Source organism: Pyrgilauda ruficollis, unplaced genomic scaffold, assembly GCF_017590135.1.
Source record: "Pyrgilauda ruficollis isolate IOZ18807 unplaced genomic scaffold, ASM1759013v1 scaffold276, whole genome shotgun sequence".
Classification (NCBI taxonomy): Eukaryota; Metazoa; Chordata; class Aves; order Passeriformes; family Passeridae; genus Pyrgilauda; species Pyrgilauda ruficollis.
Window position 1 is genome coordinate 1 of NW_024524111.1, and position 225,882 is coordinate 225,882.

General features: G+C 52.7%; 7 protein-coding genes and 13 non-coding genes across 60 annotated transcripts; 6 read left to right on the top strand and 14 right to left on the bottom strand.

The window, feature by feature from the left end:
- Positions 1 to 2,154: 2,154 nt before the first annotated feature.
- TRNAP-AGG lies at positions 2,155 to 2,226 on the top strand. The gene has a single exon. It is a non-coding gene; the product is annotated as a tRNA-Pro (tRNA).
- Positions 2,227 to 2,846: 620 nt separating this feature from the next.
- On the bottom strand, positions 2,847 to 2,918 carry TRNAP-CGG. Its single transcript has one exon. It is a non-coding gene; the product is annotated as a tRNA-Pro (tRNA).
- Positions 2,919 to 4,065: 1,147 nt separating this feature from the next.
- On the top strand, positions 4,066 to 4,137 carry TRNAA-CGC. The gene has a single exon. It is a non-coding gene; the product is annotated as a tRNA-Ala (tRNA).
- A 524-nt stretch (positions 4,138 to 4,661) lies between these two features.
- TRNAS-UGA lies at positions 4,662 to 4,743 on the bottom strand. The gene has a single exon. It is a non-coding gene; the product is annotated as a tRNA-Ser (tRNA).
- A 253-nt stretch (positions 4,744 to 4,996) lies between these two features.
- Positions 4,997 to 5,068, bottom strand: TRNAA-UGC. Its single transcript has one exon. It is a non-coding gene; the product is annotated as a tRNA-Ala (tRNA).
- Positions 5,069 to 7,566: 2,498 nt separating this feature from the next.
- TRNAS-CGA lies at positions 7,567 to 7,648 on the bottom strand. The gene has a single exon. It is a non-coding gene; the product is annotated as a tRNA-Ser (tRNA).
- A 49-nt stretch (positions 7,649 to 7,697) lies between these two features.
- On the top strand, positions 7,698 to 7,769 carry TRNAP-AGG. Its single transcript has one exon. It is a non-coding gene; the product is annotated as a tRNA-Pro (tRNA).
- Positions 7,770 to 8,047: 278 nt separating this feature from the next.
- TRNAA-CGC lies at positions 8,048 to 8,119 on the bottom strand. The gene has a single exon. It is a non-coding gene; the product is annotated as a tRNA-Ala (tRNA).
- Positions 8,120 to 8,676: 557 nt separating this feature from the next.
- Positions 8,677 to 8,748, bottom strand: TRNAA-UGC. The gene has a single exon. It is a non-coding gene; the product is annotated as a tRNA-Ala (tRNA).
- Positions 8,749 to 13,019: 4,271 nt separating this feature from the next.
- Positions 13,020 to 13,307, bottom strand: LOC121355892 (feather keratin 4-like). The gene has a single exon (XM_041471721.1). It carries the CDS (start codon positions 13,305 to 13,307, stop codon positions 13,020 to 13,022), a length of 288 nt encoding a protein of 95 aa, XP_041327655.1.
- Positions 13,308 to 17,741: 4,434 nt separating this feature from the next.
- TRNAS-GCU lies at positions 17,742 to 17,823 on the bottom strand. Its single transcript has one exon. It is a non-coding gene; the product is annotated as a tRNA-Ser (tRNA).
- Positions 17,824 to 19,796: 1,973 nt separating this feature from the next.
- Positions 19,797 to 19,868, bottom strand: TRNAA-UGC. Its single transcript has one exon. It is a non-coding gene; the product is annotated as a tRNA-Ala (tRNA).
- A 366-nt stretch (positions 19,869 to 20,234) lies between these two features.
- Positions 20,235 to 20,306, bottom strand: TRNAP-AGG. The gene has a single exon. It is a non-coding gene; the product is annotated as a tRNA-Pro (tRNA).
- Positions 20,307 to 20,413: 107 nt separating this feature from the next.
- TRNAS-UGA lies at positions 20,414 to 20,495 on the top strand. Its single transcript has one exon. It is a non-coding gene; the product is annotated as a tRNA-Ser (tRNA).
- A 383-nt stretch (positions 20,496 to 20,878) lies between these two features.
- On the top strand, positions 20,879 to 26,751 carry FTCD (formimidoyltransferase cyclodeaminase). Its single transcript, XM_041471720.1, has 14 exons — positions 20,879 to 20,944; positions 21,687 to 21,870; positions 22,223 to 22,351; positions 22,464 to 22,552; positions 22,769 to 22,948; positions 23,037 to 23,174; positions 23,469 to 23,600; positions 24,251 to 24,312; positions 24,990 to 25,119; positions 25,227 to 25,388; positions 25,768 to 25,811; positions 25,893 to 26,031; positions 26,312 to 26,407; positions 26,581 to 26,751. Exons 1-14 carry the CDS (start codon positions 20,891 to 20,893, stop codon positions 26,665 to 26,667), a joined length of 1,626 nt encoding a protein of 541 aa, XP_041327654.1. The 5' UTR covers positions 20,879 to 20,890; the 3' UTR covers positions 26,668 to 26,751.
- A 4,505-nt stretch (positions 26,752 to 31,256) lies between these two features.
- On the bottom strand, positions 31,257 to 55,890 carry COL6A2 (collagen type VI alpha 2 chain). Of its 2 annotated transcripts, none has more exons than XM_041471718.1 (28): positions 55,656 to 55,886; positions 51,454 to 51,591; positions 50,188 to 50,786; positions 49,697 to 49,717; positions 48,970 to 49,035; positions 48,502 to 48,555; positions 48,376 to 48,420; positions 48,173 to 48,199; positions 47,829 to 47,855; positions 47,666 to 47,710; positions 46,323 to 46,376; positions 45,852 to 45,914; positions 45,564 to 45,626; positions 44,990 to 45,079; positions 44,135 to 44,197; positions 43,701 to 43,763; positions 43,514 to 43,576; positions 42,992 to 43,054; positions 42,486 to 42,536; positions 42,078 to 42,113; positions 41,622 to 41,684; positions 41,316 to 41,378; positions 41,086 to 41,121; positions 40,819 to 40,864; positions 40,542 to 40,694; positions 39,918 to 40,370; positions 39,600 to 39,638; positions 31,257 to 32,638 (listed from the first exon to the last, which is right to left on the bottom strand). In XM_041471718.1, exons 2-28 carry the CDS (start codon positions 51,560 to 51,562, stop codon positions 32,031 to 32,033), a joined length of 3,063 nt encoding a protein of 1,020 aa, XP_041327652.1. In that variant the 5' UTR covers positions 51,563 to 51,591; positions 55,656 to 55,886; the 3' UTR covers positions 31,257 to 32,030. The 2 variants fall into 2 exon arrangements, with proteins under 2 accessions (XP_041327652.1, XP_041327653.1); XM_041471719.1 differs by lacking the exon at positions 31,257 to 32,638 and adding an exon at positions 35,664 to 36,956 and having other exon boundaries at positions 55,656 to 55,890.
- Positions 55,891 to 80,323: 24,433 nt separating this feature from the next.
- Positions 80,324 to 103,396, bottom strand: COL6A1 (collagen type VI alpha 1 chain). Its single transcript, XM_041471724.1, has 35 exons — positions 103,157 to 103,396; positions 102,312 to 102,441; positions 100,490 to 100,690; positions 100,040 to 100,199; positions 99,782 to 99,904; positions 99,670 to 99,690; positions 99,468 to 99,488; positions 99,326 to 99,370; positions 99,009 to 99,062; positions 98,213 to 98,257; positions 98,082 to 98,108; positions 97,759 to 97,785; positions 97,623 to 97,667; positions 97,332 to 97,385; positions 96,770 to 96,832; positions 96,217 to 96,279; positions 96,004 to 96,057; positions 95,887 to 95,922; positions 95,668 to 95,730; positions 93,745 to 93,807; positions 90,496 to 90,558; positions 89,711 to 89,773; positions 89,548 to 89,598; positions 89,428 to 89,463; positions 88,811 to 88,873; positions 87,730 to 87,795; positions 87,319 to 87,354; positions 87,191 to 87,227; positions 86,431 to 86,439; positions 85,482 to 85,615; positions 84,289 to 84,398; positions 83,833 to 84,016; positions 83,458 to 83,632; positions 83,104 to 83,133; positions 80,324 to 82,374 (listed from the first exon to the last, which is right to left on the bottom strand). Exons 1-35 carry the CDS (start codon positions 103,263 to 103,265, stop codon positions 81,764 to 81,766), a joined length of 3,072 nt encoding a protein of 1,023 aa, XP_041327658.1. The 5' UTR covers positions 103,266 to 103,396; the 3' UTR covers positions 80,324 to 81,763.
- A 7,421-nt stretch (positions 103,397 to 110,817) lies between these two features.
- Positions 110,818 to 166,532, bottom strand: PCBP3 (poly(rC) binding protein 3). 38 transcript variants are annotated; one of them, XM_041471732.1, is made up of 19 exons: positions 166,129 to 166,532; positions 161,845 to 161,935; positions 155,755 to 155,817; positions 154,493 to 154,603; positions 150,136 to 150,226; positions 138,274 to 138,416; positions 137,972 to 137,995; positions 137,164 to 137,196; positions 136,511 to 136,627; positions 135,875 to 136,006; positions 135,483 to 135,611; positions 133,126 to 133,269; positions 130,704 to 130,745; positions 126,496 to 126,574; positions 125,757 to 125,816; positions 122,537 to 122,589; positions 119,744 to 119,913; positions 118,753 to 118,884; positions 117,122 to 118,055 (listed from the first exon to the last, which is right to left on the bottom strand). In XM_041471732.1, exons 6-19 carry the CDS (start codon positions 138,340 to 138,342, stop codon positions 118,019 to 118,021), a joined length of 1,221 nt encoding a protein of 406 aa, XP_041327666.1. In that variant the 5' UTR covers positions 138,343 to 138,416; positions 150,136 to 150,226; positions 154,493 to 154,603; positions 155,755 to 155,817; positions 161,845 to 161,935; positions 166,129 to 166,532; the 3' UTR covers positions 117,122 to 118,018. The 38 variants fall into 38 exon arrangements, with proteins under 38 accessions (XP_041327682.1, XP_041327698.1, XP_041327695.1 ...); XM_041471738.1 differs by having other exon boundaries at positions 161,641 to 161,935; XM_041471733.1 differs by lacking the exon at positions 166,129 to 166,532 and adding an exon at positions 164,940 to 165,103 and having other exon boundaries at positions 161,641 to 161,935.
- Positions 166,533 to 166,599: 67 nt separating this feature from the next.
- SLC19A1 (solute carrier family 19 member 1) lies at positions 166,600 to 172,280 on the top strand. Of its 2 annotated transcripts, none has more exons than XM_041471726.1 (6): positions 166,600 to 166,762; positions 169,127 to 169,429; positions 170,085 to 170,832; positions 171,081 to 171,273; positions 171,357 to 171,498; positions 171,599 to 172,280. In XM_041471726.1, exons 2-6 carry the CDS (start codon positions 169,217 to 169,219, stop codon positions 171,785 to 171,787), a joined length of 1,485 nt encoding a protein of 494 aa, XP_041327660.1. In that variant the 5' UTR covers positions 166,600 to 166,762; positions 169,127 to 169,216; the 3' UTR covers positions 171,788 to 172,280. The 2 variants fall into 2 exon arrangements, with proteins under 2 accessions (XP_041327660.1, XP_041327661.1); XM_041471727.1 differs by lacking the exon at positions 166,600 to 166,762 and adding an exon at positions 167,013 to 167,178.
- Positions 172,281 to 172,424: 144 nt separating this feature from the next.
- COL18A1 (collagen type XVIII alpha 1 chain) lies at positions 172,425 to 207,982 on the bottom strand. Of its 2 annotated transcripts, XM_041471723.1 has the most exons (43): positions 207,939 to 207,982; positions 207,429 to 207,496; positions 185,182 to 185,726; positions 182,459 to 182,539; positions 182,307 to 182,366; positions 181,987 to 182,125; positions 181,782 to 181,885; positions 181,668 to 181,694; positions 181,401 to 181,571; positions 181,287 to 181,313; positions 181,134 to 181,196; positions 180,968 to 181,054; positions 180,809 to 180,862; positions 180,589 to 180,729; positions 180,406 to 180,468; positions 180,180 to 180,224; positions 179,115 to 179,255; positions 178,966 to 179,028; positions 178,827 to 178,853; positions 178,689 to 178,733; positions 178,506 to 178,568; positions 178,119 to 178,154; positions 177,959 to 178,048; positions 177,791 to 177,820; positions 177,655 to 177,681; positions 177,451 to 177,513; positions 177,233 to 177,307; positions 177,106 to 177,141; positions 176,934 to 176,987; positions 176,656 to 176,721; positions 176,405 to 176,476; positions 176,177 to 176,210; positions 175,984 to 176,046; positions 175,851 to 175,894; positions 175,634 to 175,756; positions 175,393 to 175,537; positions 175,187 to 175,260; positions 174,979 to 175,107; positions 174,762 to 174,797; positions 174,201 to 174,461; positions 173,920 to 174,117; positions 173,523 to 173,638; positions 172,425 to 173,440 (listed from the first exon to the last, which is right to left on the bottom strand). In XM_041471723.1, the coding sequence occupies exons 1-43, from the start codon at positions 207,947 to 207,949 to the stop codon at positions 173,227 to 173,229; spliced, it is 4,011 nt and encodes a 1,336-aa protein (XP_041327657.1). In that variant the 5' UTR covers positions 207,950 to 207,982; the 3' UTR covers positions 172,425 to 173,226. The 2 variants fall into 2 exon arrangements, with proteins under 2 accessions (XP_041327657.1, XP_041327656.1); XM_041471722.1 differs by lacking the exons at positions 207,429 to 207,496; positions 207,939 to 207,982 and adding an exon at positions 189,435 to 190,714.
- Between the last annotated feature and the right edge of the window lie 17,900 nt (positions 207,983 to 225,882).

The window sequence follows — 225,882 nt, forward strand, 5'->3', positions numbered from 1 at the left end:
CGAATTACTAATTACATTCCTGACAGGAGGGACACCTTGGTGAACTATTAGGTGCAGCGGGGGACCTTGGGGACCCTGAAATAAACTTCCAGTAAAAACGTGCACCCAGACTGCTCTGAGTCAGTGTCATCATTGTGAGGGGCAAACAGGGGCAGTGGGAAAGGCCCAGCAGTGACCCCAACTTGCGCAAAAGAGGAAAACCAGACTCCCAGGCGCCATTGGAAGTCCAATCCAGGATCTCCTGTTTACTAGACAGGTGTTTTGACCAACTGAGGCAGGGCCCCCACCTGCCCCACTGCTGGGGCAGGGCCCCATGGCCACAGACACAGCCCTTCCCATGCCATCCCCATCCCGCTGTCAACTCAAACATAGGATCACTCTGCAGGACCAATGGATTGGGACTCCAGGGACAAAGCACACCCCGTGTGACACTCTGTGTGTCACACTAAGCTCAAAGCCCTACGGGTGTCCCTGACGGGTAAAAGTCGATGGCCGGGTCCCTTCGGGCTCTGCACTGGCTAGGCGGGAGCAGGGTGGTGATGCCCAAAAAGAAGGGCTCGTCCGGGATCGGTCCGGCCCCGCTCCCCGAGCACGGACCGCGCCCGCAGCCCCGCCGCCACGCTGCAACATCACCGACACCAGCGCACACGCCACCCCCACACAGCCCGGACACCCCCAGCTCCGCACCCCGCCACGCACCCCCGCGCACCGCCCCGCTGCCCCGCCGCCCCTTGTGCCGCGCCATCACCCGCTGCCGCTGCCATGGCCCGGGCCTGCACTCGTTACACTCCAAATCCAACAGGGGCTCCCTGCCTACCTTCCAATACTGCTCACAGCGGTGAGGTTTTACCCAACGCCCTGATACTCCCACTGGGAGTCCCGGGAGGAGGTGACACCTGGAGCGTCATGAACAGCCACACTGCCCTAAGTCTTCCCACTCTTCTCCCTCGGATGGGATTCCCCACGATTTGCATACTGGAGGTGGAGCATCCTGAGGATGCTGAGTATATTACTCCTCATAACCGTGTCCCACATCCCTTGGGGAGCAGTGTACCCCATCTCATTAGTCTGGGTGTTTGTTTTAGAGTGCAAGTGGTCCTGAATTCAACTGTTGGATCAACCTGCCTATTTGGCATCCCACTACCCTCCTCCTTCTGAGCTGGTCCCCCCAGCATCGATGTTCACCCAAAGAGACATCCAGAGCCCAGTTGGAAAGTTAAAAAAAGGCCTCCTATGTTCTGCAGCCTCCAGGCAGGGTAGGGAAAGAGCCACAAGATTTTTATACCTTGGGATGCCAGGACACAGCACCAGGCCTTTTCTGGAGAGCTCTCGCAGCCTCACAGTCAGCAGAGAGGTGGTTGAGAAGGGAAAAGGACATGGAGAATGCTTAGGGGTTGATCTGAGCTACATCTCTCTCCCCCTCAGCATCTTACCACCAGTCCTTTAGAGTCCATGTTTCCCACAGGGATGTACACAGCCAGCAAGGGTCACCCTCTGTACTGGACATGGTGGATGGCGAAAAGTAGGGATTGTCTGGAAATTGAACCCAGGACCTCTTGCACCCAAAGCAAGAATCATAGCCCTAGACTAATGAGCTGGGGTGCACCCTTCTTGCCCCCTCCCCTACATCTCCCGGCCCCTGTTGGAGATTCAGGGGCAGCCAGGGCTGTGTGTGTGCTCACACGCTCTGGGAGTGGGGAGGTGCCTCTCTCTGTGGCCATGAGATGTCAGGTGCAGCATCTCCCACCCACCAGCCCCTCTTGTGTCCCCCAGAGACCCTCCGTGGCCCTTGCAGCAGTTGGAATGGCCGGTGCTTTTTGTGCCACCTTTTGCTGTGAGCCGTTGTGCAAAGGAGATCTCCTGTGAGCGGTGTTTGTCCTCAGTGTCAGCAAATGTCCGTGTCTGTGTGCCAGGGGCTGTGCGTGCCTGGGGCGCCTTTGCTGTGCGTGCCTGGGGCGCGGCGGTGGTGCGGGCAGGGGGTAAGGGGGGGGGTGCAGTGAGCAGGGTGGGAAGTGTGTGAGGTGTGCAAGGGCTGGAAAGGCTTGTAGGGCTGGCTGTGCGTTGTGTTCCTGTGCAGCGGGCTCCCGTGGGCAGCGGGGAAGCGTGCGGGCTGTCACGGCCCACAGTGGGGGTGCGGGACGGTCTGCACACTCCGGCTCGTTGGTCTAGGGGTATGATTCTCGCTTAGGGTGCGAGAGGTCCCGGGTTCAAATCCCGGACGAGCCCTTCTTTTTCGGCGCCCAGCGCCCCCCTGCCGCCCGCCTGCCTGCTCCCCCCACCACCGCTCCTCACCCCAAGACACACCGTCAGCCCCGTGGGGAAGGGACTCTGCGTCACTCCACACTCTACAGCACCTGCCTAAGGAGGGACATCTCGCCAGCCAATTCCTTGCTGCCTGCCTTGGCGCGCCAGGAGCCAATCCCAGCTCAGACGCGCCCACAGGCAACCCCGGGCATTTCTTGGGGGGCGTGTGGGGGTCTCTGGCAGCCCTGCATCCATTAGGGAGTGGTCTGGAGAGGCAAAAGAACACGGAGATGCTGGGAGTTGATCCCAAGGTCCCTTGCATGCAAATCAAGCGCTCTCCTGCTGAGCTACATCCCCCTGTGCAATAGCCAGGGGAATTGGCCAAGTCCCCTCACCCCACTCTGCCCCCACGGCTCCGAACCCGACTGTCACAGGCTGCTCTCTAACCTTCCCACTACTCCTGCTTCCAAGGCGCTTCTCCTGGTTTAAGAACAAACGTGCCCACCCAAAACACTGTGCCCATAGCTGCTCTGCAGGCACTGCTTCCCTCCCTCCCTGCCCTGGCTTCACCACATCCCCAGGCAGGTGAGCGACCAAAAGGAGGGCTCGTCCGGGAGTTGAACCCGGGACCTCTCGCACCCGAAGCGAGAATCATACCCCTAGACCAACGAGCCAGTTGTTTGGCTCTGCAGAAAATCCTTTTTTTTAGTTCGAATACTCGCAGAACTTGCTGAGGTGAGATGGGACCTGTAGCAGTTCTATTTGTCTCTGATGGATGACTACCATGGAAAGGTCACCCTTGTTCTTCCCTGGCTGTGGGGATGTCACCTGGGAATATGTAGCAGGTTGCTCTGGAATGCCAGAGCCTGGAATGGAGGAAACAACTCAAACAATGCTCTATTTCCCAAACAATCAGTGTTAAATGAAGAAAAAGAGACCACGCTGCTTTTGGTGTTCAATAAAGCTGAAACCAGCCTGACTCATCAACCTCAAATTTAAACATCCTGATAGTGAGATAAAGATATAGTAGATCTGGTAAAATACCTGGATAAAGGAATGAACAAGTAATATCACTGATAACTTTATTAAAGCTGTTGAGCTGGCACAGCTGGCCTGGACATACCTGGTTCACAGTCCATCCTTTATAGTATAAAAGTCCTAAATTTGGATGGTAGGGTTTTCTGACAGATCCTTTCCTGAAATGTACGTGTGGAGATTCCCCAGTGGGGTAGAGACACTCCTCAAGGTCACTCCTTAAGGCTGAGCCCAAGAGATTTGCCCCCAGTCATTGGCTGGTCTGGGTGAGAAACATCAACATTTACTTAATAATTTGTTTTGGCAGTTTTAATATATTTGCTTTAATATCATTGTTTCAATATTCCTTCAAATTGCACTATATTGTAATAGTTGTTATAGCACCTATATTGTGTAGTAAATCATTCTGATTAATATTTTTTTGGTCTAATCATTGTAATAAATCATATGTATTTGTGTAAGTATTAATTTTAATATTTATTTTTAATCCTGCAGGATAAAGCTGTATAAAGTTTCTACTACACTTACACAATATTTTAGATATAAACCATTGCAAAATCTGGGGGTAAGGTTGGATCCAGCCACACCCAGGCTCCTCTGCGAAAAGTTTAGAAAGCCAGGGGTTTCTCTCTGCACCTCATGATTCAATGGGAGTTTCTAAATTTCATCTGAAGCTCACACTCTGCCCAGCACAGCATGGCTATGAGCTGCACCTGCCTGGTGTTAAAATGGGGTCACGAGGAGCAGGGGGCTCAGCAGAACCCCCAGATGTAGGCAGCCCAGGCAGGGGATGTAGCTCAGCGGGAGAGCGCTTGCTTCGCATGTAAGAGGCCCTGGGTTCAACCCCCAGCATCTCCAGCTTTTTTTCCCCTCCTCAAACCCGCCTCCTCCACGGGCCAGTGATGATAAACTCACGTCTGCCTCTGGAAGGGCTCCCCAGAGGTGAGGGATGCACCATGGCAGAGCTTCCCCCTGAGGCTGCAGTGGCAGCATGACCCACACTGCCCTGACAGCTCCTTCCCAACCCAGGAGGGAACCAGCCCTGGCCATGGCTGTGCCCATGGGCACTGGGCAACACTGTGCTCCTGGCACATGTGAAGGGACCATCCCATCCCAGGGGCCACCCAGCTAGGGAGGCTGCCTGTGTCCTCTGTGCCAGCCAGTGCCTCTCCATGCTTGCCCTGACATGGCAGAGGCCATGCTTGGCCACAGGTGCCCAAAAGGAGGGGTCATGCAGAAGCTAAGCCTAAAAGCCACAAGGCCACCCAATGCAAACGCACTGCCCCTTCCCTGTCCACTGCTCTCCAGGGATCAAAATCCTGAGGGAAGAGGGTCAAGTCACCCTTGCACACCACCCCATCCAGCTGTAGGTAAAAACCTATCGCTGTGAGCAGGATTCGAACCTGCGCAGGGAATCCCTATTGGATTTCAAGTCCAACGCCTTCACCCCTCGGCCATCACAGCCACCGGTGCCCCTTGTTCAGGTGATGACAGTGGGGACACCCCACTCTGCCTCAGGTTATGCCATCCCCCAGCCTGGTGTGGGGCTCTGCTCAGCCCCAGTACCCACACCCGGAGGGCCAGGAAAAGGGAACATGCAGGAATATTTACTGATGGCTGGAAAAAATTCCGGTGCCTTGGCCACGAGACAGGCAACACAGGGAAGCATCCTCCAAGAACGCCCAGGGATACAGCAACTCTTGTGGGGGAAAAGACATGGAGATGCTGGGGGTTGATCCCAGGGCCTCTTGCATGCAAAGCAAGCACTCTCCCGCTGAGCTACATCCCCCTGAGCCAGGCAGGGAGATGGCCTGGCTGAGTGCCCTCATCCCTGGGGCATACACTGTCAGCCTCGGGGGGTCCATCCTGCCCACTCAGCCAGGAAGGGACAGCCTGGCTGAGTGCCCTCATCCCTGGGGCATACACTGTCAGCCTCGGGGGGTCCATCCTGCCCACCCAGCCAGGAAGGGACACCCAGCCCTCTGTGCCAGAGCCCTGGTTACGCTGCAGTCCCATGTGCCAGCCGAAGAAGTTAGGTGCCCAAAAGGTGGGCTCATCAAGGAGCTGAACTCAGGACCTCTCACACCTTAAGTGAGAATCATGCCCCACATCTGTGCCTCCCAATTCTGGAAGTTGAAGAGGGTGGCTGATGTTGCCTTTTTCCCCTTGGCACAGCCTGGAACAAGGAAATCATCTTACAGTGCCCTGGAGGTGGGGCTGGCATTTGGAGGTGTCCATGGTGCATAACTTCCCTGGATTCAGTGGCCACAGGGGCAGGTGGACCATGAAGACACCAGGGACTCGGGCACCACCCTGCCCTTGCACAGGGGCATGTATCTCAGTGGGAGAGCGCTTGCTTTGCATGCAAGAGGCTTTGGGATCAACCCCCGGCATCTCCATGTTCTTTTGCCTCTCCAGACAAAAGAGATTGTTGTTTGTAGGGCTGGCAGAGCCCCCCACAGACGGCCCCTAAAAGCACTGGTTCTGCCTGAGGGCACGGCAGGCCCAGGAGGTGGGGGACAGCAGTGGTGCACAGTGGGTGCCACACCCCAGCCCCTCGAGCTGCCTCCGGCATCCTGCCCAGTCCCAAGCTGCAGCGAATGGAGGGGAACAACAGGAAGACCCCAGAGGGCTCTGTAGAGAAAAACAGAACAGGCTCTGACCAAAGCAACAATTCCTCTGGGAGTGAGACCCATGCTTGTCAAACCTTAATGTTATGAGTAGAAAAGTTGTCCAGTTTTTTTTTAAGTTGCAGAGTTAGCAAGTTAAACCAATTGTTGTTGTTAATAACTTCGTGTTGTAATCAGCTGTTGTTAATAGTTTTTCTTCAATTATCTGTTAATGGTTAGAAATCAGCTCAGTTGTCCCCTGCTGCTTCCTAGAGAATGACACCTGAAGCTGCAGGTAGCGGTATACAAATGGTATACAAATGAGGAAGCCCCTCACCAAATCTTGCAAGAAAAAGCCCTAAAACAACGTGCCAACATGGAATTAAGAGATCTAAGTGATGTCTAAAGGTGAGGAACTTAATCCCGTGTCTGTTAAGATCCTTTTTACTTCTCACCCTAAGCTAAAGGAGGTCGACTAGAAAGAGGACCTCGAATGTCAGACTGAAAAGGGGACTCTCCTACTGTTTTCGCGAGGATGGAAGCCCCAGCTCTGCCTGCAGACCAGCGGACACAGGTGCATTCTTTCTCCTCCTCTGTGCCACTCCTGGGAGCAGTGGCAGCGCGGGTGCGACCCGTCGTTTCTCCCCACCTGAGCTGATTTTTTTAATAAAGGTATTAAAAAGGAGAAAGATCTCTTGCCCTAGGGCACCTTTGCACCACTGCCATGGGCTTGCATGGGGGGGTGTGGGGGGAGGGGAGAGAGAGAGGCACCTCCCCACTCCCAGAGCGTGTGAGCACACACACAGCCCTGGCTGCCTCATTGGGCAGCTGCAGGTGAACCAATGAGGTCCCCATGTCTCCTTGCACACTCCACTCCCATCCAGTCACCACATGGTTTCCTCCCTGGTGCAACTGCAGGTTTCTCAGCATAGTCTCTGACATCTGGATCCCTAAAGCAGCTCCATATGATGAGTCCAGGAAGGGACCCCAAACCAAGCATGGGCATCCTAGGGCCCCCTCCCTGCTCTTGCACAGAGGGTTTAGCTCCATGGGAGAGCACTTATATGCATGCAAGAGGCCCTGAAATCCACCCCCAGCATCTCCATGCCCTTTTGCTTCCGCAGATCCCTCTCTGCTGAATGCAGGGCTGCCAGAGCTCCCTAGGAAAGGCCTGGCACTGCCTCCTAGCTCCTCCAGCCTGTGTAGAAATGCCCAAGGCTCTTTCCCTACCCTGCCTGGAGGCTGCAGGGCACTGGAGCATTATGTTTTTCTTCCCCACTCGTCTCGGGATGCCTCTAGAGTTGTACATCAGCGCTGGGAGGAGCAGCTGGAAGAAGGGCTAGTGGTGACCAAAACCTCTTCTGGAAGCTGGACAAACAAGGTGAGGTGCACTGCTCTCCCAGAGATGTGGGACAGGATGGTGAGGGGGCATCCACTCAGCAAGACCGGAAACTTCCACATGCCACTACCCTCAATGTCTTTTTCCTCACCTCTCCCGGGTTTGCAAAACCTGGACAATATCAGGTGTGTCACTGCCCCGGGGCATCACAACCTCCTGAGAGAGGAGCGGGGCTGCGCTGGATGCCAATGACCTTCTCATATCAGCTTCTACCGGGACCCCCAGAGAGGGCACCCCAACACTTGCAGCATGGGCATCTGGGTGTTGGGTAAAACCTGTCGCTGTGAGCAGGATTTGAACGTGTGCAGGGAATCCCTATTGGATTTCGAGTCCAACGCCTTCACCCCTCGGCCATCACAGCACAGGGGCGTCACGGGCCACTGTGGGGTGCAGGACAGTTTGTGCACCCCGGCTCGTTGGTCTAGGGGTATGATTCTCGCTTAGGGTGCGAGAGGTCCCGGGTTCAAATCCCGGACGAGCCCTTCTTTTTGGGCACTCCGTTGCTGGATTGCGGGCACGCATGGGGCGACGATGCCTTGCACAAGGGACACGGGTGGCCTGACACGGCCAAGCCGTCGTCGGGATTGGTCCTCTCCCGAGTGGGGAAGGGGCTGTCGGGGAGGTGGGGGACGGCAGAGAGTGGGGTACGTGCTGCCATTTCGGCCAGGGGTGGGCGGCACAGCCATGGTGCGGGGAAAACCTGATGTAAAAGGAGTTTATCATCGCCGCCTCGTGGAGGGAAAAAAACCCGCCGAACAACTGGAGATGCTGGGGATTGAACCCAGGGCCTCTTACATGCGAAGCAAGCGCTCTCCCACTGAGCTACATCCCCTCCGTGCGAGTGCTCCGGAGGACACATTTGTCTGGCACTGCAGGGGTTGTGTTTATATGCCAAAAGTAATGTCAGCTGAATGAGAGGCACTACAGCCACCCCTCGGGATGCTGTCTGCCCGGAGCTGGGGGATGCAAGGGCTCATCATTCTACGCCTGGTCAGCAAAGAGCAGCAGGGGTGCGGTCCCAAAGGAGGAGCCGTCCTAACAAAGGGTTGTCTCCAAAGCCAAGGCTTTATTCAGAGGAGGGGTTTCTCCCAAAAAGGAGGGGTTGTATCCAAAGGAGGGTTTATCCAGGAGATGAATCAGGATCTCTTACAAAAGTGCAAGACACCTATCCCTACACCAACAATCTGGAGTGCTTGCACCCCTTTTGCCTCCCCAGCCCTACAGTTTGTATTTTGGGGTACAGCTGAGGCTGTGCTTTTTCCCAGCACACCCACAGCCTTAATGAGGAATTTCCAGGCCAGCCATGCCAGGAGGCAACCCCAGGGCCTTTTGAGGGGACTCTGGCAGCCCTGCATCCAGCAGGGAGCAGTCCAGGGAGGCAAAAGAACATGGAGATGCTGGGGGTTGATCCCAGGGCCTCTTGCATGCAAAGCAAGCACTCTTCCGTTGAGCTACATCCCCTACTCCAGTGGCCTGTTGCTGCCAACCCTTGAAGCTCCATACTGCCTGCAGGAATTTGCCAAGCCAGGATGTGGGACCAGCCCTGTTCCAATCCATGTCACAGCCCCACAGATCCCAGTGTGGCTTTGGTGTGGCTCCTGAGGGACAAGAGCTGTGAGTGCTGGGTAACTGCCTGCTCTTTTTTCCCAACTCCCATGGGGGTCAGCAGAGTGCTGGTGCTCCTGTGGGTGCCATGGGGGCACAGTTCCAGGGCAGAACATGGGGAATTTTCCAGGACACAGTTCCTGAGGGTTGAGTGGGCTGTAGCTGTGCTGGGGTGGGAAGATGCGCTGCTGCAGGCACCCCAGCTGCTGGGGACCTCCCTTGACACAGAAGTGCAAAGAGATGATTTGCAGACAGCAGTGAGCCTCCAATACCGATTGTAACACATGGCTGTGCCAGAGCAGAGATTCCCCCCCATCCAAACCCCCTGAGCCAACTGAGGGGAACTGGGAGGCTGGTTCAGCCACAGCCTTTCGTATCACAGAGGGGTGGAGGGGAGCAGGAAAGAGAAACTCTGCACCCCATGATTTCCAGGTCTCATAACCCTCCACACAGCTCTTTCAATCCCACATAACCAGTGCTGACAGGAGCTACCCCACACAGCAATAACTATATCACACTTCTCCTCTTTGGGAGGTATGCAGACACCTCTCAGCAAACGTGAATTAACAGCCCTGGAATGCTTTATCAAACAATTCTTGAGTTTAAAACTTAGATTCCCTCCCAGTACCCTCCAAACCGTTGGGATCTGGACTCCACTTTCATTGTGCTCATCCCAGTCTTTCCCTGAGGGCTGCTCTCCACAGCAAAAACTCAAGAGTAGAGGAGACTGTAGGACAGCCAGGAGCGATGTCTGCTGGTGATGTGAGCTCAGGGTGACACAGTGCTGGTGGAGCCAACAGGGCTGCAGGACGCAAGTCTTGTGAGCCCTATTACCACAGGGAGCACCAGGAGGGCCATACCAGCATGCATGTGCCTTTTAATTTGTCTGCTTCTTCCCCCTTGACTCACACATGTGGGCAGGCTATTATTTTCCTATTTTATGGGATCTCCAGCCCTGGGGAAGAACTGGAGCCCTTGGCAGAGCCACTGCCTGTCTGGCTCCCCAGGTGTGGCAAGGAAGGGCACCCTGAGTCCCTGCCCTATGCCTGATCCATGGGTGTCTGGGGTGGGATATCCTCAGTGGTGCCCTCTCCTCCCTCTTATCCTGGCCATGCAGCCACTTTCTCTCTGCTTCCTCAATTTGGAAGGCTGCTCCAAGCTCCATCCAGCCTGGCCTTGGACACATCCAGGGACTGGCCACGTAAATCCCCTCTCTCTGGTTGCCATGCCTGCAGGCTCCCAGCTCCAGGTGCTCTGTCTCTCACCTGGCTGGCTCCAGGTGTGTCCCAAAGTGCTCTGGCCAGCAGTGCTTGCCTCAGTGAGGAGGATGAAGGATGCTGTCTGTTGATGCAGCTCACCCTCCCAGCACTGCCCTCAGCCCAGTGTCGGTCTGGATTACACCTTTGGCAACCCTGTAAAGGCACAGGTGGGGGGGATCTGTGTTTTCATCCTCTCCCACTGCTGTAACACACCGCAATTTTTGTCTTCTCACCTGGATGTGCAGAGAAGCTGCAGATTGACGTGCTGTGTTGACCCCCCAGTAATCCAGCCTTACCACCAATCCCAGCCCTACCACCAGCACCATGCTGCCTGGGGCTTCCATAGTATCATAGTATCATAGTATCCCTTCCTGAATTGGAAGGGACCCATAAGGAGCATCAAAGTCCAACTCCTGGCTCTGTACAGACATCCCAACCATCCCACCCTGTGCCTGAAAGGATTGTCCAAATGCTCCTGGAATTCTGGCAGCCTTGGGGCTGTGCCCATTCCCTGGGGAGCCTGAGCAGGGCCCCACCACCCTCTGGGGAAAGAATCTTTTCCTAATCCAGCCTAACTCTCCACAGGCAAAGTCTCCATTACGGATGGTCCCACTTACTTGCTGTTCACAGCAATCTCCCCTTTTCCACAACAGCACTCTGTGCTTTTTCCTCCTCAAACCATGACTTCCCCTCTCCTTCCCACCTCCTCCACCCCCAGGGTGGGAAGGTACCTGTCCTTCAGGAGCCTGAGGATACTGAATGACCACAGGGAGCAGGTTTACTCCAAGATCATGAAGCAGCTGAGGGAAGATGGGAAGTGGGCAGGAGACATAAACCGCAACAGGCATGGCCAGAGGGTGGCACCTGAGCCATACTCCAGGCTCTTCTCAAAAATGCTTCTTCTGCTTTTGAATGCTATGGGTAAGCAATGCTGGGACCCAAATCCCAGGACCCAGCTATTTCCCTCCATGTGCCTCCACCTGCTGAGCAATATTTTTCATCCCCGACTTGTTATGTAGCTCTGTGTTTCTCACTGGAGCCCTTGTCTGCGCTGCCTCTACAGAAACCTGTATTTAGGGCCTGATCAGCAGGTCTGGGGGGTCCTGCCTGGGGCAAGGGCTGGCTTGGGGGGGAAATATGGTGAATTCAGGACTGCTCTTGAGCTGGAAGCCAAGGAGGCACAGCTCCCAGCTGGAGTCATGGCCCCATGGGAGGCAGAGTCCCCCTGGCCCTCAGGATAGGCAGTGCTGAAAGGCACCGAGGTCCTCATTTCCCCAAGTGTCTGCACTAAGACACCACAATTTTCAAGTCAAATCAAGAATCTGTGTATATTTTTGTAGACATTGGATTTTCAGAGAAAAAAAAAAAATTAAAATCTGTATACCCTCACCAGTGGAGTCATTCAGTGCAAAGTGACATAAAAATGTCATTATTCTGTTCACCTGCTCCCTCCTGGACTGTTCAGTGCAGCAGGCTTGAGGAAGGCAGCTGCACAAGGCCCAGAGACCCACAGCTTCCCAACAAAACTTCTGCTGGAATTTCAAAGCTTTTTGTAATTTTTAAATTCAAAATTTTGCATCCTATCTCTGCAGACAATTGCCATAGCTGGAATAAAAATATCTGAGCAGTCCTTGGAAGAAGGACACCTCCCTTCTCCTGGTGCTGGCTGCTGAGAAATTGCCATGTAAATTGTCTCCAAATTAGGAGCACCTCAGCAAAGGTCTCCTGGGCAATAAAACCAGTTGAGCTTGGTCAAAGGCTTTTGATGACCAATAAGCTTTCAAGTTCAGCATAATCCCTCATTATAAAGGCTCACAAACTTTATGCAAATATTCCTATTCCTCCTTCCATCAGCTGAAAAAGTTCTGCCTGATGATCCATGGTATCTTAAAAAGAGGCTTAACTCAATTCATTACATCTTCCAGAGACATCAGTGTCCCCTATCCATGAAGCAATTATTGTCTCTTCTTTTTCACTCTTCACTGTCACCCATTAAGCACTGTGTGAGCTTGGCATAGAATGCCCATCCAAAGAAGCCCATTTTCCAAAAATCCCACTTCTACTTTTTCTTCCCTGATTCCATGCCCACCTCCTTAGCTCAGCCCCCCCAAAAGATCACTGCAAAATGCAGGGTAAATGCCATTTTGAAATGTCAAACCTTCACATTCCCAGCTCCTCGAGGGAACAGGCTATAAAGTGTTCTCCTGCAGGAATTCCTCCCCGAGCAGGTGTTTGCCATGGGGCAGGAGGAGAAGTTTCCAGGATAAGAAAATTGCCTTGGGACTGGTCCCGGCAAACCACACACGTCTGTCAGCACAGGGAAGAGCTGGGCAGCAGAAACCCCCATTTAATGTAAAAACCAAACCTCCCCAGCAGCAACAAGCTGCCTCCAGAGGATGTCACCCCTCCAGGCTCCTGAACAAGGAACAACAGAAGACTCAGGCTATGATGTAGCAAGTCTTTAATGAGAAGGAGTGTGAACCAGTTCAGAGTACAAGTGCGTTTCCAGTGCTCAATAAAGAAATGGATAAACCCCACTTTGGGACAAGCTGATCCCTACAAGGTGTCCCCTCACCCCACTACCCCATGATTATCATCTGCCATCTACAGCCTGCTAGAAGCATTTATTGCCCAGCCAGCAGCAAATGCCATGCAGAACGTGGAAATACAAAGACTGAGTGAGACAAAGGTGTACAGAGGCATGGTCTGGAGTGATGAGCTCACACGGCTACCGTCCTCCTGGGGAAACTGCTGGGAAACCCAGGGATATCTCTTTAGTCCTCTCCCCCAGTCTTGGTTGTGTGCTTCACTTGCCTTTCCTGACCACACCGCTGGCATGGGCAGGAGGAGGAGCCCACTGGGGACACCCTACAGCCTGGTGCCCAGGCACAGCAGTCCTGCCTTGCCCAGACCCCGGGAGCCCACAGGGATGCCGCAGCAGCGCAGGTAGCTCCCGACCGCCGCCGAGGCCGTGGAGCCTACCATGGTGTTCTGTGGGAAGGAGCTGAGGATGGGCCCGGGCAGCGTGACCACAACCGTGGGCGGCTGGATGAAGGCAGTGGAGTCCCCGCAGCGGCGGAAGCAGGGCTGGTTGCAGCTGGTGGCCAGGGGCCGGGGACTGAAGGAGGAGGGCAGGCACAGGTCGTAGCAGGACATGGCTCAGCAAGGATGTGCACCTGAAAGCCAGAGCTGGGATGTCAAAGCAAGGCAGAGGCTGGTCTGTCCTTGCTGAGCCCTCACACAATACCTCCCATAATAAGAGGCATGGGAGAGCAAGCTAGAGGGTGAGTTTGGATGGTTTAGAAACACCAAAAGAAAGATTCCCCCCACCTTGCCCCATAAACCGCCCAGGAGAATGAGGGAAGTTTTGTTTGAGCTGCAGGTTGGTCTGGGAAAATTGTAGGCATCAGGTGCTGGGACCAGAGAGCAGACCCACTCCTGCTCCGAGCTGACGGGGAGCCTTTGGCAAGCAAGGTGGTCACAAGACACATGTGGTTGAAGCAAAACCCACTTAAATCAACACAAAGTGAACTGAGCCATCCCATCCCAAAATATAAGGGACATTTGATGCCCGTCCATAAACAAGGACACATTGATCCCTGCAACCCAGGCATGTCCTGTTCCAATTTGTTCCTCTCCTTCAGCAAGGAAAATCATGCAGGATGCAACTGATTATGTGGTTGCAGACCCTGTAAGCCCTGCATCCTGCAACCCCTTGCACTCTTCATTTTAGGGCAGAAATACACCCTTCCCTGATGTCCTGTGCAGCTGGAAGGGAAGAGGGAGGGGTGGGGAAGGGAATGGAGCCTGTCTCGACTTACCCAGACGGAGGTGGCAGTGGTGGCAGCTGGAGCAGGTGGTGGGGCCAAGCACTGTCCCCACAGTTTTATAGGGTGGCCCAGCCCCCCAGGGGAGTGGGTGTGTGCCTTCAGCCTGAAACTCCCCAACAACCAGCAGTTTTCTCCTGGAAAGCTCCCCCAACTGATTAAACAGTTCCCTCTTTCATCTCTCATGTTTTGCTTCCATGTAATACTGAGTAAGATTGAAATGATTCGGGCTACAGGCATTAATTACTTTCCTTCCTAAGGCCAAGGGACATTTTAGGTCTTTATACCACTAGGCAGGAGAGTGTTTCAGCAGAATTTAGAGCAGACGAATCCCCACCTTCCTCTCAGCACAACCAATTCAGCTCCCTGATGCACCTGAGGTGAGACCAAGGATGTAAACTGAATGTAAGGAACATCCATTTGGAGTGAAATCCTGTGCTAGGAATCTCATGGATGGCAGGAAAGCTGAGGGGCTGCAGACAATGTGGACACAGGGACCTGACCTAGCCCAGCATGAGCAGTTTGTTATGGGTTTGGATGCACTTAGAGGATTTTCCTTCTTCTTCTTCTTTTTTTTTTTTTTTTTTTTTTTTTTTTTTTTTTTTTTTTTTTTTTTTTTTTTTTTTTTTTTTTTTTTTTTTTTTTTTTGTTTTGTTTTGTTTTGTTTTGTTTTGGTTTTTTTGTTATTATTCTTCTTCACACCTGGGGTATAAGTCGTGCTTGGAAGGAACATCAGATTTTAAAAGCAAAGTGATCATGGGCTCTGAAGTCCAGCCCCACAGATGACACATACCTAAACTGGCTGATTTTGTGCAGGGACATGACTTCCAAAAGCCCTTCCATCCCTCTCTTTGGACAGGGTGGTAGCAGTGAGCCAGAAGGTCACAGGTGTCCTTCCTTGTGATGGGGTGACATAGTCAAGAGAGGGTCAATTACAGTAATTACAGGCTCTGGTGTGACACCAGGGATCTGGGATCACTCTGCTGGAAGCCTGTTAGCTACTAAACATCCCAAACATCTCAACCTGCACTTAAACGTGAATCACCCTCACAGTGGGGAGACAGAGTTGCTGACGTGGTCCCAAGCAGGACCATGATGAGCCATCATGAGCTCTAGAGGCAAGGAAAGTCTGAAACAGGCTTTTCATTTCACACCAGCAGAGCCCAACTCACAGCACAAACACCTGCCCTGGAATAAACCCTGACAGCACTGGGCGCCATGTACTATGTGTGTGTGAGGCTGTGAGCATCCTGTTAAAGATGTGCCTTGTTGGGTTTGGGGGGTCATTTGAGTTCTTGAGATGACTTGGCCACAATGGATCACACTGAATGGTCCCTAGTGACTCCTCTCTGCCTGTCTGTCACGGCAACAAAGCCTTTCCAAGGTTCTGAGGCCAAACTCAGCTATTTTTTAACATCATTCTGGAAGGGGAAAAAGGAAATCAGGTTTTCTGAGGTTCAGCAGAGGACATGGGCTTCAGGGAGAAGCAACCTGGCAGCTCCTGGAGTAAGGCAGGACACTGTGGGTTCATCATTCATAATCTCCTAAATGGTGACTTGGCAAGCAGGAAAAGGACGTTTTAGTATAAGCTTTACTGTCCTGCTTTTTGCACCACTCTTGAATAATAAATTGATACCACAAGTGCACCTTGGACCCACAGCCTGAAAATTAAACCCTTCTTCTCCCAATCTGGTTTGTTTGGTTTGGTGTTTTTTTTTTTTTTTTTTTTTTTTTTTTTTTTTTTTTTTTTAAAAAGAAAAAGGGGGCGGTAGGGGAAAGGGCAGATATTTGGGAGATAAACAAAAATTGAATTTTCCAATCTGCAGTTATTTCAGGGAATGAGCACTTTCTGCTTGAGATGTGACTTTCTCTGAACAAACCTCAAACCTGAGAAAATTTCACCAAATGAAACATGTCAGACCCATTTTCTTAACTTCTGCACAGATCCAGGATGTGTGGCCACCTCAGCCCTGCCCCTTCCTGCAGGGAAGGACACAAAAAACATGGCCCAGGATCAATAATCCATGTGTTTCCCTTCCTATCACCAGTCCCAGTAGCACTTTGCATTTTGATTTCCAATGACCCACAGGCTGGATATGTCCAAGACTGGCTGGAGGTTGAGAGCTTACCACTGTCCTGAAATTTCTCCTGAAAGCCAAAGGCAGGGGCACATCTTGGAGCAGCAACAGACCTACAGCATCCCATCTCCAAGGAATGTCTGCATGCAGGGCGCTCACCCAGGGCTTGCCTCCTGGCAGCAGGACAGTCAAGGACCACTTCCAGATGGCTGATGGATGAGTGGGACACCCCAGTGCCAGAAGGCACAATATTGATGCAGCCAGACCCTGGCACAGAGCATCCTGGCTGCCTGTGTCCTTGCCAAAGCAGACTCTGGGTGCTCCAGGCCACTGTGCAGCCCAGGGAACCCAGTGGGTGCCACTGGGGAGAGCCAGGCTCTGGCTGCCAGGTGCTGTCCCGAGGCTGCAGATGATCCAGTTCCATGCTGCCAAAGGATCCCTGGGTCTGCCAGGTCCCTGGGTGGGCTGATGCCCCACAGCACCACTGACAGTGGCACATTCCCTTCAGGAGGACTCATCACCACTCACCAGGACAGGGACATGTGTGTGCCAGGGCAGGGTTGAAGGGTGCCCAAAGGGAATCAGTGGGGATCCTCTCCTGGTTGCCTGTGCCCTGCAGGTCCCAGGTCCCATCCTGTGACAGCAATCCCCCTACCATGCACTGCTATACCTCTGCACCCACCATGCCAGCCCATTTCATCATCTCCAGCTGCAGGTTGATCTCTCTGCAGGGCTGGACCCAAACTCATGCATTTTTCCCAGGAAATCTTGTGCACATCCCTTGCAGGGCACCTGGCTGTTCAGGCAGGGGCATCCCCCTTTCCTGGGGTGGCAGACCTGGCCAAGCACCACAGCATCTCATTACAGTGGAAAGGGACGGGGCCGGTGTTTCCCCACAGCCTGGTTATGGTTTCTGGCTCATCAGACACTGATGGAGGGAAGCAGCTTCTCACTGGTCCCCAGGGACATCTCCCCAAGAAATGGGAAGCCACAGTGAAGGTCAAAAAGGTGTGGGCAGCTAAGCCTAAGCATCCTCACCTTGCCTTGAAGCCATGGCATTGCTTGGCCACATCCTCATCCGTGGAGAGGAGGAGAGGGGAGAAAGTGAAGGCACTGGAAAGACTAGCATGATACCTTTCCCCAGATGCCTCAAAACACAGAATCCCAAATGCAGGGCTTTCCTCTCTGCAAGACCACTGAGATTCCAGAAGCAGTTTTACCTCTTTCCTCTTCATCTTGCCATTGGTCACGCTCTCCTGTCTCCAGGAATCTCCACTGTGAGCACTGCACCAGGCACAGGAGGGAGCTGCCAGTGCACAGTAGCTCTTCCATCCCCAGAACAAGCATCTTTGGGACACGCCAGACACAGGGCAGTTTTTGATTCCCCTCAGCATCCCAGTCCTGACCTTCCCTGCCTACAGTTCAGTGCTCCTGGAGAGGAGGCAATGGGATGGCATGACAGTGGCTGGCAGGTAGGCTCAGGCACCCTGCTCCCATGACACATTGCACACCAGGGCCACATACGTCCCTGAGCCACCAGGAGCAGCTTCTGACAGTGGAGCAGCAGTCCCAGGGCAGATGTAATGTGTATTTGACAGAGCAAAGCAAAACACACGGACGGCAGGAGGATATGAGGCAAGCTGCACCAAAAGCTCCACTTTTGGGAAGGGGGTTTCCAGGGGAGCCGACGAGGGTGGGATTCGAACCCACGCGTGCAGAGCACAATGGATTAGCAGTCCATCGCCTTAACCACTCGGCCACCTCGTCCCTTTAGTCACCCTTCTGTTTTACCAAAATTTGTTTCAGCAGATTCGTTTTGTTCTTCCCTCCCCCGCCCCCCAGACAGTAATACTGGAGCTTGCAGCAGCAGCTGGCCTCGAAGGGGAAAAACGATTTTCCCTTTGGGACGTCCCTGCTAGCTGTGTCCAGCAGCACTGGGGCACTCTCCCGATCCCTGCTATGGTCAGGACGGCGCCTAAGGTTTTCGACTTGAGGGACGGGGTCCACAACGAGATGGCTGCTGCCCTACAGGAGGAAAGGAGACGGACGCCAGCTGCAGCACAATCCGCATTTATTAGGTCCAGGGAAACTGAAAGCTGAAGACCGCGGACTGGGGTCTGACACTAAAAGAGGGGAGGATACAGAGGTGGGGTCTGGTCTTCAACCAATCCACGGGAGGGTGGGAGTGAGGAGAGGGTGATGGACACAGTGGAACAATCCATAGGGAAAAAAGCCTAGGGAGGGGCCCTGGCCCCCGAACCAATCACTCGATGCCCTGACTGGAAGATTCTAGATGAAAAGGACGGGCCACCGAGTGATGGACAGGGCACCAGGGAGGGACTAAAGAACAGATACATGGGTTGCTAATGGAAACAGGGAGGGGAAAACTGGATTGACGGGGTGAACAAGGAGAGAGAGAACCAGGACAGAACCATGACAAATAAAGGGGTACACAGAACAAACCAATTATAACTTAACCGAGCTAAAGTATAAGAAACACGCCACAACAGGAGCTGCTTCCTCAGGGTGTCCTTTGGTGAGCAAGGCTGGGCAGGCAGAGCCCTGGCAGCCCCTGTCACAGTGGGGCAGGGAGACAAGCAAACATTTGTGATTCATTTGTCCCACTCCCCGTTCCCTTCTGTGTCCAGGGTGTGATAAATAGGTGTGATTCGTGCTGATAAAATTGAAACAGTAATGGGGTGGCAAAGGGTAACGTGGCATTTATTGTTGCCATGAAAACGCGTGCAGCAGGCATCTCCATTACGCACCCACACCCAAACCATGTCTAGAGGGTTTTCCCACATGATTCCACACCAGTTGTGAAAAGTAATAGGGAAGATGGGAGGGGTCCAGACAGCATCTAATGTATCTCTTATTTCCCAAATTTTCAGGTTTCTGGAAATAGTTTAGCCCAATGCTCCAACGTGAGGTGAGAAGGGAGAGGAAGCAGAAGAAAACATTTTATTCCCCAGAGCAGAATCACAGGGGACAGTGAACTGGGGACTGAGGGTGCTCTGAGCTGGACAAGGACCCCCAGCAGTGCCCCCAGTTTGGGACAGGGAGGAAAAATAGTCCCTTAGGCTAAGGCACACTGGCTGTTGAACCCAGGATCTCCTGTTTACTAGACAGGTGCTTTGACCAGCTGAGCCATGGCAGCCTTTGGCCCTCCTGACACTGGGTGTTCCTTAAAACACCTGACCCTCTGTCCACCTCTCTGCCTACATGTTGTCCCAGGTTTGGGGTTCCCCAGCTGCAAACCCCATCTCTTTTTGCTGCTGGGAACACTCCCAGTGCTGACGCAAGGCCCTGGCACAGGGAGCCCAACACATCCCAGCTGGGTTTGGCAGTCCCCAAACCCTACAGGGGCATGCTGCCCCATCCCCTCACCTTGGCAGAGCTGTTCTAGCTCCCACCCTACACTACCCTGAGGTGACAGCCTGTCTCATCTCCCTTTCTGGCTGCCCCCACCAGCACCAATCGTCACAGAAAGACAATGGTCATCCCAAGACACACCGTCAGCCCCGTGGGGAAGGGACTCTGCGTCACTCCACACTCTACAGCACCTGCCTAAGGAGGGACATCTCGCCAGCCAATTCCTTGCTGCCTGCCTTGGCACGCCAGGAGCCAATCCCAGCTCAGACGCGCCCACAGGCAACCCCGGGCATTTCTTGGGGGAGGATCTGGTGAGTCTCTGGGGGCCCCGTTTGCATCAGGACGGGGTGTGGAGAGGCAAAAGAACATGGAGATGCTGGGGGTTGATCCCAGGGCCTCTTGCATGCAAAGCAAGCGCTCTCCCGCTGAGCTACATCCCCCTGGCAGAGCGTGTGCCCTGGCGTTCTCCTGTCCCCGAGGAAATGCCTGTGTCTGCTGCCTTCCCCTGGCGGCCAAGGTGGGGAAAGCTGGGGAAAGGGTCTTTGCAGGCGCTGCGGGTCCGCGAGGTGTGATTGGGCTGGTGAGGGGGTTGGAGCACGGGGGAATAAGTGTGGGGCAGAGCAGGGAGGTACTTTTGCAGGCCCGGAGGGTGCCCGTTCCGTAAGGGGCAAGCGTAGGTGTGGCAGGAGTGTGTGGGGCGTGTGCAGTGTCGGGCGGGCTGCGGTGGCGAGTGCGACTGTGAGGGCAGTGTGTTTGCAGCGTGCTGAGGTGCGGGCATGGTGAGGAGTGGGTGTGTATAAAAAGAAGGGCTCGTCCGGGATTTGAACCCGGGACCTCTCGCACCCTAAGCGAGAATCATACCCCTAGACCAACGAGCCGGATCCTGTGCATTTTCCCTGTGTCCCAGGACACCACGGACATCCCAGCAAAACGGAGCACGGTGCAGCCCGCGGCCAGCGTGCCCCCCGCACCAGCAGCCACCGGTGCTGTGATGGCCGAGGGGTGAAGGCGTTGGACTTGAAATCCAATAGGGATTCCCTGCGCAGGTTCGAATCCTGCTCACAGCGATGGATTTTAGCCAGTATCCATGGTGGAGGTTCTACTGCAGTTTCAGAGACTTGTCTATACCATGTGGTAACCACAGCATCTTGCTGATTGCAGCAGGTTTTTTTCCTTAATCTATTAATTGTTGCTGGTGAGTGCTGCCATCTGGCCCTACAGAGCCCTTGTGCCCAGAGCTATTCCAAGCACGGCAGGGCCAGTATGATGATGTTTATCCAAGCCCCTTTCTGTCCTCTGGCCACAGATCGATTCAGTTAATGAGAAACTCTGCCTTGGGAAAGAGGCAACTTGCTGGCTGCTGAGAGACTTTCGCTCTTCAGTGAGACGGGAAAGGGCAGGAAACCCCCAGGGTGTGAAGAGCCGAGCCAGGGGCTGAGGGCTGGAAGCAGACCGTGGGACCATGGCCAAGCTCGTGGAATGCGTCCCCAACTTCTCAGAGGGGAATAACAAAGAGGTGAGGGAGTACGTGGAAGGGCCGAGGGGTGGGTGACACCAGGCTGCTGACAGCCAGATTTGCCCCTGCAGAGTGGTACGCACTGCTAGACTCTGCCATGCCTCCTTTGCAGTTTCGTGCACCTTTCACTACTTGGCTAGTGCCAAAATTGCCTAAATGTAGCTTTGGATCCCTTATGGCACCTTGGTGGGAAGCAGGGGCTGAGACCTCTTCCACCATTGCCAGCAAGTTGCTGCAGCACCAGGTTTGGAATATTTCCCTGCAGAGAAATATTGCTTGCAGTTGTGCCAAAACACGCTGTCAAGGTTAATGGAGTCTGTCCTGGGCATCAGCCTTCAAATGAACTTTGGCTCTGCCAGTGGCAGGAGAATTTAGCAAACCTGGCATGGCTGTAAAAACACAGCCTCCTCCAGGGAAGAGGCTTAGCAGAGTCAAATGTGTTGGGAAGCTGGCAGGCAGATGTATCCTCAGGAATATCAATTTATGGTGGTGCTCTGTGACATGCAGCAGCAGCCAGGTGTCTCTCCCCCACCACAGCAAGTCTGGGGAGCCAGGGGTGCCCCAAACCTCCTGAGTGGAGTGGGATGCTTGTGCAGGGCTGCATCCCCACTGATCATGGGGTCATTCTCAACCCCATCACCAGTGGGAAAGGGGAGAGCTGAGATGCCCTCTCTTGAAAAGCCATGGCTGTTTTATAGTCCCAGCCATCTCAGCCCCCTTGCTCCCATCTGCTGTCTGGCAGGTGATCGATGCAGTGGCACAGGCCATCTCCCGGACACTGGGATGTGTGCTGCTGGACGTGGATGCTGGCGCCTCCACCAACCGCACCGTCTACACCTTTGTTGGGTCCCCTGAGGCCGTGGTGGAAGGGGCATTGAGCGCAGCCCGTGTGGCTGGGCAGCTCATTGACATGAGCCAACACTCGGGTGAGCTTGGGAGAGGCCCAGGGGCTGGGCTGGCACAGAGGGGACTGCTGTACTGCTGGGACCAAGCATGGTACTGGAACAGGGACTGTGGTCACAGGCTCAGGCCTGAAAGATTTTAAGAAGTGTTTGCAATGCTCTCAGGCACATGGCGGGATTGTAACGGCTGCCCTGTGCAGGGCTGGGGGCTGGACTAAATGATCCTGGTGGGTCTCTTCCAACTTGGGTTAGTCTGTGATTCTATGATTTTCTCACAGCAATGGTGTCCAGTCTGTAAGAGTGTGCAAAAGTGTGTTCTCCCTCCTTGTCTGCTTGTTCTTCCCATCTCCCATTCCAATACCTGCCCTGCCACCAGGTGAACACCCTCGGATGGGGGCCTTGGATGTCTGCCCCTTTGTGCCAGTGAGGAATGTCAGCATGGAGGAGTGTGTCACTTGTGCCCACATCTTCGGGCAGCGCTTGGCAGCAGAGCTGGGTGTACCTGGTGAGTGGAGTCAGGAACCTCTCCACATTCCATCCCATCCTGCATGATTCCAACTGCTGGACAAAGTGCCAGCCCCTGCGTGCAGGTGCTTACCCCTAGCTGTGTCTTGCAGTTTACCTGTATGGAGCGGCAGCACGGCACGAGAGCAGGAAAGCCCTGCCCTCCATCCGTGCCGGGGAGTACGAGGCGCTCCCTGAGAAGGTGAGCCTGGTGGTGGCACGGGTTGGGCAGACCTGACCTGTACTTCGCTGGCTTCAGGGAGCATGCTGGGGGCTGGCATAGTCCCTTTGCACCAAGAGGAGCTGGTGACACAGGTGGTCATGGCAGATTCCAGCTGGGGAGGGAGATGCCCTCCTTGGGAGGGTGGCATGTGCTACTGGCGATGCCAGCCCACACACTCTCTTCCCTCCTCCCCAGCTTGCAAAACCAGAGTGGGCTCCTGATTTTGGGCCCCCAACCTTTGTCCCCCGGTGGGGAGCCACAGTGACGGGTGCCCGGACCTTCCTTATTGCATACAACATCAACCTGCTGTGCACCAAGGAGCAGGCTCACCGCATTGCCCTCAACATCCGTGAGCAGGGCCGTGGCCCCAGCCAGGTATCTCAAGAGCATGGGCACACCAGGAGCATGCCTGCCTATCCCCACACCTCCTGGCCTGTGCCCTGAATGTGAGAGTTGTTGGCAGCCCGGACGCTTGAAGAAGGTGCAGGGTATCGGCTGGTATTTGGAGGAGGAGAACATGGCCCAGGTTTCGACAAACCTGCTGGACTTTGAGACCACACCGCTCCACACCATCTACGAGGAGATTTGCCGAGATGCACAGGTGGGTGGCCTGGGGTGCTTGTTCCCAAGGAGGCTTCCCAGAGAATGTCTCCCACTAAGTTTTCTTCCTCACTGTCAGGTCAGGCTCTGGTTTCTCTTCATGCTTAGCTCAGCCAAAGTGCTGAATAGCACAAAACTCCCAGAAACTCAGCAACTCTGCTGCAAACCCCCAGCTTCTCTGTTGAAAACTTTTCTGTGAGCTTCCCATGTCCTGGGAAGGGATGAGGATGACCAGGCTGAGGCAGTAGTGGCAGCAGGGCTCTGGGGAAAATCACATTTCTGATGTCCTTTGCAGGAACTGAATCTCCCTGTGGTGGGGTCTCAGCTGGTAGGGCTCGTTCCCAAGAAGGCCATGCTGGATGCAGCTGACTTTTACATCAAGAAGGAAAAACTCTTCATCCTGGAGGAGGAACAGAAGATCAGGCTGGTAATGTGGCTTCTCCTGATACCAGCAGAAGGGTGGGATCATGGGAGAGACACATCCTACCCCCTACCAGCCTCCCAAAGTGGCACTGAGCAGAAATTTGGGACTGCTCAGGCCTCAGGCATGACATTTGTCTCCAGTGTGGATTTTGTGGGTGCACAGCAAGTGGGACAAGTTGCTTTATTGTGCTGAGGATGCCAAGATGCATAGGGAGCAGGAACCACGTGTGAGGACTAAGTGTGGGTAGCAGCTGCTTGTCTTGCCTGCATGGAGGCCAGGAGGGGAAGGAAATGTACCTAGAGCTCAAGGACAGTGTGTGGCATTATGGGAGGCTGTCCCAGGATGGGGAGAAGCTGGAAAAGAGGAGACAGGCTCTGCTGTTCCACTGCAGGAGGGAGGGACTTTTCCAGCCTATGGGGAATGTGCTAGATAAGAGCAAGCTAATGATTTATCAGTACAGCTCCCAGTCATTTGGAGGTGACCGCACACCACCCCCAAGGCTGTGATGGGATGGGCCAGTGGTGCCAGCTATCCTCTCCCTGGGTGGTGACCCAGTCCCAGAGCTGACTCACCCATGGTTAATAAGCAGTGAGGAATGAGGATGCAGTAGGACCTGCGTGACAGGGCTGACGCAGTGGTGCTGCTCCTTGCAGGTGGTCAGTCGTCTGGGCCTGGACTCCCTGTCTCCATTTCACCCCCGGGAGCGCATCATTGAGTAAGGACCCACATCCTACTTCTTGTCATGGTGCCCATTCCTCCCTGGATGGGGAAATCCTGATGCCTGCATCCTGCGCTCAGCTTGTTTTGGGAGTGATGGCTGCTCCCAGCTCCTCTTCGCAGCCTGGGGACATCTCTGCTGGGTGGTTGTGCAAAAGCAGGGTGGTCCCTGCTCCCAGATGCTGATGGTTGTGAACGTGGAGTGGGGGAACTCCAGGTTGCTTCAGCAGGCAGTGGGAGCAGGTTTCATGGCCAGATTTGAATGTTAAATTCCTTACCCTATCCCCATGCAAAATTTCACTGCCTCTGGTTCACATGCTGCAGCACCTGGTGTGACATAAGTCTGTGGGGGGAAAGGAAGGGAAATCCATCCATGAGGTGAAGTCCTTGTTACCCTTCCTGGGCAATGGCTGCAGAGGCGTTTCTGTCCCACCAAATGCTGCTTGCATCAACCCAACCTGGCTAATGCAGAGCAACCCCCACACCACCTGTGTTGCCCAGATATTCCCATCGGTTTCCCAGTCCTTACCCTGACCCTCAGGCTGGGTTTTTTTTAGTTAGTCCCCTACTCATTCACGGGGTTGTTGCTGGAGGGGGCAGTGCTGGGTGAGAAGGGTCTGGGTGGTGGTGGTGGTGTCCCTGCACCTGGAGGGCTCTAAAACACCTGTTCTGCAGGTACTTGGTGGAGGCAGGAGAGGTGGACGGGGGGCTCGTGGCCAAGCCACTGGGTGCCTTTGTGCGAGCAGTTGGAGCGAGGTCAGCAGCACCGGGAGGAGGCTCTGTGTCTGCAGCTGTGGGAGCCCTGGTATGTGCCCCACACCAAGGGGGCCTGAGGGTCCTTGGTGTGCCAAGGGGATCTGGCATGGTGGTAGCAGTGGGCACTGTGTCCTACTGGGGGATTTGTCCTGGCAGGGAGCAGCACTGGGCAGCATGGTGGGGCTGATGAGCTACGGGAAGCGGCAGTTTGAAGACCTGGACCCCATCATGAGGAAGCTGGTCCCCCCTTTCCACCAGGCCATGGAGGAACTAGTGGCAATGGTGGATGAAGACTCCCGTGCCTTCAGCAGCTACATGGTGAGGTTCCACCAGAGGCATCCTGCAGGATAAGAGGAGGGCTTACCAGCTGGGAGGAGTGCTGGGATTGCTGCGTTCTGGATTCCTTAGGAGCAGGGCTCTGACCTTAGAATCACAGAATCATTAAGATTGGAAAAGACCTCCAAGATTATCAAGTCCAACCTTCTACTGAGTACACCCATGCCCACTAAACCATATGGCAAAGTGCCACTTCTGCTTGCTTTTTGAACACTTTTCATACTAAAGCCAGGGCCTGGGGAAGGGACATGGTCACATAAGGGAAGTTTGCAAGAGCGTGGGAGCTATGGGATCTGCCCTGACCCCCGATGCAAGGCACAGTCTGGGCAACGGCAGCAAACCTGCTTTTCTTTGCTTGTAGGAAGCCATGAAGCTGCCCAAGAACACCCCTGAGGAGCAGGAGAGGTGAGCTGGGCTGGTGGGGACTGGCTGACTGTGGGGGCACAGCCACCCAAGCGCTCAGCCCAGGGCTGTCCCCGCTCCCAGGCGCACAGCTGCCATGCAGCAGGGGCTGAAGACGGCCGTGGGGGTGCCCTATGGCCTGGCAGAGAAGGTGAACGGGCTCTGGCCTGCTCTGAAGGAGCTGGCACGACACTGCAACCTGGCCTGCAAATCTGACATCCAGGTACGGCCTCAGCTCACACACACTTGCCCTGCAAGGTGTTCCCTTATGTCCTGATCTCCAGGATACATCTCTCCAGCTGTGCTTCCCAAACTGGCCAGTGGTTTCCACCCAGTAATTCTTTGGCAGCCATTTCCTGAGAATACCAACAGACTGGAAAGCGCTGCACGGTGCTGGGTGGTGCAGGGTGGGAGTCCTGCAGCATAAGGGTCTGACCTGCTTCAGCACCGTATGGTGGAGCTGGTTCAACAGGAGAGCTTCTCGCAAGCCCGACTTTTCCCAGGTGGGAGCCAAAATGCTGGAAGCGGCAGTGTTCGGAGCTTACTTCAATGTCATGATCAACCTCAAGGACATCACTGACGACAAGTTCAGGCTTGTGGTGAGCTGGGCCGCGCGGGAGTCCCCTGGCGGTGCGGCTGAGGGGTGGCGGGCATGGCGGCGGCGGCCCGGAGCCCCTCGTGCCCGATTGCCACTGGCGGGATGCGTGCGGTGCACGGTGGATGGCTCTTCTGGCCTGTCGAGTGGCAAATGACTCATCTTGTTCCCACACAGATGTCACAGAAGGTGTCCGGGCTGCTGGAAGAGGCGAAGCAAGGCTCGGCAGTCGTGCTGGTGCTGCTGGACAAGCGGGTGGCCTGAGAAGGGCTTGGGAGTGCTCTGGGTGTTCTGGAGTGGCAAATACAGCTGGGAAATACTCTTGTCCTTGCCTAGTCTCGGTTGGTATTCGCCTCTGGAGAACTGTGTGAAAAACACGTTCACTCTCCTGTGAAAATTTAAGTTTAATAAAGGACAATAGAAGACAAGGACCATAGAGCAAAGGTTATTATGGCTGGGTGCACCTTGGCACTGGGCCAAGACCACACTGTTACCTTTGGGGATACCCCTTAAATACCTTTTCCCTTCCATCAGCCTGTTGCATATTCATAGACCCTTATGCATATCCATAAACTAGTTTACATTTTCCAGGAGCTGTTTTATATGGCCCCTCCTTGGGTTCACCTTTTTAGAGCATGTGTGTTATTCTTGGCTGTGGTTTTGGTTCCTTCTCCTTATCACTTCCAGTTTGGGCCTTGGTCCATGCTTCTTCAGATGGTGAGTGCTGATAGTTGGTATATCTGTAGCAGGTGTCCTCATCCTGTGTTCATTGAGTGTATCCCATCCAAGCAGGCATTTTAACACAAGCATAGCTATTTCACTACTATGTCTAAGCTTAATTAACAGTAGAAATACAAATGATATCTTTGTAACAAAGTTACTTTAACACCACACATATAGAATCCATTTTAATATTTGCAAAAATCCAATATTATAATATGTATCTATAACAACTGGTCTGCTCAGGCACATCCAGCGTCATATCCCCTGGCCTTTCCCTGGACAAGGGGGATTTTTGCTGTCTGGGACTCGGACCCCAGGCTCCATCCTCCGATCCCTGGGGCAGAAGTAGAAGATTGGGTTGGCAGTGCCTGGGACCACAGTGATCCTAATAGAAGGGATGGCAGGATCCCTGTAGCACTGCCTGCAAGGATATCCCTGTGCATGAACACCTGACCCTGCACAGTCCCTGTGTCCAGAAACCCCCATGAAACACCCTCCTATCCGAGATCTGGGGCAAGACCTGGCACAGTCCCTTTCTGCCAGGTGCCTTTCAGGCTGTGTGTGACAATTCCAACCCGTTGAATTGCCTAGGAAGGGAGCACTGCCAAACATGAGGCACCATCAGAAGTATTAGCAGGGAGATGGGGTGGGTTGAGATGGGAGAAATCCTACACCTTCCTCATAGATCCTCCAAGAGGAAAACCTGAAAATCAGGGCATCCAGCCCTGTCTCCTGTCCATGTTGACCGGGTGTGTCAGCAGATACTATGTCCTCCACCTGCACACCGTGGCAGCACCCTGAGCAGTGTCAGGCCGCCACACCAGCTGTCTCACAGCCCCGTCTGTGGGAAGGTCACCCCTGTTCCTAGACACTGTGCCTGAGCGGGGAGCAACGAGTCAGGGTTCATGGTGGGGTCAGCTGACTCACTCTATCCCTCCCGGGATGCTGGATCACCGCCCTCCATAGCCCGTGTTTATTATCCCCGTGGGACCTTTGTGCCAGCTGGGAGTGGCGTGTTGACGTTTCTTTCGTGCCCATGGTGACGGCGCGGTGTCACCTCTCAGGTGTCACCCTTGCCCGCCGCACCCGTGCTCAAAGGGGCAGGACCCCGCTATTTAAAGGATGCCCTAGAGCCGGGAGAGCCATGCCAAGGACGGAGATCCTGAGTGTTGCCAGCGTTGCTTCTTCTGGGAACTCTTCCACAGGTTTGGTGAGTGCAGGGCAGCACGGGGGCAGTGGGAGCATGGGCACCCGTGGGTCAGGGTGCACTGTCCCCATGGTGGGCACTGTACCCAGGCATGTGTGCCCAGTCTCTTGTGGCTCATGAGGACATGAGCTCGGCACCCAGGCTGGGCCAGTGTGGATTTATTTCTATTAAAAATGGAAACCACATGCCTGGGCTTTGGGAGTGCATGGAGTGGGGGACAGTTGCTCTGGGGGTTGGTGCTGTCACCAAAGGGACAGGATGGTGGTTGGAGTCTGTGGGGGTATGGCACTCTGGGGAAAGCAAGCATGGTCCCTGTGCTGGGGGCAGATGTGGGCCAGAGGAGACAGGTCCGAGCTGCTGGCTGGGCAGTCTCATGGCAGGAGGTGACTAATGGTGCCTGTCTTTCCCTTTCAGCTTGGACACCACTGAGGATGTGTGACCCCAACAAAGGTGAGGGGCTGTGGGGCCAGGCAGGGCTGCAGGTACCACACAGCCATCAGGACTTAGAGGGGAGCTCTATGCCATGGCCTCAGACACCTGGGGGATTTACCTGCATGCCAAAGAGGTGTGGGGTGTCCTTTGTGAGGAATTGGTAGACCAGGGTGGGCCCTTTGTGTGGAGGGGTGCACCAGCTTCCTGCACTGTCTGTCTGGGGGGAGCCTGTCTCTGCCCACTAACAGGCTCCTCTTCTTCCTAGGCCCGCCACAACCGCACCTTGCAGTGTGCCCTCCCGCCCCTCCAGGATACCCTGGTCCTGGTACAGGTTCCTACCCTGGTGGCATTGCAGTTTGCCCTGCTGCCCCTCCAGGACATCCCGGTCCTGGCATGGGTTCCTGCCCTGGCAGTGTGGCAGTCTGCCCCCCATGCCCTGCTCCGACTGGCCAGCACCCCCACGGGCACCCCCCATTGGGGCATCATCCTCACGGGCACCAGGAGCACCATAAGAAGCACCATAAGAAGCACCATAAGAAGAAGCACTGCAAGAACCATGAAGGCAAGGTAAGAGTGGGACAGCAGAGAACCCTTCCCTAATTCTGCTGTGGACCTCCTCCAGCACACCACAGCATCTGGCCTAAGCAGCGGGACTCTCCTCTCCTACCCTATGGTGGCTGGAGCAAACTGCCCAAACATCGGTGGCTTTTTTTAGATGTGGAATCTCATTAGAATAATAAATAGGCAAGAATGAGTCATTTTAAGTGAGTAATTTAAAAAGCAATACATGAAATTCCTTGAAGCCATTTAAAGTGATAGCATGGCTCGGGGCACAGTATGCAGCGTATTAAATCCCAGGACTTTGTCCTGCTCACTTGAGTGCAAGTTGTGCCTCCATAATGGACATTCACTCAGTGTCTTGCAGCAGAGGAACTGTTTGGGTCCCCCTTTAAAACAAAAAAAACTCTCAAAATAAAACCAGAAAAGGAGAAGCAATTCCCTGTGCTTAGAGTAAATTCTGCAGAAAATACCATTCCAGGGATGGGCACCATCCTGAGCAGGTCTAAATGAGGAACTGCTAAACAAGGCCCCATTTACAACATTGGAGGTGGGATCATTTCTCAAACAAATCCTACCAGCAGCTCCTCTCACTGGGAAACAGCTCTGGTAGTGATCTGCTGTGACGTTGGTCTTTGCTGGCAGGAAACAAGACCTTTCTGGAATTTCCTTTATTGACCTTAAGAGTCTCGTAAAAAAATAATAAAAAACCTCCAGCCTTCCCACAATATGGGGCAGCCACCACAGGGTCACCAACCCATCTCAGGAATGCTGTGACAGAGGCTTGTTTCCCTGCTGTCCTAAAGTTGTTCTCTCTTTCCCAGCCCTCTGATGGCTCACGCAGGTCAAGCAGCAGTTCAAGCAGCAGCTCTGACTCTGACTAAAGATCTGGCATGTCCCACCTGCTCCGTGGTGATCAGCAAAACATGAGACCAAACTCCTTGTCGGAATCCCCTGCATGTCACTCCTCTCCCTCCCCCTTCCCCCTGGAGCAGTGTTTTGTCTGCTGAGTGATTTTTCTTGTGTGCAAGAGCTTGTAAATCATTTGACCTGGAATCTCCAACTTAATGGACAACATTTCCACCCTCTATGTTCTGGGAGAGCCTGCTGAAAGTCATCAATGCTGTTTTCCAATCTGCTGGTGTCCGTGTGTTTTTTCCTGGGCAATGATGGTGGCTGCTAACATTGATCCCGTAAAACTCCTTACATTTCGTGTGAGCTTTCCCAGGTGTAGCAGAGGGAGTGGCTGGGGGATGCTGTAATTATGCGGGCTGCCATCCTCCATGCCAGGGTAATAATTTATAGGAAAAAGCTCACCATGGCAGAAGGATTCTCCCACGAACAGATGAGGAGCATGAACAGCTGGAAGTGTTCAAGACCAGTGCTTGGAGCAATCTGTGTCCCTGCCCATGGCAGGAGGAGTGGAATGAGATGATCTTTCAGTTCCCTCCCAACCCAAACCATTCTGTGATTCCATGATTATCTGGATTTGCCAGCTTGAAACCAGGAGAATCAGCTGCTCACTAAAAATAATTTTAAAAATCCCCACTGTTGCAGCCCAAATTGCTGCTAGTAAAGTCCAGGGTAAGGAAGCAAAAAGGGCCTTTGCATAATATCCACAGATGTTTAATTCAGCCGCGTGGTAACATGTTAAGGTCCCAGGCACGCACATGTGGGGGGATCCAGGTTTCTCTCTCCCCCGGGGCCCGGGGTCACCCTGGTCTTGGGCAGTACTAAGATGAGGGCCAATCAGGGAATAGGGAAGGGAGTGGCTCAAGGACACAGGAACAGACATAGGAACAGAGGAAGGAGCCAATGGGTCTTATTGGCGTTTTGAGGGAAGCTTCTTGTGTCTCCCTAACCTAGGAGATCCCCCCCAGCGTCTCCATACCCCACAACTACGGAAAAAAAAGAGGCTTTTTCAGGATAGGTTGGAAAAGGTTTGTTTATTTTTGCAGACAGCACAATTCGAGTTCAAATCTGGGCATTGCTCAGCAGATACTGGTGGGAGGAAGGTACCATGGATGCTTTGAGCATACTGGGATGACTAGGAGGCAGCTCTGGTGGCTGTCCAGTATTTTGTTGATGCTGGGAGTCATGCTGCCCCTCTCAACTGAGATTCTGAGTGCAGTAATAGATGAGCAGGTTCTGATGAAGGGCAGAATAACAGAAGGAATCAAGGCAGGTATGGCCCACAGGAAAATAACGATCTTAGAGATGATTTGCAAAATTTAAGACAGATATATCCCCCAAAGGAGCATCTGTGGAAGGCAGCAAAACCTCTCACACCATCCCACTGTTCACAGAAAGGAGGGGCAAGAGGCACTGAGAGATATTGAGAGTTTGAGTTATTCATTGGTCCTGCTAGACTGGAAAGGTTTTTTGCATCTCTGATAAGCCCTCCTAGGATTACAGTATGTACACAAGTCATGGCTTGGTGTGTGCAAGGCTTGGTGTGTGCAAAGCTTTACAGAAGTACTTCATATGGCTCTGTATCCTGCTTTGATCTGGGTTTTAATTAGCACCATAAATGTAAGATACATGACTTCATCATGAAAATCAATAAAGAGCACTGGATTTTGGCTAGAAAGGAGGACCCAGAGGGCAAGTCTTCAGGGCTAGCAACCATACAGGGGGAAGAAAATACAACAGGTAATATCAGGGGTGTGTATATCAGTGAGAGAAGGATTGTGTGTGTGCCCTTCTTTTAACAAATCCACCGAATGAACCTGTCAAAGAAGCTGGGCTGGGAGAGGCTGTCATAGTCCTTCTCCCGGAAGATGGCTGCCCGGTCCCCAAGGCCAAGCTTCAGCAGGACATCCATGTCCACATCGCTCCCCAGAGCCACCACCGTGGGCATGACATCTTGCTTCTTCATGGAGTTGATGGCCTCCTCCAGGTTCTTGCTTCCCGTGATGCCGTCGGTGATGAAGACGAAGGAGAGCTCAGCATTGCGCCGGGCAAGTCGCTGCCCATTGCCTGGGCTGAGCACAATGTTGTTGATGGCGTGGATGATGGCTGACCCAATGTTGGAGGATGAGTCCAGGTACTTGATCTGTGCCAGGGCGTCGGAGATCTCGGTGAGGTTGTGGGTCAGCGGGAAGACCACGTTCTGGTCCTGCTCACTGCCGTATTGCAGCAGCGCGATCCGGGCATTCATGTGGTCGCTGTTGCTCCGGGCCAGTGTCAGCTGCCGGGCCACATCCTCCACAAAGCGGTGGGCACTCTGGAAGTTCTGCTCCCCGATCCTTTCCGAGCCGTCCAGCAAGAAAACGACGTCAACGGGGCGCTGGGTGCACTGGGCTACAGCAAGCTCTGCAGGGGGAAGAAGACGACAGGAGCTGGGAGGATGAGAAGACTAAGGGATAATTTAGGTTGGAGTTGCCTCTGTGCATCCATGTCCAAAGAAGGACCAGGCCAACCCCACTACCAAAGCCTGTCTTTACAGCTTGAAATGTAGGAGGTTTGCTTTTGATGCCCTCAGCTACTTGGCATTTAATGAATGTTAACTGTGGGACCGACCCTTGTGAAGTTAGACAGGTCTGTGCATTTCAGTCCCAGAATTATGCCCACTGCCCTACATCAATTTCCAGCTCTTATTTGTGAAAGGAATATCCAGAGATTAATGGCAAGCAGCACCTCAAAACCTCTCAGTTACTTCGGGAGAGTGGTTTACTGTCATAAAATCATAGAATCAGAGAATCACAGAATGCTTTGGGTTGGAGGGAACCTTAAGGTTCATCTTGTTCCTACCCCCTGCCATGGGCAGGGACACCTTCCAGTAGACCAGGTTGCTCCAAGCCCAGTCTAACCATATAGAATATATGAATATATGCAGTGAATAAACTCAGGAAAAAACAAAAAGGAGAAGAAAGTAGCTATCTTTTGAGTCAGCTGATAGGAACCATTATTTTCTCCCTTTTCTGTAGTTATGTGCATTGCATTTAGTGTTCCTCTGAGTTCCTCCTGAGCTGGCAGCAGGACAATGCCCATAGCAGTCTCAAGCAGTTCTGTGGGTCTGAGACTGAATCTTGAAAGGGTGAAGTCCCGAAGATACTGCCATGTTGTGTTGCATCCCTGGCAAAGAATAGGAACTTCTGGAGCAGCCCCACCTTGAGCATCCATTTCTGGCAACAAGGGGTAACTTTGGCCATAGGAGTGTAACGTTAGATTGAATTTCCACACTATGAGCAAATCCAGCCTGACAAAGAGCTTCCCTGGTGCTGAACAGTGCTTGTGCCTGGGTTCGGCACAGAACCGGGGAATCACAGAATCTGAATGGTTAGAAAAGCCCTCTCAGATCCTCAAGTTTGACCATTAACTCAGCACTATTGTGTTCACCTCTAAACCATATCCCTAAGCACCACATCATGTTTTTTGAACACTTTCTTGGATGATGACTCCACTGTTTCCCTGGGCAGCCTGTTTCAGTGCCTGAGCACCCTTTCAGTGAAGAAATTTCCCCTAATATCCAATCTAAATCTCCCCTGGTGCAACCTGAGACCATTTCCTTTTGTCCTCTCACTTGTTACCTCTCCTCTTTTAAAGCAATAAAGGCACATACTCACCTCTGCCCAAACTTCTGTGAGAAATGTTGTGTAAAGGCACGTTGATGCTGCAGTTCCTGGTGTGCAGGCACTGCTGCCACAAGGATACCTTGCCTTGGCAGCACCTGCACTCCTGGTCCTCACCTGCTCTGAGCAGCCATGGAGAGGGAAAGGCAGGAAGGAATCCCCCTTGCAACCACACAGCCCTCATCTATGTGAGGGTCTCTGAAAGCAGGTGGGAGCAGGGGCTGTGCGTCATGTTGGGGCAGTGTTAACAGCCTCCCCCAAGGCCTGCCCACATGTTTTTAAGACGACGAGAAAGCCTGAAGAACTCCTGGCTAAGCAGAGGGCAGCATCACTCAATGGAGCTTCAGCGAGAGCGTAGTGCACCTCTGATAGGAGCATTCCCCAGGCTCACTGCTCAGCCCTCACAGCTGGAGAAGGCTGCTTTCCAGTGTTTGATAAGGTGCCTTTACATGAGTTATCCCAAGGGAATGTGAGGCAGCAAAGCCTTGGGGTTGTCCTGTTCAGTGTCAGGCTCTGGTTGCAGCTTGTTCGCGTTTCTGAGAGGCTGCGGACCTGAGCACCCTTTCCTACAGCAAGATTCTCATCCTAACTGGAAGAGAAACTCTCAAAGGCACCACCATGAATTAGGCCAACCAATGCTGTCATGCTTTTAACTGGTGCATTGGTCTTTTTCATGTGGATCATGAATGCCTGTGGCTCACAGCTGAGTATGTCTAATGAAGGCAACACAAATAATCAGAAATATCATTGATTTTTCTGCCATTAGTGTGTGCAGAGCAACCCCACCCATTCACATCACCTTCCTGTTTCTTCTAAAACCTGAGGAACTTTTATTTCCTCTATTCTTACCCAGTGTTGACAGTGGAGATGAAAGTGAGGTGGGGACTGATGTCCCAGACCTTTTTTGGGGTTTCCCCCCTTCCCAGCCCCTCCTGTCTTTGGGAAGGCGTGGACCATCCTTTACACAGCTCCTTATCTGTCTTTACTTTGCCCAAGAGCTTCACTGAAGGAACTGCTACTGTGATGAAATCCATCTGGTTTTATCAGAGGGATTAGCTAGGATTATGCTCAAAAAAACACTCCTTCACCCATTTGCCTCTAACAAGAACAAGCACAAATACTCCTCATGCAAAGAAAGTTTTCTCCCTCTCCCCACCTCTAAAGGGCTGAAGGTTTTTAAGAGGTAAAAAACTTTGTTTCTAATGTTTTTCTAGGAATAAATGGCCACTGTGTGATGAAATTAAATAAAATCAACACCCCCTTAGCTGAAATCTTCCCTCTTTGTTTGTCAAAATGTCCCAGCCCTGAGACCTTATCGAACCAGTGATGTTTGGGAGCTTTTCCTCTGCCATCATGGCTGAAGCAGCTTAACTACTCTGAGTTCAGTCCTGCATCCCAGCAGGCTAAGTGACACTAATTTTGCAGTAAAAAATCAAAAGAGAATAGGGAGTTTGGCTTTGCACAGACTATCTGGAATATGTGAATTATGACCAGGGTAGGGCAGAGACTGATCTTTTTGCTTTCACCTAAAACACAGAGCACATCATGGAAAGCCCTCAGAACTCTTTTCCCTCTATTCACCACTGTCAGCAGTACAGTTTCTGAGCAACTTGTCCCTGGGAGGAAAAAGTGCTGAAACCTTGGGGGAGCACTGCAGTAAGTGCAAAGCGGGCAATTCCAATGGCTGAGCTTGGCAACTAGCTCCACTTTTTACACCTGGAAATATTCAGGTGTTAACAGCCACATTCCTGAAGATGGCACATCTCCCTTCTGCCCATTAAATATGACATTTGATCAGTGTACTTTATTGCAATAATACCATGTCAGTCAGAGTAAGCGCTTCTACTCCTGTAGCTGCACACAAAATCCCACTACCTCTAAACAGACCTTGAGAGCAGTAAAACTGGAGGTGGGAATGGCACTGGCCTGCCTGACTTTATGCAACCAGGGGCAGCTGAGCGGATGGAGATACCAGACCTTTTCTAAACACACATACCTGCAGTGCAGGTGGTGGCTCTACGGTCTCTGAGCCAAAGCAGCACTGGGTGTCGATTGAGTAGGCTCTGCTACATCAAGCTTGCTTTTAAGCAACTCACATCAGTCAAGGAGTTTTGCTTTGGACCACCTGGCCCCATGTGACAGATATCTGGGGTTTGTATATGGACAGGTACATGTTGTGGATTATGACAGAGGAAACACAAATGTACAAGCACAGAAAAATGCCAGGGGAGCCCACAAAGCTTATGAGAGAAGCACTGCCCAGGTGACAGCACTCCCTATAGAAAGGGAGGGTTGCTCCCTCTCCCATCGTGCTTGCTCCTTCCCTCCACATCCCCAGCTGCCACAAGGGGTTCCACAGAGGCACTGTGGTGAGCAGGGATGCACCTTGCTTAGTCAGCCTTGCAGGACCCAGAGAGAGCCTGCGGTAACTGAGAGAGAGGATGCAGAAGATGCTTTGGAGGGGGTCTGCAAGGACACATGCAGGAAGGTGTAGGGAAAATGTATAATTAGGCTCTTGGCAAAAAAGCAGCAGGTAAAGCAAGAGCATTCCTTGATATTGCTGGGGAAAGCCACCATGGTGGCCAAGCTGGAGGGAACTACTCTTTGTGTCCTGTCCCCAGCTGAGTGCAACCAAGCCATTCCACTGCCTCTGTCTCTCCTGAACTAAAAGCGTCTTCCCCTGTGCTGTCCCCTCTGCCACACAGGAGCAAAGAGTTTCACCTCCACTCAGCCTCCACCTCCGTGTGACCCACAAGAGAGGTCTCAGCACAGCCCTAGTACAGTCTCTGGGTCCCCCACAATCTCACTGTGCACCATTTTGAAGGTGTCAATGAACAAGTCCATCCACTCTTGCCGCTCATTTCCAGTGGCAAACTTGGCTTTTTCGGCAGTAAAGGCCAAAGTGGCCACCAGCTGGGTGTACATGCTGGGGTCCTGGGATTCCCGCGTGGAGTTTAGGAACTGGGCGATCGAGTGTATGGTGCTGGGGAAATCTATGTTGACTCCCTCTTCCATAGGGCGGAAAATAAGTGGGTTTACACTCCCAGGGTTCCTGTCATCTGCAAGTGAGCGTCAAAAGAATATTTTCAGGGCTTGCTAGCAATGGCTGCATCTCTGAAACCTACCTGGCTTCCCTACTTGCACTGCACCAGAGAAGAACAGAGCTAATGAGGACAGGAAAGTAAAGACCAAAGCCAGATTTTAAATCTTTCTGCCATTTGTGTCTAAGGAACCATGAGATTTGCCCTGAAATCTTTCATACATCAAATGAGTGACTCCAGCAAATTACACAGAACCTGAACTCCACAGTTCCTACTGATAGACACGATGGAGAAGGAGGAGTGCTCAGGAAAAAGACCACTTCCTTCTGCAGATGGGATTCACCCATCATGTAGCTTAGGACTGTGCTATGTGCAAACTGCCCACATGATGCTGTAAGGCAGAAACACATCTAAAGGACAGCATTATGTGACCTCCTTGCCTGGCCCTCAGCGTCAGGGCAGTAACTGCAGTCAAAGCCATGTGGTGTCTGGGCTTGTCAGAACCCTAAGAGCCTCTGTCTGCACCTGGCTGTGCATTTAACTGTGAATTTAACTCTGAATAAAACCTCAAAGCTCAAAGCAAAGCCTTTTGCATCAGTTAGCAAAAGCCTCTCAGGACGTCATGCGGTTTCTATGAAGCAAGTAATTAGTTCAGATTTGCTCAGTGTTCAACCCTCCAGCATCCTGTTAGCACAGCAGTAACTGATGAGAGACAAGGGGCTGTGCTGAAATGGGAAAATCTCAGGTAAAGCCGTGAGGCAGCATGGGGGGAAGACAGGCTCTATGTGGTACCTGTCCTTGCCTGTGCTCTGCTGGCATTACCCAGGCTGAAGCTGGGGCAATTGATTTGCCCCTCCAAGTGTCAGAACCACCATGCTGAGCCATGGGGCCCAGAATGGGGCTGGTTTAGTGCCTCCCTGACCTGCCTGTCTGGCCCGTCCACAACACACGCATTGGATGTGCACTGGCTCACTCACACTCCCTCCGAAGGGCACCGTCTCCAACCAGAGGAACTGCATGGGAATTGGCACGAGCTCATGGGATGCTCTGAAAGAACCAGAGAAGCCCCAGGCCTTGTCATGTGCCTTATGTCCCATCCCACCCAACATGTTCCCTTGCCACTAGGGAAGTGTGACCACTGCACATCCTTCTAAACAGTGCAGCATGGACCAGCCAGTGCAGTGGGTGGGAGGCTCCTTGCCCAAAGACTCCTGAACCTATTACTTAAAATTTCATCTACCAGATCTAGAACAACTTTTGCCCATGCTGAAAAGGCACTTTGACAGGAGGCCAACCTTACACAGCCACATCACTCTACCTGCCAAGTTCTCAGGGTCTTGCCTGCACTTAGCCTGGTTTGTGTATGGCATGGCTTAAGGGATTCACTAAAGAGGGAACCCCTCAGATGCCTCCTCAAGCCATTCCTGTTCTGGTCCCCCGGGCTGCCAGACACCAGCGAACTGTTCTGACCTTGCATCAGGAACAGGAACACCCAACTGCACTATAAGGAATGGACTGACAACTTTGCCCTGCTTTGCAGGGCTTTGATGGCCCAAGCCCAGGAGAAACAAGTGTGCCACTGCTTGTGTTCCTCAAAAATGGGAAGGCTGCAAAGACCAAAACCTTTGAAGACACCTGAGCAATCATCAGTGTGGCCTGGGTATTTCACCTCCTTGTGCACAGATTTGCAGGCAAAGTTCCTCAAAGGGCACAGCAGAGAAGCTCAGCATCACGGTTGCACACTGTGTCCCTGGTATGGCCAGGTGCAAATACTCAAAATACCAGCAAGAGATTTTAGACAGGAATAATTATAGATTTTCTCTGGATTTCTGTGCATCCTGGTACCAGTTTCCCTTTCCTTTGCATGGAAACAAAGGGACTTACTTAAATATGAAATTTGATACTCCGTATAAGGCTCAGTTGAAGCTGGGGACTGCCACAAAAACATTCATGGTAAGAGAAGGGATAAAAATTGCAGAACAGGCAAAACTGTGGTCTTCTATAAACTTTGTGTATCAGCACAGAGTTCATCTATAGTATTTAAACAGACACTGGGATTCAGACAGACAGGATCTCTAGGAATTTGGGATGCACATCTGCCCCTAACAAGCAAAATGTGAGCCAATAAAGCTACCTTCAGCACACAGAGCACCAGAGGATCCTTACTGTCTTTTCCTTTAATACAACACCCTGAGTTAATTGTTAATTAAATACAGCCAGCATTAGAGAAGACAAAGCTTTAGGACCACTACATTGTCATTTTCCAACTGGTCCCTAAAATCTGCTCTGTCTGTCACTCCCACGGAGCATTCTGCTAAAAAGGTCATGTGAGTGGGGGTTAGCAAGGAGATTTTTGACTTGAGTTTGGAGGTCAAAACCTGGTGGCTCCCAGGAATTTGGATGGGGAGAAATATCAGGGATGAGCCATGCTGGTGCACTCACACAGTGCACACGTACCTACCTGTGCAGAGAACTCAGAGACAGGAAAAGAGCAGGAGATGAAACCCTGGAGCCTCTCTTCACGTAAAGTAACACTATTTCCCAAACTCCTGCCTTCCAAAGGGATTGAACAGGGTTGCACACCCCTCTCCTACTCCTGATCATCATGCAGTCTCCCCCCAGAGTATGTGCAAATGGCATGAAGCTACTTGTAATGTTTACCTGTCTGACAGGGCAGCTCGGGGCAGATGACCTGTGGATCTGGAAGCAAAAGAAACAAGGAAAAAATCAGCCATGTGTTGCAATCCTCTTTCACAGTTTGCACAGTCAGAGTGGCAGGACAAGGTCTCTTACAAGGAACACCAAAGGACTGCCCCAAAAGGTTGGTCTGTATCTGAGGAAGGACTCTTAGTTCAGGGCTAAGGCCAGACCCCACTACGGATGACCCAGCTGCTGGCCAACTTACTGGGACACATCTCTGCCCCCTTCCCCAAACCCTGGGGCTCAAAACTCCAGCTCCATGCAAAGACAGGGACAGACCTGGGCAGAGCACATCCTCCATCTTGTCAATGAACTCCTCTGCCACTAGGTCTGAGAAGAGCCTCATCTTCTGGACTCGCTGGGGTTCGTTGCAGGCAATGGAGACCAGAGTCTCACTTTGCTCTGGCTGGTCGAACATGTCTCCTATGCCGATGGTGTTGACCACCACATCTCTACCACAAAGAGCCCCGAGGTTCTTGTCATCATCCCGAGGGTCGTAGCGCCCGTCTGTGATCACCACAGCGAACACTTGGGCTTTCTTTCTCCTGCTTTCCTTGATGAGCTTGTTGTAGGCAAACTGAAGGGCAGATGGTGTCCAGGTGCCTCCAGCGATCCACTCCAGGCGCTTCACTGCTTCCTTGAAGCTCGACAGAGAATCAATGCGCTCATCATCAAGCTTGATGGCTTCAAAAGTCCCCTCGTGACTGTACTGTACCACCCCAACACGGGCACCTGCCAAAAAAGTGTCACATTACTTGGCTTTGCATCATTGGGAAAAAGTGGAGAGAGTCAAAGAGCTGTCCAATTGGTCTGAAAAGATGTGGAAAATTACCATTGAGGTTGAAAGGATCCAAGACCCTTTTCTTTTCCCCATGCCCCACTGTGTCCCCAGAGAGTCCAAACCTGTCTGTGACTTGGGGTCCTTGGCAATGGAGCCCAGCCTGCTGACCACGTTGATGACAAAATTCTTCTCCAGGGTGAAGTTGGTGTAGCCAATACTCTCGGAGCTGTCTATAACGAACATGATGTCCAGGGCACCGCAGCGCTTCTCACAGTCTGGGGAGAGGGACAGGGGGAAGGAAACACAGGGTCAGTGATGCTGGGAACCTTCTGGTGACCTCCTGTCACAATCCCTCATGTGGTTGTTCCCCTTCCCTGGGGAGAGGTGATGTCAGCTCACCACAGCATCCGCACGTCTCTCGCACGTAAGTCATCACGTCGCAGTCCTGCCAGGAAAGGGGTGCAGTGTGAATACTTCCCTCTAAAGCGAAGGCTCCCCTTTCCGTTCCCACCCAGACAGCCCTCTCCCTCTTTCCCTGGCTCCCATGGGAAGCCACAGGCCACCATGTGCCAGGTTGCAGCAGGACGTGATGTCCTGTTTTGTTCTTAGGCTGTGCACAGAAAAGCCACGATTGCCCCAGGAGGAAGAGTAGCAGGGGTTACTTACAGTCAGACCAGGATCTCCTGGTGGGCCAGTGATCCCCTGTAAGAAGAGCACAGGGATTTCAGGCACAGTTTTCCCAAGAGTTCTTTTTCTGGGAACTAGATGTCAGAGCCATAAAAAATGTGGCTTTTTGCAGAAGGGGAGGGAGAAGGCCCACTGTGAGCCAGTGAACCTATCAGCAGCTGTGTCCCCTCCAACAGTGTCTGCTCAGACACAATGCGATGGGACTGTACCTCAGGGCCTTCTTCACCAGGTGGACCACGCTGTCCAGGCTCTCCTCCTGGGCCAGGATCACCCTGGGGAAGAAGTAAAGAAGAGTCAAATATTTCCTGGGCAATGCTGGTAATGCAGCCTCTGGTGTTCAGGGCCCCTCCTGACCCCCTGGTCACCGCCAGCCCTGCTAAGCACCATCACCAGCCTGCCACACCTGAGCCTGATGACAGGGACCAGGCAGAGACCAGCAGTGTCATCCCCAGCACACATGGCAGCGATGTGGGAGGGAGACATTGACTCTGGGGCAGTACAGGGAGTCTGCTTACCGGCTCCCCCTTCTCTCCTTTGGTCCCTTGTACTCCTTTTGGTCCAAGCTCACCTCTTCCTCCCTGCTCGATGGAAGAAGAAACAGTTCCGGCATGGAGCACATCTAGATGTGCTCAGGCAGAGGCTCTGCTGCATCACAAACACATGCCTGCCTGGCCTGGGAGAGCATCCTCTAAAACAGCAGCCCAGAGCACAGCAAACAGTGTTTATACAGGCATTAACAAAAAAAAAAAAAAAAAAAAAAAAAGAAAGAAGTTCTGCAACACGTTTTTCATATTACATGATTTCAAAAGGAGATGGGCTTGGGAGATATAATCAGGCTCCAGCTGCCAGGAACATCCAAGGTAGTGCTGGCAGAGTTGGCTCCTTAGTCATTACCCCAGAGGGCTGGGAGACAACTCCTTGGCATTCCAGTCAGTACAAAAAAAACAGTTGATGGAGACAAGCACACTCACCTTGGGTCCTGGCTGCCCCTTCTCACCCTTGTCACCCTGCAAAATGAGAGGAGGAAGAGATTAGCAGCTGTCCAGGACTGGCCCCACATTGTGCACCAGTATACCCAAAGATTGCAGTGAGGGGCAAAAAGCTGAAGAGCAGCTGTAGCTTCAGGCTGATGCTTGAGGGACCATCACCATAACTGGAGCTGGAGTGCCCAGTACCTCATGGACTGTGGCCAGGTTCAGTCCTGATGCTGAACCCCCTTTCTCCTTCACAGGCTCCACACATCTGTGACCCTGTGACACATCTGTGCTCACATCTGTGAGCATTTTTCTTCCTCCTTCCCTGTTTTCTCAGTGGGCTAGAATCCAACAGCAACATCCTCTCAAACAGATTTTCTCAGGTGCTGGATGAGGAATACGTACCTGAGGTCCTCTGGGTCCAGGGTAGCTAAAGCCAGGCCTGCCTCTGTCACCCTTTGGTAAAAAAAAAAAAGACTCATGAGATACCAAACCTGGCCCTTCTGACCTGCTTCTGTCTGTGACAGTCACAGCCATTTTCATCTTCTCTGGGTGTGAGACACCACCAGGAGCCAAGGCTTCTGCAGCTGGCCCTGAAGCACTGGAAAGAGCTTTGCAGAGCAAGGATTTGAAAGGTCTTGGGTATGTCACGTGCCAGGGATGCCCCTGAGTTTTCTCAGAGTGAGGAGTGTAATCAGAGCTGTCTCGGTTAGAGAAAGACCTACATCTCTGCCCCATAGGGAGGCTCAGGTCTGATTCTGTTTTTGAGGCACACAAGTTTCTGCCTACTTCTCTCTCTGCCTCTTTTTTATTTTTTTTTTCTTTCTTTTTTTTTTTTTTTTAATAATAAATAAGTAAATAGGAACACAAACCTGCCTTTCCAAATGTAGAGGTTTATTAATGAGCTTTACCTTTGGTCCTGGTGGTCCAGCATCACCTCTTGGGCCCAAGTCACCAGGATCCCCACGTGATCCCTGCAGGACAGATTTGGGTAGAAGGCAGGAAGTGAGTGAGGATGTTCCCTGCTGCCCCCTGGCACACAGGGGACCGTGCTGGAGAAACCAGCTCTCAGGATGATGCTGCAGGATCTTGCTGGTGAGTTTACTGTGGCAGTGACTGTCTCAGCAGTGGGGTTCCCATGTCCCATAGAGCCACCTGGATGTCACACCTACTGCCACAGTGGCATGATAGACTAAGCACAGACCCAGGACAAACAGATGCTTCTGGAGTCCCATCTTCTCTCTTCCCCAGTGACCCACCCGCTCCAGAGATCCCTTCCACACTGTCATGGGAACACTCGATTTTTGAGCCTCCCTGAGAGAAGGTCATGCACGTTCTCCTTGGGAGGGACAGTGCAGGCAGCTTGTGTCAGCAGGGCAAGTTTTCACCACAGAAGGAGGGCATGGTCACACACATGCCCAAGTGTGACTTACTATCCTGCCTGGCTCTCCCACAGCACCCGAAGGGCCTCGTGGTCCTGGTAGTCCTTGTTCTCCCTGCACAGCAAAGAAAGACACAAGAACACACAGTTCATGAGGAGGAAAGCCAGGCAAGCTGCCCTGGATGGCACCAGTGCTCCCCCTTCCTCCTGGCTGTCACCAAGCCTAGCTCCATGCTTACCCTGGCTCCTTTGTTTCCAACCTCACCAGGCAGGCCACGAGTACCCTCTGGACCAGGATCTCCCTGTGAGAAGGAAAAGATATTACTGGTCAGGGATGTCTCCAATGCTATCTGTGTGCATGGCAGTGCTCCATGATGCCCTTCCCAAACCTGGTGTTTCTTGGTTTGAAACAGTGTCAGGGCAGTGTGCCCTCTGAATGTGTCTCTCAACCTTGAGGTTTGCTGCCCTTCATCCCCTCTCTGGACCAAACCCTGGAGGAGGAGGAGGCTGTACCTGGTGCCATTAGCACAGTGGGAGCACAGCACACTGGGATCTGCATTCCCAGCTCTGGTGCTGCATGGACACTGCATGGCTGGGCTGTAGCACACCACACACACCCCAGTCCTATACATTTGGGGCTTATTTGCAATATCTGGGAAGTTGCTTCACTCACCCTTTCTCCTATGCCTCCAGGAGAGCCTTTGCTGCCTTTCGTCCCTGGATCTCCACGTCGCCCCTTGGCAGACACAGAAGTCACATAAATGGGGTGAGAGGATGGATGTCACCTGGGCAGTGACCCCTGGCTGTCCTCTCTCCTCCCTCTGGGCCCAAGAGATGTACACTTGCCCCCTAGGCAAGTGTGTTCGCAGCAGCAGGGGAGCAGGGATGCCCATGCTTCCTTTTTGGGAAGCAACAGCCAGACTCCAGACTGTTGTTTCACCACAAACATACCTGGTTCATTCCCTCTGAGTTAAAGACTATGATTTACTTCCAGCTCATCCAGTGTTGCTTTCCCCACTGGATCTTGCACAAGGGGACAGGCTGGCTGGGTTCTAGCCCCTTGGTGCTGGTGGAGCTGTGCCAGGGATCATCCTCTCCAATCCACTCCCCAGAATTCGCAGTGCCCTATTGTATTAACCTGGGTCTGTGTGACACCACTGATATGTGACACTGCCCTTTTCACAGAGCTCTGCCATAATGACCACCAGATCCTCTGTGAGATACTTCAAGGAGCCAGAGGTTTGGGTAACTTGCCAGACTACAACCAAACTGTCCCTGAGCATCCACAGAGGCTAGGGCTGTGTGGTTATGTGGGAACACAGGATGTTTCTCTAAGGTGAATGGTTAACATCAGGCTTAGGATTGCGGGAGTTCTGCTCTGTGAGGATGGGAGACACAAGGAGGTCAGCATCTGCACATCTTTTGGGATGCACAAAGCAGGACAGGGGAGTTTCTCAGCACTCATCCATTGAACTGCCTCAGGTTCCTGCAGTGTGCCCAATGCCCAGGGATCTATTCAGCCACTTACAGCCTCTCCTTTGGGTCCAGGAGGTCCCACTTCACCTTTCCTTCCCTTGGTTCCAGCAGGCCCTTGAGCTCCAGGGTTGCCTGGAAGTCCCTTGGAGAAGAAAAAGAAATACAGTTTGTTGGAAGAGAGGTCAAGGTGTGCACACACCTTCCATTTTTATCCTGGGTCAAGCAGTCCTCCTCAAGCAGAAATGTGCATGAGCACTCAGGTTCTGCTTCCACACACCTGGCATGCCCACATGGCACTGCCATGAGCAGGGGCTCCAGCCTTGAAGCAGAGTGATCCCGTGTCACCTTCCCTCCATCAGCTGACAACAGGTTTGTCAACTGTTCCTTACAGCATCTGTCCAGTCCTGCCCAAAGCCAGAGGGGCTGTGGCTGCCCCATCCCTGGAAGTGTTCCAGGCCAACTTGGACAGGGCTTGGAGCAACCTGGGCTAGTGGAAGGTGTCCTTGCCCATGGCAGGGGGTGGGACTGGATGAGCTTTAATGTCCCTTGCAGCCCAAACCATTCTGTGGTTTTATAAACAGACCACAGTAAAACCCTGGAGACATTTGAATGCAGCATGAACCTACCGGGCTTCCTTTTTCTCCTGGGGGCCCCAGGGGTCCACTGCGACCAGGCCGGCCAGTATCCCCCTGAAACAACCAGAGAGGCAATGGTCAGCACACTGCACCACAAGTAGCCCAAGGAGCAAGGCCAGCAAAGCCCTTCTCTCAGCTCCCGTGCCGGGTGGTGAGATCCAGACCCCAAAGCTCCATAAGCAGTAAAGGATTTAGGATACATATATAAAAATACAGGGAATGGAGTTTAGCTGTCCCCACCTCTGCCCACACCCTGCTGTCTGTCCAGAGCACTTGTACCTTTATGCCTGCATCTCCTCTTTCTCCTTGGTCTCCTGCATCTCCTGGGTAGCCATCAGGGCCCTGGGGAAGGAAATGACAAAGAACCATGCACTTCACATTGGAAACACTTCCATGAAGAATAAATAAAAGAAAACTTTCTAATCAAATAACATTTCTAAGCCAGTGCTTAGAAAGTTGCTCTAGAGGCTAAAGTAGTTTTTGCTTATTGCTAATGTTGATGAAAGGGGCAATTCCTCCTCCCTGTGTGGAGGGAAGGGATACTGGGGGCTCCCAGCTTGCATGTCCACAGAAAGGAGGCACAAAAAAATCAAACTGTGGTCCCCATTCCAGGGATCCCAGGTATGAGGTCAGATTATACAGCCAGTAGGAAAATGGGCTGGTAACGTCTCACTGGCCATCCTTCTACCTATGTACCTCACTCAGCAGCTACATGACTGCTGTGCTGGTGAAAGAGTAAAGCATTCCTACCTTGTCACCAGGGTCACCCTTGCATCCTGGTGGTCCAATTCTCCCCAGCCTGCCCTGGAGAGATTACATTCAAAAGGAAAAGACTGAGAAGTTATAGGTGGCTGAAGGGAAAACACAGCTTTTCTTGCTGACAGTTAATAATGTTAGCATCATCTGCTGACTTTATCTGTCAACAACTAGAGAATAAATAGCATGTGTATTCCCTGAACAGGGAGAAAAGTGGAGAAGAAGAAAAGAGACTAAAGGAAATCAGGCAGGCTCATCCCATGAGTGTACCCTGAGAGATGGGGATGTCCCTTGAGGGTGGGTTTGGCGGTCACTCATGTTCAGGGTTGTGCTGCTCCTCTCTTATGCCTCTCCCGTCAGAGCAGCTCAGTGTGCAGCAACCACTCTGCCTGACAGACGCCGTGAGAGAAGGGACTGCCTTGCTCTGTGTCCCAAAACAGCTCTGTCACTGAGACAGCGCAGTGCTGAGTGTGCTGAGACAGCTCTGGGACAGAGGCTGGGGGGAGCTGAAGGGCTTTAGTGTTTTTAGAGTGGGGAGGACTGAAGGATGTTTTAGAGCTCCAGCAGCACTTGAGGAGTTACTAACTGTTACTACCCACACATACACTGGGGGCCGGGTATAGGAAACTGTGCAAAGCCAGGGTGTGCTGGCCAGTGGACAAAGCCAGGGACTTTGAATTTGTCTTTAGGGCTTTATTACTAAATACAAGCTGTGGTTTAGAGATGAAGTGACAAACTGCCCTGAAAACCAAATTTCTGCAAAGCTTTCTGTGTCTGCGTCCTGTAGGGCTCACTAACATCCAGGATAAGGTATCTACACCCAAATTATCTGGCCTTATCACCTCAGCAGGAGCACAGAGTGGGTCACACATCCAGGTCCTGCAGAGAGCTTGCTGACCGAGGGACAGCACTTAATGGCATGGAGCTGTGTGGGGAATTTAGGCTGGATATTAGGAAAAGGTTTTCCCCCAGAGGGTGGGGGTTCACTGGACAGGCTCCCCAGGCCCCAGTCCTGCCACAGCTCAAGGAGAGTTTGGACAACCCTCCCAGGCACAGGGTGGGATTGTGGGGGTGTCCTGTGTGAACTGGACTTGATCTTTGTGGGTGGGTCCCTTCCAACTCAGCATATTCTGAGGTTCATTCCTGCGACCTGAATTACTTCACACATTTCTACAGGACATGCAGAATAATGTACAGATAAGTTCACAGGAACCTCAGGTGGAACAGAAAGCCAGCATGACGGAGAGAAGAAACTAAACAGCCTGTGGAGATAAGAGAGGTAAAGAAACGGAACAGCAACAGCGACATTACGGGGTGCTCCCAGTGCTCCCAGTTACCTTCTGTCCATCTGTGCCATTCCTTCCTGCCAAGCCCGGGGCACCCTTCGATCATGGGGAAAAAAAAAAAAAGAAAAAAAAAAAAAAAGAGGGATCTATTAACACACAGTCCAAGGGTTTGGGAGTTGGAAATATGTGCAAGTTAGAAAATGTTCTTTCTTACCCTCCGTCCATCAGATCCAATTTCTCCCTGGGAGCAGAAGAGGACAGGAAGTCAGACATTGCCTGCATCCCCCACCACCCCGCCCCCCACTTCAGTCCCCATCCCCACCACCTGCCTCTCGCCCTCCATTTGCATCCTAAACCCATTCCCGCTTCACCAGTGATCAAAGCCTGAAGGAGGAGACAGGCTTTGCAATGCCCTTGGAAATCCCTCCCCAGGTCAACAATTACATTAATATGTTAATAGGGTTGCTACCCTTCCCCATCACAGCTAATCTCTGTGCATCAGAAAGGAGCGTGGTCCCTGCCAAATGCCAGCCAGCCATTCAGTCTCTTGTTTCTCACCTTCTCTCCTTTCAGTCCTGGGACACCCTGGACAAAGAAAAAAAAAATAAAATCCCTGTGTTAGTGCCTGGACAGTCAGCAGGAGCTGAGTGCAGAGGTCTGGTGTGGGAAATGGGCAGGTGTGAGGGAGAAGCAAAGCTCCCCTGGCTTTACCAAAAATCAGGGAATGCAAAGAGCTCAGCCATCAGCTATGTGATTCTCACCTTGGGACCAGGGTATCCGATAGGACCTTCAATACCCGGGTCACCCTTCGGGGAGGAAGGCACGGAGAGTTAGCCTCAGGTCATCAGAGATGTAGCAAACTGAAGGGAGGGTTTTCCACAACTCACCTGTCGTCCCTTCAGCCCGGGGGAACCTGGCTCACCCATGTTCCCCTTTGCACCCTAAAGAAAGGAAAAACCCAGCATAAGTACAGGCTTGGTGCTGACTGAGAAAATGGCAGTTTCTAGGAGATCAGAGCACACAGAGCTGGAACAGGAGAGTGGGACACCCTTGTGCATGAGAGAGCTCTGCTCTGAGAGGGGGGAACTCAGCGGCAACTGCTGCCTCAGTCCTGGTGTTCCAGTGTCAGGTGCTCCGGTGTCTCTCTGCATGGCTGGCAGTGCATCAGCCTCGGCACAGACATGGGCACACCAGTGCTGGCTGTGTCTCCCAGGGCCAAGACAGATGCTGGGGGGTATTTCCCACCTGGGTGCTACCTGAGAAGGCAGCTGAGATGAGGTGAGGTCTAGGGCATCCTGCAGTGGTTGCGGCAGGCAGGGGCATTATTGCCTTTTCCACAGCTAAGAGTAACTTACCTTCTGCCCTCGGTATCCCTTGGGACCAGGTGGCCCTGCAATCTCCAGGCAGCTCATCTTGTAGCACTGAAATACAAGAAATTAAACTGAGGTACTGACAGTGTGCATCCCAAACTCAGCTTAGCTCTGCACCCACAGCTCTCCACATGCCTCTCCCCATCAACTCAGGGCTTGAAGCAGCAACAGGGTCAGGGCTGAAGCAGCAACGACCACACAAAGAAGTGCTGCCCATAAATTAAGAGTGGAAAGTTGCCATGAGCATGTTCATTATAGCTTGGCTCTAGGCCTAGACTGGAAGAACAAGACTGCCAAGTGTTAGAGGTGGTGGGGGCTTGCTCATCTGCGGTCATCATGGGACTGGCATGTTCTTTGGAGCACCCCCTGCACAATCTCTGTGTGCCAAAGCCTGCCCCTGCGGTACCAGCAGGGCAGGAGATTCAGCAGGGGCTGAAGCAGGAGGCACTTATGTAATGTGTCTACAAAGTGAAGAAGTTAGTCTATTCTACAGACCAGAACCCCCTGCAGGTGAGGGGGAGGCAGGGAGTGAGTCCAGTGTACCATTAGAACCCCTGAATAAGGCAATGTGTCTCTAGACTCTGGCCTGATCCACAGGAGGGCAGGGACCCATCCCACGCATGTCCATGTTCTGGGGTGTGAGCTGGTCTGCTCTAACTGGGGCAAATTAAACCTGTCATGTGGCAAAGGCATAGAGATGCTGCTCACTCACCTCGCCGTAGGCTTCGTGTTTCTGCAAAGGAGAGAACAGGAGGAAGAAGATTAGTTAAGGTGCTCAGTCCCACCAGGGAGACAGCAGCTAACACTTGGAAGGGAGTGTGGTGGTAAGGGAGAGGAGGTGGTAAAGGACCCCTGACTGTAAAGACCTCTGGAGAGGCCCTGATTAACAGCGCCTCACAGCTGGAGTCTCAAAGACCATACTGATGGTAAGCACGTGTCTCAGTGTGGCACACTCTTCCACATGCCCCTGAATGGGGAGCAGGCCAGGGTATGGCCTGGTCTTCAGCAAGAGCCAGGACTAGGATGGCAGCCTGCCCAGACATGCTGGGAAATGGAGACACAAACCAAAGCGTCCTGGCTAAGTACTGGAAAAAGGCTCCACTTTCCCTATGAGAGGTTATCTCCAAAAGCCGACAGAAGGGAAAGCATCCCCCACCTGTGAACTGCTCCTCCTGTGCCCCCTGTTCCCCTCCTTGCACCTACCATAGCCTGGATGATCCTGTCGATGGTGTTGACATCGATCTCCAGGGTGTCCCTCTGGGTGATGGCGTAGTTGTTGCGGTACAGCTCGTGCGGCAGGTTGGCGATCTCCCGCAGACCCTGCTCATACACATTCTCACTGGGGGCCACTGCAAACAGCTTGATGCCCGTGTCTCGTGCCCTCTCAGCCTGCATCTTCATCCCCCCACAGGGGCTGCCTGTTACATGGCCGTCGGTGATGACCACCGCGAAGTTCACACCGTTGGCCATCTGGGTCTGGATCTGCTGGGTCATATTGGAGATGGCACAGTCCGTGAAGGTGCCCCGGCCCAGGTAATTGATGGCAGACAGCCTGGGCAGGTAAATGTCTTTGCTGCTTGTTAAAGGGCTGTAAATTTCTACCACGTCTGAGTAATGGAGCCCACCAAATTGCCAGGTGATGTAGACTTGGTTCTGGTAGAGCTCACTCTCCAGTTTATCGATGAACATGGGGATGAACCTCTTTATTTGGTCCACGAGGCTCTGGATGGGCACAGTCTGCAGAGCCACACTCTCGGAGGTGTCAATGATGAAGTAGACATTGATGGGGCAGTTCCTCTTTTCTGCATGGGGACATTTATTCAGACCATGTCAGAGCACTTCATGCACCCCCTTTGCTGTCCCCCAGACACCTGGACCAAGTGTGATGCTGGGAAAAGCACAAGTCCCACCTAGCTCTAGAAGTGACACTTGTGTTTGGGTCAGATGGTTCCCCAGTGACCAGGACTTCTAAGACCTGCTATAGAATCACAGAATAATTAAGACTGGAAAAGACCTGTAAGATTATCAAGTTCAACCATTAATCCAGCACTGCTCAGTACTAAATCAATCTTGAAAATCTTGCTTTTTTTGGTAAGAGTCAGGCTGGACCCATGAATCACCTCTGCAATGTAACTGAAAAGTGAGGAAATCACCAGATTTGAAGTGAACAATTTTCTGGCATAAGACAGAGAGCTGACTGCTGGAGACTGACCAGTGATTGTTACTGCACCTGCTGGGAGAGACCACCACTGGCAGACCCCAGCTCTTCCATCTCTAGCTCTGTGCACTCTAAAGCAAACCTGGAAATGCGATTTTGGGTGGAGGATGATGTTCTCCACAGATGGTTTGTTACCACAGGAGTGCAAAGGGCCAGGAGAGGTGGAATGTCCCAGTATCAGTTCCTGGCAAGCAGGTTCTACAACTGAGCACTGTTTTTGTTAAAACTGCTGCCCACAAAGCAGTTAATACCTGCACAGGAGGTAGGATTGACATCTCCAGCATCGACATCAAGCTGAGCGGCATGGAGAGGAACTAGAGCCACACAGAGGAGAGTCGGAAACAAGGTTTGTCCAAACATCTCAGCAGCTCCTCGGGATATTCAGATGCCTGTGGCAAAACACAGATTACATATTGCACAATGTCGTGACTCTGCTGGCATGACACAAAGCCAACCAATGCTCCCTGTAAACCCATGGAGTGAAAGGACAAATAAAAAAAAAAAAAAACTCTTGAAGAAATGCACATCTTCAGTGCTCAACCATCACCACGCCTCCAAGGCCCAACTGCATGTGGGAGCTTATTTTATGCAGGGTTATGACAACTTAAAGCAGCAGAAGAGTTAGAGATCTGGTCTGAAAAGTTCTTAGGAATGTGTTCAAAGGTACATGGGATCCGAAAGGATATTCTCAGGCAACAGTCAAACAACACTTGTCACCATAGTGGAATATGGAGGAAGGGGAGATGCTCACCTTTGTGTCTAGAGGACCCCAGAACCAACCAACATGGCCCTGTGGTGGCCCAGAGATGCTTCTCTGCATGGTGGCCAACTCAACACTAACCAGAAAGGGGCATGTGGGATGTCTGCTATGAAAAAAAGACCTGAATCCTGTCCAAAAAGACAGTTTCTTTCTTGAATGTTTTTTTTGTTGTTGTTGTTGTTTTTTTTGGGGGGTTTTTGGTAGCTTTTGGAACAGTCCAAGGCTTGAAGGGACACTGAGCATGCATTTGGTGGCAATGGCAATGCAGGGAGAGGGCAAGTGAGCAATGCAGCTGAGCTCTACCACAGCTGACTGAGGAACAGCATTACTGAAGAATACCGGCAACTCAGTCCTCCCTGGCATCCCTTGCGACCTCTCTCCACATGGTGCCCTAGCTCTTGCCTGGTGGGATATGTCCCCTTCCAGTTTACAGTGGCAGCTGCAGTGCACCACAGGCTTCTGCAAACTGGTTTATGCTGCAAGGGTAGGTGTCAGTGCTGCTGAGACCCTACAACAGTGACAGCCCTCCTCCGCACTAGGGCTTGTGCTTATGAAAGCATTTGGACACTTCAGTCCAGAAAAGGAAAGGCTTTGGGGTGACCTTACAGTACTGGCTGGTACCAAAAGGGGCAACAAGAGAGCTGGAAAGGGACTTTGGACAAGAGCCTGAGTGGCAGGACAAGGGGGAATGGCTTCCCATTGCCAGAGGGCAGGGCTATGTCGTGTATTGAGAAGAAATTGTTCCCTGTGAGGGTGGGGAGGCCCTGGCACAGGCTGCCAAAAGAAGCTGTGGCTGCCCCATCCCTAAAAGTGTCCAAAGGCCAGATTGGATGAGTCTTGGGGAAACCTGGTCTAGTGGAAGGTGCCCCTGCCATGGCAGGTAATGGGATGGGATGGCATTTCAGGTCCCTTCCAACCCAAACCATTCTACAATCCTATGACATCCCTGCATAAGTCAGTGTGGCTAAATTTCCATTGTGCTGCAGAGAATAAAAGTGGTATGGTAGGAATAAAACACTTTCATGCTAAAAGGGGGCTTTAGTTAAGATCAAGATTTCACCTCTCCAAGCCTACTGCAGGCTTTCCTTATTTGCCCTTCATAAAACAGGGTTGCAGGAGATCCTGATTTTTGTAGGACACAATAGCTTTAAGCCTTCAGACAGCACCATTTTAGAGCCAGTCTTTAGCTGAGGAAGATGGAAACATTAACTTTTGGAGAGGCTGGGAGCACTGAGGGCTTTGGCCAAGTGTCTGACTCATCACTGCATGCTGAGTTTAACCACCTCCCTTTCTCCCTCCTTCCTTCCCTCTGTGTGTGGGTGGGAAGGCACTACAGAGCAGAGCAGTTGGCCTGCATGGGCAACCATGGCCAGCTCTGGCATAGGACAGCTCCTGCCCAGAGCCCCTGGGGCCTGGGACTGGGTCAGTGAAGCACCACAGCCTTGGGCTCTCCATGGGCAGAACAACGAGGCAGGAAAGCAACTCCTGAAAACACAAGACACAACTCACTTCCCTGGGGTCCTCTTGCACCATCTCCTCTATCCCACTCTGCACCCTGAGCTACATTAGTCTCCTGCTGTCCCAGCTTCCCACCTGATATCAACTCCCCTGGATACATGGTGGGGGGCTGTTGGGAGGCCCAGTATCCACCTCAGGGTGTCCAAGGCTGGGGTGGGTGATGCTGCCCATTTAGTCATCCTCAGAGCACCACCAGCTGTTGTGATGCTCTTGCAAGCCCCGTCACATTTGATATTTGACTTAAAGTCTCACCTGCTGCTGAAAGATGCTGAGATGGAAACCTCAGATTTCATCAGCATTTCAGACTAACTGTTGTCTGTATGTTGATTGCAAATTTTGAACACACACAGTTCAAACAACTAATGCAAAGAGCAAACTGGGAGCTGACTCATAATGCCTGAACACTTGGTTCTGCCCATCCTGTTCTTCCTTGGCTTTTCTCTCTCTGCCAGAGCAGGACCTTTGTTCCTATGAGGTCTTCTCTAAGTATTTATATTTTTGAGTGTATCACCTCTTTCGCCATGAGATGCACACAAGGGAAAACCAATAGGAAATCTCAAGCAGTGGATCCTCTGAAAAATTTTTGAGGGCACTGTTTTGTACCATTCTCCCTGAATGAGGGTCTGTGCTCCTACCTCACGTACAGAAAAATGCATAGTCTTCGCTGGTCCCACACAGAGATCCCAGGTGACCTGGCTGTTACACACATAACTGAAAAATATATGGATTTATCCAGTCAGAGCCCTGCAAAAGAGTGGCCTTGCAGGAGGACCCAAGTTCTCTGCTTGCTTCTTTTCCAGCACAAGCAACTGAACCAAAAGTGATATTACAGCAAACAATTAACTTGCAGTGACTTAAATGTGCAAATTATATCTGGTTATTTGTGCTCTCACATCTTAGTGGAAGTCCCAATTACTACTTTAAGCAGATCCCAGTGCAGTGGAAATGTCACCTCATGCACCTGGCCAGGCAGAGCCATGGTCTGCTTCATCCTACACATTGAAATTCCTGAAGTTTCCCCTGGTGCACTGTGTATGTCTCTTCCAACACCAGAACACCCATTGTAACTGACCCAACTGTTCCCCAAATTCGCAAAAATCAAGATGTTCTGCTTGCTAAGCTAACACTGCCTTCAAGGAACTTATCTAAAGCCACATAAATTTAAAGCCACACAAATTGCATTCCTCTCAAGAAAGGAGAGTTATGCTGGCTGTGCTAAAATATGCAGAATAAAGTTTGAAGCCTCCCTGCTGCTCAGTCCCAGCATTTTCCATGGCCATGCCCAGCATGCAATGTCTGTGGTGTCAATCCCTTGTGCATGCAGCATTTTCTCCACTCAGATGTTTGATAAATGAAATTAGAAACGAAAAATATGTCCTATATGGAACAAAACTCTTATAAATACACCTCCTCTTCCTTCCCGATTGTGTGCCTGTGGTTTGCACGTTGCACGAGGAGGGAATTTCAGTGCTGGTTGCAGCCACTACACAAACTTGTCTTGTAATTTTCATCCCTGGGCAGAGCACCCAAGGGAGAGGTTTCAGCTACAGACTCCTGATCTTCTCCAGGTCTTCCAATATAATTATCCAGGGATATCAGCCAGGGAAAGCCTGGTCTGCAGGAAGGCTGAGGGAAGCAAATCCCTGCCACCAAGTGCAATGAATTCCCAGGCATTCCTAAATGTGCTGCCACCTCCCAAAATAGAGGAGCTTGTGCTGATGTAATTCAGCATAAATAGGAGACAGGGGCCACAGGTGAGTCAAAGTCATATCTTCCGAAATCCCAAAACTCCAGGGGAAATCACACAGCAGAGCAATTCTTTGTCCTGCTGCTATCACTTCACTGTAGCTGCTAAACTAATCCACCCCCTTCAACTGAGGGATTTTCTAGACCTGTGGCCCTGGCAGTTTGTGGCCCACAGTACTTGCACCTGGAAAAAAACCCCCAAAACCTTGGAAAAACACCCAAACTAGCTAAGAGCTGAAAGTGAAGGAAAAATTTATATTCTCTTATAGCACGTACTGTCTAAATGTGAAATAGGCACCTTGCTGGAAGGCTGGTAAGCAGCAGCAGGCACAGGCTGAAATTTCAGACAGATTTCTGTTATTCCCGGCTGGAGCTCCGTCAGTAAGTAGCCACAGAACCCATGGACTCGGAGTGAAAAAGTCTGCCTACCTGGAAAATTAGATCATCAGAACTTCGCCCCCAAATCCCTCTGCAACGTAAGGAAAAACGGGCTCTGTGGAGTGGCCGGAGTCAGGAAGGCTCCCGCATCCCCGGCTGGAGGGTGGCTCCGGGCTCTGGGTGCTGGGATGTGCGGGATGAGGGACCGGGAGGAGCAGCGGAGGCGTCTCCAGCCCAGTCCCGCTATTCCCGGCCGTCTGGAACTGCCCTCTGAGTTCCTCCTCCTCCAAAATCGTCAGTCTCATTTGCAGTAGCTCCGAACATCCGCGGAGAGTCACTGTGGGTCTACCGAGACCGGGCAGGGTCCCCTCCCCTCCGCTCCCACGCGGTTCGGTGTGGGCTGGGTCGAGGCTGTCCCCTCTGGAGCTGAAGGCATCTTTGTTTGACGCGAACTGGAAGAAGTCTCATTTTTCCATTATGAGAGGCCCCTTTCCGGGATTGTCATTGCTGCCCCACTTCTTTATTTATACCATCAAATAGTCTTTCTCTTTCTTCCCCCCTGCTGTCCTGCTCCTCTTTCCATTCTAGTAATGTGTCCTGGGTGGAACAAATGAAAACAAGAACATTTCAATAAAGAGCAGCTTGCCCAGAATCGTGGAATCATTGCCCTTGCAAATATGCAAGTCTTCCTCGGAGCCAGCCGAGACTGAGTATTGCCAGTATCTATTAATTAATTTCTGGATTTGGGTTCATAGAATCATGGAATCGGGGAGTATCCTGAGTTGGAAGGGGCTCACAAGGATCACTGAGTCCAGCACCTGGCCCTACACAGAACAGCACCAAAAATCACACCATGTGCCTGAAAGCATTGCCCAAACACTCCTTGAGCTCAAGAACTTTGCTGTTGTAGTATTTTTAAAATTACTTTTAAATTCACATGGTATTTTTAGCTCTGCTAAATGAAAAATAGGGGTAGATGTCTGAACAAAACATATGGAGAATAGCAATGACTTTCAGGAACACAGCCTGTTGTTCCTTGAGCTATAACTCTGTTTTGAAGAGCAAAAGAAGGATTTTCTGAGGCTGTTGCTTTCCAGGGACCCTCCTGAAGCTCTGAATGGGTTGGTCCCTTTTCTTCTGGAGCTTCTTCAGTGGAGAGGAGGGGTCCAGCTTTTGCTGACAGTGATGTACCAGACAGCACCTAAGATATCTGAGCAAACCATCCACCTGTCAGTGATCCAGTGCATATGTCACATTCCAGGCCATTTGTTTTTCCTGCTTTGCTGCTGTGTCCAGGCTCTGTTATGTCCATGGGTACCTGTCAATGCTGCTTCTAATCCATTCAATGCAGCTGTTTCTAGGTGAACTTGCCACTGCAGAAACTGTTTCTCCAGCAAGAAGCCTTATGACAAAGAGCTGGACAGCACATCTGTGTCTTGCAGTGCTGGTGAGTGCTTGGAGGGGAGGAGACCACAGACACACACCTCCACATCTTCTCTTCCTCCTCCCAGACTGGCAAGTCTTGTCTTTTCTCTGCAGTTTCTTGAACAAAGGACCTACCTTTAATTTTCTATGTGTGCTTCTTGAACTTTTTCATGTCAAATCAATACCTTTCCTTGCAACTTGATATGACAAAATGCCTTGTCTCTGAGAGGATTCGTATATATTTTACAGAACAGCTCCCTGCTGTACACCTTCCCTCAATAAAAAAGGCAATCTTGGTATTTTTCACCTGCCTAGATATTCATTTGCATGACATTTGTAGGAATATTGTCATCTTCACACCTCTGTCTTAGATGGGTACACCTGGCAAGTTCTTGTCTTAAGTTGGGGCGGTCTGACACACAGGCACATTAAAGCGGTGGAAAATGGGACAAAATAACCTCAAAAAATCCTGCTGCCTTTTTTGTGTGTGCGTGTGGTTTTTTGTGTGTGGGGATTTTTTGTTTGTTTGTTGGTTTGGTTTTTTGTTTGTGTTTTGTTTTGGTTTTTTTGGGTTTTTTTTTACATCTTCTTTTAGAACTGATGCTAAAGGCCTGAGCTAGTTTTCTGTAATTGAGGGTTTTTTCCTTAAGAATGGGTTGTGGACATAGGAAGCTCTGAAGGAAAATGGGTGTGCTGTCTTTAGTTCCTTTTCCTAATCCTCAAATAAATTTCCTTTCTTTTTTCCTCCTTTTAGTGGAACTGCAGATTTCATGGAAAGATATTTCGCAGAGAATGTGCATGGATATGGATTAGTAACCTTCTATGTTGGACTTGGTGACCTTGGAATTCTTTTCCAGTCTTAATGATTTTATGATTCTATCTGACCTGCAAATTATTATTGCACCTCACAGAACACACTATACTGAACAGATACTGAGTATTCCACTATATTTAAAATGGAGAGAGGAAATGGAGGAAGATGAAGGGTAGAAAGAAAGACAAAAGCTTGATTATCTGCTCTCCTCTACAACTGACTCTATAGAATTGGAAGTAAGGCACAGATGGTTACTATTTCATTTACATCCCGTTGTAAACTGAAATGTGTTTTATGGTTTGTTTAGTTGTTCCTTATAAACTGTGTATCTGCTCCTTTTTCCCCCCCTTTTTTTATCTGACTTGGAGCCCCCAATAACATGTGAACACCCTGTTTCAAACATGGGTGTACACGTGGTTTATGGGTTCTCTGGAAAGCAGCTACTGTAGTGCCTTTGTGTCTGTCTGCAGTTACAACCACCCTTCACGCCATTCTGATGTTACACAGTGATCTCCAAGTGTCTTGTTTTCTAACTGTGAGAAAAGAACAGAAAACTAGGCCAAAATTGTTAAGTGCTTACTGAGAACAACGCATGCTGGTTTTCGACTCTTCATAAGTATGCAGCTGATATTCTCAGCAGTTTCACTGATGACAAACAGAAGGATGGATATTTTTTTTTTCTCCTTTGTAGTTGCCATTTTCTGAAATTCTTGCTTCCTATTCACAGAACCAAGCAATGCTTTGGGTTGGAAGGGACCTTAAAGCTCATCCAGTTCCACTCCCAGCCTTAGCCAGGGACGCCCTCCATTAGATAAGGTCACTCCAAGCCTTATCCAGCCTGGCCTTGGACACTTCCAGGGTTGTGACTTTCAGTTGTTGTGAGCTTAATTCATACAATGTGTTGGTATTCTTTTGCCCCCACAGGCAAATCCCTGCCCCTCTGAGGCTCAGGGCTGTAATTTTGCTCTTTGCCTTGCTGACCTCTCTCACCCCCTGAAGTGCCCCAGTCCCTTCAGACAGAGCTGCCTCCAGCCCTGTCATTTTTAGCCAGTTCTTCCCTGTGTTTGTGTAGTGGGTCCAAAATATAATCTCTCATGGTTGGTTGATTCATCAGCTCCATCAGGAACCTGCCTTCAAACCATTCCAGAAACCTCTTGCAGTGCTCGTACCCATCCTGTGGCTCTAAGGATTTCTCCAAGAGCCTGAAGTACACTTCATCTACCTCCTCTTCTTCAGAAGATGGTCTCCAGCAGAATCCTACTACAACATCCCCTGTGCTGGACCATCTTCCCAAAACAGACTTGGCTGACTCCAAGGCATTGGCTGACTCCAAGGCATCTCTGGCCAATCTTGCTCAGGAGAAGACTATATATATATATATATATATATATATATATAAACTTACTTTTCTGGATGAACCCAGTTCATGCATGTGAGCAACAGCCCCCACTGAGCCTGCTATTCTCAAATTGTAAGATGAGGCACAAAGGAGAATCTTTGTGATGAAAAAAGCAAATATTCATTTTATACCATATTTTAGCAGCATTTTCTGGGATTTAGACCATTAAAGCCAACTTCTCCAAGATGTTTAGAGAGTGCTCATGAACACACCAGTACAATCTGAGGCTTTGCATAATTTTTCCTATTTTAATATCCCAGTGTTGACTTTTCAATCCCCTGTGCTCTTGCAGCTCTTATTTACTTAGCACCCAGTTTTTACACACAGCTTTGTGTGCTTGCAAATTGTTGCTTGCTAACATATAAGGAAGGACTGTTTGGAGTTTCTAGAATTTTATTTTAAACAACCCCAAGGTTTTCTCAGCCTACAGCACTTTCGAAGCTCTGCCAGGCACAGGCCTATATCTGTAGTCTTGTGTTTTTTCTAGACTAGACTAAACTAGAGCTCCAGATCCTGAGGGGGATGAAGATAACCCAGGGTCTGTGCACTGTGTAGATACAGCAGTGAAAAAGCCTGATTCTCTATGAGTTTTAATAATCTTCCTGAAATGGTTGTTTACATGCCACTAGTGTGGAGACCCTTGCTCCAATATTTATCTCCTGTCGGCTTAAGATTTTCCTTCTCAGAATGCGTTTGAGGACACCAGCTGGAAGAAGCAGCAGGGATGCTCCTGTGCCAAGGTGCACAATTTATTTTGGTCTTTGGAGTAATTAAAACCATAATTATGACCTCATAAAATATTGTACCTTCAGTTCCTCAGTCCAAGCTTATTGTCTAGAGCCAGCTTTTTCATGGTGGCTCAGCATCTTCTGGAGCTGATCCCTTCTGGAAGGGCAAAGTCTCAGAGCATTTCTGGGTCTACTCACTGTCATGGAGGGGGTGTCAGTGCCATCTCAGGCATTTCAATGCCAGGGAAAGAGAGGGTGCCCAGGGTTCTCCCAGAAGTGCCAGGCAGAACCAACACAAGATCATTATGTGAACACATCAAACAAATTATTCAGGTTTAGGCTGGATATCAGGAAAAGGCTCTACCTTCAGAGGGTGCTGGGGCACTGCCCAGGCTCCCCAGGGAAGTGGCGCCAAGGCTGCCCAACCTCCAGGAGCATTTGGACAATGCTCTCAGGGATGCACAGGGTGGGACTGTTGGGGTGTCCTGGGCAGGGCCAGGAGCTGAACTGGGTGGGGACCTTCCTGCTCAGGGGATTCTTCAACTCTTTGAAAAATAGGTGGACAGAGAACAGAGAGAGTGGGGAAAGGACAAACTGAAACCCCTTCTCCCAGAATACTTCCCCTTTTACCAGTTTCCCAATCTGTGCTTTTTGATGCTTTCCCCTCTTGCAGCACATTTTTTCCAGGCAGCCAGTCTGGATGGTTGAGTCCCAAAACTTGTTGACTCACTGAGAGCCTTTGCATAGTGAAGCAACTGCATTCCTGCTCCCTGGCAGGGCAGGACCTTAGAGTGATGGCTGATGCCTCCGTGGCCTGGAGCACATGCTGGATAATCCCAAGATATCTCTGTGGAGATTTCAGGCCATTTGTAGTTTTGCAGCCCTGGGTAGGGAGGCAAAAGAGTTAAAACAGCGTGCGTCTTTGGGGCTTCATGGTGTAATACAGCAAGAGCAGAACGACCCAGCTGCATTTGTTTTGTTTTCTTGTCACCAGAGAAACGAGAAAGAAAAATTGCAGTGGTGTTTCCATGAAATTAAGGAAAAAAAACCCACATAGTTTATAGAGGAAACCTCATCCCCCTCCCTAGCCTTTTACTGGTGATGGTTTGAAAAAATGGTGCATTTTTTAAACTTAGTCACATCCCATCCCCCCCCCCCCACCCCACCCATGGTCCTTAACACCATGTACAGAGCTAGGAAAGAAATTTAATTTTTCTTCCTATCTAAACATTTGCTGGAGCCTGGAGGTGCAGACTACAGCCCCCCCCTGCCCCTCTCCTTTCGCCATGAAATGACTACTCTGGCTAAGGTTACAACTAAAATAGAGACTTTCTATTTCAAATTTCAGCTAACTGCATGAATAATATTCCCTCAAGACATACTCATTATATTGAACCGTAAATCTATGGGGGGCACTTTTGCAATGACTAATGGATATAAATAGAAAGGAAAGGAATTAATTATTGCCTTATCCTGGGAAAAGAGGGGGCTGAAATGGAACAGATAGTGGGGGAAAGGCTTTTTTTTTTTTTTTTTCCTGAATCTGGAGGGTGTATCAGTGTGGGCTGCTGCTCTGGAAGGGGGCTGGCCCTGGTTACAGTGACTTCCCTCAGGAGGCCGGGTGGCCTGGCAAGGCCTCCGGGTTGTCCGTAATTGAGCTGATTAGTTTGAAATTCTAATCATGTCTTTAATCCCAGCTTTGTCTCTGCAACCACGATATTCTGCTCTCGGGTCTTAAACAAAAAAGTGTTTCCAACATTAGCCTTTGCATGGAGCTGAATTTTTGAGGCAGATTATGTCCAATTTCCATTTCAATGGGACTTGTAAAGAGGAATTAGAAAGGAAATGTGAAAAAAAAAAATCTATCACTGAAACCAATGAGAGAGGTTTTGTTGGCTTTAGGGACCTGTTATTCAGGTCCTAAAAGAAAATCTGTGACTTCAAGTTTGCAACTTGCTACAAAAGGTGTTCATCAAGAGAAAGCATTAAACTGAGGTTTTTGAAAAACCAGAATCCTCTGGGAGGCTGAGGAAGAGCTCCTGCAGTGGTAGGGAGCTGCATCTGGCTACTCACTTCCATTCCCCCATACTCTCTGGAAGACCAGTGCAGTCCTGGAGAAACGGATCCCATTGTTACCCCTTCAGTGGGGTAACAGTGTGGGGCTAATGTTTTCAAGGTTAAATTTGCAATCATAATAATTTGAAAAATAACTTGAAACCCCAAAATTTTGCAGCTGATTCATGTCTTGCTAACAGTGTATGCCACAGGCACACACACAGAGGTGCCACAGAAGTGTAGTGAGACCCCTGAAATCTTTGTCCACCTCAACCATCCACTCAAGGAAGCAAAATCCCAACTTGTCTCCAGCCCTCCTTGGCTTGGCTTTATGTGCTGAGCCCTTCAGGACTTGCTTCCCCCCACCAAGGTGGAGGCTGTGGGAAGCTGCCCTGATCTGCAGACATCCCTGTTTGGGGAGGGTGGTGGGCAGCCTTCCTGCTGTTCCTGGGGTTGCTGAGCTTTTCCACTGCTCCATGGCTGCTGTTCCTCACGTATTTGGTGTGGATCCAGGGAACCCTGTGCAGCCCTTCGGCTCAGCTCCTGGGTCACGTACAGCAGGGTGTTGCTTGTGCTTTTGGCACAGTGCTTAACACCTCCCCTTCCCTTACACACATGCTGGAATTCTTGCTCTAACACAAAACAAGGCCCTCTTCCCATTTGTGGCTGTCTTTATGCTAAAGAAATTTAGAATTCCGTAACAAATTGTCCTCCTGGCCAAATACAACATGGCAATAAAAAATTCCCCTCTACCACCACATGAACTGGGAAGGAAAACAGTAATTGCACCAAATGTCTTAAAAGTTTGAACAGGAGTTTCAGGAATATAAGAAATGTAATATAATTAGATACATAATCAGTATTAAGACAAAGATTCTTATCTGAGCTGGTTTCAAAGGTGTTAATATAAAGTAACAATAAAAAAACTAAAAAACAAACAAAAAACAACACCAATAAAAACCCCAAAGCAAAACAAAACAAAAAAAAAGGTTTGTTATTAAATAGGTATTCCCCTGAAACGAAGCAAGTATTCTGCAGAGTGAGTTAGGAGAGATATATTCTATCCTTCCTTGGATTCCTTTCTGATGGTACCTTAAATCAAGCCAAGAGTTCAGGGTCACAAGGAAGTTAAAATATTTTTGCTGGAGATGCAACATCCCCTTTTACCAGTGTAACTGAAATTCTGTACACTTAATTGGTGATTAACGTGAGTTCAATCTCCAAATTTAAATGAAATAATTTTGATCATGCACACAATAAATAACATCTTATGTTTATACTTGTTTTACTTAAGGCTGCCAGTGGAACTGGAATGCTTATCTGCAGTCCAAAGAGGCTTGAGATTTTCCAGCTTCAGTGCATGATAAACAGAATGAAGAACGAGGAGGGGAAAGTGCAGGCATGTACTCACTGGCTTCTACATACACTTCCTTTACACACAATTTTTTTTTACAAACAGTCCTTCTTTTACCTACTCTTCTTCTTTTATCTGCAGTTCTTCTTTTTACCTAGAGTTCTTCTACCTACACTTCTTCACCCTCCCTTCTGTCCCTTTTCCATCCAGGCTCTGGCCGCCTTTATCTACAAATATGAAAACGCAAAGAGACACACAGAAATGAGGAAGAAATAATGCATTACTCATTTTTAAAATAATTATCTTCTTGGGCATAGAAGCCAGAGTTTCATTTTGCATTGAGATTTCCCTTGCATCACTCTAAGGAGTCCCAAAAGGGTTGGCATTACCCATCTGAGTGTCTCTTCAGACAGCAGCAAAACTACTGTCAATGAATTAAAAATGTGCTCTGCCATGAAGTCATGAAGTAAATAATTTGTGCCTCTCCTAAACCTGTGGTAGTGGTTGTGGCAGGTTCACCTGCTCACAGGAGAAGCTTCAAGGTTTAACAGCTGAACTTGTGTGAGCTCAGACAAATGTATCCCCAAGACCAGGCCAGGTTCGCCTTTGCACACCTCACTGCCTCCTGCCTCCAAGGCAGAGCCCATGACCTTTCTGCTCATCATATCTCTGTCATGCACTCAGAGAGAAAAGGTGAGTCTGTAACTGAGATACCACCCAGTAGACCCCACCCTCAGGGAGGCAGGAGAACAAGCACAGTGAGACAGGATGCTGGAGCAGGGATGGGGGAAGGAAGGACTTGCAGGAGCCACTGGAAGCCCTGTGGGGAAATCAGTCTCTCACATCCCTTCTGGGGAATCCAGACAATTGAAGGCTGTAGGAGTGCTTGATAGAAAACTCCAGACCAGGGATGATTAAGCTCCCCAGGCCTCTCATCAAGAACACATGGATCCCATTGACAGACCACAGTGGACAGACACCTCCTTGGAGAGGACTGAGGGCTGGCAACAGGACACAGCAGCTGGGTTTGGCAAAGCCTCTGTCCTGATTTGCCTCTGGGAGCAAACAGCAAGCTTGCCTTCAGTCCAGGGTTTTGCTCTTGAAATCTTTGGGAAGAGGTGTGGGAGCACAGGAGGTGCTAAGTCTATCTTTGTCCCTCAGCAGCTTTGGGAATAGATGCTGCAGCCACCAGGAAAATCCATGGCTGGAGCACACCAGAAGTTCCAGCAAAGATTACAGCCTGGGCTTCCTGCCTTGGAGCTGCTGACACCCATGAGCAGCCCCAGCCACAGTTTCGACATCATTGTGTGACTTAAGGGTCCTTTGCCAGAACTGGGAACTTCTTTCATGCAGACCAAAGTCCACATTTCAGGAGAATATGTATTTAAGAGCTGCCATTTGGGTATGTGTTTTTGTCATTCCTGCATGACAAAGTCATGCATCGTCATCACACCCTTAACAGATACAAGCCACAGGTGCTACCTTTCTTATGGACAGATTGAGTGGGACTCAAACTCCCTCACCCTACATAATAACACCCTCACCCTACAAAACACCAAAAATTAAGAAGGCATTACAAGTTTAAACACACATAGGAGACAATCTCCACTCTGTGCCCCTGTGAAGCTCCTATAATTACCTCCATCCTTTTCCTGTGCAGGACAGACATCCAAAACACGTCCACCTCCTGAATATTCACCTATTGCAGTCTCCATGCCTTGTCACTCCATGGGGCTGCCCCTCAGAACAGCAGAATTGACCCAGTGCTCCACATATCCCTCCACTTGTCCCTCCAAAAGATTTTTTGCCCTGCACAGGACACTCTGTGTCCCAGCAGCCTGTTCTCACAAGCCATCAGCTGCATCCCACCCACTCCTATGTCCCAGCTCCATTGCAGCTCCCCATTTCCCTGTGCTTAAGTGCTGGGGTTCCCCTCTGGGTGGTGGTGTGGTCACTCTTCTCCCTCTGGGGGCAGTTTCAGTGCTGCCTCCCAAACAGGATTCCTCACTAGTACCCCATCAGCAGCTCCTTGGACCCCCTAAATCTCCAGTTGGACTTTCCATCCCTGTCAGGTGAAAGCCATAGATCCAGGCCATCAGGAAAGCACTTGGCACAGGACCCATGACAGAACAGCTTCTGATCTGCGGGGAGTGCTCTGGGGTCTCACTGCTTTCTGAGCTTCTCTCCTGTTCTTCTCCCTATTTAGGTGGAGAAAGGACTGGGTGGGACTCAAGATCTTGGGAAAGGGATGACTTGGTGACTAGGGATGAGAGTGAGGGATTCTGCACTGTGACAGGACGGTTTTAAGTAGCTCTGTTCTTCTTTTATTGAATCCTTGTCCTAACAAGAGCTATAGACAGGACTTCCCTCAGCAGGTTCCAGCAATAACACTGAGTTTGTTCTTCCCATGGTGACTCCTGTGTTGGGGAGGTTTTTTCATGGACGGGACTGCTGGGGTACATTTCTTGAGCTTTTATTGTAGCATCAGCTTCATTACATGGTTGAGACAATAGATAGATGGCGAAAGCTCACATACAGCCAGCAGCAGCTAAAGATTTGTTACAGGACATTTAAAAAACTTTCTAGCCAATAGCATATTGCTGAAGCTTACGGACAGTTGTTCTAGCCAATTACTAAAAGCATACATACATTTGTTCCACAAAATGCTTGCTTGTATGCTTTCTATTAACAATACACAATACACCATTATTAAGCTTAAAACCTTCTACTATTTTGCTAAGCATATTTTCCTGCAGTCTTAAGGTCTATCTTAGCCAAGCCTAAAACTGAAGCTGCTGTTTCATGTCCTTGCTTGCTGTACTATTGCAACTTTTTCTACCTTCAGACTTTGCAGCACACCTAGTTCTGATTTTCTCTGCTCTTTCTGTTTCTGAGGCCTGCATTTCCAGATTTCTGAAAATCATCTTACCTTTACTATTTTCCACATTTCCCCCTCTCGGTACAACCAAAAAGAAACACTCTTAACTTTGTCGCTTATTAACTACCTTGCATTACACAGCTCTACTATAATATGTATTTCTTTTTGCTTGTTTGAATCACCTCTCTTGCTTGCTTTAAGAGTTGCTTTTTTTTCACCACAGCAATTTTAATGCTGTAAAATATCTGGTCTGTTCAAAGGATATAAGTCAAATCTGGTAGTAGTTACTATTTACTGTTCTAATAAGTCTTGTCCGTTCCAAGGTCTTGATTCAAAGCCTTCATCTATGTCTATACTTGCATCCACTGTCTCTGTAAGATCTTGAGAACTTTCTGTGATTCCATTTCCAACATCTGTCTCTTGTATGATAAAAACTTCTTTGATAGTTTTGTCCATAATTTGTCGCACACATCGAAATATACAAGTTACTACTACTAGTATAGCTACTAAAACAACCAACACATATAAACCTATTTTGCCAAGTCCCCTCAACCAAGGTGTAAAGCTCCATCCTTTGAACAAATCATCTAACCATGATCCACCATCTCCTTTGATTTGAGCTGTTAAATCTTTCAGCTTTTGTATACTTTTGTGGATGGATTCAGAATGGTCAGACAAATTCATGCAACACAATCCTTCAAGTTCCTCACAATATGTCCATGTGCCACTAAAAGAAAATCAGTTGCTGCTCTATTTTAAAGGGTGGCATGTCTAACACTGCTCACGTCTGTCAGCATATCACTGATTGCAATGGATATGGCAGTGGTTGGTTTACTTAGCCAACATCTAACTTGATCTAACTGTTTCAATGCCATGGCAGAAGCAAGTTGGGGTAGAAGTAAAGCCACTGAAACTCTTTTCGCAGCTTTCCAGGGCCTAAAATCACTTTTACAATTTTCTTCATATTGACAGCCAAATCTTTTTCCTCTATGTTTTTTCTTAATGACTGTCTTAGCACTAGGTGCTAGCACAGTCCAATACTGCATGGACCACCTTCAAGGCATGATGAGCCTTGCCAAGCTCTATCTCCACAAATGAACCAATATCCTTTTGGTAATTGTCATGGATATTGGTCAACCCTGGAAAGTCCACTCCAGCTATCTGAGTAATTACACCAAACACTCGAGTTTCTGTAAGCGGGATAATTGGGAATGATGTTGTATTTTGGAGGATCATTCTCTCACCAATTGCTAACTGAAAACATAAGACAGAAATCCATTGTTAAGGAACCAAGAATCTCCAATTCTTGGGGCTCAGAAGGTGCTTTAGGAAGTTCTTTGGTCCAAATGTCCCAGTCAGCCACAGGATTGCTCCTGTTGGCAGCCTCACCTGATTTACTATTAAGTTGCTTTTTGGTCAAGGGATCATAATATGTAGGTATCGGCCAATCTTTTGCTGGCACACTGACTAGACAGGTTGAAAAAGGCTTTTCTGGGTTTGAACTGGACAGACATATAGTGTCTGAGCCTGCTGACTTGGCTAAGGTCACACAAACATTTGCTTTTGGCTGTTGCACAATCTGCACAGGCAAATCTGCACTGCAAGAAACAAGCAAAACTAGCCAGCACCAGCGTAACACTCAATTTTCCTCCATATCTTTCATGCACTATTTTTTTATAAAAGATTTCCCCATATATTTCAACTCACAAATTCTGCTTTTGTTCCTTCCCAAAGTTGCCTGGGGACTTAATGACTGTGTTAAAAATGGGGTAATTTCACCTTTAAAAATGCAGTGAGGGGATTCACTTTCTCTGATTCTATAACGTAACACAATGGAAACCACACTTTTGCCAAAAGTGCTCTATGAAACCAACAATTCACACTTTTATCATTGACATAAAATCAAGGTTTGCAGGTTCCACAGGTACATCAGGCGTGACCCGTAGTCTCTTTGTTCAGTTCGTGTCTCTGTATTGTTTCTGTGCTTTTGGGCTCATCAGCACGTTCTCATGTCCAATATCGTCTGATGTTCTTCACTGGAACCCACTTAGGTCCTGCACCTGTAGAGACACAAACATACCCTTTACCCCAAGTTAGTAGTTGGAAAGGACCTCCAATTTGTCCTGTCTCAGCATTTCTAATTAAAACAGGGGGATTTTATTTTGGTTTTGCCTGTGTGTTGTTTGAAAAATGCCTAAAAATTGGTGGATCGGGTTCTGTAAAAAGCTGTTCAAAAAGTTAAAAACTTATAAAGCTTTGCTTAATCTCATCTGTGGTGTCACCTCTACTCCTCCCTTCTGTTGATTTAGAATGTGTTTTATCATGTGATGTGTCTTTTCAATAATTGTTTGACTTGTGGGGGAATGAGGAATTGAACTGGACAGACATATAGTGTCTGAGCCTGCTGACTTGGCTAAGGTCACACAAACATTTGCTTTTGGCTGTTGCACAATCTGCACAGGCAAATCTGCACTGCAAGAAACAAGCAAAACTAGCCAGCACCAGCGTAACACTCAATTTTCCTCCATATCTTTCATGCACTATTTTTTTATAAAAGATTTCCCCATATATTTCAACTCACAAATTCTGCTTTTGTTCCTTCCCAAAGTTGCCTGGGGACTTAATGACTGTGTTAAAAATGGGGTAATTTCACCTTTAAAAATGCAGTGAGGGGATTCACTTTCTCTGATTCTATAACGTAACACAATGGAAACCACACTTTTGCCAAAAGTGCTCTATGAAACCAACAATTCACACTTTTATCATTGACATAAAATCAAGGTTTGCAGGTTCCACAGGTACATCAGGCGTGACCCGTAGTCTCTTTGTTCAGTTCGTGTCTCTGTATTGTTTCTGTGCTTTTGGGCTCATCAGCACGTTCTCATGTCCAATATCGTCTGATGTTCTTCACTGGAACCCACTTAGGTCCTGCACCTGTAGAGACACAAACATACCCTTTACCCCAAGTTAGTAGTTGGAAAGGACCTCCAATTTGTCCTGTCTCAGCATTTCTAATTAAAACAGGGGGATTTTATTTTGGTTTTGCCTGTGTGTTGTTTGAAAAATGCCTAAAAATTGGTGGATCGGGTTCTGTAAAAAGCTGTTCAAAAAGTTAAAAACTTATAAAGCTTTGCTTAATCTCATCTGTGGTGTCACCTCTACTCCTCCCTTCTGTTGATTTAGAATGTGTTTTATCATGTGATGTGTCTTTTCAATAATTGTTTGACTTGTGGGGGAATGAGGAATACCAAAGGTGTGACAAACACTCCAATCTATTGAAAATGTGGCCACTTTTTGGGATATGTGTATGTGGGGCTATTGTCTGTTTTTACTTCTTGGGGCATACCCAGTGAAAAAATGTTTGTAAAAAATGTTGTTAGGTATGATTACTTGTTTCTCTTGTGTGGACAGAAGCAAAGCCTGTACCTGAGAATGTGTCCACCGACATATGGCTGTTTTTAAATTTCCTAACAGAATGGTACTTAATGATGTCTGTTTGTTATAGTTGTGGGTTTTGTAAATTCTGTGGGTTGACCGCTCCTGTAGAAACAGAGGATTGTACAAGTTGACAATTAGGGTAAGTACTAGTGATAGTTTTAGTCTGATTTTTAGGAATGTTAAACATCTATATAAGTGCTTGTGCATTTTGGTGAAAAAAGGTATAACAGTTTTATTTGTTTTAAAATGTATGGTAAAGTGTTTGAAACAACTATTGTCAGTTTATCTGTTCTTGTATTTCCTTATGCTATAAATCCTGGAAGCCAGGAATGAGCCTTAATGTGAGAAACAAAATATTAGTGAGTTTGGTGTTGTAAAATTGGATTAAAACATGAAAGCCATTGATATAGGGTATTGTTACTAACATACTTTAAAACTGATCCTTCTATTTTTTAACTATATTAGTAACATAACCAGTACCTGTAATCAAATTTAAAGGCTGTGGAAAGAGTTGAAAACCTAACTACACCAGCTAACAATCTAAGGAGAGCCTTCTATTGTTTGAATGTCTGATTCCCATTTGATTTAACCATATTATTACTGATTTATGGGTCTTCCCTGGCCCATTAGTGAAGAGGGTTATAACACACTAAGGTTCTTCACTTAGCATGAGTTTTTTCTCTAAAACTCAATTTTACTTGTACCAATTTGTGGGCTGGATAATGAATAGAACAAACACCTGAAAAAAGTAACAATGTATTTTGTAAATAATCTGAATTTTGTAATGCCCAACCAAGATAGTCTTTTTTCAGGGGTAAATAGATAACTGTAAAGTCTTGACCTGTTAAAGTTAGCAGTCTTGTTCTGGGTCTAATTATGATTTGTGTTGTCATCTCCATAGTTGTAAAAATTGTCTTTTTTTCTTTCTTCTTGTAAGAAAGAAAAACCTATTCCATTATTAACAAAGGATAACTCCTCTTTTAGAAAGGTCCCACTTTAAAATGAGACCATAAAGTCATAATTTTTTCCCTAAAACAGCAAAGAAGAAAAGTTTTTCTGGAGCACAACAATGAGCTTGTGTCCTTTGGAAATCTTACCCTTCCCCTCCCTCACTATTGTTTCATGTCCTTGCTTACTATAATATTGTAACTTTTTCTACCTTCAGACTTTGCAGCTGCAGCTAGTTCTAATTTTTTCTGTTCTTTCTGTTTCTAAGGCCTACATTTCCAGATTTCTGAAAATCATCTTACTATTTCCCACAACTCCCTGTTCAGAAGAGCTGAATGCTTTGATTGTGGAGAAATCAGCTCTGGCAGAGATTAGGCCTTTTTGGCTGCAAAAATTGATACTCTGTTTGCAGAAGGTTTCTCCAGAATTCCCGTGTTTCTACAGAATATCCCAAACCCAGCCAAATGGTTTGAAAGTAACAATTCAGACATGGTAAGGTTAATCGTAATCTGGGGAGGTTGTCAGGTCAGTGCTCCCATCTTAGCACCCTCTCTGTTAAGAAAGAAGGGTGGGGAGGGGAGTGCCCCCCACCACCTGCAGCCACCTCTTTCACACACTAAATTTCCACAAAAATACATGGAGCAGGAGCAAAAAGTACAGGATTTTCAGTGCCTTGCTGGAATCTGGCCTTAAATGAAAAATAAGTTATTTTTCCAATGTGGTGCCCTGGATGAGGAAAATTATTTGGGTTTTTTTCTCAGTTGTTATGAGGCATCCATGTTCTCCATGTGGGCAGGACATGGGGAACTGGCACAAAGACAAGTCACAAGATGGGGTGCAGCATCCCAGTGCCGTTCCCCCAGAGGCTTCAGCTCTAGACAAGGCAATAAGCTCACAGCAGGCACATGCCTTTTCCAGCTCGGGTCATGACTCTGCTTCATCTGCCCTAAAGCTCTTCATAAGCCAGGAATGCTTTTTTCCATCAGCTTGGCAGAGCAGAGTGCAGCATAAACCTGCACATCTGTAACGCCTGGAGGGAACCTGGATCCCACATGTTGAGTCCCTGTGACCACATCCTCTCTTCCCAGAAGCCAGCAAGGAGCACTCAGGAGCTATTCAGGATGGGCACAGGCCCGAGGGTCTCCAGCATCCTCACAGCCACCCCTTCTCCTGGACCTGGACCCCTTGCAGGACCAGGCATGACACCCAGCTTCTCACAGGAACAACCAGGTCACATGGCTGCAGCTTTCTCCTTCCCAGCTTATCTGAGCCCTGGGCAAGGAAAATATTGACAACCACAATGACATCTGTGCTCTTGCCACCAGACAGGCACAGCACCCCTTTCTGGGCAAAACGATCCCTTAAGGAATCCCTGGAGCATCCTAGGTGGCGTGTTTCTGTGAGAGAGGCTTCAAATTTAAGGTATGAATATACACAGCTGGTTTCTCCTGATGTAAACCCGTGGCTTCTCCCTTTTGGAGGCTTTCCAGCTGTGTGGCCTTTGGAGGCAAAGGGAAATAAAAAATCCCAGCCATAAATGGAAACGTTTGTAAGGGACGGGGTCACACCAGCTGCCAGTTACTGCAGGATGACTAAGCAGCAGTCGGCACAAGATCCTGCATTTTCTGTAACTGCTGCTCTTTCACACAGAGAAAAACCATGCAGATGCTCCCTGCCACTCCTCCACTATTCCCAGATAGAGCTTGGTGATCAGAAACACAAAGACACTGAGAAATAGTAAGCTCCTGAAGCCTGGCTCTGAGTGCTCTGAAGCAGGGGTGGTCCCAAATCCAGCAGGATTACCTTGAGATAAGAAGTCAGGAACCATTTCTAAGTTTGCAAAGATTAACCCACACTTTCCAAATCCTTTCTGAGTCAAGGTGATGCACTCAAGAGGGGAGAAGATCCCTCTATAATTTTCCTTTGCCTTGTGTTGTGCTTTGGGACTGAGGAGTGAAATCCTGGAACCCTCTGAAACCCTCTGAAACCCTGACTAAGCCAGGACTCTGCAGGGAAGGCTTTCTGTTGCCCCTGGTGAAAATGGGGACCAGCAGAGTCACAGCTAAATGGTTGAGGCCAGCAGGCACCATTCAGTCCAAGCCCTGGCTTGAGCAGGGTCAGCCAGAGCACGATGCCCAGAACAGTGTTCAGGGTTTTGAGAGTCTCCACAGATGGAGAGTATGCAACATCTCTGGGCAACCAGGTCCAGTGTCTGACCACCCTTACTCTAAAAAAAGAAAAGTGTTTACTTGAGTTCAGGTTGAATTTCCTGTGCTTCAGTTTGTGCCTGTTACCTCTGGTCCTGTTAAAATCACTTGATTAATTAATTTCTCTTAAGGTATCAGTAAAAGGTACCAGCCTCTGATTCAGTGAATGATTAACATTGAAGACTACATTTCAAACATTTTAATAGAACGCAAGGGTCTCTTTGGAGGGTTTTGATGCAAATTTCCTGGGGAAAAAATGTGCATTGCAATAAATCTATTTTTACTGATGCAGCATGTGTCCTATCTAGTATTGAACAAGCAGTCATTACTGCAACAAAAACAGTGTTTGGGGGTCAACTGAGCACTTCAGTTTCAATTTCACAACTGCACAGTGAACACGTGTTTCTAATCTGGCTACCAAAGTCATGGGACTGAAAACAAACTAGAGACAAAATGGTCACAGGCTTGATTCAACTATGCAAGCTTATGAAAAATAGCATAAAAATCCTAAAATCAGAGACTCTCAGAATGATTTGTGTTGGGAGGGACTTTAAAGCCCATCTCATTCCCACCCCCTCCCATGGGCAGGGACAACTTCCACTATCCCAGGTTGCTCCAAGACCCATCCAACCTGGCCCTGAACACTTACAGGAATCCAGGGGCAGCCACAGCTTCCTGGGGCACCCTGTACCAGGGCCTCTCCACCCTCTGGGTAAAGAACTTCTTCCTAATATTTTTCCCTAATACATAACACTGTGCAGGAGTTGAAGGGTGGTGCGAACTCTTGAGATCCTAAGGAACCATTCACTTCAGAAACAGCCACAGGGCCCCCTTTACAACTGGTGACTTGTATGGAACAGTTTGTCACCCTCTGACCTGTCTGATACAGCTCTGTACAATTTTACTCCTGACATGTTTGCTTCCTGACCCTGCTTTTACAGAATCTGTTGCATACAGGAATCAAAGGAGATAGGTTCTGTTCCCATGTCTCCCACAGTCTTGATCATGGGCAAGCTGCTAATTTCTTTGGTTTGCAGCACCCCACCAAAAAAAATCTCCCAAAATATTTTTCCAGCTCTTGTCTTTACCTAATAACCTACTCGACATCACAAAAAGTATCACTCAAATATCTTTGTCTTTTGCCCCTTGTTTAAAGTGAGACAGGTCCTGGGATGTGGCAATGGCTGGATTATGCCATGGCTGATTCACCACTCAGTCATGGAGCATCTACCATCAGAGTGGTTTTTGGCCATGTCTTGCCACATCAATAAGGGCCTTCCTAGGCCCTGCAAAAAAAACCATACAATGTGGAACCAAGGAACCCTGAATTCACAGGAAATCCCAAATCCCCTTGTGACAATGAGGAGTGGATCCACTTAATTTGTGTTTGATAGAATCACAGAGTTACAGAACCACAGAATATCCCGAGTGGAAGGGACCCACAAGGATCTTTGAGTTAGATGCCTGGCCCTGCACAGACACCCCAACAATCCCACCATGTGCCCGAGAGCATTGTCCAAACACTCTTTGGGGTCTGTCAGCCTCGGGGCTGTGGTCATTCCCTGGGGAGCCTGGTCAGTGCCCCAGAACCCTCTGGGAGAAGAACCTTTTCCTGATATCCAACCTAAACCTCTGCAGATACAGCTCTAGCTGTTTCCTTAGTCCTGTCACTGGTCACAGAGATGGGTGCTGCCCCTCCACTGCCCCTCACGAGGAAGCTGCAGATCCCAGCAAGGTGTCCCCTCAGTCTCCTCCAGCTGAACAAACCAAGTGACTTCAGGTGCTCCTCAGTCAGCTTCTCCTTCCCCATGCTGGAGTCCCTTCTTTGAACATTCCCCAGCAGCTGTGAGACCCAGGGCTGCTGCAGAGGGAAACCTGTGCGAGGCCAGCCTGCTCCTGCCTAGCAGTAAATGGTACTTCCAGCAGGACCCTGCAGCGCCCTGAGGCACATCCCAGGCTGCTGTGGGGACGGCTGGTTTCAGGCACAGTAATCTGCCACATGTTCTCATTTCCCCTGCATGCCAGACCCCTTTTGACACACTTTTCAAAAGAGCTGTGGAGCTCTAGATGGGGCCTATCCAGCCGCCCTCGGCTGTGTCCTGTTCAGTGCGTGCCCAGTGCTTCTGGCTCTTAGAGCCAGGAAAAACTGCAGTGTGCAGCTCATGGCTGAGGATTTATCTGGGACAGGCTTGCTTCAGTAACGCAGCATGCTGGGTTTACAAGCTGCCTTGAAAAATCTCAAGAACTTCAAGCCCCATGGAAAATACTACGTGTGACTGTGTTCAGCTCTCATGTTAACCAAAACATAATGCTGCGTGCAGGATAATTTTACTACTGGTGGTGCTATCAGAAATCCAGAGAGTAATCCAGGCCAAACTTCCCATTTATGCAGAAGTATGACTCAGGTGAAAGAGTAAACATGTTGTGGCTCCTGAGGGTTTGTATTCTTTGGGGGCAAGAGAGGGATTTGCAAGGCTTTCAGAAGTTACAGACAAGCACTTCCATGTTTATGAAGGTTTGTACTGCTTTCTAAAGCTAAGCCAGGAATTAGACAACAACCAGGCTCTGACACATATGCCTTCCCCCCTGTTTTGGGAGCACTGAAAACTGTGGGGACCGAGGTTATTCCTGCTGATTCCTGCCCTGCTTGCTTTCTCTTAAGCCACGAAAAATGCTAGTTGGGGGAAATGGGATTTGGTTGTGAGGACAGAAGAAAAGAAAGAGAAAAACTGAAGGGGGCAACGGTAGAATCACATTTAATGATCTTTAGGGTCTCGTTACACCAGGCTTGTGCTGTGAGGAGAAGTCTGCTTCTAAAATGGTGGCCTCAGGCCCACGCTGTCTGCAGCCTGTGCTGCCCCTGCGCCAGGTCAGGCTCAGGGCGGAGGCAGCAGACGCGAAGGGAGCTTCTCTAGAAGGCAAATATGTTTTTATATGCGGGACATATCTTGAAACTTTGGCTTACCTCTGTGGCAAAGACTTTGGCTGCCAGGGCTGGCCTTGAGATGCCTAGATTGCAGCTTTAGTCATGCAGGTGGGCTGGTTTGGTTTGGTCTGACTGCAGGAGAGGCATTTCTTACATGGCAGAATTCCCCTTCTGGTGTGCACCAGCATGTGAGGTTTAATGTGCCAGTAGGAGTTAATCCCCCCACTCCTAACACAAGAAAAGCTTGTTTCTGGAAAGCAGGAAGAATGTTGAAGAGCATCACCCCTCATGCAAAGGCCAAGCAGAGATTAGCAATGAAACTACCAACTTCTAGTGATTTTTGGCATGACAGACAGCAGGGAGCATCTTCCCTGATGAAAGGGAAAATGAAAGGAAATTAAATGAAAAGGAAATGAAAGGATAAATGAAAGGAAAAAATGAAGAAGATGCAGGGATGATCTTGAGAAAGGACCAGCTCCAGGGTTTGGATTGGAAGGGACCTTAAAGCTCATCTTGTTCCAGCCCCCTGTAACATAAACAGGGACACATTCCACTGGACCAGTTTGCTCCAAGGCCCATCCAACCTCTTCAGGAAGGGCACATATGAGGGATGTGGGCACCATGAGGTCTGGCAGGCTGTCTCTCCTCCTCAGCTTGATTCTGTGGAAGGATGCTATTTATTTCCTCTTGTCAAGCCTCTCCCAGGCTCACCTCTGTGACTGGGAGCTCTCTGAGGCTCATATTTTCCAGGATAATGGATCCAATTTCAGCTTCAAAAATTATTTGCTGCTGGCTGGCAGAAGCTTGAGGATAATTCCAGCTGCGTTCTACCAATCTGCATATAAAATCAAGGTTGCCTTCCTCAAAGTTGTTCCAAAGCTGCCTGTGCATAGAAAATCTGTGACTTAATCCCTTCCAAGTCTCCAGGACAACTGTGCAAAACAAATTGTCTCGAGGTTTTTCTTGCCAGAAGTCTAGTTTGGGTTTTTAATCTGCTCCATGGAATGGCTTTGCTATGTCCCAACACCAACTTTATGATGGGTAAAGGTCTTAATATCAAGGAACAAGCCTTTGGACTTTCTGACATAGCCTGACCTTGCTGTGCTCCTGCAGACTTCTGACACCTAAAACAAGAACTGAGTGCCAGGTCATGACAGAAAAAAAAACAAAAACCCACAAGTAAGGGACCTCAGATTATAAATAATTTCACAAGGGAAGGAGGAACATGACCTCTGTGTGGGGTAAAACATACCATAAAGGTAGAAAATGGGCTTAATGATCTCCCCATGCCTTATTCTTGGTGACTAAAGAAACCTGAGTTTGATGAGGCAGCATCTTTTATGTGGCCACTAGATTATGGGGGAAAAATTTCTTAGACAGAGGATGAAGTTTGTGGCTGTACTAAGACTGCTTCTGCTTTGTGCAGTCAAGTCAGATGATGTTGTAACAATAGATGGCCCTCAAAGTTTCTTGCATGGTTTTTCCCCTCTAGGAAATTCATCTCCAGAAACAGTTTATCTCCCAAGACCTTCATAGGCATCCAGCATAAAGAAGAGAAGTTATTTACACCCCATCCCTGGAAGTGTTGGACAGGGCTTGGAGCAACCTGATCTGGTAGGAGGTGTCCTTGCCCACAGCAGGGGTTTGGAACAAAATAATTTCCAGGGTCCCTCCCAACCCAAACTGTCCTTTGATTCTATGATTCTATAAAGTGCCATAACCAAAAGTAAAGAAAAAAGAAAAAAAAAATCTCTAGATGTATGTGGTAAAGGGTAGGAAGGGTCTGCTTTTCCTCCAACTTCTGCTATTTCTAATTTTCCCTTTTTAATATATTACCATCAAGAAGAAACACCCCAGCTGCATTCTTGTCTGGTTCAGCAGCTTGGATGTTAAACGCCAACATTTTTAAAGGGATGAAAAAGCTGAGAAGTGTTTCCTGCTGGTGTCTGCAGAGATGGATGGGACCAGGAGCAGTGCTCTGCTGAGGCCATGAGCAGGTGGAAGGGCTGAGCAACACTTTGGGGGGAGTAAGTGATGCCATGCATTCCCAACCCTCAGTGGAAGGGCCATGTCACTGCCACAGTGTGCTCCTGGGAGCACCTCTGTAGTTTCCATGTGTGACAGGGATGCCCACACCTGTAAGAAACTAAAAGAAACAAGAAAAATAAGGAAATAGAAATTAAACAGTGCCCCTTACTGTGCTTAGAAGTGCATCTCACCTTTCTGGTAAGGCCCATGTGGCTGCAGTCTCCCTCTTGCCATACATCCTCCAGAATCTCTGCTAATGCAATATACATTTTCTGTGGAAAAGCATAGAAAACAGACACTGTGGATCCAGCCTGAACTCCCTATAATCAATGAGGAGAAATTTTGAGGGGCAAGACCTTGGTAGAGCATCTGTGTTTGCCTGTGGGCTTACCTAGGGACAACCAGGGAAGGCACTGTTAAGTGTAGTTATATAAAATTAATTGTTTGTCAAATTAAAGTCTTCTCAGCCTAGCCAGACCATAACAACTTATTTAGCCCCTTTATTACATCAGTCTCTAAAATCTAAGTGACCTAATTATGTGTAGGAATTAGCAAAAACTAAAATTGTTACATGCAAGTCTCCCAAAGCTGCACCATGTTTGGTGATATGCTTTCATCTCATACAACATTATGGGAGGCAATCAGCTTCCTAAATCCTTTACCTGGAGCGGGAGGATGGTGATGATGATGGCAGTGTGTGCTGGAGACAGGGAGGGAATGGTCTTCCTCCATGGCCTTGAGTTTGCTGAGAATGAATTCTGTGTGTCAACCCGATATTTCTGTATTTCTTAATAGGTTACAGTCTTTACTGTTTGTCCATGATTCTTTCTTATAAAATGTTACTTATTTTAAGGGGAAAAGCCATGCAATTGGACTAAAAATGCATACCTTAAACTAAAGAATGCTTGGGAATATGAGCTAAAGCAAGCCCCAAACCACAGAGGAGCAGGAGGCATTCGAACACTCAGTTATTTGCCTGTCACAGCTAGGAGAGACAAGGCAACAGATCTCTGCTCCTTGGGAAAGTCGTAGGCACAGGAAAGGCTCTTAAATATACAGCTCAAAATCATCCCAGAGCAGCTGGGTATGTGCTTTAGGAGTCCTACTGGTAAAGCGGTCTCAGCAATCCAGTCCTTTCCCAGCCATCACCTTCCCATGAAGGGCTGTGAATCAGCATTGCCTCAAATGAGGAGCATTTAGTCAGAGGAAAACAGAGAAATGTGGCCCAAATTCTGTTGTTGTTACATAAACCACTTCGCTGAACATCTGGAGAACATCTGAAGTTTAATAAAGCAGGCCTGCAGACAGAGGCATTCTGACCTTCCCTGTAATGGAAGCACAAAAATTGAGACTGAAAAGAGGGGAGTGAATATCACCAGAAATGGAAGACAAATTAAGTCCAGCATATCGGGGCCAACCTTGTCCCAGACACCTGACAGGGCTTTCACAGTCCTACCTGATCAGTGCACAACAATGGGGAGAGACAAGGCAACACTGCTAAACACAAAGTGCTGGGCACTTGTGAAAAATTCCTGCTGGTCCCTGTCCCCTTGGAAAGCCAGCTTGCCACCTGGTTCTGGTTAAAACTGTGATTCTTCTGGGCAAATTGGAATTTGAAGGGAACATTTCGATTTTTCTCTGAATGACAGGGTGAAATGATGGGGAAAACTGACAAACACTCCAGAAGTGAGGCTCAGAATCTGACATTTTTGGATGGTTTGGGATCTTCTTTTCCTTTCTGCAGAGGGAAAATGCCAGGGCAGGGTTAGGAGTGGAGGAGGAAAATGAACAGAAACAGGAAAGGTCCCTCCTGCCACCAACCTTTTTTAGCAAAAAGCTGTAAACCAGCCCAAAGACAGGGAGGTCTTTCCCCAGGTGCCTTTTGCATCCCTGCATTGGATATGGCCCAGGTGTGATGTGAGCAGGAACATAAAGCAGGGGGTGGGCAGAAGCCCCATTTTCCTACCCCTTTCTGCTGGCAGTTGCCCATCCTATGGGCTGGGCATCCCTAGCCACAAATGTGTAGCCTAAGGGCTTGTTCCTGTCATGTTCCTCCATGCCTGACTCATGCCAAGGACTGTGGCAAACCATTAATAGGTACTTCTTGAGCTGTAACAAAACCTGCCTTTCTTAGGGCAAATGTGAAGGCATTTTTTCCTGACTTCCCATGGAAGAGAAAGAGAGCAGGAGATCTGACACAAACAGCTGCCACCCGCAGAGCCACCCCACAGCTGTTCCTCAGACTTTCCAGCTGTGAGTGAGGTGTCCCCAGCGCTCCAGGGAGCCCAACAAGCATCTCCACAGACATGGAGGCAGCATGACTAAGAGGAGCACATGAGACCATGTCCTGTTGAGTGTCCCCACTGCCTGGGGAACAAGTCACTTTGCAGGAATCCACAGTGAAAAGCTGTGACAAGCCATGGGACACAGAGGTGTGGGGTCCCCAAGAACCTTTTAGAGATCTCTTAGCATGTAAAATCAAGATCTGGGAGGGAGAAAGTCAGACAAACACCCAAAGAGACTGTGTAAAACAATTTATTTGACAAATTTCCAAAGTGGACAATTTTAGTAAAACACAGGCATAAAATAAAACTAACTGGTACAATGGGGTTTTGGATACAAAGTAAGGAGTTTGGGGTGCCGATACCTGGCAGTCGCTGTTGGTTTCTCCGAAGTGCATGAATTCATAGCAAGAGCACCAGTGGAAGCGCTGAAACAAAATCTCACCCAGCCAAACCACATTTTCAGTGTGGTCCCGGAAACAACTGTGTAAACACCAAGGGCCCACATCACCCACATAAGTGATAGCACCTTTGTCAATATATCTTAGAGTGTGAGTCAAAGACCTTGAGAGATGATGGCAGCCTTTCACTTGACTTCTCTGGGCTGAGGATGAGGCCTTAATTCAATATATAGTGCAGTTAGTGGGTTTCCCTAGGGCCCAGGTGCCTAACTCCTTGGTGGTTGTATAGAAACAGTACTCCAAGAGAGCTCACTGGGAATAAGTCAGCTTGCTCTTTAAAAAAAAAAAAAAATTAAAAAAATTTTAAAAAATCCCACTAACTGGGCTCAGAGAGATTTTCCAGAATGGAGGCTGAACCATAAAACAAGTTATCAGGTTATTCATGAGGTTCCTGGTTTCACTGTAGGACCATGAGATCAGTAAGTGAAGGAGTGCAGTTATGTTGCTTCTTTTAAGGGTTTCCCCCTCCCCAAAGGCTGCTGCCCATCTTTCCTTTGGTTGGTGTCCAGCCTCCCTGCCCTGAATGGGAGCATCAGTTCTGAGGGATGCTCCACCACCCACCTCTACCCCAGCCCTGGGAAGTGAGTGTCCCATCCCCTGGCTCTGGAGACCAGAGATGCTTGCACACAGCTTGGGTAGTGCCGTCCAGCCCTCCCTCCTCCCCAGGCATGGGAGATACGAACCAAACTTGCCAGCTGTGACAATGATCCTCTCTCAAAGCTTGCTGAAGTGTGAATATTTCACTCGAAGCACAGCATTAGGTTAGGATCATGATGAGCTGGGCAAGTGCTCAACTGATGTGTGAAAGAGAGAAGGAAATGGAAAAAAAAAAAAAAAAAGATAGCTAAAAAGAGCATAATCAGCCTTAAGAGACCAGGCTGGATCTTAGTGGTACAAAAGCCCTCATCCTGATTCTTGGCAAAAACACAGTGGGATGAGGTTGGTATTTGTGTTCTGATGGCTTATTGCTAGGTGTGCTTGTGTTTTCCTGCTGTGGGAAGGGAGGGCAGTCATGGGCAGTGAGGGAATTTGAGGCTAACAGAGTAGAGACTCAGATGATGAAGCAGAGAGAGAAAGGAGGGGACTAAGTACAACCAGGCTGTGGCACTACGTTATCTGCATAGATGTAAATTCCTCAGGTTGGTCAAGAATACTGTTAAAATTTTTTAGGTGAGACAGAAGCAGCTATGGCCTTGGCAGAAACCCACCCAGATGCTCAGTCAACAGCTATCTTCCTGGACACAGTTTGGTAGAAGACACCACGCAGCAGAGAGGTGTAGTCAGGCACACGGAAAAGATGCCGCTCCCCGTAAGCCACATCGTAATCTGCGCTCTTCCCCGTGACCAGGACACGGATGTTGGGCTCATTGGCTTGGCTTCCCACTGCCAGCACGTAGATCTCAATGTCAGCCTTCTGTGCATCCTGCACAGCCCTCTCAATGGCCCTGGCAGTGATCCCTTGGGAGTGTCCGTCAGAAAACACCAGCACCCTCTTCTTGGCCGCGGTGCGGGCAGAGCGCCGGTACAGCTCTGTGATGAACTGCAGAGCAGAGTTCACGTCCGTGGCATCATTCATGAACTCCATGTTGTCGATGGCATTGGCAATGACCGTGTAGTTGTACAGGAACTGAGCTTCCACTTTCTGCTGGTTCCGGCCGCTGTACTGCACCACCGAGATGCGCACAGAGTCGTCAGTGGGCTTGCTGGCCTCCAAGAACCGCCCCGCCAGCCGCTTCACGAACTTCTTGGTGGTCTCAAAGTTCTTGCTCCCCACGCTGGTGGAGCTGTCCACCAGCAGAGTGATGTCTGCTGACCCGGTGAAGGTGACTGCAAGGGGAAAGGTCCAGGGCTTGTTACACTTTGGCTCTTCCATGGAAAGCCGATAAAGTCACTGGCTTGTCTCACAGGCTTCCTGCCTTGTCAGACTCGGGAAATCTCCACTCATGCTAGCTTTCTTTCCCCTCCCCCAGTGCTTGTCCTTCACCCATTCATTCCTTCTTTTATTTGGTTTAGGATAGGCTGTAGATGTTTATTTGGCTGAGTCTAGTCTAGTGACTCTTGTTTAAACACAGTGGCTCTCCTTGCATGTCTGGGGAACCACTTCATCCTCCTCACTTCCCTTCTTTTCATGGAAATTTGAGGACTGATTACAATCAATCAATCTGAGGACTGATTACATTTCTGACTTGGAGGTGTACTCCATTAAACCCTCCCTGTTCTCACTTTTCAAGCACCTTTCTCCAATATCCCTGCCATGGAAACAGGTAATGAGGTCAGTTGCTAAAACCTGGGAGGGTTGCGAACTTTCACAGTCTCCTCTCTATGTTTGAGATGCCAGAGAAGCAACCACCTACGCTTTTCCCCAGCTGCTTTGGGCTGGGGTGTGCATGTGAGAGAGACCCTGAGAGTGTCTGACAGATTTTGCTCACCTCTCCAGACCAGGAGCATCCCCATTGCAAGAGGTGCCCAAACCATGCATTCCCACAAACAAAAGCTCCACTTCCCCCATCACACCACCCACAGCCCTTCAGCGTGGCATGAGGAGTCAATACTCACTTGGGCAGGTGTAGTCAGGACATTTTTTCTCTGTTAAGAATATAAGAGAGATTAATGTCACCAGCTGGCCCAGGAAAACCACTTGTCCCACAGAGGCACAGAAGGGACAGAAGTTTACCTGCAGAAGGTGAACACCCACCTTTGCCACCTGTGCAAAGGCTATGAACAAGCATGAAAAATGGTGTGGACAGACATGTCCTGCAGCAGGTGAGGATGCAGACCTGACCACAAAGTATTCTGAGACATGAGATACCCTTGTCCCTGCTTAAGAGCATGACTGGGGGGACACAAGGGAGGGCATCCTGCATCCCTCATCACCTTTCCCATTGCCTCCAGCCACCGCCTTTCATTCACCTTGGCAGACATATGAGGTGATGTTCTGCAAGAAGGTGTCATCCAGGAGCTCGGCATAGTTGTCCCTTTGAATGGACAGTCCTGGCCTGGTTGGTCTGCTTAAACAAGCAATGTCATTCAGGTGATCTGGATTTGGAGGGTTCCGGAAAATGTCACCGATCCCAAGGGAAACCACCTGTGGGGAAGTTCGAGTCCATCACTGGATGCATTCATCATCTAATGCATCCATAACTGTGTATGCCTGCCACTTTGTGATAGTGCTTCTAGTGACACCTGTGCCCCTGCCCTAGCCTTGTGCAGCAAGGACATGGAGACGCCCAAAGAGCCTGCACTGTGCCGCACAGCTGCTGCACGGCAGGTCTCCCATGCCCTTACCGGGGTGACATCGCACAGGGAGTTGAGCGGGGTGGGGTCCCGCAGGGTGTCGGAGCGCCCATCTGTGATGACGATGGCCACGCGCTTGTCGGATGTGAACCTCCGCAGCAGGTTGTCCTTGGTGAACTGCAGGGCCTCCCCAGTATAGGTGCCCCCAGCGATCCACTGCAGGTTCTTGACTGCCCTGCAAGGACAGACACCAGTGAGCCTGCCAGCCCTGCCCATGGGTACTGGAGGAGCAAGAACATAGCTTGTGACCAGGGAGACACCCCTGCGTGGGGATTTGGGTGGAAAAATGGCATGCTCCTTAGTTCAGCCTTAGCACCACTTAGGATGCCACCAACCACTACCTTCCACTAAAGGACATCTAGATCATTGCAGCTGCAGGAGCTGCTGGCCTCGATATGGAGGATGGGGGATAAGTAGGGTCCCCTGGGCCAGACCCCACAGACTCACTGCTTGAGCGCTCCGATGTTGTCGATGTTGGCATCCCCCATGGCCACCAGCTCCTGCGTGTTGTCATGGCTGTACTGCACAACGCCCACACGGGACTCCCCAGCTTCAAACTGTGGGACACAACAGAAACCAGTTAGGGGCAGATACCTCAGGGGAACCCAGAAGCTCAGAATCTGCTGATGGTTTCTCCTGAATGCCTTCATGGCAGGCTCTGATGTTTCTCTTCTGACTTACTCTGGCCAGGCAGAGCCCCACCAGGAGTGGATGCACATTGGGATCAGTTTGGTGAGACAGTAAGTGAAAAAGAGACTCAAACCTAGATCTCACAGCTCACTGATCTCAACAGCAGCCACTGGACTCTCAGGTACATGGTGGAATTCTTGGGATTGTCCTGTGTGAAGAGTCAGGAGCTGGATTCGATCCTTGGGTCCCCTTCAACTCAGGGGATTCTATGCTTCCATGAGAAGATATGTTTTCAAAACTCCTGGTTTTCTTCCAACACAGTGATTTTGCTACCCAGGTCTACCTTTTCTGTTTATTACTGGCTCTTTGCCAACAAAAAACCCCATGTATGCCCACCACACTAGTATTCAACAGCAGATTATGTGCTTTAAATGTGGCTGGTTATACCTTCAGGAAAGTCTGGATTCCCAACAGCCCTTCAAATCACAGAGGCAAATAAAACATGCAGCAGGTTACCAGAGGGGAGCTAGGAAGGAGAGCAAGCATTTCTGTCCCTCTTCAGACTGAAAGACTCACTATGGGGACAGTATTGCCGGGTTTGGGCTGCAAGGGTCATTTTTAGTAGAGTGCTTAATTGGTGACCTAAATCCAAGTGTGGGAGTTGGACATCAGAAATTTCCAACACACTCCAAACACCTGAAATGCTCATCAGAACAAGGGAGAGACTGAGACACTGATTGATCAGGCTGTTTGAATGCTCGATGCACCCTCTGCTCTGGGGCATGGAGGAAACAGAGTCACTTTGCCCAAAAAGAGTGAAATGTCTATTTTGGGACAATGATCTGCTGTCTAATTTCCATCACTCTATGATTTTGGGAAGATCCACCCCCAGCTTGAAGCCAAGCCTGGTGGAGGCTTTTTGGAGTGGGGGCACTTCCCCATTTTCCTGCTTGCAGTGAAAAATAAGTGAGTTCACACAAGGATTTCAGAGCACTCAGTGGAAATCTTACCTTGACCCGCTCATCCTTGCTCAGGCGGTCGATGACTTTGATGATGAAGTCCTTGGCAATCTGGAAATTCTGCAGGCCAATGCTTTCTGAGCTGTCCAACACAAACAGGAGGTCGACAGGACCACAGGTGCACTCTGGAACAAGGCACAGGAGTGGAGGGACATGTTTTGCAGGGAAGCATTTCTAAAGGAAGTAGCTGATGCCTCCTGCAGCCCTGCCCAGCTGGGTGCCTATGCCCCAGAGCACGATGTAAAACAATGCAGGAGAATAGCTGCATAGGAGACTTGAGAGCCAGTTTACAAATTTTTCCATGTGCATTTGCTCCCTAATAAGACATGTAGCATTTTCAGGCTGTGAGTACCCTTAAACCACCCAGTAACTATTCCATAACCGATTTCCTCATAAGCCTTCTCACTTGTTCCATTCATCCAGCCCAGCAGGACAGAGGTGGCACTGGTGGGCAGGAGGAAGCTGACTCAGTTTGCTCCCCGCTTTCTCATAGCTGAAGAACATAATGTGCCCTTGGCTCTCCCTTCAAGGTTTTGGACTGCAAACCCAACCTATCAGGGAAGCATGAGGGAGTAAAGCCCAGCACATTCCTCTTCTGACCAGCACAAGATTTGGAAGGAAGAGGACAGAGCTAGATCCACAGTGTGCCCAGAACAGACATCCCAACTGTAAAATGGGAGGAGAAAATCCACCCTGCTGGCACAGGGCACCCTTTACAGCCGTTTTCCAGTTGCAGAACCCATCCACATCTGCCTTTAATCTGTGTGGCACTCTCAGAGAGTGCTTCCTGCCCTCCCTTGGCTGGCTCATGCCTGGTTCTCCCTCACAGGCTCTCAGTACATCTCCATAGCAGAAGGCAAGGAGCAGGGAAAGGGAGGGGTGCAAGGAGGGAGAAGGACTAGCAAATATTTGCAGAGCAACTTTGCCTAGTAACACTCACCGCAGCAAGCTAGAGGAAAAGGGAGAGAAAGAGACAACATTAAAATGCTTGACAAAAGGATTTTTCACACCCTAATGCAGACTGCAGGTTTGTGTCTCTGCAAACTCACAGACACGTGGCCTGAACAATCCAAGCTCATGGAGATTTCTCTCCCACTTGAAATACCCAGATTCTTTCCCATTTCAGATTGTGATGCCCTGACCTGGAGCACCACACACACACACAGCTCTGTGTCTGCACATGCTGATGCATTCTTATTTAAATAAAAATAACAGCTAAGTAAATCACCAGAGTATAGAGCTCACAGTCAGTTCTCCAAGTACCCTGTGTCATTCCAGCACTTCATTACTGGCCATGGGCCAGAAGTCCTCTGCAGGACATATGCGCTACTTCTCCCCATGGCAGGACACCCCAAACCAGGCCCCCCCTTCCCAGGGGGGAATTTAGATAATGATATTTAGGAAAAAAAAAACCATTGCAAAACGGGCCACTCAAGCATTTTATACAACTTTGCTTATGTTTTCCCTGTACAGAACCACAGAAAAACCAGTCTATGCCACATATAAGTGAGACACAGTTTTATGAGCTACTCTAGAGATGGAGTTGGAGGTGCATGGATCAAGGGGACTTAATTGTGGCTCATGAAAGTGGAGAGATGCCCATGGATGGCATTCCACTGCCTGAGAACAGGGAAAAGTCAGCTGCCTCTTGCTTAGCAAGGCAGTGAGCAAGGTGGGAGGAGAGGTACAGGGATACTTACAGCACATCTTCATGATGATGTCCAAGATTTCACATTCCTGAAAACAGAGGAAAAGAAATGTTTGATTAACAGCAAAAGCAATGCACAGAGCAGGCCAGCAGGCAGCACCCCAATCCCGTCCCACTCACATCTGGTCCTGGAGGCCCCACGGGTCCTGGTGGTCCCTGTCAGACAGAAGCACAGAGGAGTTATAGGAGCAGTCAGTCCTATCTGTGGTGTACTCTAATGATACCTTGCCAAGCAATGCAGAGTTGTGAAAAGCCTCTTGGCTTCCCAGTTGCTAGCCCCTGCACTTGGAGAAGGAATATCTGCTTGTTTGCATGATTCCCTGCTGCTGCACGGAGGTGGAAGGAGAAGATCCACTTCCACATGTGCCACGTACACCCAGGTGGGAAGGCAGTGAGGACACACAATGTGTGCATGGCTTGGTGTTGCTCCCAGAGCACCCAGAGCATGAAGAGATGGAGGGATGGATGGAAGGATGGAGGAATGGTGGGATGCATGCCACTGGGGCCAACCCTGCCGGGGTCCTTACTTACCGGGGGACCTTCACGTCCCCTGTGGCCCTTTGCTCCTTTGATGCCACTGGGCCCAGGGGTCAGGTTCTGGAATGAAAACAAAACAAAAACTCATAAATCTGTATGTGTCAGGGGCAGCTGGCTGGGGGTCTGTGTACAAATCACCAACGGGATGGGACTGCTGGGGAACGCGTCTCGAGCTGTTCATTTTCCAGCATCAGTCTCATTGCATGGTGATGACAATGTCAAGATGCCAGCAGCTCACATCCCCGGCAACAGACAAAGAACTCAGTGTTACAACTTTAAAAGATTTTTGACCAATCACACAAAGCAAAAGCATATTGACAGTATCTCCATCCAACCACTATAAGCCCACCTCCTTTTGGTTAAACAATGCTTGCTTCTTTTGGATACAATATCTACTTGTAAACCTTAAAATACAATGCACAGAGCTCCATTATTAAGCTTAAAACTTCCTAATATCTCACTAGATAGACTTACCTGTAGCTTAGGGATTTATTCTAGACAAGTGTTAATACACAGACCATTGTTCTGTTTGCCCTTACTTTTCTACTTCTTTTATAACTTTTCTGCTGACAAATCTTATGGCTACTGCTTAGCTCTAATCACAGTTCTGCTGTCACTAGGGCCTGCCTTTTGCAGCTTTACCAAAACCCTCTGATTTTAAGGATTCCCACACAGCACCTTTCCCTCCAGACGTCTCATGAGCCCTGCTTCACCACTGAAGCGTTATCTGAGGTTGCTATACCCAATTAAATGACGACTTGGAAGGGACACTGGGGAAATCTCCCTTCATGGGGTAGTGATGGAGCTCAGATCACCAGTGCCATCATCATCAGTGCTGTCTGGAAGCATACAAAGCCTTGCAGAGGTGATGCCCATCTCAGCTTAACAAATGTGAAGGTCTGCCAGCTGTCAGACACAGGATGAACACCTGGAGGGAGCTCCCATTGCCATCCATCAGTCACTGCTCAGAGGCAAAAGGCGGAATATTTACAAAGTCTGATGGGCTCTGGCCCATCATTGCCCAAGGCTCCTGCACTGTGCTCACAGGAAAAGAGGATTCAGCATGATTACTCACATCATTGCCAGGGTCACCAGCTTCCCCTTCATCACCTTTAGGTCCAACATAGCCTTTTGTTCCCTGAAAAACAGTACGGATGAGACTGCTGCGTGACTAGCTGTTGCTAGCATGGTGAAGTTGGTGCCGGCGTGTGGTAACCTTGTGAGTTGGCTTGGGACGGGGGTGGAGAGCAGCACACAGGCTCCCAGCACCAGATTTCAGTGATCTTGATGACAAGAATTTTTTTGTGGTTTTCACTGCTACAGAATCATGGAATTGTTTAAGTTCAAAAAAACCTCCAAGATCTAATCCAACCACTGACCCAACACTAAATCGATCCCTCAGCATAGCATTATCCAGCTCACCTGGGTGACATTCTCAACCCCAAATTCTGGCTCTGGGACTGCTTCAGAAAGCACCCAGTGCAAGCTGCTGCTCTTGCGTGTTACAGCCACAGCAGGACACTTCCACTGGAAGCATCCACTGCAGGGAGAGGTGGGCAGAGAGAAAAGAGGGTTTTGGAAATGCAGGTTGCTTCAGGGAGCCCATTCCAACATGCAGCTGACAGAGAAGTTCCAAGTGCCAAACCACCACCAAGGGTAAATCCTGTGTGGCCGAGGAAGCAGCACACTTACGTTAATGCCAGGGTTGCCTCTGTCTCCTGGCTGCCCCTGGGGATGGAGAAAAGGAAGTGTGTTAGGTTGGACAAGTAGACATAATGGTAGAACTGTTTCAAGGCAACACAAAAAACTTACTGGGGCACCTGTGAATCCAATTGTGCCATTCCCAGGAGGACCATCCTCCCCCTGGAAAGGAAGGCAGACACAGATGAGATAAAGAAATGCAGACCCCTCAGATAGCATGGCAGCAGGATGCTGGTCTCCTCGGACAGTGTATCTCCCCAGCAGTACCACTCACCCTTTCTCCCATCAGCCCAGGGTCCCCAGGCAGCCCAGGTGCTCCAGGCAATCCCTTTGGGCCCTGAAAGGGGCAGAAGAAGGAGTCAAGCATTGCACAACATCATCTGATCTGGGAAGACAATGACTTCTGAGGCAACCAGCTACCAACACGAGCCCACCGTGGAGGTGTTCTGCTTATACAAGAGCAATGTGAGGATTTAGATTAAATGTCAGAAAGAAGTTCTTTACTCAGAGGCTGTGAAGGCCCTGGCACAGGCTGCCCCATTCCTGGAGGTGTTCCAGGCCAGGTTGGATGGGGCTTGGAGCAACCTGGGATAGTGGAAGGTGTCCCTGCCCATGGCAGGGGGGAGGTAACAGGATGAGCTTTAAGGTCTGTCTCAACCCAAACTAGGATTCAAACTAGGATCAAATGTTCTAGGATTTCAACAGCCGTGCTTGGCTTCCTTTTGCTCCCCACCCTGGGGATCAAACCTGCTGGCAGATTCAGGTGGCTGCCCCCAGACAGCATCTTCCCCAGCTCCCATGATGGGAAGCTCCTGTGGTGTAGCTATAACCTTTCCAAGAAATGACCTGTGGGAGGTGAGGGAAAAGGCAGCTGTGGCCTTAAGGACCCATGGAAACACCTGGATGTGTCTGCCAGAAAGCCAGTACTGCAGCCTGTACCAATAGGTTCAATAGCGTTCCAGTATCCACAGGATTTGGGGAAAGCCCTAACGGGCAGCACCTGCTGCTTGTCCCTGCATCCCCTCCCTGCAGAAAAAGCAATGAAGAAGCAGCACTGACCTCACTGCCGGGGGGGCCATCATCTCCCCTGTAGCCTTTGGGTCCTGAAGGTCCAGGCTCACCCTAGGGAAACACAGAAAACTCTGTCAAAGGGGCATTCTCTTGCTGCCACTCCTGCCCTGAAGGGCTGGTTCCTTTGTTTTGTGATTTGATGGGTAGAGGTGCCCATCTGCAAGTCAGCTCCACCTTAGAAAGCCCTAAAATGGACCTATAGATGAGGGTGAATACTGATGGGGAGGTGCTTCAGGAGCCGTGCCTGGCTTCTCCTTTTCCTCCTTCCTCCCTTAACACCATTTTCTGTGCAAAACCTTGTGGGAGGTAGATCCCTGCTAAGCATGAACCAAACCCAAAAGCTTTCTGGGCTAAGGTGTGACAACGCAGGTATGGGCCACACATCATGTGCTTTTAGTGGCAGCCGAGGCCCTCAAAGCCATCCCTCTCCTTCAGAGCTCACCCCAGTAACAGAGGACCTGGTGGGACGAGGACCAGGGAGGACAGGCTGATGCTTTCTTGCATCAAAGCATAGTTGTGTGGCACAGTGGCACCTCATCAGCCGTGACACAGGTGCCCCTGGAGGACGGTCCTTGGTGCAAGCACATCACCCTGAAGGTGACACAAACCTCCATGTGCCTTATGGCTTGGACAAGTCTGGGTCACAGCCAGGGTGGCTCTGGGGAGTTTCTGTTCTCAGGAGGCTGCAAAGCCCTGGCAGCATGTGCTGGAACAGACCAAAGGTGCTACATCCCATCTGGGCAGCGAATGCTTGCTCCACCAGCTGCAGGGCTGGCCAGAGACACCACGAGAGAGGAGAGGAGGCAGGAGGAGGGTTCTTTTCTCTGAGAGCTCCACAGGTGCCCAAGGGACCCCCTCCACCTTCTGCTCAGTCCCCACAGCCCTTTGCAGGGTTTGCTTTCCAGGAGGTGGGATATGATGGTGGACAATGAGTGGGTAGTGATGCTCTGGCATCACATCAAATATTCAGGCAGGATTTTGTGTGGAGCTGCGTGTGCAGCCAGTCCCCAGGCAATGGAGAGGACAGAGAGATGCAGAGAGCTGGTGCTGAACATCCATACATGCCATACACACCCTTCTTCCAAGGAAAGGTGTCCTTGTGGGCACAGAAAACTTAAAATAGCACAGTGCAGAGCACTGAACTGCTTTGAGGCATGTGACCTTACTTCTGCACAAAAGCCCAGAAGAGAGAAATCTTGGAAGGAATGACAGGAACTTGTGATCCTTCACAGCAGCCAAGGCTGGAGCCATGGCACCCTTGGCTCACACTGGCCAGTCTCGTCCTCACTGCAGCCGCACAGCACAAATCCCTCATGGCCTTGGAGGAGTTTATGATGAATGACACAGGATTTGGGGTGAGTAAATCTTGTCCACTACTTCTCTGGGTGCAACAAGCATCCGACAGAAGGGACGGGCACCATGGTCAGGAATAGAGAAGGGCCACCAAACCTGTCCCACAAGGCTCAGGGAAAGAGCGTGCTGGCCTTTAGCTTCTCTCAGATTGAAACAGGATGAAAGGGAGTCACAGGATAGCGGGAGCACTTTCCCCTTGCCAAGAGAAACACACTCCAGGGTCCAGAGCTTGCAGATAACATGGCTTGAAAAATACTTGTGTTTGCCAAGGTCCCACTCTTACCCAAACCTAATTACACATTTCTTTTTAATTTGGCCAAACACAAGCATTTTTCCTCAGCTCATGGAAAAATCATCCTCACTTTGCAACTACTTTTCAAATCTCCCTGGAGTGGTGGGAGCACTGGGGCAGCCTCTGGCCTGAGGAGGCACTGGAGCTGCTTTTGTAATGTTTCCCTCTCTGACAGGGGTTTGACTCAAGTTCAGTGGTGGGGAGGGAAAACTGGTGGCCCACAGGAAAGACCATTCTTTCTCTTCTTCCTCCCCAACAGGAAAGGCTGGCTGGAAGCATGATCTGTCCCAGCCTGGCTCCCCACCACACTTGCACCAAATTTTTGTCTTCTACATGGTCTTTCTCCTGCCTTGAACCTGGAATGTGCCTCTACCACACAGAGGTAGAGGCAGCTGGGGCTCCAGCCTACTTTGCTGGCACAAGCCTGCAGCACTGATCAGTGGATCATTACATGCACACATCTGAAGAATTGCTTTCCCACCAGGGCCACCTCCCAAAAAGACACCTGAGCAAGCTGGATACTGCCAAACTCCCTCTGCACAGTGCAGGTCTGACATGGGGGTCACCCATGCTGGGGACAATATGAATGCAACAGCCCCCCCTTCATGTTCTGCACTCCAGATCTTCTCCAAGGGCTCTCCAACACCTGGCCAAGCAGAAAGGAGTTTAAAAGCTGTCTCACATTTGTCTGCATGCTGGCCTCCATGCTTCACCTCTTGTGGGAGTCCTGCTCTGCCAGTGTGGGAGAGTTTATCTTGATACATTCCTCTACCTTGGGATCCATCAAAACTCCAATGGTGTGGGTAGAAGGGGAGTTGTCCTACAGAGCCCAGTCCAAGGGTGATGTCAAGGTGTGCTTGCTCAGGTGCAAAGATCTTGTTGGCCATTGCAATCAGTGCCATGGCCATGAAGGAGTGACCCAGCAACACATCCAGACCTCAAGTTATCAGCTGGGAAGAAGGAGCCTTCAACTGTGCAGGGGACAGAAGCGTTCCTCAGGCTGAAGGTGGTCAACCCTGCTCTCCAGCAACCCTGTGCAGTCTGAGATCTGTTTCTTGAGGCACACAAGGCACAAGCAGACCCCAGAGCAGGAGGGTCACACCTTGCAGTCAGCAGACTTGAGGAACACTGGCTCTGGGAGAGGCTGTCTCTGCAGGACACCAAGAGTGTCAGGGACACCACTGGGGCCACGTCAGGATATCCTCACTGACAGAAGATGTCTCAATGACACCCCTGATTGAAGTGAGCAGTTTCTGGCCCCAGGCCTGAACATTCTGTGTGTGGCTGCATCTTGCACTTGCCAGTTTCCAGTTCTTTCAGATGTGTCAACATCTGTTTCCATGGGATTGGGAAATGGTGTGCAGGTTGTTCTGCCCACAGTCCAGCGGCCAAGTCTCCATTTTTTTGGCCCTGTTCATATTCTGGGTTCCCATAAAAATCCCTGCCCTTCTTCACCAGCTTTGCTTCCTGGTCTGGAAGATGCTGAGAAGGTGCCCCAAGATGCTGTGGCATCAGTTAAACCTCCCATCCTACTCTCCTTGATGTCCCAACCACTTCCATCTGAGATCCAGAAGGTTAAACCAAGCTCTTACCTGATCGCCAGGTGGACCGAGGGGTCCTTCCCGCCCTTGGTCTCCAGGTGGTCCTGGCTGTCCCTGAAAACACACACAGAGGAGCAGGTGTGGGTGCAAAGGGACCTGTGTGCAATGGGGACCAGGGGTGCAGCACCCACAATGGGATGGATGTGGGATGGAAATGCAGTCATCCAAACAGACCAGGATTTGAGTCAGATTCAGGAATTGAGTAGGGAGCTGTCAGAGATGGAAGAAGGCTAGTGTGGCCACATTGAATCCAAGAAGATAGCCCTAAGAGGAAGGCCTTGTGAAGCTTGCACCTAGGGGACATTTTTCCACCCATTTTGTGCTACAAAAGCAAAAGTGTGGAGAGATTAATCTTTTGCTGATATAGGCCCTGGACCCAAACTAGCCACACTCTGCACCCATGGCTGCTCTTCTAGAGCAGCTCTTGCCCTGGGCAGTCTGCATGGAAAGGAGCACAGCATCTTTCCTCCAGCCTGCCATCCCTATGGAGCTAAGGGGATTTCCATGTGAATGAGCTACAGACGAAGAGAGACATGCTCACTTCTCACTGCCAATGTTCTCCCCTTTCTTTTGCTAACCAGAAGCCTGAGCCAAGGCTGTTTGCAGAGAACTGGCAGGCCAGTAGGGTGCAGAAATCCTGAGTCTCAGTGGTTTTGCACCCCAACAGTTCCAGTAGAAGGAAATACCCCATGGACATGGCTCAGCTCCCTTTCACTGAATAGCTTTCCACAAATCCAGCAGAGCTGCATCCCAACAGGGCAGTGTGACTGCCAAACCGAGGCTGGCTCTGCAGCACCTTCCCCATCCAGACGCACACCCAGGAACGAGCAAGTCAGGGAGGCAGAGGAGAGGGGAATTTGAGGGAAGCAGTTGAGAGGTTGGTGACCTAAAGCTGTTGTTTGCAACCTAGAAGCATCCAGATAGCATAAGCCAAACAGCAAATAAAAAACCCAACTTCCAAATGGCCCTGAGACGTTTCTGGCAAGGTTACGCAGCCTCGTGCTTGGACTCAAAGTTGGAAGGAAGCAGCCCATCGTCTGCTGAACAATTTAACTGCAGGACACTGGCGTGCCTTCATGTCCCACACATCTGCCCCGCACACGCCGTGCAGCAGCACCAGCATTCCCTGAGCAGTAAACAGGAAGGGGGAGGCTGCCAGAAGCCCCCTGCCAGAGCTGCCCCCTCCCCAGGGCAGACCTTTGCCCCCCTCCAAGATGGTGCTGGGTCCTGGCCGTCCTCGCTGCAGGGGCAGGAAATGAGTGGTGCAATGATGGATGGGATTATGGGGTGCTGCTGTGGAATGTCCTGGCTCCCACCACCCCCACCCCACACAGAGCACCCCTTGCCCCTCCCTCTGTCGTACGCATGTCGCTTGCCACATGTCTGTCCTGGCCTGCTGACGGTTCCTGCCTGTCCCTCCCATGCTCACACTTGATGACTCACCCCAGCAGGCTGGAAACATACTTTCCTAGTGACTCCCACTCAAAAGGGGAGGGAAGAGCGTTCCCCCTTCCATCCACACCCACTCATGCTGCCCTGCTGCTGATTGTACCTGTGCCCTCCTGCCCGAGCCACTGGTAGCTCACACAGCCCCTGAGCACCCAGAGGAGGACACCTTGACTCTTTCCTCTTCATTAACTAGTTTTTCAGTTGTGAGGAAGGAGTTGACAGTGTTTACTTGCTCTTGGCTTGCTGGGCATGCTCTCCTCTGGATTTTGGCTGTTTGGTGATCACCTGCCAGCATAAAGGGGAAACAGCAGATCCCTCCCAAACTGGCAGGTCAAGGCACTGAGCTTGCCTGCTGGCCCACAGGCTGGTGGAACTAGCCACTGGACACCTATTCCCAGCCCCTGGCTTCCAAGCATCACCCCTCTTGCAAGCAGATGTGGAAGGCTGCCCTGCGGGTGCAGTTACCGGCTGTCCTCTCAGCCCACGGTCACCCGGCGAGCCTGGGGGTCCTCTCTCTCCATTGCTGCCCTGCAAAGAGATGGTGGCATCACAAAATCAGGGCCTGCTCCCAGCAGGGCAAACCCCTCCCTCCCTGCCCACCTCTGAGCAGGCTCAGCTCCAGGCCCCGTCCTCCTCTTCCAGAGGGTACCAGCCCCTGCCCTGGGCAGGTGTGCTCTCACTTACCCGTTCTCCAGGAGGACCATCCTCACCTAGAGCACCCTGTGGAAAAACAAGAGAGGTGGTCAGGGGGTGGGGATGGCCCGAAAGCACACACAGGGGCATCACAAGTAGAGAATTCACCTCGTCACCTGTCTCTCCTGCTGGTCCAGGCTCACCCCGGTTCCCAGGAACTCCCTGTGAGGCATGGGGATGCAAACAAGTCAGATAGTTCTGGATTAAAGCCCTGCGCACTTGGAGAGCTCTGGGCAAGCTCTGCTTCAAAGCCCAGGCTGTAGCAGGGGTCCTCTCACAGAGAGCAAGAGGATGTTCACACAAGGGTGCTTCTTCACGCACCTTCTCTCCAGGGTTGCCAGGAACCCCCTGTCGGCCAGGCTTTCCATCGTTCCCAGGCTCCCCCTTCACAAGAACACAAGGCACCATCAAGACTGCATCCAGCAGTGGATTTCAGCTCCCACAACACAGAGGCTGTCAGGAGCCACAGTGCACCCCAAGCCTCTTTCAGGGTTTTGGTGTCTCCCCATCCCAACAGATCCCTCCCTAATCCACTCCCAGTGAAAGCCACCTTTTCACAGCACTCCCCTGATGTCTCAGGGATGTTTTGTGCCAGGCTTGTGGGCACCTTCAAACCGTGGGCACACTGTGGGTGATGGAGGCCATCCTCTAGTGAAGAGGCCAGGTTGGAGAGGGCTTGGAGCAACCTGGTCCAGTGGAAGGTTCCACCCCCCATGGCAGGGGATGGAATGAGGTGGACTTTAAGGTCCCTTCCCATCCAAACCATTCTGATTCTGTGATAGGCTTGCCCCAGTCAGTGCAAGGAATTTCCACTTCTCCCTCCTGCTCCTCCCCAGCATCCCTCCTCTGTGTGAGGCTGGGCAGAGCAACTCACCTTTGCTCCCTTGGGTCCAAAAGCACCAGGATCTCCCTTCGGTCCAGGTGGGCCTTGAGCTCCCTATTGAAATTAAAGGCAGTGTCACTGAAACCTGAACTGGTGACACCATCTGCAGGAAACTGGCCATGGACTGAGCATCTGGCAGGTGGCTCCCAATTGGGATGGACAGAAGGGACATGGCCAGAAGGGAATCCTGCACCATGGACCTGTGCAAGCAATGCTGCACCCACATTGACACTTCTGAAGCTCAGAGGAAAATGAGAGCAAAAGGTGGTTTTGGGCTGCTGTAGCTGGACTACAGTGACACTGGTGCCACCACAAATGTGTCATCCCGGGAACACGGAAAAAGCAGGGAAACTGGGAAAATGAAATGTCAGGCAGCCCCAGGGCAACTGAGGACAGCTTCCAGACAAGGATGAGGCAGACTGCTGCAGGACCAGCCCCGAGGTGCCATGCCCAGGATATAAGCATCACACATTTCCAAGCAATTCCCTATTTCCACACACAGTCATGGCAGAGCTGTTCATTTGCATGCAAGGAGCACCTACAGGGTACCTACGTCGAATCCGGGTGAGCCTTTGCAGCCAGGTAATCCAGGGTATCCAGCTTCACCCTGTCAGGCAGCCAAAGCAGGGGTTCCCAATGAGTGACACTCACGGGAAGACCCCATCCCTCATCCCAGACCCCTGGAAGGGAAATTACAGCCCCATCTCTGGCTGGCAGATGGATGGCCCTGCAGGGAGGGAACTCCACTGCCCCACAGACTTCATCCCCAGACCCAACAATGGTTTTGGAGGGGCAAAAGTCAGGGTGCTCAGGCCAAGCAAAGTGCCCTGGAGCAGAGATTTACCTTCCTGCCATCAATGCCATCGATTCCACGTCTGCCTTTCTCACCCTGAAACAGAGTACCAGGACCATGAAGTGATTCCCAAATTCCCAATGCCTCCCAAACGTCAGAGAAAAATGGTGCAAAAGCAGCGACTGACCTTGGCTCCTTTGGCTCCTCTTGAGCCCTGCAGAGGGAAGGACAGAGGTGTCAGATGTCCATGCAAAGCAGATCCATCCCCCCACTGCAGTGCAGTCCCCACACCAGCTCAGTCTGAGCATGCAGGCATTCACCACTCCTCTGCACACCACTGGATCCCACTGGATCCTGCTGGATCCCTGCTCCTGGCTCAGGCAGTGCCAGCAGGAGGGGTGGATGTGGGGGCATTTAGCAGACCCCAACACCACACAGCTGCAGGGCCAGCCCAGGATAACCACTCATGGGGGCATAGGGATCTCTCCCAAACATCTCTGCTGTCCTCACCTTTTCTCCTCGGCTTCCTTTGTCACCCTAGAGAGGAAGGGAGAAAGGGAAATCGGAGAATGAGAACACTTGCAGCACAAAGCCCATGGCCCACCTCTGAACCACCTCTGCGAGCCTGCAGCCCCACATACCTTCATTCCTTGGTAGCCAACAGGTCCCATGTCTCCTGGCCTGCCCTAGGGGACAGAAACACGGTGTTACAGAGGCAGATACAGTCACCACCCCTGGACAGCATCCCCCCAGACTCTTGATATGGGACTCAGCTGCCATTCTCTCACAAAGGAGCCTATCCCGTAACTCTGCTCCTTGTTTTCCTGGGCTGGGAGCACAGGATTATTGTGGAGGACCAAGAGGAGCTGCCTTCACCTCCACCATCTCCAGCTTTTCACTGAGGTGAGGGAAACTGGGTGCTTGGGGACACGTCATTTGGGAGGAAAGAGAAGGGCAGAAAACCCTTGGGAAGAAAAAGTGCATGCCATGGGGTTTCCAGTTTGGGAGCACACAAGATGGGTAACTGCATGCTTAGGTGTGTGGAAGAAATGTGCCTCCCAAAAATAAGTGTGCCTAGTAAAATAAAAGAGGGAGGAGGAGAGAAATAGTGTCCTCATGCTCTCAGGTTATTTACCAAAGGTTTCCCTGTAACACTGCTGTGCTTGTTGTGTCAGAGGACGCAGGAGGGAGCCCAGAGTCCACCCCTGGGCTGGCACACATGAGTCAGAGACATGTCCTGCTGGAGGGCCAGCTATTTTGGGTGAGGAACAAGGAAGCTTTGTAGCAAGAGGAGGAGCCACCCTACTACACAGCATGCATGACTGCACACCCCATGGAAACAGGGTGATGCTGGTGAGGATGTGTCCGAGAGATCTGGCCAGAAGCAGCCAAAAAACAGCCCCTATGCAGAGTCACCAGGGCTGGTCCTTCACTTACTGGGTCCCCAGCCTCTCCTTTCTGGCCGGGAAGACCTGGCTTGCCGCGTTCTCCCTGCAGTACAGGAGAGAAACACAGTTAGTTTATCATCCCCAGGAATAGAACAATGACCTGTTGAAAGAAGAGCAGGGAGGATGGGAGCAGAAATGCTCCACAGATACAGGGAGCAGATGGTGTGGGTCCATGCCCCACAGGTGACCTTGGGGGCCTTTTCCAACCTTCTTGGTTCTATGATAATGATTCCAGGTCTCTGAGCATGCCCAGTGAGCCCATCCCACTGCCCCAGTCCCACAGCACAGCCACAACCAGTCCCTCACCTCATGGCCAGGGTCGCCAGGAGGTCCGGGGGGCCCTCTGGGAGGCTGCAGGAGAGATGTGTGGGTTAGACCAGCCTGAGGCACTGCCTGGGACCAGAGGGATAAGAGGGAAGGGGACAGGGCTCTCAAAAGCCTGACTCACCTGGCACTCAAAGGAGCAGCACTGTACAGAAGGGAGGAGGAAACAGCATTAGAGGAGGTGGCAGTAGCAGGGTCAGCCTGCACCCTCCCTGGGGAGGCTTCCCAGGCTTACAGGGGTTGCCTGCATGGCAGGGCTGTGCCACCAAGACCCCCTAGCCATGGTCGCCCACAGGGGACAGGCTCAGTCACAGGGCCACACTCACCGATTGCTCCGTGTTAAGTTTCTGCAAGACAAGAAAGCAAAGAGAAGGGATTTAAGAGGGACAGGGGGGCCTGGGGAGGGGGCAGGCTGGGCATGGGGTGGGCAGTGCTCACAATCATGTCGATGATGGTGTTGATGGTCTCCTCCACATCAATCTCCCGGGTGGGTTTCAGGCTGGTGGCAGTGAAATTGCGGCGGTAGGCGTGGTCTGTGGCAATGATGTTCAGCCGCTGGTCCTGGGGGTGGGGAGGGTAGAGTGAGACCTGTGGGCACCTATGCAGGCTCTGAGTGCCCCTCCTTTGTCACACTGAGGGTCCCATGGTCCCACTGGGGACCACCTGCCAGGAGCATCCCTGCTGTGTGGTCCCTACCAAGTGGTTGGGGGAGATGGCAACAGAGAACACTTTGATCCCCAGGAGTTTGGCTTCATTGGCAGCATCATCCAGGCCTCCACAGGGCTCCTTGTAACCTTCCAAGGGATGTCCATCAGTCACCACAATCAGGTATTTATTCTCCTTGTGATGGGAACCACTGGAAGGGTTTAAACACAGGATTTAATGTTGAAAGAATTTAGCTGGAGAGGTGTGGTGTGGACACCTGGGGACACTCACCCCAGACAGTGCCCCGGCCTGTGGTCAGGGCGTGCCTCATCCTAGCAAAGCTGGAGCAACTTGCCACCCCTGTCCCCACGCTGTGATCTCTTTTCCCAGCCTGGGGACAGCTCTGCACAATGCACAGGGATGTCCCAACCCAGAAGCTCCCACCGACCAGAGCCACACCCCCCCGACCCTGCCATGCCCGCTGCAGCCTCGCTGCCTGACCCGATGAGCAGCTCCTCGATGCCTCGCTTTATGGCGCAGTCGGTGTAGGTGCCCTTCCCGATATAGTTGACAGATGACACACGGTTCTTCAGCTCGTTCTGCCCACTGGGCATCGGTGTGAGGCTCTTGATGAGCACCACCTCATCGCTGTAGTGCAGCGCTCCTGCGTTCCACACCAGGTTGCGGTCGCAGCGGTAGTACCTGCATGGATGCACCAGGACACAGCGTTTGCTTCACTCACACCAGCACAGAAAATGCAAATCCTCTGCAGAACGGGGATTTCCCAGGGTTCCCTGCTCTCCTGCAAAGCTGAGACATGCTTCCTATGCAAAGCACAGCACTGGGCCCCGGGGTAGCTTGTCCTGTGGGTGGAAGGGCAAAGCGATGCAGTGGGTGGGCATCTGCAGGCATCAAACAGCTTGGCAAGAGAGGTTTCTGGAAGAGGTGCCAGAGGCTGGAGCTGGGCAGGAGGGGCTGGGCCAGACAGCCAGGTGTGTGTGTGTGCAAGGCAGGCAACCACTGAAACACCCTGCAAAGAGGTTTTCCACTTCCAGATGTGTTAAAATCAGACAGCCTCCCTTGGAAGGATGCTCTGACTTGGGGAAGGATGAGTGTGTGTGTGTTGCAGCCCTGTCCTGTGCACTGACACATCCAGCACTTGTGACTCCCTGGGAAAGAAGCACCACCTGTGCTTTGGCCACTGCCCCCAAAAAAGGTCTTTTCAGGATATGGGGACCAATCCCAAAGGGATGTGATTTCTTCTTCAGTAAGCAGGGGCCAGTCCCAAAGGAGTGGTGTTGCACATCTTCCCATCAGGAGCTGTCCCAAAGCCACCTGAGCCTTGTCCACTGCTGTTCCCTCTATCCTACTGCAGAACTGAGCCCAGGGCCTTGCACAGGGTAGAGTGATGCTGCACTGATGGAGGCCTGGCAGGTTGTTCCCAAGCACAAGGCTCCTGGTCACTCAAAGCCTTGTGAGACAACTCTTCTGCCTGGGCAATGGACAGGTGAGCTGCTAACCCCCTCCTAACCCTCCCGAGACAGAGCATTACCCTTCCAGCTGGTGCAGCACTGGGACATGGCCACAGTGCTCCTCTGGGCACCAGCACACATCTCCTGCTGCCCTGAGGAGCTCGGCAGGACCCAAGTGCCTCCAGCACTTGTGGTGCTCCTGTGCATCCATGGATCTTCTGCCTGCAGTCAAGCCCAGCACCACCCCCTCTGGGATCCAGGAGCTTTGGTGCTCCTGGGCATGCCTGGGCATTCCCTTGGGAAAGCCAGGGTTCGACGTTGGTTGGTGACTGCAGAGGTGCGTGAGGAGGAGGCAGACAAAGAGCTGGGGAATGGGGTGGGTAAGGGGCACCCAAAGCTGGGGTGCACCAGTGGCAAGGGAGGGTTTGCTCTGCAGCTTACCCTGTGAGTGCTGAGTTTAACCCCAGAGGGGTCCTGCTGCCACCCATGCACCTGGGTGGTTCTGTCCTGAGCACAGGGACCAGCTTGGCTTTGGCACTGCACAGTAATCACACAGCCACCCGGAGGTGATGGGGTTGGGCTGCCATGTCTGCTGCTCCAGCAATTCCTGCCTTTCCTGAGAGTGGGTGCAAGCAGCCCTGCTAAAGCTGCACTGCTGCTGTCAGCACAGACAGAGAAAAAACTGAGCAGCTGAGGATTGGGACAGGGGGGAGATGCTCACATCCCCCTCCCCAGCATCCCTGCTTTTCTTCTTTCCTTCTGTGGACAGACATGCAGGGGAATCTCAGCATCCCACCCAGCAGCAGGCTCCATCCCCAAAGCAGTCTGGATAAACTCCCCGGGGGATGTACCTCTGGGTGAGCTTATCAATGAACCGGTTGGTGAAATCTTTCACTTGGGTAACCAGGTCCCCAAAGGGTTTCACCCTCAGGGCAACACTCTCTGAGGTGTCCAGGACGAAGAACAGGTCCACAGGGCAGTCTGGGAAGAAGTGGAGAGGCAGGAATTGGCCAGCAGTCCTGCTGCACGCCTCCCCCTCCCAGGCTTCCCGTACTGCCCACCCCATTTCCCTCCTAGCAGGCTCCTGGGATCTAGGCTAAGGGGAATGCTTTCACATCCTTACCCCCTTGGCATCGAGAGCGAGCAAGATCGCTTTTTCAGAAAACATAATTTTGTGGAATTTAACACTTTCTTGTACTTTCTTCCCTGTTTCCATTCAAAGGATATCTTTGCAAGATCTATACCACTTTTTATACCAAATAACATGCAGCTGCAGGAACCACTCAAAAAAATGAAACCATTTTAGCAATCAATGCAATAAGAAAGTAAAAATTTCCTGCCAAAAATACAATTTTAAGAAAGAGCAATAACATAAACTTCCCTTAAGAGCCAGCATCCAGTCCAGAATAGTTCAGAAAGCTGGACTGGTATCCACTGTTATCCCCCTCTCCTGCATCGCACTGCTACGGGTAACTCCTGACCAGACAGAACCAAGGAAAAAGTGCCAAAAAACACTAAAGTGGGTGCTTCTTACTATCCTCTCTAATCCTACACTGCTGTCCTCAGCAAGCCCAAACGTCCCGACAAATCTGCTGTGTGTCTGCAGCAGAGGCATCTGTGCCGGAGGGAAACAGCAGTCAGGCTTTTCTGCTAATTCAGGGAAGGAAAACCACCCTGGAAAGCATTCCAGACTTACCTTCTGTGCTTGAGACTTGGGTGATGATTTCTGGGCGCTGAGCACATGAGCCCCACCACAGGAAGCCGGCCGGGAGCAGCAGAGTGAGCAGAAAGTCTCGCAGCCTCATGTTTCTCGGTTCAGATTACCATCGAGCTGGATCCAAGGAAATAAGCAGGGCAGGAAAACCCAGAAGCGGAGCGAGGCCACGGTCCGGAGGCAGGAGTCGCTGAAGATTTTTTTTTAAACCGTTTTCCCCTTGGTTTCTGTGGGAGGAAGAGAAGGCAGGAGGGTAAGGGTGAGGAGGAGACTTCTCCAGCCTGAGGACGGAGGGAGGGATCAGGAGGTGTCAGCTGTGAGTCAAACTGAGGAAGCATTTCTCCTTATCCTTTTTATGGATGTCGCTGTACTGGCGATGGCAGCCCAGCCACTGGTGCCTGGGACCCCCACAAGCCTTGCAGGGAGCCCTGGTGCAGGCAGTGCCCAGTGCTGGGGCTCAGCCTGCTTGCTGGGGCAGGGGTCTTGGGACACCTGCCAGCACTTTCCTCTCAGCTCCTGGGCCAAGAAAGCTGCACCAGGGGGACAGGCATTCCCATCACATCCCAACCTGCAGGACATCTGGTCCGGGTTCTGCTAGGGGAGTCCCCACCACATGGCACAGCTGAAGCTGGGGGCGGGGGGCACCATGGAGGCACAACATTTTTGGAGAAGTACTTTCTTCAAAGACTTTTGGAGAGACTTTTTTTCTCACATTTGGAGAAGCACTTTCTTCACTTTCTTCGCTTTCAGGGCTTTCTGCTCAAGCCAGTCAGGAACAGGAGAGGCTTGTTCCTGACGAGAAACCCACAGGGTCACCCAAGACTGCAAAAAACCCTTCTCCTCAGGGCCATGCTCAGGGCAGGGAGCTGGGAACAGGGTCAAAGCTGTCAAGGCCAGGAGGTAGAAGCAGGAGCACAAGTCCTTAGGGGTATCTGGAGATGAGCGTCTTTTTGCTTGGTAGGATGGCAGGAGAGCCTGAGGACCTCTACAGCAAGGCACCCCAAGGTGGTGTTGACCATCTGCTCTTTATGGCCAGAGCTGGAGACAGTCCTGGAGAAGTCCCAGGTCCTGCCAAACCGCACATGGGTGGGAGTATTAATTGCTATGGAGGGGTAGGGGGAGAGGTGAAATACCTGAGGGCTGACCCGGTACAGCTTGCTCCCAAAAGCGCACAGGGCACCAAAAGCTTTAAATTAAACATTTTAAAGCATTAAATAAAATAAAAATAAAGCATTAAATAAAATGTTGATGGCTCCAAAGAGCAAACAGTCAACAGCACAAAGCCAGCTGGCAAACAAAGTTTGCACCCAGGCTGGTGGCATGAAGACAGTGGGAGACCTGCCACACTGGGGGACCGTGCAGGGCTGCCGCCACCTCTGTCACCCTGTCTGTCCTCTGACAGCATCTCTGTGGGGATGGTCGGGCGGAAACGTTGCAGGTTTGGCTGTTGGAGGTGTCCCAAGTTGAGACAACTCAGAAGAACCCAGAAGTTCCACTGATTACAAGTTAAAGCAGTGGAGGACCCTGTCCACTCTACACAGGCAGATACATCAAATAATGACTTTTTGGATAAATAGCATCTAAAAATGGAAAATAATTTGCAGACTGTGCTGAACTGAAACCTTATGAATCAAAAAAAAACTTCAGGCACCCTTTTTTCACTCCAACATGAATTTACAGAATCACAGAATAAGCTGAGTTGGAAGGGACTGTCAAGGATCATCAAGTCCAACCAACCACCCAGGCACTGAGGTGTGTGGGCTTTTCTGGGCTGCACACATGGCACCAGGAGATGAGGGCACTGCAAGGCAAATTTTCACAACACCTCAGATCTACTGATGATGCTCTTCCAGAGAGCAAGCACACCCAGGGACAAGTCCTGCTGCCTGATAATTCATGGGGATCAGACCTGATCTGGCTTTCCAACACACCTCCTCAGGCTTCCACAAGGGAACTCTCCTGGGATTTTGAAAACCAGCCAGCAGCTCCCAGAAAGGGGTTGCTGGGAAGGAATCTGTCTTCATGCATCAGCTCAGCTGAGTGATTTCCTCTTAGGATTCTCCCTTCCTCTCTCCCCTTCCCTCACAGGGGATTATCCCAAACAGAAGAGCTGACCTCTCCCTCCCTGCGGGCAGGGAAAAGCAAGCCCCCCTTGGGAGCAGCTCTGCAAAGCTGGAGAAAGCTGGAGACCAGCTGGCTGTGTCAGCAAAGACTTAATGATCATGGTATGGCCTGTGCAAGGTGCCTGCTGACCGTACAAGGCTCCAGGTAGCTGCAGCCTGTCCTGGGGAGCTCCTCCCACCCTCCTGGGGACCCCAGTCTCTGCCTGGAACCCAGGCCTGGTCCCCCCAGGGCTGTCATCAGGCAGGATGTCCCAGGAGCATCTCACCAGATCGCTGGACTGAAGCAGTGTCCAGCTTCCAAAGCATTTTAAATCATTGTCTTTTCAGGTCTGTGGTGCTAAACCACGGACAACAGCCAGCAGTGTCCTCAGGACATTGAATAGCTATTTCTTTGGAAGAGTGTGAGATAGTTTTGCAGGAAACAAATCCACTCCCAAGTCAGTGGAACTAGCAGCATGCCACCATGTCCTGAAATCCAAAAATACATGCCTGTGAAGGATGTCCCCGTCCCCTTCCTCTTCAGATAAGGCCAGAGAAATTGAGTGCTATGGCTCTGCCTCCCCTGACAAGAGCAGGGAACCTCCTCCATCTATCCTCCTCCCTCTGGAGTGCCAAGAAGATGGGTGAGGGAAGGTCCTCCAGGGTGCCTAAGTGCCCCAGGGAATGGGTATTCTTCTTCCCCAGTCCCAGACCACAACTCTGCACTAAACTTTCAGTCCAATTCCAGACCAAACCGGGTGCTGGGAAAAAAAAAAAAGTGCACTTGGGACAGAATTTTTGCTTTTTCTCCTCCCAGAGATTGAGAAAAGAGTGAGTTTGCTCTGTTTTTCTGATATTAACTCTTCCATATAACCTTTTCTTCCCTTTAATCAAATCCACTTGGAAATGGAAAATAGTGTTTCCATAGGAAACATGGAAAGGAGCTGAAATTAATTCCCATGGGAAAAGCCTGGATTGAACCCAACAGTACATACAGAACCAAAGGGTGCTTTGGAAGGCAGAGAAGGACTGAGTGCCAGGTTGCAGCTGGGGCTACTTTGTCCCATCAGATGGTGCTGGGAGATGCCCCAGTTAGGGAACACCAAAATTTCCCTGCTTGTAACCACACACAAAGCACACCAGTGTCCTGCCAACTGCCTGAGTCATCTTTTTCACCTTCCCCCCACTCCTGGGGACGTGGGCAACCAGTGATGGAAATGTTTGGCATGATGGATGTTTCCATGTGTCTGGTTACCAGGGGCTGCACCTCCCCAGACTGGCTGTAGGACCCCGAGCTGTCTGTCCCAGCCTCCATCCCCATGCCCTCCCCATCTCTGTGCTCAGTCCTGTGCCACAGAAGCAACCGTGCTGCACCAACCACAAACCCCACTGGAAAGAACGTGGCTTGTGATGCTTCTGCTCACGATAATTCAGCCTTCCACAGTGGATCTCTGCAGAAGAAGGCAACAGAGAAACCCCTCTGAGCAGGAAAACATCACCTCTCCCAGAGGTGCCTTGGGAGAATCTCACTATGGCAGAGCAGGCCTAGACAGCACCAGAGTGGGGTCTGGCATCCACCCACCTGCAAAAACACCCCGTGGAAATGACAACCCCTCTTCCACAATGAAGACAGTCCTACGAAGAGGCCCCTTGGCACCCTTTCCTTGCTAAGGGCTCGAAGCCACCCCAGAAGACGCAGCCCAGCTGGGACATGTGCTTCTCCAAACCGCTGACCCGGCACGAACTTCCCTGCTGTGCTGTTTGCCAGCTGCATCCGAGCTGGCCGGGGGGAGCCTTCCCTCCCTTCCAGCACTGCTTGGGGATGCACTCTTCCCTTCCCAAGCCACCTCACGGGGTCACCACCACTCCAGTGGGGATTTCCAGCTCCCATCCATCCAGCACACACAGGGTGTGAGTGTTCCCCTCCAGCCCACTCTGCAGACCCCTTCCATGCTGGCACAGCCAGGACACAGCACGGCTCCAGAAACAAATCCACGTCCCCACACCCAGGATGGTGCGTGCTGAGTTAATGTTTTCCCCATTACTTCACTCTGGCCTCTGTTCTTATGGAAAAAACCAAACCATCTGGTAATAATATTTCCCTAATAGCTGTCTGGGTCTGTGGGAAAGCTTGGCTCAGCTTCTTAGGGAAGATGAGAGGGTCGAATGAGAGGGAGGTTGTGGATACAGCGTGGGAGCTGGAGGAGAGGAGATGATGTTTTCAGGATCCTTTTCCTGGGCCACCCCAGTGCTTGCAGGGATTCTCGACTCACAGGGGAGCCACAGGATGCCAGGATGTCACACATTTGGGGTGCCTCACAGTTTGAGAGTCACACTCTCTTTCTCTGTCCTACAGTGGAGGCATGAAGGTGGGCAGCAAGATTCACTTCCAGGACTTTCACCTTACCTCCATTTTACACTCAGAAAATAGAAACAGCCCAAAGCATGGGGTTTGGGGAGTTGGGAGCATCATTGTTTGGGAATAAAACTGGCTCAAACCAGAAAGATCAGCAGCACCTGCAGTGTCTTCCTGTTCTTGGAGAAAAGGCATCACCCTGGGACATGCCACCTTCAGCCCTGGGGACATCACTGGAGGGACAGGGGACAGAGGAACCCCCTCTTGTGGAGTACATCCAGGAAAAACGGGTGGAAAATCACGCACTAACCCTATCAGCAGCTGAGCGGGGAATATTTTCCACTCTTCTGCGATAAAAGGCGTGGCTTGGGCAATTCCCAGGAAGCAGAGCATGCCTGCCGGGCTGGGCACATGTTCCCTGGGGACAGCACATGTTCCCCAGGCACTCGAGGAACAGCGGAGCTGCTGCCAGACACAGCCCTGCCTCCAGCTGGGGGGACTGCAAGCGCTGGTTCCACCCAGCCCCACACTCCCAGAGCCTGGCCTGCATCACTGAACTGCGAAGGGACGAGCTACATGGCTTGACAACTTGCTTTTCCTCTGCCGTGGATTGCATCCCCCCTCTGCATCTGTGTGGATGCAGGCATCAAACCAAAGCATCAGTCTCAAAGCCTTGGGAAGGAACAGAAAAAGCATCTTCCTTGTTGGCTGCCCTCTGCATATCTCTGCTGGCTTCCTGGCACAGTGCAGTGCAGAGCCAGCCGGATCCTTTCCATATTTTCCACAGGGATGGTCCACCCCAGCCCAGGAGCTTGCACGTGTCTAACAAACTCCCAGAAGTTACCAGTAGCCCCTTCTCAGGCTGTTTCTGCTCCCATTTTTATTAAGCATGCATGTTCATACTCATTATTTTGACCACCCCAGAAGCTGTCCAGGCTCCGGGTGTGTTTGTGCCCTTCCAGAGCAGTGCTGTGATGCAGGAAGGCATGCAGCCCAGCTCCCTCCACACCAGAGCCACATCCAGCTGCAGCCTTTTCCTAGAGGGATGAAACAAGTCAGCCATTCTTCCTGGCAAGAATGCCTTCCCAGCCCACTCTAAGCAGTGCCGAGCATCTTCCTTGGATCTTTCACAGACAATGAGGAGCAAATGCAAACCATCCAGCCATGGAGAAGGGGGAATGACTTTACACTGAAAGTAGGTTTGTGTTAGATATATGGAAAGAAATCCTTCCCTGTGAGGGTGCTGAGGCCCTGGCACCAGGTGCCCAGCAAAGCTGTGGCTGCCCCTGGATCCCTGGAAGTGTCCAAGGCTGGGCAGGACGGGACTTGGAGTGACCCGGGATAGTGGAAGGTGTCCCTGCCCATGGCAGGGGGCTGGAATGAACTAGGCTTTAATGTCCCTTTTAACCCAAACACCCCGTGGTTCTAGGCTTGCTCTCCTCAAGCCTATTTCCTCTGCTCCATGCAGCAGATTCCAGGACAAGCTGCAGCCTGAGGAATCCCAGCAGGGTGTAAAGATAAGCATCTCCCTCCTCCAGGTTTATTATTTTTTAGAGGCACAGCCAAAGGTAAACAGGCTGTTTTAATATCCAAACACTCACCCTCTCAGCAGGAAGCCATGGAGCTGCAGCCAGCACACAGGGCTGGATGCAATGAATGGGGCTGTGGGGCCTCTGCACCCTTAAATGCCTTCAGTGGGGCACAGAAGCTTTCTCTTGCAGCTGATGAGTCCTGCAGAAGTTAAGCTAGTGCATTCAGGTGGTTCATATCCCTCTGCATCCCACCTCTCCAGCCTGGGCAGGGATTCAAGCCATGTGCTGGGGTGGGTGGACACAATAACCTTTGGGGTTGTTTGCGCACACAGCCCCACTGAGTCCTTCCCCAGGGCTGCTCCCACCCAGGGCTGCCTCTGACTCTGGGAAAATCTCCCAGCTCAGCAAAGGCCATGGAAGGTGCTTCATGGATGGCCCAGGGCTTGCAGGGATGGGGGGAAGGAGCCCCAAGCCATGTTTCCCAAAGCATTGCTCTCAGGTGGTGACCCTTTGGGGTGGTCTCCATGGCCCTGCTGCTCTGGGAAGCGGATGGGAACAGCAACAGGGGCTTTTCTCCATGTGAAAGCTGCAACCAATTCCTAGGCAGCAAGAACCTAGAAAACCTGTTTTTTTAGTCAAAAGTGGGTGCCAGGCCTGGAGCTGTACGTTGTGGTTGGCTTGTCAGGGAGCAGGGCTGGGCACCCCAGGCAAGAGCATGTCAGAGGTGGCACAAACAAGGGGAGGATGACTTCCAGCTTCCACAGAGATTTGGGGCTGCTGCTCCCTAGGGCTGAGCAAGGCTACAGAGAAGGGTGAACTGCCCTGACTGCCTGCCACAGCCCTTTTGCAGGGCCAAATGGGAGAAGGGGTGATGTGCACTCGGAAAATATAATTCCAGATGGAGAAAAAAGGTTAATATAGCTTTTTTTGCCTTTGTTTCCACATAAGGCAGAGGTCTGGGCAGGCAGTGCTGGCTTCTCCTGGATGTGTGTCAAGCCCAGGGCTGAATAGGCTGGAGATGGAGACCCTCCCTGCACCAGGGCAACGTGCAGAGCTTGGGCAGTGCTCTGGCTTCTGTTCTCGAGTAGAAAGGAAGCATCCCAGAGGAAAACCATGCCCCAATATGTCCAAAAATAGCATCAGGGCTGCTCCAAGGTCCAGCAGGGTTGGCATGTGGCGGGCTGGTGGGGTGTGTTTGAGAGCTGCCATTGTGTGAGGCTGGATGGGAAGCCTGTACACCATCTGGATCGCTAGCAGCCCCTGGATTGCTGGGCTGCTCCCAAGGCCCGGCAGTGACTCACGCCTGCTATAAACATGTCTCCTGATGGATAATGAATCCCACTCATCAGTGCCTTTCGGGAATGCTCTGGATTCTCTTTGCAGTGCTCCCCCTGTCCTGTTCCCACCTCCCTCCTGGCAGCCCTGCTCCCATGTGGGATCATTTCCCGATGCTGAGTGGAGCCAGGGCTCTGAGGCCCATTTCCCAAACCACTGAAGTTTGCTTCATGGGCTCAGTTTCCCCATTAACCATTCTGGGGGCATTGAGGCTTTTGTGCTATGGGGGCACCCCCAGCAACCACCTCTCTCCCTGTGGGTGCACCACTGCCCAAGCCACAGCTCCCCAGCCTCATTCCACTCTCAACGGAGGGCACCTCAAGCAACAAAAGCTTTATTGCAATGACACGGATAAGCCACGAAATACATCGCGAAGCGTCAGGGGCGTGAGGGGCGATGAGGAAGCGCAGACAAGGGTGGTGAGAAGCACTGGCTCGCAGTGGGTACCGCTGCACGCTGACTGCAAGCTGCTGTCCTCCTGAGAGCTGCTGCCCCGGCCCCCCGAGCCCGCTGTTGCCCCGTGCCCCGGCCGAGGGAGCAGGGTCTGGACAGCCGTGGGTGGGGGGTTCAGGCAGTGGCCCCAAGGGTGCCACGAAGGAGCGGAAGAAGCTCGCAGGAAGCCGGCAGCGTCTTCGGAGAGGGCTCAAGCATCAGCCACTGGCACCAGGTCAGGGGGTGAAGGTGTTCCTCCCGTGGGGGTCAGGGTCTGCAGAGCTGGAAGGGCAAGCAAGGGAGATGGTCAGGGATCAGCCAAGGTTCCGGTACCGGTGCCTCCTCAGGCTACACGAACGTGAAGCTGCTTCAACACCCTGAGCAACTTTCCAATGTGATGCTGAAATCACCCACACCCCAAAATGCCAAGCTGGAGGAGCCATGCCCGCACAGAGCTCTGCTACACCACAACAAATCTCCCTTTTTGGGAACTCACACCAAACACATCCAGCATGAGCTGGGCTGCCAGGTGAGCCCAGGTGGTTGCCCAGCATGCTGCATTTGCCTCATGAGCTCTCACTGAGGGCTGACAGCGGCCTTTTGGGAGCTTCAGAGAAGCCATCTGAACACACTGAGGCTGTTGCCAGGCTGAGGATCTGCCCTTTCTTTGCCCTACAAACCCATGGCTGCAGGGATGGTGACTCTGGAGAGCTGGTTCTGCTCGACCCCATCAGCAAGATTTAGGGGTGAGCAAGGGCACAGCTGTGCTGGGGGTGATGGGCAGCTGAGAGCGGAGCATTGGGGAAGGACACACATTCCCTACAACCTCTGCCTGGCACTGCACCGCACCGCCCTGCCTCTGGAAATCACAATTCAGCCCAAAATATGTCGAGGGGACGTCTACTTGCAACAAGAATAAATTTTAGTCTGCAACTGAAAATTTGTTTTAAGCATGGAGATGGCAGTTTCTTTGGGTTTGCATTTTTTAACTGGCTTTTTACTGACAGTTCCTCTGCAGTGCTCCTGAAAGAGATTTGGGAGCATGGCTGCATGCTTGGCAGCACAGAGCAGCATCCCTTGGGAAAACCACATCACCAGCTGCAGCAGCAGTGTCAGGTTACATCACTGCAATGTCTTCCCACCAAAAAACCCTCCACACTGCTAAATGACTGGTTTTGGGTGAGCGCATTATGGCCTGCTCCTCTTTGCGCTGGGAAGTCCTGTTGGATATCTGCTGTGGTTTGATCCCAAGCTGTGCACGCAATCCTCAGTTCCGGAGTGAAGCTACCCCATCCTTTGGTGCTCTGTGTGGCTTGCCACACTGCCAGCTGGCTGCTGGCCTATCACCACTGTGTCCATGCTTGCACAGAGCATCTCACGCCCTCAATATGCCCACCCTCCTGTGGGGCATCCTGTGCCACCCAATCCCACTGGACACAATAAAACCCAGAGAAGCTCCAGAGGCAAGTGCCACTCATCCCATTTGATCCAGACACAAATTCTCTCAGACACAGGCTTTCCCCAGGGACAAGCAGTGACACTGCCTGCAGGGAACCAGGACACAGCACTCCAAGTGTGCTTCAAATATTCCAGTCCTCATGCACATTCCAGCCTATCCTTTCAGGATCAAAGCAGTTCCTTCTGGAAACATGTGTGTCCTAAATCATTCACAGTTCTGTGGTTCAGCATGGGGCTCACACTCAAAGCCCCCTCCCGCTGCTCCATCCTCATCCCCATCTCCTGGCTGGTTTTCTTCTCCTTGTGCAGAGTGGACTTGATCATCATTTCTAGGAAGAGACATCGCTGTGGTTAAACTGCCTAAACACAAGTGTAGGAATCCAGAGCCAGCCTGGCTTTGAACTTGGCTGTGTTTGATCTCTGGGATGCTTTTGGAGCGATCCAGAATGTCATCTTCCTCTTTGCAGGACAAGGGTGCTGGGGCAGAGTGGGAGGAGGGCTGCACATCTGGGTGGAGGGAGTTGCACATCTGGTACATTCAGTACTTCCTAAAAGTCACTGCCACGTTACCGTTTGGACTGGAGCCTGGGGCTCGCTGCATAGCACAGCAGATCAGGATCTGCAGCTGCATTCCTTTTGAAGGGAAAGCAAAAATATCCCTTTCAGCAGAGTCCCAGCTCCCTGTAACATCCAGCATGGGAGCAGGGGGACTATATGGGAGACCATGACCTTTCTGCAAGTCATTCCGGCAACTGCAGAGGCTCTTGCTGCCAGCAAAGGCACAGAGTAGGCAGCTTGGGAATGCGTCCCTGGGGACCACAGGCTTGGAGACTCGTTGCACCTCCGCAGCAAAACCTTGTCCTTCTGCCAGCCAGAGTGGGTTCCGGCCAACACAAGGGGGTGGCTTGTGCCACCCATGGCCAAGGAGATGCTCGACACACATCCTTGCCCACGTGGGCTGGCTCCACGAAGGTCCCAGCACTGACAGGACCATTCCTACAGAGGGGGACGGTGCCAGTATCCCGCTCGCGGGATGTCACTGCCTGTCACCGTGTCACGGACACACACACACACACACACACACACACACACACACACACATCCCTCTCCCTTTCCAGCAGCGCGGGATGTCCCCTGCACGCATCGGCGCAGCGGCTGGAAGCACCGGACATCGCAGTGCCGCCCACATCCCGGCGCGGCTGTCGATGATCCATGAAAAGCTGGACAATGGGGACATCTAGTGACCAGCCGGAGGCGCTCAGGGCCGGGCACTGGCTGCTAGGGGAAGATGCCTTCCATCCCTGTGGCCAAGGAGAAAATGGGATTAAGCATTCATCCCTGCCACACCACGCAGAGATCCCCCAGCAACTCTACCTCTGCCCGTACAGGAGGCAAGAGATTACCCTTGGTAATGGAGCATAAACTGGGAATTAATATAATTAGAAGTGACCAGCATGGATACAATAACAAATGCTGGAATAACAGCTCAAAGAGAGAATGAAATTGAAAGAGTTTCCCCAGTGAAAGTCACTTTCCCTTAGGGGAAAAGGTCTATTTTTTTTCAGCCTTATTCTGTACTAGATTTGCAAATACAATCTAGGGGGGAAAAAATGCACAAAACAATACTCCAAAAAATTTTGGGAGCACGACAAGGATATGCAGGGGGAGTGGGGACCTTCTGCTGAGGCCACAGAGCTGAGCACTCAACTGGCCCCTCTCTGATGGAGACCCCCACACTCCAGGGGCGGGAAGAGGCATTGGAACAATACTTTCCAATCAAAGTCAAAACATCCCCTTAAATAATTCATTCCTAAAGAGTTTGACTGAGTTGGTTGCTTCCAGAAATGTTAAATCATTCTGTCTGGATAACATTGCATTGTTTTGGGAGAGAAAAGCAATGTACTAAAGCTATTCTGTTGATTAACTGGGACATTCACCTTGTACTGACTATTCACGGCAGTATTAGAGATTTTTCCCAGTGGCATGGCTGTGGACGCATCATCCCAGTATTTCAAGTTCATCTAAAATGGAAATGCAAGACCTGTCACAAATCAAAGCAAAACACTGAGGCTCCTTCCAAAGAAAATAGCAAATCTCCTTTTGAGTCATCCCAAGGAAATCAAAGCTGAGATTGATACATTCCTTGTAATTTTGTTGTTATCCTTGTTGAGATCAACATGCTCCCAGGAGATGCTGCGATGGTTTCAACACCTTTCTCCAAACCTCACACAAGCCCAGATGATGATGGATGAGCTGATTCCCACATAACACTGCAGTTTCATCACTTTCGTGGGTTTTTTTTCCTTTTTAAATTTGCAAAATAAGCTTGGCAATGTGACCCCCCAAGACAAGTTGTGAAGTCAAAGGGAATGCCAGGAGGAGGGATGCTTCAGGTTGTCCTGTGCAGTATCAGGAGCTGGACTCAATGATCCTTGTGGAATCCTTCCAGCTGAGGATATTCTAGGATTCTGTGACTGTGCAGTGCTCCTGTGAGGTGACCCAGGTGACTGCTACTGCTTGGATTGTCCCTTGTGCCCCTGTGGCCGCATCCAGCATTCCCTGGAGCACTCCCATGAGCACAGATCCTTGTGGGAGCACAAGCCTTGACACCTGTCTGATGCCAGAGCAACACTCCTATCCAGCCTCTTCTGCCTCACCACTGATTCCTGGGGTGACTTTCCTGCAGCCTGGCTGGGTGATGGATGCCTGGCAGTGGGCTGGGATGGTACTCAGAGGGTGTGTTATCCGTGGGTTCGCTGGCATGGGGATGGCTGCAGAGGTATTGCTGCAGTCTGCTCCCCCTCTCCAGCAGCCTCTGAGCTCAGCTGCGTCTGGCAGACCCAACCTGGCATTTGCTATTTTCGGCAGCACTCTCTCAGTGGAGGTGGGGAATGGCACAGGGAGCACACACACACAGAGCAGAGGAATTCAGAGCAGCCATGATCTGCAGGCACTGTGCAAAGCCATTTCCGTGTCCAGGATGCTGTCACACTACCTGGCCTTCCCCAGGTGTCTAAATCCCACAACCTTGTTGGCCTGGGATGGATTTCTCAATCTTGGTCAACATGATTCTGCTGCTGCTGTGCCTCCATCTTCTCCTCATGAAGAAGCTCTCCTCATGCTCCAGCTTGTCCTACAGCCCCACAGAGGAGCTAAGAACAGCAGGATGGGCTGGCTTCCTCCATACACCATCCCCCTCTGAGGGGACAGCACCCCAGGCTGCCATGGAGCGTGGTGGCAGTGGGATGTGAAGCTTTTGCTGTGGCTCACCCCCCAGGCCACCAGGGTGGTTATTTTCACTGAGTCTCACACACAGATATTTCATTCTTCCACCAGATAAAACACTTATTCTAAAGCAGAATGAGGAACAGGAGAAGATGAGGAGTGCCCCTTGCCAACAGCTGACTCACCACCTTGGCAGGTGGGTCTGTGCTTTGCTGGCCAGTTGGTGACTTGGAGGAGGCCCTGTTTGGTGCCTGCCTCCCTCCAACCTCAGCATCAGCACAAATACGTGGGGGAGGTGACAGCAAAGGCTGCTGGCTCCCCCTGAGCCCCTCAGCACTCCCCACAGCACCTGTGCTCCTCTGGATGGGGAACCACAGGATGCTCTTGAGCCTGTGTGGCTGTTGGGCCACCCAAAAGGCACAGCTGAACCCAAAGTGCTGGGGAGAGCAGGGCAAGGGGTTGAAGACAGCAGCAATGCACCTTATGGAGGATCTGGGAGCACCTTTCAGCCACAGAAGCTTGGAATGCTTCAGGCAGCTGAGCATGCACAGGCTTCAGGACACCTGGGCAGGGCAAACCCTGATGCTCAGTGGCACCACCTTCACCCTTCTGGGCTCCTGGGCTGTGCTCTCATCCCCACCAGCTCCCTGCTGGAGCCCACAGCCCCCCGCCCATCCTTGGCTCCACTGATGCAGTGGCATCGCCCAGCATCCCTGACACAGCCCATGTGAGTGCTGAGCAAGCAGCACTGGAGACAGGAGGAGAAGTGGCCCAGCATCCTGGCAGGAGAAGGGTGGGAAACTGCCAGTGGTGCCTGCTGGTACTGAGGGTCGAAGAGAGGGAAAGGCCCAGAAAGTCTTGAGGCTCACCTCGAAAAACAATGCATTTCCCATGTGGTACAGTGCAAAAATGTACTGTGTGGCTGCTTCAGCTGTCTGGGGACACAGTGTATCATGGTCCCCTCATATGCAATCCGGGAAAAGGGACAATCAGAAATTAACAGATGAAAAATGTACATTTCCCTGCTGGAGAAGCAGGAGAGAGAAGACAAGCCTGGAAGCAGAAGGCAGGGCTGGGCACAGAAGGTCTTGGGGAAGGGTATGGGAGACACACATGGCAGATCCGTCCAGACAAGGGGGCAGTGAGAGAATGATGGTTGTCACACCGTAAATTAATCTCAGGGAAAACCAAAAGATTATGCAAGCCAAATACTCTCACTTTGGAAAAAAAAAAAAAAAAAACTCAAAAAACAGAAAGCATGGAACCACTCAGGAAGTGCATTGGTCATTTCTCTAAAAAAATGAAACAAAAAAAAAATATGATGCCGATGATAAATAATAGTAGTAATAATAGTAATAATAATGATAATAATTAAAAAATTGAGAACTCTTGCATACAACCCCCACCTTCCCTCCAAGCAGCTAAAAAGGTGTGGAAGGATGCAGACGGAAGGACGGGGCTGGCATTGTTGGGGCGACCCAGGAGAAGAACAATCGGAGCCCATCAGTACCAGAGCTGCACAGACATTTATTGAACACAAACAAGGACAAACACAGCTGGCTCACAGAGCTTCCTGAGGTTTTGCTTGTGGGGGATTGCCAAAAGAGTGCTTTCAAAGGCCCCTGGGGGTGTGAATCCCATACAGCTGAGTTCTTCCCACTTCCAGGTGCTTGTTAGTTAAAAAAAAAAAAGAGCATTTGTGTGTATCTCTGTGTGTGTGATTCCCTTAGTTTAGTAGGAAAATGGGCTTGTCTGGACCATGCCATGTTCCAAGAGAGAAGCCTGTGGGTTGAACCCGTACTTGGCTTCTGCTTCCCAAATGACACAGGGTGAAAAGTATGCCCTTAGCCTAAGGGCAGGGGCGTGAGGCTGCAAAGGTGAGCCAGGACAAGCAAGGGGGAGCACCAAAGGAAGGAGGGTGAGAAAAATTAAGTCATCTGAAATATGCACAGCTCCGGGTGGCATCATTATGTCCATACGCTACAGAAAGTACCGCCAATGTCAACTCAAACGTGTAGGTAGCTATGCTAGACTGACACTAGAGACCCCGCCAGCTCCTCAAGTCTTGCCAGTGAGAGAAAAAAAACAACGCCCCTCCTCCCCCCTCCCTTGTCCCCAAAAAGCAGATGAAGAATTAACACCCTAACTCTGAAAACAAGGACCATAACCAAAGAGTTTGGGAGCAGCTTCGGGAGCACAGAGTAAAGAGCTCGTAAAGAAACGTTCCAATGTGTGCATATGTGCCTGTGTGTTTATATACATATATATATATATATGTTAGTAAAGAAAAGAGTATCTGTGGAGGCAAAGGGAAGACAGTAAATGTACAGGCAGAACAGGCTGGGTGGAGTGCCGGTGGCTGGAGAGGGTCGGGTGGTGCGGAGTGGAGGATGGTGGGTGGAAATTAGAGTGCGCCCATTCCAGTGACCTCAGACGTCAGCCTAGAATAGACAGGGGCAGAGAGAGGGGTGGGGGGGAGACAAAAAACAAGTGCTTAATCACCAGAGCAGAAAAGAAAACGAAGACCCTGCGGGGCAGCGCTCCTCCTCTTGCCCAGATCCCACCTAGATGAAGTGGGCAGAGCATCACTGGGTGGCCTGGCGGTCCCCTGAGGAGGGCATGGGGGGCTGAAGCACAGAGCCAGTGCAATGGCTGGCTGCCTTCTCCTCTCCTCACTGCGGCCAGGTCGGGGTGTCACCCACCAGAGTTGCTGGCAGGAGTCATCCCAGAGCACAGCTTCTTTTCCAGCAGCATCCATCCACGGGGGACAGGCAGCTGTGCCAGCTCCCCTGGCTGCTTTGTTTTGCTCTGGTTTGGAAACTATGGAGAGGCTGAGCCCCATCCAGCTGCCTCACCTCTGCACAGGGGCAGCTCAGCCAGCCCTTCCCAGCAACTAAGAGCCACTTCTTTTTCTTTTCTTTCTCTCTCCTGTCTGGGGGGGAGGGATTGGCAAGGATCTGCAGGGAAGTCACTCAGCCATGCCCGCGGGTGGGGGGCTGGCCCTGTCCCTCACCCGAGCAGTGGGAGAGGTGCACGGGCATGGGCAGCGGGGTAGCGGGGTAGGATGGGATGGCAGGGGTCTACTACGGGTCGGGGCCCGAGTGGGTTAGGTGCAAGGAGGAGAAAGCACATACAGACCTCACCGGTGCTCCCAGCCCACACCCCAACAAGTGTCCATCACTGCCAGCAGACCCCCGTCCTCGGGGCCCTGCCAGCAGCCTCCCTCCTGCGCACATCCAGGGCTGGCGGCGGGTTGGCACAGCATCAATCCTGCCCAGGCGAATGGGCCCGTTTGAGTGGCTCTGCCAGGTGGGTGCAAAGATACTAGAATGGTCCTGTATCCCCTTCAATGCACTCCCCACGAGTCCACAGACACAGGCAAACAGGTCTGAGTGAGCCCCCTGGACACAGCTCACTGCCTGCATGGAGCAGGTCCCCAGCTCATCTCTGCAGCTCGCCTCCCCTGCACGCTCCCCTCGCCGGCCCTTGCCGGCCCCCATGGCACGGGCTGCGTCTCTCCTTGGACAGCAGCAGTGCTGGGAACCCTTAGCCCCTGTGAAGTCCTGTAGTGCCAAGCTTTTCATGATGAAAAGGAAGCAGTCAGGCCATTCCCAAGTCTTGCGTTTATTGGACTGATTGTTTTCACTGAATGGAGGAAAGCCTTTTGGAGGCCTGGAAGCACGTGGAAGACGCAGTAAGCGATGCTGGGATCCCAGCAAGCAGGTCCCAAGTGACGCCTCCCTGCAAGTGGCTCAGCTCCATTCCTGTCCCCATCCCCTGCCTCATCCACAGGACAGACGGCGGCAACTTTGCCCACCCATGAGCAAAATCCTTGAGCGAGAGTGGAGGGAAGGCAGGCACCCGGTGTGACCTGCGGCCAATCTGCCAGCAGCATGGTGGCTCCCGGTCCCCTGTCAAAGTGCCAGCTGAGGCCAGATGTCCTACTGGCAATGTCTGGTCCCTGCTTAGAGGTCTTAGCAAGACCATCCCAGCTGGCCTTGGGAAGCCCCTGCTGGCCCGTGGCACCGGGGGCGCCTGTTGCTCCCAGAGTGCCGGCAGGACAGGCTCGGCCATGGTGGGATGGGATCGGCTGTGGTGGGAGGCGGTGGAGGTCGGCAGGGGGTCTCACCTGGCGTTGATGAGGTATTGCGCAAGGCTGATGTTTGCAGGGGTTCCTGTGATGGTAATTTGGCGCTCCGATGACCCTTCCGTGGCATTCGCGATTTTGATCTGCGCTCCCGACATCTGACGAATTTCATTGATTTTGGTCCCTTGGCGTCCGATTATGCAGCCTATTAGCTAGGAAAGAAAGCACGGAGGGAATGTCTGAGAAGCGGCAGCTCTGGCAGTCACCAGCAGGACGTGAGCACACCTGGGACAAGAGTGACCTTAATGCTCATGAAAACAGGAGAGGGACAGCCCCGGGTGATTCCTACCAGCACGTGAGCACAGTCCTCCAAGGACACATCCAGAGACCTGCCCCGCTCTGCTCCTTGTGGGGAAGAATCTCCATTATCTGAACATGGTGCCCAGCACCTCAAAGAGCTTCAAGAAGGGCTCATTTCAGTAATAAGTATTTTCATGGTTTAATGAATGGTCATTGTTTTGCAAGTACTTATCCTCTTGCCAGTCACAGCAAACCCAAAGGTGGTTTGGACACATTGCTATAAGGAAACAAGCCTGCTGCCTTCCCTGGTGACAGGCCAGCCCCAGGAGTCCCCTGATCAGCTGGTGCAGTGACCCCATCTCGCATTTCTTCTATCCCACTTGGACACCCTCAGTGCCTCTGCTACCCCCTCTAGCTCTTTTGGTGCAATCCAGTGGCTTGCCAGCAGGCACGAGAGAGCACCACACAGCTGTGGCACCCACAGAAAAAGTGGACCCCATGTAAAAACACGTCTTTCATACTCTTTTGAAAAAGTCAGAGCGAGGTGGAGACTTGAATTTCCTCAACTGTTCATCCCTTGAATTTCCTCAATGATCCTCAGTGGCACTGAATTTCTTCAATGGTCTTTGCTCATTTGTGCATCTCCCTCAAATCATCTCCACAGCTTGGTAACACATACGGGGATATCCAGCTTGACCAACATGGGCACGAAGTGCTCTGCATGCCCTTTTTTGGCCATTTAAGCTCTTTTCCAAGGGCGTTTTATACATGGGATATTCATCTTGGCAGCTGCTGGATTTCTGCACAGTATAGGTAAATATGATTACTCCTCCAAATACTCCCTGATCCTTTGATCAGACCATGGGGCTGCCATGGTGGTTTATCCCATATGGACTTGAATATACACCGGAAGGGTATCCACTGTCCCAGGGTCTGTGGGGGGATGTTCAGCCCATTCTGGTCTTCACCAGCACAGAAATAACTCTGAGATGCTTCAGCAAATGAAAATCTGCTGGAGAGACCTGAGGAGCCAAACTATTTAGTCAGATGCTCAGCTACACCCAAGTTGGGTATCATCCGATTTTGTTCCACTGTAGCACAACTCCAAGCTACACCACTAAAACACACCTGGTGACTCTTAAAGGAACCCAAACCTGTCCTCTGCTTCCTGAGAGGGTGGCAGTGGGTGTTTAGAAGCCTTTGAAACAACAATGGGGGGAGCTAAGGAGGAGCTTTTCAAGAATGCAGGTGATAACATCTAGTATCTCCCAGGTCTGGTGAGAGCTGGGTCTCTGGTGAGTGAATGCTCTGAATGCTCCTGAGCTCTCAAAGGTCTCCTGGCATCCTTTCCTCCCATGTGAGTTCTTTTGTAAGGGGTCTCTTTATAAAATTTCTGAAGATGCCTTCATTGCTCAGCAGACGTGGCTGCTGGAACCTCAGGAGCGCTTGCAGAGCTCCCTCCAGCCTCCTGGAGAGGGGTCCTTGCTGGGTGGAGAAGATCTGGGACCAGGCCCCCACTGTCTCCTCTGCAGATCCCTTCTGTGGTGATTTGGCCTAGGGCAAAGCATCTCCAAGGGTTTCAGTCAGCAGATGCTCACAGGCTCTTGCACTGCCATGTCTCTTGGGGGGACAGAAGTCTTGGCAGAGGTGCCTGGTCTGCAGCCGGGATTGCTGCCCTTCCAGGGCACTGCCAGCTGCTGATGAACAGCAGGAAGAAGGAGCAACAGCTGCCAGGCCCCATCCAGAGACTCCTGTTGAGGATGGGCTGAAGGTGCTTGTTAGTTATGGAGATGGGAGCAGAGATTGGATGTCATCCCTCCACTTGCCGTCATCCTGATTTGAGCACAGACTGGGTCTTAATCCATAGAAACCAGTCAAGAAGCAAGTGAGGCTCATGGATCCAGGTGCTGGCTGTGTTGTGCTCTCCATCCCACCTCCTCCCTGCCCAGCATGGCTCCAGCCTCCTCCCACCAAATATCCCAGTCCAGCGCCCATGTTACCACAAAGCTTCCACCTATCAGACCCCACATCTGCCTGCCAGCAGTACTAAGATGAGACGCACTGTCCTTCAGACACTCGTGTGGCACTTTGTGGCATCAGAAATGTCACTTACCTCCTCTTCCCCACCACCCCACCCCATCACTACCCTTGAGCTGGAACATCATCTCAGACCCGCCATGGCCTGATTAAGCAATTACGAGTTTAATCAGGGCTGGCATGGGAGCTCTCTCCCTTTCCCAGTGCTGTTAATTGGGCATGTTTCATGAGCACTGAGTTCACTTGGAAAGGAAAATGGAGCACTAAGGATTGTACCTAGGCAAGCTACTGACGGAGTAAAGTCCAACGGGAGCTTTGTGCTTCAGGCTGATCCCCAACGGACTGCACATGGATGAGGGAACATGGGGAAGGGGCATCTCTAAATACATTTAACAAAGCCAAATGGGTGCACATTATACGTAGATATATGTATGTATATGTAAACATGTATGTGTATATACACACGGACATGCCAAGGAAGCACTTGGATTTACTTACATCATTGGGAATGGTGAGTTCATGAGTACTGGCCGGGGGACTGGCATCCAAACCTGGGCATACGCAAAGGAACATGGTTAGAGCTGGCAGAGGCAGTGCGACAGAGCTCCGCTGCTTTCCCGCAACACTGCCAAGGCTGCGTCCTGCTCCAGGCTGGGAGGGGAAGGGGATCACACACTCCGGGACAAGGAGGAGGAAGACAGTTGCTACCTGACTCTGGTGGAGCTGGGTGTCACCTTCCCTGCATCCCATGAGTGCTTCGCTTCCCACCCTTCATCCTTTCCACAGGGAATGGCTTCAGAGGAGAGTGCAAGGTTCCAGTATCAGCAAAGAGAGGTGGGTGAAACAACTTCCCACACAGCAACAAAGAGCATGCCGGCTGGGACACCCACCAGCCCCACAGGAATGCTGTCCATGCACCCTCCAGCCCTCTCTGGATGCAGCAGCATTGAGCTGCTGGCATGTGACAGAAGCTCAGTGCCCCCATATCAAAACCAGTATCCCTGTGGGATCAGGTGGCACAAGTCCTCTGCAAGTTAAGCCTCACAGACTCTCATGCTGAATTTGAGCCAGACTGCTAAGATATGCGACCTAGCTGAACCCAGGACAAGCTGTCCCTCTTATTCCCAAGGGAAAGCAAGATGAACAGTATGGAGATCTAGATCCTGCCTCCCTCCAAAATCACACAGCGAGGAGTGAAGGCAGTGGCGTGTTTCCTCCCACCCTCCCCTGGGTCAGGGAGAGCTCTCTCCTCCATGGTGGGAATGGCTGGAGCCAGCAAGATATCCTGTGAGTGCAGCTCCAGAAGTAAGAGGACACCACGCCTAGGTCAAAGCCTGCCTCTCCCATGGTTTCCCATATTAAATCACCTCAGTGCCAAAGCAGGGACATACTATGTGAAATCTGCAAGAAAGAAGCTGTCTGGTGCCTGTCAGGAATTTGCAGTAAGTGGGAAAAAAAAAAAAAACCACAAAAACCTTATCCTTATGATATAAAACACTTATGAAAGCTTGTAAGAACAGAAGAGACTGCCAGATCTGTATCCGTGGAAAAAGGGTGGTTAAGGAGGTGCAGAATGAAGAAGCACAAAGAGACTGGAACTGCAGGGCTCCTGCAAAACAAGAGAGCAGCAGCACCCAATTCCTGACATATTTCCATGGAGGGCCTCAGCACAGAGGAAGACGAGCTCTGGTTATCTCTGATGTGCTCATGCATGATCTTAGGATGTTAGGAAGTGAGGGTGAGGAGGCCCTGCCACCAGTTGTCCAGAGAAGCTGTGGCTGTCCCATCCCTGGAAGTGTTCACAGCCAGGGTAGATGGGATTTAGAACAACTTGGTTTAGTGGAAGGTGTCCCTGCCCATGGCAGCAGGGTAGAACGAGATGGGCTGTAAGGGCCCTTCCAACCCAAACCATTCCATGATTATGGGACAATGTACTTCCTGTGCTTTCCTAAATGCATCTTCCCAGACACACATCACTGACATTTGCCTGCAGGAGGCTTCCTCACCAGATTTTTCACTTGGGAGCACGGAGAGGAGAGGAATTGCAGGGAGTGAGGATGCAGATCCTCCAGTTGGCAGCCCTCTGCTGTCATTCACCCCTGCCAGGGGTACTAATGCCAAAACCTGTACAAAACATCTCCTGCCCAGGTATTACACCACAGTCAATGCTCCATGCTGACTTTACAGCACTCACTTCACCTGGACTGGCCAGAACACTGAGCCTCCTCACAGTTTGGGGCAAGGTGGACAGCACTTATCACAGACATATCCCTCTGGTGAGGGTGTCTCTTTCCCTTGGCCATGTGTTACAAGGCTCAGATCAGCAACAGCCTGAGTGTGGCAGAAAATGTCTTCTGAAGGGGGCAGAGCACCAGTGAGGGCTCTGAGCAGCACTGAGGCATCCAGGGATCTTAGGGAATAGAAACTAAGCTCCTCAGACTGCTAGGCAGCATCCTCCATCCCACACTCAGATGACAAGGATGATGCTGAAAGCCCTTGCAACACCTGGTGCCAAGGTACTGCACCACCCCTGTATCACACAGCCTTTGAGGAATGGCCACATTCTTCTCCATGACCTGGAGACTGTTTATTTCATTACCCCAGATTCTGCTTCTCTGATATGTACAAGCTGTCTTTGAGGATGTAACAAGAGTCAGGGCAGGATTAATGCCTTGGTTGACTGCAGTGGGCAAAGGGGGCATGGAGAAAACATGGCTGCACAGGTCAGTGTCATGAAATCTGTATTTCTGCAGTCTTGTGGAGCCTATTTGCTCAGGCTACGCTTGCTTTCATAATTAGGTGCTGTCACCAAACCTTTGAGGCATGCATGGGATGGATGGCTGTGTGCTGCAGGTCTGGTTCATCCTGCCTGTGAACCTCCAGGTCTCAGGATAGCTCCTCTATGCAATGGTAAGAAAAAAAAAACAAATCTCTTCCTCACATATGGATGAATGTGGGACATCTGACAGCAAAATTTCTCCAAGGCTGCAGCCACACTTCGGCTCCTCAGGGTCCTGTCCCACTAAAATTGCAACTCATCCAGAATGGCTCGGAGCTGCATGTCATGGCTGTTCCCATCGGCACTGTTCTGTTGTTTCTGAGCAAAGTTTATGCAAAATTAAAGGCAGGAATAAGGGTAATGACTCTGGTCTCTTCCTGGTACACAGACAGCCTTGAGGGAGACCTCACCACACCTGAGGGGCAGCACAGATCTCTGCTCTCTGTGGCCAGGGACAGAACCTGAGGGAACAGCATGAAGCTATGCCAGGAGAGGGTCAGACTGGAGATCAGGAAAAAGTTCTTCCCCCAGAGCGTGTTGGGCACTGCCCAGGCTCCCCAGGGCATGGGCACGGCACCAAGGCTGTCAGAGCCCAAGGAGCATTTGAACAATGCTCTCAGGCACAGGTGGGATTGTTGGGGTGTCTGTGCACGGCCAGGGGTTGGACTGGACGATCCATGTGGGTCCCTTCCAACTCAAGATATTCTGTGGTTCTATGGCAGTTACACACAAACATCACAGAGCCAGGTAATACAGCCCAGGCACTTTTCCTTTGACATGCTGCACCAAGGAGAAGAGTGCTGCCCTGCTCACCAAGACAATCTGCTGTCTTGTCCATGAATACCATGATTCCTCTCGGAGCACAACAATGGCACGGTCCTATTTACAGAATACATTTCAACCAAAGCCTGCTTACTTCCCTCTAGCTTTGTGTTTTACCTGATGACTGGCCCATCAGATTTTGAGCTTCTTCGGAGGAATGTAAGGGCAGCTTTTCTCCTGAAGAGCAAAGAAGAAACAGGTTTAATGCTTTTCCCTTCGAGGAGATAAGCAATGTCACTTCATTAGGAAGCTCAAAATATGATGAACATACTGTCAGAAAAGTAATTTCCAAGCAGTACTTTAAGTACCTCCATCCCCTGTGCTCTATCTGCTTCCCAGGTCACCGGGAACATGCCAGCCTTGAGAACAAGGCTCGGGCCACGCCAGGCCTGGCTGTCCTCCCGTCAGCGCAGCCCCCTCCAGCCATGACTCCTTGCCACTGCGGGAGTGCCGTCCTGCCGGGCTCAGCACCGCTCCCCGAGGCAGCACCCCCGGCCGGCCCCGAGCCGCTTCCGCCAGGAAGGCGCGGATGTTCTGCCGGGAGAGCGCGGATGTCCCGCCGGGAGAGCTCGGACGTCCCGTCAGAATCTGGAGCGGCGCGGGGCAGAGGATGCTGCCTCCTCCGTGGAGGGAGGGATGGTGCTCATGGTTTCTGCTGGGAAAGCCCAGGCTGAGAGCTTGCCCCTGAGCACCATAACCCCCACGACATCCATTAAGCCTCTCCTTAACCTCTCCCCATGGATATTGCCACTTTTTACTCGCCCTGCTCATTTCCATTAAACAACAAGAGTTTAGAAAGAGAGAGAAACTCTACAGGTAAGAGAAGGATATCTTGAAAGGGCGTGTGGGTACGTACCAGGGAAAGCGGGGGTGGTCTGTCCAAGGGGAGTAAAGGGGGTTTGCTGCATAGCCAACTGGTGGAGCTTGGTCAACTGCTGAGGGGTAGGAGGGACATTAGAGCTAAGAAGGTTATTGTCATAGAGTACAACAAGTCACACCGAAAAGCAAGAACAAAATTATAATGGGGGGGGTAAGGAAAACAAATTGAAAAATAGAAGAAAAAAAAAACTAAAAAAATAACCAAACCAGGAAGCCATGGTGAGACATGGCAAAAACATTAGAACATTAGCAGAAAGGACTTGGCCTGGGTATAGTGCAATAAAGCCCAAATCTTTGGCAGAAGTGCTTGGTCAGGGTCTGAAGTACGATACCAGCAAGAAGCCCATTCTTAGTGTCAGTTCAACTCCTCTGCCTCAGTGCAGAGCCAGCTGGCGGGTGTCACAGCCAGCACCCAGGAACCCTCTTTGTCCCCACAGGGCCACATTGTCACCGCTTGTCCCCACAGCACATGTTCTTGTGCTGTGCCTCCAATGGGAAGTGCCTCTGGGAGACGGATAAACTGCATTTCTAAATGCTAGGTCATTAGAAATATGGGGAATTATGGGCTTCAGTCATGACCAGTAGGTATTTCAGATCCTTATATCCCTTGCTGTGCCGAGGAGGTTTTGCTGCCTGGTCAGCAAGTTTTGTAGAGAGGTGTTTGTTTGGAATACATTTTGTGCTCAGTTTTACTGCTCCAAATTTAAAAAAAAAAAAAAAAACAAAAAACCAAAAAACAAACAAACAAAAAAAAACCAAAAACAAAAACAAAAAAACCAACCAACCAAACAAACAAGAAAACAAACAAAAAACAAAAAAAAACAAAACAAAACAAAACAAAACAAAACAAAAAAAAAAAAAAAAAAAAAAAAAAAAACAAACCCAAACAAACCAAAAAACCAAAAAGACAGGAAAAGGAAAGAAAATAAACCAAACTGGGCTGAAGACTGGCTGTGAGCAGGAGGGAGACTCTTTATCACCTCCTACTTTCACAGGTGCTCTGGGAGTTGTCAGCATAGCATCACCCCCCAAATTTAAACTGCTTCTTTTGCCCATCATCCCTGGCAATGGCGAGGCAGGAGTTATAGTTTCAATGTTTTGAGGGACAACAAGACTCAAACACCTCATTGCTGCTGCAGCAGAGCTGGGGAGGGAGAGTGGGGAGGTCTGGCTGGCAGCGGTGAGGGGGAAATGCTGGGAAGAGCTGACCTGGGGGCCTGCGCACACTGGGGGAGGCTGGAGGGAAGCAGCAGGAAGGAGTGAAAGACCTGAAAATCCCTGGACAGGTTACCCATGGGATCCCTGTCCTGTCTGGAGAAGCATGAGGACACCCAGCCTCTGCTGCCTCGGGGGAGAGGTCTCAGCACTCCACAAAAAGAGGTGTCTGCACATCTCTGTGCCTGTTTTGGCTGCCATTGGCTTACTTTAGCCAAAGGTGTGATATGATGGGTTCCTGCCACAACACAGCTGTCTCCAGGTAACAGTGGGCATGCCACTGCTCCTGTAGGGAGCAGGTACATCAGCATCTACTGCTTTTTAACTCTTCTGTTATCTACTGTTTTCTGGAGCTGCACCCGGTTTCTGGAATTCCACGTGACACCTGGTCCCACTGGCAGGACTCCAGATGAAATCTCTTTGCCCAGTGGGCTCCAGCCATGCCCTGGGCCAAGGGTCCTGCTTTGCCAAGTGGGGGAGACCAAAATCTTTTCTAACACTGACCTAGTAGACCTTCCAGACATAGTTTGGATAGTGGTATTTATGCAGTCCCTGCAATTAGAGCAATAAACAAGTCTAGGAGAGGAGAAGATGGCTGCATCTAGGTGTCACAGAAAAAGCTGCTACGTCGTCTCTTCCAGCTCATCTTCCCTGGTCAAGGGAAGGGACTGTCCCCCTCTGCTCTGGTGAGATGTACCTGAGGTACTGCATCCAGCTCTGGGGTGTCCAGCACAGGAAGGACATGGATCTGTTGGAGTGAGTCCAGAGGAGGTCACGGAGATGCTCCAGGGGACTAAAGGGGGTCCAAGAGAGCTGGAGAGGGACTTTGGACAAGGGCCTGGAGTTACAGGACAGGGGAGAATGGCTTCACATTGACAGAGGGCAGGGGCAGATGGGATACTGGGAGGGAATTGTTCTCTATGAGGGCACTGAGGCCCTGGCACAGGGTGCCCAGAGCAGCTGTGGCTGCCCCTGGATCCCTGCAAGTGTCCAAGGCCAGGTTGGACAGTGGGGCTTGGAACAGCCTGGGATAGTGGAAGGTGTCCCTGCCCATGGCAGGGGTTTGGAGTGAGATGAGTTTTAAGGGTCCTTCCAACCCAACCCAGTCTCTGACCCTATGATCCCACAGCTTTGATGGCAGGCAGCTACCCATTACATCCCAAACAGCCAAAAACACCCAGGCAATGCTGAAGCCCCTTATGAACCAAAGCTTCCCCTGTCCCAGAGTGTTTGTCCAGGGACAAAATCACGGCAGGAGAACATGCTGGGCATTCAAAATTCTGCCTGCTTTGCAAAAGACAGCCACTAAACTCAGACACCTAAAACATGCTTAAAATGCCCTAAAAGCACATTCTAGACTGTATTCTGCACTGAACATTGTTTAAAATGACCAGTCATTGAAAGAACACCCTGAGAGTAAGGATGGAGTGAGTAGCCCTGTACAAACAGCTTTATTCAGGAAATTTGCTGGGAGTGGGGCAGAGTGCAGTCAGCAAATGTGTTTTAATCCTGACAATCAGAGGAATACGGGAACAAGGAAAACACTAAGCTGTTGACATCACTTGCAAAGAAAAACTGGGATAAAGACTGCATTGATCTACCCTAACTATACAGGTTATTTAGTTGTATTCTGCTTATGGAGCAAAAGCAAAGAGTACATAATTAGGAATATTTCTTATCAACCATCACCACAGGCTGTTCAGAGTACACACATACTGGTGTCACATGGAAAGCCAAAGCCTGGATTTCTCTAATTCCAGTGAAACCATTTCTCCTAGGATGAAAATCCAACCTACAGCTCCCAAATGTTCCCATATGGGGTAGGCATTCATGGTATCAAACAGCCTTGCCACCTTCTTAACCATGGAAAAAGTAATTCCATGATTTAGTACCCAATGCACTCACTGGAAAAGGGAACACTGAGCTGCATCAACCCCTTCCCATGGGTGGGATGACTGGAGAAGGCTTTCCACCCACTGTCACATCCTCAGCCCCACTGCAGACCCCTGCCTCACAGCAGGAGGGACCCTCTGCAATGGGACCCAGTGGGTATTTTATCCCCTTGGAAACACATCTAGAAAGTCCCTGCCTTTTCTAAGAGCCATGACCACCTCAGAAGCTGAGCTTCACTGCTTTCCTCAAAGAAATCCTTCCACCAGCCTGATTTTCTATTTCCCTTGGTAATTTCAGATGCACACATTCCAGCTGTTGATCCCTACATGTCCCCCCACAAAAGTGCTTCCTGACCCCCCACAGGCATGGGAGCCCAGGGGTTGCCAGCATCAGCAAGCCTCAGTGAGAGCAGCTCAGAGCAGCTCCTGTCTCTGCACCAAGGAGCCCCAGGTGAATGGGGCACGTCCCCATGCTGCCCTGCCACCCACAGCAGTGAGACAGCCACCAAACCCAGGGTGACCACCTTGGTCTGGGGCCCTCAGCAAGGTGAGATTCAGCACGAACACCTTCCCCATCCCTCTGGGAGACACAGTGGGGGGTTTGTCCAATTTCCATGTCACCCAAAGGAGCACCCCTTCAGAAAGGCACATCCTTGCCCAGGCTTCAAGCACAAAACCCCCAGAGCTCCGGTTTCTTCCCACCCCACCAAGACACTCTGCAGCTAAATATACCCTTGGCTTACCAACATTTTAAAGACAAAGGGGAAATAGAAGGGAAAGTTGTGGGTTTTTTTTCCCTGATTTGATCATTTTGAGGCACAAAATGCACAGGTTTCTCTCAGAACAAAGGGATAGCACTGAATAATGCAAAAAATTTAGCATCAGGCCAAGTCCTCAGAAGTAATAAAGTTTAGTGCTAACAGGTTAAAAGGCTATTCGAGGTATTACAGATACTACACATGGCCAGTTACTTTGAAAATATGCTATTAATATTACTGGCTAATATTAATATTATGTGAATTGACAGTAGCATGCAGGTGACAGAAAAGGGTATATGAAAAATTAGGGTAAAACTCACATCTGGGTGTGGAATAGCGTATTGTCCCTGAATTGTATAGGCCTGTAAAGGAAAAACAAAGATGTTACCAGGGCTGGCAGGACATGAGAAGAGAACTCCATTCCTCTGCTGGGACCCCCTGTACCACATTAAATTCCCTGGGGCACCAAATCCTGGGGCAGGAGGGAGATGTTCCACCTCCCATTCAACCTAGAGCATGCTGAGCTACCTGACTTCAAGGGCTCAGGCTCAGTTTGGCTTTTTCAGAAGGAAACAAACAGCTCTTTATAGGTGACAGCACTGCATGGAGCAGGACTAGCAGGACTATGTGGCTGGTCTTTGCTGTACAAAAAATAAGGATCAGTTGCATGGGGGTTGAAAGTGGATGATCTCTAGTGCCCCTCTGATAACCGGAACCTGTGTAGCAGGTGCACACTGATATCACTGACCAAGCGTGACCCCAAAAAAGCAAGCCAGTTCTGTGAGCCTCTCCGTATTTCCAGGTGCACAAGTCCCAGTGGATGCTTTACATCCACCCAGTATATTCCAGTGCTCTGCTGGGGCATTAGAAAGGCATGGAGGCGAGGGCTGCCTGCACTGTGATGCCTTTCACCAGCTGTAATTGATAAATCCATGCAAGTATCTGCCAGGCAAATGGGTTTGTGTGTTTTTCCCATCCTTTGTAGCAATCCTTTCTGTTTGTAAATAACCCCAAAATAAGCACCAATGTGGGTGAAGAGCCATACACTAGAAAGCCTTAACCAGCTAGCAAAATATGTCTCCCTTGTTGACACATTATTCAGATGATTCTGAAAGAAATGGCGAAAGAGATGGAGAACACTTTGAAAAGGGAGAGTAAAGATTGCCAAGAAAAATGAAATGAAAAAGCCTTGGAAGCACCTGCAAATTTGCTGCATTTTTTGCAAAGAGCAAAATGCTTTGTGTGAAGGAAACCCCCAAAATCATGCAGGAGGAAAAGGGAAAATGGCTGTCCCAGTGCCCACCAGCATCCCAGCAAAATGGGGACATGACAGAGGCTGAAAAGTTGCCCGTCCTGGTGGTTTAATTTGGCCATTGGTTTTTGATCAGAAAAACTGAGTCAAAAAAGGTAATCAAGGGCAGGAAGGTGTCTTGGACAGATGCAACTCAACTCTGACCTTTGAGGGCTGGTCCCTTTGGTAGCTGCTGTTGGCTGCTACATCACTCAGCCTGCTGAGCTCCTGGAGGCTCATCCCACCCCAAACACCTGTCACCACTGTCACCAGGTGTCCTCTGCTCACCCGCCCTGTGCCACCCCTCAGGCAGAGCCAAAGGGCTCCCAACGTTGGGAAGAGCTCTCACTCCAGAGACAGTTGCTTCTTCCCACGATGTTACTTCTGTCCAAGAAACCAGCCATTCACAGCAGAATTGCTGCCTCCATCTCACTCTCCCTTTTGAACAGACCAGGCAGCTGGACTTGAAGTTCTTTTCCAGAACGGCTGCTCAGATGAAGTGACATACTCCTGATCCCGATGATTGACTAATTCAGCATGAAATAGCCTGTGCTCTGGGCTTTGCTCCTGTTCTTAAGTTTGTCCTTCTATTTATTATGGTTGGAGAGAAATAACTTGTGTGGAGCTGCTCTGGGTGGCATAAGCTGTAGTTTTGTGGTGCTGGCCCTACCTGGATAATGGAGCTCTTGAGAAGGTACATCCCCTGCTGGATGTCATGCACCTCAGCAGGGTGGCATCTACAGGCAGACCCTCAGTCACCAGGTGAGGTGAGGTGAGGAGATGAGGTGGAGAAAGCAACAGTGCAAGTTCCCTCTTTAGAAACAGCCGTGTGCTCAGTTGCTCTTGCTTCTGCTGATTTTTTGTTTTCAGAATAACCTCCAGCTCACCCGTGTGATGTTTATCCCACAAAGGAAAAACCACCCCCAAAGCTCACTGCTGGAAATAGCACATGATGTCTGCAAGGCTGCAGTGCCACTGGGGGTGACACAGTGCAGGCTCTACCACAGGGGGAAGCAGTACCCCAAACCAGCTGAGCTCCAGGGAGGAGGACACAGCTCTTCCATGGTGGCTGCCCTGAGCAGAGGAGTAGCTGTGACAAACCCTTCCCACCTTGGATCAGTTACAGCTACACAAAGGTATTTTCAATTGAGCTGGAGGTGCCAGACAGCAGTGACAGCCTCTTGTTCAACAATGCTTTTCTAATCCTCTCCTTCTCAACCACTGACAAATACTGAACTTGGGTCTAGTGAAGTAAATTCCAGCCTTTCCTTTGTGTGACACCCTGACATGGAGATGACACCCTGTCTCCCCAGGCTGGCTCTTCCCTTCTGCTCATTGTCCAGCATCCATCACAGGAGCTAAGCCAAGAGCTTTCAGTCCAGCTGCCATGGCACACAACGGATGGGATGACACCATGCAAGTCAGAAGACAAGAAACCTGAGTGCACTAACGGGCAGCGGCTGGTGCTGCAGTAAAAGGCTGAGGTTGGCAGTGGAGGCTGCAAGCGGGTCGGCTCTTACCTGACCACCTGCAAAAATGACAGGGGTGGAGGCGGGCTTTGGGCGGTAGGGAATGGTGGCACCTTTTGGTGGGGACTAGGAAAAGGGATAAGGAGAGGGAGAGAGAACATTAGAACAGCTTTCCTGAAACGGCGGCAAAAAGAGCGTTAGAAAGCACCTAATGGAGCACGGCCCCCGGGGCCGCCACAGCAACACCCGCACCAGGCAACACCGCGTTTCTGGACAGGAGCACATGGGGGAGAGAGGGGTTTCATGGGCAACAAGGACAACCTGGGCCACAGGAGATCCCCTGCCAAGGCACGGACCCCTAAATGGCCTCCTGGACCTCCGCTGCCTCCCTCAGCTTTGCTCAGCTCTGCGCAAACCACATCGCGTGCTGTAGGCTCTGGGAACCCTCCTCAGAATGCCCTGAGGAGAGCCTCAAGCAGCAAGATGGGGAGGTACAGCCCATCTGAGCAACCTGGTACCACGCTCAAGCTCTTTGGCTGCCCTCATCTTCCGCACCGCTGGAACAGGGTCCCCTTCAGGCCTTGGTGTGGTCCATCGCTGTCAGAGCTGTGATGTGGGTGCTGCAAGGCACCTGTGGTCAGCTGAGAGGTGTCCCTGCACATGGCAGGGGGCTGGAATTAGATGGTCTTTAATTCTAACCCACACATTCTGTGATTCCATGATTCCATGGTCTTGCTGCTCTGTCAGGGCCCTGGGTAGGTCTGAGCAGAGCTGCAGTGAATGAGCCGCTGATGTGATGTGCAGGAGCTGCTCACCCAGGTTCTCCAGGTTCTCCCTCCTGGTTTTCTCCTGAACAACTTACAGGCTATAGAAAACATGGAGATTTCTAGGGATCAGGAGACATTTCAGCTCTCTTCCTGCTTTCTACCCAAAATTAAACAACTCAGTGACTGCTATATAAGTACAGGCAATAAAAATTACACTATCTCATGGAAAATTCTTTTTTTTCCTGTACATTCTTTGGATATCTACTCGTAGGCAAGCAGCATTATCTAAATCCTGCTGCTAAGCACCTGTCTGTGGGAAAGCTGATCAAAGTACATCTCCAGCATCACAAACCCACTTGTTCTTTTATTACATTACAATCTTGGAGGGGACGAGCTGGGATTATCTGTTTAAAACTGAAAGGTGATATGGAACATCTCTGTGAGCCATTAAAGCCGGGGCACTTTCCAGATTTCAGACTGCAAGAAGACTTGTGGGTTTTTCTCTTTCCCATGGCTGAGCTGTACAGAGGAGTAGCACATCTTGCTTTGTGAGAAAAACTTTTTAATACACCTGGCAAGCATCACCTCAGGCTCATCTCTGCTGCAGTCCGTGACCTGGTCATCCAAACTTCCTCTGGCAGCAGTGCAGCTGTCTGAACATCACAGCCAGCAGGGATGGGTGATGTGCTCCTGGCTATCCCTCCTGAGATGTGCTGCTGCCAAGCTAAAGATGCTTCCATCTAGCTTGGCATCACCTTCACCAAGCCTTGCTATCTGAAGCTTTTCCAGGGGGAAACATGCTTCTTCCGGCTGTGAAAGGGCTGTGCAGATAGGCAGAGGGCCTTACACTGGTCCCTGCTTTGTCTTTCTCTGGTATGCACCAGGAGTGGAATGTGTCACCATCCTGTGTCCCAGGGGCTTTTCTCCTGGAGCTTCTCCCATCTGAGGTGGCAGGTGTGGACATGAGGCATGTGGCTGAGGTCATCTCCAGCAATTGGTACAGCAGCTCTGCTTGTCAGTATTTATCCCAGGAAAGGGCACCTTGGATATATATCCACGTGCCCTACAGTCCCTGCTCTCCACCAGCCTTCCTCACTACCATTCCCACTGTGCCTCACTGGAACACAGCCTTGTGCTCCCAGTTCCAGCCCCACCAGTGCAGAGGATGCTGTGGCCTCCTCCTCCTCCTGGTTGTGGTTCTTGTGAGGCAGAGACCAGGTTCCTGGAGCAGTGGCTGTAGCTCCCATATCCTTCTCATGGCACTCTGAGTGCTGCTGGGATGCCAGACCAGGCCATCCCAGCTTGTTGGCACCCCTCTGCCCTGAAGCCACCCTCTGCTCTGACACAAACCACCTCCTTTGGGGCACCCAAACAGACAGGCTTCCAGTGTGGGACTCTAGAAACTACAGACAATGGTGGGGAAGAGACACAGGGTGTATTTCCAGTGGAGGTACCAGGAAATGAGAGTGGTCCAACAGCGCACGGTGAAGGGAACGAGAGAGACACGCTCTACAGCTCCCAGCTGGGATTTTTTTTCCATGTGTACTTTACCCCCTTTGTTACAGACTGTACCTCCAGCATCACCACACAGATCTGTTTGACACACTGGATAATTGCGTCGGGTGTGCCCGAGATTGTCACCGCCCGCTCCGTGGAGTTGGGCAGCATGTCCCCCGCCACCTGGACCTGAGCACCTGTGGACTGGAGACAGAAAGAGAGAGGAAGGAGAAATCCCACAGCTGAATACCTTCACTCAGAGCCAGCTGCAGCCCCAACACCATGTGCCTCCCAAGGGCTTGGCATCCTGTGGGATGCTGCCCCTACATCAGCCACACCATCCTGGTAAGCAATGTGATGCACGATGCAGCACAGGGATCCCCTTTTCCAAGGCAGATCCCCCTTGGCTGCAGATCAGCTCCGAGGAGCTGCACTGAAGTGCAATAATGAAATGGAATCTGCCTTACCTCTCGGATTTCCTTGATCTTGGAGCCCCCCTTGCCAATGAGGGAGCCGCACTGACTCGCTGGCACCACCAGCCGCAGTGTCACCGGAGGTTTGCTGGTAGCGGTGCTGTTGCTCATGGAGTTGGTTATGTCCTTGGGAAGGAAAAGTGCAGCACATCAGCCCTTGGTACCTGACCAGAGCCACCTCCAGTGCCAGGTGGCACATCTACACACATTGTGGTCAGATGACTAAAGTGTTCCCTCTTGAACGCTTCCAGGGATGGTGACCGCTGCTGCCCTGGGCAGCCTGTTCCCAGGCCTGACCGACCTTCCAGTGAAGAAATCTTCCATAATATCCAACCCAAACCTGAGGTCATTTCCTCTGGTCCTGTCACTTGTTACCTGGGAGAAAAGACCAACCCCTAAATGGCTACACTCTCCTTTCAAGCAGTTGTAGAGAGTGAGAAGGTCCCCCCTGAGCCTCCTTTTCTCCAGGCTGAGTCTCCCAGCTCCCTGAGCCATTCCCCATCAGACTTGTGCTCCAGACCCATCCTAGTTAGAGATGTGTGAAAGGTTCTGTGCTGAGACCATGTCCCAGTTAGGCAAATCCAACCAGGCACTGCTGTCCCCAGCCATGGGCTGGTTCACATTTCTCACCTCCTCAAATTTGTAGGCAATCATGGCAAAAGCCTTGAAGATGGCATCGGTGGGGCCAGTGATGGTCACAATCCGCTCAGGGCAGTTCCCCTCCGAGATGTTGATCCTTGCCCCGCTCTGGAAAGAGAAGAGGAGTCCTGGAATAGTCACAGCCAAGCAGTCAGGTTGGGTCCCCTCTCAGCCTGATACCTGTGCCAGCCTCACAGCATTCCAGCTAAGCTTCCAAACTCCCACTCCTCCTCTGCAGTGACTTCAGCCCTGCCTTATCCCAACCCTTAGAAAGGGTTTCCAACGTTTTATTGCAAAGCAAACCCATAGGATCGAGGTAAGACTAGCTCATGAGGTCATTGCCTGTGAAGAGTTTTGCTCACTGTCCTGACAACTCCCCGGGAGCTGCAGGCACAAAGACCCTGGACAAACTCAAAGCATCTTACAAGTGACTTAATTTCAATGTTTCATTAAATACTTGACTCTGGAAAATGTGACAGGAGTTTAAGTGTGAAGGGAAAAACTGGTCCAAAGAGCTCTGGGGACAGCTGGCTTGCTTGTCCTGACTCTGGGAATTACTGCACATATCACACAGGGCAATGTGCAGCTCTGGCCACTCTGCACTCCCTTCCTCCTACAAATCACCCACAGAGCAGGCTGCTCACCTCCTCACGCATCTTCTTCACAGTCTCTCCTTTCTGAAACAAGAGGGAAAACCAAGACATTACTGATAATTCACAACTTCTACCTTTAAAACAATCCTACCAAAAATGCATCTCCCTAATACATGCCAATGTGTAGCCAAAAACGTGGGAGCTGTGATGCCTAGCCCGGCATCCCCACCTGATGGGCAACTGAAGAGCTGAGCATTTAAATCATCAAATATATATATACAAATTCACAACTGTGAATCTTCCCAGAGTTGGACATACTGATGGAAAAATAAGGCACAAGCCTACAGGGAAAATGTGTTCATGCTGTAAATCTTTGCCACCATAAACCTTTCTTTTCAAACCACCCAAAAAACCCCTAATCCTGTACGCCAGGACTTTCCAAAACACTGTGGAAACACCAGAGCAACTCAGGAAGCTTTTTTGGACAAGGTAAATGGTGTCCTCTGGCCTCAGAGACAGGGGCTATAGAATTACTTAAAATATAATTTAAATGTATCTGTGTGACATTTTTAGTGTCTCTTAATGAAGTTATTTGATAAAAACACCAGAGCAACATGACTGTAGACTCCCAGCCATCACCCAGTGAAGCAGCTGGAAACAGTTTGGTGGTTGGTGAGGTTTTTAGGGGAATGGTCTTTTGACCCCTTTGTGGGTCTCTCCTAATTTCTGGCTCACAAATGCAGCAACAAGCTCAGGCATCCAACACTTTTCAGGACATCACAGGGAAGAGGTAACTATGGCATATGCCACACCACAGGTGCAGGAACAGCATCAAAGGTACATTAAAAGGCATCCTTACCTTCCCAATGATGCTTCCAACTTCCTACACAGAGAAAAAGCCAAAACCAGAGGAACAGACATTAGAAAATGTGACGAGAATCCAACCCAGCCCCATACTGAAGTGAAGACCTGGTGGACATTGTCCCCAGCGTATGGACAGGGTTGAGGGGCAGGAATGAGAGGGAGCAGGAGCACCATGCCACCCTCCCCACCACCAGGACAGCTATTCCTGGGGCTGGGACAGCTGGGCAGAGCTGTGTGTGGGGTTGGGCAGGTGGAAGAGGGACCTGTGAGGACACCCCCGCTATGGGAGCCCCTTACCTTGCCGTGCATCAGCAGCCGGATGGTGAGGGTGACGTTGAGGCCGCCTTCGGAGACCTTGGACTCCATTTCCTACCGGGGACAGGAGACGTGCGCTAGCTGGGAGAGCAGTCCCGGCACAGGCAGCACCTTGGTGGGATCACCTGGGGACACAGCAGGGAAGGTTTGCTCTCAGAACAAGTTCCTCGGGGTAGGACAGACCCCACAGAGTAGCTAAAAAACAACTCTGGACCAGGGCATCAGAGGAGCAGCCTGGCCAAGGGCTAGTGGCTGCAGTGAGGCTTTCAAGCACCCACAGCACCTATCTAGCAAACCAAAGTTCACCATTTCCAGCATAAAGAAAACAACAAGGCACTTTTTCAGTGGTCAGGAATTGTCTCTCTGACTCGAGGAGCACTGAATGGGAAGGACAGAACTGGCATCCTGGTTGCCACACATCCTGACCTGAGAGCTTCCCAGCTGGGCAGACTGTGGACCACCCCACTTCCAGCCACTCATGTCATAAATATCTAAGGAAACCAGGCTGTTTTCCTTTTCCATGCTCTCTCTTTCCTCCTCTGCTCTCCAGAGGGTCACTGATGTTTTGGAGTCAAGGGCGGGGGGGAAATAAATAAAAACCACAGAATGGCAACAAATCCTTCATTTTTCACTCCTGATGTCTCTTTAGGAGCATCTCTGCAGGAGGACGTGGCATATGAAATGTCCCGGCAGCCCACTGCATGGGGAGAGCAGTCCTGTCCCAGAGGGAGGTGCCAGCATCCTTCTACGTGCAATGCTGAGGGATACAGAGCAATTCTCCCTCACGTTATTTAATCCCTCAGTCTGTATCAGATAGGAGATTTTTCATCCTGCTCGCAAGCATCTGGCATTTCCCTTTGCTCAGACAGGGACTTACGTGAGCAAAAAAAGCAGAGATAAACAAGTTCTCAAGTACTGCTTTAATTCAAGTCAGGATGAATAAACAGCAGCAATGCACAGACCGTGGCTGGGATATGGGTTTGATGCAAAACCTCATCCCAGAGGTTATTACGAAACCCAAAATGGATAAAGCCACGTGGTTTGCAGAGGGATAGAATTCCCTAAAGCTAAAGAACACTGGCTCACTGGGAATGAGGCTGCTTATGACCTACATGCAAACATGGGGCTTGAGGCTGCTGCATGTTACAAATGAAAAAAAAAAAAAAAAAAAGGATGGAATCTTCCTCACAAGGAGGATAAGAAATGGAATGTGTTGAATACCAAAACAGATTCAATGGCACAGGGTTCCCAGAGAGGTTGTGGGCTCCCCATCCCTGAGAGTGTCCAAGGCCAGGTTGGACAGGGCTTGGAGCAACCGGGATAGTGGAAGGTGTCCCTGCTCATGGCAGGGGGTGAAATGAGATGAGCTTTAAGGTCCCTTCCAACCCAAACCATCTGGTTCTATGTCAAGCCAAAAGGTGCTTTTAAGGGTGGGGAGAAGGAGAATATTTCCGAGGAAAAAGGCGACGACATTGGAGACTAAAGTAACATGAATGGGCTGAGAGACTGTAACAAAACAGGCAAGATCAGGACTTTTCAAGACTGAGCCTACTGTAAGGTGTACAATGAAGGAAAAGAGTAACTAGCTGTGTTGGCTAATCCCAGGCTGACTCCTATGCATGGGAGGAAGTGCCAGAAAGGGTCAATAAACAGACAGGTGGAGGTCAGCATTTCCAGTGCTCACAATGTGCCAGGAGACAAACTCCTGCACCAGAGACATCACAGAATCATCACATGGTTTGGGTTGGAAGGGAACTTAAGATATCCCAGTCCACCCTCCTGCCATGGGCAGTGACACCTTCCACTACCCCAGGCTGCTCCAAGCCCTGGAGTTCAACCTGGCCTTGGACACTTCCAGGGATCCAGCTTCTCTGGGCACCCTGTGCCAGGGCCTCCCCACCCTCACAAGGAAGAATTTCTTCCTAAAATCTCATCTAATCTTCCCTTCTTTCAGTCTAAAGCCATTCCCCCAGTCCTGTGGCAGGGAGGGTGTTTGCCATCCCCAGCTCCACATCCCTTGCAGGAGGAACCCTGCATCAGGCCGTTACGTAAATGCTTCCAATTGATTGAAAAAGTGGGTCATGTGTTAGCCAAATGCTCCTGGCTTTAAGATTTATCAGCATTATTAAATTAAGCACGCTTCATGCTCCAGTGAGCGGGAAAGCTATATTGGCCTTTTCTTAATCATAATAGTGAAAGGTAAGTGTTTTATAGGGGGCTCATGAGCTGAATGGAAGGCATGGCAACAATAGATCCGAAGCATTTACTCTGGGCACAGGCCTCCTCCAACAGCCCTCATTCTCCATGGACAAAGGGCTGAGAAAAATTATCCCCCAAAATGCCATTTTGAGCATTTCAGAGCATTCCCTGCCTGGAGAGAGAACAATCTCAGCCCCTTCCTCTTCACCATATTGTTCTGCCTTGCTCACCACAGCTTTGAAATGGCTCCTTTGTCCACCCCTTTGAAAGCCCTGAGGACAGCATTACATGCACTCCAATGGACAGAGTAGATACAGAGCCCGGCTCCAGCCCAGTGTGAAGCAGGTGCAGCCCCACAGAGGTCAAAGACATGGAATTGGGAGACAGAAGTGTCAAGCTAGGCCCCAAAAGGGAAGTTGCACATTGAGTCAAGCCAGGCTCTGCCAAGCAACACACCTGGGCAACCACAGGTGGAGGACGGGAGCATCCTGCTTCCATGCATTGGAAGCAGCCAAAAGCTTTTGCACCACAGCAAGGGGAGATCTGCACCAAAGCTGGACAATGCCCTTCCAAAGGATGATCCCATTCCACAATAAACAGGCCTGCTAATTGCAGCTGCCTTTGCAAAAGTGCCTGGAGGAGACATCATCAGTTCTCAGAGCAATATGGTTCTTCCTTGGTTCAAATACATTAAATTCTGTGAAATTTCCTTAACCCATCAGGAATCCCCTATGTCTGAAAAAACAACTCAGGAATCAGCGATCAAGGAATAGGAAAGAAAATGAAAGCCCAGAACAGCAGGAAGACTCCTCTTCCCCACATGCACTCCAATTTTTCTCTTTTCCCATTTTTAGAGGTGGGAGCAATTGCCTCAGCTGGCGCTCTTGTATTTATGCTTGCTGATACCTCACAAATACCAACGCATCCCTAAAATTTGAGCAATTCCATTCCAATTAGGGAAAATCTGAACACTGTGTATTGAATTAATTTAGGAACACAATCATTTCCCATACAGGAGGAGGCACACGAAGCAGAACAGGAGGAGGGAAATGGAGCTCTGGGCTGGATGTTGCTCTTCAGTCTAGCTTCCATACAAGAGCTGGAAAAGCGGGTGCTGGGATCCAGGGAATCATGCCTCTGATATCCTATCAGGGGTGCTACCCCTGATGGCAGGAGGCTCAGCTGAGCTTGAGCAGAACCCAAATCCCTGCAGGAGCTGGGGCACATTGCTGGCTCTGTGCTTGCTGAAACCAGCCCTTGTCCTCCTCTTCCTCTTCCTCCTAACATGCATTCCTAGGGCTCACTGGGTGCACGAGCCACATGCAAGCAAGCTTTGCTTCCCAGCGTTGTTTTTGGGGGGTATAGCAGTGTTTTGTTCAAGCTGTCCAAAAACAAACAGAGAGGACAACTCTGTGCAAAGATGCCTCACTGGCATAACTCATCCCCTCCCTGAAATGTTTGAGTGGGAAGTTCACAGACACCACCAAGCCAATGCAAAGGAGAAAGTCTCCATCACCCCCCCACACCCATCACAGGGCCTCCAGAAAATCCCACTTTCTTGTAGGTGTATCACAGAATCACAAAATGGTTTGGGTTGGAAGGGACCTTAATGCTCATCTTGTTCCACCTCCTGCCATGGGCAGGGACACCTTCCACCCTCCCAGGGTGCTCCAAGCCCTGTCCAACCTGGCCTTGGACACTTCCAGGGACGGGGCAGCCACAGCTTCTCCTGGTCCCTGCAGGGTGATAAAATCCAACACCTCAGAGCCCTGCTGACCACGAGCCCTTGAAGCCCTGTGCAGGTAAAGAGCAGAGCAGGCAGGGCCTTGGTCTGTGCAATCCCTGCTGTGCCACCTTCCTGAAGGACCACACCCAAAACCCCACCCTGGAGCATCTTGATTGCTCAGTGGTAATGACATCCTGGAAAACATCCACCACACTTCCCAGACTCTCTGGTGTTCCAGGAACCCCACTAGCACAGATATTAAAGACAGCGACAAACCCTTGGCATCCTCCAGCACACTGCTATGTCCCACAGCCAGGATTTAAAACAAGGGTAGCAGAATTTAGTGTCGGGAATTAACATCTGGGACAGAACATCCAACACTCAAGACAGCATTTTCCTCTGTGAGGGTGTCTTCATAAAACTCAGACCAGGGTTTTCTGACCCTTGGAAGACAATGGACGTATTAAAAGCAGAGAAAAGCCAGAGAGTCCAGGAAAGAGGATGTTTTTCTGGCATTTTAGGCTTTCTAGCCCATTTTCTCAAGGAGGGCTTCCCGTCCATCTGCGTAAGCAGGAGCTTTCTCCCCACTCATCTCCCACTGACTTGATCTTGCCATTAAGACCTAATCCGGCGATTTCCAGCGTGGTGTTTTAGTGGCTGGGAAGCTCAGCAATGCAGCCAGCCCAGGATTATGACGACGGCACAGTCTGGCCAGGTCAAGACAGGGCTGGAAAGAGGAAAAACCTTAAACCACATGGAAATGCATCAGCCACCAATGAGCTTTGGCTGTTGGGAGATGAAGCTGTGAAAGTGTAGTAGCACCATCTACACGAGTGACACCAAAAACCATTTGGGAACAAAGCTGCAATTCCAGCTGCTGCCATTTTCCATAGCTGTAGTCATTTTGGTTGGCCTTTCCTCCTCTCCACTCCCCAGCTTCAGTGGAAACATTTTACCAAAAAAAGATGCCCTGTGCCCTCCTAGCACGTCAACCAGCAGGATATTCCTGCTTCTCCCCTGCCCATGATCATTAAAAGCAGCACAGGGAGACGAATGTCCTGCTCTGGCCCTCACAGCAGGCATCTCTGGAGGATTCTTTCTCAGTTGCCTGCTCCCATTTCCCTGCTCCCCTTGCTCCCCTCCAGCTGAGGTCACAGCCTTACAGAATCATTTAGGTTGGAAAAGACCTCTACGAACACCGAGTCCAACTGTTTCCCCAGCACTGTCAAAGAAAACTCTGTCCCCAAGTGCCATATCCATGTGTCTTTTTAGCAGTTCCTGGGATGGGGACTCCACCACTTCCCTGGATAGCCTGTGCCAGTGCCTGACCACCCTTTCTATTAAGAAATTTTTCCTAATATCCAATCTAAACCTCCTGGGGCACATTCTGAGGCCATTTCCTCTTGTTCTGAATGTCTTCACTGATACAGGGACGCAGAGCTCCAGCGCAGTTACACTGTAGTGGGCACTGCCACGTTCCAGCCAAACACCTGGCCTCCTTTCCAGGAAATTCCCAGCTGATTTCCTGTTTTTCTCCTTTATCTGGTGAACCCCACTTACGGGCTCAGGCATTAGCCTCCACCAAAGCAAGCTCAGTCCAGGGAGAACGACTCATTTTGCTGTGATGGCAGAACCATTATTGCAATCTTCTGTGCGAAGATCACGGGATGAAACTGCAGCCTTTCCCTGCCAACGTCCCCAGGATGACGGTCTGGAACATAATTTTCCCCACTGCAACAGGACAGCAGGATGAGAGTACCTATCTCTGTGCCCTGATACATTTGTGGGAGACAAAACCTTTGAGGTTTGTGCTAATTGCAGGTTTAGAGGAAATTCAGAAACCTGAGAGATGTATCTGCAGAGATCTACAGGATGCAGAATTTCCATTCACTCACATGAGCTGATGCAGTGCTGCAAGCAGAGGTCAGAGACAGACGAGTGAGGGAAATGCAACGTAGTAGCAGCAGGATGTTAGAAGTCCTTAGGAAAGCCAGAAAACCTTGTTTGGGCTGTTTTCAGGGCTTTTTCATTGTGAGACCATGAGCAAAACCAGTGGCTCGAACCTGTTTAACCACCACCTCAACAAGGCTATTAGAATTTTAAAGAGTTATTCAAATAATAATGGGTCCTCATTTAATTTGTTTCATTAAAGCTGATTTTGGAAGGTTGGGGTGAGCAAGAAGGGGATGGGAACTTCTGGAACAACTTGCCAATGAAAACAGTGTTTTCAGTGAATGTCACACTGCGTAAGTGCATCAGAAACTTCCTCCTATGAGGTGATGACAGCCAATGCTCATTGCAGCTGGGTCCACTGTGACTCAGTGACCAGCAGATGTCTGTGAGCCTTTGGCAAGACCCTGAGTGCCAAGGAAATAACATTTCCTGGGATAAGGAACATCAACTCTTTCTACCTTTGGTCTGCCAGCAGATTAAAGGATATACAAAAGGAATTACAGTTTTTTTTTTCCTGAAATACCAGCTGTCCCTCCAAGCCCAAGGCATTACTTTGGAGGCTGGGAGCATCCATGGGAGCTGCTGATGGTCCAGCGAGGATCAAGCACTGGCTGGGTGCTGGCTGATGCCAGGTGCCCCAGTGGGCTGAAGGAGGCAGAGCCAGCAGCAGCGCACTGCCCCCCCGCCCGGACCCTGCCGCGGGGCTCGGCACTGCAGAATGGGGCGGGTTCTGCTGCAGAAGCCGAGCCAGGGGAAAGAATCCCAAACATCCAACATCATCTCCTGGCACTGCAGAGACCAGGAAAGTGACCGCTTCGGCGCCACGCTCCGCGTCCACATCCCTGACTGTGCCAGTGAGACTTGGGAAGCACTACAAGTAGTGCTGCAGAGGGCAGCCGGACCGAGCCTGCCAGAGAATGGAGTAACTGTGGGGTGTGCAGGGAGCTGGGGTGGGTGAAACCACTGGAAAATGGCTGGGAAATGCTATAAAACCCCCCAAAACATTGACCAGGGACGCTCCTGTTAAAATGCCAGGTGACAACCCAGGTGGGAGAAGCTCTTGGCGAGCAGAACCAAAATGAGCTTGGCAATGTGAAGGAAATAAGACAGAATTTTGCAACTTAAGTGTGTGCAATTAAGTGCACAGGAACAGAGCAAATGCTCCCCATCCACCTGAAAGTGGCTGGGAGTGACAAGCTGACTTGCAAGATCAGGAGAAGGAAACCAGCAACAGTGAAGTGGCTCTTCAAAGGAGATCCAGGCAGCAGAGAGCAATCTCAGACCCCTGGGGCCAGCAAACACGGACCCATGGGGAAGGGCTGGAGGAACCTGGGCTCTGCAGCACAGGAGGGCAGAGGGACACAGAGCCTTGAGCAAGGGGCTTAAGCTGCTCTGAAGAAAATCCAGGAAAAGAGCTTCTCCACAGCCACGCCATGCTGCCAGGTACCCTTCTTTAAATCTTCCAAACATTCACATGTTGGCAAATAAAGCTCATCTCGGTTAAACAACCACACTTACAACCTTGACACCAAGCCAAATGCATCCATTTCAGGGTTATTTCCTTCTAGCCAAAGGCCAAGGAATGGAAGCCACGAGGTGCCACCTTGCAGCAGGAGATGCCTCCACAATGCCCCAGGGATGCTCTGGCAGGGTTGTGCATCAGCCCCAAAGGACCCATATCTTGCCCCAAAGGAGCCAGTGTAGTTGGAAACACATCCCAAGGGATGGGACAGTCAAATATCAGCCCCCTAAGTGCCAGATTTTAGATGTCACTTTTCAAGGGAACCCAAAGGACTCATCAAAAAGGATGCTCATGGCCACAGACCCATGGTGGATGCTTGCAAAGGAGAGACCACAGGGAGGTGTGTGGACCTCCAGAGACAAGCAGCTTGTTCCCCAGCATTCTGGAAATGAGAGGCACAGCACTGCAAAAAGCTCCAGGCACATTCCCACCATCCTTGCACCTGGGGGACAGCTGAGAGGAGAACCCCTCCATGAACCTGGAAAAGCAGAAAGTGCCCACCTTCCAGGGCATCCTCCAAAATAGATAAGGATGCAACCAGGAACACCTCTCCACAGTGCCCAGCAGCAGCCAACCCACAACCCCCCTCATTCACCTCCTCCTCCAGAGCTTGCCGGCTGCCCTGGCTTTAATCCCACAGGCAGCATCATCCCGATAATTTCCTCCATTTTCAATCTAGTTCCCTCCATTTTCAATCCACTGATCTAGGGGCAGTCCACAAATCCCTTCATCCTGAGAGCGAAGCAATCTACTGCTTCATCTCATCCCATCTCCACTTCTTTAATCCCTGGAAACAGGGATGAGGTTTGGAGCACAAGGGCTGCCCCAGAGCAGACTGTCCAGGTGCTGCTGGACAGAAACATGGGGGAGTGGGGCTACTCTCATGAATGTCACCCAACTTCTCAAAGCACCTGGGGCAGGTCCGAGCCCCTCCTGATCCAGGGATGGGGGAACAGATCTTCCCACTCCCCCCAAGTGCCATGCTGGGGACGTATGGGACAGATGAGGTGCAGCACAGAAAACATGTGGGGATCAATCAAGGGTGATGGGGGTAGTTACAAACACCTTGGTCCCATCAATCCCGGTTGGATCCAGGGCTCTGTCTGCAATTCTAAACCCATGAGTTTGACCCTGGCCATGGATCCTCTTTGGGAATGGGAGACTGATCAGAGACATGGGAAATGGGACTCTTGTCTGCCTTCCCTGGAATAGTGACCCAGCACCCCGAGGGGATAGGTCGGGATGCAGACTGACACCATCTCTCCTTTGCCAAGCCCCCGCTGGTGCAGGGCCAGAGGAGGCGGGAGCAGGGGATCGCACACCGATGGCCACCACAGGGCTGCGTCCCACCCAACACTGTCCCCAGCCCAAAGGAAGGGGCTGCAGGGCAGTGTGTGACAGGGCTGTGTGGTGGCCATGCTGGGCTGCACTGTCCCCATCCTGCACGGTGCTGGCTCTCCCCGCTCCAGCTGGCGAGGAGGAGGATGGGGGCCCTCGGCATCCGGGGGTGGATCGCCAGTGTGCTGCACTCAGACCCTGACAGCAGGCTCCAAAACTGTCACTCCCGATCTGTTTTCACTTCAGCTAAACCTCAACCCCGATTACAATCAAGGAGAGCCGCCTCTCCTCTCCCCTTCTCCCTGTGGTAGGTCCTCTGTAACCTTGGGTCTCAACGCTGAGCCAAACCCCAGCCAGGGAATAGGTGAACTGGCTCCGCTGGGAATTGGGGGTGCTGGAGACGGGGTCACGACTGCCCCTGTCCCCAAACCTGGCTCTGGCAGTGAGGGCACAATGGTTGCATCCCTGCAGGGCTGTGGCTGTCTGTCAAAATCCATGGGGGATGCACCACCGATATCACCAACACCACAACCTGCCTCTGCCATGGGTGGTATCCAGCTTCAAAGTTGCATCCATGGACTACAGGGGGTTTGGCAGCAGTAGCGTGCCCCCACTGCCCGCTGCCAGCTCACTTAGCAACCCCCAAATTAAATAAATAAATTAAACCAGATCCGTGTGTGTGCGCGTGCAATCACAGCACCAGGATGGATGCATTCAGCAGAAAGCTAGGAAAAAGCTCAGCGGATGGAGACAGCCCTCACCGACTGGGGAAGCTTTCAAATTCCCTTTCCAACTCAGCTGGCCATAAAGCAGCTGCAGAGAACCATCAGACTCCCGTCACAGGGGCTGTCACCCACCCTCATGCCGCAGGACTGGGGGGCTCAAGAGCAGAGGGTTTGGGGACCATCCCTGCTCTCCAAATTTGGGCACACACAGCCTGCAGTCAGGGCTCCCAGTGCTCCGCCACCACTGGGACTGAGCTCATCCCAGTGTGCCAGGCATATCCTCCCCCCACCACGGAGAGCCACACCGCCAGCAAGGTGCCCTCTCCGCCTGCTCTGCAGCAAACACCCATTTTCCAAGAGGGGGCCTGGAAAAAGCAATTGATCCCCTGGGAAAAGCAATCCCAGGACCACCAAAGCAGTATGGCTGGCTGGTACCCAGGGGAGTACCCCTCAAGGTGGGGTTGAGCAGCTCCCTGTGCCCCTGGTCCACCCCCAAAGGGAGCTGGCCACCACTGAGAGATTTGCTCCATCCGCCAGTGATCCTGAAAGCATTCCCCTCCCCACATCCCACACTACATTCCTGCAGCTTCTCCAATGCTATTTTGAAGGCATTGAAATAATGTTGGAGGCACTTATAAAGAGATTTGTCCCAGCAGCCTTTTGTCCTCACCTCAAAATGACCATTTTTCTTTGAAGGAATAAGCGACCACTTAATTCAGAAAGATTAAAAGCACATTTCCTGCAGTTATTTCCCAAGAAGAAAATTTTGCTTTTGTGTCTGAGAACGCTGAAAATATTTATATAAATGAATCCCTAAAAGAAAGGGGGAAGTCTGAGATTAAGAGCTTAGGAAATATTACCGGGTTATTCTAGAATTCTGTATTAAGAGCAAAACCCCAGCTATTAGGAAAGAATGCCTGTTTGTTTTTTCTTTCAATTCAGCGTTGGGTTTCTGTGTCAAAATGCAGCCCAGCATCTGTCCTTGCATCTGTCAAAACCAAGGTCAATAATTTTATGGAAACTTAAACACAATGTCCTTGAGCTACTGTTTCTTGTTTATTTTTAAGCTAGATGTGACTTCCAATTAATAAAATCAGATTTTTTAAGATGGCTCACATTCAAATCACATTATCCCAGAAATCTCAGATTATGAGAAACACGTATCTGAGAATATTTTTCCTTTATAGTATGGAGATGATAATTTGAGGTTGATTTCAACAGCTTTTAAGTACTCTACAACATTTGCCAATAATATTTCACTTTTCCATTCATAAAGTGATGATGAAACCAAGGAAAATGCAACAGAAACATGAGGGTATCAGGAAGAATTTTGACACCCTGAGGAAAATGGGTATCTGAGGGCAAACAGAAAACAAAGCGAGCATCATAATAAAAGGGATTCCTCTCTCAGAATCAAATTTTTCCAGCAAAAGGAAAGAAAATTAGTGAAAATAGGATGGAATTAAATAAGAATATTTATAGCATTAAAAATTAATGGATGTGGAATGGAATTAGAAATGTTTTTTTAAAAAAATACTGGAACTAGAATGGAATTCAAAATAAAAATATTAAAATTTTGGAAATACAGTGGAACTAAAAAGTAGAAATACCTAAAACCAAACAAAACAAAATAAAAGAAGGTAAAAAATCAAATTAATTAGGGTTGGGGGTTTTATTATATTGCCACGCTAAGACATGACTAACATCCCTGTTATTTTAGTGGCCATTCCTTGAAGGTAATTCCATTTGTGCCATTCCCAGCCAAGTGCAAACACAAATGACACTGTCCAAAGCCTGAGTTGCAAATCACGGAATTTAGGAACAGCTGGATATTCTGGTTAAGGAAGAGATGGATGCCTCCCTACCCAGGGTGGCACTGGCTGCCGGGCATGGGTAAAATGGAATTTAACTGAAATAACTAATTTAACTATTTAACAAATAATTTAACTAAAGCACATGCTTTGAGAACGATGATTTTGCAAAACAAAGTCGCAGCAAGATTTGTCAAATTTAACTCGCACAAAATATCTGGCAAATTTTTTTTTGCAAAAACAAAACCAAAAAAAATATTTGGCAAAATAATTTCCTAAAAATATTTTGGGAATTTCTCCCAGGAGAGACTTGGGGAGCAGCCACTAACTTAAGGGAATACCATCGCTCGCGTGCCGATGTCTCCCATAATCCCACCTCACGCTGCCCCAGACGTAAATTTCTTCCACGAGAGATTCCCTTAAAACTGCTCCTAAGCGTTCAAAGCTCTTCCAACCCACACTGGAGCCTGGGACCTGGCTCATTTCAGGACTCTTCCCTGACTTACACTGGTGGGACAAGTTGCCCACAGCGGGTGGACTTCACTAAGACAATCTTTTAAATCTCCTTACCTTTCCCAAAGAACCGCTTTCGTGCTGCTTTGGCGGGAGGGCGATCCAGACAGATGGCCAGTCTTTTCACGTTTGGAAAGGATGAAAAATGCTACAGGGGGAAAAAAAATCCCAGTGATTTTTTTTTCTTATTCCGCTGTTCAGCGCGGAAGGGCTCCCAACCTCATTGGCCCTGGGAGAACCACCACGTGGCACAGGATGAAGGACACGTGACCTATTTTCTCCCAAATCCCTGGGTTTGCTGGAAAGGGGGATGCACCCACTGCTGATGCTCTTGTCATTTCATGGACTTTGATTTTTTTTTTTTTTTTTTTTTTTTAAAGGCCACTGAGCAAATCTGGATGGCTCCAGGCAATGAGGGCGAACCAGCCAACGCTTCCAACACGAAGGAGGAAGGATCTCAGCCTGAGATGAGCTTTGGTGCTCTGCCTCTGTGCAGGGGGAAATTTGGGCATGTTTTGCAGAGTGCCTGCCCACCCAGTGCAGGGCCAGAGCCTCAGGGAGGGACAGGAGGGCTGTGCTAAACCCTCCATCTCAGAGGCAGCAGCATGGTGGGAAGGACCAGGCTGAAGCCCTGCCTGCACATCCCAGAGTTCAGCTGCTCCCTGCAGGAAGCGGACGTGTTACAACTGTTCCATCACCCAAACCAGATGATCTTGTGCCCCGATGTTGCTCTTGACCCCTCCTCAGCTGCTCCCATCCTCTGCTGTCCTCCTGGCTGATGCACCAAACAACTGCTCCAAGAGATGACAATCTCCTTTGGAGGCTGCTGGAACAGCTTTCTGGGAAGGTGGACCAAGAGCAGTGGAGGGACTGTGGCACACTCCAGGTGGGCACTGCCTGCTCCCACCAGCCCTTGGCCACATCAGGCCCAAAGGGTGTTTCAGTGTCCCCCCACAGACACTCATCCAGCCCAAAATGCAGCAAAATTCTGGGCCTCCCAAAAAGATCCCCAAGACCCTGTGGAGCAAGGAAAGCCAAGCCACTGCTCCCAGAATCTGATTTTGACTGGTGCTAGGGGTGTCCCCTTGTCCCAGCTCTGAGCCACCACATCCCAGCTGGCCATGGTCCACAGGCCAAGCATTTTCTGTCCTTCCTTCATTATCCAGGGCAGGTACCAGCCCTTCGGTGTCCAGACATTCAGTTTGGGGAAGGGAAAAGGAATTTTTGTAGCCCTCAGATATCCTCATGTTTTGTCCATCAGAGCTCAAGCCAGTCGGACCAGTCAGAAGCAGCATTTTTCTGGCCACCCAAGTCTCCACCGGGCTGTGCCAACCCTTGCCTGTGTCATCTTTCCATGCCAGGGATACACCTGTTCACCTCAAAGCTACGGCCAAATCTACCTTGGGCACCTGCCCTTGGTAGAGCAGCTGTCCCCAGCCACCCCATCACCCAAGGGCTCAAGACCTTCTTATGCAGGGGTGGCACCTAAGGCTCCTGAGAGGACCAGCTGAGCTTGGTGAAGCAGCCATGGCCATCTCCAGCCCTTCTTGGCATCACCACCATGTCCCAAATGCTGGTTCTTCCTTGCAGATGTTCCCCTTCCATGGCTCTGCACAGTGACGGGAAGCATCAGAAGCACAGCCCCTAATTCCAGATTCTTCCTGAGGCCAGACTGTCTGACAATGCTGTTCCCAAAACCACAAGAACAGCCATAAAAGGCCCCAAACAGTGTAGAAAAGTGCAGGGTTTCACCCAAATCCTCTCTGGCTCGGAAGGTCACACTCCAGCCAGATCATGGGGCACTCAATTCCAATAAAGACACACTGAGGGAGAAACTTCCCACACTAAAATTTTCAAATGCAAACTACGGCCACAACCCAAAGCACCCAGCTCGTCGCTTGCCCCTCCCACGTTTTCTGATGGCCACAGAGAAGAAACCTGAGCACCCTGGGATAGTGGAAGGTGTCCCTGCCCATGATAGGGGTTTGGAACGAGATGACCTTTAAGGTCCCTTTCAAGCCAAAGCATTCCATGATTCTGTGATTCCGTGAACTCCCACCCCACCTTTGAGCCCCCTCCTTTCTCCCCAGCAAAGCTAAAGCTGGCTCCCCAGTAATCTTCCCAATAATTATATAATAGAGAGGCAGGCAGATAAATCATTTCAGGCCACTGTGCCGATAGAAAGCAAGCTGGATTAAAAGATCAGAACAAGCAATACTTAGATTAAAATGGTTTGTTATTTTCAGCTGCGGGGAAAAAAAAAATCTGTGGCTAAAGCACGGAAGACGCCAAGCAAAGGCGCATCATCTTCTTTCCCCCCCGCAAAACCCAACATTTTTACGTATTAGCTAAGAGAAGTTCTAAGTTTCCAACCTCAAATCAGGTTTTGCTTCCCAATAAGTAAAAAAAAAAAACCACTTTGCCAGTTCATATCACATTTTAGCGAAAGATTAAGAGATGCTTCAATTTGTGTTTTGCCCACATGAAGCCATCAGAGCCCTTAAATCAGGAGAACCTATGCATGGCTTGGCAAATAACGTCACTGCCTACGAAAAATGTGGCTCCTGGCGTGATGGGCACCAACCCCTTTGCCTTGTCCCATGCCTCCCCACACCCTTGAGCGGATGGCAGGCGGATGCCAGGCTTACCGGCGGTGCAGAGGTGGCAGTGGCAGCTGGGAGAAGCCCATCAGACAGTAGGACGGCTCTCTACAGGGACCTATATGTTGTCCCCCTGGCCCCCAGCAAGGTCAGCAGCCTGGGGTGCTATGCTCTGACTGATGGCTTTGGAAAGGCGTGAAGGGGAGGCAGGAACAAAAGGGGGAGAGAGGGAGATGGTGCTGGGGGCCGAGCTCTCTGCAGGGCATGGCGCTCATCAGCCCAGTTTGGATCGATGGGTGATTCACCTTCAAGTTCAGATTGAGCAGAAGGGTCAAACTGGGAAATGGTTTGGCACTGGTGGGTACGTCCCTACAGCCTCATGTCACAGCTGTTTGCCTTGCTGGAATGGGCAATTACCACCCCACAGCATCTCCAGAATCAGCATTCCCACCTGAGCACATTGCTAACATCTTCCAGCATCAGCAGTGACCACTCATCCCATCACCTGGATGGGAGATGGAGCAGCAGTTTTTTCAGTGTAAAGTCCCAGAATATCCTGAGTTGGACGGGATCCACAAGGATCATCGAGTCCAACTCCTGGCCCTGCACAGGACAATGCCCACAATCCCACCTTGTACTCTTCCAGGTGTTTCTCCCAGCTGTAGTTTTGCTATAAACACATCACGGTACCACACACACAGAGCATCAGCCTTGAGTTACGACGATGGAATCCCATGGAGCAAGAGGTCCAAGACACAGCCTTGGGGAGGGCTTGGACAGAGACAGGCACCAGGCTCCTCTCCCTCCTGTGGATGTGGGAGAGGGGCTGGGACACACACCTGGGAGAAGGAATGGGATGGTGGTCAGGGAGCATGAGAAGGCAGAAAAATTATGTCAGAGGCCTTACCAGAGGGAGATGGGAGCTGTGAGATGTGATGCCCACCAAAATTTCGCCTTATATTGCAGGAAAGTGTATTCACTAAAGCCAGAGAATAAAACACACTTACTGGACAGGTGATGGCAGAAACCTCAGACCAGACACCACCAGTACCCACCACATCACCAGACACCATGGATAAACCTCCTCACAGTTTTTTTTTGCAAGTTGTCTACTTGCTGCACCTGCAGCTCTGCTGGGAAACCTCCATCCCCCTATCCAAAACACACCCTTGTGTTGCAGCTGCAGGCTGTCTGCTCTGGCCAGTCTCTCCCAATGTTTTCTGTGCAGAAAACAGGGATAAGTGACACTCATAAAAGGAATGGGAGAAAAGAGAAATGGGTTTCTCCGTCACTACATTTCTGCTTTATGAAGCTGTCTTCTCCCTCAGAGACACGCATCCTCCCCTCCACTAATGGAAATATTGCCCTACCATCCATTCGTGCCAGTCAATGCCTGGGACAACACGATGCCCTAAAGCCACTCCTGATCTATTTTAGTCACAAAAGCAGAGTGGCTGATGAAAATCACCCCGTCTCTGCACTTCCCAGCTTAGCTCTTTCTCTGGTTTTAATGGAATGACCAGCGCAGTGGAAAGCAGGCAGCGAGGGCGGAGAGACGGCAAGTTGAGAGACCTGCACAGATGCAGGAGAGAGGCCCCAGCACCCTCCCTGCAGGTGCTCTACAGCCTGAGGGACCTGCAAAGATCCCTCCTCCCAAGATTTGCCCAGAGAAGCTATTGCTGCCCCATCCCTGGAAGTGTTCTGGGCCAGGTTGCACGGGGCCTGTGTAAAGTGTCCCCGTGGAACAAGATGAGCTCTAAGGCCCCTTCCAATCAGAGCCATTCTGGGATTGTATGACTTGGAAAGGACCTTACCTTACCCTACAGGATGGCCTTGAGCTCCAGAGTGATTCCTGGGAAGGTCTGGCTGCACCAGAAAAGGGCATGCTGAGCGTGGGGGAGAACTCAGCAGTCCACGGCACAAGCCTGCAGACCAGGACACGGCAGAGGTTAAGGCATGGCACAGAGAAAAGACCAAAGCTGCTTAATGTGAACTTCAGAGAGAAGTAAAGCACAGACTGGGTTGGGGGTCGGGGGAGAATGATCAAGAGCATCACCTCCAGGTTGTGTTTGGGTAGGCAAGCAGAATTTTTTTTTTTCCTACACTGCAAACAGGTTTGGGCAGATCCTCAGCATCCACCAACCACGGGAAATCATCCTGTGGAGGAGGAGATCCCTGGAATACCAGAAAGTCTCCACGGTGATCACAGACCAGCAGTCCTCCTTTGTGGTCACCTGCCTGTGGTCATGCCCAGCTGTGGAGCCAGAGGCCTGCTTCCTGCAGAAATCCAGCAGTGGTGGAAAAGATCCAGCACGTTCCAGCACCATGGGTTCTGGGTGCCAGCTGGATTTTTGCTGCTGCTCCCAGTAATTAACTGGGGCATGCACTAACCGTCAATACAATCAATGGAGCAGCCTCAGCCACTAATAAACTGAGTGCCAGAGGGCTGGAAAACCTCTCCACTGCCCAGAATATTCCCTGGGCAGCAGGGTGAGTGGGCAGCAGACCCCTTGCTTGAATTTGGTCCTGCTCTTAGTGTGATGGGGCACCTCATCTGTTAACAGGGAAAAACTTTCTCTTCCCGGTGGCTCAGCAACCTCCATGCTTATCCCCAGTGACCTGGGCACTTCCCTGCCATGGGAAGGAGCCTGCCAGTATGAGGGGAGCCCATGGGACCTCCTGAGGTCAGTCTTCAGCCCTGCTGATGCTCACAGCAGCATCAGCACTAAGGTCAGAGTAGGTTGCCCAGGGCTTTATCCCTTTGGGGCTGAAAACCTCCAAGGATGGAGCATACACAGCCTCTCTCAGCAACCAGCTGTCCTCAGAATCTATGTTTTTTCGCTCAATAATTCTCTGCATGTCCTCCAAGGTAGCGGCTACATCCCCAGCCGATGTCACCTGCAAGCAGCACAGGTGCCAGGATGGACTCTGAGGGATTTCCCTGCTCTCCACTGAGCCTACACCAGCCAGATAAATTCTTAATCCCAGTAACTGCTGCAATCGCAACATCCAGTCCCAGGGGCTCTGGCCAAAGATAAAAGCTTGGAAGGGATGGAAATCTCAAACTGTGACTCACCCGCAGGGTCAGGGCGGGATCCCGTGGAGCTGGTGGTCAGCAGTGCAGGAGGCAGGGAAGGATCTGGAAGACAGCACATGTCACCACCCTGAGGAGCCCAGGCAGCCCCCCCACCTGGAATCCACAGAGCATCCTCCCAGCCCTGCTGCTGTGGCCAAGGGCAACACAGGAAACAGGGAAGCCCAGGGCCAAATGAGAGGAGTCCCTGGTAATTGTTTTATTCAAATCAGTACCAATTGCTGGTCACTGATTCCGGGATTGATAATAAGAAGGGAAAATCCTCATCACGGCATCAGTCTCATCAACATACCCATGAAAAGGGAGCTCAGGCAAGGATTTAGGGATGCTGGAAGGACAACGGGTTGCAAGGAAACCCCAATCCCTCTTCCCAGAGCCAGTGTGGGCACAAATCATCAACCCACATCCCATAAATTCATGGGGGAATTCATCTTCCAGGTCCTAGGTTTGAGTTTATCCCAAGGCAAGGCTTAGCATCCAGCGAACACAGCATTAAGGAATTTTTTAGCAGTTTTCTTTATCATAAATGAGTCCATCTTTCAACAGCTCAGCTCCTTGTTATGTCCCACCCCTTCAACACACCAAGCTGCAGGTGAGACCCCAGCCATGACCCTGTGCTCCTGTAGCAGGCACCAGTGCACACGCAGGAGGTGTTCCCTGCCATCAGGGTGAGGGTCACCTCCAGGCATACAGGAGGTTTGGTGCTGTGCTGGAACAACCTCAGTTCCAGCACAGGCAAGAGTGAACCTCAAGCAGGAGATTCTGCTGGGCACAGCCATCCAGCACCTGCCACATAGCACCACAGTGGCTCCTTCCTCACCACTGACCAGTCCAAGGTACTCAGGAATGGTCTTAAAAGGTATCATGAGATGGATAAGCAACATTTGGGCTGCTGGGGGACTATCACCCTTGTCATCATCTCCCAGATCCTCTCTCCAGCATGGCTTAAGGCCGTGCACCTTGTGGCTGCCCTGACAGTAAAAGCAAAGGAACGAATTTGAATTTTTTTTCCTGGTTGCTCTCTCCAGTGAAGCATGCACTGCCAGGAGAGGCACCAGTAGGCTTCTCCCACCAAAAACTTTCAACCTCCTGACCCATGGCAGTGGAGAGCACGGCTCCATCCCTGCATGGCCAGCTCACCTGCTAGCTCTCATGGAGTATGTTCTGTCAGGAAATTTGGTCAGGAATGTTCAAAAGGATCACTCAGGATACTGAAGGAGTAATTTCTGAACAGCAGAGTGCCTAAATCCCAGCAAAATCCCACCTACTGCTCTCACATAAAAGCACCTGAGGATGCAAGGAATTCCAATGCACCGATGTGACGAATCCCAAAAATCAGCCCCTGGAGACTACAGCATTTCACTGCCCTTAACTCATCCCAGTGAGCCCACAGGGACCCAGGGGCTGGGCAGCATCTGCAGCCTGATGGCCCTACCTGCACTGGAGCCCTCGGCCACCCCATTCCAGGGGGCCCAAAATTTAGTCTGGGATGGGAATGGAGGAAACACAAGCACATGGACAAATCTGGGGCCATCAGCAGAATGCCAAGGGGAAGGAGCTGAGGGTGGCTCTCTGCTCATGCCCAGCTTCCAAGGTGAACTGGTGGTCCTTCCATGTGGGGGCAGCTCCTGTGCCTGGTCCCACAGGGCTGTGAAAACTCCCTGCTTTTGCCAGGCCGGTGCTATCCTACCGGCCATAATACCACATCCCTTACTCCACACCACTCCCCTTTCCCAAAAATACCAAAGCCTGCTGCAACACCCATCCTGCCTCTGCTGCAAACTCAGGACTTCAGCTTCTCCTCACTGGTAAGTCCATGGCTTTTTGTGACCATCAGGAACCTTCCTTGGGATGCTTGGGACCATGGGGCACACGTGTGAGGTCAAAGCTCTGCAGAGAGTGTGCAGAGCTTGGAGAGGTCCTATAGCCTTGCTGTGACCCTCCAGGGAAAATTCAAGGTCTTTTGGAAGACATGCTGTGAAGTGGTGAAGGAGGGATGGGATGGGGATGGGAATGGCTGGGATGGGATGAATGGGATGGGATGGGATGGGATGGGATGGATGGAATGGGATGAGACAGGATATGATGGGATGAGATGGATGGGATGAGGCAGGATAGGATGGGATGGAATGAGATGGGAATGGGGATGGGATGGGGATGGGATGGGGATGTTCTCCCACCATACCACCAGACCCTGATCCATAGTACACCCCAAAGACAGGAATACCAGTGAGATGGCTCCACCTGCACTGACCCCCAGGCTGCCAGCCCCCTGTGTGCTGGAGGGAACTCCACTTCCCTCCTCTGGGGATGCAGCAGCCCCCACATTGCCAGGCTCCACTTCGCTCTGGGGTTCTGGGCACCATCGCTCCCTGCGCAGGGAGAGAGCCATCCTCCCCTGCCCTGTGTTCCCATAATCCGCCTGCCTGGGTGTTCCATGCAGACAGATGCAATGATTTTGATGTCCCAGTGAACAAGCTGTCGGGATGCATCAGCCTCAAAGGGCAGCCTTCAGAGCTGCCTTCTCCTCCCATGCGCTGCCTGGGTGAGGAAAACCGATTCCAGCTTCGCGTGCGTGCGCACGCACACACACACACACACACACACACACACACGGTGTCACCAGTGCCTGAGATCTTCCAGCCTTTTAACTAAAAATCCTTGCAAACCCTATCCACAAGGAAGGGGAGGCAGCGAGCCTGGGGCGGGGGTCGGAGGGGAGGTGCCACTCAGCTGGCAGAGGGGCAGCCCCACGGGCAGAGCCCCGTGACGTGATGGAACCTGAGCGCTGCAGAGCCGTCAGGAGCCTGGGCAGAGATGAGCTGAGAAATGCCATGAGCAGAGCTGACATTAGCCCCCTGGCTGGGTACCTAATGAGCGGAGACACTGTCCATTTGTGGAGATGAGGAAAAGTTAAAAGATTTCCAAGCTGACACCTGGCAGCCTCCATCGGTGTTCCTGACCACACAGCAGGGGAAGGAGAACAGCGGTCACCCCCGGCTCCGCAGGGGTGGGTGAGCTGGATGGCCACGGGGTTGACATCTCAGCAGCTCATCCACACTGCCCAAATCTCCCCTGCTTGTGTTTTTTTGCCACCTTAAAAGAGAAACTGGTGCTTTGTGGGAGCTGGGGGGGGAGGTCTGGCAGGGTCCCATGCGGCCCCATACCCCAGGAAAAGGCAGCAGCATGGCAGGGAGAACATTCCTGGGTCTAGCAGCACACCAGACCTGCTCTAGGCTGGGATCTGGGCACAGGCAAAGGCTCCTTGTGTCCTGTGGTCTCCACATCCCAGGAGCAGGATGGCACTCAGCAATGCCTCAGCCCCCGACATCACCCAGCAGCCCCCCCACGCTTCCACAAACCTAGTTCTGTCAGTCCCTATAAATCCAGCCTTCCCTAACCCCACCCGTCACAATCCCTTCCCTAACTCACCTTCAGCCTCTTCCCAACCCACCACCTTCCACTGGTGACAAGACAGGAGTGATGGAGCAGGAAAAGGGAGAGCCCTGTATCACTCCTATTGCCTCCCAGCTCTCTCCTCAGGAAAACCTGGGTCTAAGTTTTTAAAACTTTTTTTTTTTTTTTTAAAGAGCCAGCAAACAGCCCCATTCCCCCCCAGATCCCACAGTGAAATGCTCTTCTCCCCACCTGCCTGCCTGCTTTCCTAAAGGCCAAGTGGATTTACAGAGAAAACACCTCCCTGCAAGTATCCTGGCTGAAAAGGGAGATCTTGGAGCATCCTCAAGGCTTTTCACCGGCCTAAAAAGCAGCTTAAAAACACTGACATTACTTCACATGGTTTTCACCACCTCCAGCAGCAAACAGTCTCAGGTCTAAACCCCATTACAAGCATGACTTTCACCTTCCTGGCTCCAGGGATTTTTGCTCCTTTCCAACAAATATAGCCAGAAATGCCCAAAAGAAGGGTGCAACCCTTTCCCTGGGATGCCTGGGAGTGCAAACAGCAGCTGGGTTCAGGCTGCTCCTCCCTGGCACCCGCTGACCTGCTGGGCTTGAGCAGATGGAGCAGCCACAAATCCCCCTGTAAGCCAGGGAAGGAACTAATCTCCTAGAGGACAAACTGGTTGGCAAGAGGGGGAAGCTCAACGTTCCACCTTTTCCTCCTTCCTCTGGCAAACCCAGCAGCACCCACCATACCCAGAGGGATCACAGCACTCCCGAGGGCAGAAGAGGCACCAGGAGTTTGGGTACCTGGTGGAGACCTAAACTGGGGACAGAAGACATTCAGGTGACAGCAAGCTAAGCCTTACCTGCCCCGTGCAGAGAGGCACAGCAGCTGGTGTCTCTGTGTGGAAAACCACATCTGGTGAGCTCTTAAAACTTCCAAAATGCTCTCCAGACATGACGGGCTGAGGCTTCTTTCAGACTGAGAGGTCCTTGGTGGGTGTGGAAAGCTGGAGGAGCAGCCACTGGGATGAGGTGGATTACCCACAGTGGAATCCCTGGTCCTTCCTCACTGTTGGAGGAGGATTAAGTCCACTGGAGAGGATTAATCCAGGTTCACAGTATGGGATCTGAAGAGCCAAACGCTCTCTCCAAAACACAGATATCCCCAGAAGGACTGGGAATGACAACATGCTGATGTCAAAGCCCCACAGCAGATCCCAGCATGGACATCACCCCCAGCCATGCTCCCCCCATGCCTTTCAGAAAGGTGTTTCTGCCCCAAAGACCCCAAACCACAAGTCAGCCCAAGGACATACAGCCTGGTCCTGCTCCCAGGGCCATCCACCAGCACCAACGCTCTCCAGCTCATTTTCCTTCTGCTCCAGAGGCCATGGAAAGTGAGAAGGTCAGCAAATTTCATGCCACTCTTCATTCTTCTGGGTTATGTTTTTGTATCCTCTCCTCTTTTCTTTCTTGTGCCCCCTCTTCCCTTCCCTAAGGGCTGGAAAACTTCTGTGTGCTCACAAGGGACAAATGACTTGCCAGATATTGCCAGCCCTACTCAGGACAAGGCGGGAGAGCTGATGAGGACAGGCACAAGAGCTCTCAGAAACGCTTGGAAGGAGGAGGCTGCAGCCCAGGGAGAGGATGGAAAAGGCACAGGCTGGGATGTGTGGCATCGGGATCTGGATTGCACCCTGCACCTCTGATGGAGGATCATGAATGGCCAGCAGAACCTGGGGAAGCCCTGATGAGGTGTGACACCCACAAGTGTGTCACAGCATCAGTGCCACCTCTCTGGTTGCCACTGTACATCCAAAGGAATGGCCTGGGACAGACGGTGTGCCATTGGTGTGTCCCTGGGGATCACGGTCACTCAAGCTATGCAGTCAAAACAGGCAATTTCAAGTCCCCCATTAACCCATCCCCATGTCCTGGACAGGAGATTTGTGGAAAATCCCAGCATTTCCTTGAGGGAACCCCAGAAAAACCTGTTTTCCAGGTAGGGAAACTGAGTCACAGAGGAAACCACCATGGACAGGCCTGCCTGTCCCATGGAGCCACAATGTCCCAGGGAAGGGCTTCATTTCCCAGATACCCTGGGCTCACGTTGTCATGCCCTGCCTTCATGGTATCAGTCTAATAAAAGCCTTTAAATAGGGAATTGTTTCTATATTTTAAGGAAAGTTTAGAGGCACAGAGTGAGTGAGCATCTCTGGAGGTCTCTGGCCCAGCTCCCACCCCAAGCAGAGTCACTCCAGAGATGGATTAGGCTGCCTGGTACGAAATTACTCCACCCTGAAACCTCAAAACTTTTTCCAAGCCCTCCATTTATTTTCTGCCTGCACACAATGAGATGTTCCCTGGATGCCCTCAGCCACCGCCATTGCCAAAAGGCCTCATTTTTGTCCTTTTCAGAGCACACTGAAAGGTAGCAGGGACCTCACCACAGATCATCACCTGGATAAAAGGAGACCACTGCATGGTGGTGCCCACAGTGGTGACGTCCCCATATCCATGGTTGTGACCCCGTGCCCAGAGCAGTGTCCAGCCTGGAATGGCCACCAGCCTGCGTGACCTGTGCCAGGGGGAACATGCCACCATCGCCCCAAGGGTCCCCTGGACAGCACCAGGCCTGGGGTGGGGCTGTTCCAGCCTCCTCACCTCCGGAGTGGGTTGTAGGCGCAGCACAACCTGGAGGCACATCTGGCAGTGTTGGAAGGGTGGTGCTGCAGCAGGATGGGTGGCTCCTTCCCTGCGGAAAAAAGGGATGAGAGTCAGTTACGGAGCAAAAGCATCCTCCAAACAATGTGCCCCCCACAGCAGGTCCCCATCCTGACGACACCCACACAAGCGTTTGAACCCATGCCAAAGATGTCACCACCACAATTCTCTCAGGACAAGCAAGTCCTAGATGCAGCTTTTCCCAGCCCAGCTGAGCAGAGTCCTATAAGGCATGATCAGAGGCCTCTGGGGCACTTGGATTTTCAGGAAATCATCACCTTGTGCTGGGAAAGTAGGGACAAGAGGGTTTGCTCCTCGGTGGCAGGGATGCATGAGTCATCCTCCAGCCTGATGCCCTTGAAACACAGCCAAAAAAGCTTTTACCCAAAGTAGCCAGCAATAGGATACCAGAGCTGGAGCTCCAGGATTAACCCTTTCCTGGCAGAAGCTGGCTGGCTGCCCTGCCATGCGGATCCTTTCTCCTCCTCTGCTCAGTGCTGAGTTTTCCCACTGTGTGCACCAGGTGCCAACACTGCCTTGGCAAGGGCAGGAAGGGGGACATGCCATGAGACCCCTATGATGGGTTGCTGCCACGACCAAATGGGGTTGGAAACACAGGCCCAGCCCCCCAAATGGGGAAATGTCTTTTCTCTTCCACATGTCCCACCACAAAGCCTGCCCAGCAAACAGGACAATGCTTGGGGTCCACCAAAGCGAAAACAGAACTCAAAAAAATAAGGTGGAAAATCTAAAGCTCTTTATTTCCACTGCTTTGGAGGGAAGGCTCTTGACTCCTGCACTCCCAAGTCCTTGTTTCATTTAGGAACCCACCAAATATCCATAGCTCTGATGGGATCCTCATTGCTTGCCAAGACTTGATGAGCCTTCCCCAGAATAGGGGGAACTAGCCTCCTGGAGAATCCCATATTCCCTCCTTGACAGAAAAGAGCCCCTTGGGGACAAGTGGGAATTACTGTGTTAAAAGGAGGTTTTCCTGCCTGCAGGCAGGCAGAGAGATGCCAGCACCCAGCTTTCCTGCCAGCCTGATGACAATGGACCTATTCCTGCAGTGTGGAAAGGTGGGAGCTTCAAATCATGGCCATGGCAGTGGGCACGAGCATCACTGAGCTGGGACAGGGCAAGAAGATGGAGGATGATGCTCCTTCCCCAGGGCTGGGAATGAAGGGTCCACCAGGAGTGGCTGCTGCACTGCAGCCTTGCTGTACAGGGCCCCAAAACATGCCCAGCCTCTCCTGGGGCCATCAGAAAGAGAAGGGAAATGTGCTGGGGGTTACATTGGTACCCACTAACCTGGGCTGGAGTCTCCTGCCACAGCCCCATGGACCCGAGCATAGCTCAACCCACCCCAGCAGTCTGGCAGTGTTTTGGTATCTTTTATTTTGGTATTCCTTTACTGCCCAGGGCATTTAAAGCCAGTTCAGACAGGGATTTCCCTCTCAAATTCTCCCACAGGCCGCTACGCAAATGCTCCTTGAAAGCATGGATTAGGTCACAGAGATTTTGAGTGGCTTCTTCACCTTCCCCAGGGTTCTTCATCCTGTTTGCTTCCTTACAGTCTGCAGCGGGGGCTGCTGACCATCCCCTCAACCCTGGGGGATCCCTGTGCCCCTGCCAGCCCACCCCAGACCCTGGGCGCAGTGTCCTGTGTCTCCCACCAGGACCACCCGCTCCCTTGTACTGCATCCCTCACGATGCACTGACGCTCTCGGCTCTCCCAAGGATGGGCAGCATGAACTGCCCAGGCCTGGAAAGCCTGGAAAACCCGATCTGTGCCACAGCAGTGGGCATTCCCCCACACCCCCAGCACCAGGGGCACCACGGCCCCGAGCTGCACGATCTGCCCTGACTGCCTGCAGGACTGGGGGGAATCCCTGCAGTGACTCCCAGGGAGCCATGCAGCATGGGGTAGGGATCTCTGCAGTGCAGCGCGTGCCGGAGGATGCTGCACTGGCCAGGCTGCTGCACGGACCCCTCCCCAGAATGGGTCTCACCCAGACACCAGGAGGATCTGCTGAAAGGAGATGGGCAATAAACACTGCCCCAGGAGCCAGAGCTGAATAAACTGACTCCTCCTGAGCCCGCTCCATGTGATGAGAGGTGGTGGCTCCAGTGGGGAGTAACCCAGCACAGAGCTCCCACTGCTCCCCCGAGGTCCCTCAAGGCACATGCTGAGGACTCAGCTCAGTGACCAAGTGGGTGACAGCCCTGCCTGTGGCAGGGGGTTAAAATTAGATGGTCTCTAAGGTCCTTTCCAACCCAAATAATTCTGTGATTCTATGATGATTCTGACTTCGGAGGAAGAACAGTAAAGTCCTGCCTGGAGAAATGGGTTCCCAGGAGATATCTACCCAGCTACAGGGGAAGTTTTGAGGCCTGGGACCCCTTTTCTCCCCCCAGTACTGATGCTGAGGCTGCATTTGCACCACTTGGTGACCACCACACCTGGAGCACGGGTTCATAAGTGACCACCAGCCTGACACTTGTGAAATGTCATGGGTGCTGGCACCCAAAAACCAGCAGCCAGGGCTCAGAAACACACCGTGGGACCTCGGGATATTCCCAGCCGAAGTCACGCAGCATCTCCGCCGTCACCCAACCCTATGCACTCTTCTCGCTGCACTAGCAAGTCAGGGCGGGGTCGGAAAGCCGTTCCCCTTGGGGACCCCCACTTATCCCCAAGCGGAGACAGCAGTTTGGGATTGTTTCAGCAGAGCCCGGGAGCCTCCCAAGGTTGGGAGCCAGGGACCGAAAACTCCCAGCAGCCTGGCAGAGCCGCCCAGCCGGGAAGGTGGGAGCACACGGGGGCACCTCCTGCGGACGGGGGGGACACGGGGACAGGGTCGGTGGGTGCACGCCCTCCGCCCCCCGGAGTGAGAGTGCACCGGGAGCCGCCTAGCCCCGGTGCTGCCGCCAGCACACCCATCGGCGTCCCCGCACGGGGACCCTCCTTCCCCGCTCCAGGTCCTGGGCCCCCCACGCCCAGAACACAGCCCTCAGAGAAGGCAAAGTCCTACCTGTGTCCGGACGGACGGACCGAGGCTCGGCTGGGGCAGGGCGGGGGAGCGGCAGGGCTGACTCAGGGGCGGCGGCAGCCAGAGCGGAGCGGGAGCGCCCAGCCCTGCCCGCCACCCGCCCGGCTCTGCCCAGCCCCCCGACTTCCTGCCCCTGCCCCGTCCCTTCCCGTCCCAGACCCAGTCCCTGCCCCGTTCCTGTCTCTAAACCTGCTCCTCCCCCGCCCCAACTCCTCCTCTAACCCCTGCTCCTGCCCCAGCCCCTCCACCGCCCTCTCCCTAGTTCAGCCCCTGTATCTGCTCCCTGCCGAAACTCCTGCTCTTCCCCCTACTCAGTCTCTACTCCTGCCCCCGCCCCGTCATTGCCCTCTCCCTAATACAGCCCCTGCCCCTAAACTGGCTCCTCCTGTCCCAGCCCCTGCTTTTCCCCCTACTCAGTCCCTACTCCTTCCCCCGCCTTTCACTGTCCTCGCTCTTCTGCAGCCCCTGCTCCTGTCCCTAAACCAGCTCTGACCTAGCCAGTCCCTGCCGCTGCCCTGTGGTGGCTGGGGGCAGTCCCAGGTGACACCGCCCACGGTGACTCTGCCCCAGCGTGACTCTGCCGCAGGATGCTGGCATTGCCCGGGTGCTCAGCACCGCCCAGGACCCACAGCCTGCGGAGCTCCTGCACCCGGACCCGGCTGCGTTTAAGGGAGGCACCTAACCCTGCCGTCAGGGATGGACAGACAGGTCCCACCTGCCCGCAGGAGGGACAGGGTGGAGACAGGGAGCTGGCGGACACGTCTGCCTGTAGGGCTGGAAGCCTCTGAGTTGGAATATCCAGGGCTGCCTGGACCTTACAGGCTGGCTTGGGTGGGACGGGGGTGTGTGTGTGTGTGACAGTCCCCAGACGTCTGGGATCCTGCTGCCGCACTTCCAGGCGGGAAGATATAAATATTTCAGCGGAATAGCCGAGCCCTGTCAGCTTGCATTTGCTTCTGGCAGGGTGAGCGCTGGGAAAGCGGGAGGAAAGGCGGGGAGAGAAGATGCCCTCGCAAGATTCGCTCGGAAGATGCGTCATCTCTCGGGAGATGGGGCACCAGCTCCGAGGCCCGATTCTCGGGGGGCTCCACCTCCTCTAGAGATCCTCTTCCCTCCGGGAGAAGTGCACGGCCGTGCTTCAGCCCTACCAGGTCCTGAAGGCCGGACTCACCCCATAAGCAACTCTCGGGGGTTGCTGCCAGGCTGGGCGAGGGGATGAGAAGTTTCGGGAGCTCTGCTTGGAGCACAGCGGGGAACTCCTCGGGACCCTCTGGGATACGGCGCAGCGCAGACTGGAACAAATCCACCCCCAAGAAACAAACGGAGTGCAGAAATAAATCCAAGCAGCCATGGGTACCATAAATCAGCGGAGGAAGGGGCGGCAGGGTCCCGCAGGGCCCGCAGCCCAGAGGCCACGGCAGACGCGAAAGGAGCTGACCCCGGCTGAGGGCAATGGAAAAGGGAGTCCTTCACGCCCTGCCGATGCTTTCGGAAGGGGATTTGTCCCTACATGTGACACAGGTGCCGGCGCAGCTCTGTCCCGGCGTGGCCGGGCTCTTCCTTTTCCTCCTCCTCCCCTTCCTCCCTCCCACTGCACTCTGGGGTTTGTAGTCCTCCCCCCGTTACGCGGAGCGAGACTACATTTCCCGAAGTACTCCCACACCCTCCTCCTCCTCCTGCTCCTCCTCGTCCTGCTGCCGCTGCCGCTGTCCCGGGCTCGCCGCCGATCGGGCTCGGGTGGCAGCGGGGAGCCCCGGATCCCCGCCTTGCCCCGGCCCGCAGTGCCCATGCCCGCCGCCCACCAGGTACGGGGTGCGGGAGTCGCCGGGCCGGTGACGTGCCCGGTGGGGGTCCTTGGGATGCCGACAGTGTTGTTTCCCCCGGGTGCTGAGGCTGTGTGCCGGTGCTGTGTTGTTTACCCCCGCCTCTGTTTCAGGGTGAGCAGGTGCCGCGTACCCCCAAAACCCTCCTCTGCCAAGTGCACCCCTCGCCACCCCGCAGCGCCCATCCCTTGGTGCTGGGCGGTGGGAGGCAGAGAGGTGCCCCTGCGGTGGCGGAGGGTGCACTTTCAGGAGCTTCCCAGCCCTTGTTTTACCGAAGATAGCCCAAGGATTCGCGCTCCCCATTCGGCGTGGCAGCTCCGCACGTGGTGCCTTGGCAGTGTCGCCTGTATGTCACCGACACGCGGCTGGGCGGAGGGCATCACGCCGACGACCCCCAGGTCTGTCCCCTCTGCACCATGGTGGCCGTGGCTCTGCGGGGAGCTGAGCCTGAGCTCAGCCGCCCTGTCACCTGTGACCCCGGGCTGACAGCGGTGCGTGGCGTGACAGTGATCCGTGTCAAGGTCACACCCAGATAACTCGGTGATAAACAGGTTCACACGGTGATAACGGACCGGCTCTGCTCCCTCTCCCTCCCTCTCTCTTCTCCTTCTTCCTCTTCCCTTCACTCCCTGGCTTGCACCAGGAACGAAGGATGGAGCATTCCCTGGGACTTGTGCCCACTCACCTCGAGCAGAGGAGCTCCATGGATGTTCTGGAGAAGGGGGATTGGGTGCGGCCGGATGGGTTCTGGTCTGGAGTCCCTTAGTGTGTGGGGACACACATGCTAGGAGTTAGGAGCCAGTGCTCCTGGGAATGGAGCAGCTTCATGGAGCTGCGTCCTGGATTTAGTGTGGGAGGTTTTCTGTGGGCCGGCGATGCATGTGTGTATCCCTCCTGGATGGACAGGGCAGGAATGGGGAGCAGACGGTGGCAAACATTCCGTAGGGGTTGGGGTGCACGTGGCGGCAAGCAGCTGCTGCAGGTGACATCCATAGCCCAGCCTGGGGACAAGAAAGCGATGGAGCAGAGTCCAGGCGCTCGCAGCTGGCAGTGGCCCTGGCACGGTGCTGGGGTGGGTGTTTGGCGGGGGCTAGCCCTTGCTCCTTGCCCCTTACTCTTCCTGCCACAGCAGGGGCCGGTGCTCCCGTCAGTGCTGGACAGGCTCTCTGGGCAGCGAGTGAGTGAGCACCTGTTTTGATCCTCAGGGATTTGTTTAGGAGGTAGGGACTGTTTGTCCAGCAGTGAGCTCTGGCACATGAGTGTTTTGGTGACACTCAGGCACCAGTGCTGAAATCCCATGGGAATTCTGGAGCGGTGGGTCCTCACTGGGACAAATGGACACTTGGCTTACTGTAGATTTAGGTCACCACCAGCTTTCCTCAGCCACCATCGGTGCTGGCTCATGTGCCTGTTTATCCTGTGTCATCTTGCGGGGGTGGGGGGGGGGGGGGGAAAATTATCCCCTAATTTCACTATGCAGGATCCAGTGGGACACAGACTGGGACCATGAACTTACTTTTTAATGACTGTGTTTACTTGTTCTGTGGTTATCAGGGTAATCAGGTTTCTAAACCTTGCTCCCGTGGCGTATATTGGCATACAAGGAATCATGTGGCATGAAAAGTCACCTTGGTGACTTCTTGTGGGAGTGGGAAGTGCTGGGAGGACACCAGTCCAGGCCTTCTCCTGTCCCTGCTCTCATCCCATGACCACTAATTAGGTCTCCTGGCGCTGCCAGATTTCCTGCAGCCAAACCTCAGGATCTGAGCTTTTAATCCCCCTCTGGACCATGAATCTCGTAGCATTTTGCATTCTCCCCAGGCTGGGCATTGTGTCCCAGAGCCCAGAGTTTTTGGGAAGAACCAAGGGGCAGCTGCTTGCCTGTGGCTCAGCTGAAGTCCTGCCAGCCACCCCGCTACTGAATAACACGGGTGGCCCCATGCCTGGTGTACACATTAACTCATTTCCACAGCCAGCACATTCCTGTGCCATCCCCTCTGGAGCACCCCCAGTGCAGGGCGTCTGCATCCCTCTGCCTCTGCAGCTCAAAGGGAAGTGTTGCTCCAGGAAGCAGCAAAACCCCACCGCGTCTTAAAGGGGAGGAAAAGGAGGTGATGGGAGCTGAGGATGCCACACTGTGGATCCAGATGCTCCATGCATCCAGGCTCCGGATGCACGTGATGTATGAATGCCGCCCGAAATGATCCCCCCCTGCTTCTGCACAGCAAGATGCATAGCTGTTTTTCTTCTTCCCAGAACATCTCCTGGGGAGAAGGTAGTGGTATTTATTTGCCTTGCGATTCTGGAGGAATTTTGAGCCTGTGCCAAATGCTGCTTTTTCCGCAGAAACCGCAGCGTCCTGGTTTTCCATGCGTCCGAGAGCGCCTGTGGACAGAGAGGGGCTGTGTGGTCCAGCAGAGCCTATTAGTATAGCTAATGGCTCCCAGGATAATGCCGCTGTCCTGCTGCAGAGCCGTCCCCAAGAATGATGGCGCCAAAAAGCCGGCACCGGAGATGGTACCAGACCAGCGCTGGAAGGTGCAAGTCTGCTACCTCTGCTTCTATGGCTTCATGACACAGATCCGGCCCGGGGAGAGCTTCATCACCCCCTATCTCCTGGGGGCAGACAAGAACTTCACAAAGGCAGAGGTGAGCTGTGGGCATCGGGTCCCCCACCCTGGTGTCCCCATTCATGGCCATGGTCACCATCCTGGGGCTGTCCAGAGCGTCCCTCAGTGCTTCTGGGGTGCACAGGGGTGTCGTGTCCTGGGCATGGCAGCATGTGGTGACTCGCGGTGGTGCTTTCCGGGCAGGGGAGGTGGTGTATTGTGGGGCCTTGTCTCACTTGTCTGTGAGGTCACCCTGTCCCCTGAGTCCCAGGCTCAACTTGCATAAAACCTCATGCCCAGGCTGCCAACTAATTTTGGCAGTGTGTGACCCCTGCCCGCCTTATCTGCCTGTGGGAGGGTGCTGGGTTGGGAGAAGTCATGCCCCATCCCACTGGGAAGACTTTTCCATGATGGCAGAGTGCACTGCCAGGCCGCTGGCAACGATGGGGTTAGACAGGGAGGGGCCACAATATCATCGATCCCAGCTGGCTGCTGCGCCTGTGGGAACGCTGCATTCCTGGCACAGGAAGGGGCCGAGGCTCAGCCAGACCCCCAGCCGAGCATGCTGCTGGTCACATTCCTCCCTGAGGAAGTGCTGCCATGGGGGTCAGCAGCCAGTGCCCATACCATCTGCAGGTTGGGGGGCATCCCCAGGGATGTGCCTAGCGCTCAGCCCCTCCTTGCCCTCACGGCAGGTGACCAATGTGATCACGCCGGTGCTGTCCTACTCCTACATGGCCGTGCTGGTGCCCATCTTCCTGCTGACAGACTACCTGCGCTACAAGCCTGTGCTGGTGCTGCAGAGCCTGAGCCACATCTCCATCTGGCTGCTGCTGGTGCTGGGCACTTCTGTCCTGGCCATGCAGCTGATGGAGTTCTTCTACGGCATCACCATGGCTGCCCGCATTGCCTACTCTTCCTACATCTTCTCCCTGGTCGCCCCGTCCCGCTACCAGCGGATGGCCAGTTATTCCCGCTCCGCTGTGCTCCTGGGGGTTTTCACCAGCTCCGTGTTGGGCCAGCTCTGCGTCACCTTGGGTGGTGTCTCCTTCCTCACCCTCAACTACGTCTCCTTGGGCTTCGTCAGCTTTGGCCTCATCCTCACCGTCTTTCTCGAGCGGCCGCGGCGCAGCCTCTTCTTCAACCGGCCCGGGGAGGCCGGTGACGCTGCTGTGCCCACTGAGCTGGACAGGATGGCCGGGGGGGACAGCAGGGGGCAGGCACGGGGCTGGCGGGACATGGTGCTGTGCCGTATGCTGCGGGAGCTGGGAGCGCTGGCCAGACAGCCCCAGCTCCGTCTCTGGTCCCTGTGGTGGGTCTTTAACTCAGCTGGGTACTACCTGATGCTGTACTACGCTCACATCCTCTGGAACGAGATCTCTCCCACCACGGACAACCGCCGGGTGTACAATGGAGGCGTGGATGCTGCCTCCACGCTGCTAGGTAAGTCGCCTGGGATGGGGACACTGGGGGTGTGGGGGGACACACATCCTGCTGCCTCCTGGGAATGGCTGGGGACACCAGAGGCAGGGGGTCACTGCTGTCCTGCTGCACCCCTTGGGAATGGTGGTCCTTACGGTATTTTTGGTGGTCTGGCATTGGGGATGACGTGATGGTCACCGGGCTGGGTCCCAGCCTCGGTAGGGCAGGGGATCCTTGAGGTGCTCACAGCATCCTTCATCCCTCCCCAGGAGCTGTCGCCTCCTTTGCTGCTGGCTACGTCAAGATCCGCTGGACGCTGTGGTCAGAGCTGGTGATTGGAGTGGTTACGGCATTCCAGGCAGGATTACTCCTGCTTATGAACTACACCACCAACATCTGGCTGTGCTATGCTGCCTACATCCTCTTCCGTGGCTCCCACCAGTTCCTGGTGCCCATTGCCATGTGCGTGGTGCTCCCGGGGACCCACTCCTACCCCGGCAGCCAGGTTGATGCCAGGGGTTCACCAGTGCTCCCATTTTTCCCAGTTTCCAGATTGCTACCTCTCTCTCCAAAGAGCTCTGTGCTCTGGTCTTCGGGGTCAACACCTTCTTTGCCACAGTGCTGAAGACCATCATCACCATCATCGTGGCTGACAAGAGGGGCTTGGGTTTATCCGTGCATCCCCAGGTAGGGCTGGGGTCACACCTAGGATGGAGGTGGTCCCTGAATGGTGTGGGATGAAGGGAGGGCTCAAAAATGCTGTTCTCCCCTCTCTCCTCTTTTGCAGTTTTATGTATATTTTGGCTACTTCACCCTGCTGGCCATGGTCTACCTGCTGGCGGCCATCAGAGTGGGTGTACAGCACAGCCACCGCAGGCAGCCGGTGGAGCTGGCCCTGGCCAAGGAGCCATGCCAGCTCCCAGTGGAAATTCCAGCACAGGAGAAAAGCCCGGAGGCGAGCACCGTGCAAGCCTGAGCACTGGCACCGCGACACTGTGGCCGGCTCTTGGCTCCCGAAGTGAGCATTGTCTTCGCCACCGTGTGCTTGGTGTCCTGTCCCACTCCTGGTTCTGGGTGCTATTCTGCATGGATGTAACCGTTGGGACATGTTTTCTGCTCTGTGAGGACAGGGCTGTGCCCCTTCCCTGTCCCTACACACAGAGTTGGGGCAGGATTCCCATGCTGCCACTGCCGTGTGTCACACAGGGGTATGGATGGGGACCCATCCCGCTGCATCCCCATCATGGCATGGAGCCAGGCTACAGGAGGATGTTTCTTTATTCAGTGCCTTTAGAAAATGGTTTATAGGACACAATTGATGACAAAAAAATAATATAAAGATCCACACGCTTTAAATTGCATTAATTACACAAAATACAGTAGACTGTAAGAAATAGAGACCGTGTGACTCGCACAGCTTTTATGGTAATAATTTCCATACAATAACAAAAAAAGCTACTTACAAATTTCTCTTTTTTCTTTCCTTTTTTTTTTTTTTTTGGTAATTTTTTAGCACCTTGAATTTGCCCCCACCAATTCCAGCCAGCTTTGCTGTGCCTTTGCCATCCAAGCCCAGCAAAGGTGACATGGGGAGGGGGGCATGGCAGTGCCTGCCCTCAGTACCACACATGCTCAACACACACGCACACAGAGAAACACGTGCCAGGGCACAGCTGGCCACGTCTTGGGGCCACCCTGTCACCCCAGTACCTGTGCTGGGCTGGCTGTAGCTGTACCTGGGCTGTGGGGCCACAGCCGGGGGTCCCCAGGGTGCATGGATGGGATGGGGGAGACCAGACTCCCACCAGAGCTCTGCTGGCTGGGAGGTGGAGGTGAGAATGGTGATGGGATGGTCCTTACCTGGGCAGGACGGAGACCATCTGGGAGAGCCCCAGCATCACCACAGGAGAGTCCCTTGGGTGGGATGCTGGTGTCTTGGCTGGAGAAGACCCTGTGGCCTCAGCAGCAGGGATTTGGGTCCAACCCCAAGCTCCTGGTGAGGACAGGGCAGGGCCAGGGGGCTGGTGAGAGAGGCCCCACAGGCTTTTGCGGGCAACAGCCCTCATGGCAGCACTGAAATCTCCCTGCCGAGCATCCTCCCACCCAGTCATCCCAAGAAGAGCATCCGAGCAGGGAGGGGAACAAGCTGAAGTGGTTAAATATTAGGAGTTAGAAGAGGAGGAAGAGGAAGGCCACCAGCCCATGGCTGCCCTGCCCCGGGTGGGACCTGAGCCCCTGCCAACCCAGGGCAGGGGCCATGGCAATACTCTTTGGCTTCAGGTCTGCAGGAGAAAGAAACCCTGCGGGGCGAGAATGGGCGTGTGGAGGGGGCTGAGGGGCCCAGGGGCGGTGGGGTGCAGGCTTGCCCAACCCTCCCCAGGGACATGGGGGTACTCGGGGGTGCCAGGGCAGGTATCACTTTTTGGTGGCAGTCATGAAGCTGTTCTCAATGCAGAGGACGACAAAGGCGTGCTGGCAGCTGCTGGCTGCCTGCTCCAGCAGTTTTCCAGAGGCCAAGGAGGAAGCCTGGCCGGTGACTGCACGCTCCTCTGTCCGCCATGTCTCACAGTAGCTCTCGGGCAGGCGCCGACCCTTGGCATCCGAGCCATGCCAGACACTCTTCTGTGGCCTGGAAGGGTGAAAGGTGGGGGGCTGCTGCTGCCCTGCCATGCTCCAAACCCCATTTCCCCATCACTCAGTCCTGCACTCACCATCCCGCATCCCGCAGGACATCCCGGCCATCAAAGGAGAGGATGCGGGCGCCGGTTCTCAGCGGGGCCCCGCTGCCCGTGAAAAGGGCTTCCCAGTTATTGAAGAGCACTTCATCCTGTAGGAAAGGTGGGAAAATGGAGGAGGTGGGGGTTTAGCCCTGCCTGCACCCCAAGAGCAGCCCAGAAGCTCCAAGCCCCAGCAGCCTCTGGGAAGGGGATGCTTCATGATGGATGAGGGCTTTGCTATCCTCTGCATCTCAGACCTTGGTGGTGCTGGCTTAATAGTTGAACTTGCTGATCTTAAAGAGATCTTTTCCAACCGTAATGACTCTGTGATCCTATTCTGTGATCCATCAGAGCTCAGAGAGTGTTGAGAAGGGGATGGGGACATGCATACCCGGAGGTTGACAATGGGGACGGTGGCACGGTCAGCCCTGCGCACGATGCTGTAGAGATCCTGCAGGCGCGAGGACAGGAAGGCGCGGAAGGTGCCAGCCAGCCCAACCTGACGGGCTTGCTGGAAGCACTGGAAATCGGCGCCCCGGATGCCGCGCATGCCACCGCTCAGCGGGGTGTTCAGGGCCACCAGGTGCAGCTGCCAAGAGGGGACAATGGGGCTTGAGGGACCCGGCTTTGGCCACCACCATCGGCTCCCCTCAGCTGGCACGTGGCACTCACAGCAGGCTGGAAGTCCTGGTGCACATGGGCGGCCACAGGGGCAGGATCTGGCCGGCGGTGGATGTAGTACCCATTGATGAGCTCGTGCTGGTGGTGGAGCAGGGGCTGCTCGGGCAGGCGGTGCTGGTTGGCCACCACCTCATCCCCACGCCAGGGACGGGCAGTGGCTGAGGGGACGTGGTTGCGGAGTGGGTGCAGGGGCCCGCGGGGCTGGGGGCCAGCGTAGTGGAGAGTGGGTGGCTTGTCATACACCTCGTTGTCCTGGGGAGGGGGACACAGTATGAGGCGGGGTGTGGTGCCCCAGGTGGGGATGGGGATGGAGATGGTTGGATGAAGATAGGCATGGAGATGGTTGGGGTTGGATGGAGATGAGGGATGGGAATGGAGATGGTTGGAGATGGGGATTGATATGGTTGGGGATGAATGGAGAAGGGGATGAAGTTGATTGTTGATGGATAGAGATGGTTGTGGATGGGATGAGGATAGATGAGGATGGAGGATAGGGATGGGATTGGGAAGGAGGATAGGGATGAGGATGTGCACGGGAAACAGAGGACTCACCAGAGCCGAACTGGGGATCAGGTTGTGCTCCTCCAGCTGCAAGGGCATGGCACATCAGATCCCAGCTGCCCCCCTCTCCTCTTCCTCGCGCACGGGTGGGGGGACCCCAAGCATCACCAAGAGTCACCACCAAGCCCCTGGGGCAGTGCTGTCTGCACTCCCCTCAAGCCGGGCAGTGCAGCCCTGGCCGGGGTGCCCCTCTGTCCCCCCCACTCACCAGCACCCTGCGGAGGCCCCCACGCAGGCGGACGTAGAGTTCCTGCCGGTCCGTCAGGAAGACGAGGCTGCCCTCGGGCAGCTCGTGTGCAGCACTCAGCATCGCCTGGTACGTGGGCATGGCCTGGAGCTGTGGGCACAGGCCGGGGCACGGCTCAGGGATCGGCTGCCTGCACCATGGGCAACCCCTGCCCAGAGTCCTGACTTACCCCCAAGGACATCCCATTGGTGCCTGGTGGTCCAGGGGGTCCTGGTGGTCCTGGGGGTCCAGGGATGCTGACAGCTGTGGGGGAAAGAGGGTGAGATGGAGAGAGTGCAGCACAGGGAGGAATGCAGAGCTGCAAGGAGGGATGCATGGGATACAAGCAGGAATGCTGGGGGTGGCAGGGCAGAATGCAGTAGAGCAGGTACTCACCTTGTCTGTGGGGACCTGGGAAGGAGGGTGGCCCAGGCGGACCAGGAGGGCCAGGGGGGCCCTGCCGCCCCTCGTATCCGATACCAGGGGGACCCTGAGGTCCTGGAGGCCCCGGTGGCCCAACAATACTGTCCCCCTTGGGACCCTAGGCAGTGTGAGAGAACATGTGCTGGAGCAAAGCCCCCAGGGATGCCACCCCCCACTGCGCCCCCCTCCACTTCCCACCCTGTGAGATACTCACTGGCAGCCCGGGGTATCCCTGGGGCCCTGGAGGCCCTGGAAGTCCAGAGACTCCGGGACTGTAGAGTGGGGTGCTGCCTGGCTCGCCCTTCTCACCCTTGGGACCTGCATCCCCCTTGTCACCCTGTGGGATGGCACAGCCTTAGGGTGAGCACTTGGGATGCACTGGGTACCCCAAGTGACACTGGGTTCCAGCTGCCAGTGTGCAGAGCGCTTACCCGCAGGCTGGTACCAAAGTGACTCACATCATAGGGGAACTGGCCTGTAGAGAGAGCGAGAGGAGGGAAAAGGAGCCAGGATGGGCACGAGCCACCCCCTGCCTGCCTCTGCAAGCAGAGACCAGTCACCTACCTGGGGGTCCTGGGGGTCCAGTGTCACCTTTCTCTCCCTTTTGTCCTGAGAACTGGTGGAAACCTGTGGGGAGCAGCAGAGATGCCATCTCAGAGCTGCAGCTCTGAGGGAGAAAGGGGGTTTCCCCCCAGCCCTGCTTTGCTGAGGTTCCCCAAAATGCCCAGAGGGGGCTGGGAGAGGGACACACACTTACCAGGGAACCCCGGGTGGCTGGAGTCACTGAAGGTCTGTGGAGATGCAAAGGAAGTGGCTGCAGAGACAGCAGCATCCTTGGGGACCCCCCCCCAATTCTGGTGACAGTCCCACATGCCAGCCCCAGCCAGGATGTCACCAGAGCATTCTCAGTGCCCTCTGGGCAGGCAGGGGACACTGGGGGCCCAGTCACCAGCATGTCCAACACAGTGACTGTGGTGATACTCACATTACCATTGTTGTAGACTATGCTGCCAGGTGGCCCAGGGGGCCCAGGGGGTCCTGGGGGGCCTGGGGGACCCTGTGAGGGGCAAGAAGATTTGTCAAAAAGTGGACAGTCCCCACCACGGAGGGGGACAACCAGCCCCTGAGAGAAGGAGACACGCCCTTTGCCTAAGGGAATGGGGTCCTTGGGGAGACCCTCGGAGTGTGTGCCCCGCCCTGCAGGGCCAGCAGCTGGGGGGTCACAGCAGTGCTCACCCGCAAGCCCAGCGCGTCTGCAGGATCACCCTTCTCGCCCTTCAGCCCGTTCATGCCAGGACGTCCCTGCGGATGGGCAGCACAGTGAGTCTCATCCCCATCCCCCTGCCAGCCCCTGGTGTCACATCTGGTGCTCCAGAGTCACCTCCGACACGCCAGCATCGCCCCATCCCTCGGGGACACGGCAGGGTGCGGGACTCAGTGGGTGCAGGACGTGCAAACAGGGAGGGGGACGCGGTGGAGGCGATGGACACAAACAAACCGGGAGCAGGTCTTACGGGTCTGCCTGGAAAGCCGATCTCTCCCTTCATCCCTGCTCGTCCTGGAGGACCCTGGAAGGGAGAGAAGACGAGGGTGAGGAATGCTCAGTATGGGGGCACCCCTTCTGCCTAGGATCATTCCCATCCCTCCCTGCGGGACAGAAGGAGGAGGATGGTGATGGTGACTTACCGATGGTCCCATGGGGCCCTGCAGCCCTGGCTCCCCCTGCAAACAATGGAGAGGAAAAGGGCATCACCACTGGGACCACCTGGCACCTGTCCCATGGGGATGCCCCCTATTCCTGCCAGGAACCCACCTTTTCTCCTTTCACCTTGGCAGTGACCACAGTCCCATCGGGGCTGATGATGACGCCGGGCTCCCCCTTCTCCCCCTGCAAGAGAAGAGGAGGTGGGAGGGGACACGGTGGGACCAGGTTCCCTTCCATGACAGAGCTGGTGTCACCTGGTGGCCAGGTAGAATGGGGGACCAGGAATGTGACCACTCCATGGGGTGCAGGTGGCCTGGAGCAATTACCTTCAACCCTGGGGCACCCTGGGGACCAGTTGACCCCTGGTCTCCTTTTGGTCCCACTGAACCCTGCAGAAAGGACACAGAGTCCATGTCATTTGCAACCCACCAAAGGCAGGCCCCAAACTCTCCCCCCATCACCACCACTCTGCAGCAAAGCACAGCAGGACCAGGGCCACCCCATGGTCCCCAGATGTGTCACCAACTCACCGGGAAGCCAGCGCGGCCTGGTCTGCCCTGCAGAGAGAAGCAGAGATGCTCCTAAGAGCAAACCCCCTCTTTCCAAAAACAGGGTGCCCTCCTGGCACTACTGAGGGGTGGGCGCAGGTGGCAGGAGGGCACCTACCTCTGGACCAGGAAAAGCCATCAAGGACTTCTGCAAAAAGAGACAAAATGAGGTTTTTCCCCCTGATCTTGACTCTGAGGGTCAGAGCTGCTGGTGAGGTCTCCCTCGTGATGGCTGCTGGAATACCCCTTCCCCTGCCCTGTGCTGAAGCCAGGTGCCACCACTTACATCTTCACTGGAGACACTGATAACCTGTCCAGGGGGACCAGGTGGGCCAGGGGGGCCAGGTAGCCCCACTCCATCTTGGCCTCGCTCTCCCTGGAAAACACAAGCCATCAGCCCAGGGCCACCAGTGGCTGGTCCCCCTCCCCAGCCTGGTGGCACCTACCTTCTCACCGGTGCTGCCTTTGTCACCTTTGGGTCCCTGGAAAGAAGAGCAGGAGGGAGTGAGCATCAAATGGAGAGGGACTCTGGCTCACCAGTGCAGACCCCCTCCCACCTCTGGCTCAAAAAATCCTTCAGGCAACACCACCTTTGCCTCCAGCTCCAGGCAATGAGCCAAGCTGCAATGCTTTTGGGTGGAGGTGGTGGCCAGTGGGGCAACAAGATGAGGGGCACAGGATCCTGGGGGGTGTTGGCACCCCTGACATGCGATGAGCTGGGTCCCACAGCAGGGAGGGGGAAATTTGGCTGCTGGGGATGGAGGTGCTGCAATCAAGGATGCCCTGCGTGGAGTGGGGGGGCTCGTCTGGAGCTGGGAGGCTGAGGCTCCTACCTGTGGTCCAGGGAAGCCCTCCAGGCCAGGGCGGCCATCCATGCCAGGAATGCCAGCATCTCCCTGCAATGGGAGTGGGAAAGGGCAGGATGCAGTCCCAGGTCCTGGAGCACAGGGTCCTGCCCACTGCCCTGCATGCCCAGGTGCTGGCACAAAGCCATCCCAATCTCCCAGTGCTCCTACCTTTGGTCCCGGCAAGCCAGGCTCTCCGGGGCTGCCGACCTCTCCCTGCAAGGAAAGAGGTGTCAGAGGCATCCCTACAGGCTGCCTGCAGGCATCCTACACGGATGGAGCCAGGAGCATGTTGGAAGGGTTCCTCACCTTCACCCCCGGCAGTCCCGGCACACCCTGCAAGCAACAAGGGGACCATGAGCACTGGGTGATGGCCAGGGACACGATGGCCGGGAACACCCCAGGGAGCCCAGGGTGGAGAGGAGGGAGAGGGCAGGAACGGCCTTACCTGTGGTCCTTCAGGCCCTGGTGGTCCAGGGGTAAATGACAGCCCCGAGCCCTCCATGTCATCCTAAATGCAGGGAGAAGGGGCTGAGATGTGTCTGTCCCCGGCTCCAGCTCATCCCATCCTATCCCATCATTGCAGTGACCACTCACAAATCCAGCCTCGTAGCCCAGCCCCGGTGGTCCCGGGGGGCCGGGGGGCCCTGGCTGCCCTCGGGGTCCGATGGGCCCGGGAAGGCCAGCTAAGCCCATTTCTCCTGGGGGTCCTGCTGGTCCCATTTCTCCTTTGTTGCCCTGCAAAGGAGACAAGCAGGGGACAGATGGAAGGTGGCAGTGGTCACTGCCTGGAGCCTGCAAGCAGGAGGCAGAGCATCCCCTCACAAATCCCCTCTGGGACAGGATATAGATGATCTCCCTGATGTTCCCTTGTCTAGCAGCTTTGTGGGAGGGGGCATTGCCCAGCTTGGGCACCCTTCATCCCACCAGCTCCCCATGTAATGTCCACAGTGGCCACCAGAGGCTCGAATAAAATCATAAAATGGGAATATCTTGCACGTGGGGCTGGCTCCAGTGCTGCAGCAGAGCTCAGTGCCATAAAGGAATGCTCACAGGCATTCCTGGGATTGCAATGGGTCTGGAAGCAACAGGCTTGGACCTTACACCTGCTGCCACCCCATCTGCCCTCTGGGTGCTGCAGAAGTGCAGAAAGTTAGAATTAGGTTAAGAAACCCTAATTTTTGAGATTTTTGCCCCCAGCTCAGGCTGCAATGGATGGTCATCACAAGGGGCAGCATCACAACGGTAAGGGGCTCTCAGCAAGCCTTTACTTCCACCTTTGGGGATGCAGGGTGGAAAGAAGCTGGAGTAAGCAGGCAGGAGAGAGTGATGCACAGAAGATGGGGTGTTTTCCAGGGGGGTGTGGCCCCCCCCCCAAGCAAAGTCTCCTCTGTGTCTTGAAACACCCCTCCCTTGGTTTTCCTGCCCACTTCCTGAAGTGGCAGTGTCTGGAGCAAAGCCAAGGCAGGGTGGCAGGAGCCCAGTGAGCATCCTTTGTGGGGTCAGCAGTTCCATGCACCTTTGAGATGTGGCCCTGATCTGGGAGGAACACAAATAGCAGCACCCCCCTCCCCATTCCTGGGCAAGATGGCTCCCCTAGGTAACATCCCTGCCTCCAGTCTGCAATGGAGAACCCAAAAAACCCCACCCCAGGCACAGTACCTTGGGTCCTGGTAGGCCAGGGAGGCCAAGGTCACCCATATCGCCCTGGGAAGGAGCAGGGAGAAGAGGGTGTGAAGAAGCTGCCCAGCTCCAGGCAGGAGCAGAACAGTGCACCCCAGCCCAGGAACTGAGGCCTCCCAGAGATGTGCCAGGGTTGCCAGCTGCTCTGTGAGACAGCTGTGACAAGCTCCTGGGGCACATGGGACAGGGCCAACCTGCTACTCACCTGCTCTCCTTTGGGCCCCGGCTGCCCAGCCTCCCCATCTCTTCCTGGAGGACCCTGAGGACCCTGTAAGATCCCAGAGTTGGTTCCAGCACAGGAAAACCCCATAGGGCTGGTGGGCACCGAGCCCCTCACCGCCACAGAGTGGCCCTGGAATGGGTCTCCCTGGCCACCCCACAGACCTACCATTGGCCCGGGGATCCCGTCCCTGCCCGGGAGCCCAGGTGGTCCCGGCAGGTCTGTGCGGTTCATCCCAAACCGTCCTGGCTCCCCTGGCAAACCGGGCACGCCAGGTGGCCCTGGGGGACCAGGTGGCCCTTGTGGACCCTAGAAGAGATGTGGGGGACCATGGCTGAGGGTGTCCCCCTACTCCCAGCTGGCAAGACAAGCACTCAGCCCCACTCACCCGCAGGCTCTCCAGGTCACCAGCGAAGCCAGAGCCCTCCATGTCGATGAAGGTCTGGGGGCGAAGCACAAGGGGGATGTCAGGGTGGCAGCACTCCACACCTCTATGGCTTGATGGACCCCCCATCCCTCAAATCCCTGTGTCCCAGGTGGCACCCACCAGCTTGTCGTTCTTGGAGGAGGGTCCCGGTGGTCCCGGAGGGCCAGGTGGTCCAGGGGGTCCCCTCGGCCCCACACCTGGGTCACCCTGGCACAGAGGAGAGAGTGTGGTTTGCAGGTGCAGCTGAGCTGGGGATGAGAGGAAGGGGGGCAACACTGGCACTCACCTTCTCCCCCTTCAGGCCCGGCTCCCCCGGCATCCCAGGGAACCCTGGGGGCCCCATTTCACCCTGCAAAGGGGAGCAGTGGGGGGTCAGCAGGTGGCAAGGCAAGGGGGTGGCCGTCCCCCATCACCCTGCCACCCCTTCCACCCCACTTACGGGCTTGCCGTCCTCTCCAGGATCTCCCTAGGGATGGCAGAGAGGGGACATGTCAGTGCGCAGGTGGGTAGGGTAGGGGGAGAGGCACACCCTGTAGGGAGGGAATTGACTCACAGGCTCGCCATCCCTGCCAGGGGCTCCGTCCTTCCCTGGTGTCCCTGGAGGGCCAGTGACCTGCTCCACCAACGAGCCATCAGCATGCCGAGAGAGGGTCCCGGGCAGTCCAGGGTCACCTGGTTCTCCTTTTTGGCCCTTAGAGCCAGGATAGCCAAATCCAGCACTGCCCTGGGGAGGGGAGGGAGATGGGAATGGGTGGCAGGTCTCTGAGCTGGCAGCCTGGGTAGGGCATGGCTCTGTGCCAGCTCCCCCAGTGATGCTCACCTTGACACCCAGGTCTCCTTTCTCCCCCTGAGGATCAGAAACAGAGAGAAGTGTGTGTCAAACACAGACATGTCACTAGCACCCTCGAGCCCCCAGGGACTAGCTCTCACCCACCTTTTGACCCTTGACACTGCCTGGCCCTACAATGCCACTGGTCCCTGAGTCCCCTTTCAAGCCACGTTCCCCCTTCTCCCCCTTTTCGCCTTTCCGACCGGCGCCTGTGGAAAAGGAAAAGGACCCACTCGGGGCTGGGGATGGCCACACCATCACCATATCCCCACTTGTGCACCCTGGGGAAGGGGAAAGCTGCTGGAATTACCTCCCATGGAGACCCGCAGCGTCTCCTCCGCTCTGGTCCTCTCGGCTTGCTGCGGGGATCCCCCGCCACTCCTCGGGCCACTGCCCCCCACCACAGGGGGGGAGGTCACGGGGACAGCATCCAGCAGCCCTGGGACACCCTGCGCCAACAACAAGGGGACACCATGACACCGTTCACCTCCCAGTGCCTTCCCATAAGGGACAGGTGCTGGGACACCATCAAGCATCCCATGACCTCAGCCATGCAAGGCACTCAGCCCTCCTCATCATGGGAATTTTGGGGTCCTGCCCTAAGTGCAACACCTGCAGGCAGCAACTCACCTCAACCTTGCCTGAGGGCTGCTGTCCACCTTCCATCCCACTGCCAAAATCCCCAGAGACCTGCATTTGTCCGTGGAGAAGGGGTGAGAGCTGAGCTGGGAGCACAGTGGGGGCACCCCCGAGCTCTCCGCAGTTGCACTGCCAGTGCTCACCTCTGCGTCATCCTCCTCTTCCTCGCACTGGCGCTCGGCTGCCCGAGGGTCCCCTCGGAGCTTCAAATCTGCAATCACCCCCTGCAAGGAGACCGCGGATGGGTTGGGGACACGGACAAGCCACCCAGCTGTGATGTGACCTGCTGTGCCACTCGGCCACCACGTCCTCGAGTGGAACTCGAGTAGGAGAAAAAGGATGGATGAGATCTGCTCTCTGCACTGCAGCTGGAAGAGGTCACCACCCAAATGGGGGCATTTGCTTATGATATAATTTTTTAATTATGTATAAACTATGTATTTATAATATATTTATTATGTAACTTAATCTAATTATAATTCATTAATATTATATCACAGTCAGCCTGGCTGAACTGCAACTGCCCCAATCCCTATTTTCCTAAGTCCATCACATTTCCTTGCCCGGACATGGCACCCTGTGCTTTCAGGCCAGCACAAATATTATTTTAGTTGTCTTGCCCAAAGAAGAGACATTAAAGGGGGAGGTATCTCCTCTCTCAGAGTTCACTTCCCAGCATGGTCCCCTTCTCCTCCCCACTGGGATCAGACGGATGGGCAGCATCCCAACTTGGCAGACTCCCATCCCAACAGCATCCCAGTGTACCACCCTGCAGCAAGGACCCAGGCTGTGCTCTGGGATGTGCTGGGTGACCCCGCTTGCAGTGGAAGCTATGGGGTTCAGGCTGGTACCCATATCAGCTCTCCTGCTGAGGCCAGGATGCTACAGAGGTTTGCCTGGAGACAGCATCCTTAGGAAGGGATTTGTGGTGGTTTCTTGTATAAACAAGTGGCCTGGATGCAGACGGTGCTTGCAAAACACAAATAAATAGTAAGGAAGTGCAGATTATCCCAGGAAATACAACATGTGGGCTGCAGAACCTGCCAGCTGTCCTTGCGTGGGGCAGGGCAGTCAGCTGTGGCCAGCAAGCCCTCAGGAGAGGAAAAACAAGGAGCACAGCCAAATGATGCCTGTAAAAGCTCTGCTGGGTGTCTGGCCGGGTCCTGGCTGCTACCTCTGCTCAGCCCATGTGATGCCAGCTCTGGCACATGGCTTGTCCAGCCATGCTGATGGTGCTGAGCAGTTACTGCAAGGTTGAAACAAGCCAGTTCCAAGCCCTGAAGTGAGGCAGTCCCACTCCTGGACTGATGATGGTGATAGGGGACCTTTGCAGTCTCTTTGCTCTGATAAAGAGAGCAGCAGCACCTAAGATCTTACAGTGAATCCACAGAATCATGGAATCATTAAGGCTGGAAAAGCCCTCTAGGACCATCAAGCCCAACCATTAACCCAGCACTGCCAGATCCCCCACTAAACCATGTCCCCAAGTGCCACATCCAGCTGCAAACAAACCCTCCTGCCATGCCCTAGCTGAGACTCCATCTGCCCCCTTGAGAGCTGCTCTCCTGGGGGCTTCTGCATCACCTGCAGGCTTTGCCCCTCCAGGTTTCCTGCCATGGCCACAAAGACGACTCAGGAAGGAGCAGAAGTGCCAGGACACCCCTCCAGCTGCCTCCCAGCAAGTTTGTCTTGAGGCTTTACCCAGGGCCAGGCTCTAATCCACTTGATGCCCCGTTAGTTCCAGATAACACGAGGCAGGGCTGGACAGTGATGGAAACACCACGAGGCAGTCAGATGCTGCTCCCCTCTCACCCAGCCAAGGCCTCTTTCCCTCCTCAGCCAGCTATTCCCCACGGGAAAACCGGGGGCGGGCAGTGGGTTCAGGGGTTGGCAAGCCTGGGAGCATCACCTGCTAAAAGGATCTGCTCTGCTCCAGGCTGTTGCCATGCCTTCCATACGGTGCCAAACCCCTCGAGCCAGTGAGAGGAGCTCCTCCACAGCCATGACCTGCACAGGTCCTCACAGCACGTTCAAGAGCAAAGAAATTGCTCTTCAAGAGCAAAGAGTTGCTCTCCAAGGGAGCAACCAGAATCTCAGGCAAACCAGTTTGTAGCCCATCAATGATTAACCCCTTCCTGGGGGAGCTTTCCCTGCCCAAAGCCATTCCCTGCCCAAAGCCATTCCAGGGGGAATGTGGCAGTACAGTCAGGATGGTATTTAAGCTCAGAAATGTGCTTTGCAGAACTCCACAGGAAAAACATTGCTCCCCTCAGCAGAGCCTCTATTGCTGGGCAAATCCCACTCAGCCCCGGATAAACCTGAACATTCCTCTCCTCAGGTCCTGCAGGGGATTTCCATGTCAGCTGGGCATTTTCCCCACAATTTCCACAACCCTTATCTGGAATACGAGTCCTGCTCAAAGCATGGGCTGAGCTATCACATCCTTCCTCACTCTCCAAAGTCTTTCTGGAGATACCGCCCAACATCAGCCAGCAAAGATATGCTCCAGTCCAAGCATTTTTTCCATGTAAGAGAGACATTTTCCCAGACAAACCAACTTCTCTATCAAAGGAGCTAGGTATTTTTAGGACTGGGAAGATTTGAAGAGGCTCCATGTGTTTGCTGGGAAAAGGCAATAGTAGGAGCTGCATGGCAACCCCATGTCCTCCTGCCAGCCCAGCTTGAGAGCTTAGCCTTGGTGAGCCCCAAGACAATAAATCAGTGGCATCTCAAGCCACCTTCACCTCCATCTCAGGTGTCCACTTCCCCAGGGACACACACAGAGTTGGTTGTCTTCTGGGCATGGGCAGCATCACAACTCTCCGGGCTTCTGGGAGATACTCCTTGGGGTGACCCAAGCTCTTACCTGGTATTTATCCGGGTCAGCCCCTCCAGCCTGAGCAACAAAGAGCCCGGAGCCCTCTTCCAACTCCATCTCATCCGGGGAGCGCTCGAAGCGGACACGCTCGTGCTCCTCACAGTCCAGGTAGAGGACAACTTCCTCCTCCTCCACGCTGATGGCGAAGCGCGTCCACTGGTTGAGCAGAGTGGGCACGGTGAAGGTGGCAGCTGGGTAGGAGCTGGGCGAGCCCGGCTCCGTGTAGTAGAAGATGATCTGCTGCTGGCCCGCACGCAGCTCTGAGAGCTTGACGCCCACGTAGATGATGCTTTGCGAGGAGTCCGTGACAGCAAAGAGCACGCCGGCCCGGGGCGTGGTGGGCTGGATGTGGAAGAGCAGCGAGAAGTCCCGGTAGAAGGGGCTTGGCAGGTGGTACCGGGCCACCTGGCCCGTGTTGGCGTTGGGACCAAAGACGTAGCCAGGGTTGTTGTCGGGGCCATAAATTCTGTGGATCTCCTCCGTTGGTGGGTCCCCAATCAGCTCCAGCAGACTGATCTCAGCACTCAGGCTCTCTGCAAGGAGGAAGGACAGGGAATGGTCTCAGGTCCAGACAAGGATGGTCACTCAGCAAGGACACGCCTGCCTGTGCCTCCCAAATACACTGTCCTTCAGTGGCTCCCTCCACTCACCCGCCCCAAGATTTGTGTGTTGGCCAAGGCAGTGAATGATGTAGTGAGCTGCCCCACTACATCATTCAGATACGTCTCCCAAAATGCTCCCCATTCCCAGTGCTGGCCCCCCAACCACAGCTGGGATATCACAGAATCATAGCATGGCTTGGATGGGAAGAGACCTTAAAGACCATCTCATTCCAATCCCCCTGCCATGAGCACGGACACAATCCACTAGACCAGGTTGCTCAGATTCCCTGAGATGGGATAAAACCAAAGGGGTCTTGCCCATGGTAGGGAGATGCTGCTGGAGCACCAGGATGCTGATCCACCATGGAGCCCCGGGGAAGTGTGTTGCATCCATACTCGTTCCGGGATCACAGTGACCCCTCGCGTCATCCCAGGACAAGATCCAATGGTCACTCCAGCTGGGAATAAATCAGAGCCATCCCCTCGCAACACCCTGGGAACGCAGCTCAAGCCAGCTCAGCTTCCCAGATGCTCTCAATTTGGAGGTCGCCTCCTTTCCCAACTCCTATTGAGAATTAGGGAATTGGGGAAGTTCTGCTGGAGACAGCCTCTCCTACCCAGCGCAGCTGAACATCTGGTGAGGGTGAGCCAGCACTGTGTCCGCCAGCTCCCGTTGTTCTGGCAGCCAGCACATCCTCATCGCCCACACACCGGGCGCTGGATTCCTCCTCTCCTATGTCAACCACTTGGGGCCAGTGCCAGCTCCAAAGGAGAGGCTTTTTAACCTCTCCTTTCCTGGGAGGGAGGAAACCCAACCACCCCGGCTACAAAAATGCTGAAGGATCTGCAATGGGAATGGATGCTCAGTGATGAGTTTCGACCCCATCCTGTGCCAGGAGCAGGAGCTGACACAATTCAGTGTCCCCAGTTCCATCCCTGATTTTCATGTGAGCAATGGGGAGTGGGGGAAATCAGAGGTGTATCCTGAGGTAAATCTCCTTCCCAGTCTTCCACCAGTTCTAGCCCCTTCCTCTGCCCTGCACTGGGATCAGGCTTCCCCATGGGGCACCCCCAGTCTGCTTAGAGGAGAACCTCTGGATCCTGGAGTCCAGCACCCTTTCACTCCCAGATGTGCACAGCCCTACACCAAATCTGATGGGGTGAGTGAGCAGGGGTCTCCCAGATTCTCAGCCTGTCATCCACCCTTGAGTCACCCCATGCTCAGCACCTCACAAGCTCATTCCAACTGCACATGCCAGGATGCAGGGACTGCATTTATCTGGGGTTGGAGGAAGCCAAATTTATGGCAGTTTTAAGGAAAAAGGAAACCAGAGCTTCCTCCCGGGCGTCCACATGGATGTAAGAGCCGTGCTGCAATTCCTGCAGCCAGGCAAGTCATTGTATCCCCCCCAGGGCTTAGGATGATGGGACACGCTGAATGAGGCTTTTATTAGCAGGGTAATTTGCAACCATTCACCCCTTGGAGCTGCAGCCGGCTCTGGGAGTCTCCCTCCTCCTCAAACATGCCACTCGCGCTCGAGTCCGGGGTGGGAGCTGGGTGCTAGCACTTCCCAAAGCAAATGAACTTTTTTCCTGCGTGACAGAAGCTGGATGGGGACTGGGGAGCAGAGGGGTAAGGGGAGACCCCTTCAAATGTCTGCTCCCCTACAAAAGCCAAGTGCCCCTTCTCATTCCCAGAGCTTTCAGGCCACACGTGCTTTTTCCAAAGGGCATCCAGAACCCAAATATCGCAGCCCATCATCCCTATGGCAAACTGGGGATGCACCAGGGAACATGGAGAGATGGTGGGGGCTGTAGTGAGTTTTGTGCTGGCACGGGATGGCTGTGGGGATGTCTCTGGGCACAGTGATTCTGCCATTGAAAACGTCCCCAGGATGCTCCAAGCCACCTTCCCACTCTGCCATGACCTTCCTGGCTGGCCTGAGCCCAGGGTGCCAGGTGGTATTCAGGGGACCACCAGCACACAGCAGCACATCAAGTCACTCCATGGGGTGCACCACAGCACCCACATTCCCCACTCATTCCTGACACTGCCCATCCAAGCTACCACAGTGCAGTCCCAGATGGGAATGCACCTCCTCTGCAAGCATCCCCATGATCCCAGTGCATCCCCCCCCCCGAACAGAGCCTCTTTGACACTGAAGGGACCGTGTGTGCGACCCTGGTTTGCCAGCCCCCAGTCTCGGCATTCCTCCTTGGCATCTCCCGGCCATCCCCCGAGGGCTCAGGGGTCAGCACGGGAACACAGCCTCATTCAGAGGCTTTGGCAGGCGGGGGGAGCTCCAGCTTTCATCCCAACTGCATTTCTCCAAGCACCAGTCATCCCCCCTCCCCACTCCCCTCTCTCACCCCCCCGCCCTCTCTGGGTCCCTGGAAGGTCACAGCCACCAAATGATGAAGCTGGGGGTGAAGTAACCTCTCCCTCTTTTCCAAGCAGCAGGGATCAAACATTAGCCGCCATCGGGTGAATCATTAACCCCAAAGGGCTGCCCCGGGAGAGGGGAGCGTGCTGGCATGGCTGAGGGTCACCTTGAAACCTCCTCACCACCACGGTGCTGTGGCTGGTTGGCCACAGACTCTGGGTCCTTGCCCTGTTCCTACAGGGAGCTGGAAGTGCTCCAAGTGCTCTCATCCCAGCCAGGATGGACACCCCAAAGCCCTGTGGCACCCGGAAACTGGCCCTGAATGCCAGTACAATGCGCTTGGGGAGCATCCCCTGTGCTGGCCAATGTGATTCACCAGGAGTGATGCTCAGTCTTGTGAAGAGAGCCAAAACTCACTGGTTCTGTTTGGAAAGGCCAAGGCTGGATGGAAAGCGATTCTGGATTCGGCAGCATCCCACGGGTACAAGGCAGAAGCATCCCCTTAGCGCCTGGGGGAGTCTGTGCAGGGGAGACACAACACAGGGATGTCGCCCAGCCACGTTACCTGAAGAAGCATTAATAAAGACACAAGAAACCCCTTCATCCTCCTCAGGGAGAGCATCGCAAGGCAGAGGCAGGTGCCTGCCGGCCAGGTGAGTCCAACACAGGTCTCTGACAGCCTCGCAGAAGCCCTGGCATGGCGGGGGGGTTACGGGGACCGAGGGGCTACAGCCGGGGAGCAGCAGCAAGCAGAGGAACCACTCCAGGTAGTGATGGCACCGCGACTCAAGCAACCCCTCCCACTCATGCAAAGCCGCCCGAATTTCCTCCTCGCTGCCATGCTGAAGGTAATTTGGCAATCGGACATGGCTGGTGCCCAGCACGCTGCAGAAGGGCAGGTGGGTCGGGATGGGCTGGCAATGGCCGGCCACTGGCATCAGTCCTGGAAAGAAGGATGTGAGCCCCACGCCGTCACTCCTGTAGAGCTGCATGGTAGCGGTTAGTAAATCGAACTCCAGAGGGACAGAGTTATTGGCAGCAGGAGAATCCACACCCTTATCCACCCTCTGGTCAGGCCAAGGGGGGCTCTGGCTTCCTTTCTGGCTGGCCAGAGCCAGCCCCGGCTGGCCGGCACCATGCCATGGGGTCGGTGATGCTGCGTGGAAGTAATGGGGAGATTGTGCCAAGGTGTCCTGGAACGGCACCGCCTGCTCATGGGTACTGTCACCTGGTGAGAAAGGAAAAGGGGCACTACCTGGCTGGAGACCCGCTGGTCTCTGCAAGGACACCCGTGTCTCCATTGCTGTAGGAGTTCCCGTCCCCAGGAACTTTGGGTTCTCGGTGGTCACCGTCCTCAGAAACTGTGGGTTCTCCGTGTTCTCCAGGAGCTCTGGGCTCTCGGTGGTCACTGTCCTCAGGAGTTCAGTGTTCCTCATCACCAGGAACTGCAGATTCTCAGTGGTCCTCATGTCTGGGAGCTGTGGGACCTTGGTGGTCCTTGTCCCCAAGAGCTGTGGGTCCTCAGTGGTCCCCGTACCCAAGGGCTGTGAGTCCTCAGTGATGCCTGTCCCCAGGAGCTGTGGGTCCTTGGTGCTCCCTGTCACCAGGAGATGCAGGTCTGTGGTACTCATCATCCCTAGGAGCTGTGGGTCCTCAGTGGTGCCCAACCCCAGCAGCTGCAGGTCCTCAGTGGTTCCCATCCTCAGAAGCTGTGGGTTCTCAGTGGTCCCTGATCCCAGCAGCTTCAGGTCCTCAGTAGTCCCTGTCCCCAAGACTTGTGGATCCTTGGGGATCACTGACCCCAGGAACTGGGCGTCTTCGATGGTACTCATCCTCAGGAGTAGCAGGTGCTCAGTGGTCCCTGTCTCACGGAGCTGCAGGTCCTCGGTCATCCCTGACCACAAGAGCTGGGGGTCCTTAGAGGTCTCTGACCCCAGGAGCTGAGGGTCCTCACTGTTCCCTGAGCCCCGGAGCTGCAGGTCCTCAGTGGTCCCTGACGCTGGCAGCTGGGGGTCCTTGTGGGTCCCTGTCCCCAGGAGCTGGGGGTCATTGGTGGGGCTGCTGGCCACCTGCTGTCCTGGGGCAGGTGACATGCTGTGGAGAGGAGCAATGCTTGGCCACGCCGTGCTCTCCACCAGCCCTGTGGCATTCCTGTCCCACTGCTCTGTGGTTTTGGCTGCGGCTCCCTCACCCACAGGTGTTGCTGTAGCAGGATCTGGCTCCTGCTGCCGTGGGGTGGTGACATTTCCTGCCACCTCACCACCCCACATCCCTGGGGATGGGCTGGGAGCCGGAGCCGCTGCTGAGGTTGGCGGCGACGCCGGGATTCCCTCACCGGGTACTGCTGGGCTTCCTGTGATCTTCATGCTGTCCCAAACCCAGTCCAGGAGCTGTGTTTCGGAGCAGGAGAAGCAGCAAGCCAGGAGGAGCACAAACCCCAAGCGAGGTGGGGCCATCAGAAGGGGAAAACAAGCTCCGTTGCTCCCGAGAGCAGAGTGGAGAGGCTGGAGGAAGGAAAGCAGGGAAGAGGCAGGAGCTCTGTCCCGGCCAGACTCTCGGAGCACTCACATCGCTCTCTCCTCCCAAGCTCCGGCACTCGACCCATCAAACCGGAGCAGAGCAGGGGGAGGAGTGGCCGCACCGCCGGCCCTGCCAAGCCTTCCACTCCCCAGCGCCAGCCTCCCGCTGCTGGCACGGCCCCTCGGGGACCCCGCTGCCTGCCTGGGGACTCACCTGAGCTCCCCAAAACCTCCGGGAGCAAAGCCAGCCTTCAGATGCACCCTATTGCCTGTCCCAGCAGCTGCTGGCAGATGTTTAACTCCTTCCTGCCCGGAAGATCCTAACTCCTCTCTCCCTGCTCTATGGCTCCAGTTAAATTCCCAGCATATAGAGCTGTATGTGGTGGGGTCGTGCATGGACATGGTCCTCATGGATGCCCAGCTTTGGTGGGATACCCCACTTCAGGCCTCGGGAAAAGGTTATAATCTCGGAGCAAAACTGAACGAGGAGGGAAACAAATCCCAGAAAACATTTCCAATATTTCCACCAGCTGAAAACACAACAAGTCCCCAAAGCCAAGTGTTTAAAGCTGCTTGCCCGGCTCAGTTACAGGGCCAGGACCCCCCAGGTGCTGTCACAGGATGTCCAGGGGAGCACTGCAGCTTTCCTGCCCCCGCAAGCATCACGCGCCAGCAACGCCTTGAAGCCAGGTCTGAGCAATCACAAGTTTCCCAATCACAAGTTTTCCTGGAGCCCTGGGATGAAAATCTTCCCTGGGCAGTGCTGGCATTTTACCACGCCTCAAAAATTTTGATTGTTCTTTGCCTTGGCTTAAAAAAGTTACCCCCAAATCCACTTATCCAGCTCGGGTGACGGTGTCCCTCATTCCTAGGAATGGCCAAGCAGAGATGGAGCATTCCCAGGGCCTACACTGCCATGGTGATACCAGGCAAGTCACCTCCATGGCTCAAGAAGTGTCCCTGAGACAGGGTTTTGATAGGGAGGTGGCAATTTTGGCTTTCCTTGGCTGTGTGTGACCACAAAGGTCAGAGTGTGCCATAACATGGTCTCTGCAGAGTAGAGATCTCCGCATGCCAGAGCTGATGCTCCAGTTTAAAAATATTCAGGAAAATCACCACGACAAATGCCCAGATGTTCATTTTGCTTTACGCAACATTTCCCACAGTACTTCTGAAGAAAAACAGGCGAGTTTTACCCTGAAAATGGGAGCTGGCAGCTGCTGCCAGCAGCCCTCCCCGTGACCGATACTGTTAGGGGCATCTGCTGCGGAACAGCCCCCACCAATCCACACAGGACATGGGTTTGTCCAGATGGCAGAGCTTCCATATGGCTCCCTCCTGGAGCTCCAGTACTTCCATCAGCCTGGGGAAGGAGCCAGGTGTCTGCCAACCTTCTCTGGCGTGTCCTGACAGGCTTGGCTGCCCTGGGGCCAGGGTGCGGTGGCACCATGCGGTGCAGGATTTCTTGGCACATCCAAGAGGGATAGGAGTGACTGCTGCTTCCATTCCCACTGGTGGGATGGAAAACCTTGGTGTTCCTGGAGCCTCTCCCCGCCCCAGAGCTGTGCGGCTCCCCCAGAGTGTGGGGAGCATCACATGCTCCCATGAGCTGCCTGGTCTCTGCCAGGAGGATTTGGGCAGCAGCACCCTGCTGGGGTAGCCCAAGCATGTGCAGACAGGATGCCCAGCCAGAGAAATTCCCGCTTCTCCCTTCTGCTGGAATTAGGCAGCTCATGACACGGATGGAGTAGCAGTCCCGTGCGACACCCTCATTAAGTCAATGACCTTCATTTCACTGCACACCTCCTTCCAGGAAGCTCCCCAGGAGGGAGCCAGGGCTGGGGCATCCCCAAAAAAGGGATTTCCAAACTAGGTGCCCTGAGGGTGAGCTGGTGGCACTGGTGGCACTAGAGCATCTTAGTCCAGTGCAACCAGCTCTGCCACTGACCAAGCAGCCAGGCAGAGACTGGGAAGGCACCAGCTGGTGAAATATTTTGGAGAAGTATTCCCTCAGGGAGAAGCCATGGCAGCTGGCTTGCTGGCAGAGCAGGGAAAACCCCTTGGTTTTTCCTCCTCCAGGCTAAAGGCTCCCAAAAAACACTTTGCACACTCCACAAGATGCTGCTCCCAGCTTGCCATAACCTTGGACCCCTTGAAAAGCAAAATTGGAGCCTCACCCTGGTCCCAGTTTCCTCCCAAAGGGGCTGACTGCATCTTCCCAAAACTTCTGGCACCTGGTGCTGCAACATGGCTCCTCAGGAAAAGGGGGGATTGGGTTGCCCTAAGAAGGCACTGAGGGCTCAGTCCTGGGCCAGAAAAATAGAGGGGTGGAAGGGGGGAAAGGGAGGGAAAAGGGAAAAGAGAGAAAAAATCAGAGATGGAGGAAAAGACTGGAGATGGGGAAGAAAAGAGATTGGGGGAAGAGGGTGGGGGGAAAGAGAGTGGGGAGAAGAGGAAAAGGAGAGGGGAGGAAGAGGGAAAGAAGAAAGGAGAAAAAAGAGATTGGGGAAGTCAAGGAAAGACTGGGAAGTGCAGGAAAGTGTGTGGGGGAAGTGGAAGAAGTGGAAAATGACAGTAGGAAAGAGAAGGAAAGAGAAAGGAAGGGAGAAAGGACAAAAGCGAGGAAAAAAGAAGAGGGGAAAAGAGGGGGGAAAGAACAGAGAAAAGAACAGGAAAAAAGAGAAGAAGGTGATGAGAAGGAGGAAAAGAGAGGAGGATAAGGCAAGAAGGGGGAAAGGGAGGGGAAGAGAAAGAAAAAAGAGATGGAAGAAAAAAGACAAAAAGGGAGGAAAAAAGAAGGAGAAGAAAGGAAACTGAAAACAGAAAATGGGAGTAAAAAATAGGGGAAAAAAAAAAGAGAGAGAGAAAAAAGGCGGGGGGAAAGGGGGAAAATAGATAAGAATAGGAAAAAAGAGCCTGTCATCCAGACCTGCAGCCTTTCATCCGTGGTCAAAGTACACCGATGTTTCTCCCCGGGGTTGCTCATCCCGCAGGATTTTGGGAGAGGACAGGGAGCCTGCCGCAGCCCAGCTCAGCAATTTGTCCTGCACAGGCCAAGGACTCCCCAGCAGGAGCCAGGCAGATGGACGGACAAGCAGAGGATGGAGGACGGATGGACAGCAGAGGGAGCCTCAGGCTGAGCAGAGCGCGGACACTTCCTCAGGAGACCCCACTTGGCTGGACACAGCCCTGAGATCACAGAGCTCCGGCAGAGACTGGGAGGGAGCAGGGGTGGGCACAGCCCTCCTGGAACCGGGGGAAGGGCAAGGGGAAGGGAGGAAACCCTGACAGGAGCACAGGCAGAAAACCAGAGGTGGGAGCACTCTCGGACTTAGCAGAAAAATTCAGGGACTGTCAGCAGGTATCTATAAATCCTATTGACACTTGGGATTCTAATCCGTTCCCCATCTAAAAGCCCCACACAGCAGTTGAAAGGCCCTCCTGGGGATGCATGCCGAGGATGTTGTCACATCCCGAGCCGCTGACCTCCCCTGCTGCCAGTCCCTGGAAAGAGACAGCGGCACCCAGCCCATGGGTGGGCACCCAGCCAGGGAGATGGGGAGCGGGAGACAAAGGTGCACAGGAGCCAAGCTGGCGGGAGTGACAGCAGCCAGCCCAGCCCCAAAAATGACACAGGTGCCACTCTGCCAGCCTCTGCCTCCAGGACAGTGTTCCCCCCTGCCTCTGGCTGTGTAACACCACGGAGCCCCCCCGGGACCGCAGCATTCCTAAACATTTACTCATGGAGAGCCAGAAACATCCTCCCAGCAAATTCCTCGATAAGATAAACGGTGAAAATGTCACGACTGCCTGTAGGAGCCATCAAATAGCCCCAGGAGGGGAAGAAGGGTGGCCATGCCCACACCCCTGTCATTACCTGCATCCTCCTCCTGCTCTTGAGCTGAGCAGGGCTGGACAAGGCACAGTCAAGAGGTGCTGGTGTCCTACTCTGCCCCATCCACATGGACAAGCAGACAAGGCAGCAGAGAATTGGGGCTGGAGTGACTTTGGCCACCCCGTGATGTTTAGATGAGAGAGAATGGGGAGAATGGGTGGTGGAGAGGGACCATCAATATTTGGGCACAGCCGAACCCAAGGGAGGTGTATAAAACTCAAGGTGAGCTTGGGGTGAGCTGTAGCCCCAGTCCCCCCTCATCCTGCCTCCACTGGGGCCATGTCTCTGCTTCCAATCACTCACCTGCCCCCGGGGTCAACTGACAGCCCGGAGATAAGGCAGGGAAGGCAGGGGAAGGAATGCGACCCCCTGGATCATCCTCCTCCACGTTAATAAATCATCTTGCAGACTAATTGCTCCCCCGACAGGAGAAGACTCTGCTCCTCACCCCCCACCAAGGTTCTGGCTCAGCCAGGGAGCCCCAAATTTCAATTTAGTTCCTGGCATTCCTGCCTCAGCTTCGGCAGCTTGACCACCCTCGGGAGAGGCACCTGGTGGAGGGTGTTGATTGTGGTCTCTCTAAGGGACAGGGAGGAAGTGCATTCCCATTCCCAGGCACTTCTTTCCCCGAGGATACAGGGAGATCATTGCACCTGGCACCCAGGTTAGCATTGTAGACAGTTTCTGTGTAGCAGGATGAGGGGAGATGAGGGATGGGACAGAGGGTTTGTGATCCAACTTGATGCCATCCCAACCAGAGAATCAGAGGAGGACAGTGCACCCAGGTGGGTACATGTCCCCAGAGTTCAAACAAACCTTTCCAAGCCAATGATGTCCCTCAACCATGCCAGGATTTTAACCCTCCAACGTGACAGAGAAACAAAGCACTGTCAGTGGGTAACCCAGCACCAGCTTTGAAGCCTACACAACAAAAACAGGAAGTTGCCCATCCCCAGCTGTCTTCCAGGACTTCAGAAGCAAAGAAAACACCAACAGCTTAAAAACCCCAATTCACCAAACAAAATACAGAAGAGCTACCAAGCGATCTACCTGAAGCTACAACGGAGCATCACAGCCTCCATCCCGTGGAACAGCATCCGTCCTGCACCCACTCCAGCCAGGGATGCTGGGTGCCAGCTGGCCCATGCTGCTGCAGGAGGCAACTGCCACAGCTCGTGGTTGCTTTATAGAGCCTCGACATGGATTTTCAGAGAGGAAAACCACCTGGCAGGTCATTAACCTTATCCTCAACCCAGCGTGCAGCAAACAGAATCCAAGCTCACATGCTTGCTGCGGGGCCAGGTGGCGAGGAACGCTATTTTCTTAGGGAATAGACAGGAAAAGGGGGATCGGGGAGGGGGGTTTGTTTTGGGATTTCAGCTGCAATCTTCAAGTCATCCAACCAGCCTGGCTCTTGTCAGCGCTGCCCTCCTGCAGCGCAGGGGACTTTGTTTGGCTTGGAAGCCCCCAGCTGTGCTCGTAATAAGACTCCGTGTCCACTCTGTGGTCCTTCCACCTCTCTGCACTCCTCAGACAATAGTTCGCCTGTGCCGCTGACTTTGGCAGCATTTCCAAAGTTTTGGCTCCTTCCAAAGTTTCCCCTGCACCAGGCAGCCGACCTTGGCCATGCTTTGTTGTCACATCCCACTGCATCCCATCCCTGGCTCTCTGCTGTCTGCGGGGCACTGTGCTCCGTGCTGGACCTTTTGGGCCAAAATTGGGGACATGACACGGAGAGGTGCCTGGCAGGCCCTTTGGGGGTGGATGCTGGGGTCATGAACAGCCTGGATGGGGAGCAACTGGAAAAGGGAAAGCATCACCCAGGCCTTGAACCCCCCCCCAGCTGCGCACGTCCCAACGCCATAGTGAGAAATCAATCAATTGAACGCCTTGAAATCAAGTTGAGCGATGACAACCTGATATCAGCCAAGGCTGAAATCTCCCTTTCCCTGCCATGTCTCCACAAGTATTTAAGCAGGAAAACTTAGATCTTTTGAGGAAGTCCAAATAGCCTTGGAGATGGATAGTAAAGGGGGTCACACAGGTGGGTGATCCTTTGCTGCTCCATGCAAATGTTGGGGAAAGCCAGCAGGAGCTGGATGAGGCCAGAACTCATCATCCCTTTGCAACCAACAACCAGAGCCAGTATTTGACCAATTACTCCTTTTTTCTACAAGTCACTTGGTTTTAAAGCAAAATACAATGCAATAAAGAGCTTTAATGCACTGAAGTTCACCACTTGTAAGAGGACAGGTGCCAGGAACAAGGAGGGGTGTAATTTGTGTCCCTGCTTGCATGAAGACAGAGATTCCAGATCAGGTTTGCCCCCTCCTGAGTGCAGGGATGATGCCACAGCCAGGCACCATCCCAGGCTTCAGCATCCCAAGGCAAAGCTTCCCGGCCCACGGCCCACGGGCACAATGCCATGAGCCAAGGGCATCCCTGCAGTACAGCACCAGCGAGATGGGTACCCACAAGCTCTTTCCTGGGATGATAAGGGGTTAAAAAAAAAAACCAAACCACACAAAAAAGCTCAGCAGGCATGCCTGAAGGGGAGGATTAGAGAGAATAGGGCCATTTCTCAGCAAAGACTATGGCAACCTAAATAGAAAAGTAACGTTACTCTCAAGACTGGGGCCCTTTCCCTTTACTCCTGCCCTACAATGTCACTATTGTTTTGCTGACAACTGGTAATTATCCCAAGCTGCACACACTGGTATTCCCACCCTTTAACCGGGAGGGATTTTGCAGCCGCCGACCCTCTGACACCAGCAAAAATTCACATACCAGAGAGTTCAAAGGGGGGGCGGGCTGGGAAGGCTGGGCAGCCTTGCGGGGGACGTCATTCACAGGGTCCCGGAGGGCTGCGGCTGGGAAGGCGCCTCTGGAGATCGGCAAATCCAAGCCCTGCTGAAGCAGGCTCACCTGCTGGGTGCACAGGACCATGCCCAGGTGGGGTTTGAGCATTGTCAGAGAAGGAGAGCTCAGAGCCCCTTCAGAGCCTGAAGGGGCTCCAGGAGAGCTGGAGAGGGACTGGGGACAAGGGATGGAGGGACAGGACACAGGGAATGGCTTCCACTGCCAGAGAGTAGGGATGGATGGGATATTGGGAAGGAATTGTTCCCTGGCAGGGTGGGCAGGCCCTGGCACAGGGTGCCCAGAGAAGCTGTGGCTGCCCCTGGATCCCTGGAAGTGTCCAAGGCCAGGGTGGACATTGGGGTTTGGAGCAGACTGGGACAGTGGGAGGTGTCCCTGCCATGGCAGGAGGTGGCACTGGATGAACTTCAAGGTCCCTTCTAACCCAAACCTGGCACCCTGGGATTTGGGATGGTTTTGTTCCTGATGACCATGCTTTGGGTTCAAGGTGCCCCTAAAGTCAGGGGATCTTTTCTCATATCACCATGCCAGATGGAAAAATGTTCACATCCCAAGCATCCAAGTCTAAGCAGTGAATCTTTTCTGGAAACAAAAAACAAAAAACAAAAAACAAACAAAAAACAAACAAACAAACAAAAAACTAAAACAAAACAAAAGAAACAAACAAACAAACAAAAAAAACCTAACAAACGAACAAAAAAACCAAGCCACCAGACCAACCAACCAACCAAAAAAAAAAACAAAAAACCCACATAAAAATAAACCCCCCAAAATAATGCTATGGAAGCAGAGTTTCCCTTCCCTGCTTAAAAGTTCTGAGGAGCCAGGACCACCAGAATGAGACCCTGCAGGCTGCAGCTGTCCTACTGCAAGAGGATGGGGATGAGTCAAATCCATAATTTTTCATTTACAGGATGGAGGAGTCACAGTCCCAACATTCCCTGCCTAACAGGAGTTCATCTTGGTGCCAGTCCCAGCTCAGATAAGGTGATAAAAAAACCCTGGAAACTGCCTCAAGATGGATTAAAACATTCCCATGGTCAAAATGTTGTTTCTTTTTTTTTTTTTTTAATACTTTTGCAGGCTGGTACAGGAGCCAGAAAGCCCAGAAAAAGTGCAAAAAAGCCCTTTTTTTTTTCCTGTCACAGGCTGCAAGCAGCATAGCCAAGGTCAGAAAAAGGCAGAGGACACACACAGCCTCCAAAGGATCCAGCTACGAGCACCAGTTCCTCTGGCATCTACTTAAATATTGCTATTTTATTTTCTTCTGCATTTTAATTACAGGATCGCAGAGGTTTCTTCCTAATGGGAATGATGGAAACCAGTTTTTCCTGCAGCAAAGCCAATTCCACAAATACTAGCAGTGACCTGTAAAGTTAAAAAAAAAAATCTCCATAAATCTTCCCTTCCTTGCAGCAGCAGCAGTGTCACTCGCAGGGCTGGGATTTTATTTATTGTTGTTTTAAGCACCCAGGAGAAAAGAAAACGCTTCTAAAACCCCTCTTAACCCGCTCCAGCTGCAGGGGAAAAAAAAATCCCACGTAGGCAGGAGCTACACTCTGGGACTCCGGGCAAGCTGTAGCCTGTCTCCAGAGCACCCAGCTGGGATTTGGGGGAAGGAACCCCCCCTTCTCCCAGGCCCACAGCCTTGCCAGCTTTAGCCAACTCCTCATTAAAGCATGGGGCCATTTGCAGGGCACAGACCCAGAGTGCTGAGGCTCCAGCAGCTCTGACACAGCCTTGCCCTGGGACCAGCACCTCACTCTGGAGGATGCTGGAGCCTGCAGGACCTCCTTGGGCTGCACTGGGAGCCAGCTCCTAGCTCCTCTTGTCAGAACAGCAAGGATTAAACCCCGACTGTGCTCTTCAAACCCCTTTTGGCTCCTTTGCATCCCACGCTTGGGGACATCAGAGCTCAGCGGGATGAGGGGAATAGCAAAGCTCGCACAGCTCTTGGGAGAAACCCTGGCTGGCCACTCCACAAGGAAAGAAGGCAGAAGAAAGCCCGGAAAGGGGCCGCTGGGAAAGCAGAGGAAAGGCTGAAAAGACTGAAATGGAACAATGTTATCATGCACGGATATGGGGGTTCCGGATACGCAGCACCCACTGGGAGCCACCCATCGGATGTCTGGGTGCTGAGCTCTGGCACCGGCTGCACGCAGGCAGGGAGGCTCCACCAGTAACATCTAGAGACAAACTGGGGCCATCAGGTGATGGAGCAGCAGCAGAGAGATAAAAAGATTAAACAGCTGAATGAAGGAAATGCTCCCGACCCAAACAGACATATTTTTGCTGGTATTGCTGCCGCCGAGGCTGACCCCGAGGCCAGAGGGATGTCAGGGGTTAACAGCCACCCCTGCACAGCTGGAACAGAGGGAGGGATGTCCTGGGAGACCCAGGTGCTGGGATACAAAGGATGTAGTGGGAGAACAGAGCACTGGGAGGCAAGGAATGTTCTGGGAGGGAGATCAGTGCATTGGGATCAGGAGATGCACCGGGAGACTCATTTCCACTGTGAGAGTCAGATTTACAGCCACACAGGCTGTCCCGTGGTGCAGGTGTGCAGCATCCCACTCCAGTGTGGTCCCCAAACCAGGCCTGGTGTCCTTTTTGGGGCAGAAGTGCTTCACCAGCGGCCTGGGGTGGGTCAAACATCCACAAGCCTGTCCTACCAGCAGTATTCTCAATTCCCGTGCCGCTGATGTTTGGCACCAGGAGCCGCTGGTGCTGGGCAGGCGCAGGGAGCAGAGCGGGAGCCCAGCCCAGCTCTGGGGCTGCCCGGCCAGGGGGAGCGACACATCCCGACCGGGATGGAGCGGGATCCCGCCAATGTCCGCCCGCACCGCGGGTTAATCCCGTTGCTAGGACACCCGCGGGCGAAGAAATACAACACTTGTCGGATTAGAGTCTAGACGGGCTGACCTTTCCCTCCACTGCCGAGGTGAAACCGGCCGAAAATCAGGCCCCGTTCGCTAAAAGGAGGGTTTTTTGTCGCTGTTTAGGTGTTTGATTGTGTTTCAGATGGGAGCCAAAGAGGGAGGGACGTCGCTGTCGCTGAAAGAGTCATTTCACTACCTGACGCCGGAGAGGGATGTGCAGGAGACGGCCCGGGGCTCGAAACCTGCTGCCAAGCCCCGGCTTTGCCCAGCAACTCGGCTGACAAAAGAGCCTTTCAGGAGAGGGGACGATGTCAACTCCGCAATTAGCAGGGGAAAAGAAAAAAGAGCCGAAGGAAGATTATTACCTCCAGCAGTTGCCTCTGGGGGCCCCTCTCCAATGGCTTCCTTAACTCTTTCGGCTGAGCCCAAGGAGAAGGTGGGAAAGGAGCCATCAGTGTCAGCATCTGCCAAGGGCTGGCTGGAGGCGGGCTGGCAGCCTGGCCTTGAAGGATGCCATGAGGATTCCCTTCCCCCTGGCACCCAGAGGGAGCCAAGCCCACGACCCCATTGCATCCTTGCTGGGAGGGAACTGCCTGATATCTCCATCCAGTCCAGCACCAGGAGAATCCTGGTGGGATTAGACTCTGATCAAGAGCCCAGCCCACTGGGTACCACACACAGCCGAGGAGGATGCCTGGACACCCACACACCCTCCACCTTCATGGCCTGATATCACCATCTTCCCACCAAAAAGATGTGCCCGGAGCAGCTGCAGAAGTAACAACTGGTTAATCAAATCCTGAAGTCTGAGCTACCTGGGATAGTGGAAGGTGTTCCTCCCATGGCAGGGGGTAGAATGAGACGGCCTTTGATGTCCCTTCCAAGCCAAACCATTCAAAGAATCTACAGTAAAAGCCAAAAATCACACGCATGCTGCTGTCACACGCCTCTCTCTGCCCACAGTGTCAGGGGCTGGGACTTTTTCTTGCACCCTGATATCCGAGGGGACTAAGTGACACCTGGAATCATTGCAGGTTTCTACTCCACCCGTCAGTAACCCCCTGAGCCCCAGCTCCCAGCACGACAGGGCACTTCTCCAGTTTTGGAACACAGCTGGGGAGATGCTGGCATCACTGATAGGGTCACAGGATGTGTCTGGGGGTTCCATGTCACCCACATGTCCTGGGTCCCTAGGATAAGGGTCCTGGCCCCTCTGGAAAGCATTTTGGGACCCCAGGAGAAGGAATAAGCTGTACAGATGCCTTCCCACTAAGCCACAAATGAGCACCACCAGCTTATCTGGGGATTAATAAAAAGTTGCTGTATATCCAAAAGTCAACAATCTCCAACTCAATTAAGTTACAGACTAACAAGGAGGGTGGAAAATAATAAATTGGTTTGATTACAGTGTTTTCCAGAAGGAAGGCAAGTGCCTAATTTAGGAATTATAAACTCAGAGGTAGCTTCAAGGACCATTGGGGTCTCAGAGATTTATGCCAGTGGTGACAGTGGGAAGAGCATGGGGATGGTAATGCTGGGTTCCAGGTGCCCTGGCTCCTATTCCCACCCCGGGCTGTTTGAGCAGACTCCCACAACCTGGGGACAGGGTCAGAGGAACAGCCAGATCTTGCAGTCCCCAGGGGAGGAGGAAACCAGCAGACTGAGCTTGGGAATAAAAACTACAATAAAATCCACTAATGACCAATTTCCATCTTAGAAAAGGGCTGGGAGGCGATGCCAAAAAAAAGCAATAAAAATTCCACAAAAGCAACCTTTTTAAGACACGGGATGTTCCGGACCAGATGTTGCTTGCTGAGAAAGCCCCAGTGCTGGGGCTGCTGCTGCCAAACAGCGCTGCTGGTCAGAGCCAGGAGCACAGCAAGCCTCTGGAGCCTCGACCCTGGAGTAGCCCTAGCCCACAGCCCAGGGGGTGTCAGTGTCCTGCTTCATTCCAACACTCCTCAGGAGTTGAAAGCCATCCACCTTTGTGCGGTGGGCACCACCCCTTCACCCCCAAAGGGCTGATTAACCACCCTCACACCTCAAGGGTGTGGAGGCTTTTTGCCCTCAAGCCTCTCCCTCTGTCTCTCCCAGTGGTTCCAAATCCATATTAAGGCAATACGAGAGCCCCTGGTAGCTGCACAAATTTCCAAACCATTTTCTAACCCCATTTACCTCCTTGTGCTTCAATGATATCTATGGCAACAAGCTCCCCAGGCTAACCAAGCCCGATACTGAAAGCCACACACACTGCTGCTACCATGTGCCTTCCTCCACCCACAAAATCAGGGACTTGTTCCCAATCCCCAGGATTTAAGGGGACTTAGCACCAGTTGAAATCATTGCAGGTTTCCCCTGCAGCACCTCCCACCCATCAGCAGGACAGGGCATGTCCTCCCGAGGGCAGCAGCACCGGTGCTCCACACACATTGCTACCTAAAGGATGAGGAATGTGGCTGGAGGACAGGAGAGCCAGGCAGAGCCCCCCCAGAGCTGGCAGAGAGGAAACTGGGATGTGGTGTGAGGGGGAGCTCATCCATCATGGAACCTCACAGAGTGGTTTGGGTAGGAAGAAACCCAAAAGTCCCACTCCCTGCCATGGGCAGGGACACCTTCCACCATCCCAGGCTGCTCCAAGCCCCATCCAACACGGCCTTGGACACTTCCAGGAATCCAGGGGCAGCCACAGCTTCTCTCATCAACCTGTACCAGTGCCACGACACCTTCAGAGGGAAGAATTTCTTTGTGACATCCAAGACACTGCCTCCAGGCTCCCACACTCAGAGAGATTGCAGCATGCTCTCGGAAAGGACTCCTCTCCAATGCTTTCCCAAATGTCATCAGATACAACACAAGAATCATTAGTGTTTTATTAATCCCATACCTCTGAGCTGCTGATATACATCAATACTTAATCCCAGATGTTTCCTTCAGCACTTTGAACTCTCTACTGAAATGCCAGAATTAATTCTTTTCTTGGTAAACTATCCAGAGTTTGGGAAAAAAAAGACAGCCCACTTGCTGGAATTGTTATTCCAGGGTTTTGAGTATCATCCCTAATAGTTATGACAGGCCAGAGTGGTGAGAAGAGATGTGGTATCCCTGTCACAGAATATGGGGTGGGTTCCTCACCTTGTTCCACCCTGCCATGGACAGGGACATCTTTCACTCCCCCAGGGTGCCCCAAGCCCATCCAACCTGTCCTAGAACACTTCCAGGGATCAAGGGGCAGCCACAGCTTCTCTGGGCACCCTGTGGCAGGGCCTCACTGGGAAGAATTCCTTCCCAACATCCCATCCAACCTTCCCCTCTATCAGTGTGAAGACATTTACCCTTGTCCTGTCACTCCAGGCTCACGTAAAAAGTCTCTCTCCCTCTTTTTTATCAGAGGATGCAGCCTTGGATGAGTCCTCGCCCCTGGCTCTGCATGCTCCTGCCTCCTCATAAAGAAGTGGTGACATCCCACCCAGCAGCAAAGCCAGTTTCCCAGCAGCACAGTTTTTTCTGCTCAGGGAGTTTTTAAGCCAGGCAGTGACGCTTGAAGCAGGATTGCAAAATGTTTTCTCCAAGGGCTTGGATTTGCTGCTTAACAGCACCCAAGTTTTGTTGCCATAAACACTGGAAGGAGAGGTTAGTCCAGCTGCAGGCCAAAATAAATAGGGAGCAGTGTCACTGAGAGGCTGCCCTTCAGAGCAAAAAAAAAAAAAAAAAAACTCTGTTTCTCCAGAATATGGAAGTGTATGAACAGGGTTTTCTAGTAGCCACAGGGAAGAGCAGCTCGCCATCCCTCCAGGGACACTCAGCAGTGGGGAGGGAGCTCCCAGGCACTCAGGCCACTGGGCCAGCAGACACCACATGGAAACCTAAAACCAAGGCAAGAGCTCTGGGAGAATGGATGCTGTGGATAGACCAGGTTCAGGTACAAACTTGGGGAAGTAATGGAAAACTTAGGATGAGGGCTTGAAAAGGTTGTGTACTTCAATGGAAGCAAACTCCTGCCAGGGAGCACAGCCACTCTGCAGGAATTCTCAGTCTCTTTTTAAACCTAATTTCCAGCTCCAAAGCACCACCCAAGCACAGCCACTTCATCTCTGCCACCACTTCCTTGGGACAGGCAGGAGGGATGGGATCCACCTGCCAGGATGATGGACCAGGAACTCAGAGGCGCTGCAAGGAGATGCCCACAGCACTGTCTCCTTCCAGCTGCCAGCAGCCTGGGCAGCTCCCCCTCCCCAGCAGCTCCCACGGCACAGATAAGGTTTTGCAAACAGCAGTCCTGCCAGCTGATAAGGAGGTGAAGTGCCTGAGGAGCTTCTGGAGCACAGCATCCTCCCCAGCCCCTGCTGGAACCTCAGTGGTCAAATGACGCTGTCAGAGCTGAGAGGTGCCAGCCCTGCTCGAGCCAAACCCACGATACTGGGTGCTGCCCACAGCCCCCATGTCTTTTGAAGAAATTCCTAAAATAATGCTAGGAAAGCTCTGATGCCCCTGTCAAACCCCACCAGGTGCTGACATCAGAACAGTTGTGTCACAGGCTGTAAATCACTTTGCACAGCGATTCCTTGTGAGGAATACCAGCCAGAAGGACCCACAGACCCCTGGGGATAGAAGTTATCAGGAATGAGCCTCTCAACCTGCAGCTCCAGCACCTGTTGTCCATAACAGTGGGAAGAGGCAGCTAGAATTCCCAGGTGCTGCCTGCAGCCTCAGCAGCAGCACAGCAGAGAGCTGGGGCTGCTTTTGAAGCTCCTCCCAGCCCCAAACTGAAGCACAGAAATTCAGTGTGAGAGAAGATAACAGAATCATGGAAGCATTACAGTTGGAAAAGACCTCCAAGATCATCAGATTCAACCACTAACCCAGCACAGACAGTTCCATCATTAAACTATGTCCCCAAGAGCCACATCTACACATTTTTCAAACACTTCCAGGGATGGTGATTCCATCACTTCCCTGGGCAGTCTGTTCCAATGCGTGGTTGCTTCTACCACCAGACTGGGGTGGCCTGGCCAGCAGATTGCCCCTAACCAGGGACCTGGCACAGGATTGCCCCCTGGGAATGGGGATTTTCCCAGCATCTGACTTAGCCCATGCTTGGGGTCACTCATAACCCTATTTGTGGTTCCCCCCACACTCACCAGACCAGACCTGTGTCAGCATCCCCACACTATTCCTCATGGCTACATGCCCCTCCTGAGGAATCCCAGAGATCCAATGATAAGAGGCCAGCCCAGCTTGGAGCAGCTAAGCCCCCAAATTTGCAAGGCAGGCAGATAAACAGAAAGGTTATCTCCATGCCAGGACAGCCTTTGGAGCAAACATTCCCCAGAAGCCATCACAAAGGCGGGCTGGCAGAACAGGCCCTGCAGTCCTTGGACATTGAACCAAGGGAAGGGGGGGAAGAAAAAAAAGAAAGGAAGGAAAAAAAAGCCACACTAACCCACTGAATTCCTTTAAAACCAGATCTGCAGCCTGCCTTTGGGAGACGGCCAAGTCAGCTGGGTGAGACGGGCACCTCCCTGCCAGTGGTGACTGGTTCCCCCAGCACTCATCCCCTCTGCATGCCCTGGGGAACCTCCTGGCGGCCCCCAGCTTGGCTGCCCAAAGCTGGAGGATGCACCTGCAGCTCAGCAGAGGGTCCTGGCCAGCCCTGAGTGCCCAAGGACGCTGATGGAAAGGACGAGAAGGGCACGGATAACTCTGAGTACCCACTATAAAAGCAGTGCCTGGCTCTCCAGCTCAGCTTGGCTGCACTGGACAGTCTCCAGGGACCTAAAAGAGCCAATTCAGGATTTCACATGGGAATGATGCTCCCGTCTCTGCAGATCTCCAAGGGGAGCTTTGTTACTGTGGTCCCTGCGGAGGCACCCACGCCACTGAAAGCAGCATCATAAATGCAGCCCAGGGCACTTGGAGAGCTTCTCCCAGTGTTCCCAGACGTGCTCTAGGAGTGCTGGGCACCCCCGCTGCCCCAGCCAGCCTCCTTCCCTCCACAGCTGACCCCGCTGCCCACACAGCAGTGCCAGAGCTGTTCCTAGATGACACAAATCCTTGCTCCAGTAAATAATCCACCAATTTCATGGCCGACTTCCAGTCCACCTGTACCTGGGGATGCCACTAACAGAAACATCGTGCCCAGCCTGGGACAGCAGAGAGAGACATGAGTGATGCTTCACACCATGCTGGCACAAACTGAAGACCAGATCACTACCCCAGAGAAAATCCACTGTATCCCAGTTTTTGGATTGTCACTTGCAGCTCAGCTGCTTTGGCAGTTGTGGTTCCTGGGATCCAAGTGGGGGCTCCCTGTGTCAGCCGTGGCTGTTCCCGCCTCCGGGCACTGGGCATGCATCCAGAGACCGGCTGCAAGGGGAGGAGGGCTTTCATCCCGCCTGGCAGCCGGCAGGAAGCTTCCCTGTCAGGGAGGTAAAGTTCACCAGAAACACAGGCAGTGGGAGAACCGGCCCGTGTGCCTCGTGGGGAAAGAAGGCTTGGAGAGCTGAGTCAGCACTGAATTCCCCTCTCCCGGTGCACCAGCAGCTTGAGAAGTGGGACGTTACAAGGAGCCCCGAAGGCAGGGAAAAGGCCAGAAGGGTGTGGGAGGTGTTGCATCCCCAAGGCATAGGCTCGAGGCTCCCGACCACTCTCAACACTTCCAAGGACATGCAGCCCCAGGGAGGATTTGTGGAGAAAACGCTAACACATGGAGCATGGCCACTTTGGGGTAACACCATCCCGCCTGTCCCACAGCCAGCACGGACTTGACAAACCACACTCTCCTCCCAGGGAGCTGCAGTCAAGGATTTCCCCAGCATCCCTGGCCACTGATGGAATGGGGCACACGGGACCCCCCGGGCTCAGGAGCCACAAGGGATGTGGCCATTGAAGGAATCACCCCCACCTTCGGGAATCACGAGTGGGCGCAGCATTTGGCTCGAGGGCAGACTCGGGCCCCCATTCCTGCTGGGGAGAGCCTCCCAGGCGATGGGGGACTTCAGGACAGGGAGGAGGTATGGGACCCTGAGTACGGCGGCAGGCACTCCCCTCCCTAGCATCCCGCAGCATCCCGTGCACGTTACCAGGCTCCTGGGAAGCAGCGGGGACCAGCAGGACAAAGAGCCCGAGCAGCAGTCGCGGCGGGGGGCACCTGCGGGAAGGGAAGGGGAGAGAGAGGTCACCCACCCTCCTGCCGAATGCGGGGCGCCCCCCGGCCTCCAGCCCCGCCCCGAGGTCCTCCCACGGTCACAGCCGGGACCCCCAGCCCCGGCGGCTTCAGGGTCCCGGAACCCCCCAGCCCCTCGTGTGCCGGGGCACCGGCTTCCCGCGCTACCCGTGCCCCCTAGCCCGGCGGCTTCCCGGTCCTGGTGCCAGCCTTCCCCGGCGTTCCCGCGGTACCGGTGGCCCTGGGGTCCCGCCACGGTTACACCGACGACCCCCTGCCCCCCAGGGTCCCGGTGCCTCCCTCCCCGGCGGCTCCAGATTCCCGGCGCCGCCTCTGTACGGCGTCTTCGTGCTTCCCGCACTACCTGTGCCCCCCCCATCCCCGACGGTTCCAGGGGCCCGATGCCCCCCGCAGCCCCGGCACTCACCCCGTGCGCATGGTGCCGGCTCGCCTCGGCTCGGCTCGGCTCGGAGCGGCGGGATCGGCACGGCCCGGGGGGCGGGAAGGGGAGGGGCGGCAGGGCCGGCCCTCCCCGGGCGGGTGAGCCGGGGCCGGGGCTCAGCCCGCCCCCAGCCCCCGGGACAGGGACTCTCACAGCAGGCGGTCTCCTGCCGGGCCCGGGGACACTCCCCGGGGAATGGTGAGTGGGAGAGGCACACCTCTCCTCCCCGAGGAGCATCCCTCCCGAGAAACATCGCTCCCTGAGGAGCATCCCACCTCTGCCTGGGGCGCCGGAGAGCACCCTCGCCCCCAAAGGGCACCCACTGCCCGCAGGACCTGCCCGGGCACCTCTTACTCCACCAAGCCCTGGGCTTCGGCTCGCAGGCCAGGTCTGGTCTTGAAGGAGGGAGTGAATCAGCGAGCTGAGCTCATTCCCTCTCCCAGCACTTATCCGAGCCCCGGGGCACGGAGCAGGGCTGGGCACTCTCAGCATGGCACCGCAGTTCTCCTTTCCGGGCCCTTCGCCCGCCCTCACTGTGTGCATGGAACTCGGGAACTCCACGATCCTGCCTCCTTCATGGGGCCGTGAGCCCAGCCCAGCCCGGCAGGGTGTGGAGCCGGGGGGTTCCTGGGCACCCTCCCGGGGCAGCTCTGGCTGCGGGCTGCAATGCCAGAGCCAGGGCAGCAGCGCCCCGCACCTCACCCTGCCCGTGGCAGGAAAGGAGTTAAAGCTGGGGCTGTTGCCACTTTCACTCCTCCCCATACCCCAGCTTTCATCTTCCTCCAGCCCCAGGATTATCCCAGCGGGATAATCCCCACAAAACCTGCTGCCACACCTTGCTTTGTCTTCCGTAGCATTTTAGTGCCCCGCGGCAGCAAAAAGCTTCTGAAATCCAAGCCTTGGAAGGTTCGAGGGGATGTAGAAGTGATTCACTAATGATGGCAGAGGCGTGTTTAGTCTAAGGCAGGGTTTGGATCTAGCAGGATAAACCATGACATCCAGCTGCTCAGCTCTTCGCTCTCACAGGGGCACGCTAGCGCTCTCCGAAATTTGTCTGTAAATCTTTCGACGGCACCAAAGGCAGGCAGCCCCTCAGCACAACCCCGGTCTGGGGGCCATGAATACACACCGAAGCTTCCTCTTGTTTGGCTGCAGAATGTTTTCACGTGATCAAGACTCTTGAATTTATGCTTTGCCAGCTGGATGCTGAGTGATTTACCAGTCCTTTCTTCTCCCGCAGCTGGATTCCTTCCCTCCAGGTAGAGGTTGGAGTACCTGAGCTGCACAAAAGGCAACATGCTGGCAGCCCTGACTCACCGGGCTGCACTTCCGTGAAGGGATTTTGGAGGGGTGGATGGGCTGCAGGGCCTGGAGCAAGGGGGAGGAAAGTCCTGGGACAAGGATGTTGCTTGAAAAAAAAATCTCCTTGAAAATGGAGAAAAATCCTGCCTGGTAGCAGAGACCTGTTTGGAATGACCTGGCTTTATGTGGGCTGGATCAGAGCAGGTGGATAAGTGCTCAGGTGGGGTGGAAGAGTCTGTGGGCAGCTCTGGGAAGGCTGCCTTGGGTCCATGGGGCAATTCTGGCCCTTCCAATGTTATCAGTGCTGCTGGGGCTGGGAGGTGCAAACACTCGGGGCTACACTGACCGCCTACCCAGACCTTCCCACCCATGGAGCACAGCGATGTTATCGCTGCTGCGGTGAATGTGGAGCTGGATTATACCCCACACTTCCTCCTCGCTGCACCTCCCAGACTCCACCTGACCCAGCTGCGTTCGTTTGAGCGCATCACCTTCTGCCACCCTCCTGCCTCGCCTGTGTCTCAGCCCTGGTGCTGTCCCCACTGCCACAGCAGGGTCATGGTCCTCCCCAGGAGACCTCCATGCAAAGCCTGCCTGACATCACGGCAGTTTCCCATCGCAAAATGTCCTCCTGCTGAGCTTTAAAGTCCGAGAGCCACGGAGGACAAATAATGAGGCTCATCTTTTCCCAAGCAAACAAACGCTGCCCGCCGCGGGAGGAGGGACACCCACGCTGCCAGTGGAGGCAACTCTTTCGAAAGCCGACCAAATGGAAACCAGCAGTGCTCCGATGGTGGCTCTTGCAGCTTGCAGTCCAGACTTCCCAAGCCCCAGCCAAAAAGGCTCGCCTACCCCGCAGGCTCCCAGCTCCAGCAAAGCTTTGGCATTTTTTCATCTCTGTGTGGATCCTACAGTGTCCCGCTGTCCCCCCCACCCCTGTGCCTAGCTCCCACCTGCATCCCGCGGCCGGTGGTCCCACGCTGCTGGGTGGTCCTGAGTAGGGGCACCCCAGTGCGGGGACAGAGGGGCTGCCCCAGCTCCCAGCACACAGCCCCTGCCAGCTCAGCGGCTGCGACAGCACGACTGCCAAAAAATGTCACCCTGGCAACCTTGCGGGACACTGTCCTGTTTTCCCTCCTTCGGGCAGAAAGGAGGGGTTGGAAGCTCGTCTGCTGTGACACAGGCGTGCCCCAGGCAGTGGCTCCGGGGCTGGCATGCATTACCAGGGCCCATGTCTCCCTCCAGGCTCGCCAGGACAGCTGGCCCGGCCCTGGAAGGGGCGGCATGTTGCCAGGCGCCGGGGGCCCGAGGAGCCGTGACCCGGGAGCCGTGACCCGGGAGCCGTGGGAGCAGCGGGGCTGCCAGCGGGCACTGTGAGCTGTCACCAGGGCCCAGAAACGTGTCTTGTGCACGGCTGCCTTCGGAGGTTCCTTTGACCTGCTTAGTCCCGCTGCCACCACGCCGAGTGAGGAGGCTGGTGGGGGACATAGGAATTGGGTCAGGGAGGCAATAAAGGACAAGAACACAGAGGACAACATTTGGCGAGTGTCCTTACAGAAAAACAAAGGCTGAAGCAGACAGAGGGACCAGAAAACCACCGCCAGACAGGGCTGTCCCATCTGGGCCAATCCCCATGGGGAGGCTGTGGCTGGTGCTGCCACTTTGATGTTGCCATTTGTCCGTAAAGTCACTTCCTCCCCGGGCAGCCTCGGGGTGTGAGTGCTCAGGACCACTGGCAGCAGCTGGTTTTGCGTCTTGCTGCCACATCTGTTGCTCTGGCTCAGAACTCTTTGTCTGCTGATGGCCCACGACTTGCCAGGATGTCCTCAGGAAAGGGCAGCATGATGCCCTGCCTTCAGCTGACACCTCTGGAGAGGATGTGGTGAGGGATGGCGTGAAAACCATCCCTCCTTTCCAGAGGTGAAGCATGCACGGCAACAAAGGTGGGCGTTTGGAAAGGACCCAGGCAGCACAGGCAGGGAGTGGAAACAACTGGAAATCCAGATAATCCCTCAGTGAGGGAAGTTGGCAGGCACAAGGGCTTGGCTGAGTCAGGAGCACAGTTACCTGCCCATGTAGGCGTGGGATGAGCTAAGCCAGGCCGGGTTGCCGGGCCTGGGAGTGCAGCAGCACCACGTCTGGCCCCAGCAGCCAGAGCTGGTGGGTGTGTTAGCAAGGGGCTGCAGAGAGCACAAGGTGTTCTGGGGGCAGCTGCAGACTGGCTGGCAGCAGAAATGCTGCAGGATCTGGAGCCCACCCACACCCCACCCACACATGGGAAGAGGATGGGATGGGACAGCACAGATTGCTGAGGGTCAGCAGGGAGGTGAGCAGGGCCAGGGAACCTGCACCATCACCTCCTGGCAGAGCAGAGGCAGGACAGGTTCCAGGTGGCACCGTCCACAGCCCTGAGCCCTGCACACAGAGCTGCTGGGCAGGGGACCCCAGGCCTGGCCACATCCTGCAGCCGCTGTGGAGAGTTCCCATCTGGCGGAATCCTGACGTAACAGAGCTGGCCTGGCGCGTTCCCAAGCTGGACATTGTCAATGAAATTGCTGCGAGAGAAGGGTAAGTGAGAGCTCTGCGGAGCCAGCAGAGACACAGCCACTTACTCAGCAGAGGGACAGCTGGGAGCTCACCCCTAGACACAGTGACCTTCTCCCCGGGGAAGGGTGAGGGGGACCCAAGAAGGGACCCCCCTTTCTTTCCCAGAACGGGGGAGCCCCATGCAGTGTCTGCAGGGACAGAGCCAGCCCCAGCTTCCCGGTTCACACATATGTTTCATGCCTTCTGCCCACACCCCTGGGCAGCGCCTACTCCCTCCCACACAGCCTTCCCAGAGGACAGGGCACCTGGGATGTCCGAGCAGCCCCCGCTCCCTCCCGACTTTCTCCGTGACTCATCCACTCCAGAGGAAAACCAATACTTCAGCACACATCAGAGAAAGGACCGGGAGAAGCATTCCATGGGAAAGGGGACACAGCGGATGCTTCTCGAATGCCTCATCCCAGTGGTTCGCCCTCGGGTCCCTGCCTCTCGGCTGGCTGTGGGAAATGGCACTTGTTTCCCTTCCCACTCTGTAGTTGTGGGTCAGCACTGCAAGAGGAGGGCAGATCACTGCAGCCACCTCAGACCTCGAAGCATCCAAGCCCCAGGTGCAGGGTCTAGGTTTAGTCCCCCCATAGCTTCTGAGGGACCCATTGGAGAGGATGGACAGACCACCCCTTTCCCCCATCCCACTGCACATCCTGCCCAAAACCCCCATTCCTCTGCAGGGCTGGGGCTCACTGGTAACAAGAGCTGTTCCTCCCCTCTGCCAAACTCAGGAAGGTTGGGAGAGCTCCCAAAACCTTCTGTGATGCCTGAATTGCTCATTCAAGGGAGGAGTCCTTCTCCTCCCACACTAGAACACCCCGACTGCCATCTCCAGCCCCTCCACATCCCTTCTATGGCCAGTGGGAGCTGGCCAGTCCACCCCGACCTTAAATGTTCCCAGGGATAGAGCATCCACCACCTCCCTGGGCAAGTTGTGTCAGTGTTCCACCACCCCTCATTCACAGCCTCCCAGTCCTGGCTAGGATAGGTTTCCCAGGATCTCCCTCCTTTCCACGTACTGTGCTCCTTCCTGTTTTCCCCACAAAGTGCAGTTCAATTCAATTCAATTCAATTCAAGTCATCACCAACTGCCTTCCCTGCTGGGCGTGAGCTGAGGCCAGCAGCCACAAAGCAAGGAAACTCATCTGGATTCCTGCTTCCCCTCACCAGCCCTTCCAGAGGGACCACTTGAAAAGCAGTTCATTTTTAATGGAGAAAAAGAACATGTTCCTCCTCCTTCCTACTTTGCCGCACAGGTGCTTGCACAAGGGAGAGCTTTGAAATCCAACCTGGCAAGACAAGGCTCTCCAGGAGAGAGTAATGGGGCTGAGCCCAGGCTATCACTCGGGGGACAGCCCTGAAAGCATCCCTGTCACCTTGGCAGGCACAGTGCTGATGTGGCTGTCTCTGGCCTTACAGGGAGGTGGATGTGGACAGCATACAGTCTGCAGTGCAGGGTGGTGGCTGCACGATGGAGTAGCAGTGCCCTAGGGGTGCTGTGGGTAGCGGAACACACCTGGGCTTTCCCTGTGTGCAGATAGCACAGAGGAAACAGCCCCAAAATGGAAGATCTTGGCATGTTCCCTCTGCTTCCTTGGGGATTGTCCCAGCAGCCTCGAGGCTATCACCTCTTCACTCCCAGGATGCACTCGCCGTCTCATCTGCAGAAGAATGGTCAATTTTGACTCATTTGGGAAAAAAAAAAATAAAAATCAATGCCCTTTGCTCCAGCAAGACTCAAAATAAGAGCTGTTTCCTCCCTGGGAAAAGGAAATTCCCAGCTCCCCACTGAGGACTGGATTGCTCCAGGCTCCTCAGCAGCTGGATTCCTGAGGTTCTGCCCCAGTTCCCTGTGCCAGGATGCACAGGCTCCCTTCTGGGGAGGGGGAGTGGCCCCAAGGAAGGACTGCCCCTGTGAGGATCTCCAGGCCAGAGAATCCTCATACTCCCCTAGGACAGGACCTGACCATGCTCCTGCTGACCATCAGTGTCCCCATCCTGGTGCTGGCCACTTCCAAACTGTCCAGGACATTTAGCTTGTCTCTCCAGGATAACCCCACCAGGATTTCTGTTCCAATTTAAGAGCCTTTCCCACCTTGTGAGAAAAAAAAATAGGTGGGAGTGTGAATACCCCCAGGGGAAAGCTCTGTCACTGTGTTCATCCCATCCCTGCGCACCTTTCCCACCTCCCAGTCCCTGCAGAAGACTGGCTGAGCTGGTCATCTCTGGTTTGAGCACAATTAGCAGGACAAGCATCTAGCTTGCTCCTAGTTTTCTTTCTTTCCTATTTATATCTGATTTGATGTGTTTTTTCAGCTTTCCTATTCTTCTGGGAGACCTTCTACTCCTCAGCATCATTTTTCCTTGTACTCTTAATTTTTTTTATTTTTTTTTTTTCCAGAATTTGCCTGGTTTGTTGGTTTTTGGGGTTTATTTTTGGACATATTTCCTCATTTTCAGAGCAGACTGTTTGTGGGGGAATGGCACCATGTATTGCATTCAAAAGTTTTATCCTTATGTCTTATTCCCCAACACTTCAATCCAGTCTGCAAGTTGAAGTGTCCCCTTATTACAGCCTCCCCTAAAATCTGTGAGTAGCTGGTTTAGTGGTCTGGTGTTGATGTGGAAGCACATTTAGGTTTGCCCTTGCTCTGTTGTCCAGGCAAAGGAACATGGAGTCATGGAATCATAGAATTCCAGAATGGTTTGTGTTGGAAGGGACATTTAAACACCATCTCATGGGCAGGGGCACCTTTCACTAGACCAGGCTGCTCAGAACCCCGTCCATCCTGACCTTAAATGTTCCCAGGGACAGAGCATCCACCACCTCCCTGGGCAAGTTGTGCCAGTGTTCCACCACCCTCATCCTAAAAAAAATGCTGCCTTATATCTAAACTAAATCAAGGCTCTTTTAGTTACGTACTGGCTGCTCTCCTGGCACTGCAAGAGGTCGGATTTCCCTCCCCCATTTATTGCAGTTACACTGTTTTCCTGCTGACATTTTCAGAAGTGAATGTGAGGTGCATTTCCCACCCCAGTCCCTCCAGCCCTCTCTCCCTGCTACCTGCTGCTGGTTTAAATCCCCTTTGACACTGCAGTGCCCAGTGTCCTGTGTGAGTCCCTTGCATCCCAAGATGTGCTCTGAGTCAAACCATAGCTAAACACCCCCTCCCTGACCCAGTGTCTCATCCCCACCCTGAGATTCCAGCTCTCCAGGTGTCCCCTGGGTCTCACCCTTGGGAATGGTGGTGTTTTCCTGGGCCCCAGTGTCTGGATGTAGCTGCCAGATCACCTCTGATGCTCACATGGCGTGGCACCAGCGGCTGCTGTGCTGCAGTCGGATCATCTCTCTGGAGGTGTGTGAAGCCAGGGAGCATTGGGACACACCTGTGGGCCCCCTTATGGCACACAAAGCCACCGTCCCCAGGCACCGATGCCCCCAGAGAGCCTGATCTGCTGCCTAACCCCGGTGATTGGGCCATTTTCTTCCAGCACTTACAAGCTTCCTTTGGCTCGTCTTCACTTGCTCAGCAAACGCCCCCGAGCAGGTCAGCACTTTCTTCACAGCAAAGCTATGCAAGGAATTTCTCTCCTAAGGCAGCTGGACCCTTTCCAAAGAAGGAGAGCTGCCAAATTCCCAGCCCCCAGCAGCGAAACAAGGTGCAAATTTGGCCCCTGGAGGCTTTCTGTTCTCTTCCACTTCTGCCCTTGCTGTCTGCTGGAGGTGGGGAGGAAGGGGCCCTCTCCACTCCCCTCCCATGCTGGGGTTGAATGTAGAAGGGAAAGGGCTGTTCTGTCCCAAACAGGACTCAAGGTGTCAGAGCTCTCCCCAAATGCCGCAGGTAGGAGACACGGGTGTGGGTTTGCAGCTGCCTGTGCTCCCCTCACAGTGCCTGCTGGGCAGAGCACACCTCTCTGCTCTTGATGTGCTCCACAGGGCTGGGGACTCTTGGGCAGTTGCCTCCTGTGATTTATTTATTTTTTCATTGCTTCTCCGTACTTCCTGCTATTTACGAGCATGGCTGTTGCTGCAGGAAGGAGGCTGCTGATCTGGGCTGTGGGTTCACAATATTTCTGTCTTCCACTCCCCCTCCCCAAGGTCTCTGCAGAAGGGGCAGCTCCTCCACCCCTGCCTGGCCTCCAGCCCCTGGCAGAAATTGGCCTTCAGGCACATCACCGCGGCAGCACAGCTGGATGCTCATCTGCTTCATTTCTCTGCTTACAATTCTTGGATAGGAAAGTTGGGGCTTTTCTCTGCTGCCCGTCTGCTGGGAAGGGCAAAGAGGATCTCCAGGGGATGAGACCGCTCTGTGCACATTCACATTCCAAGTGCCAAGGACTCCTGAAAGCCAAGTGCCCAGGAGAACATGAGCAAGTCAGCCTTGGGCAGTCAATGATCCTTTCCAAAGCTCAATGACCCAGCTGCTCCTGGGATTTCACAAAAGCAAAGGTACCAAGTGTTGGGGCTACTCTGGGCTCTGGCAGAAACTCTTTACAAACATGATGCCCAGCAGGTCACCCCCAAAAGAATCCATACACTCCTGTCCACACAGGAAAAGGTCACAGGGAGCTGGTCACGACCAGCCATGAGGATGGGCACCACCACGCAGCTCCCCGCAGCCCCAGGCAGAGCTGTGCCCTCAAGGCACTCATTGCTCCCCTCTCAAACCTTGGGCTGCCCCAAGTGCTGGACCCCCGAGGGCACTAAGGGGTCTTGCTGGCCTCACCTGAGGTCCCCACCCACACATCCTTCAGTCACAGCCCCAGGCACCTGAGCTCAGTCCCAGCTGAGCTCTGGGAGGGTGTGTTTATTGATGCCTCTGTCTCCAGGTGGACCTTGCACCTGTGCAACAGGTAGCTTATCTCAGCTGCTGCTTCCTGGGTGGACCTCACACTGCTGTGGTAGACAGCTTGCTCCCTGTCTCCCAAAGGATGCCAAGAGAAGGAACTCTGGCACCTCCAAGAGCACTTTCACTGGCACCCTCTCTATCTTCTGCCAGGGACCCTGCCCAAGTGGCTGCCCCCTCCCTGGGGAGGAGGTCAACTGCTGGGCACCCTGGCCTCCTTTTCATCATATGTGCCACCCACGGCATTGCAGTAGGATACCGACTCCTGGGAATTGTCCTCATCCATCCTTCTGTGGGATTGCCCTGCCCTCTGTCGATCTTCCAACACATAGACAGGACAGAGACGGCAGTCCCTGGCTGGGAGAATGTTTGTGGCCATCTCCAAGGACGAGTTTCCCAGGGATCCTCACACAGACAACCACGTTATAACAGTCTGGAGTCAGGACTGGATCTGGAGCATGCCCTGCTTGTTTGAAAGCCAGCCTAAACTGTAAAATAGGAGTTTTCCCCAGCGGAATACACAGCGGGATCATCACCCTGCTGCCTGTGCTCTAACAAGCTGCATCTGTAGTGTTGTCGGTGCTCACCTGGAGCCAGAACTGAGGCACACGGGGGAGTGTCCATTCATGATTTAAAAGGAGGGGAGAAAATATTCATAGTAAAATTTTCTGTGAATTTTAATAAGACTGAAAAGCCAGAGTCTGCTCCTGGAGAGGCAGTGGCCATGAGCATGAGTTTATTGATGGAGAGATCATGTTCATCCAAAGGAATGTGGATTGTGGGGATGCATTGTTTTGAGGATGGCCCTGTACAGACACACCAACCATCCCACCCTATGTCTGAGAGTGCTGTCCAAGCACTCCCGTAGCTCTGGCAGCCTTGGGGCTGTGCCCATTCCCTGGAGAGCCTGTTCAGTGTCCTACCACCCTCTGGGGGAACAACCTTTTCCTGATATCCAACCTAAACCTCCGCTGGCACACCTCCAGGCATTCACTTGGGTGCTGTCACTCGTCACAAAGAGCAGAGATTGGAGCTGTCCCTTCACTGCTCCTCATGAGGAGAGAATGCAGACCCCGATGAGGTCTCCCCTCAGTCTACTCTTCTTCAGGGTTTTATTTTTGTCCCAAAGGGTCAGACTGCAACCTCCACACAGGCCTCTCATCCTGCACAAGAAAGACGCAAAGAGATATACCAATCAACAACTAGGGCAAACAAGCAGGCAGTAATAACCAACACTAGATCTGCCTAGGTCATAGGCACAACACCAAGATGGATTGGCCTGTGGGCAACCTCAGTGGCAGTGGATCCTTTTCATTACTTGGTACAGGACCATCACCCTTTGGAATCTGTTAAGGCAGAACACTCTGACTTTGGGGCTCCCATATGTCCCTCCAGGTTATGGAGGGTAAGAAAAGTGTCTGCGCCAGTCGTGTGTCCCAGTGGGCTCAGGAGACATCAGCGTGTCTTTTATTCCTGTAGAACTCCTTTGGAGCTGCCCCACAGCAGGGCAGGTTGGCTGGGCTGGGGGTGGCCCCAGGGCACATGGCACTGTGTACAAGGGCCCTTTATGACAGCGGGCACTGTGGGAAGGAACTTGGCTGCGTGTCACAGGGCCCTTTGTAACACATCACGATACAGCTGCCGATGGCCACAGTGTCCAGAGAAGGCCAATGGGACATGGTGGTGCTGCAGGGAGGCCCTGTGCAGTCACCTTGTTCCTTGTTGTCCCCAGGGTTTAACAATTTTTTCCAAGTGCCCTTAGGGACAGATCTCAGTGGGACAAAGGAGAGACCTTCCAGCATGGCAGGAGAAGAAGGAGGTTGCAAACCCTGACATTACACTGACCACACGTCCAACACTGATATCACACCCACTCAGAGCATGGCAAACTTGAAAGCTTCTGCTCCCAACCTGGATATTTTTGGGGAGAGAGTTGTTTCCCACCCAAATGAAGTAAGAGCCTGTGGCCACTGCTGGATCCCCCCAGGAACTGGGGGCTCCTCAAGCTGGGTCCGCTGGGCCCCCCTCTGCCTTTGAAGCCATCAGAGTGTGGTGGAAAGGGAAGCACTTCTCAGAGGAAGCTGGGGAAGTTGCTCTTCTGGCAGCTCTCCAGAACTCCCTGTGCCTCCTCCAGGTGCCAGACTTCATGAGGAACATGCACCAGAGACTTGTGTCCAGTGCACCTCCAGATGACAAGTTGTTCATGGACATCCTGAGGCTGACCGAGGCACACCCCACTGATGTCGCGGTCACCCTCCTGCGCTGTGCCCCATCATGTGACAGGTATGGAAGCCACCTTCCTTGTGGTCTCAGGGCTCACTGGGTCTTAGGGCCCATCATCCCATACAGCCAGTCCAGTGGGGTCTGATACAAAGGTAGAGAGTTCCAGGACCCACCAGGCTCTCTGTTTCCCAGCCACAGCATGTCAGCCACCCAGTCTGCTGCCGTACTCCCTCCCTGCCTCTCAGGGCACCAGGGTTCTGTCACCTGGACCCCTACAGCTGCCCAGTCCATGATGCTGTGGCTGAGATCCTCCTGACACACAGCTCTGGTCCCACAGGGCTGCTAAAATCATGTGGAGGACCATAGCCTCATCAGGAACGGCAGTGGACAAGGTGCTGCCAACACTGCTCTGTGTGCTGGAGGACTGGCCACTGCACAGAGTGTCCACCTCTGATGGGGACGAAACAAGAGTCTTTGCCCTGGCTGTGAGTTTCTGCAACTGGCCTTTGCTGGCCCCAAGGCTGCCTCTCCAGCAGCTCCCCATCCTCCTTCCCCACTGCATCTCCCTGCCTCAGGCGCTGGCCTGAAACCTGGCCCAGGGGCAGCTTCAGGGCCACCAGGCCCCGTGCTCCCCCTGCATCTCTCCGGGCCTCTCCCTGCCACGCTCGGGCCCTGCCACACGGACACCTGGGCACTGAGCGCTCTCTCGGGGGGCTTTCTCCTTTGCAGGCAACCAGGGTGGTTTGGGAGATTCTCCGCCTGCCCTGGTGCCCAGCACCATTTATGGAATATTCTCCCCGCCTCCTTGTGGCTCTGCTCTTCCAAGTTTTTGTCAGCACATTAGATATGCCAGAGGAGGTTAACACCTTCTGGAAGGAATGCCAGGAGCAGCTCAGCCTTCCCACCAGCCCCAACAGGTGCTCCATCCCATTTCTCCCATGTCCCCAGGGCAGGTGCCAGCACTCCCAGGGTGACCTGGGATTTGCTCTGCACACAGGTTTGCAGTGCAGACTGTGAGGGCACTGTTCCGCCATCTGCGGTATCTGGATTTACTGGTGTCAATGGAACGCAAGCGTGCCTGGGACACGCTGCTCTGTGCTGAGACCCACCACTACGCCATGGGTCTGCTGGCCAGGTGAGACTCCCTTCTCCCTGCTGCCTCTGACATTTGTGCCCTGTGCCTGGGGTGCCCTACACAGTCCCTGTAGTCATAGGCCAGAGGGTCTCGTCACTCAGGGACAGCCAAGCAGACTGGAAAAGTCTGGGAGAGGAGGATGCCCAAGAGCAGCCTCTCAAAGGACCCAGGTCTCCTTGCAGGGTGGTGGGGAAAGACAAGAACTGTGGGAGTCAGTCCTGGGAGACATTTGCTCCTGCTGGCTCAGGGTCTTGGTGGATTTTTCTGCCTTCCAGGGAGATGCACCGTACCTCGAACCCCTTGTGTTCCTGCATTGCACTCCGCTTGCTTGGGCTGCTCAGCACAGAGAAGCCACGCTGGGATCTGCCTGCCCTGGCATTCCTTGTGGAGGTGAGCCTGAAGGCCAGCACCACCTCGCGGAGCTGCCTCCCAGCCCTCCACCCTCTCGTAGCCGCAGCCGCCTGGGACGCTGCCCGTGCCCTGTGCTGCTGCCTGGGCCCGGCCCTGTGCGGTTCCGGGCGCCTGCCGGCCGGGTCCCCCGTCAGTGCCCTGTGCCCTTCAGGTCCTCGAGTGCCCGGACATGAGGGAATGGAGTGACAGTGCCCTGGAGATCATTTCAAGGCGCCTGCAGAGCAAATCCAGGGAAAAGCGTCGCTTGGCTCTCAGAGGCCTTGTGGTTCTCAGCAAGAATCCCTTGGTGGTGAGAAGGGGGCAGTGGCTGAAGCCGTGCAGGCAGCGTGGGGCTGGGCAACGCAGTCGCTTGGGCTTGGCTGGGCTTGGGGCGCTGGGGCAGCTGCTCGCAGCTCTCCTGCCTCCCGCTTCAGCTGCCCCAGTGCTTCGGGACAGGCCTTTGGCCTCTAGGCCCTGCGGCAGCAGGGTGGGGTTGCAGCACCAGAGTGGCATTGGTGGCATTGGTGGCATTGGTGACTAATAAGTGACTTGGACACAGCATTTGACGAAATACTAAATAATTTTGCTGACGATACTACATTGGGAGGAGCTGTTGACTTCCTTGAGGGTGGAGGCCCTGTAGAGACAGATTTGCAGACTGGAGAATCACCAACCACATGAAATTGAACAAGGGCAGGTGCTGGATGCTGGATGCACCTGGTGTGGGCAGCCTGGCTGTGTGGCTAGAGCAGGGAATGAGAGACCAGAGGGCTGTGCTGTGGAAAGAGACCTGTGGGGATCCTGTGATGCCGAGTAGGAGTCAGCAGTGCCCTGGCAGCCAGGAGGGATATCTGGGATGCATCAGGCACAGTATCACCAGCTGAGCAACAGATAGGAATGTCCTAATCTGCTCTGGGCTGGCGTGGCCTCTCCTCAAGTGGTGTGTGCAATTTTGGGCACCATAATGTAAAAAACCCATGAACCTATTAGAGATTGTCCAAAGGAGGATATGAAAATAGTGAAGGGTCTACAGGGGAAGCCATAGGTGGTGTGGCTGAGCGCACTTGACCTGTTCTGCCTGGAGGAGACTGAGGGCAGGTCTCACTGTAGTCTGCAGCTTCCCTACAAGGGAAGTGAAAGGACAGCACCAATCTCTGCTCTCTGGTGACCAGTCACAGCACTCAAGGGAACAGCTGTGTCAGGACAGGTTGAGGCTGGATATTAGACAAAGGTTCTTCCCCCAGAGGGTGGTGGGGCACTAAACAGGCTCCCCAGGGAATGGGCACAGCCCCAAGGCTGCCAGAGCCCCAGGAATGTTTGGACAGTGCTCTCGGGCACAGGCTAGGATTGTTTGTGCAGGGCCAGGGGTTGGAATGGATGATCCTTGTGGTCCCTTCCAACTCAGGATATGCTATAATTCTACAGTTCATGGTTCACAGTGCACCATTGTGTCCCACACAGGCCATCTGGGATGCATCAGGCACAGTATCACCAGCTGAGCAACAGATAGGAATGTCCTAATCTGCTCTGGGCTGGCGTGGCCTCTCCTCAAGTGGTGTGTGCAATTTTGGGCACCATAATGTAAAAAACCCATGAAACTATTAGAGATTGTCCAAAGGAGGATATGAAAATAGTGAAGGGTCTACAGGGGAAGCCATAGGTGGTGTGGCTGAGCGCACTTGACCTGTTCTGCCTGGAGGAGACTGAGGGCAGGTCTCACTGTAGTCTGCAGCTTCCCTACAAGGGAAGTGAAAGGACAGCACCAATCTCTGCTCTCTGGTGACCAGTCACAGCACTCAAGGGAACAGCTGTGTCAGGACAGGTTGAGGCTGGATATTAGACAAAGGTTCTTCCCCCAGAGGGTGGTGGGGCACTAAACAGGCTCCCCAGGGAATGGGCACAGCCCCAAGGCTGCCAGAGCCCCAGGAATGTTTGGACAGTGCTCTCGGGCACAGGCTAGGATTGTTTGTGCAGGGCCAGGGGTTGGAATGGATGATCCTTGTGGTCCCTTCCAACTCAGGATATGCTATAATTCTACAGTTCATGGTTCACAGTGCACCATTGTGTCCCACACAGGCCGAAGGCATGCGGGGTCTGACACAGAGCCTCACGGGCCTACTGCAGGATGCTGATGGAGAGGTGGTTGCATTGATCCTCTCTGTATTCCTGAATGAGCTCCAGGATAGAGCCACCCTAATATCCAGTCCCACTGCCCTGCAGCTGGCTGAGGCACTACAGCCACTCATTGACAATGTAAGACTCTGTGCCCCCAGCCATGGCCACTGGGTGCTGCCTTGAAACTTTGTGCCCATAGGATTCTCAGGCCTCTGCCCAGGTGGGCCCAGAGAAACCATTGCTGGTTCTTTTCCTTTCCAACAGGACAACAGCCATGTGCAGCTGCTCTCCACTCGCCTCTTCCGAGAGGTGATGGAGCTAGTAATGGACAAGGGAAGAAAGCCCCTGAAGAAACATGTGAGCACGAGCCTGCTCCCACTCCTCTTCCACTGACATGATGAGAATCAGCACGTGGCAGAGGTGAGGACTCCTGCGTGGGCTGCTGCTGTCCCCCCTGGGAGGGGGCCGGGCTGCCTCCTGCCCTGGCGCCTGGCGGGCTGCAGCTTCCTCCAGGCCATGGCACAGGGATGCGGCTCCTCTGCCCTGTGCTGTGGGGCCATCTCCGCCTCTCTGCTGCTCTCCAGGCTTCTCAGGAAACGCTACTTTGTGCAGTCAAGTTCCTGAAGAGGAGGCGTCTGATGCAGCTGGTGAAGAAGGAGCAGCCATGGAGGTTTGGCGAGCGCCTGGTAAGGACGGCCTGCAAGCCCCAGCCTCAGCCTGCAGAAGGCCCCTGAGGTTCCGGCCAGAGCAGGATCTGGGGCAGGGTCCATAATAGGCTCTGTGTTCACAGGGATTGCAGGGCGGTACTTGAGGGGGCAGCCAGAAGAGACCCGGCTCATCTACAACGGTGAGGGCTGTCAGCGGGGGCTGGGGCAGGGGGAGCTGCCAGCCCTGCCACAGCTGCGGAGGGCTCTGCTCTCGTGGGCAGAGCACACTGAGATTTCAGGGGCACGTGGGGAATTTGTGGCCAGCAGCTTCGGCCTGATCCCCTTGGTCCCTTCTCCCTCCTAGTCAATGCAAGAGCCAGCTGAGGTGGCCCTGGCAGGAGAGGTTTCCTCAGGTCCCTGCAGACCTGGCCTCTGACGCCTGGTGGCAGATGGCTCTGTTCTCTCTGTTTCAGCCCTTCAGGACCTGACTGATGACATCAGCCCTGCCATCTCCAGCTTGGCAACTCAAACCCTGCAGCTCTTAAGAGCTGCACAGAGAGCTCCATATTCTCCAGGTTTCAGAAGGTGCAAGACCACTTCCAGAAGGGTGGGGGGTAGGAAGCCTCTTCTGTGAGGCAGCATGTGGAAGTCTATGAGCAACTAATAATCTCAGGAGCTCCATCTGCTCAGGGCACCTGATCTGCAGAGAAGACCTCATCTCAGCTTGGAAATATGAAATCACTATTGTCATACACAGAGGTCCAGGATCTTTCTTTTGCTGCCCAGTGTCCACAGGGCATCAGGGAAGGGGGGGAAAGATGCTTGCGCTCAGCCAGCTGCCCAGGCGTGCAGTGCTGCAGGGACAATGGCCAGAAGCCCCTTGGCCTGTGGTGCTTCTGCTGAAGCCTTTGTGCTGCCGACAGAGCGGGTGGGCAGGGGCCCGAGCTGCGGGGATCCCTGCGAGAGCAGTGCCTGGAGATGGCCACAAGCCCTGTGCCAGGCAGGAAGCGCCATCCGTGTCCTCCTGCCCGTGTGCTGCTGGCTGCATTGCTGAGGGCACCCAGGTGCCTCTGGATGGGGCTCCTCTGGAGCTCCTGTGGGGCTGCGGCGCTGCTGCCGGGCAGGTTGGCCGGGCTGGGGGAGACCCTGAGGGGCTGGGGCACTGGGAAGCCCTGAGCAATTGGGTGTCAGAGGCCAAGGCAGCCGCCTTCTTCCTGACAGAGTTGACTTACAAGACGGATCCTGGGCACTCTGTAAATAACAGCATCAGTGTTGTCAGAAACTGAAATGTAGGGAATTCTCAGACCTTTGGTCTTCTAAGCAAAGGTTAGAATTAAACACAGGATTTGATCTGAGACCTTGGAAAGGGCTTCCAAACTTAGGTGCTGACACACAGGGAGTCAGGTCATGTTCTGACTCTTGTCAGTGTTGTTTTGTATTACTGCATTGGTTTTGGTTTTGGTTTTTTTTCCTTCCCTATTAAAAGAACTGTTATTCATGCTCCCATATCTTTGCCTGAGAGCCCCTTAATTTCAAAATTATAACAATTCAGAGGGAGGGGGTTTATATTTTTCATTTCATGCAAGGTTCCTGCCTTCCTTAGCAGACACCTGTCTTTTCAAACCAAGACAAAGATAAATACCCTTGTTGGCAGTGTTTCATTGATCAATAAATCCTTAAAAGGTCTTGTAACTAGAAGTCTTATGACCTTGTGAGCCATGCGGTGGAGATGTGAGCCAAACTCACCCTTCCTGTCTATGTAGCAGATAAGAAAAAGAAATGGCATCATCTAAAAAACTCAGTGATCCGGTCTCTAACTCATTCCAAACTCCTTCAAGTCCCCCTAAGTGTGATTTAGCTACACAGAGATGACAAGGACTCTTAATGCTTGCTATTTGACTCCAAACCAACTACGCTTTAGAAACTTTCACATAACCCTGTGTGCCAGAAATGTATCATTTTAAGAAACTTTCCCAACTGACTTGAATAGAGGTTTGTTTGAAAGGTATTTAGGAGAAACCCTCGCAGCAGAGGTCTGGCCTTTGGCCTAGCTGTGTCCCCTGCTGGTTGTGAAGTGTGCCATCAGCTCCAGGTGTTTCTGGGCTAAAAAGATAATCAAGTCACTTGGACTTGCTCTTTTTGGCCTGTAAAAGCTGCACCCACTGTCAGGTCAAGTTTGCAGAACTCATCTGTGGGTGGATGGACCTCAGGCTGCCCCTCTCTGCAAGCAGTCAAAGGAGTTGCTTGGCAGAGCACAGTGGCAAAAGGACAATGATAGCAAAGCAAAGACCCAGTCCTGCACACTCCCTGCCACAGGGAGGTGGCCCAGCACAAAGCCAGCATGGTGTGCCCCCCACACTCTCATGTGTTTCTGCCCTGGGAATGCCAGGAATGCCCTTTGTCCAGAGGGTCTTTCTGTGGCCCCTCTGGTCTCAAAGCTGCTGCTCTTCTGGATCAATCCTTCCTAAAGCCAGAGAGCTCAGCCTCCACCACAGCAACAGGAACAAGATTCGCAAGCAGCCAGTGGAGCTCAATGCCTAAGGCTGAGGGGCTGGGGGCTCCAATCTGGAGCACAGGGAGGGCACACGCCCAGCCCCACAACTCCTGTTCTCACAGCCCTGAAAGGCTGGGACCAGGATTCCACGCCTGATGTCAGGGGGTCCCTCCAACTGCCC

Excerpts from the sequence above, each read along its gene's own strand:
- LOC121355892 (XM_041471721.1), bottom strand. The coding sequence starts at position 13,307 with ATGTCCTGCTACGACCTGTGCCTGCCCTCCTCCTTCAGTCCCCGGCCC.
- FTCD (XM_041471720.1), top strand. The coding sequence starts at position 20,891 with ATGGCCAAGCTCGTGGAATGCGTCCCCAACTTCTCAGAGGGGAATAAC. Across the intron at positions 25,120-25,226 it reads CTGCAGCTGTGGGAGCCCTG|GGAGCAGCACTGGGCAGCAT; the intron begins GTATGTGCCCCA and ends TTGTCCTGGCAG. Across the intron at positions 25,389-25,767 it reads GTGCCTTCAGCAGCTACATG|GAAGCCATGAAGCTGCCCAA; the intron begins GTGAGGTTCCAC and ends CTTTGCTTGTAG.
- COL6A2 (XM_041471718.1), bottom strand. The coding sequence starts at position 51,562 with ATGTTTGGACAAACCTTGTTTCCGACTCTCCTCTGTGTGGCTCTAGTT. Across the intron at positions 49,036-49,696 it reads AACACGAAGCCTACGGCGAG|TGCTACAAGATGAGCTGCCT; the intron begins GTGAGTGAGCAG and ends CTTGTATTTCAG. Across the intron at positions 41,379-41,621 it reads AAGGAGAGAAGGGGGAGCCG|GGTGATCCTGGCCCAGGAGG; the intron begins GTAAGCAGACTC and ends CTTCTTCCCCAG.
- COL6A1 (XM_041471724.1), bottom strand. The coding sequence starts at position 103,265 with ATGAGGCTGCGAGACTTTCTGCTCACTCTGCTGCTCCCGGCCGGCTTC. Across the intron at positions 98,109-98,212 it reads TTGGCTACCAAGGAATGAAG|GGTGACAAAGGAAGCCGAGG; the intron begins GTATGTGGGGCT and ends CTTCCTCTCTAG. Across the intron at positions 84,017-84,288 it reads AACATCGGAGCGCTCAAGCA|GGCAGTCAAGAACCTGCAGT; the intron begins GTGAGTCTGTGG and ends CTGTCCTTGCAG.
- PCBP3 (XM_041471741.1), bottom strand. The coding sequence starts at position 138,342 with ATGGAGTCCAAGGTCTCCGAAGGCGGCCTCAACGTCACCCTCACCATC. Across the intron at positions 136,628-137,163 it reads TGAAGAAGATGCGTGAGGAG|AGCGGGGCAAGGATCAACAT; the intron begins GTGAGCAGCCTG and ends TTCTCTTTCCAG. Across the intron at positions 136,007-136,510 it reads TTGCCTACAAATTTGAGGAG|GACATAACCAACTCCATGAG; the intron begins GTGAGAAATGTG and ends TTCCTTCCCAAG.
- SLC19A1 (XM_041471726.1), top strand. The coding sequence starts at position 169,217 with ATGGCTCCCAGGATAATGCCGCTGTCCTGCTGCAGAGCCGTCCCCAAG. Across the intron at positions 170,833-171,080 it reads TGCTGCCTCCACGCTGCTAG|GAGCTGTCGCCTCCTTTGCT; the intron begins GTAAGTCGCCTG and ends ATCCCTCCCCAG. Across the intron at positions 171,274-171,356 it reads TTCCTGGTGCCCATTGCCAT|TTTCCAGATTGCTACCTCTC; the intron begins GTGCGTGGTGCT and ends CATTTTTCCCAG.
- COL18A1 (XM_041471722.1), bottom strand. The coding sequence starts at position 190,635 with ATGGCCCCACCTCGCTTGGGGTTTGTGCTCCTCCTGGCTTGCTGCTTC. Across the intron at positions 182,126-182,306 it reads AGCCCTCAGGCAAGGTTGAG|GGTGTCCCAGGGCTGCTGGA; the intron begins GTGAGTTGCTGC and ends TTGTTGGCGCAG. Across the intron at positions 178,049-178,118 it reads AAGGCAGCACCGGTGAGAAG|GGAGAGCGAGGCCAAGATGG; the intron begins GTAGGTGCCACC and ends TGTGTTTTCCAG.